General features: G+C 39.3%; 1 protein-coding gene and 1 long non-coding RNA gene across 2 annotated transcripts; both read right to left on the bottom strand.

Moving 5' to 3' along the window:
• Positions 1-104,908: 104,908 nt before the first annotated feature.
• On the bottom strand, positions 104,909-105,895 carry LOC135710329 (uncharacterized). The gene is made up of 2 exons (XR_010518414.1): positions 105,792-105,895; positions 104,909-105,480 (listed from the first exon to the last, which is right to left on the bottom strand). It is a non-coding gene; the product is annotated as an uncharacterized LOC135710329 (long non-coding RNA).
• Positions 105,896-116,086: 10,191 nt separating this feature from the next.
• On the bottom strand, positions 116,087-285,760 carry ssp3 (short spindle 3). The gene is made up of 14 exons (XM_065232867.1): positions 285,140-285,760; positions 284,834-285,015; positions 284,576-284,777; positions 264,374-266,347; positions 249,041-249,202; positions 247,765-248,983; positions 247,567-247,690; positions 215,001-215,140; positions 143,924-144,069; positions 143,772-143,861; positions 142,773-142,864; positions 125,966-126,130; positions 116,469-116,621; positions 116,087-116,295 (listed from the first exon to the last, which is right to left on the bottom strand). The coding sequence occupies exons 1-14, from the start codon at positions 285,234-285,236 to the stop codon at positions 116,221-116,223; spliced, it is 4,821 nt and encodes a 1,606-aa protein (XP_065088939.1). The 5' UTR covers positions 285,237-285,760; the 3' UTR covers positions 116,087-116,220.
• Between the last annotated feature and the right edge of the window lie 2,598 nt (positions 285,761-288,358).

The following is a 288,358-nucleotide window of genomic DNA, read 5'->3' as shown; positions in this document are numbered from 1 at the left end:
TGGAAACGATTTGGGGTACATGTTTCTAGAATATTTCAAAGCGATATATCACCGTCATACCCCTCGTTTGGGTGATTTTTAAAATTGGGCACCCCCCCCCCCATCAAAAATATAAAATCCATATAAATTCACAGAACAACTATTACACAAACTATTATTCGTCATTTTGGTGATTTTTCTTATAAAGTACTCACTCAAAGATCTTAAGCTATGGGAAATGCTCAATATATAGGGGAAAAGTTGGCTTCGGCAATACCTTAACCTATTATCGTCAGAGGGTAAACAAAGTCTTAGAGCACTCAAATTTGGCCAAAAGCTGCTCTGAAACACAATGTGTTCATTAGCATTAGCATTAGCATCGAACAAGTTGCACAATATCGTAGGTGGTACGAATTCAAAACTATTAAGAGCAAGACGGATTTCTGTAACTGGACAGATAGTAAGTAGGAAATAAATACTATCTCCCAGATAAAGAAATATCCCGCTCCAACAGTTAAGGATTGTCCTGGCCACGTCCTTACAACTGGTAGGGATAGGAAAGGTATGTTAGTCCAACATTTACTTAAGAGAGATGCAGAGAACTCTACGACCCCTCATAAATGTCTCGGGAATTTAGGAATTATGTTAGTAGGGAAGGTAAGCCATAGGATACACCTAGTCAGTGTTGCTGGCACATGTAGATTTTTTTTATAAATTTTGAAATTGCTGTCTGCTGGAATAAAATGAAGATATAACATGGTGAACTCACCATCGTTGTCACATTCGTAGCTGAATAATAGCTCTGAAACACAATGTATTCATATGCCAAAATTGAGCTCTCAAGGACGTTGTTTAACCCCCTGACGATAATAGGTTAAGGTATTGCCGAAGCCAACTTTTCCCCTGTATAGATTTTTATGTATAATAATAATATATACATATGATGCCATCATCTTAGGATGCGCCCAGATTTCTGGTTGATGGCTATTTCTTTAGCTTTAAGGAATGAAAAGATAAGTGGCCTTTAATACTTTTTTTTATAACGAGATGAACCATTATTGCAACTATTAATTACTCGGTTTCAAATAAGTTCCAGCATAATTCTGTCAACAGAGATACCATTTTTTTTCTGCATACCAAGCTTTAAATTGTGCAGCAATTAGATGGAATCTTTCGCCGTGTTCGTCGGTTTCGGTGCTCAATTGTTTTTCGAGTTGATCGAGATGGCAATGGAGGAAATGAATTTTTAGCGACATGTGCACATTTATATCGTTGAACGCGATTTTCATACTCTCAATAATTGATCGGAATCATGGAGATAGATTTGTTCCAATACAATTATGAATTTATTTATTTATTTATTTATGACTGAACATCAACAGGCGTTATTTGCCCCAATGATGTAACTTAAACTAAACATGAAAAGTACTAAAACAAAACATCAATAAGTACATAGATAGTTATCTCGTAAAAAAAAGGAACATTACTAAACAAACTAAACTGATCTAGAAAAAAACGAACTAAACCGCCGGCGAAGCAGCTGGCGAGTCAGGTCAAAATCAAACAGTGCGGAGACCCTATTGAAGAGTCTCTGTAAACCACCGATTGCACCGAACATGCTGTATGGGCAGGCGCAGCATTTAATTATTCCGTAGGGTTCGGGGTTAAACATTGATGTCAATTTGCTCAAGGAGGACAGGGCAATCGGTGCGTCCTTGCAAAATATCCGCAATTAGCAATGCCCTTGCTGTATCTCTTCGGACCGACAGGCGCTTCAGATGGATCAGTTGCAAACGATTTTCGTAGCTAGGCAATCGGAAGGGATCCGTCCACGGCAGTTTACGTAGCGCATATCTCAGCAACCGTCGCTGAACAGACTCAACTCTTTCGACACCGTTGTTGTAGTGAGGAGTCCAGACAACCTGTAGCCTTTGCTCCATGCTGTAAATATTTAATTAGACATGAATAAAATTAGCACGAAATATATCAAATCCATACGCCAAAATCTATGCCAGTAGCGAAACGACACTAGCTGATTTACGTTAAAATTGGAATGCCTCGCGAGTAACGCCACTCGACCTTGTGTAGTTTCTCCCAAGGCCGAGTCCAGGGAAACCTTCGGGAAAGTTGGGGAAAGAGAGAGTGTGGCTACACCCGACTTTGAACAAAGGGGCATTACCGATCTCATTCGAAGAAGTTCGCGGGAAAATCGAACTTCCGTTAAGTTCGGCCGAGGTCACCTTCCCTAATCTGAGGGTCACGGTTTCGCTTCACTTTCGTCCGAACCGCAGTTTACAGTGGAAGTGTGTCGTTTGTTCGCGTTAATGTATAGTTTTGAATAGTGAGTGAAAACAACGTGGTTTTACTTGTACTTAAAATTCTAATTTATCGTTGATTGTTTAGTTATAGCAAATCAAACTAAATGTAGTGTGCGGCATAGGTTAGACTTTGTGTGCATTGAAAAACAAACTAGGCCAGGTAATGTGCTCGTCGAACAACATTTGTGCTTTGTGCTTAATATTAATTTCAACAGCCGACGACTACATCCAACTTCCGACGACATCACCTGCTTTCCCGGGGCGAAAGATCCCGGCAACCGTCACCTTGTCCGGTGGAAAGCGATCAAATTTCTCATCGCGTATCGGGGCTTGGTGGATACCAACTGCCATTGTTGGTGAGATCACCGTCCACCCACGTGGAAAACGTTGGCCGTCCAACGGTCGAACATCATCGTCGCTGCCGATAACAGCAGCGCAGCAAACAACAGCAGCGAAAACCAACTGGTGAGTCCGTTCCAATTTCTTTGTTGAGTGTGGCGTCCGGCGAGGGCGCCACGGAGGACCTTTTTTGCCGACCATAAGGTCGAAGAGCATATTTTGCTAATATGTGGACAAGTCCAATGATTTAATGGTTGGGTGTAGGCAAATAAATCGTGCGCACGTATCGTCAGATATGGACGCCCACCCAACCCATTAATAATAGACACCCGGGTGCCAAGCTTCGTCGTTTCTCGCTTGCTGCATCGTCGTGGGATTCAGAGCTGCCAGGTGGTTTTATAAAAAATCTGTATCCACTCTATTAAAAAATCTGTATTTTCTGTATTGACGATTTTTTTCTTAATTAATCATGTTTTGTTATTTTACAAATACAGTGCATACCAAATAACCATAAAAAGTGCTTAACCACCTATTCGGGCTATCGTACTAACCATACGGGATATAATTGCGCCATTTGTGATATCGTCCGTACTTATTTATAAGAGTGATATGAAGCCGTTTGAAAATGTATGGAGATTTTAGTTTCTATTCATTATCTTCCTGATAAGCAGTTTTAAATGCAAAAAAGTGCACGAGTTCATTACTATTTGATATTTTTAATATAGATGAATACAATTAATTTCATCATTTGTGTGGTAGTTACACCGAAAAGTCGAGAGATGTCGCCCCGCCAGTGGTGGTAAAATCATTTTTGCAGTATGAAGAATATCAGAACATCCGCAATTTCTTACGAAATACATTTTCAATGCAAGTAAAATGTTTACGAGTACTTGTATTTGTACCATTTTAATGTGCTCGGGCACTTTTCTTGTATTTAACATACATGCTTATATTGGAAATATTCAATTAATACTGTAAATCCCCATACAAGCTCAAATCGTTTACTACCAGCTCCATATGCATCCGAAAGCGGTTGGTCCTCTGTCCTCTTAATTTTGGAGAGAAGGGGGTACGCTGATAAAAGCGAGCAAGTTATTTTCCCTAATAAAAATTGTATGGTTAATTTGCTTAACGACGTGTTCTGGGTATCATCCAAACAATTTGTGGAATAGTTCAATGATTTGGGTTATCGTTCGTTTATGGTTATTTTTTATTAGGGTTGTTTTTATGAATTTTGATTTTTTTTTCTCAAGCATTTTATAAAAATCTGTATAAATCTGTATTGTAATTTAAAAATCTGTGATAAATCTGTATTCTGTATCGGGTCTGTATTAAGATTAAAAAATCTGTATAATACAGATAAATCTGTATAAATGGCAGCGCTGGTGGGATTAACTGAGAAGACAGAAAAGAGCACAGCACAGATAGGAGGTAGTTGTACCGAACGCACACAAGTATAGGGCTAGAAGTATAGAGAAGTAGAATAAAGAGGAGTAGAAATACAAACAATCACAACAAATCCGCAAAAGCATGCTTTAGTTTAAATACAATAAAAATCAACTTACCGTTTCCGTTGTAAATAAATGTTTTGATTTGAAATCGATGTTATGTTGTTGATCAGTCCTATCAAATATTAGAATGAGAGGAAGAAAGTATTTTTACGTTGTTTCGGGTCCGTATAATTATGTTGCTGTCTTCCGCGTGGTCGGAATTTGACTGTTATGTTGCGTACCTCTTTTGCTGCGGCTGCGCCTCTGGCGGAATTTAAGTGAAGCTACCGATGAGGAGAACTTGACGTGGAACGTCGTTTAGGGTTTGTGTATTCTCTTACCGGGAGCTTTTTAGAAGTATTTCGATGTTGTGAGAGATTATGCTGTATCGCAATAGGGGTTTCTACTCGATCAAATTCGGTAGTAGTCAAGCTGGCTCGATCTCTTCTTTCTATGAAGATTTTCAATTGGACTCGCCCTGAGGCAGTCTCATCCGGGCAAACTCAACGTGGCCTGCGGTCTCCTTTACCGGAGTGGCGCTTAAGCCGCAGGCTTTACCTAGATCGGCCAGTGTCGGCTACAAACCGAGCAGTATTCTAATATGGCGCGAGACAAGGAGCAGTACAACGATTTAAGGCAGTAGATATCCGTGAAGTCTTTGGCAATTCTGAAGATAAACCCTAGAAGTCGGGAAGCTTTGTCGACGACGTGCGAGATGTGCTGCTTGAAAGAGAGTTTTGTATCCAGAATCACGCCTAGGTCCTTAATTTGGCTGACGCGCTCAATTTCAGTGCCTAATAAAACATACTTGAACATAATAGTCTCTTTCTTGCGCGAAAAAGAGATAACCGAGCATTTGGACGGGTTAACCTCCATACAATTCAGAATACACCAATCAGCAAAAGCATTCAGCTGACGTTGAAGGAAGCAACAGTTTTCTATTGAATGAATTCGGAGGTAGAGTTTAAGGTCATCTGCGTAAGATAAACGTGGTCCCTCAATTACCAGATTCACGTCGTTGAAATAAATCAGGAAAATCAGCGGTCCCAGGTGACTACCCTGGGGTATCGCGGATGTGGCAGCGAACGTACGGGACTGGTGATCACCAATGACAACAGTAAGATAGCGATCGGAACCATTGCAAAAGGCAGCTGTGGATACCAAGCCTGTCCAGTTTAGCGATTGATATGCGGTGATTCAATTTATCGAAGGCAGCAGATAAGTCAGTATAAATGACATCCGTCTGAGCACGATTCGACATACTGTTAGAGATGTAGGTAGTAAGGCACAGCAAGTTAGTGGCAGTGGAGCGACCAGCCATGAAACCATGCTGGTCGATACTGATATACGGCTTACAGTGAGCGAGTAACGGTTCCATAACAACGAGTTCGAACAATTTAGCAACAGCGCTAAGCGAAGTAATGCCACGGTAGTTGCCAACGTCCTGTTTGTTGCCTTTTTTAAGTACTGGAAACATGTGCGCTAGCTTCCAACAGGATGGGAAAACACCCACTTCCACAGACCGTTGAAAAACGTGCAGCAGTGGAGACAACAAACTGTCCAAGTGCGTTTTGAGAAACGCCGCTGGAATTCCGTCAGGACCCGGATTGTACGACGACTTGAGTTTCGAGGAAGCCCTGAAAAACATCTCGGGATTGATGTCAATTCTGCTCATGGTTTGGCCAGAGAGTGGTACGTAACCGGCAGCCAGTCGGGCATGGTCGTCACTCAGTCTCTCGTCCGTGAAGACACTAGCAAATTTTTCAGAGAACAGCTGACAGATATCTTGCGTTGATGAGGCCACGTTACCATTATGTGTCATAGACGACGGCAGACCAGCTTCATGACGTTGTTCGTTGACAAACCTCCAAAACTGCTTGGGACGTGACTTAAGCTTTCTCTGCAATCCACGTCGATACTGAAGAAAGCACCGTTTCGCAACTCGTTTGTATGCGTGATTGATCCTGACATAGTGACGTTGAAGGGAAAGTGTGCGGTGCTTGGTGAACTTCCTAAGAGCGGCTCTCTTTCTGGATTTCAGTCGACGAAATTCGCTCGTAGCCATGGTGGATGGGTCGTATGATGATGAATCTTTTTCGGATCGTGTCTGTCAATGATATATGCCAAGACATTGGAAATAGTTTGAACAGCGGACTCAATGTTAACGGTGTCCAATAAGTCGTCCCAATCTAAATTGGAGAGTAACTCGGCGATACTACCATGGTCGGCGTTGCGAAAATCGTAGGAAACGGTGGCAGGTGAAATATTAAAATCATGCATCAGCTTAGTACTTAACGGTGACGATCCAGTCTCACCAGAGGAGTGGGCGCCTCGCATAAGAAAGGAGCCATGTGCTGGGCGCTTACAAAACAAAGATCCAAACTGCGGTTGTTCTGGTTAATAACATGGTTGATTTGAGAAAGAGTGGCTGAGCTGTAATTGTCCAGAAGGAGCGAAGCGTAGGAATGGATGACAGAGTGATCCATGGTAGGATAGAGGAAGCCGTTGCGAGTTTTTTTTCCATGAAATCCCCGGGAGATTGAAGTCACCAAACACAATAACTTCATCGGTTGCTTTGGTGGTATCCAGAACAGATAAAACCGATTGGCAATGGGTTTCGATGAGGTCACGCTCCCGTAAACGGTTGGGAGGAAAGTAAACCGCACAGAGAAACAAGGTACGATCGCCCAGTTTAATCGACGTCCACACCTACTCTAAGCATGTCCAAGCATTATTTTCTAGTAACCTCGCTTTAAACCTAGAATTTATAGCCACTAAAACACCTCCACCTTTAACTTTCCGTCTATAATAACGGCGCCGGTGGTGTAGTGGTAAGCGTGATTACCTCTCACCCCAGCAGGCCTGGGTTCAATCCCAGTCGGCGCCGCCGGGATGTTCTGAGGCATAACATCTCTGATCACGCCGGGAAGTAAAGCCGTTGGTCCCCGGTTCATGAGTTGATGGGTCGATAGGTAGGGTTCAGGTGTGGGAGCTGCCTTCCTGGCACGTCGGTAGCATTGGTGCTCAGCACGGAAAAAAACAAACCGAAGGAAAAAAAAACTTTCCCGACTATTAGCAGCATTCCTATCGCAACGAAAAACTTCATAATAGTCGCCGAACACCTGACGAGAGAGCGTGCGTGAATCCAACCATTTCTCCGTGAGAATAACAATGTCGTAGCAAAGATCCGAGGTAACTACACGCAAATCGTCGACATCACAGTTGATACCACCGACGTTCTGATAATACAGCAGCAAGTCTGAAGGAGCAGGTATAGTTTCAATACGTCCTAGAGTCTGAGCAACTTACGAAGGATGCCTTGATGGTGCAGGCGAATATTGGCTGGAAGCAATGAGCGGATCAGGAGTCGTTGAATCGATAACAGAAATTGACTTGCCTATGCTGTCTAGTTGCAAGACCCCTGCACTTCTCCCACACGCAGGGCCGGGACGACTGCTGAGCGCTGGCTGGAATGGCTCGACTGCAGTGGGAAGTACAAGGGCTTCCATGAGGTCAATTTCGGTGCATCCCAGTGTACAGCTGCCTAACTGTGGCTGATAAGAAAAGCCAAATGGAATTTGCTGGACTGGCAAACTGAATAACATCTTTAATGCATCTCCAGGCAACTTGTTCCTTTGACAAAAGATTTTTTTCCAAGACTGTACTCTTCTCTATTGCTTCCGGATATCCGGGCCATTAAGTATTCCTGCCGAACGAATACAATTAAGATTACTCTATCATATAGATATTTACTTGCTACCTTCTTTAAGTTTAGCCGATCTTAGTTTCGGGAACACGTCACGCAAACATAGAAACGCTGGTATTTCCTTGTTTTTAACTATCCCTAACTTGATATGAAGGGGAGGAAGCAAGATTGAGTCTCTGGGAACGAGTTGTGGGTAGATTACATTAGATTTCCTTACCTGGTGTTGTCCACGCATTTCCCAATCAGTTTTCAGTATACGACCATCATCGGGACAACATACCAAAGTGCAAAAAGATGTCGGTACCAAAAAATTAACACGTGTGTTAGGATATAACTATGTTCTAGACTTTTACTCAGGGGACAACAAGAAAGTCAAATACACTGGAGTCGCTTTTTACGCGTTTTTTTTTTTTTCACACGGTTTTTTTTACGCGGTTTTTTTTTACGCGGATTTCGGAATTTACGCGGTTTTTTTTATGCGGATTTTGGTTTTTTTTTACGCGGATTTCAGAATTAACGCGGTATATCGTTATACACTAGAGTCGCTTTTTACGCGGTTTTTTTTACACGGTCTTTTTTTACGCGGATTTTTACGCGGATTCCGGAATATAAGCGATTTTTTTTACGCGGATTCCGGAATTTACGCGGTTTTTTTACGCGGTTTTTTTTATGCGGGACGTATCACCCGCGTAAAAAGCGACTCCAGTGTATTGTAAATTTTCTCAGTGCTCCAAGTGCTCCAGGAAAAAAAAAAGATAATTTCAAGACGATTCTCAAAAACTATAGGAACTATAAATACGTTCCGATGAATGAATGGAAGTACAGATAATTTCAAAGAAGTTTAATGAACGCAGGATAGTAAGGTAGTTTTTTTTTTAAATCTCCGGCACTTCAGCGATGCTTTGAGAACGTCAAGGTGGTTCCATCAGATTCAGGGAAACTGCAGACTTTAAAGAAGTTTAAGGAAACTTTACAGAATTTCAGCGAACATGGGGAAAATTGTAGATGCTAAGGATCTTCAGGAAAGCTTTGAAATCTTAAGGGCAATCATAACACTTCAGAAACGTCCAGAAATTCGGGATAGTTTGAAGGTCTGTTAAGGTTTGTTTCGTTAAATTCACGACAGCACTATGAACGTCAGATTTTATTTTATAAGAAACTTTAAGAAGTTCCTGAAATTTAAGTTAGTTCCAGAGAACTACAGAATTTAAAAAAATATGATAATATAGTTTTATAATAGTTATATTTGAACTCGTGACATCATCGTGAGAGGTTTGGACGTTAAGCACTACGCTGAAGGCGTTCCCTTATTGGGGTTGGCAAGGGGGGGGGGGGGGTATTTTTAGATTTTCGACGAAATTAAAAAAATATTTTGGGCAGTTTTTAATTAATTTCAGAGTATTAGTACCAACAACTTCGGGATAGTTGCGTGAACCTCAAATAAGATCAGATAATCTAAGGACAGTTTAATTAGCTTCAAGGAGGAACTGAACATAAATTCCAGGAAACTGATTTTCAAGGAAGATCAGAGAACATCAGAGCTGTACCATTAATTAATTTCCGAAACTTTTAAGTAGTTCAGAAGAATTATGGAACACTCCAAAAATTTCAGAAGTATTCCAAACATTTCTTGAAATTTACGGGGTTTTCAGGGAAGTTCTGAATGGATTTAAATGAATTTCAAACTTTGTTGGAACGTCTGCGAGGATTTTGAAAACTTATAGAACGTAGGAGTTAATCGGAGAACTTCTTGAAAATTTAAGAAACTAAGTACAGGGAAGTTTATAAATTTTAAAGAAAACACCTTGAGCTTCAAGGAAGTATTGAAAACTCCATGAAAAATGCGGGAGCTTTAGGATTGATAAAAGAACTTCAAGACAGTTCAATTAACTTCGTGAAAATACATGAAGCTCAGTGATTCATAGGACAGTTCCAATCACTTCACCCAAGCAACACGGTTTTTTCATAAAGAAGTTGAAAATACTTTTTAATGACTTACGTAAAGAATCAATAATACTTTAATATACGTCATTTATACGTCATTTATATAACCTAAAAAGCGCAAGACGCGGAGCTTATACAACTAAATACTGGTCTTATAACATGTTTTGGAAACATCATAAAAACCAGTAGCAAAAAAAAAACAATAACAAATACACTGAGCATGGGATACGATTACTGGTCCTTGGCGTGGTAGACTTATTACTTCCTAACTAGACCAACTCCGCTTGATGAGAGGTTTGTTATAAGTATCTATCATGTTCTTTCCAATGGCAAGAAAAATATATTCTCGTTCAACACGCTTTCGATCCGTCATAAAGATGTTTTGTTAGCAGCCCATCTAATTGCCAGAGCGTTATTTAAAAGTATTTTCAACTCCTTTTAAGACAACCTGCACATTTTCAGTTGTATTAATTTATGAAATGTCATAAAAAAGTGTTTTCAACTTTCTTTATAACAAACCTTCGAATACCTCATAAGAAACTGTCAATAACTGCGTGAAGAGAGAGAGATGTTTACGTCAATCTGGAAAGTTCAGAATCTCTTCAAGAACTTTATAAATTCAACTAAGATTGATTTTGTATACGACAAGATTTATAGTGGTATTAAAACAGCAAGATGCACGTTTAAATAAAACTGTTTTGGAAAATGTTGAATCTAGGAAGTATGAAGAAAACATCTATAAACCTCATATATAACGTGGGATGTTTTCTGCATCACTTATAATACATTTATATAACAAGCCGTTCTAATTATTTTTCAAAAAGATGTTTTATGTGTTACTTGGGCAGGTAAGCACCAAACCATCAAAAAAGTCTAACCCAAGTAACACATAAAACATCTTTTGAAAAAGAATTAGAACGGATTGTTGTATAAATGTACTATAAGAGATGCAGAAAACATCCTACGTTATATATGAGGGTTAAAGATGTTTTCTTCATACTTCTTCGATTCAATATTTTCCAAAATAGTTTTCATTTGCTTTTATCTTTAAATGTTATTTGAACGTGCATCTTACTGTTTTAATACCCCTATAAAACTTGTCGTATACAAAATCAATCCAGATTGACGTAAACATTGACGGTGCCATTGAGCCGGACTGTCTCTTCATGCAATGATTGACAGTTTATTATGAGGTATTCGGAGGTTTGTTATAAAGAAAGTTGAAAACACTTGTTTATGACATCTCATAAATTAATATAACTGAAAATGTGCAGGTTGTCTTATAAGGAGTTGAAAATACGTTTAAATAACATTCTGGCAATTAGATGTACGCTTTGCTACTAACAAAACGTCTTCATGACGGATCGCAGGCGTGTTGAACGAGAAAATAATGTTCATACCATTGGCAAGAACATGAAAGATACTTATAACAAACCTTTCATCAAGCGGTGTTGGTCTAGTTAGGTAGAAACAAGTCTACCACGCCAAGGACCAGTGATCGAATCCCATGCTTTTTTATTGTTTTTTTTTTTGTTGCTGGTTTTTATGATGTTTCCAAAACATGTTATAAGACCAGTATTCAGTTGTATAAGCTCCGCGTCTTGCGCTTTTTAGGTTGTATAAATGTATTAAATGATGTATATTAAAGTATTAGTGATTCTTTGTGTTAGTCATTACAAAGTATTTTCAACTTCTTTATGACAAGCCGTGTTGCTTGGGAAGCTATCGGGGAAGTATAAAGATCTTCAAGAATTAATCGGCAGTCTTGAGAAAAAAGTGTATATTACAGTTCTATTATCGACAACATGTCGATCCAGTCATCAAGACTAGTTTTAGTTTAAGATAAAAAAAATATGTTTGCGCTAAATGAAAGACAGTACAGTTTTATATTCCCTGATGAAGAACAAAACGTAGGGCATAAACCATCGTAGCGTTTTAATCCACCGTTAAATTGAAAAGCCTATATCCGATTGATTTAATCGAGACATCAACGCACCGATGTCGACGCTATGTAACGACGATTTACTGGGAATTTTTCGTAAAAAAATGGCATTTTTTATTATACCGATACGGACTACTAAACTAAGTATCACCGTATTACAGTCAACACTTATATGGCCTACTTTGTTGTATTTTCAGATTCAAAGAATCGGCCGACATCAAGCCTTACCGCATTACTTATTCTTTACCTGAACTCCTTTCATAAAATATGGTTAAATCATATTCAGACGTTCAAAAAGAGTCATCAAAAACACGAAAAAGCAGCAACGTATGGCAATACTATTGAAAAGAGCAACATGAATCGAATTCAGATTAAGATGGTACGATATGTCAATATCACTGACATAATGTGTCTTAATTTTCACAAAATGAACAAAACCCACCGGTCGAAGGTGAACACAAATTATTCAATAGAAACACCGAAAGCGTAAATATCGCGGCTGGAAATCTCCGACGAAATTCTATCCGATCGCTTTTGCAGTCACATTTTTCTCATACTCATCGGCCTACTTGGCACTGTTCCGTTCCGTCCCGTTCATTCGTTCGTTCGTTCGTTGGCTTGGTTATGAATGCTCAGGCATCAGAATTTGATCCGATCTCCTTCTTCTTTTCACCCGATAGTGGTGGTTGGTGGTCAGGTGTGACTCGCCTCTTCGGTTCCGCAAAGAAAAAGACGTCTGCTTTATGATGGGCTCAGAATGTCGAAACAATGGCATTATTTGCCTCTTTAGCATCATTCTTTGCACTCCGGTACATGATGAGCAGTCATTCGAATGGTCTTGGTTCCGATCATGGCATTTCACTGACGGAGCTTCTACCCGGCTCAGTCGTATCCAAGCGTATCGCTCCCAGTCCAGTCAGTGTCGCCATTGTTTGGGATGTCTTTTTCATGGGAGATAGCATCAGAGGATGGATCAGAAGGCTTAATCTTTTTCTTATACTTTCTTGCTGTGTGGGACTTTCTTGAAATTTGGTCTGAGCAGGAACACACTGTCGATGGTTATTGCAATGCTTTGTTTCGAATTTGTATATTAAATTTCACATTAAAGTCACACAAATTGAGCGACAGACTTTCATCGAATTCTACATGCCGGTAACGAAACAGGAACAAACGACAAAAGACAATATTTATCCAATAACGGACAGAATCGAACACAAAACGGTAACCGAAAGGTTCATCCTTGGCATCAATTTTCCCTCCGATTGTCATCCGGGAATCTTCCTATTGAAAGCATAAACCCTAGATTAGTTTATATATTTCTAGAGCCATACCGTTCGCGGTGAAATTTGATTCCGATGGTCGTGCTGAAGTTGCGCCTTGTGCTGTGTACCGTGTTGTGCCGCAGTTGTTCTTGCTTTTGGGAAGGACAAACAAAAATTCAGCGGCTTGTTTGCAGGAAATTTGAGACCTATGGTGGTGAGGAAAACAAAGCTCCGATTCGGTAAACAAAACGGCATTTACGGTTCAACAGAACGTATAAGGCGAGTGAGCTTTGTAGCGTGATGGGGATTGAATTAAAAGTCATGCATTGAGAATTATTTGAACAAATGGCCGTCATTCTCCGAGTGATAAAATTTAGGTTAACTTATAAGATTGAAAGGAACGATCATTTTTCTCCAACTATGTAGCATTTGCACGACCGATTAAACCAACTCAAATTTGAGTTTCGTTCACTCAAATTCGCAAAACTGTAGGTTAGTTTCCAGGAAAAACTATTCGAACATGAGAAAAATCGAGAGAGGTTCACTAAATTTATTATTATACTCCTAGATTGAGTAAAATTATCGTCGATTTTTCCTCATATTTGAGCATATTTTTGAGCAAAAGCGAGGAAAATTTTGTTCAGTCTATGAGTAACCTACGTTTTTTGCGATTTTGAGTGAAAAACCATTCAATATTGAGTCAATCTCATTGGCCGTCTAATAAATTGATGACTCAATTTGCCTATCGGTACCTAGAAAAACGTGCATTCTAATTTGTCATACCAAAGTAAAATAAATTGGGAACTAACAGAACATAACGATTTAGTTTTTCCTCTACTCTATTATAAAAATTGAGTCATTACCTCTCATTCGCTTCTCGCAGTTTAATGCAAACACGAAACCTTTCGTGAGTGCCGCAAGTATGCTTGATAAGTAAAAAATTATATGCCCAACAGATCGCATCCAGCACGATCGGCTGAACATCTCTTCCATGCAAGCAATAAATCATGTTTTATCAGTTATTAATTCATTTATGGGATTTTTAATGGCTAATTTAATTACCGTACATTAAAGTGAGTGAAAATTAACCTCTGGCATAACATGCATGTATATGCACCATCCATTACAACTGGAAGGGGTTGTAATTACCAAGACCTTTTCTGTTGTTGTTCATAGTGATAGAAATCAATCCTTTGACATCTAGTGAAAAATATCGAATTTCTGCGCTGCTGTAGGCCGTGTGTTGTGTGCGGTTTTGAGTCCACGTGGCAGTCTTCAAACAATTGAGTCGTTTTCCGTGGTGCGGTGAATAAGGGAGAAAGCGGATACTTTCTTTGGATTCTGCTGGATGCTTGTACGCATTTTAGGGACAAGATATTTTTGGCAGAAATCAAAATAAACAAAATTATCGAATGTGATGTTGAGTCTTTGGTTTGCCACCCATAAATATAAAAGTTTGTGGTTGAAATGACAAAAATACAACACTTCTAACTGGAGCTGCAGTATAGTCGGCGTCAGAATCAGGCGCATTTTTTAACATGAGGCGTCGGAGTCGGAGTCGAAAAAAGTACCGACTCCGACTTTAATGAAAAACTGGATCGTCCCAAAAGTTGAACCCGTTCATGAGCACCGATTTTGGCTCATGATCAATTTTATGGACGTGGTAGCTTAAATATCCCAACAACAAGAACAAAATTGCCTACTATGAAAATTAACATGAACCGTTTACACGAACGATGACACCGACTCAAAATTGGACTCAATTTGGTAAAAAGCGGATTTGTTTACAAAGGTAAAATTATGCTCGATTTTCTAGGAAAAACTTCTTGAATATGAGGAAAATTGAGAGCGGTATCACTTAACCACTTCATTTGAACAGTTTAAATGGCGTTTACTACCACTCAAACTTTGAAATAAAACATTATTTTGAGCATTCAAAGTGTTTTTTTATATGTTACTTCATACGCGAAGTTAGTGATTTTCAGAGTTGGTTGGAAATTCTAACATGAAGCTTTAGTGTGACAATTTATTAGCTAGAGAATGATCTTTAGAAGAGGGTAGGTGGATAGTTCCGTTAGAGTACGGCAGTATGAAAATTGAATAGAAGTTGAAAATGAGCGTAGGGCCATTAATGCGACAGTTTTTAAAGTTAGACGCACATCTTTTGCCTAACCCGTACGATGTACGCGGAGACTTTAAGGGGAGGTTTACTTGGATTTGGCTGAAAAACAGTTGAACTTTGAAATTTTTTTTCAGGAGTATGAAAAGACATACGAACTTCCGGTTTCGATAATTATATTTGTCCACTATTCCTGAATACTTGGAAATTTTTTGAAGGTAAAAAACAAAATGGCGGCTCAACATGGCGGCTCGCGTGGAGGAGTGTCAGTCAGGTTTTGCTGCAGAACTTCGAGTGCACACCCTCTGGTGGTGAACTGAAATTGAAAAATGGTTAAAGTTGATAATATTCCCTATGGCTTATACCTAACTAGAACGAAATCCGACAAAAATTGACCAAATTATGGACATTTGAAAATTTAGTGCTTTTTTAACCCCTTTTTTTCTCACTTTGACCTTGCTTAAAAAATAGTAACTAACAATTTTTTTTCATTTTAGGTATAAGCCATACAAAAAATAGTATCCTTCAAAGCGCAATTTTTCGATTGTAAATCGGATCATTTGTTCAAGCCCTATGCTCTAAGTTGTTATAAAAAATATGGTTTCGAGAAAAACGCGTTTAAAGTTTTTGTTGCGTCCCTCAGCGCGCATGACAAAGGTTCACTCAAAGCGCCATAACTCGCTAAATATGTTTCGGATCATAAAATCCTTTTGGCCACATATTGTACACACTTGTAGCTTTCATTTTATGCAAAAAAATCATTTTTTTTGAAAAAAATCCAAGTAAACCTCCCCTTAAGTATGTCTCCAAGTCTACAGGCAAAAAATGTGCGTCCTCCTTTTGCTCATAAACTGACTGCGGCTGTGGAATAGCCAAAACTGCTTGACAAAGTGGTCAATTGGTATACTCCTAGCATATCATCATCCTCATATTCAAGAAGTTTTACCCTTCTTACAAAGAAGGGTATAGATATCACTTGAAAAACCGATTATCGATCCGAGGCCCGGAGGGCCGAGTGTCATATACCATTCGACTCAGCTCGACGAGATCGGAACATGTCTGTGTGTGTGTGTGTGTGTGTACGTGTGTATGTGTGTATGTGTGTGTGTATGTAACGAAATGAATGCGCTCACGTTTCTCAGCAACCGCTCAACCGATTTGGACAAACTCGGCGCCAAATGATAGGTCTTGGGGTCCCATTGAACGGTTTTGGAATCGGTGAACCGGTTCCGGAGATATGGCCGGAATAAGATCCGGTGAATATGGGCCTTTACGCTGGATTTAACGGAAAACGTATCAAAACCATCATGCGACACATCAAATTACTACAGAATTCAAAAATAAGATCAATGCAAGTCGTGTTAAGTGTTACAGACCACATTGGACACACTTGGACATGTTCCGGGTACCCCGGGGAAGTTGCTTGAATATGAATTGAATTAAAACCCATTAAATCACATTAAAATACGATGATAAGGTGATTGGTAGCCTCACCAAATAGACTACACCCGGATATATTCCGGGTACCCCCAGGCAGTGGCGTAGCGTCACTGGATGACACGGGGGTGGGGGGCTTGGTCACTGATAATGACAATAAAATAAATAAACTTGAATAAGTAAGAAGGGTCTGATCACACCATAGGTGGATAAATTCGGGTTTTTCCTGGAAATTCGAGAAAAATTCACTCACTTTGTGAGCAAACCCACTTTTTGCAAAATTGAGTCGAATTCAACTCAATTTTGTTATCGTTTGGGTAGTTTACCCTATATCACCAGCACTGTGTAAAGCGAACCCCACACGTATCAATATATTGACGTGAAGGGGAATTATTGACAATAATATTGATGATGTGAATACAGAAATATTGTCAATATCGATGTATTGACGTCAATATAGAATGAATTGACAATACGATTATTGTCAATAAAAGCAATCGTGTAGGGTCCACTTAAGTATCGGCAATCCATATTGTGCTTATCGATAATTTTCCGCATTTCACATATTTTGCCTTTCCTTCTCAGTGTTGCGCGCTAGGGTATGATATATATAGTTGGACATACATCAAAACATTTGTAGTGCTACTATGTGGCTGATAATTAAGGTAACTTTATTAAAAAAAAAATACTAAACTAATTATACAACCACGTGTGACATGTCATAATAATCTTACCTTGAATGTTAAGACACTAACACTAATTATTATCATCAATAAAGAAGATCAATTCATAGGCAACAATATGATAGATACCCTAGACGCAAATGAGCAAAATGCACACAAACAACTGTCAAAGGTGCCGGTGAATTTGATCTCAGCTGCATGTTAACCTCGTCAAGAAAACACAGGTTATGTAGCTCCCAATTAATCGATGCAAGTTCATTAACGAAATGACAAATTTGGTCCTCCCGCACCTGAATGACCCTTCGTTCAAGTACCTTCCAAGTATATCCTTCGACGTGGAGGATTCTCGAAACAGAAGCAATGCTGATCGAACATTGGAAAGTGTGTTCGAACTCAGATTTTGCTTCGTCTAAAAACATTGTCGGGTTCGACTTGAACAAATTGATAATCCAACGCCGTTTCTCGACATTAAGCTGGAGAAAAACTCGCTTCCGGTCCTTGCGAGTCATAATCCCGTCCTCCTGGTATCACTGGATCCAGCTGCTGATAGTGCTATGATGCTTACCGTAAATCCTCGCACATTGTAATTTGGACAATCCCAGGAAATAGAAAGCATACAGCGCATGGTATTTTGTATTAGATGAGGCATGCCGGCCCAACACTTCCTGCTTAATTCGGTGCATCTGGTTTCAGTTCAGGAACCACGTAATTAATCTGAAATTCGCCGGTTGATGAATTCACTACTTGTGTTCAGGATACGGTTGAGTAAAAAGACGCGAACAATATTTTGACGTTTATTTATTTACATGTGGCTGGCGCACAACTGTGCGCATGGATGCGTGGCCCGCAACTTGTTTGGTGGTCTGTGGATTTCAGAAAAGAATCGCAATAGCCTTTTTCTCTATGGAACGCACACATATGCAGTATTGGTTTGTTTACAATCTTTTGCTGCCAGCTGCTCTAACAATTTCAGTCGAAGGAATTGTCAAAAACTGTTTTGAAATGCTTTAACAAAGCTCCAATCTCCTCTAGTGAGAGCGAGTATTGTCGGCAACCAGTTTTTCTTCGGCAACCGTTCCATTTGAACTGCATGTAAATCTGCTGTTCTATTATCGGCAACTCGAAATCAGCTACAATTTGTAGTGCGTGTGTTTCTTTTCAAGAAAACCTTGCTAGATTGCTTTTTCTCAGTGGTAAAAATATAGTCAAATTGAAGCTGAAAGCATAAAGAATCGTTTGCATGCATTCAGCGAAGTGTTTTCGTAAGAAAATCCAGTGAAAATAGTGTTTCAAATTTGGGTTGCCGAAAATAGTCAGTCATGCCGAAGCCGTCATTTCCCCTATGTTATAAAATTTAATTTATTAAAAACGAATTAAAATGTGTAAAAGATAGCAGAACAGGTTAAAAATACCACTTAGTTAAACTGTTTAATTAATATAATCAAAGCATTAATGTAATTAAAACAGTAGTTATTACAAATTGATTTAATTACTGTCGTTGCCTGCGTCAGAGTTAAAGCACAGACAAACAGGCATAACATTCACAATCACATACATCGCAAATAAGGTTTAAGTACGGAATGTGCTCGCATTTGTCTTGATGGCGCCACTGAAGCGTTAATCAAACCACCTTATTTTGAACTTGTCAGTGATGCCAGTTCTTTTTCGGGTCAATTTAGTAGATGTCAGCTCTTGAAAATGATAAGAGGGCCATGGCATCCCAATGGTGACAAATATCACTTACTCGGACGAATATAGAGTTAATGAATATTACATTCAAAGAGCTGCACCTTGGTCATTCCACTTGTTGTGTAATTATTACAAGGCTATTTTGATGACGTTTAACTTGTTGATAATTATTATAGCACCCTTGAAACATGTTATAGCACTGTAGTCTGAACAAGGCATTACCAGTTACAATACATCATTATGAGAAGCATTGATTGATACATATTATATTTGTTTGCTGTGTACACATTGAAGTGATGAACGGTGGTAGCAGGGGCACGCATTAGTGATTCATTGCCACGTTAACAAACTTTTTTCCAACAAAAAAAATAATCACACTAAACAAACAAAATCAATCCCTAAAGAAATACTGCACTTCTGTGAATATCTCCTACGGATCTGAATATCTTCAAAATTTAATCAATTCTATAGATCTACGTAAAATTTGGTAGAACCGACATCACTGACTTGCATCTGTTTTGTTTTTCATCAACACAGCTGACGTGTTGACAGAAGGAGGGAAAACGAACTGGTGTAAAAATTGCATGAACGAGGGATGGTCCGATTGCACAGCAATGCTTGGGAATGTGGATGATAAAGGGTGTGCCGATCTACGCATATCAGTCCCATGTTTCAAAAGTTGCTTCTGAGAAATTCGCGAAAAATGTTTCTAATCATTTCTGCTCATTGGAAGAAATATACGTTAAAATAAGTTAGCGCATTGTTCACATTTCAACGGAATCAATATGTTTTAGTGAAAACTACAGAAATTACCTTCAAGCCTATTTTTATACGAACAATATTTAATAGGACTGTTATGCCTAGAAAATTTGCTCTGAAGTAGGAAATTCTACGCATGTTAGTCCCACTAGGAACTGTTACTGTCAGTGTTGCTTTGATGCTCACGTTGCGTTTGACGTCTTTACTCTTGTGATTACATGAGCGTGCTTGCGTTCTCCGTAGTTTTGGAAGATCCTGGATAGTTTGAATAGCTTTCCATCATTAAATTATACCAACAATAAATTTGTTGACACTTCTATAAAACCATTAAAAGTATGGGCATCTCAAGAAACTATTTAGAACATAAACTTCTTAGCATCTTGTTCTACTCCTTAGCAAGCTAAACGTATTCCTAAAGGAGATTGTGCTTTATCATTTTGAGTCCGACCATAGATTTATGGCTGACATGCTGTAGACAAAAGATCAATACGTCACACGATCGTTGAACGTATCCCTCTTAGGATTCTAGGGATTTTCCGTTTTGATTCATTCAGAGAAAACATGCTTTACCAAATGGTGCTGGTGATTTGTGTAGATAATCCTTGAGATAACCCTTAAATTCGTGAAAAATCTGCATTTCAATTCATTTGGCCTGATTCTCACGTTCATCAAGAACTGTCGCTTCAGTTATCTTGAAATTTAAACCTTCATAACTTGTCTTGTGAATACAGTAAGGGTATTTATCGTTGTTAACGAGTTCTCAGTAAGATGCCAAACAAGACATATACACAGCAAGAAATTCTGAATTTTAATTGTGATGTAAGCCCAACAAACAATCGTCTATTGAAGTAAAAACTTCTTGACGGTTTTATTCAACTACATGCTTAATAATACTTGTATTAACAGAAGTTAGTTCAGGCTTTGTTCACACAAATCTGGAGAATTTATTCAACCACAACATTAATCTACTTGGTGTTGTACCGTATGCGTGATAATGTTTGCACCATCGTACAAATAAGGTTCCCGTTTCACCTATGCATACCATGCCTTGATTTTCTTTGCATGCACGTAACCGATAGCTCATACCGTAGTAGGCTGTGTATAAAAGAAAATTATTTACTTAGTTTGACAGTTGCACCATGACGAAGTGGCAGCATATTCGTGATTTGTCCCACGCGCAAATGTCGCAAAAAGACATTTCAATCGCCGTGGGAGTGTACCGGTGGACCGTCAAAGGGGTTTTAGACCGAGAAATGAAAGGACAACTATCCGCGAAGGTGGCCACAGGTCGTCCGAGGTCAGCTCGGGTTCCGAGGGTTATCGCTGCTATCAAAAGGAAGATTCGGGTGAATCCAGTGCGTTTAATAAGGAAAATGGCAAAGGAACACGGGATCAGATCGTAAAGGAAGATTTGCGGGGCGAAGTCAAGGGCACGGAAAAAAAAACCTCAGATGATTACCAACCGCATCCAAGAGCTACGAGTCGAACGATGCTGGAAAATCTTGAACTTGCTTAAGCGAAAAAAAATCCGGTTGTCCTGTTCCTGTTAAAAAAAAAACCTTTCTGAGGCATAAAATCTCTCAGGTTCATGAGTTGAACCTTCCTGGCGTCGGGAGCATTGGTAATCAGTACGGAAAACAAGATCGGCGGAAAAAAAATCAAGGAAAAAAAATAAAGAATAACTGTTTATATATAGAAACTGCAGCATACTCACTTACCTCAAGTCTCAAGATTTTTGGAAATCTTGCACTTATTTCACGAAATTGGCTGTCAAAAACAATATTAACAATATTGTTTACATTTTTGTCCGGGAACGAGGGAATGGTTGGTAGTTATTTTTGCAGTCATGACCCGGGGAACGGACACAACAAATAAATGCTAAATTAAAATTAACTATTGTTGGCTTAATAAACGAATGTTGTTATTGTAACAATAGTTGCAGTTGAATAGTGGCTTATTAAAACAAAATTAATCTTATTTTGAATTTATTTGAATAAGTATTATCGAAACAATAAAATGCAATATAATTTCAACCGGAATTGTTTGTTTATATACAAATAAAGTGTTTTTTTGGTTCAATGCAAACAATTTTCTGTCCGTGTAGTTCTCTTCCGGTAAAAGACGTGACCGACCAGCACAAGAACGTGTATCTGACCAAGCATCCTGCTAGCGTTATGGTGTTTGGATTGGTGGCTTGATGGCAAAAAAAAATGGACCCGGTGTTCATTCCAGAAGGCGACAAGGTCAACACGGAGGTCTACATCGGGATTTTAAGTAAGTATGTTCTTCCGTGGATCAAAGAACAGTATGGTCCGAAGCCAAATGTTGTATTACAACAAGATGGGGCTCCGTGCCACACCTCGAACCGCACTCAGAACAGCAGTTGCAGGAACATCTTCCGTTATGGATGAAGGATATGTGGCCGCCATCCAGTCCCGATCTTAAACCGCTGGATTACTGAATATGGCGCGTCATGAAGGCCAAGACCTGTTCTAAACGCCACCCGAGTACATCAAGCCTCAGACAAACATTGACCCATTTCTGGGGAGAAATTGATCCAGACTACATTATTAGAACCTGCCGTGCATTCCGGAAGCGTGTGGAGGCCGTAATTGCAGCAAGTGGAAACTCTATCGATGATTAACATAGTTTAAGACTCTGAGAAACATCCCCCCTTTGAATAAATAAGAAAAACTCGAAAACGAAGTTTTTGAGATTTTTTTAAATTTTGACATTGCTTAACAAAAATTAAAAAAAATTATAATAAATGCAAAATAAACTTAACATAAATATGTAAGGCAAAAATTGGATTTTTGTACTAATTATTGCCGTTGAGTAGAGTAAAACAAACCCTGAATGTCTTATACTACTTTCAACAATTTTTCGGTTTCCCGGAAAATCTGGATATCCGTAGAACTGTTTACTGATCACATGGTGGTCAAATTGATGTATTGATGTCAGTTTTCCACTTTACTAAAGGTGCTATACATTTTGAGGAGAAGTTCTAGTTTCCAAAACTAATTCTACACAGTTCGAAAAAGTAGTGTAAATTTCTGTTGAATATGATGCACATAAATGGAGCTTCACATATCATATACGTATACATTATATATCATGTAATGTTCTGACACATTTAATGCAATGCAGCAAATATTGTATACAAAAACCCATCTTTGTAAACAACATTGTTTGCAAGTTGCTCGGTTGCGTGAAATGAAAAACAAGTTTACAATGAACGTCACAATAAAAATTCAGAATTTTTATCTGTGTAGAATTTCTTCCAATCGGGTACTGATAAATTTCCACTCTGCTCTGAATTCTATACTACATTTTTTTTAACGCAGAGTCCTAACCACTTCCCGAAAATTACCACTTTTCCGGTAAGTCTGAATATCTGGATGACTGTTTTTTAGCCAACCGGTGGCAGAATTGGCTTGGTGATCATGGATCTTTATTGACCCCATAAATTTGCCGGTGAATCTGAATATCCAAAAGGGCATTTTCTGATCGCTCGAAAGTAGAATCGATATAGAGTGTTGGCGTATTTCCTATTTGGTCAAGATTGTATGCAATTTAGAAAATAAAATCGCGGTTCTCCATATCTACTTTCAGGAATTGAACATTTTCCTGGTGACTCCGGATATCCACAGCACCCAAATGGGAGCAGAATCGATTTGGTGATAGTATATTTGATCTTTGCTCATGTTTGTATGCAATTTAGAAAAAAAAATCACGGATATCAAGGTCTACTTTCAGAAATTGACCATTTCTTCGACGTTTTCGAATGTCCACAGGACCCCACCCAGTAAGAGAATCGATATGCAGATGGCATATTTTCGCAGATCTCTTAGTCTACTTTCAGGAATTGACCATTTTCCCGGTGATTCCGGATATCCAAATGACCATTTTTCAACTTTCGAATAATGGGTGAATCATAACGATTGAACATCGCATTGCCGAGAACCAGCCCTGTTAACATGCATAGATACGCATTTTGCAGCCTTGGGATTAGTTAGTTAAGAGCGATTTCTTTTATGGATTATTTTTTGAACAGGTGTCGTCTACTTGGGTGCAAAATGTGCAATAATTACCTATGAAGGAACACCCCGACTACCAGCTTCAACAACTGATTCAAACTATTGTAGAATCATATAAAGTTAATGAGAAAACTGTCTCCATGAAAATGCACCCGAACAAAGTCAAGCTCCGTGGTCAAATGCATTAATTTCGTTTTTCCTCTCTCCATGCCTGAAAGAAAACGACTATTCATCTGCTAGCATCTAGACTTTAAATTTCCCAAGAATACACTTGCAGCTCAATCAAGTGACGTAAAAGCTTTCGGTGATAAAATTTTACCAAACACATTAGCTCTGTGGGCAATATAAACCAAATATCTAATTGAAAAGTCAAATAGCCGAATGATTGACGTGTCGTGTTTGGCCAACAAAGGACGGAAGCCGTCGATTTTCCACCTGCTAGCTACCATCGAGATTTGACCGATCGGTGAGACTGGTTTGCCGACGTCCTTTGGCCAGAAAATCGTAAAAATGCTCCCCAAGGAGGCGAGACCAAACCTTAAAAGCCATCCGCGAGTGGCCCGATTCTCATGTTCACACTAATAAAGAAATAAAACAATAAGAACCGAACGACCGGCAGTGCGGTAAACAGAAGCAGAGTGCCTCTTCTACTCTAAATGGATCAGATGAAACAACGGGCTTCCTTTTTCGTGCAGGGAAAATGCAAAGCGATATAAATAATATGCATTAGTCAACACATTCAAAATTTATGAATTAACAATGCTCTAAAATTTTCATCTCCTCCGTAGAGCACTTCCGAGGTTTTGCCTTTGCCTTTGCCTTTGCCTGGCTGCCCATCTTACACATATGTATGCCGAAAAGTCAATGCATTGATGCGGTGGAAAAGCGAGGATTGAAAAACGATTCATTTCCCTGTCGCCTGCGTTCGCCTTGGACTGTTTAGCGCCAGCAACACCAAAAGCCGACCGAAGATGCCGAAGACAAGAGCTAATGCATTTCTGGCTGCTACTGCACTTTGGTTCGCTTCCCTTTGCAATGGAAGTTGTAAACGAAATGCATTAACTTTTTAAGTCGAGAAACAGATCCAATGGCGGGTCAGAGAGACAACTGGCTTAACACCGCCGGCCGCCAACATCCAACAGGCATCATCAGCCGCAGCAGCGGCTGCTGTTCGGGAACGGAACGCAAAGAATGGAGTGGAATTTATGGGGTTGTAAATCAAAACACAAATGAATCCATTTTTGCTGGGTGATAATTCGTTTTGCTTGGCACTTGGTCCAACCGAGCCGGTGCGCAAAGTGAAATGGAACTCATAATTTCATTCCTGAAATAATCGTCGGGTATGCGATAAGAATTTGTGATACGTGCAGCAGGATTAAAAGTCGGTTCAAGTAAGAAGATTGTTTAAGGTTTAAGGTATGTATTGTGTTCTGAACATTTTGTTCCTTGCGGTAACATTAACAGTCGTGTCAATTGTTGGGTCGATAGATCTGGGAATTGATTCGGGCAAGGATTTATGTGCGGCAGATACATTGAAAGTTGTGCATTGAATATCTTCACAAATCCGCATCATGATTGCCTTCATTCTCTCCCAAGCGATAACGATACAAATCCGCGTGCAAGAGCTAATTGTCCCCTAAAGTGTGGCCGCCTTCTCGCCTCTTCAGCATCTGATCGATTCTAATCGAGCCTGGAGCGTGTGTATGTGCTGTGCCACTTATTCATGGCGGTCCCCAGGCGGGAAAACAGTCCGCTAAACGAAGTCAATAATAATCAACGTCACTACCAAGCACGTGGGCAATTCACCCCGACAACGCCCCGACAATGGAAACAATCATCGATTGTGACGAAACGCTGCTTACAGGGGTAAAAAAAAATATAAATTCTAAAACACTGACTCCTACCATAACTTCCTCCTTCCCATTACGGGGGATTTATTCTTCACGAACATCGTCACCGAGTAATTTGTTTTGATATTAATTTAACCGAAATTGTCACGTGCCGATGGGCGGATGGAAGTGTGCAGCAATGACTTTACGAAATAAAGCAATCATTTTATAGTTTCCTGGCCCGGAGAGGAGACCAACTCCTTCCCGATCATTGTCACATTGTAACGTAAGCTCTGGAATCGTTTTTTTTTTTGACGTTGTTGTCTCAAATTCACCCCTCACGAGAGCACTATAGGAATAACATTGACACAAGTCGGGCGCAATGTTTGGACACACTCCGGTGGAAGCTACAATCGACTACAACGACGACGACGACGACAACAGCGGTGCTAACGGTTCGATGGAAAGTTGTATCGTACGGGGTGAGTAACTCTGGAGGTCGATGAAGTCAGTTGTAAGTTGTAATATTGACATAACTCTAAAAACGCGATTCAACCCTGCGGTCAGAGAGCGTATAGGGTGTCGTTGTGCCAATTTGGTCGTGGCACATTTCGAGTATGAGAGAGTAATTGCAGTTAGATCAAAAGTGCCTGAGAAAAATGCAAGTACTTTCGCTGATTACCCGAAGTTGCGATAGTGAAGGTATGATCACAGACAAGCAGACATAACACTCCTAAAACGTTCACCAAAATGTTTCTTAGTTGGTAGTACTGCCACTTGTGCTGCACATATCAATTCCCTAGCGTTTGACGTTTACACACTACAACCATCTGTTGAGTGTATTGCCCATCATAGTGTATCCGACAGATGGCGGTAGGGTTTACAATGATAAATGTTCAATGTGTTGTGTCTGCTTGTCTATGAAATAACATTGAGGTAACGTTAGGATAAAATCAAAACATTGAGAAATATTACGCATCACTTTCAGAAATACTTCACTTCGCAACCGATGAACCATTCTGACGGCCATATGAGTACCTAAGTAACCATATAGTCGCAATATAGCTTGTATATTCTTACTTTGCTTGAGTATGGTTAGTTGGGGAATCTGATGAAACTGTCACTTCTTGAAACTGATCCCTTTCGTATTTCTTTCATTCTCCTTTCGCACACTGAGCGCTCGGTGGACCAGCGACTTTGGACGTGAGCCTCGTCCCAGATCACCATGGCAATTCAATAACAGATGGTGGACATCAAACCGACCAAAAAAGACGGAATCATATTAGAACCAACCAACCAAGGACGATCTAGAGAAGGAAATTGCCGGTGAAGCACGAAATGAAACACGAAGTGTTAGAGAAAAACTCCAAGGGATTCCTAAAGAAGCAATTAACGACGGCGGAAGAGCAGAATATGGTGAGAGCTTTCCATTTACTGCCGATACTCGCATAATTGTCCCATCTTTGCATGATTTCCTATTCATATGGGACAGTTATGCTTTTATGTGCAGTTTATTAAAAAAAAAAAATAAATATCAAAATGAAACTAAATACATGCCATGTGTATCTATCACCAATATCCATTTGATAACGGTTATGCATACATGCGGGGCTTATTGTAAGTGAAAGTAACCTCGGAATGGGCGTGACTCTCCAGACATTCTGAAATGGGTTGCTGGATCTGCAATAGAGCTATCACCTTCTAACTCCCGGACTAAAGCTGTCTTCAATGACCAAAAATGCGACATTGTAGAGAGAGTTCTTCCATAATAACACTGCCGGCCAGTGGGGTTTAGAGGGAATACACACACACATACACACACACACACACACACATACACACACACACACACACACACACACACACACACACACACACACACACACACACACACACACACACACACACACATTATCCATTATCGACGTTACTTTCTGCAGTACGTCGCTAATGGCAAATATGAACTGGACAGTGTGCGAGGAGTACACCCATAGTGACCATCAGGCGATCCGGTACAGTATCGGCGAACGAACACCGGTGGAAATGCGGAGGACGAAAGTAAGCGAGCGGAAGTGGAAGACGAAGGCATTCAATAAGGATCTCTTCATCGAAGCTCTAAGGGTAGACAACAGCGTCCCGGGCCTAAGCGCGAATGAGTTGACCGAATTATTAGCAAGGGCATGTGACACAACTATGCTGAGAAAACTGGAGCCAACGAACAGGCGGCGTCCAGCCTACTGGTGGAACGAGGAAATTAGCACCCTCCGTGCTACTTGTCTTCTAGCCAGAAGGCGTGCTCAGAGAGCAAGAACAGAAGCAGACAGAGAGGAGCGCAGGGTGGTGTTCCGAGAGGCCAGGGCTGCACTGAAACGAAAGATAAAGCTGAGCAAGTCAAATAGTTTCAAGGAGTTGTGCCGCGATGCCGATGCCAACCCCTGGGGCAACGCATACCGAGTTGCGATGGCGAAGATCAGAGGCCCAACGATGCCGGTTGAAATGTGTCACAACAAGCTGAAAGTCATCGTGGAGGGACTTTTCCCACAGCATGACCCAACGAACTGGCCACCTACACCATATGGCGAGGTAGATGAAGACAACGTTGAACAAGTCTCCAACGAGGAACTCATAGCAGCAGCGAAAGGGTTGAAAGCGAATAAAGCTCCCGGCCCGGATGGAATTCCCAACGTGGCGTTGAAGGCGGCGATCCAGACGTTCCCGGACATGTTCAGGATGGTGCTGCAGAAATGTCTGGACGATGGTCAGTTCCCTGATAGGTGGAAGGTACAAAAGCTTGTGCTGTTGCCGAAGCCCGGAAAACCGCCGGGGGATCCTGCATCGTATAGGCCAATATGCTTGCTGGATACTGTAGGAAAGCTCTTAGAGAGGATCATCCTCAACAGGCTGACGAAATGCACGGAGAGTGAACACGGATTGTCGGAGAGACAGTTTGGATTCCGGAAAGGGAGATCGACGGTGGATGCAATTCGGACAGTGATTGACAGAGCCGAGAAAGCTTCCAAACAGAAGCGGAGAGGAAATCGATACTGCGCCGTGATTACGATCGATGTCAAGAATGCATTCAATAGCGCCAGCTGGGAGGCCATCGCCAAGGCGCTCCATAGAATGAGGGTTCCAGGCTACCTCTGCAGGATTCTAAGTAGTTATTTCCAGAACCGGGTCCTTGTCTACGTGACAGACACGGGGCAGAAATCGCTTAGAATCACGGCGGGGGTTCCCCAAGGCTCCATTCTAGGTCCCACGCTGTGGAACGGAATGTACAATGGCGTGCTGACGCTCAAGCTGCCCAAAGGAGTTAAGATCGTTGGCTTTGCGGACGATGTCGTCTTGACGGTAACCGGTGAGACGCTGGAAGAAGTGGAAATGTTGGCGGCTGAGGCGATAGATACGATTGGTAACTGGATGCAAGGAGCGAAGCTGCAGATAGCCCACCACAAAACAGAAGTGATGTTGGTCAGTAACTGCAAAGCAGTGCAGCGGGCAGAAATTACCGTTGGAGAGCACACCATTGCTTCGAAGCGCATGCTTAAGTATCTGGGAGTGATGATCGACGACCGGCTAAACTTTAATAGCCACATCGAATATGCTTGCGAGAAGGCGACGAAGGTCATCAACGCAATAGCCAGAATCATGCCGAACAATTCTGGTCCAAGCAGCAGCAAGAGACGTCTTCTGGCTAGTGTTTCCTCATCAATACTAAGGTACGGAGGTCCAGCCTGGATTGAAGCGCTGAAAACGAAGCAGAACCAAAGGAAATTGAGCAGTACGTTCCGGCTCATGGCCATGCGAGTCGTGAGTGCGTACAGAACCATTTCGATGGAGGCAGTATGCGTTATCGCCGGTATGATCCCAATCGGCATCACCTTGGCGGAGGACTACGAGTGCTATATGACGAGAGAAACCAGAGGAGTACGAAAAATGGTGAGAACGGAGTCGATGGCTAAGTGGCAGCAGGAGTGGGATGCAGCAGAGAACGGTAGATGGACACACAGGCTAATACCGACTCTTTCGACCTGGGTGAACAGGAAGCATGGAGAAGTCAACTTCCACTTGACGCAGTTCCTGTCTGGTCATGGCTGCTTCAGGAAGTACCTGCATCGGTTCGGACACACAACGTCACCCTTCTGTCCGGAGTGTGGGAATGTGGAAGAATCACCAGAGCACGTGGTCTTCGAATGTCCTAGATTTGATGATGTGCGAGAGGATATGCTCGCCCTTAGCACGGAGAATGTCGTCGAAGAAATGTGTCGAGAGGAGGGCACCTTTAACGCCGTCAGCAGAGCAGTAACGCAGATCATGTCAGCGCTGCAGCGAAAATGGCGGGAAGACCAACTAGAAAGTAGTAATGTGCTCACACAAGTGCGAACTGAAAGCCGAAGCCGGGAGAACTCTCCGTCAGAGTAGGCTGTATCCACCACCAGGGATAACCGAGTAGAACGTGACGCTGGGAGATAAATGGCTCACAAATTGGAGAGACGATCAGCGAACTGGAAGCGCCAATTAGCTGAGGTAAAGTGAGGTGCGTAATGCACGGCCCCTTCCGAAATAATACGACAAGTGGTTCCGGGGGAAAAGGGCAAGGCGTCTAAGGAGGTTTTAGTGCGGTAAGAATCCCACACACCGTGTCACCGCGACTGTGCGCCCAGTCGTCAAGCGGTGGCACGATGGCCTTTTTGAAGGTTTCCTCCTTGCCAAAAAAAAAAAAAAAAAAAAAAAAAAAAAAAAAAAACACACACACACACACACACACACACACACACACACACACACACACACACATACACACACACACACACACACACACACACACACACACACACACACACACACACACACACACACACACATACACACAACTCTAAAAACGCGATTAAATGTGATTATCTTACATACAGACAGACAACAAAAGAATTACGGGCAATGAGCTGCAAAACTGTGTAAAATTTATAAGTTTTCTTCAGCAATGTAGTCCCACTGCATAATCAAACAATTACCGTAAAACGGGGTATCTTTGATAATGCGAGTAACCTTGATAGTATAATATAAATATTGAATTTACTTGTTGTGCTTTTTCTAAATTAGAAACATTGGTTCCATATTGTAGCTTAGGATATTTCCGTTGATATCGTATATAGTTTTTATATAGTATGTGCTACATATTTTACAAAAATGATGCATGATTCATGATAGTGGTTTACCTCCCATTGTAGCACGGAAACTAAGTCCGACAGCAGTGGGCTCTCTTCTCTGTTTGTCTTGATCAAGCTTAATAACCTCTGATTGTCCTCAACATGTCGCTGTATGAAGGGCCAAAAACGGATTGGGTAGATCGATAGGCAAAGTCGCCTATACGCATCTACGGAACAAGAGAATCTCCTTCCAGCAACTTGATCAGCCCCAGGAAGATGCCCCAATGAGTGGGGAGAAGAGCCCGCTCTTTATCCACGAAATGTTATCAACAGGGAGTTGGCATTCCCACTCTCCCCGTCCAAATCGCTTCAATCGGGTGCCCTGTTGGACCGTCCCTTCCCTTTTATTTATGTATTTCAATGTATATTCGAGTTGATTGTTATGATTATTGTCAATAATACTTACATTTCGATGAAGATCGTGATACTTATCATTACAGAAACCAATTTTGAATCGTAGACCATGTCGTTCAACAATCCACTCGTTCCGATACGGGGCTCTGTGATAAAGCTATCTTCTTCATCATGTTCGCTCGTCACCCGGAATGCATGCAAATGAAAAAGAGATACAACCAGGATAATTTTTTTTTTTTTGGTCACACATTCTCTGTCTTATCCTTTTTTCTTCCAGTGTTTATAACTTCCTTTTCCTTGATCTTCTTCCTCTGTCCATACACCATCTGATATTTCGCTATCCTCATTCTTATAAATTTCTTCCACTTTCTTTTTTAATTTTTCTTTGTCCTTAGCTAGTTCTTCACATTCTTCTAAATCAAGTTCTTCATATCTATCAAAGTCCTGATTTAATGATTTCCTCCAAGTAAGGCTTGGCCACCCTCTTTTTTCTTGTTGAATTTGAATCTATACGCTAATTGCAGTGGATGATTCATCTCTCTTCTTCTGATATGTCCAAAATAACTTATTCTGCCTACCCTAACTCGTCTATTTATTGTTTTTCCTGCTAAAATTTTTCGTGCATTAAATTTCATATTACTTGGTTTTTTACAGCTATTAAAAATGTTCCTTAGAATAATTTTTTCGTAGTTTGCTAGTGACACCCTGTTTTTCTTTGTTAATACCGCTACCTTAGTTCCGTATAATAACGCTGTCGCCAAAACTGTATTATATATAAGCTTTCCTAATTCCCAGCTCGGATGAAATCTTGTACAAAAATCTACTACTAATCTTGAAGTTTTCAAAGCGTTTATAGATCTATGCCTATTGGTTAAATTCCTGATACTTAATATATTCACTAGTTTTAAAAGCAGTTCCATTAAGCATTTATTCGTTTGGCTGTACTGCTGTGTCATTTGGATATCTAACTAAAATTTGACTTTTGTCCCTATTGATTTTAAGACCTTCTTTGGATAGCTCCTCTTCTAGTACTTTAAGAATATTCTCTAATTCATTTATACTTCTTCCTATTATTAATATGTCATCGGCAAATGCTAAAATTATCGGCAGTTTTAAGCAATCTACATCTATCAATTCTAATTCAGGAATACCTCTTGCAACGTTTTTAAGAACATCTTGTATTAAATAATTTAAATATTGAGGTGACAGGGGACATTCTTGTTTAATTCCCTTACCTCCTTTGAACTCTTTAGAAAATTGGTTTTGCCATAAAACTCTAGTGAGTTTTACAAACATATTAAAAAAACAAATTTCGTGTTTTTCGCCTGTTTGAAAAAGCACTCAAACCATCACTTATGAACAGGGTTGCTTCCACTCACTTGCTATAAAAACATATCTTTTGGAATTATGCAATCATTAGATGATATAATGATATGTTATACTTGTAAGTATCGAGTAAAGTGTGTAAAGTATGTGTTTGACTCCTAGAAACTGTCAATTTTGCTTTCAGAGCGTCACAATAAGCGATCTTATGATTCGTGAGCGTTCACTCAGAGTGAGCGCTCACGAATCGTAAAATTGCTGATTGTGGTGGACTGACAGCAATATTGACAGATTTTGTGTGTCAAACACATACTTCACGACCTCTTCTTGTAGCTTACAAGTTCATATTATCACTATACCATCTCATGATTTGATAATTCTGAAAAACATTTTTTTATAGTAAATGAGTGGAAGTAACCCTGCTTATGAAATGTATTCACGATACAGCCATCACAAATTCAATGTTGTATTCTTATTGCTTAAGATGTTTTCTGATTATATACTCATTCAAGGTTTCATATTTAGAGAACTAAATTGTTTTAGTTTCACTCATTTTTTTCTACATTAATCGAGCACTATGAACGTAACCCCAAATCAAAATACTGAAGTTCGGTTACAAAACTAAAAAACTAGTGTCTTCTTCTTCTTCCTCGCATTTCAAGCTTATTGCGTATGGCATATTAGCTTATTGTGTGCTCTCAACTTGGTGTTCTAGATGCACTTCCACAGTTATTAATTGAGAGCTTTCGATGCCTGTACCATTTTTGCATTGATATGATTGTGTGGCAAGTCCAATCATACTTCTATGCCCAGGGAAGTCGAGAAATTTTCCAACCCGAAAAATTCCTAGACTGGACCGGGAATCGAACCCAGCCACCTCCAGCATGGTCTTGCTTTGTAGCTGTGCCTTTACCGACTGAGCTAAGGGAGGTCCCAAAAAAACTAGTGTAAATGCTTTAATTTCCGTTAAACATATTACTAACGAATTATGTCTTGGATCGTCAGTACTTGTTTTAAAAATATAAAATTTAAAAAACATTCATTCCCGAAAATTTTTTTTTTTTTAATATACTTTTAAAAACTATCAACGTTGCCCCGTATTACGGTACATTGATTACTGTTCCCACGTCTCGCCAGTTGTTACTGCCTAGAAAAAAGGCAATAATCACTGTCAAAACGATAGTATATTATACTTAATTCTGTTTTGATTCGATTTTATTTTTTTCGATTTTATCTTTATTAAGAATTGATCATAGGAAATTCTCCACAGCGAACCGCAGAGAATAAGTTGGTCATGCAGTAGTAGTAATAGTAAAATTATGTTTATTTCTGTTGATTATGATAGTACATTGATTTAACATTTTAATTGATTATCCTACCTGTCTCTTCATCTTTGTTTCATTTGCTGTTCTAATTTAATATTTGCGTTTTCGACTAGTTTGCAGAATACTTACCCTTTGGGGGGTGTGTTTTGATTGAATTTAAAAATTTGATAAGCTACCTACTTAATATATAGCTTAACCTAACGTGCCAGATTGGCTTAATATATAGCTTAACCTAACGTGCCATGATCAGCTGATCGGATTGCCTACAGCAATCTCTGAACCTTTGGATGGTCGCTGTTCTCCGTAACTCTAGCGTCTGAAGACCAGCCAGGCGATGGACCTCAGAGTTCATCATTCGTGGAAAACTGTTGAGGATCATTCTCAAAAACATGCTTTGGATCCTTTGTAATTTGAGGTGATGGGAATTTGCGCTACTCTCCCAGATTGGCACCCCATATTCAATTACAGGAAGGATTATTTGCTTATAGACAGCAAGCTTGTTTTTCATGGACGATCCACCTGTTGATGAGTGCATATAAGAATTTCATCAGAATGTTACATTTGGTTTTTGTTTTGTCAATGTGTTCCCTGAAAAGCAGCTTGCTGTCGAGTGTAAGGCCGAGTTATACTACTTCTTTTGACTATTCCACCACTGTGCCGTTCAGGCAGATCTTATTATTCATCGACAGAAACAAGTCTGGGAGATTAAGAGTGTGGAAATATGATGACCTGGGTCTTTGCCGCGTTGATACGGATCTTCCAGCTATTAAAATATCTAGACAGGACGTCCAGGCCTCTCTGAAGTTTGGCAGTCAGAGCTCCGATGATCCTACCCTTGTAGACGATGGATGTGTCATCTGCGAACAGTGACAACGATCCACCATCAGAGAGAGTCGGCATATTGGAGGTGAACAGGTTGAACAAGATGGGACCATGGATGCTTCCCTGTGGGACACTTGCACCGATGTGGAAAGCATCCGATGAGATGCCATTGAGAGAGAGTCTGAATGTCCTGTCCGTGAGGTAATTTTTAATTATCTTCACTAGGAAGATTGAAAGACCGTATAGCTGCAATTTGTAGACCAGGCCATCATACCAAACATTGTCGAACGCTTTTTCAACGTCCAACAATGCCATGGCAGATGTTTTAGATACAGACTCCGTCTGAGAATGTTTGTTACTCAAGTGAGTTGGTGAACAGTCGAGCGACCTTTACGGAAGCCAAACTGCTCCTCGAGCAATATGTTGTTTTACTCGGCAGATGCCAGGAGTCGACGGTAGACTGCTCTTTCGAACAGCTTGGATAACCCTGAAAGAAGGCTGATGGGTCGGTAACTTGAAGGAGAGGATGGATCTTTCCCAGGTTTCCGAATGGGAATGACTTTAGCTGACTTCCAGCACGAGGGGAAGCAGCCAAGTCTTAGACACTGATTAAAAATCAGTGCCAGATGGTAGAAGAATCTGGAACTCAGGTGTTTGAGTTCCAGATTCAGGATTATTTTTAAATGATTTGGTATAGGCCAACAGTTCGTCAGCCGTAATCACAGATTCCACAGGAAAATTGTTAGGAATTCGATGGAGGTTGGTTACATTTACCGCAACTGCAGTATCGTATTTTATTTTATTTATTTATTCGTCAATCAATCAAATCGTAGACTACACATAAACATATATCTTTAATTCTGTTGAGGGCATATTTAGGTCAATCATTTCACAATGATGATTATAAACAGTCATCATCTGATTTACCGGTCCAAATTTAGCGTAATTGGTCCGATGGAGATCTACTGCGAACAAGTGTCGATTGCGTAATTGTCTGGAAGGTGCATACAAATTTATTCTTGACAGATCAGCTGAGTCAATGCGTTGCGAAATTATATTGTTTAATAAAGAAATCTTTGCGTAATCCCGACGTTCTTTCAATGTTTGAATGCTGATCAGCAAGCAACGTGCTTCATATGACGGGAGAGGAAAAGCCGTCCAACCTAACTTACGTAGTGCATATAGTAAAAATTGCTTTAGGATTGACTCTATTCGTTCTTCATGCTTTTTCATATAGGGTGACCAAACAACGCTACAATATTCTAAAATTGACGTCACATAAGCAACGTAAAGTGATTTTATTGTATAAGGATCTTTAAAGTGGAGACCGAAACGTTTTATAAAATTAAGCATATTGCCTGCTCTATGTATTATTGTGTTATAAATAATGGTCCACAATTGTCAATTTAGAATCTAGAATAACACCTAAATCTCTTACATTTTCACATTTTTTTAACATTTTCATTACCTAATGTAATACAAAGATTTTGTTTGTTTAGTTTTCTACTGTACGTTATAAGGCTACATTTTTTAATATTTAGTTTCAATAAACTTTTACTACACCATCTGTAAAAAACATGTGTTTCATTCTGAAACACATTCATATCGTTATCGCTTCCTATTTCTAAAAATAGCTTCATGTCATCAGCGTATATAAGCACCCTCATATTTTTTTAAAATAAGAGAGACGTCACTAATATACAAAATAAAAATAAGGGGACCTAGGTGCGAGTCCTGGGGAACCCCTGACGTGACATGAATTGGTTTAGATGTTTTCTCGTTGAACCTTACAATTTGCTGGCGATCAACTAAATACGACTTAATCCAGGTGAAGAGCTTCATCTCAATTCCTATTTTTTTCTAATTTAAAAATCAGCATTGGGATATCAATGTCAAACGCTTTGCTGAAGTCCGTATATAGAGCTTCTACTTGGTAACTGTTCATTGCATTTAATACGAAGTCCACAAATTCCAAAAGGTTTGTGGTGGTTGAACGGTCGTTAAAAAAGCCATGTTGTGCACTAGTTATTCTTTGTTTTATTTGGCCAAAACCTTTTTTATTTATAAATAATTGATTCGAAGAGTTCTGGAATGCACGAATTGATGGTAATCCCACGGATTTTGTACCTGATTTATATATGGGTATTAAGTAAGATTTTTTCCATTCCTTCGGGAATATACCGGATTCAAGTGACATATTAAACAGCCAGAATAAAGGGGTTGTGAGCGATGATGAAGTTTTCGCTCCTCCGGGTGAGTTTGATGATATCTTTCGGGAGGGTCACTGACGACCCGTCCCTGATGTTGGTTTGCTTGGGGCAGTAGGCTGCGATGATGGTGATTGGGCCAAGTAATGTGCTCACCTCCACTCCGATGGTTTCAATTGTTTTCAGCTGGAAGCTTAGCAGTAGCCGGCAACTGATGCTTCGTCTTGCAGCGATGGCCACTCCCCCACCCCAGGAGCAGGTGGGGTCAAGTCTGACGAGCCGGAAGTCAGGAAGGAATACGTTCAGTTCAGGCTTCAAGTGCGTCTCGGTGATAAAAGCAATGTCGACCTCCATGGTGTTGAGGAAATCGAGTAGCTCTCTATGCTTGTTCGTCAGCAAGCAAGCGTTCCAATTTGCAGTTATTATAGGTTCACGGTCCATACTTGGTGACGAGTGACAAGGCAGCATGAAGCTGTTCAGATCGAGTCTTTCAGGTTCGCAGGATGACGATCACCTCTGCAACCAGCGTTACTACACGAAAAGAATTATTCATATTGAATGTATTAAGCAAACCACATAGATTTTTGCCATTGCCATCCGCTCATAAAAAGTATAAGGATAAGTAATTAAACATATGTATAAGTCTTATGGATGCAATGAATCGTGCTTAAATGAAAAGTATAAGGCTGACTTATACTTTTTATAAACTTTGAAACATAAGAATCATTGAATTCGATATAGTATTGATGAAGTCCTTTTTCAATATTGTTTACTTTTATATTTCATTAGAAAAAAGCAAAAAAAAACGAATTGGTGTGAATAGATTTTTTTATGAATAATGATAGATATATGAGTGGTATAAAACTTCATCCATCATCTCGTGCATCGTGCATCGTGCATATTGGAACCCGAATTATTTACAGCACCGAGCTTTCGAGCATTGATCTGGAAAGTATAGTGTGCAACTGAAGATGAATTTCGCACTGCTTTATGATTGGGATCCGAAATTGTCCTCATGCCGTTGATCCTTCTGCATACCGAGAGCACCTGTCGTACCGAGTATCTCTGCGTTGATGATTTAAAATCTATTAATGGAATGATGATTATTATATAAGCTGTAAATTTTCTACACACGTAGTTGACATCCTTTTCCGATTCAGTCAAAAACAACTGTTATTTTTCAAAGCAGTGCTATGTAAAAAGTATAAGTGAATATTTATAGCTTTTGGTCATAACATAAGATTAATGCTTTTCAATAAAATATCTCTTGGTTACTATGTGTGCCTGCATGAATTTAATGTGAGTGAAATAATGAATAACATTTAGTATAAGGTAATGAGAAGTATAAGTCTATTCTTATGAACAAAATAATTGATTTTCTTTGAGTGTAGTTCTTTCGATGTGAAAGGAGATCAGGGTTGCTTCCACTCACTTGCTATAAAAAAAATGATTTTCTGAATTTTGAAATCATTAGATGTTATAATGATATTTTGTACTTGTTAGATACAAGAAGATGTTGAAAGGCAAGTATCTGACGCATAAGACCTGTCAATTTAACTTCCAGAGTGTTACAATCAGCGATTTTATGATTCGGGAGCGTTCACTCAGAGTGAGCGCTCACGAGTCGTTAAATCGCTGATTGTGACTATCTGAAAGCGAATTTGACAGGTTTTATATGTCAAACACCAACGGCGCCGGTGGTGTAGTGGTAAGCGTGATTACCTCTCACCCCAGCAGGCCTGGGTTCAATACCAGTCGGCGCCGCCGGGATGTTCTGAGGCATAACATCTCTGATCACGCCTTCCTTCGGATGGGAAGTAAAGCCGTTGGTCCCCGGTTCATGAGTTGATGGGTCGATAGGTAGGGTCCAGGTGTGGGAGATGCCTTCCTGCCACGTCGGTAGCATTGGTGCTCAGCACGGAAAACAAGATCGACGGAAAAAACAAACCAAAGGAAAAAAAAAAAAAAAAAATATGTCAAACACTTGCCTTTCAACCTCTTCTTGTATCTAACAAGTACAAAATATCATTATAACATCTAATGATTTCAAAATTCAGAAAATCATTTTTTATAGCAAGTGAGTGGAAGCAAGTCTAAAGGAGATTCGTCAACTGAATCGCTTGAGGCAACACGGGCATACGATAGTCCAGGCACTGAGGCAGAAACATGATCTGGCATGGCCGCTGCGGCAGTAAGGCGATGCTGAGCTGAGGGAGTGGCTCGTTGATTGTTGATGGGCAGCGGTGGAAGATTTGGGACCAGGTGACGAGGCTGGATTGCCGGGTATTGTTCATCCGTGATGGCTGGTGGAGTGCGTTGGTTTCGATGACGGCCTAGCAGGTTGCTAGTTGCCACCTTCTTCCTGATGTTGATGCATTGCATTCGCTTGGGGCAGTCCCGAGTAGTGGCACGGTGAGTACCACGTTTTTTGTAATATTTTCCATACAAACGACAAATCCTTCATTTTTAACGCCGTGTATCTTTTAAGTCGGATAATTTGCAAGTTTTAAAGAAGAGTTCCCAATGTTTTGGGTCGATACAAGGGAAAGATTAGCCAAAATAGTGAAAATTACCATGATTTCCATAATCCGTTTTCCGTTTGTATGGAAAATATTACAAAAAACGTAAATTTCAGTTAAACAGATTTTGAATCTTTTTTATTTCGTATTCTGGTAAGCGTGACTGCTTTCTCACCCCAATGGGTCTGGGTTCAATCCCAGCCTGGCATAAAAATCTCTAGTCACGTCTTCCTTCGAAAGGGATGTAAAGCCGTTGGTCCCGGCCCATGTGTGTTTGAATGGGTGCGATATCCTACGCAGGTGAGGAAGCTGCTTTCTTGCACATTCGATTGCCCTCAATGAATGGCAATCGATGTCCGTCGGTGATTGGCACTAGATTGAGGAACAGAGACCGACGTTAAATAAAGGACTATACCACCAAGCCTTTCATGTGTAACACTGTAGAACGACGCACACACTTGCTTCGATTCTCTTCAATTCCCGTTCAGCAGAAAAAGCATGTGAAATCAAAATATCAGCGGCGCCGGTTTTTTTTCCCTTTATTATAGAGATTTTTAGCCATAGGCTAGTTCATCTCTTCAGCGGCACCGGTGATGTAGTGGTAAGCGTGATTATCTCTCACTCCAGCAGGCCTGGGTTCAATCCCAGTCCGCGCCAGTCCTACGGAAGGAAAGTAAACCCGTTAGTCCCAGGTTCATGAGTTGATGTGATGGGTCTATAGGTAGGATCTAGGTGTGGGAGCTGCCTCCCTGGTGTCGGTAGCATTGGTGCTCAGCACGGAAAACAAGATCGACGGGAAAAAGTCAAGAAAAAAAAATCAAATTATCGTACTATGAGCGCTTTTAGCCTATCCATGTTCCGAAGAAAAGAGAGAGCAGTGGAGAAACCACATATCTGATAATCGCAACGTTCGTGGTTCGAGTCTAGTCGGCAATCTTTTTTTCCAGTATATCTTATCCTCCGTTCATGTGGTTTTCAATAACGTCATACGATGATGAATCCCACATAATTGTAAGGAAATCTTGCATCCTCAGGTTGGATTTACCAGCCACTATATTTTTCTTTGATTTTTTTAGGATTTTTAAACAAGTTGCACTAAGTACGGACGAAGAAATCAGGCGTAATATTTGATAACGGTACAAAAGCATTTGTAAACAAACTTTCTAAGGCCCTTTACACGCTAACCAAAGAATGCCCACGCAAACCAATACCACTTCCGGAAAGGTGAGAGTTGTTCCTATCCGATTATGTTGTTGGTTTGCGTGAGCGTACTTCGGTTCGCGTGTAAAGGGCCTTAAAAAGTTTGTTTACAAAACCTTTTGACGTAGGACTACGTCTTTCGGGAAGATGGGGGTACAATTTATGAAAAGCAAAAAAAGAAATTATGAAAGATTTTGAACTTTAATAACTTAGCTGCCCCTGGACCAATTTCAATTATTTTATCACCAATCGATCAGAAACATTTCTACGCATCGATAACAATGTTCTTGACTGTTGATTTTCAAATTGAAACTATTGAAAAAGTGGTAAATGTCAAGCATTGTCCAAAAGCTTCTAAATAACTAACAAATCCACCAATTACGTACATGCATGTGCTGCTTCCCCAACACAGTCATCAGAGAATGGTTCCTAGATGAAACAAGTCGAAGTGTCATTCGCCTCCGATCTTCGGGCGTGTACGAATAGGGAGGATAAAATTGCGGAACATTTTGTTGCCAATTCAGAACCACACGCCCCCAACGACTACACAAAATGCTGTTTTTTTCCTTGGATTTGTTTTCCGTGCTGAGCACCAATGCTTCCCACACCCATGCTTGGCATACACAGTTTTGGTCACGAACTGCTCATTGGCTAATAACTTTGCACACAGTTGACGGAACATAATTATAGATATAATAGAGTGTAAGCTTGTTATAGTTATGTAAAATAAAGTAGATTTTAATGCTAGTAGTAAACTGTATTTGTTTTTGCGTTGTAAAAATGAGGTGAGAAATGCTCACTACACATCTCGGAATTTAAGTGTTAAATTGATTAGTGTTGATTCAAATGTTAAGCATAACCTAATCTTCGCATATTACTATAGTAAACTATGAGCCTAATCTATCAATTACTTTAAAGAAAAATAAATTTCAACATCTGAGTGAAAACTTATAAAAGTTATTACCAAATAACCTGGACCCTACCTATCGACCATCAACTCATGAACCGGGAACCCCGAAGGAAGGCGTGCTCATGGATGTTATGCCTCAGAACTTCCTGGCAGCGTTGACTGGGATTGAACCGAGGCTTGCTGGGACGCTTACCACTACACCACGGGCGCCGCTGCTCTCTAGAGTTGTAATCTTGTAACCCAACTTGGAAGCAGGGGATACTCGATATATAATTCTATTCTAACTCTTTTCTGAAATGAACTTGGTGGTCCTGAAAAGGGCCGTTTTGTTACATTGGTGATAAGTTTTAACCTCCGATACCGAACAGAATGCGTCCCTGTCGCTTCAGAGCGTAGAAGACATCCATGGCCGTGACGGTTTTGCGCTTGGCGTGTTCAGTGTAGGTGACGGCATTACGCATATTTTCTAAGAACACCTTCAGCACACCTCGGGTTTCCTCAAAGATCAGACCGGAAACGCTTGACGTAACCACGTCGAGCCAGACGACGAATGGCATGCTTGGTAGTACCCTTTAATTTTTTTTTTTTTATGGCTCGTCACAGTTTTCAAAACCCCCTCCCCCTAAATGTGTGACATAATTAATGGACGACCCCTACCATATTTTCTCGCTTCCCATTGCCTATATTATATAGCCAATGGGAAGCGAGAAAATATGGTACCGGCAGAGCTGGTTGTCTATATAACAGGTTGCTATCTGCGCTTTAGGCTTAGTTTCGATTCACCCGTTCAACGACAAACAACCATCAATTAAGCAAAGAGAAGCAAAGGCTTGGAATAGGAGGCGCCAAACGGCCCTTTTCAGGGCCACCAAGTTCATGTCAGTAAAGAGTTAGAATAGAATTTATATAGAGTTACCCATGATTCACCCATTCAATTTGTCACTAAATACATCAAAATGATTCAAAAATCAAATAATTTGTTAGGGAAATAAATTATGTTCTATTTGTAGTCTTATCGGTGGGTTAATTTTTTTTTTCCGTTTCACTTTCATTAACTGAGAAACCCTCATCGTAGGCATTCTTCTGTTGCGCGACATCTTCGAAAACGTCCGAACCATAAAAAATTTCGTAGTCCTACGTCAAAAATGCGGTTGTGTCTTGTACACCATCCTCCAACTTTTTGTCGTTATCAAATGTTATGCCTGAAATATCGCGTAAAAATAGAATTGGGTGTAATCGTACTATTATGTATGAAAAAACATATGACATTGTTTGATATAACAGCTTGATAGATAGTTTCAGTTTTCGACAAACTGATTTTGGGCGACATGGTCAAGCATTGACTTTTAAGTCAGTAAAAATGTGTCAACAAAGTAATAGTGAAAGAAGAGCTGCAAAATGGAGCACATGCGGTGCGACAATGGAGTAATGCTCTTTAAGACAAAAACCCGGAGACACTGTCCATTTTCCGCATTGGTGTTACGGTTTTGTAAGATGCAACTAGGAACTCAAGATCATCATACAAAGATCATGGACGTTGAAATATCGTACAACAAATCAGAAATAACATGGGTAACTTTTGGGAGACTAGTAGCGACTAGCAGTGATGCAGAGAAGGATAACGAGCTCACAAATAGGCACGAAATTTGGACAGAAGGGTGAAGAAACACCGAAAGTTGGTACAAAACAATGCTGGGATTGGGAAAGACCATCAGGGCACCCAATTGAAGAGTTTTGGATGGGTAGAGTGAAATTATCACTGAATAATCTGCATGAACATATCAGGATGCGGCCAAAATGGTTCTAACTACATACTACGACCTTGGATGATTATTTGGTTCACGTTTTGAAGGGTCAAAATTACAAAAAAATCAATTGAGCACTTCTCCGGTTGCCGCTCAACCGCACCGCGAAAGCTTGACGTAGGACCGCTAGTGGACGGAACAAATGTTCAGGTTAAAGCAGAATGATATGCAACCAAGTGGTGCAAAAGCTACAAAGACTCCTCCTATCATGAGTAGTTTGCTATCAAGTAGCGACACTGGCTCCTTTCCTTTTGCGTAGTTTGCCAATGGCAACACCTTGAAAGTTAGTGGCGTCGGTGGTGTAGTGGTAAGCGTGATTACCGCTCACCCAGCAGCCCTGGGTACAAACTCAGTCAGCGCCACCGGCATGTTCTAAGACATAACATCTCTGATCACGCCTTCCTTCGGGAAGTAAAGCCGTTGGTCCCCGGTTGAGTTGATGGGTCGAGGAGAAGGAGCTGGCTCCCTGGCGTCGGTAGCATTGGTGCTCAGCACGGAAAACAAATCTCGCGTCACTTTTCAATAGGTTCTATCTACATTGATCGATTCTCTTCATCGACTCTCTTTCGTAAATAGCTCGGCTTCAAAAATGGCCGTCTTCGTCGAATTAGATGCTAGATTGTTGCTTCTTCCATCGAAAATATCCAGTCGTGGCGATTCAAAGGAAAAGTTGATGAAGATAATCGATCAAAGTCATTTGCTCAAGTAAGGTTACATGAGCATTTTGTGTGATCGTTGAGGGCGTGTGGTTCTGAATATGGAAAAACAGGCAGATGAATTCTATTTCTACTCTCTACTATAATAAGCATGGTGGCCTTGATGCCAAAGTTGGTGATGATTTAACCTCCAAAACCGTACAGAGTGCGTCTCTGTCGCTTCAAAGCCTAGATGACAGCCATGGCCGCTTACGCTTGGCGTGTTTAGTGTAGGTGACAGCTTCACGGATCTCATTTTTCAGGAACACCTTCAGCACACCTCGTAGATCAGACCGGAGATACGTTTGACACCGCCACGGCGAGCCAGACGACGGATGTTGGTTATCTCGAAGAACTTTGCGATGACGCTTGGCACCTTTTCTTCCTTTGCCACGACCAGTCACTTGTTGCTTGTTGGGTGTGAAAGAGTGGACTAGCCACCACCTTCCTACTGCTGCTATTACTGACCACCACGCCGTCCGAAGTGAAAATGAGCTGTTGCCATACAGCAGCGCTGTTTTATATCTGTTCAGGTTAAAGCAGAATGATGTGCAACCAAGTGGTACTCGATTATGAGAACTGGGTTTGGGAGAACGTTTAACTGTGATAAAATTATCAGTTTTTATTTGTACATTGGACAATGCTTGACAGTACCACTTTTTTCAATAGCTTCACTTTAAAAAATTATCAGAAAGATTTTTGATCGATTGGTGATAAAATTATTGAAATTGGTCCAGGAGCAGCTGAGTTATTAATGTTTTTTTTTTTTTTTTTTTTATTATAGTCACTTTAACGCTCTTGGGTCATTCGTGACTTGTTCGGGGGTGAGATTAGAACTCGTGACTTTGGCGTGAGAGGTATGGATGCTAACCACTACGCCGGGGTCGCCCCCTGAATAGAGTTATTAATGTTCAAAATCTTTCATAATTTTGTTTCATATTTCATTTTTGGTTTTCACAAAGTGTACCCCCAGTATAGAAATGAAAGACGTAGTCCTACGTCAAAATATACAAATCCCAATTGAGAGGCGGTGTCTTGAGCCTAGATATATTTATCAGATTGTCTGCTGCATCTACAGATAATCGATTGTACCAATTTAAACATACCGCACTCTACGAATACGGGCTCTGAGTTGGAGGTACCTGCTTGTGGAAATCGATATTTTGGAAAGTAAAATAAATGTTCAAACTTTCTCAAAATCAGAGTTTGACGTTAGCTTTCACTGCAAAAATATAACGTAAATTGTGCAGATATGTTTACCTGTGACATCAAGTTGTTTCAAATTTATTGATTGTACCCGATTTTAATGCATATTTTTATCCTTAGCATGGAGCACCATTGTAACTGTCGCAAAATTTATAATGTTTTACTATTTTAATACCTTCGGAAGTTCTCAAATTAACACCAACCTGAATTCGAGTTGGAATGTATCATGACCGAACATTCATAAGCATCTACTAAACTGTGCTCATTGAAATCAACATTGAAAGCGGAGTTCCATGGAATGTCTCCTCCACCTAGTAGACCCAAATTCCCATGCGGGCACAAGTCTTCTTTCCAGCAACTCAAAAACAATTTATGAACCCGCGCTCGCAATGCCTCCGGTTGGTCGTCGGGAACAACAAGATGTTATCCGTTATGCCGGCTGAATACAATCCGAATCAAGACAATGCACTCGATTTCTCACACCTGGATGTCGTCTTTCGTCGTCGACCCACTTGACTGATTGCACCTTACGCATAGCGTAGCGTACCTACACTTCATCTGTCGTGATTAAAATATGTTTCTCGCACCCTCGTGAGACGCGGAATCGTATTGTCACACCGTCATACCAGCATCGTTATTATCATCATAATCATCCGGGACATCTTTCGCTGATTACTTTTCTCCGTCCCGCATATTTTGAGTTGAGGGTACTGGGTAGTTTAACGACAGGTACAGTGACTAACAATAGACCGCTACGAAGGAATTCATTGCGGAAAATTGTAATGAATGGGACAACCTGAAGGGGGAGAGTAAGGTGGGATGCGCTTGAATCGAAAATTAAAAAGAAGTCAAACCATTTCAATTGACTTGCCGTTTCGCTTGATGTCGTGCATACAATTCGCGCCGAATGGAAATTTCACGTTGATTTGTTGCGGAAATGGAATATGAGATGTCCCATATATAGTGAAGAATAGGAGCTTGGCTGAATGACTGGAGCTACTTGTCTGCACTCATATCTCCAGCGAACCGCATGTCACCGTCCCCGTATTGGAATGACTCTTAACCGAGGGAGGGAGATATTGTTTTGTTTATGTGTAATTAGAAATATCTTACCCCTGGCTAATGGGTATATCATTGTGCAACATCGTGTATTGTAGATAATTTATAACACTGCATCTATAACAAATAGTAGCTAGGTTTTATTACTCTTTTTTTTTTGCTACTTGACTATTAGGTCGCAAGTTTAACTTTACGTCTAACCTCACCCCAACATAGTGTTCATTGAGTACCTCCATACACACACCGTTTTTTTACAGTGTATATTAGGGTGCCAATGGGAAAAATTGACAATGATACATTTTTTGACAAATTATTGTTGAAAATGGATCTTCTGCTTCTACAATACAAAAATCTTTTGTACAAATAGTAAACATAAAATTCAAATAGGAATTGAGCTGGTTACGAACATGATTAATTTGATGAAGTCTTAAGTGTCTGCTTTTATCAAAGATGAATTGCAAAGTATCGTTTTTACCTACAATTGGTAACAGCAGAGAATCATTATCAATTGTTCTGGTTTGTAAGCTATTGTGGATTCCGTTTTGTTAAAATTCTACATCCGTATTTTAAAATTCCAATAAATGTTTGAAAATCTAAATTTTATTTATTGAATTACATTAGGAAATTGTTGAATTTAAAGCTTTTGAATTGAAATTTATCAATGTGAAGAATACATGAAGATACATTTAAGATATGAATCCCACCTTCATATTGCCGGAAAAGACCTATTTTGTTGTAAGAAGTTCTCACCAGGCAGCGATACAGTAACATTCATTTTGAATTATTTGCCCTCAGATGGACTAGATAGAAGGTTTCCGTTTTCTGCAAAATTGTTCTGGTGGACAAAACTTGTTCTGTGGTAAAAATTTCAGCACATAATTCACTCACCAGGTGGCGCTCATGTAACATTAATTTTGAAATGATTGCCCTAGCTGTTATGTTACCACAATTGGCAAATAACCCTACTTAATATTGCTATTGAACGTGATAGGACTCGGTCGGAACGAAGCTAAAAAAAAGTGATATTTCGGTAAAATATATGTGAAACCATAATGAAGTTGCCGCTCAGGAAGAAAACCTAAAAATAATATGTATTCTTAAATATTTATTTTACATTCATTGTTACTCGGCTAGGTTCAGTTATTTTTACAACATGTCAGCTTATTAAATAGACTAATTGAAAAAAAAATCAACGAAATGCTCAGTAATCGCATTTTTATCGGAAGAAAGTACCGACCATCTTGAACCTGGGCCCAGAAATTGATCGCCTGAACCACGTTAAAGATTTGTGAGTTATTGTGGATTCCGTTTTGCTAAAATTCTACATCCGTATTTTTAAAATTGCAATAAATGTTTGAAAATCTAAATTTTATTTAATTAATTACATTAGGAAATTGTTGAATTTAAAGCTCTTGAATTGAAATTTATCAAAGTATTTTCAACTGATCTCTAGATGTGAATCCCACCTTCATATTGCCGGAAAAAGACCTATTTTGTCGTAAGAAGTTCTCACCAGGCAGCGATACAGTAACATTAATTTTGAATTATTTGCCCTCAGATGGACTAGATAGAAGGTTTCCGTTTTCTGCTAAATTGTTCTGGTGGACAAAACTTGTCCTGTGGTAAAAATTTCAGCACATAATTCACTCACCAGGTGGCGCTCATGTAACATTAATTTTGAAATGATTGCGCTAGCTTAACATATTGACTAGATAGTCCCGTCATGAGCAAAGTTGTTCAGATAGACTAAACTTAATCTATGATCAATTCTTTAAATATGTCGAACCTCTTAACGGAATCCCTTTATGAAGAGCTTTGAGTGTGTTGGTTTATTTCCTTTAAACTCCGTTATCATTGCTTATCTTTTGACAGAAACGCGTATTTCGTCTACTACTTGCAGACTTCATCAGTGCCAAGTGGTGTTGAGTACTTGGCACTAATGAAGTCTGCAATTAGTTGACGAAATACGCGTATCTGTCAAAAGATAAGCAATTATAACGGAATTTAAAGGAAATAAACCAACACACTCAAAACTCTTCATACTTAATCTATGTTAAACAGTTTAGCTCAGAAGTAACTCATCAGTTTGCAGTGTTGTTTAGAGTTTTTTGGTTTCAATTGACTGCTTGTCTAGATAGAAGCTTCTGTTATCGGAATGTTTTTAAGATGAACTAAAACAATTACCACAGACAAACAGACATAACACATTAAATACTTCTCACTGTAAAACATCGTCACTAAAACATTACTGCCATCTGTTGAGTACACTATGGTGGGTAGTACTCAGAACAGATGGCGGTAGTGTGTAAACTTCAAACGCAAGGGAATTGACTATGCGTGCCACAGGTGGCGGTACTACCAAGTACGATACTTTTAAATTTACCGTCAAATGCTTGTTCCATGAACAAGTTGCGAGTGTTATGTCTGTTTGTCTGTGCAATTACAGTACTGGACAAAATAAATCATACACCCATATAATTTTTCTTTGGAGCTCGATATATCAGGTAGATTCAAACATAAAATAATGGTTTGTTCTGCAATACTTCTGTATGTTTTTCGCTAAAACTGTGCAGGTATAGAATATTTAATATATTGTATGACTTTCTCAATCATCATTTATAAGTTGTAACAGGAGAGTTTCGAGTTGGACAAAATAAATCATACGCCTGATTTCTTATTGAAAATTCTTGTTTAATTCAACTTTCAACGTACATTTTAACACTCTCAGTATTTGGTATGACCACCCTTTGCTTTCAACACTGCTTCCAACCGTCTTGGCATACTTTCTTTCGACGAGGTTTTGTAGATATCCTGAATCGATATTCTCCCACTCTGCTTCAAGTGCTTCAATATAAACGTTTTTGTTGGAAACCGATGCTTTATCCACATTGTTGTCCAAGTAAGACCACAAATTCTCAATTGGGTTGAGATCTGGAGATTGGGGAGGCCATTCCAGCGTTTTGATCCGATTTGATTTGAAAAATGCCGTTGTTTTCTTCGCTGTATGCTTTGGGTCATCTTGTTGGAATATGTAATTGAATTCCAGGGCCAGTTTTCAGTAACGAAACTTCCAGATTTTCACTTAACAAGTCAATGTACACATCTGCAGTCATTATTCTCTTTATATGAGCCAAGCTTCCAACACCAGACCACGCAAATGCTCCCCATACCATGAGATTCCGCCTCCGTGTTTAACCGTCTGTTGAATGTATGGTTCCTTAAGAGCGTCACCGGAACCTCACCAAACCCTTGATCGCCATTTCTGTGCAAATAACTCAAATTTGCTCTCATCCACAGAACTCGTCCACAGTCATTCCGGCGTACTTTTTGGCAAATTCCAGTCGCTTCCGTTGGTTCCACTTGTTGATAAAAGGTCGCTTCGATGCCAAACATCTTTTCAAACCGCTCTCATTAAGTCGCCGGCGAAAAGTACGTCGACTTACATTGGGATCCATCGCCCAACAAACAATTTTAGCTGCAGACCAGCTTATACAGACAAAAAATAGCTGCATAAGGCAATTTTCGGCTGTGTAAGCTAGTCTGCAGCTAAAATTGTTAGTTGGGCGATTCCACAATATGCCTCGACAAATACTTCGGATTCTGCTTAGCCATTCGAACAATTCTGATGTCATCACGATTACTTGTCGCACGATGACGTCCTTGTCCGGATAAATTCCTCACAATTCCTCGTGTTTCGTACTTTTTCCATATGTGCTGAACAGCTCCAACTGAGATCGAGTACTTTTCGGCAATTTTCCGAAAAGAAATTCCTTTTTCACGATCGCGAATCACCAAATTTCTAACAAAGAGCGAAATCTGCTTTCCCGACATTTTTCACTTTTCAAATGACGCAAACAAAACACAATGGTGCGATGCGCACGCTTCCCGGAACAAGAACTGTCAAATATTACGCCGTGATGTCAAATCTTCAGATTTTGTTTTTATTCGATGGCTAAAAAATAAAATCTTAGGAGTGTATGATTTATTTTGTTCAAGCACAAAAGTGAGCATATATTTATTTAAATTTGTAACAAAAATAGCAGAATATTATAACAATTTTCATTCAGCTAATTGAATACACCATGAGAAATACATGAACTTTTCTGAATATAAAGGGTGTCCACGATGAAATTGCCACACACAAAATTGATTCGCAAAATTCGAGTATTCATCCGATTGCCATCAAATTTTCAGGGATTGAGAAATAACTATTAAACTTCATTTTACCATTTTACTCGTATTTTATTTACAGTCCATACGCAAATGCCCGCACCTTGGTCTTAACCCCGGCCATAAAATTCTGCACAACCTGTGAATCAACCGTTTTTTGCATGTAAACCCATACTTTCTTCAGTTACTCGACTGTCTTCACTACCTTAGGTCGTTTAAGAAGGTGCTGCTTCATAATCGCTCAGTACTTCTCGATGGGGCGGAGCTCCGGAGTGTTGGGAGGGCAAGGTTGCAAAGACTCATTTCAGCTAAAATAATGTTTTTCGGAATAATTAAACCAAAAGATGGTATGATGGCATGATTTACTTGTAACTTACAAGAAGAGGTTACAAAGTATGCGTTGGAAAAATAAAACCTGTAAATTTTGCTTTCTATGAGTCACAATCAGCGATTTGCTGATCGCTGAGTGAGTGAGTGAGTGAGTGAGTGAGTTTGTGAAAAATCGCTGATTGTGACTCTCATGAAGTGAAATAAACAGGTTTAATATGTCAAACACATTCTTTGCAACCTTTTCTTGTATCCTACCAATTCAAAATTTGATCATGGCATCTAATTATTTCATAATTTAGAAAAACATTGTTTTAGCTGAAATGAGTCTTTGCAACCTTGTGGGAGGGTTGAACATTTTCGGCACGAAATTGACCTTATTGTCCGCATACCACTTCAGCACGTCCTTGGAGTAGTGGCATGAGGCCAAATCCGGCCATAAGATTGTTGGGACGTTGTGGGCCTTCAGGAGAGGAAGCAGCCGCTTCTGGAGGCACTCTTTTATGTACACCTGTCCGTTCATCGTGTCCTGGGTCACGAAAGGTGCACTCCGCTTCTCGCACGTGCAGATGGCTTGCCAAACCAGGAATTTCTTCGCAAATTTGGACATCTTCTGAGTGCGGACATGCTCCGGAACGCTGAACTTATCCTTGGCCGTGAAAAACAGGTTGCCGGGGATCTGTTTGAAGTCGGCCTTCACATATGTTTCGTCGTCCATGATGCAGCATGATGCAGCACGATGCGAGAGATCCTTGTTCTCGTGATGAATTCGCAAGATTTTATCACGCACGAGCTGTTCTTTCGACTCCATTTCCGCGAGTTTTGATCACAGGACTTTAAAACTTGCAGGAGGTAAATAATGCACTATGAACTAAATCCACCCAAATTTTCATTAAATTCTACCCAACGGTTAAAAAGTTAGAGCAATTTCATAGTGTGGCAATTTCATCGTGGACACCCTTTACTGCTGAAATTGCGTGCAAAATAGCAAAAATATGATGTAATGTACTTTTTTGGGTTGAGCGTATGATTTATTTTGTCCAGTACTGTATATGGTAATCATCCCCAGAGATCGCTAGAGCCTAACTTTGTTTATATTATTTGCTTTTATTTGACATTTTAACTAATTAGAATATCGCTTTCTTCAGCAATCTTGGTCAGGAAAAGTAATCTATTAGTTGCCAACTCTGTTTAGAAGATTCATGTTAGTTACATTTAGAAATATATTTAAACTTTTGTTTATTTAAAAATGTTTTCTTAAAAATAATACACGGTTTTCATATCAGTCACTTTTGATCATCAATAGTTTAGGATAGGTCTAGCACTACCTTGAGTGAATTTTGAACTAAAATCTTTACCTTACGATAAGTCTTGTCCATCTGAAAAAGTTTGCTGAATATGGATACCATTTATCTAGTCCATATGTTAAGTTAGGGTAAATAATGAAAAATGAATGTCGGGAATGATACTCCGGCCTCGGCAGCACTAGTAACCTTCTTGAAAGAAGCCAAAATCTACCACTTGGTACAGCAGGAATTTTTTTCGGCCGTCAGGACATCTCAGCTGGATGGATTTCCGCTATTGGACCCATGCCAGCTGAGCTCTGTTTTATTTGGATTATTCGTTTGTAGCTCGTTTTAAATCATTTTGTTTTCTGTTGTTCCTCTGTTTCACTATTTTATATATTTTTATTTCTTGCATATAATTTTAAGAGTCAGCAACCAAAGTTATTTACAAAATGTTAATATACCATGTATTTAGAGGTCACTCACTCTGAGGCCTCTCCTTTCTCCAAAGATGAACTAGTCACAGGCTAAAAATCTCCATAATAAAGAATTTAAAAAAATATATGACGCAACTTGATCATTTTTGATATAGCGCTAGTGAGTAAGTTAAGTCATACACTTTCCATAGTTTTGAAGACCTTGAATTACTAAATATCTTTGCAGAAGAAAGCGCCATCCTATATGGTGTGGATCTCGTGATATAAAAATATCTAAAATCAAAATATACCACTTCATGAGAATATTTTTATAATGCGAGATCTGCCATTTAAAATAAATTTTGATAATTTAAACTGAAAGTACAATAAAACTAACTCAATAAAACTAACTCAATAAAACATTTTAAATTTTAAAAATCCATTTAACCTTCGCTGATGACGCGAAAAGACAATTTGAATTTGGGGTTAAATTGACCCCAAGGTACAGACAACGTATTTTTTTTTGCACAGACGAAGACTGATGCCACGAAGACAGATCAGCTGGGAGCCCGGCCACGCAATTCGCCTTGACACCAGTCCCGAAGTGACGTTTCTCCACACACATTTTGACAGTTCCTTATGGGGTTTTGCGTTGGAGTGAGAGAATAAGAAAAAGTCCGCCATGTTTCACACATAGACTTACAGTTACATATGAGATTTCTCCATAGGAGTAAAGAGTTACAGAGCTCTCGTCAACGCCAATGACGCGAAGAAGCTGCGTCTTCATGCGTGACGGCTGAACCAAACCTGGTCTATACAAGGTAAGGAATTGATGGGCTGTATGTGTTCCTTTGGTTTGTTTTTTCCGTCGATCTTGTTTTCCGTGCTGAGCACCAATGCTACCGACGTGCCAGGAAGGCAGCTCCCACACCTGGACCCTACCTATCAACCCATCAACTCATGAACCGGGGACCAACGGCTTTACTTCCCATCCGAAGGAAGGCGTGATCAGAGATGTTATGCCTCAGAACATCCCGGCGGCGCCGACTGGGATTGAACCCAGGCCTGCTGGGGTGAGAGGTAATCACGCTTACCACTACACCACCGGCGCCGTTAGCTGTATGTGTTAGTGCACTTTGTTTTTCACTCGGCTTGCATTCTGCTTCGCACAATTGAGAAATCCAACTTAAACTCCTGCGCGCCTGGTGGCAGGAATAAGCACTAACCGACGGTGATAAGTCTGTGACAGCCCTTGACAATTTCATTGATTGTTTGCAAAATTGTTTAATTTCAATGTAATTTCATGCAAATTTCTTGTCAGCATGGATGAACCTTGTACAAAATGCATAAAATTATTTTGTAATGCATTGTTCCTCAATAAAAAGCTACTTCAAGACAGTTAAATTACAGAAAACATGTTAAGGTTTGAAGTCATCTGCCGATTAAACAGCAGACAAAGTTGGCCGACTAAATCCATCGACGAAAAACTATTAAATAGGCCGATTGCTCGGTGTAGCACCAGACGAAAAACGATTTAATCTGCTGATTAATACACCGACTGAAATTAATTTTTAAGTGGCAATAGATTTAGTCGGTGGACGAATCGGGTGATCTGGATGATGTTTGTTTATTTGGAAGATATTTTCGAAACAAAGCACGATAAAATTCAGAATTATATACCATTATTACGAGTACTACTTTTTTGCTCGGATCATGTTTTGACTCCCACAGAAACTCGCTAGAATAAATACAAAATAATAGTTTTTTGGTTGAAATTTCAAAAATGTATTCAGTTTGACACATTATTTCGGACTTATCACCGCTGCTATTGCAGCGCCACGGTGGCTGATTGAAACTTGGATTTGTCAATTCGTTTCTTTCGTTCACTCAATCACCCTTGTAGTGACTATAACGTTTGTTTGGATCGGCGCTCGCATAGGAAATTTAATATGGATTATAAAATTTATGTATGTTACCAAAATTTATGAATGGTCTGCCACTAAATGTTGAGATAATTTATTGATTATTGAATTATCACACTGTATACCATAAAAAAGCAGCCTGTTTGTGAGATTTGCCTGTTTTCAAGTAAAGAGTTATCATAAAATATCAAATCGCCAGCTGATATTTCCCGGCGACTTTACAAAAGAATACAATCAAGCACAATCATCATGCAAAAATAGCTAGGATTTGTTTTACTTCTTGTTTCGCAAATTTGCTTTCGAGTGTTATGACGTCGTCACCATTGTCTCCCGCAAAGTTTACATTTTTCGCTCTACCAACACATACGTCAAGGCTAGATCTCCACACCTTGTATAAAGCTTTTTGACGTTTAATCGGCGCACACTACAGTACCATTTAAATTGAACAAGTGCGATCAAGAGGGAAACAGATCAGTGGGAAATCAAACCGTGCAATCATCCATTGGTGCTAGATAGAGAAAGACGATTAAATGTCAAAAACGTCTATAGACCAGGTTGGGCTGAACCTGCTGTAGGACGAACTGTCAACGATGACAAAACGAACGACGAACAATGATATAAACTGTACACAAACATCATCCTCTGATCGAATGAAACCTCAGATCATTCAAAACAGAAGACCGAAATCGCTTTTTCGAATGATAGCTGCAACCGGATGACGGTTGTTTTGAAATCAGATGATTTTCCTCTCGAATACTGGATGAAACTTGTAATGAGAAGGGATAGGGCCTTCAGTTGAAATGCGTAATGCTCTCTGCAGAATGACTGTCATACTAAATGGAAATGGATATGGTATTGGATCAGCCCCATAACGCAAATCATTCAAAACGATGATGTAAATAATTCTATCGAACGTCATTTGCTGATCTGAGCTGACAAACGAGGTGGAAGCATATGCATCGCTATCAGAGCTGTTACGAACAAAGGTAAAGGATGAAAACCAATGTTTGAAAACTTTCGTGGTGGAGGATGTTTTCTCCACCACGAAAGTTTTTTGTATCCATGATGGAATGGCTTATTATGGTTATTCAGGTTTAATCAAATTATAAATCTAATTAAAAGCACTTGCATGTCACACTATTCTTAAATGTTTGTCCTCTGAGTGCCGTATGTTTTATAGCTGATTTTCAAACGAAAATCATCCTGTATTTGGATGACAGTCATATGGATGTTAATCATCTGACGACGAATTCAACCATAAGAAAATCATCCGAAATTCGAATGCATATTGTTAAAGGGCACGAGCAATGCAATAATCATTCGAAGTATTGTGGATGTTTTGGTTCAGTGTACAGACAGACGCTAATGAAATTAATAAGGGAAAGCCGGGAAAGCATACCGCTCCGAAAAAAATGAGTTTCGATTTTTCTAAAATTATTGGAAAAAGATATCAAAAATCTAAACAAAACAACATTTTTTCGTATTTTTTTAAAGAAAATTCACGTGCACAAATATTTGTTGTAATTTATCATGGCATAAAGTTGGACTCAAAAAACCACAAAACAAACGGTTTTGCTGAGAGTCCAATATTTTTTTCATGATGAGATAGAAAAACTATTTTTACATGTAAATTTTTCAAGAATCTAAGGAACAAACTCAATTTCTTGGATTGATTATAACTTTTTCCATTGTCGTCGACCAAGCCGAACGATCGTAAAATAATTTCTCGTAGATTTGTATTTTCGCAGGAAGAGTTGAGTTAGATATTAACGTAATAAGATTACTCACTACCTGAATATGTTTAGGCCCAGTACCATCGTTAAATCATAGTTGAAGTGAGCAGTGGATTATATCTTCGAATAATTGGGCTACTGAATCGTAAGTAAGGTTATGGAGAAACCTAACAGTTTATTAATTATTTTATACCTATTTTAGTTTTGAAGTAACTGATAATAAAGCTGTCGAATGTCAGAACAAGTTCAAACGGATTCCTTTCTCTCTCTCCTAACTAAGACCAAAATGACTGTATCCTTTAAATCTAATCAATGTGTATTTTTGCCGATTGTCATAGAAATTCACGGTTTTATCCCGGTGACTTCAAATTCCCGAATTTGCTCCGGTTTTTTTTTCAGATTTCCTGGTTTACTGGTCGCCATGTGATTAAAAATGTCTCTTTGCAAAAAAATAGATTTGATTTTTAATTTCTTAATTCTGTTGTATGATGTTGAAGTTTGAGTTTAAATTCTAATCTTTGCTCCGGAATATTTGGCTCCAGATAAAACTGAATTTAAAAAATTGAATTGTAAGTAATGGCCAAACAAAAATATACTCGTCGTGTCTTTTCTATACCCCCTATCATTTTTTTTTTCTACAAAACTGCATCTGAATAGTACCTACTTTCTAAATCAAATACTAACAGAGAACCATTATGCTACACAGAAACCTTTCACAATTCCACACTCGGCCAGGCACTCACTTTAGTGTGATTTATTGGTTGTTAACTGCCGTACAGTAATACAATCTCTGTAATGCTTTGAATTCCACCGACAATCGTTGGCGTTGTTGCATCGTTGCATCGTTTTTTTTTATAACGAAGGCCATGCTCCACCTCATTGTCACCAGTCACAGCATTTCTCTTTCTCTCTCGGCTCACTTTAGCAGGAGATTCGAGAGGAAAAAAGCCTGAAAACAAGAAAAATGGAAACTTTTCTCCAAATTCAATTTACTTGTAATTTATGTACATGACAAGCGCTTGAGAAAGATATGCTGTGTGATGTTTTCCATTTGCTATGGTTGTTTTTTAGTTGCTGTTTTTATGCTAGCACTTCCTGTACTTATATCTCGCGCGCTTGTTCTATGCACATGGTTGACGGGATATTTGTTTTATTCTTTAATTTAAAAGTTAGCTTAAATATCCTATCCATTCAAGATGAGCTAACTATATAAAATAAAATAAATTACTTAGAAACAGGTACAATCTAATCTCTGAAACGTAAAATTGTTCAACAGTTCGCAGGAAGTTGATGAATCGAACATGTGACTTTTTGATGTCACAAAACCATTCATCATTTGTATTGTACCGACTCATAATAACAGTAATCAAGCTCTGTACCCGCCTTGCCTTCATGGCAACCAGGACACGTGCTACAACAACATCCTTTGTGTCGCAAAGGTCATTTGAGCAAACTGGCAATCAACTGAAGCGAGTCAGTGCATTACCGGAAGTAGAGAAATTACCTATCATTGCATCAGTGCAGTCGTTGCTTTTAACCCACACACTGCAAACCGGGCAGTGCGATGGTTAGCTCATTTGGTACCGATAATAATCCTAGCAAAAGAGGAACCTATGATGATTAATTTATGCAGTCGCATGTTTCAACACATCGCTGTACAAACAACGTTAATGAATTAAATATCGGAAAGCGAAACAAGGATTAAGGTTCAAATAGAGGACACATTGCGCGTTTCACATCCTGCCAAAGAAGTTCCCCAATCTAAAGTTTCCCTTCGACACGACGACTAGGTAGTTGCTTGGTACACGTGTATGAACAGGGTTCTTCTGTTTCTCGAGAATGGGACAACTTCTCATTTGAAGTGTTTATTTATTGGCTCGGCTATGCTCACTTAGGTGGCACTTGGAAGGACAGGCGGTTCTTTTTTTTTACTTTTTCGATGCAGGGTAAAACAAAATTTTCGGCTGTTTGACAGGGCGAAAGGAACTTTGCTCTGGATAAATATGTATGCACTTGAGAACAACGGTGGTGACGAGAGACAGTGGGAAAGTGTTGTGTAAATATGTGACAGAGCGGCAGGCATCTTAAAGCACCACTGAGCCATGCCAGGGATGATGATTTATAGCTGTCGGCATACTGACATTACTGAAAGGAAAGGGTGATTTGTATTGAATCATCAGAGAATGCACAATATTAGGACGGGTTTGGTGAACTACGAATGGTTTTTGACAAAAGGTTGGCTCTCTTACTTACGGGCTCAATCAGATTTCTTGCCTAATCTAACTTTTAGCAGCTCCTGTGGCGTAGTGGTAAGCGTGACTGCCTCTCCCTCCAAAGGATTCAATCGCATTCTCGTCGGTATTCTCTTGGGCGTAGCTGTGATCACGCCTTCCTAAGGAAGTAAAACCGTTTATCCCCGGTCCATGAGTTGATGGGTCGTGTGCAGGTAAAATGGGAGCTACCATCCTGGCGTCGGTACACTCAAAAAATTCCACACGTTTGATCGAAGTGTTTAAACACTTGATTTTTTAAATGCACAATCACATTTACTTTAAGTGTATTTCACCTTGGTTCAATGTGTTATACACGTTAATTTATAGTGTTTCAAACTTTGAAATGTTGAAAATCTTTCACTATCTATTCAAGTGTATTGCACATTGAATCACACTACTGTTCAAAACAGATGGATTTAAAGTGTTTTGCATTTCAATGCGATGTGAATTGCTTGCTCAGAAAGGTAAACATCGAAAACAAGAGTTGTGACTTTATCCTATCAACCCGCCTCATATATAAGAACAACCGAGGCACAGTGGGATCGAACGAAGACTCCGGTAGCAGCACACCCCAACAGTCCATGATCGAATCCCAAATCAGACGCATTAGAAAGATATGTGAAACCTCTGGCCTCTGGCAGTTTTGTTTATATATTTGTCGATTCATTTTTAGAGTCGGCAAAGTAGAAGTCGATAAAGTAGAATATTATAGAATATTGAACTATGATGTGCAAAGCTATTGATATCACCATATGAGGCATATAGAATCCAAGTGTGTCACAATTTAAATCAATAGTGTTCAGGCATGATTCATAGCATAAGATTCACACATGAAATGGATGTATTTCACAATAAGCGCAAAATTTAGTGTGAGACACATGATGATGACGTGTAGAATTTGTTGAGTGTAGCTTGGTACTCGGTGCGGAAAACAAGATCGTTGGAAAACAAATCAAAGAGAAAAAAATCTAACTTACCACCAGTTCTGTTTCTAAGCGAAGTAGTCTCATTTTTTTCCATTTAACGCTAGGCATGTACAAGATCAAAATAGCGCTAACGTTATCAAAACTGTGGCGTCAAGAAACATTCGATCTTTTAATTTCATTCATTTTACCATTACCAAAAGTATAATTAGTGACATTAAGGGGGGAAATACAAGTATTTTCGGAATTTTTTGTGAGCAAATGAAACAACGCAAACGTTTGGGGTTTTTTTTGCATTAAATTGCTCAAATCTTCCTCTCCATTTGAGATTTTTTTGATTGGTGTGTGACCTCTGTGGCTCCTTGGGGTCACATCGGTAGGAGGTCGCCTCCGGTGGGGATTGGTAATAGGCGGGCGTTCTAGAGACCTGAAAAATGGACAAAACTTACTTTTATCAATTGGACCTTATTCAGAAAAGATTTTTGTTCTATGTGAACCTCTAAAACCCAAAAAAGAAAAACAATCTAAAAATTTAGAAAAAAATATCTGAAATTTTTTTTTACATATTTTACTGTTTTTTACCACTTTAGGCAGACCTGAACATTATTTATTGTTAATTCTTTCATGAAATCAGTGGTTCACATAGAGTAAAAATCTATTTCCTTTAAAGTGCGCCAGGTTTCAATTCATTTGGATGAGAACTTTTTGAGTTATCTTTCCCGCCAATTTGGAAAACACCGTTTCGAGAAAAACGCGTTTAAAGTTTTGAGTTGTGTAAAAACATGATTTCTGGAACTTACGGTTAATCGGCGATACTGAGGCCATAGATCACTCCTTTCTCATACTCGTAGCATTTAAAAAAAATTAAAGTAAAGTATAAAAAATCGATAGAAAAATTTTTTTTACTTGTAGGGAAATTGGACTTCACTGAACATCTCTAATCTTTCATTAAGTTAAATGCAAACTTGAAATAAATAATTTTTTGTCCATAATTATGACGTATTGATCAATTTAATTTTTTCTACCATTTCCGAATCAAGTGAAATTTGAATTCATAATGTATGAATCCGCACCACTGGACAACGATCATGGTTGGATTTGGCGAGTTTGTTCCAGTTTATGAACGTTCTTTTACATTTGTTATCATTGTTCTTGATTTCTTGATTTTAAGAAGTGTGATTGGGATTGGTGATGAAGACTCTTGCCAGGAGATAGTGAACATTATATTGAAGTATCGTTGTTCATTCAGATTATCGTGCAGCTTTAGAATTGACAGCACAACGTTTGTGACATGGATGTTACAAAACTGCCATTGGATCAATTGATTTAAATTATTTAAGTTTATCAGAAGTCTGCTTAATAAAGAAACAACAACACCTTTTTTAGGTTTATTTTCTGCTCCTCGATGATGAGACATCTATAGATTCCCTTTTTTTCAGCCTTCGTTTAGGATGGGTTTATTGATTTATTTTTTCAGTTCGTCGATGATGGAGAGTTTTTGGATTTATAATGTAATGATTCAATTTTTTCAGGCTTCGTTCCGTCTAGATCCATTGAATTAAATTATTTAAGTTTACTTTCAGCTCTTCGTTGATGGAACATCTTTAGATTCACTGTTCAGCCTTCGTTCAGGTTGAGTTTATTGATTAACATTTATTTTCAGCCCTTCCATGATGGAAAATCTTTAGATTTATATTATGCATCCGTATTCTCGTTTTCGTTCGAGCCGTGTTTTCAATACATAAAAAAAGGTTTAATTGCATTTATCTCCTTAATTGAGTCCTAAATCATGATTTGAGGGGAGTTGGGGGTTTGAAATCTTAAATCGCGCTTATCTCTTTAATCAACGTATAAATTGCGATATGAAGGGTGTTCAGGGATTCGAAATCTTTAAAAGCGTTTATATCCTTGATTAAGACCTGCATCGCAATTTGAGAGGTGTTTGGGGGTAAATTTTTAATCTCGTTTATCTCCCTAATTAAGGCTTAAATTGCATTTTTTTTTCATTGAAGCGATGACGAGTTGAATTTTTTGCGCGTGAATTTTCGAAATCTTAGTCCAGTAGTTTTGAGATATAAAAGTAAAGACGCGACAAAGTATTTTTTTATATTTATATATATTTTATAAGCGGTAAACTTGAAAAAATATTGATTTTAAGCTTATAAAACATTAGGAGGATGGCTAATCCCAGATCATTCGGATGAGATCTTTCCAGTTATGTTTTTTTTTTCTTGATTTGTTTTCCATCGATCTTGTTTTCCGTGCTGAGCACCAATGCTACCGACGCCAGAGGGGCAGCTCCCACAACTGGACCGGGGACCCATCAACTCGTGAACCGGGGACCAACGACTTTAATTCCCCGAAGGAAGGCGTGATCAGAGATGTTATGCCTCAGAATATCCCGGTGGCGCCAACTGGGATTGAACCCAAGCCTGCTGGGGTGAGAGGTAATCACGCTTACCACTACACCATCGGCGCCACTAAATTTCCAGTTATTTATTTTAATTTAATTCAACCTTTACCAAATAACGCCTAAAAAAATTAGGAGCTCAGCTAGCTTGATGGCTGCCACCTTTGCTTACTGAATAGAATATTGTCTGTTTAAGACGTGTTTATCGGAAATCCATATCTTCTCAAGAGTAGTTTTTGTCGTCGTCTGTGAGGTCACCGCCGAGACCGAAATCTAGTAACAGCAAGGTGAATGGGAACTTGATCGTAATTTTTTGTGATATCAGAAGCTCGGTGGCCTAGTGGCGACCGTTTTTGCTTAGTGTGTAATGGGTTCAAGCTGAAGCTCCTCCCCATTATAGATTATAAGTGTGAATTGGATTTATTCTTAAAATGAGTTAAAGCGTATTGAAATTCGGATTAAGGAACGAGAACTTAAAAGAAATAATATTCAAGTTTTAGAAAAGACGCATTGATCGGAAGTCTATAATAAATCCTTCTCGAGAGGAGTTGTTATCGTAGTTACGTTGAACAGGAACTAGGTCGTATTTGGTTTGAGAAATAAGGAGCGCGGTGATCTTGTGGCGACCGATTTTGCTTACTGTATGTATGTATGTAGGTAAGGTATCCACCATCCCTTCAAAGATCTTGTCTTGTATGTAGCTCCACTTAAATAATAGCATGATCAATTTGAGCTACCGATCTGAATTCACAATTTCGCTGTATGAAGGGCCAAAAACGGAGTTGTGGGCCCATAAACAGAGGCACTTACGCGAAATCCACGGGAATTTAAGAATCTCCTTCCAACGATACGATCCAACAAATCGAATAACGCAATCCGCAATACTTATTAAGCTTCCTACAAGATGGTTTGTAAAGAAGGGCACGTCAATCTCACTGAAACTGTTGAAGTAGAATTCACACCACCACAATCGAATAGGTAGGATAAAGAAAATGATAGTGTTTATAACCACCTAGACTGCGATTGTCATACCACTCCATCGTCCAGTCCCAGGTCAAATGATACCCTGATGCTCCCTCCCAACCCAGTATTTATTTATATAATGAAAATATATGTAATGGAGAAATGAAATATATCAGAACTTTAAATATGAAATAATGAATACGAATTTATATGAAACAAAAACAAGACAGTTTTTAACTTCTCGCCAGACTGTAAAAGGTTTTTTAAAACAGCGAAAAGGTGAACTACTAAGCAGCACGTTTTACACTGTGAAATGCTGTATTTAAACTAAATGGAATTGCCATTATAAAACCATCATAAATCAGAGTGGATGTCAAATGATTGCAGAATTGCTACTTGGGAATCTATAGAACATTGGACTGTTATGCGAATAGAGGCAGTTAAGTATGATCCACGTTATTTTCCTCTACACACTTAAACAGAGACCCTGAGTTTGGTAAAAAAAATTACTGTCTTAGATCGGTAATCCTAAAAAATTTCAATTGTTTCAGTATTTTCTCGCTTTATTGCTGACAACTGTAAATGAGATGACCGAATTTCGGTAATTTAATTTTACTTTAAACATTTTTACCGGCAGGTCTGTAAATCAGCTTCATCACTGACTTCGGTGAAATATTTTACTGAAGTTTCGGTAAACAAAGCGTTCCATTACTGAGTTCGGTAACGGTCTCGGAAACGTCAAATCCACCATATTGTGATTTTCGATCGACTTTGAAAACGTTTGTGATTGTGAAAAACATAAAGGTGAAATTATGGAAGCTGTTATGCAACACCAAGATGAGCGAATCGTGGATATTTTCCGTTAGTAATTAATTTTCGCTATCATAAAAAATACCGATTACAGATGGCCGATGTTGTTGTTTGTTTTTTTCTGTCAGTCCAAGTTCCATTCCCGTTGGCGACGATCTGAAAACAGCATTTGGAATCTTCATCCAATGCTTCCCTGTTTTCAGTGTAGCGCCGAATCCTTCTGACAAAAAAAGTATAAGGGTCTGTGCCTAGGGGCACGAACGGAAGTTTGACGTAGGACCGCTAGTGGACGGAATAAATGTGAAGAGCATTTAGTTCTTTTAATTGATCAATTATCTATTATCTCAACTCTTTCCGGTTTTGGCGTACCAAATTTGTAGTAATCTTTTTCAAAGAGAAAGTTGATTAAGAGAATCATTAAAAATCACTTGCACCAATGCACAGTGGTCCAGAATGTAGATTTAGGTGGAATGATATGTTTTGAGCCTGAAATTGAAACTTTAGACTAAAAGCCTCTTCTACAAAGTTGTTCCTTATAGTTAGGCTCTCATTTTTATGATAATTAATTCTAGGGTGGTTCCTATTATCATTAAAATAAAAAATCTAACTTTTTTGTTTGAATAAATTTAGGTATACATTTTTTGGCAAAGTTATAGCTGAGCTAATTTCAAGCAACTTTGTTCAATACAACTTTTTTGTATCTCTTAAATTGGCCGATTTAGAGCTATTTTCTTGAATTGAGTTAGGGTGACTCTTAAAAAAACAGTTTTTTTGCTCTATTTTTCTTATTTCGAATTTCTCAGCAAAGGTGTCTTCAGATAACTTTTAGATCTTAAGAAGGCGCAAATTTTTGCCACACAAAGCTTGTCAATATCTTTCGCCGATCAAGAGTTATTGACGTTTTTATACTAAAAATATGCACTTTTCAAATGTTAATATCTCTTTTTGGGACAAACAAAAAAAAGCTTTTTTGCAGCATTTGAAAGGGCGTATGTTATTCTCAATAATATGAAAAAAATGGAGATATGTTATTTTTTAAACTCGTATAAAATCAATTTGAATTTATTCATATTTTTTACTATATTTGAGTACATCTTTTTTATTAGAAGAGATACAGGCAACAAATTCAGCTATAAAACATTCGTCTTAAAGAGTTTTAAAAGTCTCTATAAGATGACTTTCATGATAAATTTCTCATATATACCTAAATTTATTCAAACAAAAAAGTTAGATTTTTGATTTAAATGATAATAAGAACCACCCTAGAATTCATTGTAATAAAAATGAGGGCCTAACTATAAGGAACAACTTTGTAGAAGAGGCTTTTAGTCTAAAGTTTCAATTTCAGGCTCAAAACATATGATTCCAGCTAAATCTGCATTCTGTACCACTGTGCAATGCTTCCAAGTTTGGTTACAAGATTACAACTCTGGAGAGCATTTTGTGTGGTTGTTGGGGGCTTGTGGTTCTGAATATGGACAAACAAGCACAGATAAATTCTATTCCAACTCTTTACTGATGTAAGCTTGATGGCCTGAAAAGGGCCGTTTTATTGAAGAGGACATCCATGGCCACTTACGCTTGGCGTGTTAAGTGTAGGTGACAGCATCACGTACCTCATTTTCCAGGAACACCTTCAGCACACCTCGTACATCAGACCGGAGATACGTTTGACACCACCACGGCGAGCCAGACGACCGATGGCGGTTATCTTGAAAAACTTTGCGATGACGCTTGGCGCCTCCTTTACCAGACCTTTTCCTCCTTTGCCACGATCAGTCAGTTGTTGCTTGTTAGATGTGAAGGAGTGGACTAGCCACCACCTTCCTACTGCTGCTATTGCTGTTCACCACGCCGTCCGAAGCGAAAATGAGCTTTTCAGGTTAAGCAGAATGATGTGCAACCAAGTGGTACAAAAGCTACAAAGACTCCTCCCATTATGAGTAGTTTGCTATCAAGTAGCGACACTGGCTCTTTTCCTTTTGCCTAAACGGCGAATGAAAACGACCCAAATTTGAGTTTAGTTCACTCATAATCGCCAAAAGTGCAGGAACTCAGCGATGAGTAAATTTGTCTCATGGTTTCCTGTGGAAAACCTAAAAAATCTGCCAGAAAATGAGGAAATTGACGAAAATTTTATTCAGTCTCGGAGTAGTACCAATACCTGAGTGAATTCAATCTTTACTTTTCTCAAATTCGGGAATTTTTCCCTAGAAAATCCTGGAAAAACCTGGGAAAACATGATGCAAATTTACTCATCGCTGAGTTCCTGCACTTTATTTCTTATTTCTGAGATAACTCAACTCAAATTTCTGTCGTTCTCATTCGCCGTGATATCACCTTGAAAGATATCGGCGCTGGTGGTTAGCGTGATTACCTCTCATCCCAGCAGGCCTGGGTCCAATCTCAGTCAGCGCCACCGGCATGTTCTAAGGTATAACATCTCTGATCACGCCTTCCTTCGGGAAGTAAAGCCGTTGGTCCCCGGTTGAGTTGATGGGTCGATTGGTAGGGTCCAGGTGTGGGAGCTGCCTCCCTGGCGTCGGTAGCATTGGAGCTCAGTACGGAAAACAAATCTCGCGTCACTTTTCAATAGGTCCTATCTACATTGATTGATTCTCTTCATCGACACTCTCTTTCGTAAATAACTCGGCTTCACAATTAGATTTAAGTGGTGATTCAAAGTTGATCCAGGTTGATCAAAATAATTTGTACCCCTGCTTCCAGTTTGATTACATGAGCATTTTGTGTGATCGTTGGTTCTGAATCTGGACAAACAGGCAGATGAATTCTATTCCCACTCTTTACTGTAATAAGCTTGGTGGCCCTGAAAAGAGCCGTTTCGTTGCCAAAGTTTGTGATGATTTAACATCCGAAACCAAACAGAGTGCGTCTCTTTCACTTCAAAACGTTTTTGTTCATTGGTGGAGTAATTTGCAACGCTAACACATTAATTATGACTGCAGCCAAATTTTAATGACCGCCACTTGCAACAATATTAAAGCAAATTACAGTTGAGTCGGTTACCTTTCTGAAAAATTACAGATATCTCGGTAATTTTCGATTTGCATATCGTCCTCAAAATTACATTTCTCCGGTAAAGTCGACTACAAATCCAGCAATGCACATCAGTAAACGTTAAACGTAGATTTGACAGCTAATTTTGCTGATTCAGTTTACAGATTTTTCGGTAATTTTCTCGATTACCGAAAACATTACCGACCGTTCAGATGTTGAGAATTCGGTACATGAATTACCGAAGTCGGTGATTTTTTCTAATTGTGCAGGCTTCTTACGTTTATTTTGCGAGCGTTTTGCCTGCTCTCAACTTATTGTTCTGGATGCACTTCTACAATTATTAATTGACAGCTTTCTATGCCAACAAATGCATAAATTTTTTATATTGAATAGCAAGCACAATGATTCTCTATGCCCATGGAACACCGGTCCACTCGGCCACACTGCTGAATTTTTTCGGCCTTTTGTGATTCGACGATTGAAACCTGTATAAAATCTTCCTGACTTTCAAATTTCTTCCGATCTCTATGCACTCAATCGTGCTGTACTTGACTCTTTTGTTTTTCCTCTCTGCACCCCAAAACCCAGCGTGATAAACATTGAATCTGACGGCAAACATTGAACCACCAAGTCACGGAGCAAATGCCACGGTACGGCAGACGGGCAGAGGGATGCTTTTAACTTTAATTATATATTATTTGAATCTCTCCGGTATGTAATTCAATACGTCTTGTGAGGATGAAAACAGCTAAAAACAAAGACACAACAACAGTAACGGGCAAGACACACACAATAAGGCAGTAACTGTAATAACAGCAAACGAAACGCCTATTCCTACCACTCATCGGAAGCTAGAGAAGAGGGTCCACCCAAAAGGCAAAACTTGTTCTCTGCAGCATCCACCCAAACCGGAGTCGCGACGACGACCGAGATGCTGACCGACTAATAATAGATTCGCGAGGTAAGCAGAAATATTTTTTTTTTTCGAAAACAGACACCAATTGAAGCACCGTCTTCATTCGCCAGCAGCAGCGACCCGTAGTAAGGGCACCGAAAATGCTAGGCAAAAATAAAAACTACAACAGTGAAGATGACGTTCACAAATCGTGCCTATAAATAGTAGAAAATTGGTATTAATTTATGAAATGGACTTTAAAAGCTTTTCTATTTTCCTTCATCTTTCCCTCTATCTATCTCTCGTTCAAACGACTCCCCTACTGTTTGTCTGTTCGGCTTACAGGAATAAGTTGGCGAGCCCTTCAAACGAAAGATCCGCCATATCCAAGCAGAGAAGAAAAGCGGCTCATAACGAAAAGGTTTTTCTCTCCTAACCAGCTTGAATGCAGTCGATGGTTTTGTTTTTGTTAAATCTTAAAGCAACAATTCTATTACCCCAAATTAAGAGGTAATTTGGCGAAACTCATATGAACGAGAGAAGGCTTGTCTGTCTTGCCTGGGAGATGATGCAAAGCGGTCAGTTTGGGACTGTGAGGCTTGAGTTCGGGGGAGTGGTTGTGAAGATATGCAATTGCTGGTAGAGTGGTAACACGTTAGTTTGGTGCAATCAATTAATCATGGTAGAACGAATTCAAATTCTAGAACCAACATAGGAAATGTAAGATTCCATTACAGATTTCTGTAATATGGGTGTCGGAAGGCTTTGCAACTTATTTTAGAAAATTTATTCAATGCTAATTTCGTGAATTAAATTGAATCTCAAGAAAATTATCTGGTAAAGGTTTTGTACGGAAATATTATTTCTGTAAAAGTAGCATATTAGTTTCATTCTGTTGTATAATAAACTACCACAGCATTTCTCGCTAAAGGTACATACGGAGGTTGACAACAAGGTTAAAAAGGGAAGCAAATTATTTCATTTATCGAAATGATCGTCTTGATGGAGTCGGTGGTGGCGTTGCCATCAAATTCTTCTTCGTTGGAAACCAAAGTTTTTGAAACTTTGGGAGTTTCTGTCGAAAAAATTTTGGATAACTTACGTTTATAGCTGCCTACTTGCGTAGACCAGCAAAAGAATTTTCTAAAGGGTGAACTTCAGAAACTTACTCACCATAGGTCTAAATTCTTCATAATTGATGATTTTTATGCAAAACACCGCTCTTGGTATAATGCTCAAAGTAATTCCAATTGTAATATTATGTTTGATGATTGTTCTGCAGATTATTACACTATTCAATATACAAACAGCCCAACGTGCTTTTCTTCTGCAAGAAATCCGTCAACTATCGATTTGGTCTTAACTGATTCATGTCAACTTTGTAGACAATTGGTTACCCATGCTGACTTTGATCACCTTCCCGTAACTTTTGAAATATCCCAAAAAATAATGTCTAATCCCAAAAGCCTTCTTTTAATTACCATAGAGCTGATTGGGAGCAATATCGAATATTTATGGAACATATCATTGATCCAAACATTCCTTTGCAAGGTTTAATTATGCTCTTGAATCTCTGACTACTTCTATAGTTGAAGCAAGAGCTGCATCAGTACCAAAATGCGAGGTTAAATTCGATTCAATTATAATAGACGACGATCTTCAGCTCTTGATCCGTCTGAAAAATGTCCGTAGGAGGCAATTTAAAAAACACGCGATCCTGCCATGAAAGTTGTCTGGCGGGATTTGCACAAACAAATTAAAAAGCGATTATCTGCCCTGAGGAACAAAATTTTTGAAAATAATGTTTCTAAATTAGACTCGAGTTCCAAACCCTTTTGGAAACTCACAAATTTTTTGAAAAAAAAACCCTCAAAAGACTATTCCATTGCTTCAAGAAGGTGGTATAATTTTGATCACAAATTCGGAAATAGCTCAGAAACTTTCAAATAACAGACTGAAGTGGTAATTTTTCAATTTCCAATCCTACGACTGGATGCCTTCCTTCAGATAACAACTGGAGTGCGGTGAAAATCGGTAAAACTGTTTCAAACACATCGTCGGTACATGAGCGGGTCGGTGATCATCTCTTTTTGCCAGTGGTGCCGGGGGGGGGGGGGCACCCCTCACCATCCTTCTCCAAAGGGAGAGTTTGGTAAAGAGAGATGATAAAACTGATTTGTACCTTTCTAAAAAGTTGTCTAGCTCGCTTTCTACTCTCTATATGCAATTTTCACTCTGCCGTACTCTAAACGAAACTATCAATTCTATACTTTTATCTCCTCATCTATCGTATAAAAATAACCACTTCAGTCTGTTATTTGAAATTAGCATCTTCAACTATGTAAATCGTTGACTTCACGCAGAAGTAATACTAGTAATAGTCAAAGCTCAGAAACTTTGTAGTCGACACTGGCCGATCTAGGTTAAGTCTGCGGCTTAAGCGCCACTCCGGTAAAGGATACCGCACGTTGAGTTTGCCCGGATGAGACTGCCTCAGGGCGAGTCCAAGTGAAAATCTTCCTAGAAAGAAGAGATCGAGCCAGCTTGACTATTACCGAATTTGATCGAGTAGAAACCCCTATTGCGAAACAGCATAATCTCTCACAACATCGAAATAATTCTGAAAAGCTCCCGGTAAGAGAATACACAAACCCTAAACGACGTTCCACGTCAAGTTCTCCTCATCGGTAGTTTCACTTAAATTCCGCCTGAGGCGCAGCTGCAGCAAAAGAGGTACGCAAAATAACAGTCAAATTCCGACCACGTGGAAGACAACAACATATTTACACGGACCCGAAACAACGTAAAAATACTTTCTTCCTCTCATTCTAATATTTGATAGCACTGATCAACAACATTAGATCGATTTCAAATCAAAACATTTATGTACGAACGGGAAACGGTAAGTTGAGTTTTATTGTAAGCTAAAACATGCTTTTGCGAATTTTTGATATCTTGTATTTCTACTTCTCTTTATTCTACTTATCTGCCTAGCCCCTGTTCTTGTATGCGTGTGGTACAACTACCTCCTATCTGTGCTGTGCTCTTCTCTTATCGCTGAATCACACGACGATGCAGCAAGCGGGAAACGACGAAGCTTGGCATCCGGGTGTCTATTATTAATGGGTTGGGTGGGCGTCCATATCTGACGATACGTGCCGCACGATTTATATGCCTACACCCAACCACTCAATAATTGGACTTGTTCACATTTTAGCAAAATATGCTCTTCGACCTTATGGTCGGCAAAAAAGGTCCTCCGTGGCGCCCTCACCGGACGCGACACTCAACAAAGAAATTGGAACGGACTCACCAGTTGTTTTTCGCTGCTGTTGTTTGTTGCGCTGCTGTTATCGGCAGCGACGATGATGTTCGACTGTTGGACGGCCAACGATTTCCACGTGAACGGTGATCTCTCCAACAATGGCAGTTGGTATCCACCAAGCCCCGATATGCGATGAGAATTTTAATCGCTTTCCACCGGACAAGGTGACGGTTGCCCCGGAAAAGCAGATGAGGTCGTCGGCTGTTATAATTAATATTAAGCACAAAGCACAGATGTTGTTCGACGAGTACATTACCTGGCCTAGATTGTTTTCCTATGCACACAAAATCTAACCTATGCCCCACACGACATTTAGCTTATGATTTGCTATAACTAAACAATCAACGATAAATTAGAATTTATACACAAAGTAAAATCACGTTGTTTTCTCTCACTATACAAAACTATACATTAACGCAAACAAAACGACACACTTCCACTGTAAACTGCGGTTCGGACGAAAGTGAAGCGAAACCGTGACCCTCAGATTAGGGAAGGTGACCTCGGCCGAACTTAACGGAAGTTCGATTTCCGCGAACTTCTTCGAACGAGATCGGTAATGCGAGAGATTATTCTGATCGTTGGCCCTTCGTTCAAAGTCGGGTGTAGCCACACTCTCTCTTTCCCCAACTTTCCCGAAGGTTTCCCTGGCCTCGGCCTTGGGAGAAACTACGCAAGGTCGAGTGGCGTTACTCGCGAGGCATTCCAATTTTAACGTAAACCAGCTAGTGTCGTTTCCCTAATGGCATAGCTTTTGGCGTATGGATTTGATCTATTTCGTGCTAATTTTATTTATGATTGATTTGGTTGTTCGACTGGTTGTATTGAGATTTCGTTTTTATGGCTTTCTCAGTCTAGGGTAATTCAAACAGTTAGTTGCGCACTGCCCGATGTTTCGGCCGTTTATTGTGGCCTTTTTCAAGGGTAAAACAGTCTACCTAAATTACCCTAGACTGAGAAAGCCATAAAAACGAAAAAAAAATATTTATGGCTAATTTAATATTTACAGCATGGAGCAAACAACGGCGCCGGTGGTGTAGTGGTAAACGTGATTACCTCTCACCCCAGCAGGCCTGGGTTCAATTCCAGTCGGCGCCGCCGGGATGTTCTGAGGCATAACATCTCTGATCACGACTTCCTTCGGATGGGAAGTAAAGCCATTGGTCCCCGGTTCATGAGTTGATGGGTCGATAGGTAGGGTCCAGGTGTGGGAGCTGCCTTCCTGGCACGTCGGTAGCATTGGTGTTCAGCACGGAAAACAAGATCGACGGAAAAAAACAAACCAAAAAAAAAAAGGCATGGAGCAAAGGCTACAACTTGCTTATCAATTCGAGAGTTCCCATAATTTCAGTTTGGGTCTTGCTAGCCCTATTGAGAATCAGGTTGCTCGGGATTATCTGAATATTTTCTTCCGGGAAAATATATCTGATGATTCCTTAAAAAGTTTCATGATATGAAAACTCCAGGTGATATATACCGATAAAAAAAGTAGAAGGGTCTGTGCCTAGGGACACGAACGGAAGTTTGACGTAGGACCGCTAGTGCACGGAATAAATGTGAAAAGCATTTAGTTCTTTTAATTGATCAATTATCTATTATCTCAACTCTTTCCGGTTTTGAATTGTAGGCGTACCAAATTTGTAGTAATCTTTTTCAAAGAGAAAGTTGATTAAGAGAATCAATCAAAATCACTTGCACCCATGCTTCCATGTTTGGTTACAAGATTACAACTCTGGAGAGCATTTTGTGTGGTTGTTGGGGGCTTGTGGTTCTGAATATGGACAAACAAGCACAGATAAATTCTATTCCAACTCTTTACTGATGTAAGCTTGATGGCCTGAAAAGGGCCGTTTTATTGAAGAGGACATCCATGGCCACTTACGCTTGGCGTGTTTAGTGTAGGTGACAGCATCACGTACCTCATTTTCCAGGAACACCTTCAGCACACCTCGTACATCAGACCGGAGATACGTTTGACACCACCACGGCGAGCCAGACGACCGATGGCGGTTATCTCGAAGAACTTTGCGATGACGCTTGGCGCCTCCTTTACCAGACCTTTTCCTCCTTTGCCACGATCAGTCAGTTGTTGCTTGTTAGGTGTGAAGGAGTGGACTAGCCACCACCTTCCTACTGCTGCTATTGCTGTTCACCACGCCGTCCGAAGCGAAAATGAGCTTTTCAGGTTAAGCAGAATGATGTGCAACCAAGTGGTACAAAAGCTACAAAGACTCCTCCCATTATGAGTAGTTTGCTATCAAGTAGCGACACTGGCTCTTTTCCTTTTGCGTAAACGGCGAATGAGAACAACCCAAATTTGAGTTTAGTTTACTCATAATCGCCAAAAGTGCAGGAACTCAGCGATGAGTAAATTTGTCTCATGGTTTCCTGTGGAAAACAAATCTCGCGTCACTTTTCAATAGGTCCTATCTACATTGATTGATTCTCTTCATCGACACGCTCTTTCGTAAATAACTTGGCACCATAAATGTTTCCTGCCGTCTTCGTCGAATTAGATGCTAGATTATTGCTTCTTCCATCGAAAATATCCAGCCGTGGCGATTCAAAGTTGATCAAGGTTGATCAAAATAATTTGTACCCCTGCTTCCAGTTTGATTACATGAGCATTTTGTGTGATCGTTGATTCTGAATATGGACAAACAGGCAGATGAATTCTATCCCTACTCTTTGCTGTAATAAGCTTGGTGGCCCTGAAAAGAGCCGTTTTGTTGCCAAAGTTGGTGATGATTTAACCTCCGAAACCAAACAGAGTGCGTCTCTGTCACTTCAAAACGTAGATGACATGCATGACCGCTTACGCTTGGCGTGTTTAGTGTAGGTGGCAGCATCACGGATCTAATTTTTCATGAACACCTTCAGCACACCTCGTAAATCAGACCGGAGATACGTCAGAAACCGCCACGGCGAGCCATACGACGGATGGTAGTTATCTCGAAGAATTTGCGTTTGGTTCTGAATATGGCGATGAGTGTGCAAAATATTATGCAATTCCATCCTCCCTATTCGCACGCTCCCGAGGTTCAGAGGCGAATGCCACTTCGACTTGTTTCGTCTACTTACTACTCTCTGACGACTGTGCTGGGGAAGCAGCATATGCGTGTAGGTAAATGGTGGATTTGTTAGTTAATTCGACGCTTTTGGACAATACTGGACATTTACCAGTTTTTCAATAGTTTCTTGTTGAAAATCAACATTCGAAAGCATTGTTATTGATGCGTAGCCATATTTCTGATCGGGGCGACCCCGGCGTAGTGGTTAACATCCATACCTCTCACGCCAAAGTCACGAGTTCAAATCTCACCCCGGACAAGTCACGAATGACCCAAGAGTGTTGAAGTGACCATAATAATAATTAAAAAAAAATATTTCTGATCGATTGGTGATAAAAGTATTGAAATTGGACCAGGGGCAGCTGAGTTATTAACGTTCAAAATCTTTCTTAATTTGTTACATGTTCCATTTTCGGTTTTCACAAAGTGTACCCCCATATAGAAATTAAAGGCGTAGTCCTACGTCAAAACTCCCAGAGAGTACTTGTCTTTCTTCGAGGGGGGCGACTTTGTCTACGATGCAGGAAAAATTGTGTAGATATGTTGCTGAGTAGATATAAAGAAGATTGATGAGCATCTAGAAATGAGATTTAGATGTGTCACCCCCTTGTCTTTCTTGGTAAAATTATTTAACAGATGTTTCCATTTGACATACTTTCCTGATAAATGGAAAATGCAAAAGTTGTTCCAATTTTGAAGCCGGATTAAAATCCAGCTGAAGCTTCTAACTACCGGCCAATAAGTTTGCTTTCTTCAATAAAGTGAACTTTTTGAAAAGATAATTTTAAATAGAATTAACACACGCATCACATCAATACGAACTCAATTTTTTGCAGATGAGCAGTTTGAATTTCGCCACGGGCATTCAAATACTCATCAACTCTTCTTAATTCGCTCAAACAAATCTGAAGGTTGCTCAATTGAAGTTGCTCTTCTTCGCATAGAAAAGCATTCGACAGTGCTTGGCAAGAAGGTTTGATTGCTAAATTGAAAAAGTTTTTTTTTATTTTCCACTCTATATTATGAAATTAGTTCAAAATTATTTAACTGACAGAAATCTGCAGGTAAATGATCAAAATTCCTAATCTGTTAGAGCTGGAGTTCCTCAGGGTAGTATTTTTGGGCCTATATTGGATAAAATGTTCACTTCAGACCTCCCTCTTTTGCTTCAAATTTGCCACAAATCTTTGTTCACCGATGACACAGGCATTTTTGCTAAAGGAAGAAATGCAGACTGCAGAAAAGATTAGATATTTTCTCTTCTTATTTACAAAAATGGAAGATTTCTCCCAACGCTTCCAAAATTCAACTTATGATATTTCTACATAAGGCTAGAGCTTCCTTTTTGAAACCTAGCAGTAGTGACATAGTCACTATGATGCGACAAAGGCGGTATTCTACGACGAGGAAAAGTTGCAGAGCGATCGCAATGAGAAGCCGACGCTCAACCACACTGGGCTTGGTGGGAGTCAGCAAGATTCCGATTCGATCGACGGGTCGAATTGCGCTCGATTTAAGTAGGGTTGTCGAGCTGTCGATTCACTCGACGGATGAGTGGCAGTTTCGGAAAGTGGATCACTGGGTGGGGTTATCAGATGAACTAGGGCTCCACAAATCGTTCGACCTCCAGGGTCACGAACGGATGGAATCCACCGGATATCTCACGATCCACGGTAATCACGGAGGCACGAAGATTGAGCACCGATGCGTGATAAAATTCCTAGTCACTCGTGGAGGATTCGTAAAGCATAAAAAAAACCCTTCGTTGAAGGGAAAACTACCCCGCAACAAAATTAATCTCTGCGTATCCCTTAAATCACGCACCTGCGTTTTTTCTATTCTATTGCTCACAATTAATTGTCGTATTGGGTGATCTTGGATCGATCTTTTTCATCCCGATTTCTGATTTTTCGGATCGATTCTTTGTCCACGAAAAGATCGAAAAAATCGATCTCTTCTATTGATCTTTTCGATCTTCAAAAAAACAATACGTGTTAAATTTTGTAACTGTCTTAACATCGAAAAAACGATTAACTCACACCTCAGACTGCGTGGTGAATTTAACGAACATAACGTCAACATCAGCATTGGCTCCCTACAATGACGTCACTATTTGCGTTTCCAATATTTACGAATATAGCAAGATTTGTTTTCTCTACCTCCCTCATGTGCTCATTGCTGCTTACCGTCACGACAACATTTAATTGAATATTATAAAGCAATAACTTCTTGAGGTAACAACGCAAACAAGCGTATTGTCCATTCTATATGCAAGAGTATTGATGGTCCGAAAGAGGATAACAATAACAAACCATGTTGGCTAGAGCAAAAGTGAGGATAGCAAACTATGCACTTGAAAATGGGATTACACAAGTGTGCGAGTTATAAACGTCAGAAAGGTCAATAAAAATAGAAACCATAAGATCGATCTACTAAAGAGCGATTCTTTGGTACCGATTTAATGAGTGGATCGATTCTAGAGTCCAATATAAGATCGATCCTTCATGATCGATCTTTCTTTGAAGATCGCCCAATACTAGATTGTGTGGCCAGTTGAAAACGCCTGATCAAGGTCCAGACTAATTGCTCAAACGCCGTGAAGATCTGAAAAAGCTCGATCAAGAGGTTTCTCCCTCGCATTCCCGGTTACAGTACAAGCCGCACTATTATTTGAGATCCATATCTCTGAGCGTGAGCCATCTCACTACGCTGGCACTCATACTCCAAACATCCGGTTTGCTACTGTGGCCAGCGTTGCCAGATTGTTTTAAAGCTTATCGGTATTAATGGTATTAAAATCGGTATTTATCGGTATGTACTATTTAATTAATTTGGTGACGACTGGGACTTGAGGGGAATTGCTTTGTTTAACGGCTTTCTCAGTCTTAAAACAGTCTTTATTTTATCAATTTTATTTTTAAAATTATCGTTGTTCTCAAGTCGTGATCAAAATTGTGAGAAAGTAGTTCTTTTCAATTATATATCAATAAATGAAACCAAAATATGGAAAATCAGCCACAACAACGACTAAACTATTGACAATAATACAATAGCTTTTGTACAATGATCGAGAAATTTCGGAAGAAAACTCCGGGGAATGTTTGAATTAGCTAATGAACGAAGCCGAAAAAACATCCAGAGGAAGACGAAAGAAGAAGCTTTTCTGGATGAAGTTCGAGGAAAGTTCAAAGTAAAGTTGGAAAAACATCCGGGAAACTTCCAAGACACGAATTGAGAATCTTGTAGCGAAAATTAAAATAAACTATCGAAAAAATCGGATGTCACATCTAAAGGAAGCCAGAAAAATTTCGGAAACCAGAAGTAAATTTTCAGAAGTAGCCATTTCCAGGGAAAGCCAGAAGAAGCCCGGAAAAACCTTCCAATAGAAGTAGAACAAAAAAAAACCTTTGGCTTATGGTCAAACTTCCAGAAGAAGACGAAAGAAATTTCTGGGAGAATTAATTGAACTTCCTGGAGAAGACGAAAGAAACTTCCTGGAGACGCTGGCAGAAACTTCCTAAGGTAGATTGGAAGAAACATCTGAAGAAACTCGGAAGCCAGAGCGCTTACGGAACAGTCGAAAGAAACAAGGACATAATTCCGGAAGAAAGAGATTCCGCAATTTTGCTGAAGTTTTCGGAACATTCCTGAAATGCACTTAGGAATATTCCATAATTCCTCGCAATTCCTTAAAAGTTTTTGAAATTTTCCTGAAATTAGGGGCTGTTTAGGACTTCTCTGGTCATCCTCGAAGTGCTCGGAACTTCCCTGATTATAAAAAGACTACCGGAATATCTCTAATCATCTTTGAAGGTCTCTGGACTATCTTGAAGATTACGAAATCTCTTAAGTGCTCTCACAATTTTCTTGTATTTATTGTAACATCAGCATTGAAGTCCTCTGATCTTCCCGATTTTTTTTTATTTTTAAAAGTTATCGACACTGCAATTAAAAAGCATAGAACTTCCCATAAAATGTTCTCACAATGTTCTAATGTTCATGTAACTTCCCTTACGTTTCCTAAATTTGCATGAGCCCCTCAGGGCATTGCTGAAGATTTCGGAAATTGCCTGAGTTTCTCGGAACTCCTTTATAATTTCAGCAATTTCATTAATTAATTTATCTGTCATGATGTTCTCTGAGCTTCACTAAAGTTCCTGAAAACCAATAAATTTTCCTGAAGTTCTTTGGACTTGTGAAGTTTCTAAAATATGTATGATGTTTCCTCAAGTTCACTGGAGATCGCTGGAATTTTCTAAAATTCACCGGTTTTCGAATTTTATCAAAAGTAAATGAAACTGTCTTTAATTTATCGAAGCTTACACAAAAGTCTGAACTTTTCTGAAGTTTCAGAACTTCTTAAATGTGCCTGCAACTAGTGTGGATTCGCAATAAAAATCTGATAGCATCCTTGAAGTTCCGGGAAAGTTGAAAAAACTGGCGGAAGAAGATGAAAGAATAATTCGAGCTGAAGAAGCTGTAAGGTGGAAGAAAATTCCAGGGAAAGTTAGATGAAACATCAGGAAGTTGTTTGTTTAAAAAATATTTCTCGATTCCCTAGGAATTACCGGAAAGAGCCATCGACTATTTCTCGATTGATGGGTGGCCAAAAACGGCGAGGAAATGCAGGCATAAGGCATATTTAGAGATTGAATTTTGAAGGCTAAAAAAATATGAGGTATTCAAAAAGATACAAGTCTCTCACAAAAAATATCTCCGAAATTCAAGTGCGGACAGGTTATTTGTGGTTGATTATTTAAAAAAAACGGTATAAATCGGTATAAAATCTTAAAAATCGGAATTCTGAGGAACCTTGTCTGTATATCGGTATCTAGTTTGGAAGTCGGTATAAATACCGATAAATCGGTATATCTGGCAACACTGACAGTGAGTGCGTAAGTGAGAGAATTTTAATTGAGTGGAGCCATAAAAAACAATCGTTACGCGCACGCCGCAGTTTATCTAGTGGTTGAAAGATGGCACCGCCACATGCTGTCAGATGGAGTTAAAACAGTGTAGTCCCTAGAGGGTATTTATACTGCTCCGACCACATTTCCCATGCACATTTAGGTACTACCATAACTCGAAATCCTTTTCTAACTCATTGTTCGCGTGAATATCTATAAATAGATGTTTCTGGAGCAACAATATAAAAGAACCCATCAGCATTTGTAAACAAACCGTTCTAAAGCCGTTTCCTTAAAAGTCGCAAGCCGCCCACGCAAATCAACAGCATAATCGGGCAGGGGAAGTTTTCTCATTCACGATTCTCCTGTTGGTTTGGGTGGGTGGCCTTCGATTTGTGAGGAAAGGTCTTTGAAACAGTTTGTTCAAATGCTGATGGGTCTTTTTCTATTGTTGCTCCAGACTTTACCTGTTCTTCTCGTTTTTCTTGTTATCTATCTCTTTTTCTCTTCCATTCTCTCTTATTCCCTCGCATTCTCATATTTACGCACTGCATAAAGCACTGCAAGGATGCTGATTGCGATTGATTAAAATGCAAGCATAAGTCCATATGCGGGAACATGGCTATGCCATATATCTCGAGAACCAGTGCAGATATCGTAAATGGACAAAACTTTCGCCCAAGTTCACAAAATGAGCATATGTTTTATTTAAAAAAGTTCAACGTTCAACATTTTGGACTTTGACCCCTTGCGCCACCTTTAAATGTCAATGAAAAAGTTAAATTTTGTATACGTTACTTAATTAGCCCAGTTATCATTTTCCAAATGGGAAAACATGTCCCCGAACGATTTTGAAAAATAAGCCCCACCCTACTGTACACTTACCGCCGTTTGTATGCTATTCAGACCGGCTTCGTATTTGTATTCAGACCGGCTTCTCTCTCCTTGCTTGACGCGTATTCAACCGCAAGGCTTCAGCAAGTGAATGGCGTTCTGAATGCAAACAACCGTTTGCTCGATCTGTGCTTTGTCGGGGAGGATTTGGGACAAAGCTGCTCTGTTACCCATGCTCCGGCACCGCTCGTCAAAAACTGCAGACATCATTCACCTCTACTGTTGACGCTTGCAATCGATCCTGAGAAACGCTTCCAAGACCACGCCGAAACCGTCTTCTACAACTTTCACAAAGGAGACTTCGAGTGAATGAATAACTTTCTCGCTAATGTGGATTGGAATGCGACACTAGACTGCGAATCTGGCTGCCTCGACCATGTGTGGTATCATATTCTACGCTATCGATCAGTTTGTGCCTAAAAAACTACGGTGTAAACCTGCCGAACCCGCCTGGTCGAACTCTGATCTTAAGCATCTGAAAAAGGTGAAAAGGGCTGCACTGAGGAAACACAGTAAATATCACACAGATTCTACGAAGGCTAATTACGTCCGCGCCAACAACGAGTACAGAGATCACAATGCAAGCTTGTACAACGCACATCAGTCTCACTTGCAGAGTCGTCTCAAAGCTAATCCTAAGGAATTCTGGCGATATGTGAACGAGCAACGGAAAGAAACGGGATTGCCGTCCAATATGACTGATGGCGTTACTGATGCCAACTCCGTCGCAGATATCGCCAATATGTTTCGCACACAATTCAGCAGCGTTTTTTCAGACGAAGTTCTTGATGCTCAGGAAATTGCTGCTGCCACGAGTAATGTCCCTCGTACGTCGGTGTTTGGTTCTCCATTCACCATCCACAGCGACATGGTGATTTCAGCCGGGAAACAGATGTAAACATCAACAGGATCTGGTCCAGATGCCATTCCCTCATTAGTACTGAAACGTTGCTTAGACACTCTTTCAGAGCCCTTAGCTAAGGTCTTCAACTTGTCAATGACCTCCGGAGTTTTTCCAGAATGTTGGAAGGATTCGTTTGTTTTCCCTGTTCACAAAAAAGGATGCAAGCAGACTGTCGCCAATTACCGCGGAATAGCTGCATTGAGTGCTATCTCCAAACTATTCGAGCTAATTGTCCTGGAAAAGTTGGTTCAAGACTGCTCGTACAGTATTTCTCAGGATCAACACGGCTTCATGCCTAAGCGCTCGACGACGACTAATCTAACTGTTTTTACATCGTTCATTATTCGTGAGATTGAACGTGGCCATCAAGTTGACGCCATATACACCGACCTCTCTGCAGCTTTCGATAGAGTGAACCATGAAATTACCATCTCTAAATATGACAAAATGGGTGTTCATGGGAGTCTACTTACCTGGCTTCGCTCCTATCTGACTGGCAGATTTATGTCTGTTAAGATCGGTGACTACGCTTCTCCACCCTTCATTGTTACATCTGGTGTTCCTCAAGGCAGCCACCTGGGGCCATTGCTTTTCCTGTTGTATATGAACGACGTGAACTTGATCCTCAAATGCCTTAAACTCTCGTACGCCGACGACATGAAGCTCTACTACGTAATAAAAGGGCCTCAAGACGCTCATTTCCTCCACCAAGAACTTGAAGTCTTTGATGATTGGTGCCGGATAAACAGGATGTCTTTAAATGTGTCCAAGTGCTCGGTCATCTCCTTTGGCCGTAAACGGGCGATGCATTTCCACGATTACACCTTTAGAGGAATAAGCTTGAAACGCGAATCGACTGTCAAGGACTTGGGAGTCATGCTCGATTGCAAATTAACGTTCAAGGATCACATTGCTTATGTTGTATCTAAAGCTTCATCGCAGCTAGGATTTTTATTCCGTTTCGCCAAAAGCTTCAAGGACGTGTATTGCCTGAAGGCTTTATACTGTTCCCTGGTTCGACCTATACTGGAATACTCTGCCGTTGTTTGGTCGCCATTCTATCAGAATGCCATCCATAGAATTGAAGCTGTTCAGCGAAAATTTATTCGCTTTGCGTTGCGACACCTTCGTTGGCGCGACCCGCGTAACTTGCCGAGCTATGAAAGTCGCTGTAACCTCATCGACCTGGAGCTCTTGGAAGGAAGGCGTAATGTGGCGAAGGCTTGTTTCGTTGCGGATCTTCTGCAAGGGAACGTCGACTGCTCCACACTTCTCAGTCTTCTTGACACCAACACTCAACGACGGGACCTCCGGCTGCATGCGTTCTTCAACAACCGGCGTTCGAGGACCAACTATGGCGTACACGAACCAATGTTGAGTATGTGCCGCGTTTTCAATAGTTGTTATTATGTGTTCGATTTTAATGTGTCCCGCGATATAAATAAGCGTAGCTTTAAGAGATGTTTGCGTTAATTTTGTGTTTGAAGCAGTTTTGATGTTTAGATATAGAAAATTGTCATTAGGGTAACTATTTTATCTGTTGACAAGTAGAAATGAATAATAAATAATATAATGAAAAAAAAATCACATCGGATGATGGTTATGAAAAAAAATTTACATTTACCAGCACTGACTCCAGCCAATCTTTTATTTTTAATTAGAATGGTGCTTCAACCTGTAGCCTCATTGCGTAAGTCGGAACGAAGCATTTTTATATGAACGCTTGTATGAAAGAGTTTGTCGTTTCAACTTGCGAAATGAGGTGTATTGCTCGTTCTGAATTATTTTCCAAAATTATTGAAATGTCCTGATTTTTAACGAAGACTACTTCTCCGCAAAACAAAAGCTAAATAGGGGCTTTGATCTAATTTCCGTCGTACTAAGAGCACCCGTCCAGATGCGTTGCTCTTCGGGTTTCCCCTTTTTTAAAGACAATAATAGGCCGAAATGCCCTAAAAAATTCATTCCATTCCCTACCAGAAGAGAACTATCTCGTATGGCACACATTCCACTACGTCCCACTAGATTCGGCGATGATTCGGCTGTCGATAGTGCATTAGGGCTAATTAAATTAAATAGAAACTGATGTATGAAGGAAAGCTGTTCAAGATATTGGCAGCCAGCGACCCGACTGGAGTAACTGGTTTTGGGCGGGGGGAAAAAGAGTCATATTGGATATTTGTGTATTCATCGAATGCCCGGCAAACGGCCTGGATGATAAGCAGAATAGGTCCAAATTCAATTTGAAGCCGCGCGCAGACATCGGACGAGGGAGTAGTGTAGGCATCTAAGTGATGCGCCTAGCTCTAGGGCCGCCTAATGGATTCTCTTTTGCTGATCGGATCGAAAAACGCGTTGATCTACGCTAATTATATACGCTCTTTCAAGTCGGTCTCTGTATGTTTTTTTTTTGACCATCTTGCGTATCATTGAATTTAAAATGTTTTTTTTTTCTTTCGCTTACTTTCCCCCCAATCGTTCCACTGTGTAATCGAACGAGTACAAATACCGCCAGCCAGGAGCTGCCTTTTCAAGGACCAAGGACCTCACCATCAGTTCTAGCTCTCTCTCTCTCTTTAGCACTGAGTGAAGATGCTAATGGAAATTCGAAATTATTGGTTCGACATCCGAAAACAGAAAAATGCCGATCGATTTGAAGAAGGAACCAAATAATCTAATGGAATGCAAGTGCCGCTGCGGATAGCCTTAATTCAATCAATCTTCGCCCACTTGAGAAAGGAGAATGCGTGTGAGTCTCGTCACGAAACGGAAGGTTAAACTCGACCTGGTGGTCAGGAAGCGGCCGGCTGCATTAGTTCATTACTGCGCTAATAATCAAATTAATATTATTCCTCATTATCGGTCGACTCGGTATGGATGTTACAGAGCAAAACAAAAAAAAAGTTCGTCGCCATCGCCGTTGGTCGTGTGTCACAATAATCTCGAGGAATAAAACGCAGGAAGTCAAGGTGCGCCCAGCTAAGAATGCGCATTTGTCAGTCTGCGGTGCGGCAGTCTGTTTCGTTGTTGCGTTGAGAAATAACAACAAGAAAATATCAAAGGAAATGATTTATTTGACACTGGTGCAAAGTGGGGAGCGAACAAATTTCCTACCTAAGTATTTGGCACTGCAGCGACGGCGATGGAGCAACTTTTGTAATTTCGCAAGCACCTGGTAGACCTACGCGCAAAAGTTCACGCTGCTGCATTTGCCTGTGGGGCCAGGTAGATGCAGTGTGGCTTGTAGCTCTTGAGTAATGAGTATAGTGAAAGGTAGCATAGCAGCAACGCAAGCAGATGACTGCAGATGACAAAACAAGAATTGTTAGTATTTGCATGAGGTAAAAAAAATTAATTAATAAAGAAAACTTTTACCTGTTGGTAGAAGAAGTTCCGTACATGTTCTATACATGGGATCATATTTCATTGATACGAAAGACCTATGCATGAATGCACCACATTCATTTGGATTATATACGATCATTTCACCATTGTGTGAGGTCAAGACGATATCAAAGAAGTGACTTGAATTAAAACTGTCCCGTTAAAAATTATGATGTCAGACTACTCTTACAATATCTCGGAGGCAGTGGAGGAAGTTGGAAAGTTTCAATATGTTGGTTCCAATACTAACTGCTCCGAATGAATAAATTGTTCCTAAGTAGGTACAGGGTGTGTGTGTGTGTTGTTCCTAAGTAGGTACAGGGTATACTCAAAATAACTAGGATTGGTATATTTTTGTTCAACTTTGAAGTGTTGTAGCTTCGCCAAATGTGGCTTGTCTAACTTGAACTTGATAAATTTGTGATGTGATTTTCTATAGGATACCACCCTCCAGTTTGATTCATAACCTCAAAGTATGAATCTGTGCAAAAAATTGTAATTATTGATGAAGATATAGAGGTCGTTACTCCTGAGCAAATTGGTGAGCTGGCCAAAAATCGTTTGTCAACCGACGATGTTGAAGTTATCCGACTGGTTTCAAAAAACAAAGACGTCAGCACCATGTCTTTCATTTCTTTCAAAGTCGGTGTCTCAGCAGATTTGACATCGAAAGCACTTTCGTCCTCTACATGGCCCAAAGGAATGTTATTTCGTAAATTCGTGGACAACCGCAGAGTCGAAAATTTTTGGAAGCCTCAAGGATTGCTACAAATAAACATACCGCAAACAACTCCAAAGTCCGCCAATTCCAGTCATCAATCATCTATGCCGGAGTGATATTGCCGGGTCAGGAACTTGAACCTCAACACCGCATTTTTATCAACCGATTACCGGGACGCTCACTTGCCACTAGCATTTTGGAAGCCCCTGATCCCCTCATCACAGCCTCTCCCGTCATCGACCTGCAGTCGTCCCGGTCCTGTGTTTGAGTCCGGAAACGGGGTCTTCCAAAATCCAACCGCAGGCAAGTATGATCGCTTTCTGAATAATTCCGTCCCTGAAACGATTATAATTATAACGATTATCACTTCTAGTCAAACTTCAACAATGAACTCCTTCGTGATTGACCCATGTTGGACACCGGGACGCACGCCTGCCATATGTTTTATGGAAGCCCCTAATTCATCCATCACAGTCGAGTTATTTCTGCCAGCGACCTCCAGCCATCGATGTCCTGTGTTTGGATTTGATGAAGGGGTCTTCCAAAACCCTATCTCAGGCAAGTACGACATTATTTCGAACAATCCACTTCCTGAAATGTATTATGCCTACAGCCGATCATTTCCAATAAAAGCACAACCTGCTTTATTCAACTCGACACTCGGACGCACACTTGCAACTAGCCTTGTGGAAGCCCCTGATCCTATCATCGCAGTCGAGCCTATGCTGCCAGCGTTCAACAGTCGTCCCAGCCCTGCGTTTGAGTTAGGAGAGGGGGTCTTCCAAACTCCAACTGTAGGCAAGTATAATCAGCAAGCAACAACTGCTCTGTCTGAAAAATTCTTGGTTTCCAGAGTGCCATTGTATATGTCTGCTCCTCGACAATTGTGGTCTGAAGATAACATTAACAGTATACCAGCCCCACCATACCAGAAGCCGAGACGCTCCACAGAAAATTCACCGGAAGAAGCATCCAGATCCTCTGATCTAGTCCTGCCGAAGATTGACGAATTACACCATTATGATGAATCAACTTCTGTTTGTTTACTGGGACGCACTGCCGTTGGCATCATTGAAGCCCCCGAGCCCCCCGCCACAGTCGAGCCATTCCCGCCAGCGACCTGCAGCCGTCCCGGCCCTGTGTGCGGGCCTGGTGAAGGGGTCTTCCAACCACTCGTTTACGGCAAGTATGAACTCGTCCATGTGAATTCAACTGTTGATCCGCCACTTGGTCTCAGTTCATCTTCGCTTATGGCCACCACTTCGAGCCTTTCTACGCCAGGTGATCTTTCGCTGCCTGATAGTTCACCGTTCTCTCGTTTGGATCCTGGACAAGTTACCATTGACACGGCTCGCACCGAACCCTCTAGCGGTTTACGAGTCTTCTATCAGAACACCAGGGGGCTCATGACTAAATTGGACGATGTTTATCTGGCTGCGCTTGACGGGGAATATGACGTTTATGTATTCACGGAAACTTGGCTCGATGGGAGGATCAATTCAGTGCAACCTTTTGGTGACTCTTTTACTGTCTACAGATTAGACCGTAATTCATCCAACAGCATTCGTACTCGCGGCGGTGGTGTCCTCATCGCTGTTTCCAACGCATTCGCCTCCTGCGTAATCTCCAACGAACTATTTACTACAATTGAAGCGGTTTGGGTTAAGGTCAGCCTCACTTCGCGGAACATCCTCATTGGAGCGGTGTATATTCCCCCTGAACGTCGACATGACTGCACCACAATGCAGCTTCATCTGGATGCTACAGAATTTGCATCGTCCATGGCTGATATAACGGATGTGCTTCTTCTGCTTGGTGATTTTAATCAGCCTGGGCTTAGCTGGTCACCCTCAGGCCAGGGTTATGCGTTTCCAGATCCGATTGCATCTTCAACTACTCCTGCCAGCCGCTTGTTTGTTGACGGCACGGCTTTTCATGGACTGAGCCAGATAAACCTTGTTCCCAATTTCCAGTCTCGTTTTCTTGACTTGGTTTTTGTTAGCGAAAGTGCACTTCTGGACTGTGTCGTCACTGAATCGCCTGATGTCATCGTTCCTCTTGACAATTTCCACCCTGCTTTGGATGTATCTATCGCGAACGGATCTCAAATTCTTTTTGATGAAACCTTGACTGCCACTCGGCTCAATTTTCGGAAGACCGATTTCCGTTTGCTGAGGCGTTCCTTGTCCCGGATCAACTGGAACGTGTTGAATGACCTTGATATCGATACAGCAGCCGCTCGCTATAATAGCCTTTTGCGCGACTGTGTTTGTGCTTCAGTACCGAAGTGCCAACCTCCAAGAAAACCGCCTTGGTCTAACGCTACTCTCCGCAACTTGAAACGAGTGCGATCTAGAGCTCTCCGTGCTCTAACTCATCGACGATGTACCCTTACCAAGCGAAATTTTTCAATTGCCAGCAATGATTATCGCCACTACAACAAGCTTCTTTACAAGAGGTATGTAATTCGTACTCAACACAATCTGCAATGCCACCCCAAGGGATTCTGGTCGTTTGTGAATACGAAGGAAAGAAACTGGACTGCCGTCAAAAATGTTTCTCGGCAATGACGTAGCATTGACAACTGAGGACAAATGCAGCCTATTTGCTAGGCACTTCTTAAGCGTCTTCTCGAATGACTCCCCATCGCAAGCAGAAATTGAGCGAGCCGTCCGTGATGTGCCAACCGACGTCGTAAACATGGATGTTTTTGCCGTAGATGTACAAATCCCAAGTAACATTACAAGCTTTATAGAGGTTTTACAGCATTCTACAAGTCCAAATCATGGTCTACAGAACCCTCATAAAACCAAAATTGTTACTTGGGATGGTTCTCTCTGTGATGAGTAAAGCCAAATCATCATTTTCACCAGGTCCGAGTGTTATTCCATCTGCTGTCCTAAAAAAAAATGCTCCGATATCTTAGCTGCTCCGTTGTCCTTGCTCTTCAACCTGTCACTTCGTCAACAGAAATTTCCCGCACTATGGAAACGCTCTACTATGTTCCCTGTTTTCAAGAAAGGAGACAAACGCAATGTGGAAAACTACCGTGGGATTACCTCGCTTGGGGTTGAATCTAAGTTGTTTGAGTCGCTGATAAATGAGAGATTGTTTGCTTCCTGCAAGCATTACATAAGTACATGTCAACATGGTTTCTTTCCTGGCCGCTCCGTGGAAACTAACCTCGTCAGCTTTACGTCGTTCTGTATGGAAAATGTATGCAAGAAACTTCAAGTGGATGCTATCTACACTGATCTTAAAGCTGCGTTTGATAGAGTTGTGCACGACGTTCTGCTAGGCTAGCAGTGCTAGCAAAGCTTGAAAAAATTGAATGTTCTGTTTCCTTCTGCAGCTGGCTTAGATCGTACCTCGTGCAACGTGAAGTTACTGTATGCATCGGAAACTACTCATCGTACTGTTTCTCGAACAGATCAGGAGTTCCACAGGGTAGCACTTTGGGACCACTGCTCTTCTCTTTATTTGTGAACGATGTAACGTTTATTCTACTACGTGGAGGTAAATTGTTTTTTGCCGATGACTTGAAGATTTATCTAGTCGTTCGAGGCTATGCCGACTGTTTGGAACTACAAAACCTTCTTGAAATCTTGAATGATTGGTGTGAACGTAATTTTATGGTCCTGTGTGTCTCAAAGTGCTGCGTAATTAGTTTCCGTCGAACTAGGACTGCCGTTTTGTTTGATTTTAACGTTGCTGGGACTGCAGTCAAACGTGACGATCACGTTAAAGACCTCGGTGTCATGTTGGATGAAAAGCTCACATACACTCGCCACTTCTCAACCACGATCGACAAAGCTAATCGACAGCTTGGATTCATGTTCAAGATATCTAAGGAATTTCGTGATCCTCTGTGTTTTAAAGCCCTTTACTGTTCATTGGTACGCTCACTACTGGAATTCGCGTGTGTTGTCTGGAATCCCTACCAAGCTGTATGGAGTGGACGATTCGAAGCTGTTCAACGCACATTCGTCAGATACGCACTGCGCTATCTTCCATGGAGGGACCCGCTGAATTTACCACCGTATGCTGACCGCTGTCGTTTACTGGGTTTGGATACTCTTGCTAAGCGACGAAACATATCGCAGGTCGTCTTCGTTGCTAAAGTTTTACTCGCAGAATATGATGTTCCTGAGTTACTGGCCAAAATTAATCTGTATGCTCCTGCCCGAACACTCCGTTCGAGAACCTTGCTACACGAAGTAGTACATGCAACCAACTATGCTGCAAACAGTTCCTTTGTCGCCATGATTCATCAATTCAACGAAGCCTCTGACCTATTTGGCTTTGACATCAATGCCTCCAGGTTTCGTCATCGTTTGCTGTCGGCCAATTTTTAATTTTTAATGAGTGACTACATTTAGATTTAAGTGTTTCATTGAGACTATCAAGTCAGATGGACTATAATAATAATAAATGGTTTCATGTTTGAATGAGAATTACTATGGAAGAAGTTGAAATTTATCAAATATCACTGGCTGTGGCTGTTATGACAACGACCAACAAACCAACAATCTGTGTTACGGTCAATTTGGCAGAAATTCAAGAAAGATACAAATGAGCAATTCTCTACAGATAGACGAATCTTTTAATTTTTTATTTTTTATTTGTCGGCTCCGATTTTGAGGAAAATTTGCACAATTGTTCCTTTTTAGTAAAGATGCCAATTTGTGTTATCAGTTCTTCAAATTGAATCACGACTACTTTTCTAACAGGGCCTGTGTAAAAATAGTACTAATGAGTTAAAAAATATATATTGCTGAAACGGTTTGTTGGATTGATTAGGTGTCTTGAGCAAAGTTGTAGATATTATTTTGGCAATAATGTTTAAAATATATACTGTAAAAAATTTCGCTTGTTTCAATGAAAAAAATTATATTTGTTATTAAAAAAGTTAATTTCTCAAAAAGTGCATTTTTGAAAATTTTTGTTTTAAGCCTCATTGAAGCTCATAATGTTTGCTACAAACTGGCAAAGTTTGGTGATGGTATTGAACTGAAGTAACTGATGTCATTGGTGGTACAGTTGTAAGGCTTTCGTAGCTCGGTACGACAGGTACTATCACTGTAGTTGGCATCTTTGAGCATCCGGCAACATGCTGTTCCTCGTTTGAGATGAAAAGAGCTTGATTATCAACACGAAGACGGCAGGACGTGCAAATGCGAAAACCAGTATTCAATATGATGCTTCAGAATATCCAATCGATTTTAATTTCTGGATGGTAATATTCGAAATATTCCTCAGCTCTTTCGAGCACTTGACTTCCTCGAACGGCCGAATGCACCTGATAAAACATGCTCGTTCGCTCATGTTGCTTCCTGTATTAAAAAAATTAAAAATAATAATCTTTAAAAATGGTTTCATTGAAATACAACTGAAGGTTATGCTTACCTTTTAACCAAATGGTGTTACACTTATTTCCTATGATAACTGTTTAAGCTGTATGCGGTAAAAAGCAGTCTTTGTGATCAACTGCTTGTTTTCACCATTCTAGTTCATTTAAGTATCAGATCGATAGGTACAATTTCTACATTAGGTACAGACTGATGTTTTAGGTGTTCACTACTACAGAGTATTTGACTTATTACCGTTAAGATCACTGATACAACTATGCAAAATTGAAGAAAATTAAAAAATCGTCGATTTGAATGGAATTACTCCTTCAGTAAGGGTCGCTAGTTTGAACATCATATCACTTTTATTTAGTTCATCAATATTCATCAAATGAATTTTTTAGTTTTTTTTAGTAACGATACCTTTTCATGGTATCAGATGTAATAAATCCTAACTTTTCAATAGGGCCTGTGTAGAAAAACACGAATGAAATAAACATACCTATGTTGCAAAAACGGCTTGCTTGATTGCTATGGTGTCTTCGGGAAAGTTGTGCAAAATTAAAATGCGATTCTTGAAAAAATATACACGGTTGAAAAACATGTGTTTTTAATGAAAATGTAAAAATCGTGAAATTTTCCAAAAACCATAACTTTTTTGTTTTAGAGTTAACCATCACCAAACTTTGCAAGTTAGTAGCAAACATTATGAGCTTCAATGAGGCTTAAAACGAAAAACTTTTTGAGAAATTAACTTTTTTAATAATATATATAATTTTTTTCATTGATACAAACCAAATTTTTTACAGTATATATTTTTTACACAATTGCCAAAATAATATCTACAACTTTGCTGAAGACACCAAATCAATCGAACAAAGCGTTTCGGCAATATATATTTTTAAACTCATTAGTACTATTTGTACACAGGCCCTTTTCAAAAAGTAGTCGTGATTCAATATGAAAAACTGAGAGCACAAAATGGCGCCTTTACTAAAAAGGAACAACTGTGCAAAGTTTCAGCGTAATTGGAAATGATCGGTCAGATATTCAATTTTGACGGCGTTATGCTTACTTGAACCATAGATACACCGATACACCGATACACATACATAGATAGCAGTGTAATTACAATATGTACCATACACTTTTTTGACCCCCGGGAAATTAACTTTGTAGAAAAAATATCAGCGAAATCGAATGCCACTACCCAACAAACAATTTTAGCTGCAGACTAGCGTATACAGGCAAACATTAGCTGTATAAGCCAATTTTTGGTTGTATAAGTTAATCTGCAGCTAAAATTGTTTGTTGGGTAATTTCATATAATGTGGACCTAGAAAATGGTCCATTTTGATCATTCGAGGTAGCCAACGTGCTCCTATTGGCCTTCACGTACTTTGATTCCGTTATGCAACCACTATAGAACGGAATGAAACTACCCCATCAGAGGGGTCGCAAGGCAGTCCAACGGAAAATCCTTTCAACCCGTTTGACTGCCAGAAACTGGCGGGCCTCAGAGCGGAAGTACGGAAGCCGAAGAAATGACCGAAGGATTGCCAATGGGTTCCTAGCTTGTGTGAAAAGCACCCGTTGGATGCTCGCTTTTGAAAAATACGTAGAAAGCAGAAGAGCAGAGTATTCGCCTTTGTGATCGTAACACGCCAAAAACATTAATTCAAAAAAAAAACCGTTAAGGAATATCACTAGACTAACTTCTGCTCTCTAGCCGACAATTCTTGAAAGTGAACGAGAAATTAATGTTGAAGAAATCTCGAACCCTAAAATTATCAGAATCCTCATTTAATAGGTGTCAGTACCAATAGTCATTGTGGACAAGTTCACCTATTTGCCATCTATTGATTCAACCTTGAACATAAAAAGGCTATTGCATTGGAAACGGCAAATATACTTAAATTTTTAAACAGTTATAACATTGGATAGATTGGATTTTAAGTATCGAAAATGTTTGTTTGAATGTTTATCTTGAATTGGAAAAGAGCGCTACAAAATACAAGAAAAAATATTTTGAACTAACGGAGAACGTTACAAATTTTGCCCGATTCATCCCAAAATACGTAATAGAACCTATAAAAACTGATGAAAACTTATAGGGCATACAGTAAATGCACTAAAATAGCACCCATCCATTGTAAAAATATCAGGAGAATCGAATTCCATCAATTTCAAAATGTTAACCAAAAGTGGTCAATTTTACATGATAGAACCTAATAAAACAGTTGAAATCTATTTTGGCAATTTGCAGAAAACGAAAAAAAAAATATGGATTCATTGGATACAATAATAATGTTAGATAATTGTAAATTACAAGAAGAGGTTGAAGAGTACGTGTTTGATACATAAAATCTGTTCATTTCGCTCTCTGAGAGTCACAATTAGCGATTTCATGATTCGTGAGCGTTCACTTAAAGTGTAGTGGTAAGCAGTTATGCTTACCACTACACCACCGGCGCCGGCTGATCCATGATTTCGAAAAACATTGTTTATAGCTAAATGATTCGAAGCAACCCTGCTTGTAAGCTACAAGAAGAGTTTGAAAAGTATGTGGTTATATGGTTGACACATTAAACCTGTCAATTTCGGCTTCAGAGTGTCACAATCAGCGATTTTATGCCAGCCACGAGAAGGTTTGTTGTGCCAGATAATATTCTAACGTTAGGGGTTGTTCATTAAATACGTAAACAGTTTTTTGGGATTGTTGACCCCCTCCCCCTGCGTATACAATTATCCATACACAATTTTCAAAACTTGTATGCCCCCCCCCCCCTCATTTAGCTGTCTACGTAGTTAATGAACAGCCCCTTAATGCTGTTAAAATACGGAAAGTGGAGTGTGTCATCCGTTAGAAATTCCCTACGGAGTTGGGGCTCGACATGCACACAGGTGTGCATTATGTATACATGGACGTGAATAAGGACCCTAGCAACAATGTTTGCTTTATCGAAGTTTTATAGCAATTGATAAAGCCAAATTATAAAACTTTCACTGACGACCACATTGTTTTAACAACCTCCAGATGACCGCTATAAAGCCATGTTATGGCCAATTGGCCCAGTTGTAATGCAACCATTAAAACTTGATATGCGAACAAGCTTTGGAGCATTGATTTTATTTCAGTTATATCATATACTTCAAATGATTGTAGAAAAGGTTTGCTTAAAACTATCACCTGACCAGAAAGTTAATCCAACCTGTTGAAGAACACTATAAAACTATGCTACAACTGCATAAATCGCTCCTGAAAAAGTTAATAAAACTTTATATGCAAAACATTTTGATAACGCTGATGGTTTTAATTTGGATTTATTTTGTAGATGTTTTATTCTTTTGATATTTGTTGTGTGAAATCATAATTAAGGTTACACATTTACCATTGTAAATAAGTCGATTAAATTACCATGATTAATCAACTTGAATAGTTTGAGATCATGCCGTTCGATATTAATGGTGAATATTTTACAAAATAGTAGCATAAATTCATTGCTTTTCATGAATATTAGAATATAGGAATATTTTTATTTCATTTACATAAGCACCGTATTTTGAAAAATCAATAAAAGATATTCCATTTAAGAAAAAAATGTTTTTTGGAGGGTGACCACTGCGTAGTGGTTAGCATCCATCCTCTCATACCTATGTCACGAGTTCAAATCTCACCCCGGACAAGTCACGAATGACCCAAGCATTAAAGTGACTATAAAAATAATAAAAAAACTGTTTTTTTTTTCGTTGAACAATGACCAGCGTTATCTTGCATTATAAATAGTTGTATGACTGTTTTTTCCTATCCATTCAGGGAATGCTTCGTCATATTATGTAATTTTTTCTCCTGCGGCGACATAAGAAGGGTTCGTGGATCTTGCGGAAGCGTATCGGAAAGCCACTTACACAGACAAACAGACATAACACATTGAATATTTATCACTTTAAAACATCGTCGCTAAAACATTACCGCCATCTGTTGAATACACAGTGGTAGGTAGTACGCTGAACAGATGGCGGTAGTGTGTAAACGTCAAACGCAAGGGAATTGACTATGCGCGCCACAGCTGGCGGTACTACCAACTACGATACTTTTAAATCGACCGTTAAATGCTTGTTCGATGAACAACATGCGAGTGTTATGTCTGTTTGTCTGTGCCACTTATATAACATTTTTAGGAGCGATCGTCTCTTCCTCGTTATACTCAGAAGCACTGAAAAGATTTTCATTTGTGAAATCTAAATAGATTTGATTATGTGCGCCAAGCGTCTAGCGGCGCCGGTGGTGTAGTGGTAGGCGTGATTACCTCTCACTCCAGCAGGCCTGAGTTCAATCCCAGTCGGCGCCGCCGGGATGTTCTGAGGCATAACATCTTTGATCACGCCTTCCTTCGAAAGGGAAGTAAAGCCGTTGGTCTCCGGTTCATGAGTTGATGGGTCGGTAGGTAGAGTCCAGGTGTGGGAGCTGCCTTCGTGACGTCAGTAGCATTGGTGCTCAGCACGGAGGCTCCCAGCGATGCTACAACAATAATAAAATAATAATAAATCTTCCACGCGTTTAGATTGATACTTGGGGAGATTCCCTTCTCACTGCATTTTCTCAATCGGAAAGGAAATATATGTTATGACGGGAATGAGGATAAATGCTTACTTTATAAAACGGAGGTGCACCAGATGAGTTTCTGCCCACTGGCACGAGTAATGGTTTATAACATAGTTTCCTTATCATTTGAATTTCTTTCGGTGTGTTGTGTTTTCGTGGTGCTGTTTTAAAGTGAAAGTGAAGCATTTTGAACATTGTTTACAATCACTTTCCTAAGCAAACGCCACGCGATTTTTTTTTTCCGAAGCGCCATCTACCAGCAAAATTTTGAAGCTTGCGAGCTTTTGTTGAGCTCGTGGTGAAACTGTTGCAAACATTTTGGCGCATTGCTATCGCCTGGATTCTACCGTTGTATTGCACTTTCGCCGTCAACCGTTAACTGCTCTTTTGTTGCATACTACTCTAGGCGCATTTCTTTAAACTGTGTAGTAGCGCTGCTTTGGCAATCGCCTCAAATCCTGAGAATTACTTCAATCCTGAAAATGACTTCTACTTGCCACTCCTGTGCTACTGATGTCATTGACGATTCCATTTCATGCAGCGGCTTCTGCAAGGCGGAATTTCACCTCAAATGCGTCAATATCACTTCAGCTGTTAACGATGAGATAAAAATGAACTCGCAATTGTTCTGGATGTGCAGGTCGTGTACCAAATTAATGGATTATGAAGTTTTCCGTTGCGATAGGAATGCTGCTAATAGTCGGAAAGTTAAAGGTTGAGGTGTTCTAGTGGGTAAAAATTGTAGGTTTAGAGCGAGGTTATGGTAGTAAAGGGTGATACGGTCAAAATTTGGTCAAGGGAAAACGCGTGTAAATCGGTGAAATCGTTTATTTAAAAAATCAAATTAAATTTCTTTTTCAAGTTCAATTAGTATAAAATTCAGGAAAAATATTCAGTTAGGCTTCCGGTTTTCCAAATCCGAATTGCCGGGCCTTACGCTTGACCCCTGCCATCAGATTTTGTACAGCCACCTTGTCCACCTTCTTCGCCGCAGAAAGCCAGTTTGCCTTGAACTGCTGCTCGCCCTTAGCAGTTTTTTTGGTCTTCTTTAGGTTCCGCTTGACAATAGCCCAGTATTTCTCAATTGGGCGGAGCTCTGGTGTGTTGGGAGGGTTCTTGTCCTTGGGAACCACCTGCACGTTGTTGGCGGCGTACCACTCCATGGCCTTTTTACCGTAATGGCAAGATGCCAAATCCGGCCAAAACAGTACGGAACAACCGTGTTTCTTCAGGAAAGGCAGCAGACGTTTATTCAAACACTCTTTCACGTAAATTTCTTGGTTGACAGTCCCGGAAGCTATGAAAATGCTGCTTTTCAAGCCACAGGTACAGATGGCTTGCCAAACCAGATATTTCTTTGCGAACTTTGACAGTTTCATGTGCTTGAAAACATCTGCTACCTTTCCCCTTCCTTTTGCCGTATAAAACTCCTGTCCCGGAAGCTGCTTGTAGTCGGCTTTGACGTAGGTTTCGTCGTCCATTACCACGCAGTCAAACTTCGTCAGCATCGTCGTGTACAGCCTCCGGGATCGCGCTTTGGCCGTCGTATTTTGTTTATCATCGCGATTTGGAGTCACTACCTTCTTGTAAGTCGATAGTCCGGCTCGTTTTTTGGCTCGATGCACGGTTGTAGACGATACACCCAGCTTATTTGCGGCATCTCGGAGAGAGAGGTTAGGGTTTCGCTTGAAACTACCGGCAACTCTCTTTGTCGTCTCAGCGGCTTCCGGTTTTCGATTTCCCCCCGATCCAGACTTCCTGGCTGTCGCCAAACGTTCCCCAAACACTTTAATTACATTTGTAACGGTTGATTTGGCAACTTTCAGCGATTTTGCCAACTTTGCGTGCGAGTAGCTCGGATTTTCGCGATGCGCGAGCAAAATTTTGATACGCTGCTCTTCTTGCTTGGACGGCATTTTGACAACTGAAGAGTGAATTCCAAAATCAAAATAGGAGCAACATTCTACACACACACACCTTCAAAATGAGGGGTGTTCAGGTTTTTTAAATGCAAAATTGAAAGAAATACGTCAAGTTGATATTGACCAAATTTTGACCGTATCACCCTTTATCACCGAGTTACTCTCCAATTTAGATTGGGACGACTTATTGGACACCGTTGACATTGAGTCCGCCGCTCAAACTATTTCAAATGTCTTGGCATATATCATTGACAGACACGTTCCGAAAAAGATTCATCATCATACGACCCATCCACCATGGCATACGAGCCGCTCTAAGGAAGTTCACCAAGCACCGCACACTATCCCTTCAACGTAACTATGTCAGGATCAATCACGCATACAAACGAGTTGCGAAACGGTGCTTTCTTCAGTATCAACGTGGATTGCAGAGAAAGCTTAAGTCACGTCCCAAGCAGTTTTGGAATTTTGTCAACGAACAACGCCATGAAGCTGGTCTGCCGTCGTCTATGACACATAATGGTAACGTGGCCTCATCTACGCAAGATATCTGTCAGCAGTTCTCTGAAAAATTTGCTAGTGTCTTCACGGACGAGAGACTGAGTGACGACCATGCCCGACTGGCTGCCAGTTACGTACTACTCTCTGGCCAAACCATGAGCAGAATTGACATCAATCCCGAGATGTTTTTCAGGGCTTCCTCGAAACTCAGGTCGTCGTACAATCCGGGTCCTGACGGAATTCCATCGGCGTTCCTCAAAACGCACTTGGACAGTTTGTTGTCTCCACTGCTGCACGTTTTTCAACGGTCTGTGGACGTCGGAGTTTTCCCATCCTGTTGGAAGCTAGCGCACATGTTTCCAGTACATAAAAAGGCAACAAACAGGACGTTGGCAACTACCGTGGCATTACTTCGCTTAGCGCTGTTGCTAAATTGTTCGAACTCGTTGTTATGGAACCGTTACTCGCTCACTGTAAGCCGTATATCAGTATCGACCAGCATGGTTTCATGGCTCGTCGCTCCACTGCCACTAACTTGCTGTGCCTTACTTCCTACATCTCTAACAGTATGTCGGATCGTGCTCAGACGGATGTCATTTATACTGACTTATCTGCTGCCTTCGATAAATTGAATCACCGCATATCAATCGCTAAACTGCACAGACTTGGTATCGACAGCTGCCTTTTGCAATGGTTTCAGTCGTACCTCACCGATCGCTATCTTACTGTTGTCATTGGTGATCACCAGTCCCGTACGTTCGCTGCCACATCCGGCATACCTCAGGGTAGTCACCTGGGACCGCTGATTTTCCTGATTTATTTCAACGACGTGAATCTGGTAATTGAGGAACCACGATTATCTTACGCAGATGACCTTAAACTCTACCTCCGAATTCACTCAATTCAAGACAGTTGCTTCCTTCAACGTCAGCTGAATGCTTTTGCTGATTGGTGTATTCTGAATCGTATGGAGGTTAACCCGTCCAAATTCTCGGTTATCTCTTTTTCGCGCAAGAAAGAGACTATTATGTTCAAGTATGTTTTGTTAGGCACTGAAATTGAGCGCGTCAGCCAAATTAAGGACCTAGGCATGATTCTGGATACAAAACTCTCTTTCAAGCAGCACATCTCGCAAGCCGTCGACAAAGCTTCCAGAATTCTAGGGTTTATCTTCAGGATTGCCAAAGACTTCACGGATATCTACTGCCTTAAATCGTTGTACTGCTCCTTGTCTCGCTCCATATTAGAATACTGCTCGGTTGTCTGGACTCCTCACTACAACAACGGTGTCGAAAGAGTTGAGTCTGTTCAGCGACGGTTCCTGAGATATGCGCTACGTAAACTGCCGTGGACGGATCCCTTCCGATTGCCTGCCTAGCTGATCCATCTGGAGCGCCTGTCGGTCCGAAGAGATACAGCAAGGGCATTGCTAATTGCGGATATTTTGCAAGGACGCACCCATTGCCCTGTCCTCCTTGAGCAAATTGACATCAATGTTCAACCCCGAGCCCTACGGAATAATTCAATGCTGCGCCTGCCCACTAATTATAGCATGTTCGGTGCAATCGGTGGTTTACAGAGACTCTTCAATAGGGTCTCCGCACTGTTTGATTTTGACCTGACTCGCCAGCTGCTTGGCCGGAGGTTTAGTTCGTTTTTATAGATCAGTTTAGTTTGTTTAGTAATGTTCCTTTTTTTACGAGGTGACTATCTATGTACTTATTGATGTTTTGTTTTAGTAGGGTTACGGTATGTAATGTGGGTCTAGTCCTTTCATTCGGCCTATCACGCAAATAAATAATTAATTAAGGAATATTACACAAAAAATAAGGAAAATATTGATCACTGATGGTTGATAAATGTGTACCACACACAAATCAATTTATATCACAACATTTCAATACATTTTCAGCTCTCGTAAGTAATAAAACTGGTTGAGAATATCACAATGTTCGGAGTTTTTAGCCGCCATGACTTATAAGGTTAAGATGGGAAGGTTGACTGACGATCATCAAATGGCCTGATTATGGCATTTATTGATTGGAATTACCTGATAATACACACTAGACGTAAAACTTACAGTTGCTGTTTGAATATTTTATGTTTATTTTAATTGTTTAACAACGTTTTCACAAGTAAAACATGGACCCAACTTTAGGGACACATTTCTTTTCTATGTTCCTAACTATGGCCCATGAAATTCATTTGACAGCATATAGCAATAAGAGTAACGTCAACAATGTTGTTTTGCATTTGGATGATAAGGAACGAACAGGAAGGGAGATTTTTTCTGCCAAACCTGTATAATGAACATCACAATGTTCTGATTTAGATATTCTGCGGTCAAAAGACGATAAGCGAAATTTTTAATTTTTAATTTTTAAATTGAGTGATTTAATGTAGTTTTCGTAAAATTTTCTCTAAGAAATGTTTTGAGGAATGAAGAGCATTAAGTTAACAGTGATAGTGATAAAAACAAATACATCAGAAAACGTTACCAAGAGCGTTTTTTTGAGGATCAAACAAGATAGGACGAAGTTGCATCCATAAATAGACCCAATTTAGGGACAATAGACCCATATTACATACATTTCCCTCGTGAGTTATTGTCTTAAAAAAAGTAAGTTTTTCAACTTTTCGTGGTTTCTGATAGCAAACGACATGATAAGCATATCTAAGCATACCATTTAGCAGTAGAATATCGTTTGCAGGTAAATTCATTGATGAGTTATGATTAAAAACGTAATCGATGGCTGCATATTAGACCGAGGTTAGGGACGTATACCCTACTTTTCATGTTTAGTTTAAGTTACATTATTGGGGCAAATAACGCCTGTTGATGTTCAGTCGTATAAATAAATACTTTCTCATAATTCTGTGAATTTGTGTTACTTGGCTTCTGAACCATTTTCTGCCAGCAACACAACAAAAAAACTACAAAGAAAAAACTTCTGAATTTTAACTATCGCATAAAATCATCTAAATTTGATGTAAGCTTGCATACAACATTGCTAATTTATGTGATAACAAATATAGCGTTAATTATGAGTGCACTAGATATCACAGAATTTTACATGATTTTTTCAAACGGGGAGAAGGCTGTTTAACTATGGAATATCAGCGAATCCAAACACATAAAGCAACCAACGGTACAGACAAAACGCTTGCTACGATAATAATATATTGCTAGCATGCTTTGTTGCAATATACATGGTTGAAGACATAGCTTGATCGGAATCGAGAAAAGACATAATAAATAAAAGAAAATCCCAATAACACACGTGTATCATCTTCGGCTTTACTTCGTGAAGCAGCTTGGGAACAATTTGGTCACTTCCTTCTACGAGCTGTGTTGCAGGCAGCGTTGCCAGTATCCCAGATTTATCTGGATTATCCAGATTTTTAGTCGTCTTGCCGAATACACAGATATACCACGTATATTTCCAGATTTTTTAAATATCCCAAGTAACATTGCAAGTTTGATCATGGTTTTAAAACATTCTACAAGTCCAAATCATGGTCTTCAGAACCCTAAAAAAAAACTCTAATTGTTACTTGGGATGTTCCAGATTTTACCAGATTTTTTAAAAATGTTGCTTCAAAAATGTCACTGCAATTGATTTACCATCTAATCAAAAAATAAAATGCCAAATTTGCTACTTTAATTATTAACGTCCATCAACGTTCGACATTATTGGAACTTTCAGGTAATTCTAAAAATAGTTCCCAGTGAAATGTAAGGTGAATTCCTTGTGAAATCAAACGAGAATTTCAAGCTAATTCTGAGTGGAGTTCCATCCATCTTTGTGGGCTTCGTGGTCATGCGACTTCACCCGTCGTTCAGGCGTATTGTGAGTGAGACGAAGTGAGGGTTCGATTTCTGCTCCAGCCGGTGCTGGTCTACTGGGTGTGGTGTGTTGTCCGTTGTCTAGTGTTAAATATTCAGTCTATACAACCTCTGGTTGAAGAAGGTGTCAATTGTCTTGTCAACGCTGATGGAGAATTTTTGAATAAAGGAAATACAATCCGAAAGATAAATCATAGAAAATTCTTATGATGAAACTTAAGGAGAATGCTGATACGAATCGTGAGAATAATTTCAATTGAATTCTGTCCATTTTTTTGATTTTAAGACATTTCAATGGTGAGGCGTTATTTCTGGGAAACGTTCAAAACCATTTTGGCAATGTACTTGAATAATTAGGAAATACTGAAGAGGATTTCAAAACAATGTTTACCTACAATGCAGTTCAAACGGAACTATCGGATGCGTCTGAGAAGATCGTGACGGTTATTCTGAAGAGTGTACCAAGAAAATTATTATGAATTTTTTTTCCAGAATTTGATAGAGAAAAACGGACACAAAATTCTACCAATTCTTGGGAATTATTACCAGTTTGATGGAATAGTGGAATTAGATAAAAGATTACAAGAGGTAATGCTAAGAACTCTTATAATGTTACTGGAAAAGTTTGGATATTATCAAAATTATTTTAGGGGAATATAGAAAAGAATTATGATGGAATTCTAGGATGATTCAAATGGAACTAAAAAAAAGGGCGAAAATATCCTGAGAAGAGTTCCAAGTAAAATAAAACTAACAAAAAAATTTCATGATCTGGGAACCAGAAAAAAATATAAATTCCGGAATTTAGAATCATTTTAAGATTCTGAGACTTCAAAAATGAAGCTATCAGCCTTTCATTTTAGTAATATAATAAAATTATTGTTTGACCTAAAATTATTCGTAATGGTCATGCGAATAGTGGAGTTATACGTAGTTAAGGTAAACTTTGTGTGAGTACCACGATGTTAAACTTTGCTTCCCACTTCAGTCAGGTGAATTTTGCTTCAAAATAAAATTGCCTACTGGTCTACTGGGTGTTGTGTGTTGTATGATGTCAAGAATTAAATTGTAAATCTGATCAACCTCAGGGTAATATTAGAATTATTTAGAACTAATAAATTCTTTAAACTCTGGTATTGCATCACATAGTAAGGACTACATCGACTATTAGTTTAAAAGATCCATCCCATCAAATTTGCTTGATTCCTTGCTTCTCATTCTTTTTAAAAAAAAGTTACAGTTTAAAAAAAATCTAAAAATATTTTCTGCAGTATTTTACCCACATTTAACTCATTTACTTTAAATTAATTCCAGATGATCAAACTGATCAATTTTTACGGGAGATTGGTGCATCACATTTCAATAGCATTATGTTAAAAATTGGATTTTTTTTAAGCATTCCAGATTTTTTCAGATTTTATATTTTAACTGGTCCAGATTTTTCTGAAAATGACCTGGCAACGCTGGTTGCAAAGGTAGTTTGTTATGAAAAAGAAGGAAGAAGATTAAATCACTATTGCCTTCCATTTCTGACAAAGCGCTATCGTTCGATATTTTTAATTTTGAAATTTTAAAACTATAACACTTCGGAAATTTCAATTTTTTTTTATATGACTATATTGATATGGCTCGACCGAATTTACTTTACACAGTCGAGGATTCTTGTTCACTATACAATACATCTTTAAACTATAGTCAAAAGTACAACACAATAAACATTTTATCTTCCGCTTTCCAATAAGCCTCCTCCATCAGAACGGGAGCCGCTTCCGGTGGTTTCGTTGTATGGTAGATTCGCCAACGAGGGTCAGAGCGCTTCCATTGCAGCAATGGATGCAAAACGTGGTCAGCACTCACACATTCATCACGAAACGGTTGCTTTCCAAAGTCGACGACGCATGGACTGAAAGAGCTGCTGATAAAGAGGAGGACAACACAATGGTTGCTGCTGAGTAAACAGACGATCGCGTGACACACATTGAGAGAGTCTGCTTCTGTCGACCGCCGAGTGAACACTGAAATTTCGAATTACAAATGTGCCTATTAGTTGGCCATTTTCAACCAGCTCGTGAATTTCCGGCAAGCGCTTCCAATTATTTGATATTAAGTACACGCAAAATTCAGCATATTTGTGCATTGTTGCAACATGCCAAAGTTGGCTAGTTTCTATGACAATCGGTCTATTGTGCTAATTTACTACTAATTTTACTATCAACTGTTTTACATATTCTACTTCTAACCACTGGCTTGCATACAATGCCCACTACAATTGTGTAATTATTTCATAGTTGTACTAATCTATTAATACTTTTGATAGGTTCATGTACATTAGAGTGGGACAGCATTACAACTGCTCTTTCAATACACATTGACGTCCAAAAAACTATGCAAAATTTTAGCGGATTTGCTTATGATCTGGATTTGCCGGAGAATTATAAATTGTGAATGGAAAATAACACGAACATCATTTGCTAGTCAAAAATTCAAAAATTGCTTAGTTTTAACCAATTGTCGGATATAGATTGGGAATACTATGCAGACCAACTATGTCGAAGACTGAAAATTGAGTGAACTTCTGTTTAAAAAGTTATTAAACTTTTATTTTGTCCATATGCTTCACTCATGCTCATAATACGCCTGTAGGTAGTGTTGAACAATAGGCCTATAGTAACATAATAATAATAACTTCTCAGAAGTTAAAACGATTTGCGGTCTTGGACAAAGTTGTTTTGCCTAGTATTCCCAATCTAAATCCGATATTTGGCGATTTTTTTTATTTTTGGCAAGGAAATGCATTATTTAGTATAATTTTCCATGCATTTTCCCATATAACATTTAAAATTCTCCCGTAAATCTAGATCATATCCAAACTCGCTCAAATTTCGCCCAGTTGTTGGGGACCTCAATACGCATCGAAATAGCAGTGGAAGCATAGGGTTGTAATCCACCAAATAAACTTAGGGCCACTCTAATGTACATATTTACTAACATTTACTATCTCTGGAGTTGAGAATCACTTAAGACTAGAGACTCCAAGCCCAGTTACTGCTAGAGAAATGGCTGTATACAGTATGAAAAGCTCAAATTAAAAAAAAATACCATAAATTTGAAACAGACGGCTCCAGCCTGTTCTACTAACATTTTTCATTACTATTTTACTGGCTGCAGAATCGAAACCACTAAATCACTACAGGCTGTGTAATCGAGACACCTCTAAATCAACTATACATTGTCCAAGAATTAAAGCTTATTGGAACAAACATTATCCCATTTGGATTTAAATAAATCAATATTATTGCATTACTTCGGAAGGCCACACCATTTCCCGAAAATCCACAGACGGAAGTACCCACAGCGAAAAAATAAACAAATTTTCATAAGGATTTCCGCATATCTTCCTAAGTTCCACCAAATCCCGATAATAAAATTCATCTAATCATCGGCCTGTCGGTTGATGGAAGTGCTTTCGCAGCTGGATAAATCTCAACTACCCCTGCTTTATAAGAAGAGCTGAAAAGAAAAAAAGAAAATATTCCACACATTTATCCTCCCGAGATGGGGTGTGAATTCTGCACTTGTACATGACGCGAAATACACCCTGCAGGCATGCTGCGGAGGAAAAAAAAATATAAACATATCGAAACAGAAGCACCGGAACGATTGCACTTTTTGCTCCACTCCCTAATTCGATAATGAGAGTGATTAGATTATAATCTCGTTTCTCCTCGGTTGCCGGGAGCGGATTACACGCATGGGCCGCCCCCTACCCTCGTAGGGTGAATGCTCAACAATATGAGTCTTGTTTTCCATATAACAGTCGGAATGCTCTTTCTCAGCTGAAGAGATTTCAATCAAAAACTCTCATTGAAGGAACATTTGGAAACGGTGCTTTTCGGGAAGGGTCGATTATAGACAGTTGGAACATACAGCGGTTCGTGACTAAGACTTTCGTCGACGGCTTTTCAATTACGAATTTGGACTGATGATGTCGTGAATGGACAACGATGACCGTCAGATGTCTTCAAAGGCAATTAAAAACTAATGTTTCACACCAGCAGATCAGCGGATCAACACGGAATGGACCTTGCGTAACACGTGTCAATGATTATCAAAGGATTTTCGGACAGTACTGGCCAACGGCCTAAACCATGTTCGTGTCTTGTTACAAAAAAATTGCATTTATTAGGCATATTTAGTCTATGTACAAACGCTATATTAATCTCTATGGGAGATTTATTGACTTGATTACCTTGTATCATTGTCATTCGAGTGTGTAACTATACTAGTGATAGGTATTGTAAACAATTGGTTTAGTAACTAAAATTAAAATTAAGTAACCGAATAAGTTAAATAAATGACTATTCTTGGTCTCATGGTAATAAAAATTTACCAAATACATAGTGGGAAAATTAATACTATCTTCATAGTAGGATAGCCGCATGCTCCGGTAGAGTATTGATGTTTTCTGACTCAAGTGTTATGAGAAAAAACAAAGTACAATTTCTGCGATTGAAGATCAAGTACATGATTGTTAAAGGAAAATTTTGGCATGTGCAAACTTGGTTAAAAGAAGAACAAGGACTATTGATCGACGAAACGGTGTTGATTACCCATTAGAGTGATTCAAAATATCGATTTTACTCCACCATGCGCTCAATTGATTCTACATCAGGTAATTCTGATCTGATCTTATAATTCTCCCAAAGTTTAAGGTCATTTGCTTGCGATCTCATACTCTTCTTCTTCTTCTTCCTCGCATTTCAAGCTTATTGCGTATGGCATATTAGCTTATTGCGTGCTCTCAACTTATTGTTCTAGATGCACTTCCACAGTTATTAATTGAGAGCTTTCGATGCCTGTACCATTTTTGCATTAGTATAATTGTGTGGCAAGGCAAGTACAATCATACTCTATGCCCAGGGAAGTCGAGATATTTTCCAACCCGAAAAATTCCTAGACCGGACCGGGAATCGAACCCAGCCACCTCCAGCATGGTCTTGCATTGTAGCTGTGCCTTTACCGACTGAGCTAAGGGAGGTCCCATACTCACCTGGCCCTTTAAAGTTTATATGAGAATTACTATGGGACAAGTGAACTTTTTGTTCTCCTCGTTATAGCTTTTCACCATGATGATTTACGAGTTAGCTTGGTATCTGTAGGAATTTCTCTCAACTAAAACATTACTAAAGGCCAATTTATGATTGAACATCAGGATAATTAATTACTGCATGCTCCATCAACTACTCAGTAGGCAGCATTGGTGAAATTGACGCGAATAATAGGCGAAAAAATCCAGGCAACTATGTTTTAGTGCCCTGCCGATTGATCAAATCAGAAAGTTATCGGCTTCGAAATTAACGAAAAACAAATTATCAAAACGTTTATCTAAAAACTGGTCTTCAGCAAAGTTGTAGCTGAGAAAATTTACTATTAGAAAAAAATAGCAAGCTAACACGTAAATCATGATGGCGAAACAAAGAACAAAAACTTCAATTATCTTGCAGTAATCCCCATAAAAGGGACAATGCAGTATGATATTACAATCAAATGAGTTCAAATTTTGGGAGAATTATCAGGACCTGATTTACAATCTATTGAGCTTAATTTAGCAACATCGATATTTTGAACCACCCTATTGCCCATGTATATTCGTTACTGCTATGAAATTACTCAAAATTTCTTTCATAACTCACAAATAGTCCGGACGTGTTGCTAAATGTGATCTTTAAGATTAATGATTACCACCCATGATTTAATTGTTGAATGCTGATGCAATTTAATGACCAATTTTGGTACTTTTTTCCAGTTCTTACTACTTTCCTGGGGATTTTCGGAACAAGTCCGGATGTGGCAAAATATGGTCCAAAAGATTAAGGGTGTATTCGTGGAAAATGACACATACATAAACAGTTGTAACTTATTATCTATTATACCAAATGACATGACATTTTCAGTGAAGAATGTTTAGTTCATGACGTACATAAATAGTTTAACTCGGGTTATAGTCATGAAAACAACATGTGTCTAATAAATTTTGTACGGTCCCACATTTGAAATCAGCGGCGGTTATGCAAGGAAATTCTTTCGACATTGTGGAATCTTGGAACCAAGCCAATTTTTTTGCAAAATACGACCTTAGAGGGGATTATGTACCGTCCAAAAAAAAAAAAACCCTACCAAGAATTTGATTTTTGGCATGCTAAAATATAAAAAAAAAACTAGTTTTTGATACCAATAGTAATTATAGCATGCTGTGGGTCCATATTTTAAAAATGTTTGTATTTACACACAAAATTTGTGATTTTTCTTTTAAAGTATACCATTCCGTTGCCTATGGCTTGAAACGGATAATGTGATTCGAATTAAGTCGATTGGTTATATCGTTATCGAGAAATCGTTGAAAACGTACCGTGTAAATTGCGGTTCAAACGGCGCCGGTGGTGTAGTGGTAAGCTTGATTACCTCTCACCCCAGAAGGCCTGGGTTCAATCCCAGTCGGCGCCGCCGGGATGTTCTGAGGCATAACATCTCTGATCACGCCTTCCTTCGGAAGGGAAGTAAAGCCGTTGGTCCCCGGTTCATGAGTTGATGGGTCGATAGGTAGGGTCCAGGTGTGGGAGCTGCCTTCCTGGCACGTCGGTAGCATTGGTGCTCAGCACGGAAAACAAGATCGACGAAAAAAACAAACCAAAGGAAAAAAAAAAAAAAAAAAATTGCGGTTCAGCGGCACCAACCGTGTAAAAAAAACTAATATTGCGCAGTTAGTTGGAAATTTTACTTCAAAAATTTGTTTCATTTTGAATGAAAAATCAAATCCTTTCAAACCAAACAAATAAAAAGTCAGTTCTAATACAGTTTGATGCGTCGCATGACCGGATTTGGAACTATTCAAGATATGGCCGCTATCCCGGGGGCGTCCGGAACAACCACAGAGTGGCCTAGGCAACTGACGGCACTCAAAATGTTTTCAAAATCATGAAGTGTTTAGGAAGAAAACGATATTGACTCCTTTTAAAAACAAATTTAAGGAAAATTGTACTGGGGGTTATTCCAAGAGTCGAAGAGACTTTTGTCATTAGTGAAGTGAGAAAAGTCATGTCGTGGTGACGTGACTTTCCATTCGATTTGCATAGAGAGTTACGTCAACATTATTTATGAACTGATTTATGATCATCAACCAGTGGTTCTAGTTTTTGAAAAAAAATATAATATTTCAGATATACAACCAACATCCAAAATTAGGAGCTGCAGAAAAATAGCACATTTGACATAACCTCAAAACACCCCGAACATTTTCGGTGTCCGACAGCCACGGATATGCTTGAAAAAGAATAAATCCCCGTCGAATTCATCCATATTGATGATCGGTTAATAATTCACGAAATTTTGAGAGAGCGTTTATCTATCAAACTATAACATTAGCGACAGTGAGCGAGCGTATATTTATTCAACACATTCAACCATAGCTAAAATCGTTTACTCGCTCTCATGCATACGATATCAGGGTGTTGGGTCATTACGCCGAAGTACGTTAGGTCAAATGGGATAGTAGGCCGAAGTATGTTAGACCAAATGGGTCATCAACACTGGTTCCTCCAAGAGGAGGCCATGAGAGCATGACATTTACACTGATAAAACTGCGCTAAAATCGCTAAAGTAAAATTTGAAGTTTGCAAGCTTATATCACGGCAGTCACTTGATGAATTTTAGATTTATTTTTATAAATTGATTTGAGTCTATGGTAAAGGGGGACATTCGGGTAAAACTAAAAAAACGATTTCGAATCGCGTTGGGACTTGGTGAACTTGACGAAAGTTCTATGAACATCTCGAAAGATCTATTAACACCTCGGAAGTTCTATGAACTGTTCAGCATCTATATGAACTGCTGGTAAGTTCTATGAACTGGTCTATGATCGTCTCGAATGTTCCATGACCATATCAGAAGTTCTATCAGAGTTTTTAAAGTTCTATAAACTTCTCGGAAGTTCTATAAACTGCTTGGAAATTCAATGATCATCTCGAAAGTGCTACGAGAATATCTGAAGTTCTATGAACACCTCGGAAGTGCTATAAACATCTCGAAAGTTTTGCGAACTGCTCGGAAGTCCTATGAACATCTCGACAGTTCGATGAATTTCTCGAAAATCCTGAGAACTGCACGGAAATTCGATGAACTGGTCGGAAGTCCTAGATACATTTCGGAAGTTTTATGAACATCTCGAAAGTTCTATTGACCGCCCAGAAGATCAATGAGAGATATGTTTTAATAAAGACAATAATAATAATACACCTTGGAAGTTCTATGAACTTTTTGGAAGTTCTTTCAATATCTATAAAGTTCTATGAACTGCTCAGAAGTTCTATTAGCTACTCGAAAGTTTTACGAACATCTTGGAAGTTCTATGAACACCTTGGAAGTTTTATGAGTTCAGAAGCAGTTGACCAGATGCTGTTCTGAAGATATTCAAAAGTTTAACCATTCAAGTCGCGTCCTTCAGATATTTTTTAAAGAAATCAGGTTGACTATTCCAAAGACCACCAGTTGATCAAAGATCTCCATAACTTCCTTTACATATTTTTTCAAGACTTCAGGTATATCAGGTCTGTTCTGAACTTCTTCAACTGTCCAATTATTGAAGTCACGTTTTTCAGATATCTTTCTAAAGGTATCTGAAAATATTTCAAAGAACTTCAGAAGATTAAATATCACCAAAAAGTCCTTTAAATATTTTTTCAAGACATCAAGTTGGTCAAGCATTATTCTGGAGATCTTCAACTGTGCAACAATTCAAGTCACATCTCACAAATATGTCTCCCGGATTTTCTCTCAAAATTTCTAAAATCTCCAAGTTGATTAAAGGTCTTCACCATTTGGATATTTATAAACGACTTCGGGTTAATCAGGTATTGCTCCAAAGATCTCCAACTGTCCAACAATTCAAATCAGAAGATTTGTTTCCTTTGTTCGGAACATAACACCACTGTGACCAGTAATTTGATCTAGGTATTGTAATATATCCAGTGTCCTTAGTTTAGTGCATGTCGTATTACTCCATCACTATTGAGAAATGATGAAGTAGTCAATTTTTTTTACAGTTGTCATTCTTGCATTTATCGCAAGGATCCGACTCTAATTGAAAGGTCCCGCTATTTATACCCTTCAGAGTGTTGGAACACCCTCCAAAGGCGCGCCCCTTTGTCAGTCAAAATTGGATTCCTCAGTCCACATAGATGAAGACTAACTAACTCATTTTTTCCTTGTGTCAACATCATCCTCGGTGGACAAAGCCGAGCCTTGTCACTATCAACAAGGCATAAAAAGTAACAAGGACTTTTTTTTTTTTCCTCTGTTCGGGACATAACACCGCTGCGACCAGTAATTTGATCTATTGTAGTATATCCCGTGTCCTTAGTTTAGTGCATGTCGTATTACTCCATCACTATTGAGAAATGATGAAGTATTCGGTTTTGATACAGTTGTCATTCTTGCCTTCATCGCAAGGAATCGATTCTAACTGAAAGGTTCCGCTATTTATACCCTTCGGAGTTGGAACACCCTCCAAAGGCGCGCCCCTTTGTCAGTCAAAATTGGATTCCTTAACAACAAAAACAAGCTATGACACCGATAATGACCATGCATCAGAACCCTAGTCTTAACCACTTCAAACTAGGGAACAACGATTAGAAGATTAGGAATCACATAGATGAAGACTAACTAACTCATTTTTCCCTTGTTTCAAGATCATCCTCGGTCCAGGCAACCCGAGGACTTATCACTATCAACAAGGCATAAAAAGTAACAAGGACTAAGATGTGTTCCTTTGATTACTGAAAAATCCTGTTCCCCTAGTTTGAAGAAGTTAGGACTAGGAATCGGTGGTAAATCTTACATCCCGTAACGTACCACGAAAAGGTGATCTACCCACGTTACGGGGCAAATCAGAAGATACCATGGTGATCAAGAATTATTCAAGTCTTGGAGATCAAAGATCCTCATAAAGTCCTTAGGATATTTTATTCAAGACTACAGGTTGATCAGGAATTATGCTTAAGATCTCCAGCTGTTCAACAATTCAAAACATGTCTCCCGGATTTGCTCTCAAAATACTCCAAAATCTCCAAGTTGATTAACGGTCTTCAACCTATGGATATTTATTAACGAATTCGGGTTAATCAGGTATTGCTCTACAGATCTCCAACTGTCCAACAATTAAAATCAGAAGATACTAGGGTGATCAAGAATTATTCCATAAACTTTAAGTTGATCAAAGGTCTTTATAAAATCCATTGGATAGTTAAAAAAAAAAAAACTTCAGGTTGATAAGGTATTATTATGAAGATCTCCAACTGTCCAATAATTCATGGCATGTCTCCAAAATATTCTCTCAAGATATCAGGATGATCAGGAATTATTCCAAAGAGTTAATTAAAAAAGTTCTTTGGTTATTTTTACAAGACTTCAGGTTGACTTTATGTTTTTTTTTGTGCTAAAGTAAGAACTACATGACACTCACAAAACGCGACGCGAGACAAGACACAAAACTTATCGTTCTTACATTTTTCCGTAGATGGGCAGCATCACGCCAGAAACCGGTCGACAGAAAGGAAATTTTTAATCTGTTTTAACGTTGTAAGAACTCATTTGATCGAAGGAAAACAAATTAAGGAAAAAACGCAAGACCGATAAGTGCTGTATCATGACTCGCGTCGCGTTTTGTGAGTGACTTCAAGTTGACCAGGTATTATTATGGAGATCCAAGATATCAGCTTCATCAGAAATTATTCCAAAGACCTTCAGTTAATAAAAGATCTTCGTTAAGTCCTTTGGATAGTTTTGAAGACTTCTAGTTGATCAGGTATTATTATCTCCAACTGTCCAATAATTCGAGTCACTTCTTTAAGATATTCTCGCCAGATAGCAAGCTGATTAATTATTCCAAAGACCTTTAGGTAATTAGAGGTTCAGTATAAGTGGTGCTATAAGAGAATTTGAAGTTATTTCCAACGGAATGCTAAGGAGAGTTTCAAGAGAATTCCCAACTCAGTGATCCTCTTAATGGAATTATGAGAAGATTTTAGAGGTACAATGCAAGGAAATCTTGAGAGATTTTTTTTTTTAATTGTAAAAGGCATACCAAGGTATTTTTGCGGAATATTCCAAGAGAATTCTAAAAAAAATCTGGAGAGAAATTATGCAAATTTTCGCGCAATAAATGATGAATTCAATTTAGTAAATGCAAACATTAAACATTTTTCAATATTCTATGCATAGGAATTCAAGATCCAGGATTTACAAAAAAAAAAAACTGTGGCTTTAAGGAAATACCACAAGTCCCCTCATCAATTAATATATGAGCTAGGTGAAGAAGTGTGCATTTGACTAGTACTGCCGCATTAATGGCCCTTTGCTGAATTTCAACTTCTATTCACTTTTCACACTGCCGTACTCTAGTGGAACTATCAACCTATCCTCTTCAGAACTTTATCTAGCAAATAAATTATCGCACTAAGTTTCATGTAGATATTGGTATAGCATTTCCTCCCAACTCCAAAAAGCCTAAATATTCTGAGACTTCGATTGAGAACAAATTTCAATATCCATAACTATTTAAGATTATGGAGCTAGAAATTTCAAAAATTGCAACAGTAATGTATGTGACAAAAGGCCTCTATAGACGTGCATTCAATATCCCAGAAATGGTGAAATTTTCTAAAATTTGTGACATAAAACGTTTTTATGCTTATAGAATATTCAAAATGCCTGGGACTCTGGGACATTTCTAGCTTTTTTAAGATAATCTCAGACTTAATGTTTGTTATCCTGTACTATAGAAAAGAAAAAAAAAGGGCTTAAAGAAATAAAGTAATGACCCGATTTTAATGGCAAATCCATCTTTTAACTTTCAATAATAATATTTAAGGTATAATATGAAGTTATAAGACCACTGAAAAACCACGTAGGTTTCGTAGAATATTAGAAAAGATTTTCAAACTGGGGCTGACAAAATACGGTCATTACTGTTTTCAATATTTTAAGAGAAATAATTCGATTAATAGGTACAACCGAATTGTTTTTAAAGTTTAAGTTTGAAGTTTTGTCGTCAGTCATTATCGTCCGTATGACCAGGTAGGAAGGATCTCATAGTGAAAATTTAATTTTTTTTAAATAAGAATATTCCCATTCTCTGTGCTCTTAAATTAGCTGTGGATTTCTAACAATAATTCCTAACGTTCATACGAAGAACATCATCAAAATAAACATTTGACAGTTTCAGAACATCAGTTCACTCTCTCCTGTTGCCGGGAACAGTAGCAATAGTTACACATTTTGGTATGAATTACGAGATGGCCTGAATGTTCGATATTAGCTATTGTTTTGTGTGTTTAGTTCATTGTCTGCTGTTAGCTCGGTCAATCCTATTGTTGTTGAGTTCGGAAACAAGCATTTCGTGATGAGTGTTAAAGTAAAGAATACAATTTGCATTCACTTTTCTAATGGAATCTAAAGTCCCTTTGATGAGATTGCCATGTTTGTAAAACCACTGCATTTCCCGCACCACCACCTTTTCGTGATACGTTACTGGGTGTAAGATCTACCACATCGAACTCTGATCCTAAGCTCTTCTTGTTGACTGTTATGAGCCTCGGTTTTGAGAGTCTCTTAGGAACAGAAATTGGAATCATGAAAAAATGGTCTAAGAGCTATACGGAACATTACAATTGAATAAAGATTCTTGTGAGACTTTTTCGATTGACGAAAGGACGCGTCTTTGGAGAAGTCCCTGAACTCTTCAAATGAAACGGAACATCACAATTAAATGATAATTCCTGTGAGATCTAATTTTATTGAAGCGAGAGCATTTCCTTGAAAAGGTCCCACAACTCTTCGAATGATGCAGAACATCACAATTGAATGCGGCTTTTAGTGAGAACCGGAGTATCTATAATAACTGTAGTAAAAACGAATATCTCATTATTTTTCCATAGGTGCTACGGCATGCACTAAACAAAAGACACGAACATATTACAATACATCAATGTGCTGGTCGCAGTGATTATGACACAAACAAAGAAGGAAAAAAAAATTCCATTGGATACGAATCCCAGTCTGATGTAGCAGTTGTTCATTCCTGTTGACTAATGTTCATAAAAACTGCTTTCTCCTCCGAAATGCGGTAGGTTGCTTCCATCAGAACGGCATTCGCATTCAGTGGTTTCGCAAACATGGAAATCTCGCCAAAAGAACTTTAGCAACAATATCGATATGCAGTCCATCACATGGTTCATACCAACTGTTGTAGGTTGTAGGTACAACTGTTCACGGCAACAGCAGAGAGCAAACTGATGTTTTGAAAATGACAATTGTTTATTTTGACGATGTTCTTCGTATGAATATGGAAAAGTTAGGAGTTATGGTGAGATCGTGTTTGAATAAATCGACAGCACATTTAATTTGAGGCTTAATTTCAGTAAGCACATTCAAGAACTCAGGAGCTGAAGAATGTCTGAAGAATGGAAATATGCTCTAATTGAAATTATAGATTACTTACTCTTATAAAGAAGAAGAAATTGATTGACGCTCGTATATGTCAGTCTTATAGCACCTCAATTTACATGATTTTTTTCTATGTTTGTAGTTACCATGACTCACAAAATGTAGCTCTTTTGAATATCCCTTGGCATAGCAGTTTTGTGCTCCAAACATTGATGTTAGCCTTATGTACATGATATGTGATGGCGTCATAAGTTTATCGAATCTCTTCGAAGTTTTTTTCTTTCTTTATTATTGAGAATTGCTTTGAAGTGATATTTTGCATTAAATTTGGAAAAACTTGGTGCAAAAAAGGAGATTAATACATTTACTCTAGAAAACAGTAGAAAACCCTATTTTCCAAATACTTGAATGACAGTCCTGCTGTATACCCTAACGATTCAAAGAATAACAAAAAAAAATCAAAAATTCATTAAGTGACTGCCGAGATATAAGCATGCAAACTTCATATTTTGCATTGGATTTTATCGCGGGTTTATCAGTGTTAATCCACCCAATTTCCGCCAATCGAGAAATATTGAGCATTTATCAAGCGGAAGCTGAAGAAGACTGCATAGATGGCCAGATGTTTGGAAAAGTGTCTGCTGAGGTTGACCAGCAGCGTGTGCAACAGATGATGGCAGGAATTTTAAAATATGTTTAAGATTTTTTTTTTTCATAAATCCGTTGGAATAGCTTTGAGATATATTTTTTTAAAAATGCAATAAAAAATAATATGTTTGACTACATAGAATTTTGTTAAGTCAAACCGATCCCATAATAGAGCTGACTTCTTACTTCCGTATTCTTTCTGGACCATACTTTATCGAAGACAACATATAAAATTTAAGAACTATTGTGTGCCGAGTACCCAAATTTAAATGAGTTTTTCATAGTGTGTTGCAGGTTTTTTTGAAATACAGTCAACTCTCCATATCTCAATATTGAAGGAACCATGGAGCTATGGAGAGATCGGGATATATAACAACATTAGAGTACTAGACCGTTTGAAGGTACCGAGATAGTCATCGATATATAGAAGTGGTCACATATCGAGATATGAAACATCGAGATATGGAGAGTTGATTGTATTTCAATGTTTATGAGTAATCAATAGTCTTTTTTCTTATTTTATTCAACCAAAGAGGCTGTTCATAAACCACCGGATCATGCATTTGGGCAGCAATTAAAACGTTTAAAGCACCAAAACCAGACATGACGAATTGGGTCGGACCTAGCGGACCATCAAAGTGCGACACACTTGCAAATGGCTTGCTTAAATATGCATAATGTATTACAGCATCGGTAGGTGCAAATTTCACAGCTCGTGCCTACGGCAAACGGTCAACAGAATGAGTAACGCAGCAAAACGACAGTTGAAGCAATATGACGCCAAACCATTAATATTAACTGCAGGAAAACAAAACACTACACACACACAAATCCTTCCAACAATTAAGCATCACCCTGAGGCGCGTCTGCGTCTCCTCGACGAGAGGGTACACTCAACTCATTAGGCGGCAGTAAATTTTGTGCAACAGTCAAGATCGATACCAATCACGTCGCCGGCTTGCGGCTGCGGATCTTGCTTGGACATGCAGCAAAAGAGACGACATTATTGCTGACTTTAATCACTGCGCTTTTATGTCGCATTTTTATTGATTCCGCTTCATTCTCATTAGGGACCTTCCATAAATGACGTAGCATGTTGACCAATCTTAGACCCAGTAGCGTATTTTGCTATACCTAATACATGGCACGTCACAACTTGTGAAACCTCCCCCCCTCCCCCTAAAATAATACGTCATTTATGCATGTTCCCTTATTTATTGCTTTTGACGGACTATCTGTGCTTGCTCTCTTCTGGATCTGGTATGTTGTCTGCGCGCCGCTGTGGTTACATTAACGCAGGTCTGACCTGACCTAGCACCAAAAAAATACCAGAATTACTCCGCCTTAGTCAGCAGTGACACAATCCTGTTCTTTTTCGCCAGATCCGATTTGCTATACTCCTCCAGTAACTGCTCACAGATTGAGAGATGGGACGAAAGAAAAAGAACAAATAAGCACAGCAAACATTAAGATCTTCATTAGCAATTTTGCGATTATGTTCCGACCGACCGGCGATCGCAGTTGATGAATATTGTCGTAAAATTGATCGACAGTGAAACGATCTTAGTATACGAGGACTTACCACGATGTCGAAATCTTTGCTCAGTATGGCTTTGGCTTCGGAATTCTCGTAGATGACGGTAACCAGCGTCGGATAGATGACCATATCGAACTGCTTGGGGAGCTTGGTCAGGCTCTTGATTATCACTGATGATTGATCCGAGGTGAGCAGATCCTGAAAGTAGATGAAGCAAGAAATGGTGAGGATATTTTGGAATTTAATAAAAGTTCTCAATAACTCTGTCGAATCTCTAAGATGACTGCAAATCAGCAGACAACTCATCGCGGCTCCAAGAAAATTACAGGACAACACCGAACGGTATTTGTGCTCTACAATCTACCACACTTTCAGCTCACTTGAAATTTTCGCAAACTCATAACAAAAAAAAAATCAGCGTCTGTTTCTTGATTTGCAAATCATCGTCGAAAAAAGTTGTTGCTAGCTGAGGCTTGAATTGCTGGCTGCCGCCATTGAACAACTGCTCCGCCGTTGTTCGAAGGCCACGGGAACAAAACAAACCAGCAGAAATCATCACAAACTGTTCGACCATCAAGACATCAAACTCAGCCCACTTTTTCTTAGCCGGCTGAAGAAGTTTGATGATCTGTCTGTCGGCAGAAAAGAACATAGCTCAGTGAACCGAAGAGCGCAAAGCAAGGAAAGGGGTTGTATGTTTTCCATTGTTTGCTGTGCTCTATATTTATCCCATCCGAAGTAATTGGCAGTTTTCAAGTGAAAAAGTATCAAAATATTTTCTTGTAAATTTTAAATTATTTATCATCCTGCAACATCTAAACAGAGAATGAATCTTCCCGTCTTGCTTATTTTCAGTAAGGCCGCTATAGTGGAAACTGTATTTTCTATCGTTTTGGAACATCTTCCAGCAAATGGTGCATTTGGATGACCGAATTTCACAACTAAGGAAGAATTGCAAATTTCTCTACGCGGTACGGTCGACACCCCGGAATGAGCCACAGTCCAAAAGGTTCGGTACCCGAGCAAAGTTAGAGATCAAATTGAAATCAGAATTTGCTGTTATGATGTAACTTAATTTGAATACTCCATTTGATCTCACTTTGGTTGACTTAACGGTTAACACAGCAAAAATGAGAGCAAAATTTTACACTGTTGAATCAAACGGAAAACTAATTCTGCTTTCAATGAAATCAATTTGATTACTGATTTTGCATTCATAATGTTTGACAGAATACGGGCCTGTCGTAAATGCTTAGCATCCATGCTTCTCACGCTGAAAGACTTGAGCTCAAATGTCACCTCGGGCTAGTCACGAATGACCTAAAATGTGTTAAACAAAACAAATAAACAATAATCGTTAGTTCAACGACAGATGAACTAAAATCAAATTTTAAACAAGAAATTAACAGCAGAACTTCAAGTTAAGTTGCTTTGATTTAAAAAGTCTTGACTGCATAATGATAGCACAATATGATATCAGACTTCTGTCGCGACAATTGAAATCAAAATGAGTTTTCATTATGATAGGAACTGCACACTTTAATATCGATTTGCTTTCATTTTGTTAACCGACTTTGCTCGGGTAGCGTCAGTGGTAGAATGATAAGCGTGACTGTCTCTCACCCCAATTTGTCTGGGTTCAATGCCAGTCGAGATTGTTGAGACTTTTCCTGAGCGGAAAATCTCTGGTCACGTCTGCCTTCAAAAGGTAAGTGATGCCCATGTGATAATGGATTCGATATATAGGATTCAGGTGTGCACTTGCCTTCCTAGAGTCCTATGGCCTTGCTTCACTTCCGAAGAAAGACGCTACCAGAGATACTTCACCTCCGAAAGTGCCAGAAACCTCGGCTGGGATTGAACACAGATCCACTGCACTGGGGTGAGAAAGCAGTCACCCTTACCATTTCAACGTGTTCGCTAGAAAAGTCTAGCACTCTTAGGGATGCCCGGTGTATTTAAAAAAATGTTCAACGAGATCAACGAAATGTCTTCACAAGCCATCACCGCTACTTATGAAAGTTTCGTTCAGTGGAAGGTGTTCAATATATCAGATTTATAAAAAAAATGAGTCTTTGCGGAAGTTTAAGGGCCTTCTTAGAAGACGAGGGCATATCGTTTGATTTCAAAGAATTTTGTAAAAGAACTTCATAGATCTTCAGGAAACTTCGAAGAACCTGATAAAACTTCGTAGGAGTTCAGGGAACTATGCAAAAGTCCTTGAAACTATCAGCAAATTTACAGGAGTTCATCGAACTTTGTAGAAGCTCGGCGAACTTCGTGGAACTGTAGTGAACTTCTTAGAAGTGCATGAAATGTTGCAAAACTAATTGTGTAGAAGTTAAGAGAACTTTTTTCCCTTGATTTGTATTTCGTCGATCTTGTTTTCCATGCTGAGCACCAATGCTACCAACACCAGAGAGGCAGCTCCCACACCTTAACCCTACCATATGAGCCGGGGACGTACGGCTTTAAATCCCGGCAGCGCCGACTGGGATTGAACCCAGGCTTTTGGGGTGAGAGGCAATCACGCTTACCACTGCACCACCCCACTCATGTTGATATTAGTGAAGCATTTCCTTTCAACTTTGTAATTGTCAACTTCACGCACTGAGTAACAAAAATCGGATTTAAAAAATCCTGTTTTTCATTTTACCTTAAAAAACTGTACTGTACAAACTACTGGTTATAATTGCATATGAAAAGTCAACTCTTATCTTACTTATCCTTAATTTATGTAGGAGAAATGGCTCTAATGTTGGCCTATGAATCTAAGATTGGGCCCATCGCTAGAAATATGCTATTTACCAGTTTTATCTAGTTGAACGCGTCATTGGGACGATACTAATGGATATTTTTGGTCTCTATTGAACATTTAGTCGATTGCTGAATTTATGCATGGGCTCAAATTAGGAGCATTTAGGCTGACATTACATCCATTTGCCCTATGTGTTTAGTTTTAGGAAACATCATTAGTTTCGGGACCTTCTTTTAACTTCAGAGCACTTTGGATGGACTTGGGTAATGAACTTGAAATAGTTCAAGTAATTCCGTACATGTAGACTATCAGCTACATTCTTAAAACTTCAGGGAACTTTGTAGAAGTGCAGTCAACTTCATAAAACCTCAGCGAACTTCGGAAAAGTTCAGGGAATTTAATAAAAGCTCAAGGAATATCAAAGAAATTCTGCAACTTTATAGCTTCAGGGTTTTATGTGGGATCTTCCTGAATGTTTTGGGATCCTAGTATCAAGTAAGTTCAGGAAATTTCGTATAAAAGGTTCTGGGTCTATGAAGTTTGTAGAAGTTTATGGATGTTCTCAAATATTTACCAAATTAAGAGAGCTTTGAAAAAATAAAACTTAGAAGAACAATATCAAAGAAGATCAGCAAACTTATTAGAATTTCACAGACTTAGATTCGGGAACTTCCTGAGAGATTTGGGAACTTTTTACTGTCCCGATGATCAGGAAATTTAACATAAAAGTTTAAGATAAATTGAAGCAACAAAAATCTGTCAAATTCTTTAAAAATCCTGAGTCGTTAAGTGTTTTCTACAATTCACATCACTGTTTTTTCAATAATCGTGAAGCAATTGTGAACGCATATGAAATAAAGTGTTACTTACTTAAGGGTCCTGTGCACCACCAGCGGTGTAAAGGGCCAACGTGAAAGACTTCCATCCTGGGCGGCTGCTCGCTTTTGCTTTGACCTGGGCCCAGGGCAGATTCCTATTGACTTGCTTAATTTCCTTATTGAGGCTCCGCCGCCATGAGCCCCTGGGTCTGCCTCTGCTGCGATGTCCTGCCGGATTCCAATCCAGCGCTTGCTTGCAAATTTCGTTTCCGCCCCGTCGAAGTGTGTGGCCGACCCACCTCCACTTTCGCTCTCGAATTTCTGTTGCTATCGGCTTCTGATGACATTGACGATGGAGCTCGGCATTCGAGATCCAGTTGTGAAGCCACCAGGCACGAATTATATACCGCAGGCATCGGTTGATGAAGACCTGCAGCTTTTGAGTGTTCTCCGTTGATACACACCACGTCTCGCTGGAGTATAACAACACAGATTTCACGTTCGAGTTGAAAATTCGGATTTTGGTGCGTTGACTTATCTGGCTGGATCTCCATACGTTTCGTAAACTCGCAAAGGCAGCCCTAGCCTTCTTGATTCGTGCACCTATGTCGCTCTTAGTCCCGCCGTCCGACGCTATTTGGCTGCCAAGATATTGGAAACTTTCGACCTTCTCCACTGCTTGCCCCGCTACCGTAAAGTTGGAAGGGTTGCCCGTGTTGATATCCCACGATTTGGTCTTGTTGACGTTGATGGTGAGACCCGCCGCAGAGGAGCGTTCGGCTAGGTCATTGAGCTTACTCTGCATATCAGAGCGCCGTTGTGCTAGTAGAGCACCATCATCAGCCAAATCGAAGTCGTTGAGATGCTCCATGGTGATAGGCTGCCAAAGCAGCCCACGGTTCGGTACACGGTCAATTGCACCTACCATGATCTCGTCGATTACGATGAGAAACAGTAGCGGTGATAGTATACATCCTTGTCTCACACCAGCGACTACCCGGATAGGGTCGGACAAGGCTCCGTTATGCAGAACTTTGCACGTGAAAGCCTCATACTGCGCTTCGATGAGGTTGACGATTTTATCCGGGACTCCCTTGCGTCTCAGGGCGCCCCACAGATTCTCGTGATTGAGACTGTCGAAAGCTTTTTCGTAGTCAATGAATACCAAATAAAGGGACTCTTGGAATTCATTGACCTGCTCCAGGATGATCCGGAGCGTGACAATATGGTCCACACAAGATCTTCCGGCACGGAATCCTGCCTGCTGCCGTCGGAGAGTCGCGTCGATCTTCTCCTGTATCCGATTCAGGATAACTTTGCACAGAACTTTGAGAACAATACACAGTAACATGATGCCTCGCCAATAGTCGCACACAGTCAGATCCCCCTTCTTTGGGACCTTCACTAAGATGCCCTGCATCCAGTCGGCCGGAAAAGTCGCGGTGTCCCAGATATTACAGAATAGTTGATGCAACATTTGTGCGGATAGCATGGGGTCAGCTTTGAGCATCTCTGCTGATATGCGATCGTCCCCTGGAGCCTTGTTGGATTTCATGCTTCGGATAGCTGCTTCAATCTCCTGCAGTGATGGGGCCTCGGAATTGACGCGAGTGATGCGCCGCACCCTAGGCGGATCATGCCGAGATGTTGATGGCTGGTTGGCCGTCGAAACTTGAAGAAGTTGTTCGAAGTGCTCAAACCAGCGTTTCAGCTGGTCAGTGGGGTCGGTAAGCAATTGTCCAGTCGTGTCCTTCACTGGCATCCTCGGGTTCATCCTTGCTCCACTCAGGCGTCGTGAGATATCGTAGAGGAGGCGTATATCGCCAGTGTTTGCGGCTTTCTCCCCTTCGTCGGCCAGGGAGTTCACCCACGCTCGCTTGTCCCGTCTGCAAGAGCGCTTGACTTCCTTCTCTAGAGCCGAGTACCGTTGACGGGCTTCGTTCTTGGCTCCTCTGGTTCTCGCCCGCTCTATCACGGCTTTTGCTTCTCTACGCTCCTCAATCTTCCGCCAGGTTTCATCTGTGATCCACTCTTTCCTCTGGGTGCGCAGCTCACCCAAGTTGTTCTCGCTTGTTTCTATAAAGGCATTCTTGATGGCCGTCCATTGTTCTTCTACGCTGCCACCTTCTGGAACGTCCGCAGCTCGAGTCTCAAGTTCTTCAACAAAAGACCTTTACCTTTGTGCACTGGCCGATGGGGAAGAGCAAGCCCCCGATCACCATGTCGTTATTGCCACAAAATACTGCAAACAGCTCACCGTTCTCGCTCATTTCGCCGAGACCATGGCGTCCCATGACACGCTCATAGTCCGTGTTGTCGGAGCCGATCTTCGCATTGAAGTCGCCAGTGTAGATCTTGATGTCACCCTTTGGAACCTTATCCACGACGGCATTCAGTTGACTGTAAAAATTCTCCTTGTCCTGAAGCTCGGCAGCATCGGTTGGCGCATAACATTGGATTATGGTAAGGTGTGTTCTAAATCTGGCAACGATTATCCTCTCATTAACAGGCTCCCACTTGATGAGCCCAGCACTTGCCTGGACGCTAAGTAGGAGACCAACTCCACGATGGCGGGGAGCGTTTTCACTTCGAATACCAGAGTATAGTAGTACCTGTCCCGACGGCAGTTTGTGTTCTCCAAAGTTTGGCCAACGAACTTCACTCAGTCCCAGGATTTCTAGCTTCATGCGTCGCGCCTCGTTGGCGAGTTGTGCCAGTTTACTCTGCTGGGCTAACGTCAATACATTCCATGATCCAATTCGTGTCCGTTGTTTTGCGCTAAAAGTCGTTGCCGTTATATCAGTTCGATGTCTTTCTCTGTTGGTTTCTGTAACAATTGTAAAGGTTTCAGAGACAGTAGGTGGTTGGCCTAAGGTCTCCTATCCGCCGTGATGGGGCTGCCATCTTAGGTGTAGCTTCCGGGGAAGAGCATTTCTTATTCAGCCGCTGGATGCCAGTCAGACGCTGTTTGAGCCGCACCTCCATGGTGAACAGACGCTCGGGTTGGCGAAGCATTTCCTCTATCACCGTGCTATGGTTACCGCGCCAGTGTTCGCGTCGCACCTCCTCACTCGTCGGATTGACAACATTGCCCAGGCTACGCCAACCAGTGAAATAAAGTATGCCTTCTTCTTAATTCAAAAACATTCCATAAGCTATTCTAATTCTACCAAGATCTCAGAACATCCATGAACTTCTACAAACTTCTGAGATTTAATAAGAGAATTATTGAATTATTATTATAAAGGGTGATACGGTCAAAATTTGGTCAATATCAACTTGACGTATTTCTTTCAATTTTGCATTTAAAAAACCTGAACACCCCTCATTTTGAAGGTGTGTGTGTGTAGAATGTTGCTCCTATTTTGATTTTGGAATTCACTCTTCAGTTGTCAAAATGCCGTCCAAGCAAGAAGAGCAGCGTATCAAAATTTTGCTCGCGCATCGCGAAAATCCGAGCTACTCGCACGCAAAGTTGGCAAAATCGCTAAAAGTTGCCAAATCAACCGTCACAAATGTAATTAAAGTGTTTGGGGAACGTTTGTCGACAGCCAGGAAGTCTGGATCGGGGGGAAATCGAAAACCGGAAGCCGCTGAGACGACAAAGAGAGTTGCCGGTAGTTTCAAGCGAAACCCTAACCTCTCTCTCCGAGATGCCGCAAATAAGCTGGGTGTATCGTCTACAACCGTGCATCGAGCCAAAAAACGAGCCGGACTATCGACTTACAAGAAGGTAGTGACTCCAAATCGCGATGATAAACAAAATACGACGGCCAAAGCGCGATCCCGGAGGCTGTACACGACGATGCTGACGAAGTTTGACTGCGTGGTAATGGACCACGAAACCTACGTCAAAGCCGACTACAAGCAGCTTCCGGGACAGGAGTTTTATACGGCAAAAGGAAGGGGAAAGGTAGCAGATGTTTTCAAGCACATGAAACTGTCAAAGTTCGCAAAGAAATATCTGGTTTGGCAAGCCATCTGTACCTGTGGCTTGAAAAGCAGCATTTTCATAGCTTCCGGGACTGTCAACCAAGAAATTTACGTGAAAGAGTGTTTGAATAAACGTCTGCTGCCTTTCCTGAAGAAACACGGTTGTTCCGTACTGTTTTGGCCGGATTTGGCATCTTGCCATTACGTTAAAAAGGCCATGGAGTGGTACGCCGCCAACAACGTGCAGGTGGTTCCCAATGACAAGAACCCTCCCAACACGCCAGAGCTCCGCCCAATTGAGAAATACTGGGCTATTGTCAAGCGGAACCTAAAGAAGACCAAAAAAACTGCTAAGGGCGAGCAGCAGTTCAAGGCAAACTGGCTTTCTGCGGCGAAGAAGGTGGACAAGGTGGCTGTACAAAATCTGATGGCAGGGGTCAAGAGTAAGGCCCGGCAATTCGGATTTGGAAAAGCGGAAGCCTAACTGAATATTTTTCCTGAATTTTATACTAATTGAACTTGAAAAAGAAATTTAATTTGATTTTTTTAAATAAACGATTTCACCGATTTACACGCGTTTTCCATTGACCAAATTTTGACCGTATCACCCTTTATTAGAAGAATTATATTTTTATTGATGAAAAATTGTTTTGACTGCCCAACCTATGGCAATATGAATATTATACCTTTAAGAGAGGAATAATCTTCACAGAAAGCTTAGATGAATTCATTTCAAATCAGCGTAATTCAGTTGCACCTATTAGCAATGGAAGAATGCTCCGTTGAAATAATCACAACGGCCAAAAACTGGAGCACCTCTAAGACCAATAAATAACAACTGATGTCAAAACGGGAACTGGAGCTTGAAGTTTGAAATCAATTATTTTGTTTATTTTGATGCAAAATTAGCAGATTTTAAACCGCTTTATAATTCAGAATACATTAAACCATCAATTAAATGGTATTAGTTGCCACACAACACTTAGAGCTTATATTTTATAAAATTTGAAAACTAAATATGCATACTAACTAGTGCCGAAACTGGCTCACCTACCCTATTTACAAAACTGCAAGAGAATCGATTGATCGTTTGGGTGTACTTATCTTGAAAAAAATAAGGTTTAACATTTTTGACCCCTCAACTAACAGTAGTCTCGACCAAATGTTCCAAACATGAACATTCCTACCAACGACAACACGCGGTTCAAGGCTGAAGGATTTCGTTCCACATAAAGGCCGGAAGATGGCATCGAAGCAAAACTACAGATAATGATACGTTTTGTTACGACGATATGACTGTGCTTTTCTGCGGTTGAATACGGTTCTGCGAGGCCTCCGGTTTGCGGCAGTTGGTAAAAACAGAGATAGTAACGCCAAGAAGAAGGGAACATAAAAAACCACAACATAAGAGATATGACCGCCTAAAGGGGGCTTGGGCTAAGGAGAACAAGCGCCAGGCTGCCGTTTTTTAGAGTTCAACATTTTTCGAAATGGCCGCGTTGCAAAAAATGATGAGCGCCCGAGCAGACTTCTTAACCAACTGAGGAGAAAACAAAACATGCACGGGGAAAGGGAAAGCGGAAAACATAAACTAACGAGAATACACAAGTCATAAAAGTAATTTAGATCAGAAAATCATTGCGGCACGCGGTAAAAGCTAATGGAAACGAAGATCGGTGGCGGCGCGGCGGCAGCGAGTGACTGAGGTTGAGAAAAGGGAAGAAAGAAACGCGCGCGCCTTCGCAACAACAAAAGGAACCGGGCAGCTTTTTTGTGGTTGGTTCTCAGTTATTTTCGGTTTGTTCCTTCCCCCTGGGGGCATAATGGTGAGTGCCTCGGCGGACCACAACATCATAAAACCTTTCCACCATCGTAACCAATCTATCCGAGCAGATTTTGAAAAGCGTAAAAATGGCGTCGACGCTTCCAACGAATCTTTCCGCACAGATCTTTATTTTCTCGTTGGATTGACTCAGCGTATACTTAGAACTAATGAATACCCGACCCGTGAGGAAGGGCCCGAAATAGCGTACCTGATTAATTTTATTATTGGCACAGAAGAAACCTAACGTTGCTATTAAGTCGATTATCACAGCCTGGGTTTCACCCTTCTCCTCCGATTTCGGCACGCAGTACTGTAGTAGGATGCTGACCACGTCCAGGAACTTAAACGAAAGATTTTCCTCTGCTAACACGTCCTAGAAGAAAAAGAAAAAAAAGAGCAACAACTTTAGGCTTCGGTTAGAGAACATCCATTTCAAACAACACAAATCCAATTTCAAACTTCGTACGAGCAACGGATAGAGTAAATATGTGCTCGAAGAAAACGATCTAGTCTAGAGGAGAGGAATATCCCATCGAAGTTAATCGATACACAACCCCACAAGAGTGCAAATATCAATTTGCAGCATCTGAGCCATATTTGCCGAGCCAAAAAGTTACTCCGCAGAATCTCCCAGAACCAACATTTCATCAATTTCGTCAGCAGACAGCGGCTTCCGACCTAAGTTCGTTAATGGAAGCGAAATTTTTCCACTTAATTTTTGCCACACACTCATAAATGAAAGATTAAACAAACTTTTCATCTAAATTGAATCAATGACGAAGGGGGATCAGCGTTGCCGGTCGGAATAGGTTCTACGGTTACGAGATAGGTTACGGCATCGACGACGTAGTTGATGTGCGACTCGAAAAGGTAGCCCGACAAACGACGCCGATGCGAAGCGTGCTGTTTAGATAGGATCCAGAGAGGAGCATGTGGTTGGCTAAATATTTGCAAAACATATAGCTTCTGGTTCTAGGGAGGGACGATCTATCGAGAAAAGGGCACCAAAGAAAGGCAGCGCAGTGCGTGCTAGGTGGTGTTTTATAAAGGGTCTGTTAATGAACTACGTAGACCGTTTTAGAGAGAGTTTAGACCCCCGGCGTAGGCAATCGTTCATACAATGTTTTGGAAATTTGTATGGACCGTAGACACTCGCCCATCTCCCCCTCTCCCTATAAAGTGTCTACGTGGTTTATGAACAACCCCTAGTTAGATTGCGCAGTAGATACAGCGAGTGTGCACCTATCATTGAAACTAGCTAAATGTATGCAATAAACTTATAATTGCATAAATGAAATGCGCTGAAGTATCGCTTTCAAAGCAACTTGCATGGGTAATTTTTGAAATGCTGCATCAATTGATGTTAATTATTAAAATAACATGGGAAAATTATACGATTATAACCAGAATACCAGCAATAATCTATTTATTTTTAAAAGAATATTTTGTACTCAATCTTTTTTTTTCGTCTCTTATTATTTATTTGGAGCATCCCACAACTATCCACAATAAAACAATTCACAGAGATTTTTAGTAGTTCTTCGTGAGAATTGTAGGGAAAAATCCAAGTGAATTATAGCGATCATTTTTACGGCATTTTACACGATTCATTTTTTTCAAGGCATGACACTATCAGGATGTCGACTGAATAATGAAATATAATTTCCTTGGTATACCCTGATTTTCCTGTCGTTTCCCTGAAAGAGTTCCATGCAGCGTTGAAATGATGGTAATAATAAAAGGAAATAAAAATAAATAAACACCTTGATTGATAAGTGTATTTACGTTTCTGCAATAATACATTACAGAAAAATTACAGGTTTATGGTTAAATTACTAAGTAAATTATAAAGCTCGTCATCCTGTAATAGGCATCATTTTTATAGTTGTGGTAGTTACACACGACTGAGCCTAGTAAATAAACGAACTAGTTTAAAAAAAAGTTGTGGTAGTTGCTGAACTTGGTTCCTATAATAGACGAAATTATTTTTATTGGATTCTACTATTCTAAAAACACTATAGGGTAAACGTTCCTATAGTTGCCGTACGTTAGAAGCGTTAGGTTCCTATAGTTGTATATTGAGTCTCCATACACAACTATACGAACCTAACGCTTCTAACGTACCGCTACTATAGGAGCGTTTACCCTATAGGTGCAAAAAAGAATTTTTTTATTAAAAATGTATTCGTTTTCGAGCAAGTATTGATCAATAAGTTTTAAATACTAGCTACTAGCTACTAGCGGGGAGCATGTTGTTCGTGAATATCTTTAAAATTTGATATTTAGTATATGGAATAATTATTACAAGCAATAACAGATCCAATAGGCGAATTTAAATAATATATATGATAATTAAATAGATTCAATAGACATCCAAAAACTACAATCGAGTTAAGATTTAAAAGAAAAATTTATAAGTGATATCAGATAAATTCATCTTCTATACCTAATAGCAAACTCAAACTATGAACATTTCAATGCTTACGAATATTGAAAATCTGTACAAATCCAGGATTTTCTCAAATCCTCCAACTCAAATATTTTTTTGGGGTCTGGAGCTGATCATACTGATAATGCTATGCCCAGATTTTTCAATTTATCTCCGTAAATACTGCTCTATTCGAGATTTGGAGGGTTTTAAGGTGTCAATTATTTTTTACAAATAAAAATGTCCCAACCCATTATTTTCAGGCTGGCGGGTATGAAAATCTTTAAATCAATTTATCTCCGTAAATACGGCTCCTATAGAGATTTGGAGGGTTTTTAGATGTCAGAAAATGTTTATTGTTTTATGATACTGATATTTATAGAAAAAATGCTGTGACGTGTGCGCGTAGATGCATGCGCGTAGTAATCCGATTGAATAAATAAATCCGTTTCGAACGGAATATCTATATTATGTAAGTTACGCGTTAGCGTTAGCGTTGTTATGATATACTTCGTAGATTGGATACTAGCGACAGTCACGTCTCTTCTGAAATTCTCAGTTAGACTACTTTCAGGAATAATGCTGGGGAGGTTCCAATCTAAACAAGAGTAACAGAAGCATGACTGTCGTTATTCCCGGGCACGCCCATCTTTACCATAACTAGGGATAGGGAAGGAAATGTTAATGTAGTACTTACTCAACGAGAAGCCACCGACTTAGCGACACCCTCATAAGTGCTACGGAGTTGGAGGGTTGGGTAGGGTATTCGGTAAGGATTCACCTCAAGTTGGCGATGCAACCAAAAGTATGTATTGTTTATTTGTTGTTTATTTAATCTCTCGATAGCCGGCTATCGAAAGAACATATTAATTTTGTTTAGTGATAATGAATTTTAAGAGTCATGACGGAGAGCTTGGGATTAAACCCATGATTTTCTGCTCAGTAAGCAAAAACGATCCCTCCAGGGTCATCGAGCATTTCAGAACCATAACGCTTCGCGACAATACAGGACTACGTTTTCGCTTGATATGCAAATAGTTTCCGAGGTTAATGTTCAATATCAAATATACAAATGAAGGTGGCGATTTATTTTGCTGTGGAAGAGCTTGGGATTACACCCATGATTTTCTGCTCAGTAAGCAAAAACGATCCCTCGAGGGTCATCGAGCATCTTATAATCCACAGCGCTTTGAATAACTATTATTTACGATAATTACATGAAATAAATAAAATATAAACTACAAACAAAGCGTGACTGCTAAAATCTCAAAAAGATATTCTCACAAATATATTTCACGCCACCAGGAATCTCAAAACCATTAGACGTTATAATGATACTATGCACATGTTAGACACAAGAAGAGACCAAAAAGCAAGCGTCCGACACACAAAACCCGTCAAATCTACTTGCAGTCACAATCAACGATTCTACGAATCGCGAGCGCTCACGAATCATAAAACCGCTGACTGCGACACTCTGAAAGCGAAATTGACAGGCTCTATGCGTCAAACACCCGCCCTCCAATCTCCTCCCGCATCCAACAGCACAAATCTCCATTAGAACATCTAACAAATTCAAAACTCCGAAAATCACTCATCTATAGCAAGTGAGTGGAAGCCACTCTGCATGCAACCATTTTTCATGATACACTTTTTCTGCCTATCTTTCTATTAGACCTGTGGACATGCGTTAGCTTCGACACTTCTAACCAAACTGGGTAAATTTTCAAATCACAAAAAAAAAACTTGAAAAAAACTTTCAAAGGTAATTACAAGTAAAATAAATATTGATTATTTTACGCAAAAACGAGCAAGTAATATTAAATCTCTTGTATCATATGCTAATGCAAATTGATTGTAACAACAATAATACCTTCTTCTTCTTATTCGCATTTCAAGCTTATTGCTTAGGGCATATTAGCTTATTGCGTGGTCTCAACTTAGCTTTCGATGCCAATACCAATGCATGCATACCAAGCACAATGATACTCTATGCCCAGGGAAGTCGAGAAAATTTCCAACCCGAAAGATTCCCTCGACCGGACCGGGAATCGAACCCGCCACCTCCGGCTTGGTAATACCGTGCCTTTACTGACTAGGCTATGAGACCCCATAACAACAATAATATGCATACATAAAATAAAATATTAATAAAATGATATGTAAAATTTACAAGAAGATCGTTACTTTATTGGTGAGAAGTTTTTAATAAACCCTCCCAGTTCCTCTGTATACAGAACAAATCTGATACTATAATCAGAATTGCTCAGTCTGCATGAAGCAGCCGATTTCATCAAGGAAGTTCTATTAACAACCAAGAATTAATCGTTTGGGGCATACTGAAGCATTAAGAAGGTGATATGTGTCACTATAGGAAATCATCATCGTTGCAAATATAAAGAAATTAAACATAACCCTTTGCTTCAGTACCGTCAACCTCCATGTCCATGGGGAGGGGATATCTATATTATGTAAGTTACGAAAACCACGCAAATTCCAAACGCCGTGAGAAACAACCGAAGCGAGAAAAAAGGCTTATTATCATTTCAAAAGTGCCACCAAACTGAATATGATAGCCTATGTTGGCAAGTTGATTAATTTTGGTTTCTTCTCTAAATATTCTACTAATTTTACTATTGTTTCAAATTAGTTATTTTACCGCACGTATCACTGATTTCAAAATTTCGCTACCGTACCGAACAAACACTAAACTACATAAGCTAAAAAAAACTTTTGTCAAGCTCTACCGAATTGCGAATCACTTCTGCGTAAGCTCCGTAGACGTAGACGCGTTGAGTCCGACAGCCGCGAAAAGTTAAACATGCATCAAGATCGATTTTACAGTTACGTAGGGTTTAATTCATAGATTAACATTGGCTTCTGTTTACAAATGTAAGTACTTGAACAAAAAGAAATAAGTTAATTCAAATGCTTTAACCGCATATATCAGAGATTTCGCGTATTGAGAGAATAATATAGTAATCGAGTACAATAAATTCAGGAGAAAAAAATACCTACAAAAGATCAAAAGTTATCAATTGTCACATACCTCTACTTTTACTTATTTCCTAAACTATTCCTCTCCTTGTTAGTCTGCTTACCAACCAACCAACTTATCAGCAGACCAATAGCATGCTTGCGTTTTCTTATTGAAGTTCAAGACTAAATAGGAAGATTTATTCTACAACTTTAAAGGCTAGTTGCCTCCCTTAGCGCACCCCCGCATCCTGATTCTTTTGTTAATCTTTTTAATGTTATTAGACTTTTTGAATTTTCTTATTTCAGTTTACTTGATGATTATGATCATTAGTCTAATTTAATAAATCATTGAAATCTCCAATTCACCTAGTCACTTCTACTAAAAAGTAAGAGAAATTTCTAAAAACTGCAGGTACTCAGCGCTGAGCTCCTGCAGTTTTTAGATGTTTCTTCATACTTCTGAGTAGAAGTGACTCTCTCTTTGGGTTATTCTGAGTGGCCGTGTCTTACCTTTTCGAAATGAACAACAGCGCCTAATGAAAGACCGCAGTATTATTTCCCAAAAGGATTGAGTAATCCTGGAGCATGTACCTAGTATTTGAATGTAAAATTGAGTAAACGTAGTACAGTAAATCTTAACAGATTGGCCCTCAACAAAATAAATGTGATTTGTGATAGCTCTCCTTACGCTTACTACTAATCCGACTTACAGCAGATCAGAAATCCAGGCTCCTGCGAACAGATTAATTTATCCTGGCAAACAGAACCATCTACAAAAATCAGAACCGTATCAAATCACTGTTTGCAAATGAAAATTCTTCCGACCGTTTCAAAAGATCCCAATCCCGCTGCATCACTCCGTCCGATGATTGTTATTCTACAAACAAAGGGTGATCCTGTGCTACGCGCCCGTTGCCGTTTTACGTTTACCCGAGTAAACTCCAACGCGAGCTTAGGATACGACACCGTGAAGTGACAAAATTGCGATTCAAATTGTTCGATGTTTGACGCAAGGGTGTTCCAATCACAAGATTTCAACGGGTCTGCAAATATTTTCCTTTTGGTTGAGATTTTAATTAGGTTTGTCAGATTTGCTGCTGCTCACAGTTCAAAGAATGTTGACGAGTTCCCATTGATGTTAACAGGTACAGCCTCAATCTCAAAACATAACGTGATTCTTTACAACAGAATCATTTTCAATTCGCAAGTTGAATACTAAGATTTGTGTATGCACGTAGCTGAAACTTTAATTGATTGTTTGCTACGGGGAAGCAAACAATGTCTGCAGTTTTCAAGTCTTTCCACCGCATTAATGTTGAGATCCATTTTCTCAAAATCAAGAGCTCAGAGGCCATTTGAGGATTCTGTAGAGTACATCCGAAAAAGAATAAAAAGGAACAAGAGTGAACGGGAACGGGACGAATCATTTTATCAAATGGAAATGAACAATTTTTCCTGAGAGGTTGGCTAACATAATATTGCTAGCTGACGGTATTTGATCAAGATAATAATGAAATTCCGTAGGTAGATTTCGATAAAGCACTTTTATACTATAATAATACCATAGAGGCATGATAGGATGTTCTTGCTTTCAGAATCATCCAATGATATCCATTAGCGTAGTCCAAGAGTAGATTGAACAGGGCACTACCGCACAGTGCACAATGGGGAAACATGGACGAAGAAATACATTTTATTACAAAGTTGTAAGTGCTCTATAAAAGCACAAGACTATATAAGAAAATAAATCGCTATCTTTTGGCTTTAAGAAATTACGTCCGTTTTTATAATTTTTGAACGTTATCTTTAACCCAAGTAACACATAAAACATTTTTTTGAAAAATAATTAGAACGGCTTGTTATATAAATGTATTATAAGTGATGCAGAAAACATCCCACGTTATACATTAGGTTTATAGATGTTTTCTTCATACTTCCTAGATTCAACATTTTCCAAAATAGTATTATGTTGCTTTTATCTTTAAATGTTATTTAAACGTGCATCTTACTGTTTTAATACCACTATAAATCTTGTCGTATACAAAATCAATCTTAGTTGAATTTATAAAGTTCTTGAAGAGATTCTGAACTCTCCAGATTGACGTAAACATCTCTCTCTCTTCACGCAGTAATTGACAGTTTCTTATGAGGTATTCGAAGGTTTGTTATAAAGAAAGTTGAAACCCCCTTTTTTTTTTGGTTTGTTTTTTCCGTCGATCTTGTTTTCCGTGCTGAGCACCAATGCTACCGACGTGCCAGGAAGGCAGCTCCCACACCTGGACCCTACCTATCGACCCATCAACTCATGAAACGGGGACCAACGGCTTTACTTCCCATCCGAAGGAAGGCGTGATCAGAGATGTTATGCCTCAGAACATCCCGGCGGTGCCGACTGGGATTGAACCCAGGCCTGCTGGGGTGAGAGGTAATCACGCTTACCACTACACCACCAGCGCCGTAGAAAACACTTTTTTATGACATCTCATAAATTAATACAACTGAAAATGTGCAGGTTGTCTTATAAGGAGTTGAAAATACTTTTAAATAACACTCTGGCAATTAGATGTGCTAATAAAAAAACATCTTTATGACGGATCGAAAGCGTGTTGAACGAGAATATAATTTTCATGCCATTGGAAATGACATGATAGATACTTATAGATACTTGGTCTAGTTAGGAAGTAATAAGTCTACAACGCCAAGGAAAAGTGATCTAATCCCATGCTCAGTTTTTTTGTTATTGTTTTTTTTTGCCACTGGTTTTTATGATGTTTCCAAAACATGTTATAAGACCAGTATTTAGTTGTATAAGCTCCGCGTCTTGCGCTTTTTAGGTTATATAAATGTATTAAATGACGTATATTAAAGTATTATTGATTCTTTACGTAAGTCATTAAAAAGTATTTTCAACTTCTTTATGACAAGCCGTGTTGCTTGGGAAGGGGGTTTATCTTGCAGGTTAGCAGGTATTAGCAGCTAATCTCAATGTTATTTTATTCAACATCTTATACCCTACTGTTATATATAAAATTCGTAGGGGGATCCAAGGGGAGGCCTAATGAATTTTCTAATATAGTACCTCAATGTTTTGTTACGTTTTGCTGATTGCATGACCATTTATCCAAGTATTTACATTAAGGTGGGTTCCCCACTGCTCTTTCAATGCTTATTAAGATCCCCAACAAGTGGGCGAAATTTGAACGAATTTGGTTATAGTCTCGATTTGCGGGAGAATTTTAAATTTGGTATGGGAAACGGAACGATCCTATCAATTTGCATGAACAAAAATCCAAATATTGCTCACATGTCACCAAAACTCGGACTTAGATTGAGAATACTATACCAAACAACTTTGTCGAAACTGCAACGCACCCTAACGGACATACTTAAAAAATAGTAATGAAAACTGCAAAACATAACAAAACATTCAGGTACTTTAAAAGAACATCCTATGAATTGTATATGTAACAGTATGGTATAAGTTGCTTAACGAAATTACGTTGAGTTTAGCTGCTAACATTGCAGAACTGCAAGATACCCCCATAAAAATGGTTTTAAAAAATTAGAATTGCGAATGTAAATCCTTTAAACAAAGAGATATCGATTTACTTTTTCATCGAAAATGTGTAATTTTAGAGCACTTACAACTTTGTAGAATACTAAAAAAATTGGAAAATTCAAACAAAAAAGTTATGTTTTTTAGGGTTATAAGGATATATTCACATCACTTTTTGACACAAAACTAACGCCAAGTGGTAATTCCGTAACCTGAGAAATTTTCAAAACTTTGGAAAATTGCTTTGTTTTTCAATATAGAAAAACAAAGTAATTTTCCAAAGTTTTGAAGTTTTGTCTGTTTTCTGCATTTAAACATAAATAACCTATTTTCAAGTAACAAAAATTTATGAAATCAATCATGCCGGAATTCATTTTTAACTGTTTTAGCTGTTTATATGAAACCGAGAAAATATGTTGAGTACCGTAAAACGGGAAGTAAAGCCGTTGGTCCCCGGTTCATGAGTTGATGGGTCGATAGGTAGGGTCCAGGTGTGGGAGCTGCCTCCCTGGCGTCGGTAGCATTGGTGCTCAGCACGGAAAACAAGATCGATGGAAAACAAATCAAAGGAAAAAAAAATAATAATAATGACACTGATTCTATGACTGCTATCTCATGGTCAATCCGAACCAGAGTGATACAGAAGCTCAAACCATGCAACTAAAATCTACACGGACTGACTTGCCATGGGCGGCAGTATAAATTAATAAATTGATTTTTCTGTGGTGAAGTTGACGTTTTGCTTTGTATGGATTTTGTTTATTTACATTTTTTTTCCACAAGTAATGTAGTGAATGAGACTTTTTTGTTGTCATACAAATATACACAACATACACTTTCGATCGTAAATTTTGGGGTCACCCTTTAAAATACATGTAACTGGTTTTGGCTCATATCTCTGCCATTTTACGACAGATTTTAGATATGTATAGGTCATTTGAAAGTTATTAACTGAAATTTACATTGTAGGTAACTGGTTTAATATATTTTTCAATTTTTGTATACTAAAACTTCTCCTAAAGTTATAACTTTTTTTGTTTAAATTCACACTGTCTTAATTGGGTCGACCATATTTTTAAATTTAAGTGGTAGTAGGACAATTGAAAAATATATTAAACCAGTTTTTTTTTTCCTCTACTCGGGATCGGGATCGCAGTAGTGCGACCAGTAATTTGATCTATTGTAGTATATCCCGTGTCTTTACCCAATTAGCAATGCAAGCTTTATGAGAAATGATGTATTCGGTTTTGATACAGTTGTCATTATAGCCTTCATCGCAAGGAATCGATTCTAATTGAAAGGTAGGAAAGGAACACCCTCCAAAGGCGCGCCCCTTTGTCAGTCAAAATTGGATTCCTTAGCAAAAAAATAAGCAATGACACCGATAATGACCATGCATCAGAACCACTTCAAACTAAGGAACAACGAATAGAAGAAGTGATCACATAGGTGAAGACTAACTAACACATTTTTTCCTTGTTTCAAGATCATCCTCGGTCCAGGCAACCCGAGGATTTATCATTATCAACAAGGCATAAAAAGTAACAAAGGCTAAGATGTGTTCCTTTGATTACTGAAAAATCCTGTTCCCCTAGTTTGAAGTAGTCAAGACTGGGAATCGGTGGTAGATCTTACATCCCGTAACGTACCACGAAAAGGTGACCTACCCACGTTACGGGGCATGTGTCCTTAGTTTAGTGCATGTCATATTACTCCATCACTATTGAGACATGATGAAGTATTCGATTTTTTTACAGTTGTCATTCTTGCATTTATCGCAATGATCCGACTCTAATTGAAAGCTCCCGCTCTTTTTACCCTTTGGAGTGTTGAAACACCCTCCAAAGGCGCGCCCCTTTGTCAGTCAAAATTGGATTCCATAGCAACAAAATTAAGGTATGACACCGATAATGACCATGCATCAGAACCCTAGTCTTAACCACTTCAAACTAGGGAACAACGAATAGACTAACTAATTTTTTCCTTGTTTCAAGATCATCCTCGGTGGACAAAGCCGAGTATTGTCACTATCAACAAGGCATACAAAGTAACAAGGACTAAGATGTGTTTCTTTGATTACTGAAAAATCCTGTTCCTCAATTTTGAAGTAGTCAGGACTAGGAATCGGTGGTAGATCTTACATTCCGTAACGTACAACGAAAAGGTGATCTACCCACGTTACGGAGCAGTTACCTACCAACTAAATTTCTGTCAATACCTTTAAAATGACCTATAAAGATTGAAAATCGGTTGTAAATGTCAAAACATTTACATGTTTTTTAAAGGGCGACCCCGAACTTATGATCGGGAGTGTATGTAAAGGAATACAACGCTATTTCAAAGTTGAAGCATGCACCATTAATGTTCAAACATTAGAAGTATGTATTGTCATTGAGAATATTGTGCTTGCACGGTACCATATTTTTCTTTTCTTTGCTTTACTTTTAGTTGAACATCAGGAAAAATGAAAATAAAACCACGTTAAGAAAGTGTTGAGTGTATTTAGGATTTAATGTTTGTGACCAACCTACCTTTGAACCTCCAAACATTTTAGTTTATCGTGCCCTAAAAACTCACATTTTTTAAAAATATTTGTATGCATAGCTTTGGCATCTTTGATTGAACACAACAACATACAAAATTCTGCATAGCCTTGTAGTCCTTGTAATATGTGCAAAATATGATTATATTTTATGCTCAAGAAAGTCTTGAAAATTTCCTCGACCGGATTTGGAGTCGAACCCGTCACTTCCGGCACATTTGGTACTGGCATATTTTTAAATGTAGGGGAAAACAGCCCGAAATGCACCCCAGGGCAAAACGCCCGATGCGATATTTCGTTTAATTCGTAAATTTGACGAGCTACAGTGCCACAGGCAGGGTTGCAAATACTCATTTCAGCTAAAATAATGTTTTTCGGAATAATAAAACCAAATGATGGTATGATGACATGCTTTACTTGTAACTTACAAGAAGAGGTTACAAAGTATGCGTTTGAAACATAAAACCTGTAAATATGGCTTTCTATGAGTCGCAATCAGCGATTTGAAAAATCGCTGATTGTGACTCTCATGAAGTGAAATAAACAGGTTTAATATGTCAAACACATTCTTTGCAACCTTTTCTTGTGTCTTACCAATTCGAAATATGATCAAAGCAGCTAATTATTTCATAATTAAAAAAGACATTGTTTTAGCTTAAATGAGTATTTGCAACCTTGGCCACAGGTCGACTGCGTTAACCCTTAAACTAGTATTTTGGCACAAAAAATGCCAGAATAAAGAGTCGAATAGCTATGAAAAACCAAATCGGGCGTTTTGCCCTGAGTGCGTTTGTCCCCTGTTATACCCTGCCTAAAAATCTTAGAATCTTCATTGTTGCATTTCTAACTGGACTCGTATACAGTGCGGAATCATTAATAAAAGTGTGTGAACATCGTTTTAGTACGACCTATGTACGTCCAAATGAAAAGAACCCGTTTTTTCTTACCGTTGTAATAATTATCATCGTCTGTCACTCGGTCTATCATATGGCACCCAATGTTCAGTAACGTCATCGCAGAAACTAGGTTTACGAAATAAGCATTCGGGTTTCGGCTCCTGACCAATATCGTGTTCTCCAGTTTGCATCCCAACATACAAAGAATGGCAGCCCTACTTTTGCTCAATAAAACAGATGAAATTATCCTTAACATTGCTCATGGATTCATTTGGTGAGTTCGTTCCTATTTATTAATTCACTTGTGATGATGATCGTCAACAGCGTTGCATAGCCAAAAACAGTTGCAGAATTAGGTGAGAGCTTTCCATTTATTTGATTTAAATAGTTGTAAATTTAACTGCAAACACATAGACAAACAAATATCATTTGATGTTCTGTTTAAAGTCACCTGTGTACGCTACAATCAGCATAAGTTTACCAAGTGGGCGGTTAATCATGCTCATGCTGATGCTCATGCAAGTAGTCACTTACCCAGTGCTTCGAAATCAGGTTGGCATCATTGCCACAGCACGGTGACGCCATTATCGTGGGTGCAGAGTGGATTGACACTATTGAATGACCACAGGCAGAAGTGATTCTGCTAGCGTACTAATCAAATTCCAGTTCGACATGGTCAAATTACCCTGTATCAAAGGAATTCAGAAGTACATTATTTGGTATGGATCCCTAGGACATCCCTAGGAGTAAATGAAAACGAGGAAACAGCATATTTTGCAGCCTTTGGCAAACTAGCAAGCTGCTACATCTAGGAGGTCCCTGTCCTGGATCTTCATCATTGGCTCGTGATCACAATATTAAACTGCTGAAAATGCAGAATGCTTACAGTCAGGAAATCATTTCTTCCGGAGGATTAAGGGGATACCAGGAAATGGCTAGACCCACCATTGAGGAGGATTGGCGACATAGCCTGATCGCAAGGGCGTAGTTCCACATGGCCAGATGTCAACAGGCGCTATTAAGCCGACTGTAACTAGGCCCAAGGGGTCACTAGGTCAAATGACTCAAATGAGTAATTTAACTGATTTTTAAATTTGTGTCAAACTGCATAAGTGATTTTCAAATTTGCATGGTGAATAGCATATTCCGAATTGACTTGATAATAGTGACAAGAATCGGATAGTGATCACCGCCGTTATGAATTTCTATATTGTAGAGGAAATGCAGGTAATGTCGGCCTAAGTGTCCCTAATTTGGGCCCATACATAAATTCAGCAATCGACTAAATTTTCAATAGCAATCCAAAATATCCACACCGAAAATAAAATTTCGTTTATACCTCACGCAAACCAAAAATCTATTACCATGAATGTTAGTTCCGTTTCCTATCATCCTCTGTTCATGAACATCGCAACGAATGTTAGAAATTGACCATGCAGGCGATGTAATGGTTTTTTGTCTTTTTTTATTTTGTGTTCCATCTACGCTTTCGACTATACCAGTAAGCTTGTAGAACGACGTACATTGTAGAACATTGTAGAACGACGCACACACTTGTCTCGAATCTCTCCAGCAGAAAAAGCATACGAAGTCGAGCATTTTTATTTCGTGTTGCATCTACGCTTTCGACTATAGGTACCAGTAAGCTTGTAGAACGACGCACATTGTAGAACATTGTAGAACGACGCACACACTTAACTCGAATCTCTCCAGCAGAAAAAGCATTCGAAGTCGAGCATGCGAGAAAATGAGCGCTTCATGTTTGCTTTTAGGCTGACCATATTCAGAAGCATGGAGAGAGCAGTGGAGAAAGCACAGGTCTGATAGTCGCAACGTCCGTGGTTCGAGTCAAGTCGGCAACCTTTTTTCTATTTTTTTCGACATAATTAATTTCACTCACTAATACAACTCCACATTTTTCGGTCTCCAATTTTCTTACATCGGACCGCAGCAAGGTATATCGCATCCTCGGTTCATGCGGTCTCCACTTACATCCTCTGATGATGAATCCCACATAATTGTAAGCGAATCTTACATCCACCGGTTGGGTGTACAACGAAATCGCTCGTTTGTTCTACGAATTTATTCGTTGTTTTCTGCAACGAAATGGATTTGTACATTGTATGAAACTAGTTTCATTAGAACTGCCACACTCGCTATCTGCCAGCGGTCCACAAGTGTTGGTTGTGGAAACCGAAAAATGTGGAGTGTGTTAGTGAGGATGGGTAAAAATAACTTCATCATTGGAAGGAATAAATATGACAAAAAAAATAAAAATAGGGTTCAGACCGGACTCGTTTCATGAACCTTGCGATTGTTAGATGTGTGCTTTATCCATCGCTCTATCTGTGCAATGAGAATAGTTAAAGCTAAAGGCAATAAGAAGCACTCATGGAGCGGTAATTTCGAAAAAAAATATCCCATCTCCAACACACAATCAGCTCTTTAGGAGACAATAAGCGCAGTTGTTGGTTTGATTGTACGAAGATGTATTTGTATATTATACGAATAAGGCGTAATATTGACATTGCGCCAGATGACAGGAAAAACGAATGTTTCGTACCATTTATGAAAGATGTGTTGTATGTACGATATTCATTTTTACGAAACGGTTTTCAGAGAAATAACGAAAATACAGTTTCAGTGCAATAGTAACGTCCCAATAACGCGTACATCTAGATAAAATTGATAAATAGCAGATTTTTATCGATGGGCCCAATCTTAGATCCATGGGCCAACATTAGAGACATTTCCCCTATATTTCAAATCAAAAATATTGTTTATGTTCATAGATTTCACATAATCCTTTCCCCCTTCTCCTTTTCCTTTTTCTTTTCTCTTTTCAGAAAGCGAGTAATGGCGCTATAGCCATAAGTCATAAAAGGCTAGGACAAGAGTTAGTGCTCAGTAAAAATGCACAAATGCACACAATGAACATTTCAGCTGATTTCATGGTACTTATTAACCTTTCTACAGCAGCTTTTCCGATGATATATGGTACCATTACACTTCAAAATGGTGCAAAGCGGTGCATACTAAGGAGCATTTTCAAATGTATAATGTACAGTTTTCTCTATTTTAGGGAGCGTACTTTAAATATTTACTGAGCATTTTAGATTTTTAACGTATTTTGATCAATCATTTAAGGAGCAACCCGATCTATTTTATGGAGATTTTTTTCACTTATTAAGGAACATCGTCATTGTTTAATGATTCATTTACCTTTTTACCGTGCAATGTAATCATCTTCTTCTTCTTATTCGCATTTCAAGCTTATTGCTTAGTGCATATTAGCTTTTTTGCGTGCTCTCAACTTAGTATTCTAAATGCACTTCCACAGTTACAATGTAATCAACCTTTATGAAATACATCCTAATGTGCTATTAAGGGTATGCGATATATCGAATTATTCCGTTTATTTCGCTTCGAAAAGGAATTCCGTGTAGCTTCGCGGAATACTTTAAAGCTGTTTCGCTAGTTTCTTCTTTCGTTTCGTTTCGCTTAGAGTAGAAAATTTCGAGTTTAATTTTTCAATGTTAACGGAAAGTAATGGAATTCCGCGGAATTTCATCTAATTACAATATCGCTATTTACATTTTTTCTGAAAACGAAGACGTTCATAGAATATATTGTCCTCTAAACCTGGTAGAGATATGGCCAACCAAGTGAAATTCATTTTCTGCTTAGTGAATACAGGGCTTGCCCAATTTTGTCAGCCCCTCTTCACGTTAGGTTTTTTTTTTTTATTTATTTATTTCTTATAAATATATATATGCTTTACAATCGCCATCAAGATGGATGTTTTTGACATGTGTTAATGCAATAAAATCTTCGGAAAAGTGAAGGAATTTTAAATATAAATGTGAAAGGTAATCAAATAGGGCTGTCACAATCAGGAATGCTGTCTTTATATATTTTGTGTCTGATTTCTTCGTGCTTACTTACTTTATTTCAGTAAATGTTTCCTTCTTTTGTAAGAAATATGCAAATTGCCAGTTATTGCATGGGCTCTTAACATTGAAAGTTGTTATAAGTGATAAGCGCTTGAACATTAACAGTTTTTCATGATGCCCATAAAAAGCGATAGAATCTTCCTTATAACATAGCGAGATTAGTAGATAGCAACAAATGTTACTGAACATTTGTTCTAGCCTAATACCAGGACTACAAGACTATGCAGAATTTTGTATGATGTTCAATTGTGTTTAATCAAAGATGTTAAAGTTATGCATACAAATATTTAAAAAATGTGAGTTTGCTCAAAATAACCTTACTTGAGAGCAGGCATAAATTCAAGTTGGAACGTCATAAGTCAAGATAAAGGAAAGAAAAAACAATACCACAGTAACCTCCAGGAACCAACATTGTCTAGAGCAACAGTTGTGACTAGATTCCGAAATTTCATTCATTCATGAACTCTAATCTTAGCAATAATTTTATGACTCTCCACAGTCCCGCACCTTCCTGTATTTCTCTCATCTCCAACCTATGAACGAACGAAAACGAAAATTTACCCAACTCCTAAGAAGCAACATGCGAAACAGTTCAAACCCGATAGAAAAAAGCTGTCACTCGCCATAAATAATAAGCTGAATAAAAAACTCCATATCTTACCTGAAACGTCACTATGTCCAGATTGGCCAACGTTACCAGAAGATTAAAGGTAGCTGCCGCCAGCGAAATTGTTCTTGGTGGAATGCATTCACCTGCGGGAAAAAGAAGAAAAGATGAAAACCACGCGCGGTTAATGGGTTCGTTTTCTTTATTGTAGCTATCCGAAGAAAGAGAGAGAGAGATAGAGAAAGTAATCACATAAAACAATGTGAAAAATTGCTGTTATAGCGCTAAACCCAAACAACTCAAGGGTTATACTCAGCGCGATTGTAAAATTGCGCTCCAAAGAATCGTAGGTAAAACACACCCAATTATTCAAATTATTTTCGGATTTGAGGCTGCTCTCTGCTGTCTGGGGGTGCGCGAGGTTTCGGAATTCAAAAGAAATCCGGCCGGCATCTGATAAAAGCGTAATAATTTTAATTAAATTATCCCATTTCCGGTAGTTACTGGCCGAAATATCATAATGACGAGTACGAGTAGACTGCTGGATGGACCGCCTAAGCCGCGAGAAAAAAGGTGCTACCGCGCCGCCAGAGGCTTTCCGTTTCTGATCTACATGCCTTGCTTGCGGCCGACCGGCCAGCTTTGTCGAACATAAGGCCCGCCTAGAGAACGTTACTCATATGGGTATATTCAAATGGTACCGAGAAAGGATGAGAAAAGCACACATAAAACTTATCGGAATTACCGAAATTGAGCAATTCTCACGTTCCGATTTCAGCGCCTTTCGGGTGGATTTGTTTTGAAGGCGTACATGTGCACGTAGCGCAGAGCTTCGGTCCGTGTATGTTGTTTGCACCCCGGGACCGTGCGGAAAGTCAACGGATTAACCAAATAAAAGCAGAGCAAACTCGGGGCGGGTAAATACTTCGGAAGTAAATATGGCCCGCAGCCGCAGATGGGAGAAAAACAAAACTCGAGCCCGGGTCTGTTGTTGTACCGAATCAAACAAGAAGTTGGCGAGAACCGGATAAAAGGTGTAGGAAGGTGTCTTACCGATAGGCACGATGGTGGCGTACAGCAACGAGACTGATCCAAACAGTTCTGTCGATTTGACCGTCGATAGGAACTTGGTAACGTCGGGACCTGCGATGGAAGCACACATTAAGAAAATTGCAAGAACTGGTTTTACGTGCCAGAGCCCTTACCTTTTGGACATAGTTCTGCTAGCTTCGTCAGCAGTCCGAGCGAAGCTAGCAGAGATAGTACCAGACTTTGTTGACTCTCCACCGATTCTCGGATTTTGTTGAATTTCCTAATTAATATGTCTACCAAACCTAATGATACTGTGTAACTGCAAAGAGAAAAAAATATGAAAATGTATAAGATTTTTAGTTGATTCATTGTTGAAGTTTTTATTTGATTTTTTTTATATTAAATAATTGAATCTCTAAAACACAGAACGGTAAAGCTGCAAAACATCGAACTAACAGGAAGTCGACGTAAGAAAAACAAATGGAACTTGAGTAATTTGTCAGATATTTAAAATATTTTAAATATACTGCGAGATCTCGTTTTTGGCAACACAACCGCTTCATTGTGTTGTCAAATTCGAAACCGTGCCAAAATCGAGATCTTTTTCGACGTGTCAGTGTTTAAATTACTTAACAATAAGAATCAATTCTCTAAGCGATCCTGATGAGAACTATCTATATATTTCTTCTAAAACCTTTTGTCGACGGGTATGCTGCGGAAGAGTGTCGCATGATCGCGGAGGTCCGATGAATTGTACGTCCGATGAATTGTACGTCCGATGAATTGTACGTCCGATGAATTGTACGTCCGATGAATTGTACATCCGATGTACGTTTTCAAACGATCCTGATCGAGGAGGTAATTCTATGTGATTACCTTCGATCGCCTATCTGAGTTGAACTAGCGTACATCTAAAAATCTAATAAATTAAGATTTTAATGGATCGTCTGTTTCTAAACACAACCACAGGATGTATCAAACCGAATCCATTTGAATAGCTTAATATCACCGGCCTTGAACAATCATTGTGCAAAGTATATTTTTTCCATGATTTGTTTTCCGTCGATCTTGTTTTCCGTGCTGAGCACCAATGCTACCGACGCCAGGGAGGCAGCTCCCACACCTGGACCCTACCTATCGAACCATTACAACTAATGAACCGGGAACCAAAGCTTTACTTCCGTGATCAGAGATGTTATGCCTCAGAACATCCCGGCGGCGCCGACTGGCATTGAGCCCAGGCCTGCTGGGGTGAGAGGTAATCGCGCTTACCACTACACCACCGGCGCCACTTTTGTTCAAAGTAGTTTATTGTTATAGGATGTCCCAGAAAGTATAAACACACTTTCAACTCGCCGCCATTTCTACCCCGATGAAGTTTATCAACTGTTCATCGATGTGTGTTTATTTATTTATTTAACGTAAATAGATCGTGCACAAATAATGATGTACTATTCCCAACCTATAGGAAGAAAGCTGGCGAAAATGTAGGAAGTATGTATCGGAGCAGTCCGAACCGCCACCCACAAGTTCGGTGAAGAAGTTGCCTTCGAGGACATACCGAAATCTGGCCGTAAACCAGGACCGGTGGACCGAAAACTGGACCGGAAGATCACCCAAGCTTTCGTCAATTAGAAAAGTGCCTCTGAGATTTGGGCAGAAAACTGAGAACATCGAAGAGTAACGTCCAAGGCAAGAAACGGGCTGAAAACGTTCAAGAAACCGAAACGGAGTCAGAAACAAGCCGCATCCGTCAAACCGAGGGCTCGGAATCTATATGATAGCCTGCTGTGTGGAAAATTGGCGTGTTATCATGGACGACGAAACATACGTCAAATTTAACTACGAGACGCTTCAGGCAGATCAATACTATACAGTCCGTGATGGTCAGGAAATTGACGATGCCGATAAGTCATTTTTTAACAAAAATTTTGGTAAGAAGGCTATGGTTTTGCAAGCGTGGTAAGTTGTCAACGCCATTTGTGACGAAGGAGACGATGAACACTGAAATTTACGATCTGGTGTGTTTGAATCGGCATCCAGGCTTGATGGAACCTCACTCGCGAGTTTGAAATAAGCCGAGCGTAGCATTTTTCTGAGGAGTAGAATGCCTACTGCCAAATCATTCCACTGAGCTTCAGAGCTGAAGTTCACTCTCATTCTCTCACGAGAAGTTTTTGTTTACTTCTCCCATATTCCTGCCGCCACTCACTCGAGGGCTGGCTAAACTCGCAGGACAAGAGTTTTTTTTTTTCAAACCTCCAGTGAGTTTGAGGAGTTTCAGCAAGCCTGTCGGCGGCAGCGTTGGTGATCCGTCAATTCGTGTGCCGGAATGCACTGCTAGAAAGACACGGTAGCTTGGTACAAAGCAAACAATGTGCAATACGTACCAGATGTACGTATGTACGTACGAGATGTTTGGGCCCTTTTCAAGGGATATCGTCGGAAACACTTTAAGGGCAGCGAATTCAATCGAAGAATTTGAAAAAGACTGGACAACAATGGCCAAAATTATCGCCAAGAAATCTGTGCTGAAGCTCGTGTTGAGCGTCCAGCGAATCCAAACACATAAAGCAACCAACGATAAAGACAAAACGGTTGCTACTACTACCACGATAAACTCTCTCTGTAAAATAGCTTGCTTGAAGTTGTAGAAGACGAATTTCTCGCTAACTCGACAAAGGAATTGGCAGCACCCTCTCAGATTTCAATGAAACTTTGTGGGTGTGTAGATTCCGTCTACTTAAGCAACCTTGCATACTTATTTAAAAAAAACGCTAGACCAACATTTAAAAAGGGCGGAACTTTTTTTTTTATTAATACTTTCTTCCAAAAATTATTACTCCATAATGTCAAGTCCTACAAAAATGTTGCTAAAAATGATTTGTAGATAAATAAATGAGCTTGCATAATAAAATAACAAAACACTGAAAAATGTATTGCTACACTGAAGAATACAATGTTTAAAATTTAAAATTAAGATTTCTCAAAAATGCCATTTTTTTTTAAATCGGAATTTTTTTCTCCAGATAGGCAGACCATTTATCTATAACTCGTTCAGTTATTTAACAAAAATTTTATCGTGTTCGCACTGAATAAAATCAATGATTTTTTTTAAGTGTAGACATGGAAAATATTGAAATGTTGAGACTCATGTGAAACCTACCACTCAACCGGATTTCACTCAACAAGCTCCAAATGAAAGATACACCAAAAAAGATATTGAAGACGTTTTCAATCCTAATGTGAATGATATAGAAAATTTAATTTTAATGTTATGTTTAATTGGCAGAGTATGAAAAAATTGTGGTCTTATTTCATAAATTTTTATTTTATCTTATTTAGAGAATTATTTCTTAACGTTGTCAAACAGAGTAATTTTTTTTTAATGCTGAATTAGAATATTTTTTAGCTGCAATTTGATTATCGGCAATAGGCTGAAAACTGTTAAATTTTTGTATACCAGATATCGTTTTTACGTGGTGAAACAAATCTTCGGGTTCTTCTGACATTTTTTCGTTTTGCTCAGTAGATATATAACAGAAATTCAATTTTGTGACGCTTTTCTCTGTTTGTTTAACTGCCCAGTCTTAGAGCTCTCGTGGGGTTGCTATAGTATTTCCGTATTCTTGGGAAAGGCTTGCTCTTTTGCCATTCGGTTTAAAGTTCCACCAAAAACATCACAGGGACCTTTGTCATGAGAAGTTGCAAAGAAATGCCAATCTGCTTCCAATTTGTGCATTGATTTGAAGTTACATAGCCTGGCAAAAAAAAATCTGTTCTTTTAATGAGCAGCTGCTCCATCTGACATAAATGTAATTTTGGAGAAATCTATTGATAGTTTCAAGAATTCTATCAGTTTTAAAATGAACAATTGAACTGCTATGGTATCATGGGCCAAAACCTCTGATATTATTATAAAACTAACGTTTTCTATTTTACTGTCCTTCATATAATAAACCACAAAAGGGTGAATAGTTGCCTGAGCGTTATTCCAATGGTAACCCTGAGCAGCATTCTGAATAATAAGTGAATAGTTCTCAGAGAAAATGCAAATTACAATTCATTCATCTTCTTTTAGAGAATCTTTTTTGTTCCTTAGAAATAAAGACTGTTCTTTACAAATAAAGTCATGAGTGAATAACTTATCAATTTTATCTACGAAGTACGTGGCAAACTCATCTGCAGGTTTCATATTGTTCTCCAAGTTACAACGATCCGTAGTTAGCCACTGCCCTTTTCGAATGTTGGTCTAGATTTTTTTTAAAGAAAATAAGTATGCAAAGTTGCTTAAGTAGACGAAATCTATACACTTAAAAAGTTTCATTGACAACCATTTGTCGAGTTAGCGTGAAATTCGTCAGAAGGATAATGATATATTGCTTGCCAAAACGGCGCCGGTGGTGTAGTGGTAAGCGTGATTACCTCTCACCCCAGTAGACCTGGGTTCAATCCCAGTCGGCGCCGCCGGGATGTTCTGAGGCATAACATCTCTGATCACGCCTTCCTTCGGATGGGAAGTAAAGCCGTTGGTCCCCGGTTCATGAGTTGATGGGTCGATAGGTAGGGTCCAGGTGTGGGAGCTGCCTTCCTGGCACGTCGGTAGCATTGGTGCTCAGCACGGAAAACAAGATCGACGGAAAAAAACAAACCAAAGGAAAAAAAAAAAAAAAATTGCTTGCCTGCTTTGTCCATTAACATCCCATTAACGCACGTGTATCATCTTCGGCTTTACTTCGTGAAGCAGCTTGCGATAATTTGGTCGTTTCCTTCTACCGACCCGAGCGAGCTTCATCGGCATAGGCCGTTTGTCACGAAAAAAAGGAAGAAGATTATATCATTATTGCTTTCCATTGCTGACATTCGGCTCGTTGGTAGCTTGTCATTTTGTCATTTTGAGATATATTTGATTAATTGGCAGCGTCAGATCAAAAGTTCGCTCCTAGGCATACGATTGAAGGAACTGCGGATTATTTTCATCCAATTGAAAGATAAAACTATAGAGAACCTATCATGCCAGCTCAAGTGTATTGTACGAAATATGCGTAATGTTGGAATTGTAATTTGACGACGCACAGTGGGACGAAATCATAAAAAATGACATGCCTTTTTTTTGTACTTGATAGTATTTGAGTGGTGAAAGTTTTTGAATAAGGGGGGGGGGGGGTATACACTAAGATAAAAAAATAACTTGTTTATGTCTTGTTAAAATCGATAAACATCTATAGAAACATTGTAGATTAAGTCATTTTATGAAACTTTGTCGTAGACGATAATTTTCTATCTCTCATGAGGACGAAGTTATGAGGTGAAAATGTAGTACAAACGGTAGTACCTCCATAAAAACCGTTTTTTTTTTACGATAACTTTTTAGTTTGAACTTCACATTTTTTTCAATGTACTACAAAGTTGTAAGTGCTCTAAAAATGCAAATTTTTTTCTGAAAAAAAAACCAATCGCCTTTTCTTCGTTTAAAAGATTTACGTTCGATTGTATAGTTTGTATCATGCAACTTAGCAGGTATTAGCAGCTAATCTCCACGTCATTTTATTCAGCAACTTATACCCATATGTTAAATATACAATGAAAAGTGAAGTGAAGAAGAGTTCCAAGGGATTATAACTAGTTTTTATTTAATTTTTTGCACGTCATTCTGTATTGTCGTGAATTTTTTTGGTCCGTATTTTTGGTCTTGTGATCTTAAATTTCAACTTAATTTAGTGCAACCTGTTTAAAAAAAAAAAGATATACACTACCGATCATAAGTTTAAGTACACCTCCAAAAAACCATGCACATATGTTTTGTTCAATTTTCGATCTCCAAAGGTTATTTGAATGGTATGAATGGTATAGCATAAGGGAAGGTCCATTAATTATGTCACGCAAATTAGGCCCATTTTCAACCCCCCTCCCCCCTTTGTCACATTTTTTATATGGACCTTAATTGTTTTTTGTAAGGCTCGTCACAGTTTGCCAACCCAATTCTGAGAAAATCAGTCACGATTCTTCAGAGTAAATTTTGAAAATATTGTAACTTTGGGTGAACTTTTAGCACACAAAATTTGAAAACTATAATGAACAATTTGCCTACGAGGAAAATTCTATTCAATACCTTTCAAATGATCTAAAGAGAACGAAAATTGGACGCAACATGACAGAGATATGAACATAACAAATTTGTCATGTTTTTTTTTTGGGTGTCCTTAAACTTATGATCGGGAGTGTATAGTGGCATTAAAAATGTTGAACCCTTCCTGTATGATGGCAAAATCGAAACATTGAAAATCGCGTAAACACAGAATTGAGTGGGTTAGAAGCAAAGGGGTGTAAGTGACTTTGATCGATTCGCTTCATCGACTTTCTCTTTCGTTAATAATTCAGCTACAAACACATTCCTTGATTCGTGTGTCATTCTGGATGCCCGAACCTCTTTTATCAAGCTATGTGGCAGAAATAGCGCAAAATCTGTTTATAAAGCTGTGGCTATCAAAAGAGAAAGTCGATGAAGAGAATCGATCAAAGTCACTTACACTCCTTTCCTTCTAACACTCTCAATTGAGAGTAGTCACTTTAACACTTTTGGGTAATTCGTGACTTGATCCGGGGTGAGATTTGAACTCGTGACGTATGAGTGTTAACCACTACGCTGGGGCATGTCTTTCCAAGAGAATTCTGAGGAGCACTTAAAGGAAATCCATGAGAATTCAGAGTGGAATTTAAAGGGAATTCCGACGGTTTCCCATTGAACTAAGGATTGGCTAACTCGTGTTTCACATGTGATTTTTTTTTTGTAGAATTCCTAGTGAATACTTAGGATACAGAGTTTATTTTACAGGAGAATTCTTTGAAATATTCAAGACGATACAGCGAAATTTATTAATATTTGCAGAGAATTGCAGAGTGAATCGAAGAGCGTTCTATGGAGAAGTTTCAGAATATTATGCACTCAATTGAAAGGGAATACCAAAGAGAGTTCTAAGAAGAATTTTGTCGATATTTTGAGATGATTGTACGGAATTTTTTTAGAAGTCCTGTGAAGTGTTCCATGGGAGCAGTTCCACGCCAAATGAAGAATTGATCATACTCGACCTTCTCAGATTTACGTAAAACCGAAAACAACATATCAAGAAGACTGGCAAGTTTGCCAGATACAGTAGCACTGCGCTCGAGCGAAGGTGGAAGCAACGCATAGAAAATGAGCAAACGCACAAACCTTTCTTCTGAGGATGGAACCTTTGCTATTCGGAGCATTTACCTTTGAGCGGCAGATGACGGCTTTGTGCCTGTCTCATACCGGTCGTATGAGAATATGGTTTTTTTTTTCCTTTATTTAACGTCGGTCTCCGTTCCGCAATCTAGTGCCAATCATCGACGGACATCGATTGCCATCCATTGACGGCAATTGAATGTGCAGGAAGGCAGCTTCCACACCTGCGTAAGATATCGCACCCATTCAACACACATGGGCCGGGACCAACGGCTTTACTTCCCTTCCAAAGGAAGACGTGACCAGAGATTTTATGCCTCAGAAAAATCCCACCGACCTGTTAGAAAGCAGTCACGCTTACCACTACATCACCGGCGCCGGCTATATGGGAGAGTTGTCAGTCTTCTTTATATGATGTCTTCGATTAAACATTACATGATTGTTTGTTATGGGCAATCATTCACATTTGTGCTAAAATTCGGTCATTTTAAATATCGGAAAACAAAAAAATTCAAAATGGCGTATTCGACATTTTTCAATAAATCGTAGCACGAAAATGTCACCTTTAATCAAAATGACGTCAGAGGCAAAACTGTAGGGAAAAATATGATTAAAAATACGAAAAATAAAGACGGTTTTTTTTCTGGAAAAATAGTCAAAGAAAGTGATGAAAATTAAAACTCATAAAAATGTCCTGGTTCAATTTTTCGACTTTTAATAATAATAAGCTTATGAAAAATGCAAATTTTTGAAATGTTGAAAACTTTGGACGTTTCAGAATTGACAAAAATCGATGATCAACAACTTTTGGTCAAATTTCATAACTTTTTTTAGGCAATTTTTTTGTTTATTTTGAAAAGTAATCGATTTAAAAGGTCTCCAATATTGTAAATACCGTTGAACGGGGTATCTTTGATAGTGCGAGTAACGTTGATGGTAGAATGTAATGATTAAATTGCCGTAAAAATATTTAAAATATCCCTTACAAAACTATCAATGTTACCCCGTTTTACGGTACTTTGAAATTGCATTAATTGAGCACTCGGAGATTTTTTTTTTTTTTGAGATTCTGGTCTAAGAAGAATTTTGAAGCTTGTGAGATTTAATAAAAAAATTGAAACCATAACTGACTTAAGATTTTATTTTATTTTTTTATTTACCTCACAGTCTTGAAATTTCTTCTTTGTCGAGAATCTCAAAAAAATTCTAAACCTCATTCTGAAACACAAAAATTTGCTAGGGCTTTAGGACAGTTTCAAAATCATGGACCTTAAAAAAGAACAATCCAAGTCTGGTTAAATTTTCATCATTCTGGAATGAAGATTCTAATGTAGGACCTTGAAAGTTTTCCTAGATTCCACATTTGAAAACAAATATCTAAGTAATGGGTTTTGGAAAACTTTCAAGGGGCTTGAAGAAAATATCCATGATTCTGGCATTTCGTGGCATTATGTGAATTTCTGAAGAATTTTGAGGAGATCATAAATGAAATTCTAAGGATAATCCCAAAAAAAATTCTTACGAGTATTCTGAGAGAATTCATACTGGAATTATACTTTAGTTGTTAGGAGAACTTCAAATTTATGGAATGCTTCCAAGGTCATTCTGAAGACCTTTGGCTTCAATGTAAATGCTTAGGAGATATCCAAGAGATTTCTGAGAAGAATTCCTAGGCAGGGCTACTTCCGCTCATTTGGTATATATCAATGTTGGTATCATACGGTATCATGATGATATTTTGTATTCGTGTGTAACAAGAAGAGACTGTAAAGTGTGTGTTTGACACATAACACCTGCCAATTTCGATTTAGACCAGTCCAAATAACAAAAATAAAATTTTCTGTGATAATCGATTGCTTTTGAAAAAAAAGCTATCAAAGTACAGTACCAAACTAAAGGGGATGCCTTATGAATTTTCTTATAAAGTACCTCAATGTTTTGCTACGTTTGCTGTTTTCACGATCATTTTTCTAAGTATTTACATTAGGGTGTAAATCTAAATGCTACACTCAATAGTTTCGTCGCAAATTACCATGCCCCACTTTTTTATTATAAATGATAAATGATAAACGAAAATATGTTCAGTGCGCTATATTTATAAAGAGATAGTTACGAATGACCTCTAAAACGATAATACTATTATTATTCTTTACTAAAGAAGTTTCAACAGACCTCTAAAATGAGTTAGTGATTATACAAAAATGTATTATAAATTTAAGCAGTCTTTATTTGAAAGATACATTTTATTTATTAGTTGTTTGCATACGCTTATAAAACTACGGTTCTGCATTAAAGTTTGTTGGTGTATTCGCCGCAATCTTAAGTGCCCGAAGAAACCAAAAAGATGTAGCGTAAAACCGTAGGTTTTTAAGTGTTTATGCACAACTAATAGAGAAAATTTTACGAGTAATGTACAAGTTGTGCGCAAACGCTTATAAAGCTACGGTTTTAGGTTAAATCTTTGTGGTGTCCTCGAGGCACTTATTCCTTGGCTCACCACAGTACCTAAAACACCAAAAATTTACCGGAAATCCAAAATTGTATACACGTTTGCGTACAACTTTTAAATAAAAAATATCTTGTCAATTAAGACAGCCATAATGCCGGCGCCGGTGGTGTAGTGGTAAGCGTGACTGCTTTCTAACACCCCAATGGGTCTGGGTTCAATCCCAGCCGAGGTCGGTGGGATTTTTCTGAGGCATAAATATCTCTGGTCACGTCTTCCTTCGGAAGGGAAGTAAAGCCGTTGGTCCCGGCCCATGTGTGTTGAACGGGTGCGATATCCTACGCAGGTGTGGAAGCTGCCTTCCTGCACATTCAATTGCCGTCAATGGACGGCAATCGATGTCCGTCGGTGATTGGCACTAGATTGCGGAACAGAGACCGACGTTAAATAAAGGAAAGACAGCTATAACACTTTTTTATAGTCACTAAGAGGTCTGTAAAAAACTTTAAAATAAAGAATAAGATATAATAATAATAATAATAATAATATATATAATAATAACATTTTAGAGGTCATTCGTGACTTCACTCTGAGAATTATATTTAAATTTGTTTTCTGATTGCATATTTTTTCTGAAAAAATTCTCGATCCTGCACTGTTAGTACAATTCCAAAAACAAAATATCAATGAAACCATTCAAAATAAGCCTCGGTTTGATTTCAATCGTTCCTAACATTGTAAAGAACAGTATCTACTTTGTTGCATTTGAAATTTACTACCGCTGTAGCAATCTTCTAATGTCGCTCGTCTTCTCATTTGGCTCAAAGCAAAAGCTCAAAATATAAACAATGATTATCGTGGGAATAAATAGGATTCTCATTGGACCGAGTTCAAAAAGAAATTCCACGAAGTCCACTCCGTCATAGAGTTCCCAGCAGATGCGATGAACAATTTACTTATAGACATAGACTCCAATTGGCTTAGTTGCACCTCCACACCATTCAGCATCGATGGTGTCACCCCATTTTCCACTAAGCCTCCGACATGTGTTTACGCTTTGGAGAAACTTTGCACAATGCGCAATCCCCGGACACACATAGATGGGCGCATAATGGAATAGATGATTTATTTATATTTAGATTGGAACTGAATTATGTGTACACGAGTATTACCGATGTTTATTTGCTTTTTACCGATGGCTATAAATTCGGATTAAAGTTGCTGCGAACAACACGCGACCGAGGATGCTCATCGGTTTTGGTCCAGTTGGGTGCGCACCACTGCCCAGCTATTTGTCTGTACCTACATCGCGCTCTCTCGCACAAAATTGCACTAATAGAGTGGCCGGCCAATAAACATGAATAAACATGAAGTGTGGATTGATCTCGTGTGCTGTATGTAAAGTTTGTTGCATTTGAGTTGACTTGGGAAAAGTTTCCCGCTCTGCATGGTGTTCATCGGAATGTTTCAATAATATTTATAAATATTTATGATAATTATATTCCAATTCCATTTCGAGCGCTCTCCAGTTTGAATGCACAATCGCTGGGTCGCCGTTAGCTGAAGGGGTCCACGGCAGATGACAACCTTGTCCGAAATAGAAATTTAGCTTTCTCTGATAATTGATTTGACATAGTAGAATTTTCCACATTGCCGGTTATGTTTGTTGATCACTTCTCTATCTAGCAAAATATAAACAATGGTTGTAAATACTAAGGAAGTTAAAATTAAATTCAACACCCATCTACTAGCCCCTCGTTATGAATGCTTTTACATCGCCACTTTCAATTATCCTCAGCGGATTACAGAACCGTGTGATAATTGAATAATAACAAAATGTTAATTTCATACAACGAGAAGAAAAACAATCGCATTGTGCCACTTTTCCCCGAGACCAATGAAATGGGTGTCCTCGACGGGAGTAATCCTCCGGCTCGAAGCAACTTGAACACAATCACATTCCAATCATCGTCTGGCTAGATTAGCTCCCAGCTAATCCTGCGAGACCTAATTAAGTTACAACTTTAAAACACACTCACAGAGGGCACCTTGCCTGAACAAATATCTAAATGTAGTTTTTTTTTAATCAGTCCTTATTGCCCAGAAATGAACCCGAAATATGCTGCTCTCAGTGTCACACCCTATTGAAATCCAGAAAAGCCGTATCAACAACAAAGAAACTGCTTTTCCCCCTTCGGAATACAACGCCATCTAGAAGAGTACAAAAAAGAACCATCAAAAGATACACCCGTGTTCGACGTCGAGAATAAATGAAAAAGGTATTAACACTTTGCATTTGCATACAACCACTACACTCGGACGACAAATGCCCTCTCAACGATGAATGCTATTGGGAGTGATGCAATTTCTCCCGCCCGACCCGAACGCACTCATCAGCACCACACCATCATCATCCCTCAAGGTCTGGCTGTAGCTGCTGTGCCGTAGGTAGGGTAGGTAGTAGCCAACTCTTGTAAAAAAAAGGCACACTGCGGAGTGGCGAGGATTTTCAGGCCGACCGCTTCGGCATACAAATTACGGGTTTATATTTAAATCCTTTAGGAAAATAAACAGTCCAGATGACCCCGGACAATCCCTTCGTTCATGGTTTTCACCCTTTGCCAAGTGTGTTTATTTTGAAGAACATCGTATTTGCATCACCTATACGAACAACAATGACCAATGATCACGTTTTGTCGAACGCTTGGTCATGATATTTCCATTGAGGATGGGAAGAGCGTCATTGAAGTCAAAGAATCTTTTTACTTTCTAGTGAGCACGCTACGTGAGATCATGTGCATACCAGATCAATTGGAAATTATGTCGATTTTTTAGCAATCCCGGTTGCTATATTTTTAGGCAAGTAGCATATAATTTTGTCACGCTCGATTCTGGACAATCATTTGGTGCTCGTATCAATACAGTATGGATAGTAACGAATACTTCCAATAAAAAAAGACAGCAAGCTTATCGGTGCCACGAACAATTCCGAGGCAGTGCTGCGCGCTGTGGACAATGTCAATCGACGTAAGATATTGGGCTAGCACTGAATTTCACTTCCCCGACACTGATATTCGTAGTAAGCATGAATGTACTATCTATCACTAGGGAAAAGTTGAAAATCTTTCTTTCATCTCAATAAATCAACTTTTTTGTATAACCGTTGCATTGGTTTAACATAACTGATGAGTTTTCTAAAGATCGGTACTGGATAAGCTGGCGTATATGAGAAAAAAAAATGCGGCAGAACTTTGAATATCAGTTGTCCCTTTACAATGTCAATGTTATTTGCGCACTGACATAGAGGTGAATGATGTTGATATTCTAACTATGTGAGCTGATACTGTCATCAGGTGGCTAGCGAAATTCAGCATTTTTTTCCTTTGGTTTGTTTTTTTTCCGTCGATCTTGTTTTCCGTGCTGAGCACCAATGCTACCGACGTGCCAGGAAGGCAGCTCCCACACCTGGACCCTACCTATCGACCCATCAACTCATGAACCGGGGACCAACGGCTTTACTTCCCATCCGAAGGAAGGCGTGATCAGAGATGTTATGCCTCAGAACATCCCGGCGGTGCCGACTGGGATAGAACCCAGGCCTGCTGGGGTGAGAGGTAATCACGCTTACCACCCCACCACCGGTGCCGTTATATTCAGCATTTTGTAGGCATTGATATTGATATTTTGCAGCACTGTCCAGAGGCATCATCCAGATAGTATAGTGGGGCAAGTTTGAGTGGCGCGTCACAACCCCTCTGCAATGCATTGCTCTTCCGATTTGTATTTAAAAAAAAAACAAATCGAAAGAGCACTGGATAGCAAGGGAATTAATAAACGAAATGTTTAACCAAAGACTAGTTCATCTCCAACTCTATCGTTGGTGTTGAAGTCCCCAAAAACAGAAAAAAAAAATAACAAATTTGGTTAGCGGCGCCGGTGGTGTAGTGGTAAGCGTTATTGCCTCTCATCCCAAAAGGCCTGGGCACCGCCGGATTTTCTGAGGCATAAAATCTCTGATCACGCCTTCCTTAGGAAGGGAAGTAAAGCAATTGGTCCCCGGTTCATGAGTTGATTGGATGATAGGTAGGGTACATGTGTGGAAGTTGCCTCCCTGGCGTCGGTAGCATTGGTACTCAGTACAAAAAACAAGATCGACGTACAACAAATCGAGAAAAAAAACAAATGTGGTTGCGATCTGGATTTGAGGGAGAAATTTTTTTCTGTGCAAATGTATATAGAAAAAACCCAATTTGCCATACCTATGTATAACTTTGTCGAAGGCCGCAATTCGATTTGACTTCAGTAGGGGAAGATGATGTAAGAGCGTCCGGTAAAACTATTATTAACTGTGTACAGGACTTTTTAAGGCTAAAAATGGCGAATCGACAACTTGGAAGGTGCTTGATACCTAGCTTTGGTCCTCACAAGTTCCTACCTAACGGCTCCTCGAGTCATATGATTATAAAAATCTACCTACTGAAAAATGAAGACAGCCGGGACCAACGGCTTTACTTCCCTTCCGAAGGAAGACGTGACCAGAGATTTTTATACCTTAGAAAAATCCCACCGACTTCGGCTGGGATTGAACCCAGACCCATTGGGGTGAGAAAGCAGTCACGCTTACCACTACACCACCGGTGCCGGCTGAACTTACAAGGCATAGCATGGCGATATAGGAAATTCTTCGCCAAACCCAATGTCTGTCCACCATGGAGCAGCGGCTCACACAGTGTCAGACTGACATCTACACTCAACATACTGAAATAGTGCACGAATTGATCGTTGCCAAAAGCACATTTCATGCGTGAAATTCTGACAACAACAAAATTAGTTTGCTCTAAACTGTAACTATAAACACACATAACCTTCATTTTAAGTCACAGAGAGTTTGCAGTAACAAAAATTTGATGAACTTTTCAGAATTTCCGCTAGGGGAATGGGGGGGGTTAGATTTTGATAAGTGTTCAGTGGGAATGACACTGATGAAGACTGCACATTGTAATCGAAATAACGTATCTGTCATGGGCACCAAAATTAATTAAGTGGAATTAAATGGAAGATAACCTTTTTTGCTGAGATATAAGCATTCCGCTAACAACCCAATTTAATTACATCCCTAAATTACTGGAAAGAACATCCCTTAAGTTCAAGGAACAAATTCTCCTAATTTTGAGAAGAAGTTCCATGCAGTTTTGACAAAAACTTCCCTCAAGTTCTGGGAAGATTTTATTGGAGTTCTGAGAAAACTTTTTCTGAAGTTCTAAAAAGAACTTCCATATAAATCTGGGAAGAACTTCTTTGAAAATATTTGAAGAATTTTTCTTAAGTTGTTGAAAAAACTTCCCTAAAGCACTTGGAAGAACTTTCTTATAGTTTTGGAAAAAAAACGTCTCTAAAGTGCATGGAAAAACTTTCCTGAAGTTTTTTGACGAACTTTACTGAAGTTCTGAAAAGAACTTCCCTATAGCTCTGGGAAGAGCATTTTGGAAGTTCTGAGAAGAACTTTTTTAAGTTCTGCGAAGAACTTTTTTTAAGTTCTGCGAAGAGCTTTTATAAAGTTTTAGAGTTCTATCCCTCAATTTTTGAGAAGAACATCTCTGAAGTTCTGGATAAAACTTCTTTGAAGTTCTGGGAAGAACTTTTCTGTAGTTCAAAGAATAACTTTTCTGAAATTGTGAGAAGAACTTCTTTGAAGTTAAGGGAAGAGCTTTCTTGAAGTTTTGGGAAAAAACTTCTTTGATATTCCGGGAAGAACATCCGCAAAGTTCTGAGAAGAATTTAACTGGAGTTCTGGGAAAAACTTTTCTAAAATTCTGGGAAAACTTTTCTAAAATTCTGGAAAGAACTCCCCTATAGTTGTGGGAAAAACTAGGCTCAAGTTGTGGATAGAACTTTTCTAGAGAATTTCTAGGAAGAATTTTCGCAATTTTTTTTAAAAGAATTTTTAGTTTATTTAAGGATTTTTTTGCAAGTCTTGAGGTTGGTCAGGTTTTATTCTGAAGATCTTCAACGCTCCAGGAGTTCAAAAAGCGTCTATCAGATATGTATCATGAGTGAATATCAGTGTGATCAGAAATTATTTCAAAAACCTACAGATGAAATGCTCAGGATATTTTTTCAAGTTTTCATGCATATCAGGTATTATTCCGAAGATCGTAAACTGCCCAACCATTTTATATCAAATATCTCTAATTGTGACTCATGATAGTAGGATGATCAGAATTTATTTAAAAACCAACAGATGATCATAGGCCTCCCTGAAATCCTCGGGATTTTTTTCAAGACCTCAGTTTAATCCAGTTTTATTTTAAAAATTTCCTTTAGTTCACAGAATTTCTCTGGTGGAAGCAGACTTTACTAAAGTTCTCAGAATTTTCATAAAATTCGCCACCTTTACTAAAGTTGGTAGCATTTTCCAGAAATTCAAAGTTTTTTGAATTCTGTAAAAATTTCCTGTAGTTCGTAGGCTTACTTGAAGTTCACAGACTTCCCAGAAATTTCAAAAAATTTCCTGAAGTTTGCAGAATTTTTGTGGAGATTACAGAACTTTCCAAAAATTTGCTGAATTTTCCAGAAATTTGTAGAATTTTCCTGGAGTTTGCAATGTGTCTGAACTTTTCAATACTTTACAGAAGTTAATTGAAATTTTCTGAAGTTCACAGAATTTTCCTGAGGCTCACTGACTTTACTGAAATTGGCAGGATACTTTTAAAGTTCACTGAATTTCTCAAAAAAAATCACGGACTTTACAAAGGTTTGCAAATCACCGTGAAGCTCGCTGACTTTCTATAATTTAGTACATTTTTTTACAGACAGAAGTTTACAGACTTCCTTTACCTTCAAAGGCTTTCCTGATGTTCCTATATTTGTCCTAAAATTTGCAGAACTTTCCTGAAGTTTGTGGAACTTTCGAAAAATATGCGGAATTTTCCTGAATCTCGCCGAATTTTATTGGAGTTAATAAAAGTTCTCTGGACCACAACTTTCCAGCAACTTTTTTTTTAATTTTCAGAAGTTTTCGAAATATTTCTGAAGTTCCCTGAAGTTTGCTGAACTTTTTAAAGTTTGCACAATTTTCTAAGAAAAAAATCAAATTATTCTGGAACGAGAAAAGTTTTCCAAGATGGAAATTTCTCGATCCAAAATAAAATAAAAATTTAAAAGATTTGGGACCAATTGTTCATTGCTGGTACTTGCAAATTCGAGATCTCTAAGATAAATAATAGAAGAAAATTGTACAGCCTGGAATAATTTTCATATTTTCAATATATTTAATGTAAGTTCACAGTCCTTGAAAAATTAAAATGCTTGTGAAACGTAAATAATTGTTTTATTTTTTTTTTTCCTTTGGTTTGTTTTTTCCGTCGATCTTGTTTTCCGCGCTGAGCACTAATGCTACCGACGTGCCAGGAAGGCAGCTCCCACACCTGGACCCTGCCTATCGACCCATCAACTCATGAACCGGGGACCAACGGTTTTATCGTTGTGATCAGAGATGTTATGCCTCAGAACATCCCGGTGGCGCCGACTGGGATTGAACCCAGGCCTGCTGGGGTGAGAGGTAATCACGCTTACCACTACACCACCGGCGCCGTTAAATAATTGTTTTATATTGAACATCAATTTATTCTTAAATCTGGTCTGGGAAATTTTTTGATTCCAGATTACAAGTCCGGAAAAAATTACAATACAATTGAATGGACTAAAAAGGAATTCAAGATACTGCAACATGATTTTTTTTTCGATGTTTGGACTAAAGCTATCGAGCTTCAAAGATTTTTCAAAATTCTAGTCTTTGAAAAAATGTCTTGAGCATAAAAAATTTCCTTTCAGGATATTGAGATTTTTCCGAAGCCCAAGAAAATTTGATGATGAAATTGTCTATGACACTAATCAAGAAGGATAGGACTGCCTTTGCGAGCTTACGAATTAGCTGGGGATTAAACAAGATTAGCCCAAAATATGTAAGAGATTTAAATCATCAGCGTTTCAAAAATGCGACTAACGACTTAAAAAAAATAAAGGGTTTTGTCCTACACACCAAAAAATTCTGAATGTTACTGGCGATGTAAACATCCATGCATGCAAATATTCATACATGTAAACTTCCTTTTCACGTAAACTAGCAACTTGCAAGAATTGTTGCAAACAAAAGTGGATAGTTGCATACAATATATGGAATATTGCATGACATGTCTCATAAATTTACACGATCTAAACTTGTATGCTATATAACGCTCCATTTATGTGCATCATAGAAACGGAAATTTACACTACGTTTTTTAGCTATGTAGACACGACCGCAGCATTACGTAGAACCACGCAAAATTGATGTTTTTCGTGCATTTTTGACTATTATACTTTATCTTCAAATTTACAAGTATTTCAATGTTTCGGTTATGGTTCACTCAAAACAATTTACTAATTATTCTAGACAAATATCAATGTGAAATTCCACATGATTTTTATTTGACCACACATAAACAGAATCCACTCAGAAGTTCACATGAAATTTATACGCCAAATGAGTAGTATGTGTGGTCACGCATGGTTTTTATATGTACACATATTAAGTATGTGGCCGACAAATAGATATCATTTGTTGATCACGTGCAACAATTCATGTGTGGGACACATAAAAACAATATTTGAAATTTTGTTAGTGTTCAATTTTGGCTTGCTAGCTTATCTATCTATGATGCAGCATATATGCATTTAGGTTAACATCCGAAGTCCCTCCTTTTTTACATATTCTGCACAAAACATACTTTCTAAGCCCCGCAACTTTTCATCGGATTTCATCCTCTTGAGCAATTGTTTTGAAAATGTTGGCACTTGTTTTTACTTATAATTGTAGTTTGCTTGCTGCAGGACCAAGTGCCACGCCGTCCAAAGCGGTAATGAGCAGAGGCAGGATAGCAGTGCTGATTTATATCTTTTCAGGTTCAAGCAAAATGATGTGCAACCAAGTGGTATTCGTTTATGTTGACTGGGTTTGGGGAAAAACGTTTAGTTCATGAAAACAGTGACCAAAATTATCATTTGCGCATTTTTCAAAAGTTTTTGATTAAAAATTGGAAAAGTATTTACTTCAGAAGATTTTTTAAGTAATATCCTATCGATGGCGTATTTGGATTTTAATTTCATCTATAAATGACAAAGTTACACGCGTTCAAAACCTTACACTATTTCACCACACATATTTTTTTGATTTGTACCCCAGTATAGTTGACAAAGACGTAGTTCTACGTCAAAATGAGTATAATGTGAGATGCGATAGGTTAGCCATCACTGATTTATGCGTTTAAAGTGATTCATGAATTCTGCAAGTGAATTTTAAAAAAATAACCTGGAGCTTGGCATATTCTAATTATTTGATTAAAATCACGCTGAGAAAAGAACATGTGTTTTTAACAAAAAGGGGTATCCAGACAGTTAATTCCGTATCCTCGCCCCTGAAGGCAAAACAATCATAAAGTTTGACAGGATTAAAAACTACCACAGTCATCATCAGCAGTCAGTTCAGTGCCATAGTTATGTAACGACGAATTTCACGCCAACTCATCCAGTGGTTGGCAGCACCCTCTCAGAACCTTATGGAACTTTGTGGGTGTGGAGACTTAGCAATTTTAAGCAACTTTGCGTACTTATTTTTTTCAAAATTTATCTCGCCTAACATTTGATAAGGGTCAAAGTTTTTTGTCGATTTTTTTTCAAATCGATATAGCTTAAAAATGACAAGCCTTACAAAAAAGTGATGTATGGCGAACTTTTAGCAAATAATCTAAAATTTTATAAAAAAATTTAAATAAAATAAAAAATCGGTTTCTACACTCTAAAAAAATATATTTAAAAATTAAAAGTCATTTTCCCAAAAATGGTACCCCTCAGATTTGCTTGATATTTTTTTTTCATGAAAGGCAATATAATTACCTAACTTTTCTTCATACATCGCAAAGTGGGCGCTTTTAAGGAAAAAAAGTTGTTCGAACAACAACTTTTTCATGTTAATTTTTTTTTAGCGTGTTTCACTCAAAGTCGAATAGTAATACGCGCACAACCTTATTAAAATTCGATTAAACTTTATGGGTATACTTTTCGATAATCTGGGCGAAATCTAGCCTAACATTTGAAAAGGGTACAGAGAAGTTACCTGCAAATCGTCCAATAAGAGTTCAGAACAAAACGTTCTAATGAGGAACAGCCATCTCAGCATGGTTTGCACTTTCCTGTGATGGATTGTATTATAATATATGCATACACTCTATCCAACTTCTATAAAACCACCCTCAAATTGTTCCAAATCAACAGGTAAACTAAGTAAAAATCATTTAGTATGTTTTATTCATGAAAAGATTTCAATTCATGTATTTGTGATTAATTTAATTAGAAAAATAATCATTCATTTATTTTTATGTATTAGGTGTGTCCATTAGTAAGCAATATGCATATATGTTTATACCTCATCTCTCAAGTGAATACATATAATAGCGCAGGTAACTTAACGATTATTTAAGGCATGCCTAAAATAATCGTTAAGTTACCTGCTATATAGCAGTTATATAACAACGCAGGTAGTCACATGAGAGATATAAGGTATAAACTTAAAGCACCGCAGTCTGTTTCTACCGACATAATCTAATATTTAAGTTTGGTGATATCACAACAATGCTCATAGTTGCTGTAGTGCATAGTTGTTGAAAGTGTAGTGCTGCATAGTTGTTGAAACGAAAAAGTGTTTATATATACAACAATGGAAAAATCTGCTGAATTGATTATTAAAAGGGTGCAATGTAGTGCCAACATAAACAATCCCAATTGCAGCCGCAATAATTTACGTAATTTATCATCAAGTCTCATAGAGAAAATACATTCATAAGGCTTTGATCATCAATTGGATGTAACAATGCGTATTTGTGAATCGTGTCGTGGAATTTTAGTGCACAATAGGACACCTCTCCCGAAAAAGAGGCGATCGGATGGAAAAGAATCAAGCCATGCTCGGAAGTTTGAAGAGCCGCAACCATCAACAAGTCATCAGCAATCAGAACATCAGGAATTTGATGATACACTAGGTAAATAATAATAACTTTAACTGTTTCAACTGTGTGGTTTAAGGATTGTACATCGAAGATACAACTTCATTTTCAACATTTTTTTAGAGCACGAGCTGGATGAACCGCTTATCGTACAAATTTGATCGATTGGTAGGCCAACCTCGGTGAACAATCTATCAAATTTTCACGACTGTACGATATGCGGTTTATGCAGCTCGTGCTCCACAAACTCAGCACAGGGGTATCATTGGAACAATAATCAAGCTACGATACATCCTTTCGAAATTTACTACATAAAAGAAAACAAGTTGGAAAATTTAAGCTTTATTATTATTTCAGAAGTATTGACCCATGATACAATAGCAGTTCAATTATTTATATCAAAATTGTTAGATTTCATTAAACAATCTATTAGTTTCACAAAAATTACTTTCATGTCAGATGGAGCAGCGGCTCATTAAAAAAATAAAAAGAATTTTGCCAGTTTGTGCAACTTCAAGTCCAAGTATGGATTGGAAGCAGAATGGCACTTCTTCGCAACGTCTCATGGGAAAGGCCCATGTGACGCAATTGGAGGAACTCTCAAACGAATGGCAAAGAGAGCAAGTCTTGCTCGAGATTATGGAAACACAATCACAACTCCACAAGAACTGTATGACTGGGCAATTAAACAAACAGATACAAGCATAACAAAATTGAACTTCTGCTTCATATCAAATGATCAATACACAAAGATGTCCGATGAACTCAAGGAGCTGTTCAGTCATGTAAAAACTATACCTGGTACACAAAAATTTCATTGTTTTGTACCTATTTCTCAAAACATAATTTCTACTAAGCGATTTTCACATTCAAAGGAAACTCTGAAAAATTTCACTCTGTTTCCGATAGACTAATAATCAATGAAAAACTCAAATTATGTATGGAGAATTATAGGAAAATAAATTATGCACTAAACAAAAACACTAGAGTTTTCATTTATTAAAACACCATTCGAAATGCAGGAAAATCCTCTGTATTAGGCCCTTTCAAATGTTAGGCTAGATTTTTGTTTTAAGCACGCCCAGATTATCAAAAGGTCAAAATCTTTATGCTCATTAAGTTTCAACGGATTTGAATAAGGTTGTGCGCGTATTACTATTCGACTTTGAGTGAAACACGCTAAAAAAAAATTAACATGAAAAAGTTGTTGTTCGAACAACTTTTTTTCCTTAAAAGCGCCCACTTTGCGATGTATAAAGAAAAGTTAGGTAATTATATTGCCTTTCATGAGAAAAAATATCAAGCAAATCTGAGGTGTACCATTTTTGGGAAAATGACTTTTAATTTTTAAATATATTTTTTTAGAGTGTAGAAACCAATTTTTTAATTTATTTAAATTTTTTTATAAAATTTTAGATTATTTGCTAAAAGTTCACCATACATCACTATTTTGTAGGGCTTGTCATTTTTAAGCTATATCGATTTGAAAAAAAAATCGACAAAAAACTTTGACCCTTATCAAATGTTAGGCGAGATAAATTTTGAAAAAAATAAGTACTCAAAGTTGCTTAAAATTGCTAAGTCTCCACACCCACAAAGTTTCATAAGGTTCTGAGAGGGTGCTGCCAACTCCGAAGACGAGTTGGCGTGAAATCCGTCAACGCTACCATCCGAAAATGCGTCAATCAACCAACATTCTACTTTTCCAGGAAGCACGGAAACACGATCGCCCCCAGCATTTCGCTTGTTTACTAGTGTCATATGTTAATTTTTCACGACTGATTATGTTGTTTGGCATTCCACTTGTTCCACTTGATTACAGCTGACAGTGTCACCGTCACTAAGTAGCAGCAGCATCAGCAGCAGCCAAGCGGGGATTTTGCCTGTCCGTCCAATGCCGGGAGGAAATGCGATAGAAGCAGATCATTTTCATCTCCCCCTCACTAGATTGGATGTGATATGTGCGACAAGTCCGAGACGAGAGTGTGTAATTTCAAAAATGCGCAAACACAATAGCATACACCGACCGGTGTACACAGAGTAGTGACGCTGTCAAGTAGGTATCAACTGTCAGTGCTTGTAAGTGTCACATGTCGTCGTAGGCAAACTCTAGCTTCGGCGGACAGTTTGAATAAAAAAAAATCGGCTGGATGTTGAATGGTTATTTAAATTTAGAATATAGCACTCTGGAGAAGTTTCTTTCAAGAGAAAGACCTGTATTCTGAGATCATGCTCCTATTTTGAACATATTGATAAATCTCTTGGTTGAAGCTATATGTCCCGCACATTTTCCTGCCAACAAGTTTATGCAAAAATTATTTCAGTCAGTTTTAAGTATACAATTTAGACGAATGCTTTTTTTTTTTTTTTTGATACCGTAACGCAGAAAGAATCTCAATTAGACCTTCAAAACGAGTTGTGGCACATTGTAGAAATAGTTCACCCTCCCTAATAACAATTTTGGTTCTATGAGGGTTCTGTAGACCCTGATTTGGATTTGTAGAATGCTTTACAACCTCGATGAACTTGGACGTGTCTCCTTTTAAAGATCAATGCAAAACAAATTTAAAAACTATCGAAATGCCTCTTACAATCTTGCTCTTTAAGCAATTGTCCATCCAAACGATAACATTCCCCACACGGTCCTATAATCATCGAGGAGGAATTTTAAAGTCTCCAATCCCGACGACAGCGATATACCCCTGAGTCTGATGTACGGACCACCGCACCGGTCATTGTATTATGTCATAAAACGTGCGGTCTCGCCTCATGATGGAGACACTGTTATCTAGAATATTTCTGGAATTCTTTCATCCAGCTCCGACAGCGCCATCCGGCCCAAGCCCAAAGCAGAGCAGCTCTGAATTCCTCGGCAAAGTTACGGCTTACGTCGCTGCTGGCTGGAGCCATCGTTATCGGGATCGTTTCACTTTCGTTGCTCGTTTCGTTTCCCGGTTCGAAGCCACCATGGAATGGATTTCAAATTGCTTGAAACGACACTTGTAAACCATTTCAATATGTAGGGAATTTACCACTTTCGTACGCGATAATGGTATTAATTGTACTTGGTACGTTGCAAATATATTCCTACAGTAACTATTACAAATCAATCCAAATGTGCGCGTGTTTGCAATTCCCTAAAAATCTCTGAAGTGTGCATTCATACCGGAGGGTCCACGAGCGAGGAGAAAGAGGGTGGCAATCCGATTGTGTTGATACTCACTGACGCAGGCACAATGCAGACTCGGCGGCGCATTGTTTGGCCATCGAGGACACTCTGTTTATTGAACCTGACTAAAGCACGAAATGCGTCCCCTTCGTCGAGTTGTCGTCGGATGACGATGATGCTTCGTGCCACGTTGGTGTAGTTTTGAGATGAATCTACTTCCCGTATTGATTTACAATTACAGCATGTGCTATTTTACCGCCGAGTGAATTTCAAGTGCCAATCCATTGTACTCTCTCTGACTGACTGGCTGGCTGCCTGACTGCATCCAAAGCCGAATAAGGGAAGCACATTCAAGTGGATAAACATCAAGCAAACGATGGAAGGAGGTGGGTGAAGTGAAGGAGGGAATCCGTGACGCATAGGCGGATCGGCAACTACATTAGGTGTCCTCTGTAATCAGCGGAGGGATGCGACATAATAGAGGAGGAAAACATTTATTGAATCTGACCGACAATTAAAACGCGACAGAAGCAGCAGTAGCAGCAAAAGCAGCAGCAGCCGGCTGTGTTGTTTGGAATGAAGGAAAAAAAAAATCCCAAACAGAGGAAAATTGGCGAAATGACAATGGATCAGCGAGCGAAGGAAAAAAAAACCCGGGAAAATTAAAGAGGACCTTAGTAATAACAATAACAATTGAAGTCGAAAATTTATAAATAATAATAGCTATGAAAATACAGAAGAACTTTTTTGTTCCTGTGCTCCGGAAAGTGACAATAGGCGAAACGAGGGTTGTTAGGAAAATAATGTTTTGAAAGCGTTGGCATCTGCTGTAAGTGCTGATTGTTCAATATTTTGATATGATTAAGGGTATAGCATGCACTGAATAGCAACATGTTTGGGGACAATAATTTCGATGCCTATCTGTAAATGATGATTCGCTTGTTCACCTCCAGCTAGACAGTTCAAATTATCCATATTGCTCCGCACAGTACAAATGATTCTTAACCAGATTCTGATCATCCTCTCAAAATTGGTTGCAAACGGAAACTATGGGATAAGTGAACTTTTTGTGAACCTTGTCATAGCCATTCGCCGTATTTTTCTACGGGTTAACATTCTATCTATACTTATAAGAAATTTCCTCCGCTATAGCATATAGCATATAGACACTCTACGGTCTGAAAGACATCTTACTTCTCCTTACAATTTCCATGAGATACTTCTCAAAATAACTAGCAATTTTTCTTGACTTAGTTAGGGATATCATTTTATTGTCCATGATTTGTTTTCCGTCAATCTTGTTTTCCGTACTGAATACCCAGTGGCACCTGTGGTGTAGTGGTAAACGTGATTACCTCGCACCCCAGTAGACCTGGGTTCAATCCCAGTCGGCGGCGCCGGGATGTTCTGAGGCATAACATCTCTGATCACGCCGGGAAGTAAAGCCGTTGGTCTCCGGTTCATGAGTTGATGGGTCGATAGGTAGGGTCCAGGTGAGCTGCCTCCCTGGCGTCGGTAGCATTGGTGCTCAGAACGGAAAACAAGATCGACGGAAAACAAACCAAAGGAAAAAAAGGACATGACATACATAATTAAAGAACCTTTTTTTTTATTTTTAAAATATTTTGTAAGGATTTGGAAAGAAAACCATGTTTACAACTTTTCGATACAGTCCTTAGTTCTGACTATTATTTAAACAAAATCTCTGCAGAATTTCGTTTGTACCTGCAGGGTACCTATAAGATATGTTAAATATTATTTTCAAAAAAAAAATCAGCGTACAGCATCAGGAGATTCTAAAAAAACATCCAATTCCAAGGAGACTTTCATGAGCATTCCAAACATGATTCTAAGAAAATTCCAAGATATTTTCACAACCAGGGTAGCCATTGTATTTTCATTTTCATTCCCAGGTTTTTCCCGGATTTCCCGGTTAAATTAAAAAAAAGCACCAGAATTAACAAAGTAATAGACGCATGGAATATTTTTAAAGCCACTAGCCGAGGGCTGTCAGAAATTTAAGAGTGAAAGATTAAATTAAGAAATTGATTTATAAATCTTGAAATTCATACGAAGATCTCGGAGCATGAACATATCTTAACCCACAGTGTCCTTTACTAACAGAAATCGTTTTAAAAAAAAAATAGAAAATTAACAAGAGGCTTTAACATCTGTTAAGAGTCTTCTACGATGGCATTTTATCGAGATTTAACTTTTAAAAATCTTCGTGATCATAGATTTAGACGAAGAAAAAAACAGAATTGGATTTTTTCAACAATTTGCCAATGACAAAATTACTTGAAATGAGGGATTTTGTTAAAAAAAAACTGTGATTTAGTACAAATAAATTTTGTGTCCTAAAAAAATATCAGATTTAGACAAATTTTGAGGGTTTCAATAATTATACGATTTTTGTATAGATCTTTTAAAATTCCAAAGAAATACTGCATTATTTCTAAATTAAATGATAAAATCTCGAAAAAAATAAATCTTCAAAGAAGTTCTGACTAGAGCCCCAAGATAATTCTGAGATAAAGCACTAAGTAATTCTCAGAAGAATCTCAAGGGAGTTGTGAGGAGTACTTTAATGTGATTCCTTGTAGAGTGCACAAATGGCCGCCACGTAGGCTATAAATGCACTTCCAGCTCGATTACGTGTCGTGTCCTGGAAGCTGATATGTGTGCACTTAAAGTTTCTAAGTGGTAGCGAGAATAAGGATCTCACAGCGAACCACCTTGGAGAATTCTTTGTTTTTCTGAGGAAAATTTCATGGATTTTTAGGAGATTAGCAGGTAAATGTTAGGGAGAATTTGAAGAGAATTATAATTAGATTTTAAGGGGTTTTCTGATGGTAAATAAAACTACTTCTGAGAAATATTTAAGGGAGAATTTCAAAGAAGTTCAAAGAAAAACATGAAAAAAATCACATTTGTCGGAGTTGGTTGGAAATGCTAACATGAAGCTTTTAGTGTGATGATTTATTAGCTAGAGAATGATCTTTAGAAGAGTGTAGGTGGATAGTTCCGTTAGAGTACGGCAGTATAAAAATTGAATAGAAGTTGAAAATGAGCGAAGGGCCATTTTTGTCGTTTTTTTATCGTATTATGAGGACAATCAAAAATGGAGGATGAAAGATGAAGGAGAAATTAAAAGAAATTCTTTAAAAAAAAATAAGAAGAGAATTCCAATGTATTTTGAGGAGAATTCTGAAGGATATCTGAGACGAGTTCAACGTAAACTGCAAAGATTTTTTTTTAATAATGTTAAAAAAATTCTGATTAGAATTTGAGAAAAATTTAAAGAAGAGTTTCAAAGGAATTTAAGGGTTCTAATTTTTTTTGATAGTTATGAGTAGAATTAATTGGAAATTCTGTTAAAAATACCATGGAAATTTTGAACAAAATGCATGGTTTTTTTTATAACGAACCGTGTAAAAACCATCTCAGATTTTTTAAATAAGGGCCTGAATTTCACATGTTTTTTTTTTCTATTTAAACACATTATACATGAAATCTGAATTGGGTTTCAATTCTAAATTATATTTGCTAATAACTGATGGAATTTAAGCACCACAAATAACAAGCCTTTCTTTTGGTAAACATTCTCTCTGTTTAACGAACTTATTCTGAAACTCTAGCGTAAAAATTTATTCAAATATTTTAAGAGCTATAAGATATTTTAAAAGTTCTACTACATACATAAATATATTAATCATTAAAATATGTCAACGTTACATGCTTTCGAAATTGATACAAATCTTCTGTTCAATTTACGAGCTGCAACCCACAGGTTTTTTCATATGGCCTAAAATATGTTGGCGCTTCGGTGTTGGCGCTAGCCATTTCGGTGTTTTCAAGTTATTACCATGATGATTTAAATTTGTGTTTGGAAAGATCTGAAACTTCTAAATATGTATATATTAATATTATTTTGGCAAATCATAACCTAACAGGCAAATCAGAAGGCCTTTTGCATCTAGGCGAATTCGTCCGCAGTGTAAATAATTGCTTCATGTCTGTTTGTGCTTCATTATAGATGGTTCTGTAAAATGTTTTGTATTCTGTTTCCAATAGTGTTTTTATATGAAGAATGATTTATTGTAATCAATTGGTTATAAAAATAAATCAGGAAATATAGAACAATCTCTTTCCATAGTCAACCCTCCAGGGTGGCAAGTTGCCTCCTGGAGCACCTTAAAATAACCAGTTCTTCATTATTTAGTCCGCTTGATGCTTGAAGAAACTTTCTGATAAGACGTGGTGAAGTACACAACGTAGAACCTAACTGTTGGACGAATCATATGGTGCCGTGACCAGGATTTAGTGGATGTCTTTGAAATTAATCAACTAGTTGCAAGCTACCCGATGTTGCTACATCGTCATCAGTTTGATAAGATAAGGCAAATGGCGATAACGGCTACATGGTGAAAATTGTACTCCTATACCTACTTACACTATCCTATTGGTTGAATCAGTTCAATTATCCGTCCAGTGTTGGCGTGAACTAAATCAGGAGCCCAGTCCTCCGTCATCGATTCAAATTGTCAATGATTTTGAGTCAACTTCACTCGCTACATACTAGTCCCCAGGGAATTCAGGCCTTGCACTTGACGAAGTCAGGCCAGAGTTGTCGTCACAACCGTCACCACGAATCTCCCTTCGGCAGAACTAGTACACAACATAGGTCTCAAAATTGAAGGACGCTACTCCAAAAATTATCCTTACCCCTTCAAATCCTCCTAACCATGACGTATTTGAAACAAGATACACGAGGACGCCGTTACTTCCATTAATAATGGGTTAAGAAGCTTCATCGGCAAACCAGCATAGACTATGGAGGCCAGTATAGGATCGATGATTCATTTTCCATAATCATCATTTCATCACACGCAAACATTAATCAATAAAGAAGCTGATGTCATCAGCATTACCATAACGCCTACTTGAGTTATCGTCAACATAATTTGATTTCACAAACCTGGTAGCCATCTAAACACTGTAGATCAACTACTGAATCACAACATATTGTTTGCAGCCGTAATCTAGGACAGTGATTAAAAACATTGGTTTTTGGGGGCCGGGATATTGTGATTCGCACTGATGGCGAATTTCATCTCGCTTCTGTCACCACAGAAAAAAACAGGCGAATCAAAAGGCCTTTTGCATCTAGGCAAAATCGTTCGCAGTGTAAATAATTGCTTCAATTCTGTATGTGCTTCATTGTAAATGGTTCTGTAAAATGTTTTGTATTCTGTTTTCAATAGTGTTTTTATATGAAGAATGATTTTTTTTCCTTGATTTGTTTTCCGTCGATCTTGTTTTCCGTGCTGAGCACCAATGCTACCGACGCCAGGAAGGCAGCTCCCACACCTGGACCCTACCTATCGACCCATCAACTCATGAACCGGGGACCAACGGTTTTACTTCCCTTCCGAAGGAAGGCGTGATCAGAGATGTTATGCCTCAGAACATCCCGGCGGCGCCGACTGGGATTGAACCCAGGCCTGCTGGGGTGAGAGGTAATCACGCTTACCACTACACCACCGGCGCCGCTATAAAAAAAAAAAATAATTTATTGTAATCAATTTGTAATAAAAGGAAATCAGGAAATAAAGAACAATCTCTTTCCATAGTCAACCCTCCAGGGTGGCAAGTTGCCTCCTGGAGGACCTTAAAGTAACCAGTTCTTCATTATTTAGTGCGCTTGAAGAAACGTTCTGATAAGACGTGGTGAAGTACACAAAGTAGGACCTAACTGTTGGACGAATCAGGCTCTTATTCAGCTTTCAATGTTTTATGGGGTGTGTTAAGGAATATTATTTTTTCCGGTTCTTTTATCGAGTTGCCGTGTTTTCCCAGATTTCCGGCTAATTTTCAAATACCCTGTATTTTCTCGGTCTGCACAACGTTATTATGAGAAGAGTTTCAAGGAATTCTGAGGAAAATACTTTCTACATTCTGATGAGAGAGGAATATTTCAAGACAATAAGATAAGTTCGAAAGAAATAATTAAGTTGTACACGATTCCGCACAAAGAAATTCAAGTCCAAGATTAACAATTTTGTTCAGAGACTTTGATTGGTAACAAATTTGATGCTCCTGCGGCGGAATTCCAGGCATAATTTCATCGATGAGAAATAAATGTCTACATATAGGGTATACGTCCCTAACCTCGGTCTAATATGCAGCCATAGATTACGTTTTTAATCATAACTCATCAATTAATTTACCTGCAAACGATATTCTACTGCTAAATGGTATGCTTAGATATGCTTATCATGTCGTTTGCTATCAGGAACCGCAAAAAGTTGAAAAACTTACTTTTTTTAAGACAAAAACTCACCAGGGAAATGTATGTAATATCGGTCTATTGTCCCCAAATTGGGTCTATTTATGGATGCAACTTCGTCCTATCCTGTTTGATTCTCAAAAAAAACGCTCTTGGTAACGTTTTCTTATGTATTTTTTTTTATCACTATCACTGTTAACTTAATACTCTTCATTCCTCAAAACATTTCTTAGAGAAAATTTTACGAAAACTACATTAAATCACTCAAGTTAAAAATTAAAAATTAAAAATTTCGCTTATCGTCTTTCGACCGCAGAATATCTAAATCAAAACATTGTGATGTTCATTATACAGATTTGGCAGAAAAAATCTCCCTTCCTGTTCGTTCCTTATCATCCAAATGCAAACCACATTGTTGACGTTACTCTTATTGCTATATGCTGTCAAATGAATTTCATGGGCCAAAGTTAGGAACATAGAAAAGAAATGTGTCCCTAAAGTTGGGTCCATGATTTACTTGTGAAAACGTTGTTAAACAATTAAAATAAACATAAAATATTCAAACAGTAACTGTGAGTTTTACGTCTAGTGTGTATTATCAGGTAATTCCATTCAATAAATGCCATAATCAGGCCATTTGATGATCGTCAGTGCAACCTTCCCATCTTAACCTTAGAAGTCATGGCGGCTAAAAACTCCGAACAGAGTGATATTCTCAACCAGTTTTATTACTTACGAGAGCTGAAAATGTATTGAAATGTTGTGATATAAATTGATTTGTGTGTGGTACACATTTATCAATCATCAGTGATCAATATTTTCCTTATTTTTTGTGTAATATTCCTTAATTAATTATTTATTTGCGTGATAGGCCGAATGAAAGGACTAGACCCACATTACATACCGTAACCCTACCTCATATGGAGAAATTACTTTCTCTTCGATGAAATGTTTGCCCGGAGTCCAGCTGCTGGCCTAAGATAACTGTTCAAGATTATGGTGCACAAATTTTTGAAACGTGTAGTAGTGAGCGGCAGGCTTGCAATTGCTCATTACAGCTAAAATGCTATTTTTCGTAATTATGAAACAATGAGATACTATAATGATATTTTTTATTTGTAAGATGCAAGAAGAGGTGGTAAAGTTTGTGTATGACATATAAAATTTGTCAATTTTGCTTTCAGAAGGTCACAACTAGCGATTTTATGATCGCTGATTGCTCGCTCATCGCGTTGCTCATCGTTACAGCAGATTTTCACTGGAATCATTTGAGAATATATTGATGCGGTCTTCTTGAGAAATTGTCGGAATTCTGGTACATTGCGATTTATTTTAGATCCCAGACTTAATTTTTGGAATCCCGTTTAAAAATCCAAGGTTCAGGAAATATTTAAGATTCAATGTGAAATATTCCAGGTATTAGACAAAGACCTTTTTTAATAACAGACTTAATTAAAATAGGTACTAAAAATTTATTTTAAAGTACCAATTAAATTTTCAGATATTTCCCAGTTTTTACGGGTAAGTTTTCGATTCCAGCATAATTCCCGGTTTTCCTGGTTCAGTGGCCACCCTGCATTTCAACCATGTATCCAGTCGATCTTTTGTTCATTTCAATATGTTGTCCATTCGACCTTTTGTCCATCGACTTTTTGTCTTTCGACCATTTGTCATAGATTGGCATAGGTTGGCAGTAAATTGTCTAAATTGTGAATAAAATCCCAATTCAATAAGAGAGCGGCACCTTAAAAACGTGACGTGTTATGGCATAGAGATATTCTTGTCTTCCTCAAGAGACCACAGTATAGCCAAAAATGGTTCGGTTTAAGTTTGATTTCTTTATTTAAGAGACTTTCAGAAAAAGGCACCTTTGGAAACGTCATACCAAAACGATGAAATGCTTCTTAAACCACGGAAAATGCTCTTTTACTGCGCAGCTACGCAGATTTTCGGTCCTGCCCGTGTTTTCTTTTAGTCATAGGAGCGAAGCGACAGTCAACCATCCCGAATGACCTTCCACAAGAAGCTTCTTTTAGCATCATCTTAAGAAGCTTATTCTATAAAAGTTTCCTTTATGGAAGCTTCTTTAGAAGCTTTTCCTTTAAAATCTTCATTTAGAAGCATATTTTAGAAGCTTGCCCATCAGATAGTTCACTTTGAGAATTGTTTGAAAACGGTTGTGTGTTTTTACTCGCTGCGTGCTTTTATTTTATTTTTTTATTTATTTTTTTATTTTTAGCTCGGGCTGTCTTTGTGATGGCGTGTATTTTTTCGGTGCTCGCATTTGAATAGTTTTTGATTTGAAATGGTTTGTTCTGATGTTTCCCCCCTGTTGCTTAGGTGCCTGGTGTACTCTTTATTGCCGGTGTGACTCAACTGAGCTGATCTATTGTTAGGTTAAGGAACAATAGGGGAAATGGATGTAATGTCGGCCTAAATGTCCCTAATTTGGGCCCATACATACATTCAGCAATCGACTAAATTTTCAATAACGACCAAAAATATCCATTAGTACCGTACCAATGACGCGTTCATCTAGATAAAATTGATAAATAGCAGATTTTTAGCGGTGGGCCCAATCTTAGATCCATTGGCCAACATTAGAGCCATTTCCCCTTATTTAGTTAATGTGTGGTTGGAATCGCTGGAGGGGGAATGGTTCAAACATGACTAGAGAAAAATATGCGTTTGGATAACGCATGGCTTCAAACATTTTGTATAGCCAAATAAAACATATTACATACTAAATACGCACAGGGCATCGTCTGCTGACCATCATTGCCGCGGGTATATCGTGGGAGTCCCAGGTACCCGGTTCAAGCTTTAGTTGGAGGCGGCGGCTCTTCTTAACCCTGAGTAGTAAGTGTGAATAAGGGCGTCTATGTGATGTTTTGCTGTACCTGTTGTGGATATCTAGTGCATCGTGTTCCCTTAACTTGTTGAGGATACCCTGTCTTGCCTCAAAAGTTACCCTTTTTGAAGTACTAGTCTTCACAACATAAAGGGCACCATTACGGAGCATGAGATTTGATAAAATTATTCGCATTTCTACTTATCCAACGCCCCCTTCTGGGTGAGGGATAGAGAATGACAAACACACACACACACACACACACACACACACACACACACACACACACACACACACACACACACACACACACACACACATACACGCTTACCCATATTACGAAATGGCATCGGCCAACGGAATACTGTGGCAGTACGGAGGACGAGAACTTGTGACCGAAAGTGGAAGACGAAAGCTTTCGACAAGGATTTGTTCGTTGAGGCACTTCGTGTGGACGGGAGTCCCGTAGATCTAAATGCGGACGAGCTGACAGAAACGTTAGTGAGAGCATGTGACACGACCATGCCGAGGAAACTGGAGCCAAATAACAGACGGCGTCCAGTCTACTGGTGGAACGAGGCACTTAGCACTCTCCGCGCTAGTTGTCTCAGAGCCAGAAGACGTGTTCAGAGAGCAAGAACGGAAGCAGACAGAGAGGAACGAAGAGAAGTGTTTCGAGCGGCCAGGGCCGCTTTTAAACGAGTGATAAAGCAGAGCAAGTCGAACTGTTTTAAGGAGCTGTGTCGAGACGCTGATGCCAACCCCTTGGGCGACGCATACCGAGTCGTGATGGCGAAGATCAGAGGTCCAACGATGCCCGCTGAAATGTGCCCAGAGAAGCTGAAAGTCATTGTGGAAGGACTTTTCCCGAAGCACGACCCAACAACCTGGCCACCTACACCGTACGGAGAAAGAGAGGGAGATAACGTCGAAGTCACCAACGAGGAGCTCGTAGCAGTGGCGAAAGGATTGAAGGTGAAGAAAGCTCCCGGTCCGGATGGAATCCCCAACGTAGCGTTGAAAGCGGCGATCCAGTCATCCCCGGACATGTTCAGGATGGTGCTGCAGAAATGCCTGAACGAGGGTCACTTCCCTGACAGGTGGAAGATACAGAAGCTAGTGTTGCTGCCGAAACCAGGAAAACCACCGGGGGAGCCAGCATCATACAGGCCTATATGCCTGCTGGATACACTCGGAAAACTCTTGGAGAGGATCATCCTAAACAGGCTGACGAAATACACGGAGAGTGAGCACGGATTGTCGGAGAGGCTGTTCGGATTCCGGAAAGGGAGATCGACGGTGGATGCAATTCGGACAGTGATCGAGAGAGCTGAAAAGGCGTCCAAACAGAAGCGGAGAGGAGATCGATATTGCGCCATGATAACGATCGACGTCAAGAATGCGTTCAACAGCGCCAGCTGGGAGGCCATCGCCGAAGCACTGCATAGAATGAGGGTCCCTGACTACCTGTGCAGGATCCTGAGGAGTTATTTCCAGAACCGGGTTCTGGTCTACGAGACAGACATGGGACAGAGATCGATTAGGATTACAGCGGGAGTTCCACAAGGCTCCATCCTTGGTCCAACGCTCTGGAACGGGATGTACAACGGCGTGCTAACGCTGAAACTGCCCAAAGGAGTTGAGATCGTTGGCTTTACAGACGACGTCGTCTTGACGGTAACAGGCGAGACGCTGGAAGAGGTGGAAGTGTTGTCAACCGAGGCAATCGACATGATTGGTAACTGGATGAAAGGAGCGAAGCTGCAAATAGCCCACCACAAAACGGAAGTGTTATTGGTCAGTAACTGTAAAGCGGTACAGCGGGCAGAAATCACCGTCGGGGAGCACACCATAGCCTCGAAGCGTGTGTTAAAATACCTGGGAGTGATGATCGATGACCGGCTAAACTTCAACAGCCACGTCGAATATGCCTGTGAGAAGGCTTCGAAGGCCATCAACGCGATAGCTAGAATCATGCCGAACAACGCTGGTCCCAGCAGTAGCAAGAGGCGTCTTCTGGCCAGCGTGTCATCATCGATACTGAGATATGGAGGTCCAGCCTGGGTTCCAGCTCTGGAAACGAAGCAGAACCAAAGGAAACTGAGCAGTACGTTCCGGATCATGGCCATGCGAGTCGTGAGTGCGTACAGAACAATTTCGACGGAAGCAGTATGCGTTATCGCCGGTATGATACCCATCGTCATCACCTTGGCGGAGGACACCGAATGCTATATGCGAAGAGATACCAGAGGAGTTCGAAAATTGGTGAGAACGGAGTCGATGGTTAAGTGGCAATAGGAGTGGAACACGACGGAGAACGGTAGATGGACACATAGACTAATACCGATTATTTCGACCTGGGTGAACAGAAAACACGGAGAAGTCAATTTCCACCTAACGCAGTTCCTGTCTGGCCACGGCTGCTTCAGGAAATACCTGCATCGGTTCGGACACGCAGCGTCACCCCTCTGTCCGGAGTGTGGCAACGTCGATGAAACACCGGAGCATGTGGTCTTCGACTGTCCAAGGTTCGATGCAGTGCGAACGAATATGCCCGTCCTTAACGTGGAGAATGTCGTCGATGAAATGTGTCGAGAGGAGGACTCTTGGAATGCCGTCAGCAGGGCAGTCACGCAGATTATGTCAGAGCTGCAGCGAAAATGGAGAGAAGAGCAGCGATCTAGCAACGCCAGCTAGCGCTGAGAGTACGACAAGTGCATGAGCACAGCCACCCCCCGAAGTAGTCGCTTCACAGTGGTCCCGGGGGATCCAGGCAGAGGAGAGAGTATGGAATGGGTTTTAGTGGATCTACACTAGGCAACTAGTAGATACCACACCGTGCCACCAGGCTTCTTGAAGCTTTCCTAAACCTTACTATAAAAAAAAAAACACGCTAACCCATCACTCCGCTCCTCCGACTAAAAAAACATGGACAGGACAGTAAAGATGAGTAGCTGCACAGAAAAACATTTTTCCAAGATTTAAGTAGTATTCATCGATTTAATAATGCAAAAACATTTTTATCCTTCTATACGAAGGAGCCTGGAATTAAACCCACGATAGAACTGGTTGCTGAGCTCTTAATATTACAATAAACCATTACTGACGACCTGCCGACTTTTTTTTTGTTTATTAATTTATTTGATAAGGTTCAACTGAATTAACTTTACAGAGCCGAATATTCTTTTTCACTATACAATACATCTTAAAACTATAGTCAAAAGATACAACACAATAAACATTTTATCTTCCGCTATCCAATAAGCCTCCTCCACCAGAACGGGAGCCGTTTTCAGTGTTTTCATTGTATGGCAGATTCGCCAACGGGGGTCAGAGCGCTTCCAATGCAGCAATGGACACAAAACGTGGTCAGCACTCACACATTCATCACAAACGGTTGCTTTGCAAAGTCGACGACGCATCGATTGAAAGAACTGCTGACGAATAACAATGAGGAGGACCACACAATGGTTGCTGCCGAGTAAACGGACGATCGCATGGCACACATTGAGAGTGGTCTGCTTCTGTCGACAGCCGAGTGAACATTGTCTGAGCTGTTAAAATTAAGGGGAGGTTTGCTTGGATTTTTTCAAAAAAAAATGATTTTTTTTTTTTGCATAAAATGAAAGCTACAAGTGTGTAGAATATGTGGCCAAAAGGATTTTACGATCCGAAACATATTTAGCGAGTTATGGCGCTTTGAGTGAACCTTTGTCATGCGCGCTGAAGGACGCTACAAAAACTTTAAACGCGTTTTTTTCGAAACCATATTTTTATAACAACTTAGAGCATAGGGCTTGAACAAATGATCCGATTTACAATCGGAAATTGCGCTTTGAAGGATACTATTTTTTGTATGGCTTATACCTAAAATGAAAAAAAAATTGTTAGTTACTATTTTTTAAGCAAGGTCAAAGTGAGAAAAAAAGGGGTAAAAAAGGCACTAAATTTTCAAATGTCCATAATTTGGTCAATTTTTGTCGGATTTCGTTCTAGTTAGGTATAAGCCATAGGGAATATTATCAACTTTAACCACAATAAAAAAAATTTCATTTCAGTTCACCACCAGAGGGTGTGCACTCGAAGTTCTGCAGCAAAACCTGACTGACACTCCTCCACGCGAGCCGCCATTTTGAGCCGCCATTTTGTTTTTTTACCTTCAAAAAATTTCCAAGTATTCAGGAATAGTGGATAAATATAATTATCGAAACCGGAAGTTCGTATGTCTTTTCATTCTCCTGAAAAAAAATTCCAAAGTTCAACTGTTTTTCAGCCAAATCCAAGTAAACCTCCCCTTAAATCAATTTGGAAAATCATGTGGTCGTATTATTAAATAAAAGAAAAGCAAAAAACCTTATACGAAATAAATGTGATACTCACAACTAAAATACTGAGCTTGGGATTGATCCCACGATCTTCTGCTCACTGATCAATAAGCAAAAACGGGAAGGAATGGTGGATTTCTTCTGTATCCAGTTTACTTACACACTTAGAAAATTCCATGTAAATTTAGGTGCTCTGAGAGTGACATATACGAGCGTGACATAAATTTGAGTCATAACAGACGCGAAATGTAGCTCAATCAAACGTACTTTTCATCGAGCAACAAACTGTTCAGTCTCGGAGCACTTAATATTACACGACGTGTTTGTTAACGTCTCATCTTTTATGTCAAAGACGGATTCCGTCACGTGTAAAATTAATTATTTCTAAGTGTGTACGATATGTTTTCAAGTTAAATCACTCTTTGACAAAAATCACGCTACTTTAAGAGGTACCTATTTTTTTCGCTACACCCCGTACTGATGGACGATACTAATAGATTTCCAAAATCGTCTAGGTAATTCAGCACTGATTAGATCGAGTTCACTCCTTCACTCATTTAATACGTGTAAGATATAAGAAGAGGTTGCAAAGTATGTGTTTCACACATCAAACCTGTCAATTTAGCTTTCTAAGAGTCACAACCAGCGGTTTTCTGGTCGCTGAGTGAGTTAGTAAGTAATCGTTAATTGCTACTATCAAGAAATAAAATTTACAGGTTTTATGTGTCAACCACATATTTTGCAAGCATTTTTTTTCTTTTTCTTTTTTTCTTAGTTTGTTTTTCGTCGATCTTGTTTTCCGTACTGAGTACCAATGCTACCGACGATTTGCATTAGGTGTGCTTATAATTTCTGCAATAGCTTTTATAAGTCCCGTACCACCTTAAAATCTTGCAGCAATGCTAATGCAAAAACTATTCCCGACCAACGCTGCCATTTTGAGTCTTTCCCTAAAACTTTAGTTTTTTTTTAAGCGCAAATGACTATTTTATCCGATCAAAGTTTTAACCATTTTGCCACCCATGCATTTGATCAGTTACCAAGATGAACATCAATACTATATTCAAGAGTTTAATAATCAAAAGTGAATAAGTTTACTACTATGTTATCACCATCATCGACCTTATACGATAATGAGATCATGAATCAAAAAATGCTAAAGGTTGTGTCCAAAGTACGACCGAATTGTTGACGTAGAACTACGAGATTATTTTTGCTGCTCCATTCACTAATATTCGTCATGCGCCTGCGAGAATATTCAGAGAGAGGGAGAAAATCCTCCTCTTGCTACTGCTTGCTGCTTGCCACGCCGTCCGAAGCGGAAAAGAGCAGAGACACGACATCAGCACTGTTTTATAACTTTTCAGCTTCAAGCAAAACGATGTGCAACCAAGTAGTACTCGATTTTGACGACTTGGTTTGGGGAAAACGCTTATTTCATGAAAACAGCGATAAAATTGTCATTTGTACCTTTTTTAAATGCTTTTTTTTATGAAAATTGGAAAAGTATTTATTTCAGCAGATTTGTAGAGTTATTTCCTATCGATTGGCGTATTTCGATTTTAATTTAATCTACAAATAACAAAGTTCCAACCGTTCAAAACCTAAAACTATTTCCCAACACATTTTTTCATAATTGTACCCCAGTATAGTCCACAAAGACGTAGTTCTACGTCAAAAAACGTTCAAATGTTTTAGCATATCGTTCGGGAGCATGTAAAGTACCCAAGCGTTGAAGGATTCATCAAGTCGAGCGAAGGCACACTTTTCCAGCCAAAACAAACCCAAACTCGTGGATGGAATGGAAATTCTGAAATTTCAATTAGCGAGCAGTTACACAGGACAAATATTTGCACTGATGTTCAGTTCTTGTGTTACGCCGTTGCTATTGTGTGCGTGTGAGTGGGCTTCTGAATTTTTGCGTTTTCCAGCGCAAACAAACACAAACTCCAAGGGGTACCTCATAGCTGACTGCTACTAGAACGAAGTTTGCAATATTCATCATGGCATCCATGCATGACGAAGGGACTAGAAGGCACCGATAAATCGTTTTGGTCACTGATAATGATGATGGAAAGCAAACTCGTCGTGTTCTTGGCAGCCCCCTTCATCTCTATGTACGGGCGTTTGGTTCAGGGAACCTTCAGTCAGCATAAGTCAATATAAGATCCCATCGAGCATTCGGCACGGTTCGGGATGAGTTTTTGCTCAAAACAAGCTTCACTCCGCGTGTTACACAGCCATTAGAGGAAGGGGTTTGCAAAGTGTGCACAAGAGAGGTAAAATCTGACCGAACGTTGTTTGTTTGTCTATTTGCATATCGGTAAATCAGTACAAGATAAACGAACAGACCCAAGGGAGTTTCAAAGGGAAACTAACCGCCGTGTCTAAATAAATTATTATTAATTAGTCAATTTTGTTTGCTCTCAGTCTCTACCTCGGCAATTCGTACCAAACTAAAAACCACAACTGGATACTTCGGGCACCGTATCAATCTTGATCTTGTTAATTAAAGCAACGAGGAAACGGTGCAAGATATGATTTGCTCGTAAAAAAAAATCTGTCATCTCAGACACTAAAAATCATATCTTTATTACTTTCGCCTTTTGGAGTGGATCTAAGTGGAACAATTTGAATCATTATTAAAAAGAATTCCAAAAAGTCGTCCCAAATAGCATGAAATATAGATCCCCCTATGCAATGGTTCATTTATGACTGCCAACTACATTCGAATGGCCATCACTCGGCGCTCCACTTCCCAACTAATCGCCAGACCATTTCCAAGCACGTTCCTGTCGTAAACTATGAAGCGGCTTTAAATAAAGCCGTCACTGGGTTCGTGATTTGGGAGAGAGATTTATTTGGCTAAATCCTTCATTGGCACGCAACAAGGATTCGTGACATGCCATTCGGGAAGGATTTTATTTGTCGTGATATCGATATAAAGGATAAAAATGAAAGTGGTAGCTAGGTAGGTACAGAGTAAACCGTACTGTGCTAGCAAGCAAACTAAGATTCGTGTGTATTTGACACTTGTTAAAATATTTACTCACCATTTACTTGCAGTGCGAGGGCGACAAGCGTCTTTCAACTATGCAGAGTCACGAGAAAGGGATTCAGTTTCGCGCGTGAGTTGAAGGGTAGCATTTAGTTTGGTGTACGGGTATTGAATTAGATTTTCGATTGATACACATAAATATCAGTAATAAGATGAATGTCTACATTCTGTAATTAATTATACATTCTGTATTATACATTGCAATACAGAAATTGCAGAATTTACTCAACAACAAAATTTGGTGCAGTATATCATAAATATTTGAAAGCATTGCCACTAATTGAATTCTGCTATACTTAAGCGTATGGAATTGCTTAGAAAACTATTGCAACACTCATTTGAATATTGCATCACCTCCTAAAAAGTAGAGCATCATCTATAAATCGAAATCATAGCGGCGCCAGTGGTGTAGTGGTAAGCGTGATAATCTCCCATTCCAGCAGGCCTGGGTTCAATCCTAGTCGACGCCGCCGGGATGGTCTGAGGCATAACATCTCTGATCAAGCCTTCCTTCGGAAGGGAAGTAAAGCCGTTGGTCCCCGGTTCATGAGTTGATGGGTCGATAGGTAGGGTCCAGGTGTGGAAGCTGCTTGCCTGGCGTCGGTAGCAGTGGTGCTCAGCACGGAAAACAAGATCGACGGAAAACAAATCAAAGGAAAAACAAAAATCTTTATATCGATATCCTGGATAATCTGCAAAGGTGATGTCTACAGCAAAGTTGTTTAACATGCCAAGGGCGTTGAGAAGGTGGACAGTTTGCTTCGAAATTATGAAACTACGTGGCGCTAGGCGCTAGTGTGCATGATTTATTTTATCTCATGATCGCGATGACCTAGAAAATTCGATTCATAAGCAAACTTGTTCAGAAGATCATGACTGAGCGGCTAGTGCAATCCTGAAAGTTTTGGAATAACTTGGAAATAAAGTGAATCAGACCTTAACATTTTTGGAATCACTTGAATATGACATAAATCAGGCCTGGCAAGTTTGGAATCTCTTGAGTTTGAAGTAAATCAGATCTGAAAAGTTTGTAATCACTTGAGTATGAAGTGAACCAGACCTGAACAGTTTAGATTCACTTAAATGTGAAGTAAATCATACCTGAAACATTTGAAAGCACTTGAAAATAAAGTGAATTCAAACTGAAAAGTTTGAATTCGCTTGAATATGAAAAGCCTGAAACTTGACCTGAAAAGCTTGGAATCACTTGAATATGAAGTGAATTCGAACTGAAAAGTCTGGAACCACTTGAATATTAAGTGAACCAGACTTGAAAAGTTAGGAATCACTTGAAAACACTACCAGTCATAAGTATGGAATCACTTAGAAAAGTATTGCAAAACACACTAGCATGACGCAATTCAATAAAGTTCAAACCACTTTGGAAAGTCCTGAATCACTTCGGAAAGTACTAAATTACTTCAGAAGTGTGAGGAAACTTTAAAAAAATACTCAAGAACTCCAGGAAAGTACTGAATCACATATGAAAAGTTCGGATTCACGTCAGAAAGTACTGTCACTTCTGAATAGTTTGGATATCTTCATAAAGTACTAAATCACTTTAGAAAAGATTTGAATAATTTCGGAAAGCACTGACTCACTTCAGAGGAGTTTTGAATCACTTCGGAAAGCGTTGAACCGATTCAGCAAAGTTAAGAATAACTTTTCCGAAAGTACTGAAACTCTTTAGAAATGTTAGAAGTCACTTCGGAAAGTACTGAACCACTTCGGAAAAGATTGGAATTATGTCAGTATTTTCTGAAGATTTTGAAATCACTTCCGCAAGTAGTGATTTACTTTGAATATAAATGAATCACTTAAGAAACGTTTGGAATCACTTCAGAAAGTTCTGAATCACTTCATAAATGTTCAGAAATTACTGAACAACTGTAGAAATTTTTGAATGACTTTGGAAAGTATTTAATTATTCCAAAAAAGTTTGTTATCTATTCCGCAAGTACTGTATCACTTTGGAAAATCCTGAATCATTTCAGAAAAGTTTGGAATCATTTCAGAAAGTCCTGAATCTCTTCAGAAAAAAAATGAAACTCTTCGAAAAGTACTTAATTGCTTCATACAATTTTTTTAATCACCTAAAAAAGTACTGAGTCACTTCAGAAAGTTGAGGCATAAACATCTCTGGTCACGTCTTTCTTCGGAAGGGAAGTAAAGCCGTTGGTCCCGGCCCATGTGTGTTTGAATGGGTGCTATATCCTACGCAAGTGTGGACGCTGCCTTCCTGCACATTCGATTGCCGTCAATGGATAGCAATCGATGTCCGTCGGTGATTGGCCCTAGATTGCAGAACAGAGACCGAAGGAAAGAAGAAAAAGAAGAAGCATTCAAAAAAATTCGGAATCACTTCGAAAAGTACTGAATCACTTCAGTAAAGTTCGGAACTGCTCCGGAAAGTACTGATTCAATTAATAAAAGTTTGACATAACTTCCGCAAGCACTGAATCACTTCGGAAAATACTGAATCATTTTTAATCATTTCAGAAATTTCGGAATCAATTAAACATCAATAATACACTAGCGCCACGTAGTGACAGAAATTCGAGCCAATGTCCACCTTCCGAATTTCGAACGTCGTTTTTCTGATGTGCGGATTTCTATTCCGGTACAATCATGTTTTAACGCGTTTGTCAGAATAGATTGAAGCTTAAAGCCGATCAATTCCGGGAATCTATCAGATTTGAATTTGATTTTGACTTTATTCATTTCGTTAACCCACGTAGACTAGTACAAATACATGTACAGCTTCCTTTTTCTTAAATACATAAAACAAAGAAAACATCGATCATGGATTGATTAAATGTGTTCGTTTCAATTGAAACATTTTCCTTATTTGATTACATTTTCGAATTGACGTATCAGCTCTTATAAACAATGCATTTGATCGTCAGTTTGGCGTAACTGGTAGCTCGCTCACGCATACTAACACCATTACTAACGCATACTAACACCACTAGATAGTGTTAACATGTAAACAGGAAAACATAAGTATCGTAAACCGGGGGCAAATTGATCACGATTTTCAGAAATATGTGAGTATTTGCTTTACTTCACCCAACCAAGGGTTGTAAGATTTGCTTACAATTATGTGGGATTCATCATCACAGGATGTAAGTGGAGACCGCATGAAAGGATGATGAGATATACCATGCTGCGGTCCAAAGCAAGAAAATTGGAGACCGAAAAATTTGGAGTGTATGAGTCAGAGAAATTAATTATGACGAAAAAACAAAAAGTTACCAGCTGGACTCGAACCACGAACGTTGCGATTATCAAACCTGTCATTTTTCCACTGATCTCTCCATGCTTCGGCACATGAATGGGCTAAAAGCAAATGAGAAGCGTTCATAGTACGATAGTTTGATTCCGCATGGTTTTCCTGCTGAACGGGAATTGGAAAGATTCGATGCAAGTGGGTGTGTCGTTCTACAATGTTATAAATAAAAAGCTTGAAAAAACGAGCAAGTAATATTGAATCTCTTGCATCGTATGCTAATGCTAATTGACTGTACCAAAATAATATGCTTAAATAAAATAAAATAATAATAAAATTATATGCAAAATTTACTAGGAGATCATTACTTTATTGGTGAGAAGTTTCTAATAAGCCCTCCCAGTTACTCAGTATACAGAACAAATCTGATACTATAATCAAAATTGCAGCCAATTTCATCAAGGAAGTTGAATTAACAACCAAGAATTAATCGTTTAAGGCATACTGAAGCATTAAGAAGGTGATATGTGTCACTATAGGAAATCATCATCGTTGCAAATATAAAGAAATTAAACATAACCCTTTGCTTCAGTACCGTCAACCTCAATGTCCATGCCTATTTCACATATTGCTCGAGAACTCAAATCAGTGCAAATCGATTACCCAAATTTGAGCTAACGATTCTATGCGTCTTGACAGTTTGCTTCCTGTCTGTTGCCAATCTGATATGTAATGAGGGATGGCAGATATAATCTACCTTTCTTTTATTTGTTTGGTTCACCTTTAAACTAATAGTACGTTCAAACTATAGCTGATATCACGTTATATAAGCTTTCTTGATGTCATATTATATTACGTGATATCAACTATAGTCTGATCGTAGCATAATGTCATGACGTCAGGGTAGGCGGGTAAAACGCATGAGAAAGCTAATACTGTCTCCCACACAGGACTGGCAAACGTCATATTAAATGAAATATCTCACGCGATATTTACAGAGATACTTCTGTCACTATCATCTGATGAGAAAACGATAATAGAGATTTTCTTCAAAATCTCATCGAATTTTTTGTCATGACAGAACGTGACAGTGTTGTGATCATCGTAATTACTAGCTCATTTAGTGCTATTAAAATTACTTGTACCGAGGAAGTCTTAAAAATATATTCACTCTACCGATTACATATGGTTGCTTGCTTAAATTCATCTAAACCTGCTTTCGCATTGTCACATGACGGCCGTGATATTTACCAGCTCTGCTCCCATACCTTTTATTTACTAAACTTATGCATTAATTACACACTTAAATAATAATGCCGCTAATGGTTTTGGTCCCATTTCTTACCAGGAAAGGGTATTAATGTTGCGTCTTTTCAGAAACATATGGAAATTCGGGAAGTGGACCATGTTTTTAATTTATAATATTTGCAAAAATGGTATTGATGCCTGTACCATTTTTGCAAATATTATACATTCACAACATGGTCCACTCATGGGCTCTCATTTAATAACTGTGGAAGTGCATCTAGAACGCTAAGTTGAGAGCACACAATAAGATAATATGCGATTATCAATGAGCTTTAAATTCAAAGAAGAAGATGATGATAAATAAGAAGATGGAGAAGAATCAAATATAGAAGAAGAAGAAATATAATAAGAAGACGAAAAATTGGAAGAAGCGCTTTATAATGTATTGAAACTAAATAGTCAAAAATGAATTTTAAAAAAACTGTTGAAAACTGCAATAACAAAACAAAATACATTTTAAAGATTTTGAGATTGTCAAAAATTCGAATTTTCCTGATTTTGAACACAATGGCACTTTTAAGTTGCCCAAAATCGTACAACATCAACTTTTAGTCAATTTTTTTATCTTTTTTGCACGCAATATTTATGTAATTTGAACATCGGAAACGATTTGCTGGACTAAAAAAACGACTAGAAAGTTATTAAAAGCACCAGACATATCAGGTGTTCTATTACAATCATTTCCGAATAAGCGCAGTCTCAATCTTTCCACCGAATGTCGTTTCCTCACAGCAGTTACGGCAAGTCAGGTAAGTGGATGGCGGCGCCATCAGCGACGACGCCATCATCGCCATCAGCGAGCGGCAATCGCATTAAAGATTAAGACGTTTCATTTTAACAGCGACGATTATGATCATGCTGCCTGGGCAATACACCGGGAAAATGGTGCAAACCCATAACAGAACCCACCGACCGCCATCATCGCAGCCGCTCACCGGGTTCGACCATTTCCAGGCGACGACGACGCCTCAAGGAATCCCGCACACGCCTTCGGTATCAAATTTCTTGTTCTCAGGGCCACAAGCAACCTGTCGACACAGTTGGATGGTTGTGCAAAAATAAGGTTAGAATTTAAGTTTGAAGTGGTTGTTTTAATTCATTCTATTGCATTAAGAATTTCATTGCCAACCTGTAAGATTTTATGAAATCTTACGAAATCATATGAACTTTTACTGTAATGAGGAATTCCATTATATTTCAAACGTTAAAATTAAACAATAAAGCATGAAAAAACAATTTACTAATGAAACTTAACCAGCTATAGAAGAAACAAATAAATTTCCGCAGGCGTGCTGATAACATTCAGAAGACTAAAAATTAAAACTATATACCATCTAAAATACCACTGTCATTCGACAGTCCCTCGAAAACGCAAACGCATTAGCTTTGCCGGCTCGTAACAGTACCTAATGTGAGAATAAAAGTTTTGTGTCTCCCCAGGGGGCTTTCCCGGCCGAGCCCTCACCTACCACCGTTTTCCATTCCGACCCAAGGTGGAAGCAGCGGCCTTAAAAAAAATTCAATCACTTCCATACATTTTTCGGTGCCACTTCAAAACGAGGGTTGCTCACAAAACAAAACCAGCAGGGATCCATCCGAGCCGCCAGGCTTTGGACGGTGTTCGGTTATTCGCCATGCGTTGCTCTTTATTTATAAATTAAGATGATTTCTCCCGATTGGATAAATAAAAAGACTTAATCTCGTAAATGGAGAGGGAAGCCCTCAGCGGGACGCATCTCTTTTCAACACACCGTGGATGGGACTTTCGGTAGCCAGGGGTATCCTGCAGCGTAAAATCACCACAATCGGTGTAACACGGAGGCTATCTCGGCTCGTGGCTAATGGTATCTGGAAGAGATTGGGCTTGATATTTGATATTTTTCTTCCAGCCTGGATGTTCCCCCGTTCCAATCCAGCCAGGCACACAGCAGGACAGGATGCTACTCACTCACAGACTGTGATTACCTTTGATGGTAATGGCTATTGGCAGTTGAGGTGGGATGAACACGTGGGGTAATGTAAACATGTGACTTTCGGTTTGATTCAGGAGGAGGTAACTTGAAATGGGTCGAAAATTATGAACTAGCGATCAATTAATCAATGCTACTCAATCGATGTCCAGTTGATTCGCTGTGTGGGATCGTGCGGTAGATTGCAATAATTATAGGTGTACCACGTGGTTCATAAATTGTAAATTGTGCTGCAATGTTATTTCAATAGAAAATTACAAACTTTCATAATCTGACAAAAGTTTACAAAGACTCGTAATTTCTTTGAAAGCTTTTTATTAATGTTCATGACTTCATAACATTTTTTTAAATACAATATAGAAAAAATAAATAACCATAAATTTTAACTCTTCAAGCACCAAACCATAATCCCATGTACCCCATTTTTGCCTTATCTTTGGTAATTTTTAACGGATTTCTGATGTTTTCATCTAGCTGGAAATAAGGTTGTTTTACCGGTTTTACCGATAATACCGTCCCATTCTGCAATACAGAAACACCGGTTTAATTTTTAAATCTAATGTTTGTTGTTTAATTGAAGTATAAAGCAATTACTAGGGTTATGTTAATTCTCATACACTCTAATAACACGATGATACACAATAAAAAAAAACTTTTCAAGTGACCTATTCTAGGTTGTTAATCTTGTCGAGTACACTATGAAATCACATTTGCTCATGTACCGCCGATGTGCGGAAACAGTTCTATCGATTGTTTCACACTCAAGTCGCCATCTGATGTAAACAGCTACCCGATTCGTACCTTCCTCAAAATTGTCCACTGCTCGCTTTCTACTTTCTATACACAATTTTCACACTGCGCATGAAGTAATAACACATGATTACTTAAAGTAGATTATTTAAGATTTTTATTGATTCTTCTAAGAACTCCCTGAAGGCTCCTTCCATAAGTCCATTTTAAATTTATTTGAATTCTCCTTAGAATTTCCATGCAATTAACCTCAGAATTTTTTTATAAATTTCTGCTTAAAATAATCTTGGACTTCTCCCCTGCATTCAATTGGAAATTCAAATCGTATTCTCCTTAGAATTCTCAGAATTTTCAAAACAAAAATCCATCACAGGATAACTTTGAAACTCTTCTCAGAATTACTTCGAGATTGAACCCTCAACATTTGATTCCATTGGAATTCATCTCGGAATTTATTTCAAAATCTTTAGAATTCTCTTAGAAGTACCTTCAGAAATCACCCCAGAATTCTTTTAGAACTATCCGCAGATACCATCTTTGTAGTTCACGGAATTTTCATGGAGTTTTCATCGGAGTTCTTTAAGCAAAATTCCAGAACTAATTTTGAATTCTTATTAGAATTTGACATAGAAAATTCATACAATCATCATAGAATTCTTCTTCGAACTCTTGTTAAAATGCACTCTCAATTATATTGGAATTATTTCCAAAATTGTTTCGAATCTGAATTTTGCGTCTCTAATAATTTAAACAATATAATCAAAAGCGACGCTCGTATGTGTTAAGCCAAGTTTAACTGTATAGGTAAACCTGGCTTACGATTTAAGCGAAGATGAAGAAATCGGTCCTCAGAGCACTTAATTTTACATGAGACTTTCGTAGTCTGTACTTTGGTATTCTTCTCTGATATACCTCGATGTCATCCCTAGAATGCTTTAAAATTATCTTTAGATTTTTTAAAGTTCTTAATCATCCTTGAAAGACTATAGAAAATCTATCACAGACAAATACCTTTGGAAAGTTTCCAAGGTTTACAATTTATTTTTTAGGAAAGGAGGTATATTTTCCCAGATTTTTAATCGAAATTGAAGGCATTTCCCAATAGTTTTCCTGGTGTTCTAAAGTTCACTGGTCACCCTTGTTAAAATTTTCAGTTTTTTAACAGTGTTTATTTTGTTAAAACTACTGTAGATTTTCTTAGTGCCAAGTACTCAATTTAAACATTTTGTTGATATTTTAAAATTTCACTCTATTTTAGTAGTGAAAAAGTGTCTTTAGTTACTATTTTTAGGGAAATAGTGATTTTAGTGACTTTTTGGTGTATAAAGTGACTTTTTAGTGACTGACTTCAAAATAGTGACCAAGTCACTAAAAAGTGACCTGCTACCAGTTCCGGAAATATATACACATTTATGGTGAGTTTACTGAAATTCGAATTTCTAAATGAATATGATTTTTATACAAGCAAATCGCATTTTTGTTACTTCAGACGCCATTAGAGTGACCAAAAAATGAACCTCTCCCCTCGCCATAATACCACTTGTTCTCTATGCCCTTATCCTAAGGCCTTTCAAAATTTGAGCCAAATTGGTCAACATCTACCTATTTGTAGCTATTTTTTCCGAATTAAAGATTAAAATAAATATAATAAACACCGTTTTGATCCATTATGTACGTTTTACAGAAATCCAATAATTATGGGTAGCCTTAGTGTTTCATACCCGCATCCCGCACCCGCATCCCGAAAAACCTTTACCGGAAAATTTAACAAAAATCACGTTTCCCGATTTTCGGAAAACAATTGTAGAAGCATTTTTGGGAGAAAAATATAAGAACTTTCCCAAGAAAGTCATGAGAAACATCTAAGGACAAAGTTTGCATAAACTTCAAGAAGAAGTCTCCAAATCTTCTAAAGAAAATCGGATGAATGCTCTAGGTGAAATCAGAAGAATTTTCTAAGGGAAGCCAAAAGAAACTTCTGGGGGAGTCCAGAAAAAAAACTTCCAAGGAATGAAATCAGAAGACGTCAGAAACTTCCGGAGATGTCGAAAAAACTTCAGGAGTAGTTAAAAATGATTAAATAGAAACTTCAAATGCAATTTTAAGAAGCTTGCTGAAAGTTGGAAAAACCTCCCAGCGGAATTCAAAAGAAGCTGCCGCGAAAGCCAGAAGGGGATGCTTTTAGGGAAACTGGAAGAGACTTCTGGGAGAATTCAGTAATATTTTCTGGGTCACAAAAAAACTCCCGAGGGTCTTTAGTCGAAAAAAAAATCCACAAGACGTCTGAAGAAAAATCGTTGGTAGCTCGGGAAAATATACCGATAGAAGTTAGAATATTAAAATTAACCGGTTGAACATAGGAATAGGGTAGGTGTTCCAGTAATAGTGGTGTACCTATAGTTGCGGTATGGAGGTTGTGCCAGAATAGTGAGGAGGACCCGGATAAGATTATTTTTCATCGGTAGCTGTCCTAAAATAAAGCATATTTGCATATTTAAAACTTAAAATTAGCCCAAAAAATATCCGGGGAGTAACAATATGTAAGAAATTATCAGGGCGTATGATGTTCTATTCTCAATTTCACAAAAAAAACTTTGTTGCATCACTAAGCATGATGATAGATTAAACTATTAACTATATGTCAAGCTTATAAAATCATCCAGAAAATGGAAAGTCGTGAAATAGGATTATGTCTCAATATAGTCATTTTGGAGTTACGCCTTTTTCAAATGTTAGTCTAGAAGTGATGTTTCTAGCTTAGTCTAGTATACACATACTAGAATTCATAAGAAGAGTTTTAACTAAAATTTGGAGATATTTGTTTAAGGAATTACTTCCTTAAAATAATAATAAAGAAACTCTATGGATGATTCCGAGCAAATTCTTATGGGACTTTCATTTCAAGGGAATTTCGAACACAATTTTAAGATAAGAGAAGAGTTACTTGGATATCTTCTTGTGATTTTATGATTTTTATGGGCTTCCCATAGCTCAGTCAGCTAACTGTCGTCTCTAACATCTGGGGTCAATCAATTGATTCTAAAACCCAAGACGTTCTTTCTTAAATTGGAATGTAAGAACGGCCTTGCCCATAGGAAGCCATTTTTACTATGGTTTTATAACTCAATATTGAATTAGTGGACATCGATACGAGGAGAGTCGATAGTATCACCCTTAAATGACGAAAAGAGTAAACAGCGGACTCATTGGTTACTTTGGATATGCTGTGTGAACCTAGGGGCAAGGCAGCTGTACTCAGAGTTAATATTTTTGCACAGAGTAAATTTGAGCAACTCATAATTACTCAACAATGATCAAAGTAGTCTAATGACCTTACATTCATCAACAAATACAAACTAAATACAGTGTGAATAAATATGATGTGACAGAGTGATCGTTTTATTTTTTTTATTATATTCATGTTACAAATCGCTAGTAAATCAATTGAATTTATTACATCATGAATTACCCTAATAAGGGGAACCTAAGAACTTTGATATAATTGGAAAAACGGATCTGTAACATCCAACAAAAAGTGCTTTATGAGAGTTTGCCAAATGTGTTCAGCAAATCAGAGGTTCTATAATGGATCACATTCCTACCACTCGAACTTTGGCGTGGAATAGTATTTTGAAAAAAAATATTCTAGAACCTCGAGAAAATAGGGTCTTATTTATGGTTGTAGGAGGTCAGTCCAAGTGGACCAAAGAGTCCAAACCAACTGTTGGAATGAGTTGACAAAATGAACTGCACACTTAATCTAGCTCGGTAAAATCTCCAACAGCCGATTACCTCGGCATTTACTTTTGCTGATATCTCAGCAAAATGTTATTTGTTAGCTGAGTCTCGGCAATTGTTTTACTGAATCTCAGCAAAATAAATTGCAGAACTGCTCGGCTATTGGAATTTCGGCGAAAAAATTTAAGTGTGTGATGAACACAATGAAGATGTCAAACTATTAGAATATGTACCTATCTAGAGCGTATGCAATAAACAGCAAATACCACAAAAGATGGTAAGAATGACTCATTTATTGAATTTGCAAATGCTATGGTCATCTTCCACCGTAGGCCTACGAATAATTGGTACGAAGAAGTATGAAGATCATGGGATTGAAGGATGATGATCCAAAATATACCAATAGTACGTTCAGACTATAGCTGACTATCTTGATGTCAAAAGTCATACTTACAATTTCCGGTGAAAATTTGATGTATGAGTGCTCATTGAACGACAGTCTATACTACATGATATCAGCTATAGTCTGAACTTACTATTAAACTAATCATTAATCACAAAAAAAAAACAGCTTGCTGTGTTACCGTGAATCGCATATTGAGCGACTAGAGTTACTCAGGGTTACTCAAAATTAACTCAAACATTACTCATGATCAAAAGCTGTCTTGCCCCCAGGTGTGAACTCAATTATTTCGGCTGCATAACTAATGGAAGTAGTTCACAAGTAACAAATCTAGAGCTACTTGGTTGTATTTGAATTTTATAAAGGTTTTACAGCGGCAACAGCAATTTCTAATAGTTTTAGGACGGTTGTACACATTGTCATAAAAAGTAAGTAATATAAAATACTGTAAGCTATCTACAAAATCTTTATAAATCATATTATTAAAACAACTGATGCTAATGCTATTTAGATTTATGAATGGTATTATGGCTGTTTTATAGTGACTGATAAAGCCGATTTGAATTGCTCTCATTAAACCCAACAACCTATCCCAATGTTGATTTATAAGCAGCCGCAATAAAACTATTTGGCTATGAAACATCCGTTTTGAAACAGTGATAAGTACTCAATTCCAACTTGCCAAAATTGTAAACAAACCGGCGCCACTAAAAACTTTTTTCACCATTAATTTATGGAAAATCATCAAGATTTCTAGTACTTTCAAGTGAAATGTACAGAAGAATTTCATCAAATTTGTAAACATGAGTCCACTTTTGTAAAACAAAGTGCTTCAGCCGGAATCTTCCGCATGAAGCTCTAGCCAAAAACAATTTGTTTTATATGATATAAACAGTCCTGGCCGAATTTGCTTTGAACGAGCTATCGGACGTCTTGTCTTATTCTTCTTCTCCTCTGGTACGAGTCAATTGACAACTCAGTTGAGGCCTAGTCTGTCTGACGCCGAGAACATTTCTTAAAATATAAGTAGTCGATTTGAAACGGTAATGACTCGACCAATTCATTGCTAGCATGATGTAAAGATTGAGCCTGTACAAATAAAGTAATTAACAAAAAAAAATATGTAGAGAAATTATATTTATTGTCGAAAACAGCATTGCTTTCCGTAATTACTACCAACAACTCAATGGCCATATTGGTGTTATGAAAATGTTTCGCCTTGAAAAAAAATCCAAGTATTTTTGGTAAAATAATAGATAGTTCAGATGCATAACATCTCTGATCGCGGGGAAGTAAAGCCGTTGGTCCCCGGTTTATGAGTTGATGTATCGATAGGTAGGGTCCAGGGGTGGGATCTGCCTCCCTGGCGTCGGTAGCATTGGTGCTCAGCACGGAAAACAAGATCGACGGAAAACAAATCAAGGGAAAAAAAGAACTCTACCTACGTATTTACAAGCCAGCAGTACAATTCGTACGAGCTACCGCGTTACAGTAGATCAATCTAAACAAACATCGCATTAATTCACATTCGGTTGCTAACCAGATGACTTTTGAAGGACCGCATCAACTTTCTTGATGAGTAGTGATAGAATTCATCTTGGGTGGGCGAACGAATGAAGGAATGACAAAACAACAACAACAACAACACTAAAGTCAAGCTAAACCAACTGACACGCGGCCCGCCACCGCTGCTAAAAAGCCGTCGACCGGATCGGAAACAGCGGATGAACCACCCATGCGATCAAACGGCAAATCAATGGAGATATTCTTATATTTGAAAAAAAAAAACGCTCACTCGCCTCTGCCTCGTCAATGATTCATGTTTGTAAACTTGGCGATGTCTGCACCCGTCTTCTCGTATGGAGATTTTTCATTCATTGCAAACTAGATAAATATACCCGTGAGCTAGTTGAAAATTTCTCTAGTAATTTAGATCTGTTTATATGAAATTACTAAAGTAAGGATTTGAACAACTCGTTCGAACCAAAAAAAAATTATAACCTGTTAATACTACCCTTAGATTATATATTAGAGGATACACTGGGAAATAAATCATCCCCTTCGAAAAAAAGGGGCTCCGAGACGGATGCCATCATCTTCCATTTAGGTTCATTTATACTACTTTGGGAAGGATATTACTTATCATCTTTTCTCGTGTGCTCTTTCTCTCTTAACATTTTTTCTTTCTTTTCAACGAAAAAAAAAATGCGGATAAACATTAATCAAAAACGTGATCGCAAATCATAACACATACACGCGCCATAGCTCACAGGGTGAGAGCTTTTCTGGGATAGATGAATAAAAAATTGTATGTGTGTTGATCCTGGGACACGTTTCCGAGAGTACAATAGGATAAAAGAGAAAAAGTGTACTGCGCTCATTCGATATTCACGATACATAGCGTTGTTTATAAATCATACGAGAAAAAAAGCAGGCTCATTGGAGCATGCTGACTGATTGTCTACATTCATTATTTTCACCGTCAAATTCACATCACTTTGCAGGACATAAAACGGAATCTTTCTGTGTTGACCTAATTACAAAAAATATTTACTTTGTACCTTTGTAGAAAAATGAACCCTCAGCACTAATTGAGTTAATTGGGTGACCAATGTAAATGTCAAGAGACGTTCTTCATGAATACATTTTCCTACCCATAAAAAAGAATCTTCTCGTTGTTGACAAATGTCTTTTCCATCATCATAACCGAGATCGTAACCTTTTCGGCTCGTTTATGTTTTACCTTCCACTCTCGTTTTTTTCATTCATTCCCTCGTTTCCCAGCGCTCTGTTTACGGATGGCACTTCGATAATTTTCCAATCCGTTACGCTTACTTTACGGTACCATCTGACATGTTTTCACCACTCTTGGCTCATTTTTATGTGAAACTGTGACTAGTAGCTTTTCCTGCTTTTCATCACTTTAGCTGAGCGAAAAAAAAAACTACACTCTTCGCCTCCTCCTGCATCTACTCCCACAACAACAACAACATCAAAAAACCCTGCAGTTTTACGGCCACCAATCAATGCATATAGGATGATGATGGTGGCGGCGGTGGTGATGGTGATGATGATGTGCAACCGCTTCGTGTGAAAGTGAAAATGAGCTGCTGAAAAAAAAAACATGTGTTAACCAAACAGACAATAAATTGCATCCTCTTTGATCCGTCAACGGTCGCATAGCATGCATTCATCATTCATTAATGGACTTGCCGCCACGATGCAGAGAACATAAATTGGTTGCTTCTAAATCAAGTAGCAATCACCCTGGGATCATACGTGGTTACCTTTCTGCAGGAATTGTTTAGATGATGAGAAATTAGTGCCAACCGAATTTACTATAGCGAATTCATTGCATTGTTAACATAACCGTAAACGGAAAACGTTGATCATTGAGCAGATGTCCACATCTTGCATATTTACAAGGAACAATTCATGTGCGTCAATGTTAATGCGGGAGCCTAGCGAGGCAACCCGTTCTGGAATATTTAGGAACCCTCCGAAGACGGCCAAGGAACTTCTCACTTTCGAACTAAATTTGATGAGCCAGACTTTTGTTTGCGCCTCTGTGGTGCATTTTTGGAAAGAATAGATCCCATGATCAGGCAGGGGCCAAACTCGAACGATTTTGTTTTATCAATTATTAAAATAACGATTTTTACCCATTTTGTGCACACAATTTTTGATAAGGGGCTGTTCATTAACTACTTAGACCGATTTGGAGAGGTTTCCGTTAACAACCCGTCCCCACCGCCACCCACGTAGACAATCGTCGTTTGGAAATTGTTCTTGAACAATTTATTTTTAACAACATCAAATTTTAATAACTAATTTAAACCTCTTATAACGGCATTCCATATTCTTAAGTCGTTTCAAAATCAGTTGAAATTTTCAATAGCATATACAGGGTGTTCGGCTCCTTAATGCAAATAATTTAAGGGGCAATAGAAGATCATATTTGAAGTAAAAAATTGTTCTACGTTACGGAGCTATTGAACTTTTTCTGTTTTTGTCTATGCTTGCCCTAAATTGGCTCTAACTCGAAAACTATGCCATTTAGCAGAAAACACTTGCCTACATTGGACAGCTTGGTAAATTTCCTATTTAATAGTGTCATTTCTACTTTAAGTAAGCTGCATTTAGACACATTTTAGGGATAAACGAGTCTAAAACTTGTGTTTTCCTACGGGTTTTCCCTTAATATTTAAAAAAAAAACGTAATAAAGTGTATTGCTTTGTCTAACCAAAAGATGCTTCTCAATACGTTCTACAACTCTCTTCTTGACAACAATTTTCTATATTGTTTAGTTTTGTCGCAATTTCGTACTAAACACATCATGTTGCGTCGTTGAACGGTTGCGTAAAACACGAATTCAACCCCACCGTGCGTTGCTGTTGACGTCTGTTTGCAGCGCGCATAGCACACTTGATCGCCACGCGGAGTGACGGTACGAAAAGTGTGACAAGAAAAACAATGCTGCGGACGGTTCATTCAACGCACGATGAGAATTGAAAATGTTCTGTTTTTTTTTTCTCGATACCAATGTAGATCAGTTCATTGAACTGATTGGGTATTTTCCAATTATTGATCAAATTGAAACACTGCTCTTCGTTTCTTTCCTAAATTTATTTCAATAGTTGCTATATGTGTCCTCCATTTTCTTGGATGCAGTACCTGAACCTCCTTCCGGTCTCTTCCACAAGGTTGATATTATTCATCTTCCTTTGTATCTTTCGAGCAGCAAGAAAAATTCGGTCAACTAGAAGTTCGCGTGTGTTGATTGTCACCGAGTACACCTCTTCCTTTATGCACCCCCATAAAAAGTAGTCCATGGGAGCAGGGATGGAAAATCATTTACATTCAATTTGTGCATTCATTTACATTCATTTGCCTCTAACTTTTTTCATCAAACGAATTCCGTAAAATAGTGTTTGAAGCTTTTATGAGCTTTGATATTAGCTACATCTTTTGTAAACAACTCAAATCATTAATCTTCTTTTCTTCTATTCATCGCGAGCGCATCTTAAACAAACATCTTCACTGCATTTTTGATAGATTCACCCCCCCTAGGCATGTGGGCGTTTATTTGGGTTGTTTCGGTATTTTGAAGGCTGTTCAAGTATTTAATTTATAAATAGCTTGTAGCGTTTTCAGGCTTTATTTTCAAAGCCATCGCTACATTTCAAAGCTAGTCTAAAAATTCTAGGCCAGTTTGGTCTATGGCCAATTTGAGGTGTTTTAGCACCATTTTAAAGTTTTAAGATTATTATACCAGTTGGCAAGACAATGAATGAGAAATAAACAAAGTGCAGTTTAAAACATGTTCATCGAACACAAATACAGCCATTTAAAAAAAGCATGTTAAGAAAGGTAGACCAGTCTTGCCTTACAACATCTGTATTCAATATCGGTGGGTGGCTTATGGAATTTCTCATAGTGGATCGCAAGCGAAAAAAAATTGAGAACCACTGTTTTAGACTGATGCAATATTTGAAATTTTCGCTCCACAGTGCTAAAACAGGTTCCAAATTAGGTGGTCCTGATTAGCCTCCCAAAATTTGAACTCGGTACCTTGGTAAGAAACTGACTTGGCACAAACCATTTGCACACAAATTACTATTGGAAGTCCAAACACTTTATTCATAGCTTTCTTGCCTTTTCCAATGTTGCACTGTTAAAAAGTTCTATAGCTATTCTTCTGGGAAATTTTTTCAGCTACAACTTTGCAGAATGTAGTTTTCAAGCCAAACGTTAATTTAAATAGTTATTAATTGAGCATTAGTACTCTCAGTACGGAAAACAGTCCGACGGAAAACAAATCAAGAATAAAAAAAATTAGTCGGATTATTCATATGCAACTGATTTTATTAAAATTCGTCCACTAAGTAAAAAGTTGAAAACCGAGCGTTTAACTAAAATAAATCTAACTTCATACAGGCCAATAAAGACCAAAACAATAGCAATAAATCAATAAACATCTGTTCAACCACCAGCAACGATTAAAAAAAATCTATTCACCATGTTTCAAGAAATTGTCCTCTGTAAGATCAATTTTGAGATACACTGTATGTAAGCTATTAATGAAAGATTCCGTTAGAAAGTTTGATTTATTATGAGGAAATATAACTAAGGTTATAAAATTGGATTTCCAGCCACATAAATTATCTCACCTGTATAAAACATTCCCGATCGATAGGTCTCGCTTTAACTCGATAGTTTGATTACGCCTAGGCAAGCTTTCTCCGGGATTGCTTATCTGATCAATATGGTTGATATCTCATATATGGCATATAACTTCTGTTTTTTTTTTTTTTGTAGTGGTGGGATGGCATAGTGTTCAGTTAGGTCGTGATCATTGTTAAAGAACTTGCACTTGCAGTGTGTATATACCAAGATTTTTCAACCTTTTCAATGTATTCCAATAAGACCAGTTGAATTTTGTCCCATTAAATTTGTATCCGCGAGTTTTTCAATCTGTTTCTAAACAACTGAGTAGGGCCTTCTTATTTCCGTCAAAAGTAGGGCTGATTAAACAATGTTGGAACTAACAAGATAAAAAATAAATATTCGATTAAGGTTGATGTTGTCAATTCGTCATCTTGTCAGTTCCAACATTGTTTACTCAATTCTGGGTTGCCTTACTTTTGACGGATAAGAGTAGATCCTACTCAAATTTGGAGTGTTTAGAAAAAGCTTGCACTCACGCTGATTTTGCTCACAAACTGAGCAATTAGTATAACCTTGGTCTTTACATTTAAAGCGGACGTTATACATGTCAATATTTTCACAATAATTATATTGTCAATGTTACCTTCAATGTCTTCAATATATGGATATTGACAATAATAATAACAATATAATTTTATGTCATTAATATTATTAATAATATATCCCCTATTTAAAAAATATATTGATAAGTGTAACTGGCGCTTAAAATATTCGTCTATACATGATCCACATTCGTACAATCACTATCAGAACTGGTACAAACATGAACAAAATGTGGAAACCCAGAAACATAAGAAGGTCGAGCATGGATTATTTCCACACTTAAAATCTCGACAAACATTTCAAAGGTCGTACCTGCTATGATCGATTGTTATAGACTTACTCTTTTGATAATTAGTGCTATGCAAACAGATTTCGCACTATTTTTACCACAAGTCTGATCCACTTAGAATTTGGACACATAAAACCAGGTGTTTCTCGGGATTAATGTGACGTAAGAAAAATGTAATTTAATCAAAATGAAGGTATTTTATTGTACTTTCATAGGAACAAAAATGCAAAATTACTCCGACAGCGTTCGGATGAACTTCCGGACTTTCTTTTGAACTCCCGCCATCATCTGCCGCACACTGGACAGGTCAACCTCAGTGGCCTTTTTTTCAACATCGAGCATTCTGTGCAGCGTCCTCGAGTCGTCTTTTCTTTTTTCTTGAACTTCCGCTTGATAATTTCCCAATACTTTTCGATTGGGTGTAATTGCGGACAGTTGGGTGGATTGTTGTCCTTGTCGACTAAATCCCCCTTATTGTCGCGGTACCACTGTAGCACCTCCTGTAGACCTTTGTGAGCCTTAATGATACATTTCTCCAGGCATTCTTGCGCATACAGCTTCGAATCCATCGTTTTGTTGGTGATAAAAAGCCTGGTTTTGAGTCCGCTGCTGCAAATTCCTTGCCAGATTCCGGGAGAACTCATCGGCAAAAACAAACTTGAATTTGCTGGGGACATCATGATAAAACTTTTGTCTGGGATCCTGTCTTTATATTTATATTTAGATTTATTTTTATATTTAGAATTAACCACGTCGGGTTTTCGACGTGGGTGTGCATGATCAATTTTCTTTTCTCGGCTTCCATCTAGTACAACTTTTTTAATACTGCATGTATCGAAACGAAACTTTCTCCACTTAAAAAAAAACGTGTACTTTCAAAACAAATCGCTGTCAAAACATTCCAAATCTGACCACTAGAAGCGCTGTTATAGAAAAAATAAAGTGTCCGGATTCTTAGTGGACCAGACTTTAGCTTGATAAAGGAGACTCTTATCTAGCGTCCAAAACGGCAAATGCAGCTGAGTGTTTAAGGAAAGAGAAAGTTGATGAAGATCAATGCAAATAGGACGTTTTGAAATGTTTGACTAGAAATCTGAATTGATTTTAGAATCCTTCATATGTTCATGGTAGTAATTTGAAGTGCCCAAGAAGGTATTTGGAACCCTGGAAATTAAAGTCTATTTTTTTTCAAAATCATATCAAAAACGAACTAGTCCTGTGAGACATACAAAAACAAAAAAATGCCTAATTTTTATTCTAGATAATAGCAAAAACGGTATTTTCCTGTGTAACAAAGGTTCTATACTCCCCGGTGGATCAATATGTATATTTATTTATGAATTTAGTTGGTTTCAAATTTTCAGCAACTGTTTAATAATTTGACCAATAGATTGAGAAACGCTGACCAAGTCAGTAAAGGCGCGGCATACCATGACAGAAAGCCGGTCGATGTATAATAAATCAAAAGCATTTTTCAGTTAAAAATGTAAACACTGTTCAGATAGTATTCCGCATCAAGTCGTCAATGTATGAACAAACATTTGGAATATTGCTAAACAATATATTACAATATCAACATATCAAATATCTGAACATGTTGCTCGATGCAACCCTTCACAATTCTCAAATGCAGTGTAGAACCTGCCAAAAGACCATCTCGCCGAGGAGGAGGGGGAAGTCGGGTAATGAATATTTCATTATCGCACCCATATTGTCTGATAGGAAAATTAAACCAAATAAAAAAAACTGGAAAAACGCGAATTGCAACTTAACTTCCACCCAAATAGCCTGCAGGCACAATCAGGCCAGAAGGAAAAAAGACATAACTTTATTTCAAAACATCACGATTCTAGGTACATCGTTATAACCCTCATCATTGCCGTTTGATTGACTCATCTATCTATTGTTTGCATATGTCATGGAAAATATTTTTTAATGCAGCAGATACGTTTCATTTTGCATATATTTATGCTAGGTGAAAGGAAGAGCAGGGCACGACATAAGTTCAAAGCAAACCAGAACAGAAGAGAGGAGTGTCAGGCGCAGAAATACACGTAGGCGCACCGAATGTAAATATACACAGTTGTTGGTTGTCCCTATAGGAGGAGAACATCGCAGCTTTGATGGTTTTTCCCCTTGGCCGAGTCAGCAATTGACACATAGCGAAACTTGTTCGCTAAATTTCACCAGCAGCAGCGGTTAGAATCTCAAAACCAATCCTTTTGGGGGGTGGGCAGATTTGCTTACAGCGTTATCGTTTCCATTAAGAGTTGTCACATCGGGAAGCCCCTCGTGCGTATTGATGTCTCAATTTCCACACGGTATCTGTTGGGAAAAGCATGACAACTGTTCCGCATGCTCTGAGCTGTAGTAAAAAAAGGGGTGACTTCTGGTATCGGTGCGTACTCAACCCTGCACCATGAAAGAATTAATTTGATTTAATTTGGATATTGACGTAATAGCTTGAGGTATAATTAACGAAGATTTATCAGATCGTTGGGCGTATCCGGGTAGAATTAGGAGACCATGTGCTTCCACTCACCCACCCACGAAGAAGACCAAGAGCACTGACTGGATGCATGGAGACCGCCACGTTACCTCAAGAGAAGCAATCGCTAGTCGCTGAAGTGGAGTCAAAGTGCACGCCGCACCGTTATTGTGAAAGGAAGTCCCAAAAGAAACTCTAGAGTTAAGAAAACACGCATCGCTATCTGTCCTACGACGACAACGACGACGACGACGGCCGGTTGTAGAACACCCATGCTGCTATTGCTGTTTTGTCATTGCCGCCGTTTTGAGCTACTTGAAACACTTAATTTTACATCACCGAAATATGGAGGAAAATGCCTGACGGCTCCCTGAGGCAACACATCTGCTCGATCAACCGAGCACAGCGGTGAATGTGATATTCATCTCGGCATGCCAAAGACAGACACGCCAGGGAAAGTGTCTTTTGAACCTAATCTCCAACCTTTTTTCACTTCCCAAGCTGACGGGAAACGGTTGAAGTTTTACAGATTGTTGGCGACGTGTTTGCATGGTTAAATTTACGTTCGGCTCAAAACAACAATGTGGATAGTATTTTGGCAGATTAAAAATTAGTTTAGCACACAGTACTGTTGAATAATCAAACGTACAAAGAAACGTTTTTTTTCCTTGATTTGTTTTCCGTACTGAGTACCAATGCTACCGACGCCAAGGAGGCAGCAGCTAGACTGGGGACCAACGGCTTAACTTCCCATCCGAAGGAAAGCGTGATCAGAGATTTTATGCCACAGAAAATCCCGACTGCGCCGACTAGGATTGACCCCAGGCCTTTTAAGGTGAGAGGCAATCACGCTTACCACTACACCACCGGCGCCGCTACAAACAAAAAATACTCAGCTATAAGTTTTAGGAGTTCTTGAGCAAGTGTCTGTTACAAACGAATTCCTCGTTGATAGGGATTCGAAGACAAACTAGGAAGGAGTTTCCATTTTTTAACATTTTACCGAAAGACACTTGCCAAAGGTCATTTGACGAAAATACATTTCTGGAGAGATTTGCGATTGTAAACGAAGACTTCAATCGCAGTGACTTCAAAACAATCAAAAAGTGACCAATAGTGACATTTATGATCGGATCGGTCGTTGATTACGACCTGCTTTGAGAAATATTATGAACTCGCAACCTACCAGCAGCATTTTTCAAGCTTCTTTAAAATCAAACAAATGGTTGAAAGTTCCCTTTTCGTTTGATTTCGAAAAAGCACTATTAATTGAATAATTAAGAGCACAGTTCATTTCTAACCTCCACTTCCTCACACAGTACTCATTTTTCTGCTTCGATTTTTTGGAAACAAACCATTTAATAAGTTGAGTTTAGACTCAGATCGTGAATTCCAGGCTGTGAAAGATTGAGCATATACCATTATTATGAAATCTTGGACTTGGAGCCCCGGAGAAATTTTCAAAATTTTAAGGCATTAATTTTACAGATCTCGAATATAAAAACTTCTGTAACACCTCAAACATAGACAAATTTTCATAACTCTGGAAGTTAGACAACTGAAAAATTCTCATTGGAGTTAGGAAAAGCTACCTACTTGGAAAGATGACGGACATAGAAAATTTTACATGCATGTATGATTTAAAATTTCAATTTTGAAAAAAAAAAAGTTGTATGATTTTGGGATAAATTTTTGAGATATTGGACATTTTCTTAAATCCTGGGACATAGAAATTTGCGATCTCTAATACAAACTAATTAAGAAAACCTGGAATAATTTTAGATTTGTAAGAATGTAAGTTCACATACCTAAAACAATTTATATGCTTCTGAAAAATAAAAAAAAGATTTCTTGATCTTGAACATAGTTATTTTTCTAAAATCTGGGCTTGGAAATTTTTTGATTCCAGACTTGTAAAAAAAACATTTTTATGAACATAAAAAAAACTGAAGATTCTGCTACATGATTTTTCGATGTTTGGACAGATACTAAAACTATCGAGCTTCAGAGATTTTTCAAATTTCGGGTCATTGAAAAAATCTCTAGGGCTTGAAAAGTCTCCTAGACCATTTTTAAACATCTTAGGCTTGGAAATCTTTCAAGACTACGAAGGACAAAAGCCAGGATATTGATTCCAGAGTTTTTTTTTTATCGAAACCTCAGAAAATTTGTGATCATAGGCAATTGATAAGTGAAATTGTATAATCTAAAATGATTTGGAAGATAACGGACTTGAAACAAATGCACCCTGGCCACTCCATTTAAAAATTTAAATACCTCTTTGTTTTCAGGTTTTCCCGGTTGTCTAACCTAGCTTTCCCGGGTTAATTGAAACATATAAATATTTATTTATTTATTTATTTATTACTATTATATAGTCCATCTGACTTGGTAGTCTCAATGAAACACTTAAATCTAAAGTGGACACAAAGGACCAGAATCCCTTAAAGTGGCTTTGCAGATTATGTTAAGTACGAATTACAAACCTCTTGTAAGGAAGCTTGTTGTAGTGGCGATAATCATTGCTGGCAATTGAAAAATTTCGTTTGGTAAGGGTACATCGTCGATGAGTGAGAGCGCGGAGAGCTCTAGCTCGCACTCGTTTCAGGTAGCGGAGAGTAGCGTTAGACCAAGGTAAATTTCTTGGAAGTAGGCACTACGCAAGGCTGGCAGCGATCAATGCTGTCAAAATAGTGATTTTAGTGACCATGTTGAAGAAATAAGTGACCAAATAGTGACTTATAGTTGTAATGACTAAAAAGTAACCTAAGAGAAGAAAATTAGTCGTTCTGATGGCATATCAATCGAATGTTTGATGTTTTAGACTTATTCAATTAGAATCTCAGCTATTTTCATTCAAACATTTGAAATCGGAGTATAATTCCTCGTAATTTTATGATGAATACTTAGGGGATGAAGGGGATGCTAGAAGGAGGATTACAGTTAAATCCGGAGAACTTTGAGATTTGGGCGTAATTGCTTTTGTAAACAAACACGTCAATCGCCGATTTCTCGCGAATAAAAGAACAATCTTGCAAACAAACTATACCAAATCATAGAGGAACTATTCCTCTACCTGTTAGTGTCTAGTTTTTTAGATTGAGATTCGCGAGAAATCGTGTTTGACGTGTTTGTTTACAAAAGCAACTACGCCATAATCTCGATGTTCTCCGGAAATCTGAGAATAATTCGAGGAGATCTTCAAAGAAAATCGGAAAATAATTCCAGGAGAGATTCTTCTTCATCTTCTTCTTCTTCGCATTTCAAGCTTATTGCATATCGCATATTAGCTTATTGCGTGCTCTGAACTTAGTGTTCTAGATGCACTACCACAGTTATTAATTGAGTGCTTTCGATGCCTGTACCATTTTTGCATTGGTATAATTGTCTGGCAAGTCCAACCATACTTCTATGCCAGGGAAGTCGAGAAATTTTTCACCTCGAAAAATTCCTAGACCGGACCGGGAATTGAACCCAGCCACCTCCAGCATGGTCTTGCTTTGTAGCTGCGCCTTTACCGACTGAGCTAAGGGAGGCCTCCAGGAGAGATTGCCAAACAAATTAAGGGGAGAAATCTAAGAAATTTGTGAGGAGAAATGAAAATGAATTCTTAGGAGGCTTTCATTGTGAGTAGAATTCCAAGGGAAGAAGTGAGATTTAAAAAAATCTAAAATGAATTCAATGAAAATTCTGAGAGCCTTTCCATAGGACTTCTTACTGAGAAGAATTTCAAGGCAATTCCTAGGAAAATTAAAAGAAAATTGGATTCAGAGGATAGTTGCGAGAAGTATTCTAACTATATTCTTGTGATATTGTTTAGATAATTCAGAGAAGCGTTCCAAGTGAATTTCTGAAATAATTTGTTTGTTTGTTTATTCGTCGTCAATCAAATGTAGACCAGTTGAATTCCATGAAAGTTTCGGTAGAATACGAGCGAATGATGAGGGGAACTCCAAGCGAATTATCATGAGAAATCTTCGTTGAATATGTAATGATCTTCAGAACAACTTGAAAGCTCCTAAAATATTCCTGAAGTTAATGAAGCTGCCTTGAAGTTCTTTTGTAGTTTGATAAACGAGCCTGATGCTCGCAATACTTTTCATCATTGTTTTTAACTTCTCCAAACTTTTTCGGACTTCCTAAAGTTTCCACAATTTTCCTAACAATCATGAATGTTCTCTAAAGTTTTAACAATTCACTGAATTTCTCGAAACTTTTTTAAAAGTTAATGTAATTTTACTGCTCTAAGAATATCTGTTTTTTCTTGAAGTTTATTGTTGAGCTTTTTAGTGAGATCAATATCTTTCATGAAGTTCTCGAAACTTCTCTAAAGTGTTTGCATTTCTCATGAAGCTTGTTGAACTACCCTGAATTGAATTTAACTGTTCTAAAAATGTTTAAGATTCCGTGAACTTATGTGAAAACCTCAATAATATTCTTAATTTCGCTGAAGTTCTCTGAAAATCTGGGAACTTCTTTAAATTTTCCGCTAATTTAGTGAAACTAATGGAACTGAATTCCCCTGAAATTCCCCTTGTTTTTTTAACTTTACAAAACTTATTTGAAATGCTCCCGAAATGTCCATATAAGTTCCTGCAGTTTTCAGATCTTCCCTTAAGTTCCATAGACTTTTATGAAGTTCTCGAAATGTTTCTTAAGATCTCTGTACTTCTGTAAGTTTTCGAAGTTGCTATGAAATTTCAGGAACTTCTTTAAAATCCCGCAACGAAATAATTAATATAGTTCTACGATTTGCACTGAAATTCTCAAGATTTGTCGATTTTCGAAACTAATTTATAGCTTGTTCAATAGTTTAGAATTACCTGATGTTTTTAAAACTCCCCAAAATATTTCTTGATTTCCTTAAAATTCTCTAGACTGTCCTGAATATCTTAGTATTTTTAAAAGAACCCACAATTTTACTGCAATTGATTGAATTGTTCTCAAGTTATACAATTACTCTCACATTTTTCGGGTGTTCATATAATGTTTAATGCGTTACAGAAATTTTCTCTGAGCAAACCAAAGTTCGGAAATTCCCGGAAATTTTCTCGTATAGCTTCCATGATGCCAACGGTAGTGCGTCCCAGTAAACAAACAGAAGTTGATTCATCATAATGGTGTACGCCGCCACTCTTCGGCAGGGCTAGATCAGAGGATCTGGATGCTTTCGGTGTATTTTCTGTGGTTTGTCTCGGCTTCTGGCATGGTGGCATACATACGATGGCACTCTGGAAACCAAGAATTTTTAAGGCAGAGAAGTTGTTGCTTGCTGATTGTACCTGCCTACAGTTGGAGTTTAGGGGTTTCCAAAAGGCTGGTGGAAAGTGTGCGTCCGAGTGTCGAGTTGAATAAAGCAGGTTGTGCTATTATCGGAAATGATCGACTGTAAGCATAATACATTTCAGGAAAAGAAATTTTTTTAAATATCGTCCTTCTTGCCTGAGATAGGGTTTTGGACGACCCCTTCTTCACATCCAAACACATGACAGGGACGGCTGGAGGTCGCTGGCAGAAATAACTCGACTGTGATGGATGAATTAGGGGCTTCCATAACACATATGATAGGCGTGCGTCCCGATGTACACACAGTTCGAAAAAGTTTTGTAAATTTATGTTACAAAGATGCACATCAATGGAGCGTCATCATCATACAAGTTTACGTTTTTGATCATGTAAAGTTATGAGACATTTCATGAAATATTCCAAACATTGTATGCAACAATTCATATTTGTAAGCAACATTTCTTACAAGTGACTAGTTTACGTGAAAAGGAAGTTTAGATACATGAATGTTTGCATGCATGGATGTTTACATCTCCAGTATAATTCAGCATTATTTTCTGTGCACCTTAGGTCAATAATGAAGGAGTTCATTGTTGAAGTTCGACTAGATGTGATAATCATTTCAGGGACAGAATTATTCAGAAAGCGAACATACTTGCCTGCGGTTGTATTCTGGAAGACACCCTTTTCGGGCTCATACACAGGACCGGTACGACTGCAGGTCGATGGCGGGATGGTCTCGACTGTTATTAGGATATCAGGAGCTTCCAAAATGCTAGTCAGCGCCCCGGTATTCGGTTGATAAAATTGCAGTGTTGAGGTTCAAGTTCTTGACCCGGCAATATCACTCCATCATAGATGAATGATGTCTGGAATTGGCGGACTTCGGAGTTGTTTGCGGTATGTTCATTTGTAACAGTCCTTGAGGCTTCCAAAAAATTTCGACTCCGCGGGAAGTAAAGCCGTTGGTCCCCGGTTCATGAGTTGATGGGTCGATAGGTAGGGTCCAGGTGTGGGAGATGCCTCCCTGGGGTCGGTAGCATTGGTGCTCAGCACGGAAAACAAGATCGACGGAAAACAAATCAAGGAAAAAAAACTTTTGACCCTAAAGGATGCAATATGCAGTAATAAGTCCAAAATTCATTATTCTCAATGGAACTGAGAAGATAAATGCAAACAACTTTCAATGAGGGGGAAGTTCCTACAAAAAATCATGATAATTCCTTCATATTTCTGTTTTGATTTCCAAGACAAAACTAAGATGAACGGAGGTGAACCAGCCTCAGGCTGAAAGCCTCCATAATAAAGAAAACCTAACTTAACTTAACTAAGATGAACTCCTAGGAAATTCTTAGTAATATTCAAAGGATTATTCCAAATAGTGACTTTTAAAAGGAATTATTAGAAATAAAGGGAAACCTCGCAAGAACTATTAAGAATACTAAGATAATTGTAGATTGAATTCTAAGAATTTTGTAGAGGTATACAGAGAAATTTAAGACTGTTGAAAAATTTCAATGGAGCGCCAGAGGAAATTATAACATTAATCAATGACATCAAAAGAAAAGCAAATCTGAAGGCATCTTGGGATGATTCTAAGGAAATACTTAAAAAATTACAAAGATTTCCAATGAAAATTTATCTTCTGAAAATGTAGAAATTATCTGCATAGGTTATTCAGACCTTTGATAATTTGCTCAGTCTTTGGGCATTGAAATTCAAGATTCAAGATTAGGTAAATAACTTTCAAACTTCTGAGCCTTCGAACAGTTGTTAACATCTCATGCTTACAACATAATTAAGATTCCGGTCTAGGAAAACTCTTCAAATGGGATAGTCTGAGTCACACGGGACGAGTTGGAGTTGGACACAGAACTTCAAAAAATATATGATGCTAAGGACTTTTTAAGATTCTTTATTCCCGACTAAGGAAAATTAAGTCGAAAAGTTAAGTGTTTCGCCTCTGAAAAGCACAACTCAGTTTCCATACACAGGTAGAGCGAAACAGAGGAAAAAAGTACACATATTTGATGTGATTTTTTAAAGGCAAATTCATGACTCTCAAAAAGTGACTTAGGTGACTAAATTTTAAGAAATAGTGACTTTAATGACATTATGGAGTAAAAAGTGACTTTTTAGTGACTGTCTTGAAAATAGTGACCTAGCCACTTAAAAGTGACCTGCTACCAGCCCTGTAATCAAGTAGTGAGCCAATTTTAACTCGTTTGTTTCCACCGGTTGATATTACGCTCAAGATAACAAAACAAACGATAGTAAGTAATGGGACTCGACTCAAAATGTAGTCGCATATTAGTCCCATCTGATTTCATTCCACATATCCTAACGAAAGACCGATGCTATCAATGTATTCAAGTTACCAACGATAAACTTATCTGGCAATGAAACTATTTTGGCCATAAGGGGCTGTTCATTAACAACGTAGACAGTTTTTTTGGGATTCTTGCCCCCCCCCCCTCTCCCCTGCGTAGACAAATTTTAAAATTTTTATGGGCCGTGGATAATTAACAAGCCCCTAAGCACTAGATGCAGCTGAAAAACAGCAAATAAATATCTTTAATTTTCTCCATACGAAGATTTTTCAAATGGGATGTTCATGTATTTTATTACTCAGGGTGCTTTCGTTTTGGTTGTTTTAACGGTTACAGTGAAAAAATTGACAGGTAAAGTGACAAACATTCCTCAGTAACTATCAAACTGCTCTCAATAAAAACAAAATAAAAATTTGAGTGAGATAAAAAATCGCAAAATTGTCCTAGCGTGTTCGAAACGTACAGCAAAGTGAAAACAATATTTTACACTAATCGTAAACTGAAATCAAATTACGATTTCAATTTGATGATGAAATCAAAATTGGTTTTCATTATGCTTTTATCTATAACCAACATTATTTTTTATTTAGGGTAAATGACGGCTTCGGCACCCATTGACTGTTTTCAACAACTTCAATCTGATTACATTTTTACGACTGAGCAGTCTGATTTTTGTCTGATTTTTCTTTAAATGAAATATACGCACTACAAAACGTGGTTGATTTCGAGTTTCCGATAATAGTTCGAATGGAAAGAATGCCGAAGAAAAAGAGACTGCCGACAATAGTCACACTCACGTGAGAAGTTTCAAATAGTTTTGAACAATCGATCGATTGCAATGGATAGAGAAGCAAGCAGCTGATAAATTTAAACAAGCAAACACGTCATACGTGTACGTGTCGCTGAAAAATGCTAATAGAAGCGCGGACGCTGCTTAGATTGACGAGAATACGTAAATTCACTGACATTTTTAGCCGTAGGCTAGTTTATCTCACGAGTCAAGAACCAACACTAAATACACAAAGCTCACCAACAACTAAACATAATCCAGGCATCTTACAGGAAACGAATCGATTTATTTTCTAATAGTCAACTGTAAAAAAAAGTGCTGGAATAATCTGTGTTATCATTTCAATCACACATTGATTCTTATTATGAATGAATTTCATGAATCTCATGTACAATGATAACTAAAAGATGCTAAATCGAATGGAATATTCCATAAAATAGTCAGGAATATAAATCAGAACGGCAGATAATTCTTATAAAATGGGTCATTCTGACTAATTAGCACAATTTCTAATGGGGTCTCAAAGATTGATAAAGAAGATTCAATAAACCGCTTACCAACAACCAAACGGACCTTCCTCAACTCGTTTACACGCTTTATTCCGGATCTGCAGACAAATATCACCGAAACGATCGCCAGCCACAGTTTATTGATTGATAAAAACAAAACCCAAGCAAACCCGCAAACGCCGCACCGATGCATAATTCACCAAGAAAGTACATAAGTCAAAATTAAATATTCAATAAATAACGCATAAAATATACAAAACAACCCGCACGTTCGAGACATTATATTCCGGTGTGTGGTGGACAACGGCGTCATCGTGTTCGGGATGGCTTAGCCTAAAAGCTTTAGCCTTGAACTCGCACGGCCGTCGATTTTGGCGTAGACAGAGCCATTTATGTACTGTAGTACCCGACTTCTACTAAATGCGGAGGAGCGGGTTGCGAAAATTCCGCACCGCTTCCAAAATCGGCCCCAGCAGCGAGTGATTTGCGATGAAGAGTCCGTTCATCACGAATTCTAGTTTACATACGAGCCATCATTCCGGGGCAAGAAACCGCACCACTTCAACTCACACTTTCCGGAGTAGCTGCCATTCGTCATCGAAACCTGAACCCGGAGCGTATGTATGAGTTTGCCTGTGGTATGAAATTGCATTTTAAGCAACCAAAGTGGTGGCCCTCGTACGTATAAAAGTGATGTTTCTTTATGCGACACAGGTTGAAAGTATACCTACATGTTGTTCTGTCAGCATCACCACACCAGCACACCATCACAGCATGAATCTATGCTATATGGGTATGTATGCTGTGTTTGTTGTATTGAGCGAGTATGCCGTGTAGAGAATTAAGAACTACCAACACATCCACAGCTCAACACCGAAAAGCTGTTGCATAGTAAAAGACCATGTGGCATTTTCTCATCGAATGTTTGTGTGCGCGCAAGGAGTCGGAAAGGGAGATCCAATAGCCCGGGTGCAACATAGATCGTACTCGCTCACACCACTTACCTTATGAGATCCGGAAGGCGTTCCACAACCTTTGGGTGTGTCTGCTTGAGTGAGTTTGTCGGCGACAGTGCAACGGTGCAGGCCAGTATTAGCTCGGTGGATAGCTCGACTGGGTACAAAGGACACTTCTCCTCTGGTGTCTGTCGGAAAGAAACAAAAGAATATACGTTAATAACTCAGCATAAAAGTTAGATCAAATAAAAATTCTCCCGAAAGCCGACCAGAGATATCTTTATAGCAGGAGGTTTTAGGACAGACAACAAATCTGCGCTCCCAGACTGGGCCGAACCGATTGCTAGACGGGCTGAAACGTGCTAGGGCATAAATATGCCCATGCTGTCACCACTCTTCCGTCAAGCCCGTTTTCTCCACGTAGATTAAGAAACGAATTCAGTCTCCGGTGCTCCGTCGCAAATCGTCGGCGCGTGTCCTTTCCCTGGTATTGATTTTCGATTTGTGGACTAGGTATTTATGCCGGAAGGTTTGTGCTCCTTCTAAAAATGTAGCGACGAGGGCCACCCTGAAACAATGATGGTGGTGGCTCTACTCAGTCCCCTTAGCCCCACTTGTCAGCACTTATCACTGTTGCGCTCTGCTGTACATAATCTTATGTCACGTCTATGTATACAAGCGTTGGATGGTATATAAAAGCCTTTTCCGGGGAAAACTCGAATCCGGAACATAAGTAGAAAAACTGAAATGAAGCAACGAACAACCGGCATATGTACGACACTTCTTCCAACCGCAATTCACGCACAGGCGGTACCCATATATCTACTTGAATGCGACAACTTTAAGCTCGGCTATTGTCATGTTAAAGAGGTATTTTCCGGTAGGTACGGAGATTTGCTGCCTTCGTATCGGGGAGTTGTATTTTTTTATATAAAAGGTCCCTGGTGTTTCATTTAAAGTTGTTCAGTACATTTCAAGTGAGGTTCCTTATTGAGCATTACATGCTTTTTAAAAAGTCTGTAAACTTCAAGGATTCAGCCAATCTTGTTGTAATGGTTGGTCTAAATGTAAAGGGCATAAATGGTTTCTAAAAGACTCGTTTATGTTTTTTAATATTTATTTTAAAAAAAATAGTATACGTAACTGTAAATTATCGATTTAATTAGCAAATAAGCGAAAAATATGATTTCGACTAACACAGAAATGTGAGGAATTACAATGAAAACAAAACACCATAATATCGGAGAGACTATCAATACATAACAATATTGAGATCCGGAACAGCAAACTTAGGCAAAACCAGTCAAGCGAAGAAGCCTAGAAAAAGCATTTTTAGAATAATTCTACTCTTAGAACTGGCGTTGCGTTTTTTTTTTTTTTAGGGAACCGGTTTTATCAAGTCGGAGGCGGCAAGTTCGATTCCCGGTCCGGTCTAGGAAATCTTGTATTGGTTGGCAAAGAAAGCTCTCAATTTAACTGTGGAAGTGCATCTAGAACACTAGGTTAAGATCAATCGAAAGGTCGTGTAACTGCATCAAAAGCCAAGCCAATTTTCATTGATCCATTAGGTTCCAAAAATGTTCAACGAAATTTAGGAAACTTACTAATGTTAGTCATGGCAAAACAACTTTAGAAAGCAAAGTGCACCTGACATCACAATTCGTTATGTTGCAGAACTATGATAGATAAGTGACTTTCAACTAAAACTTATTTAAGTTAACTTAAATTCAGAGCTCAATTAAAAAAATATAAAATAGCAAACGTTGTGATTAAATAAATGGAAGGTCACTTTGATTGTGTTAATGTAGCATATAACAACCACAGACAAACAGACATAACACATTTAATATTTCTCACTGTAAAACATTACCGCCATCTGTTGAGTACACTGTGGTGGGTAGTACGCTGAACAGATGGCAGTAGTGTGTAAACGACAAACGCTATGGAATTGACTATGCGCGCCACAGTTGGCGGTACTAGAAACTACGATACTTTTAAATAGACCGTTAAATGCTTGTTCGATGAACAACTTGCGCGTGTTAAGTCTGTTTGTCTGTGTAACAACCAACATATAGTTCTTCATAGTTGGAGTTGCTATTTATGCCAAAGAATCAGTTCAATTCAACCTTCGTACCAACGAAGTTATTGATGGCAACTGGTTCTTGGGCATTACAGTTGTACGTGACATGAAGATGAGTAATTATGGTGTTTTGTATCATTCTCCCAGTTCTAGTGACCAGCGTTTTGTTGAAGTTTTAGAGAACTGGCTCGAGACATTCCTTGATTCTAGTAAATTAAACATATTAGCTGGTGATTTTAATATTAATTGGCGTGATAATTATAATTCGAATCATTTGAAGCGTTTAGCTGAGTTTTTTAATTTAAAGCAAACGGTAAATGAGTATACGCGTATTTCCAGGCACAGTAGAACCACAGACAAACAGACGTAACTCTTCATTGTGTATCTTCGTTCACGCATTTAACGATTGATTTGAATATTATCAGTTTCGCGAACTACTCGCCGCAGCGCTAACATCGGATCACTTTGACGTTTCTATACATTCTATAGAACTTTCATGCAATATTGTTTGCGAGTTAGGGAGCAAGCTTTTTTTCTGCGAGAAGCCTGAGAGATGTCGTTACTGAGGTCCTATGTTTTGAGATACTATGTTTTCAAGAAAAACTTTTTCAAAGAGTTACGTCTGTTTGTCTGTGGTAGAACTTTAATTGACCACGTTTATTCCAATTTTGATTCCATTTGTTCAGTTACGGATACTGATTTGAGAATAACCGATCATGAGACTTTAGTGATTAATGTCTTAGACCATGTTAACGATAACGATAATTTTGTAAAATTGAAGTGCTGGAGGAAATATTCGATGCAAGCTGTTTCGAATCTTGTTGAGAGAAGCGTGGATTTTCCATTCGCGGGCGGTAACTTAGATTAATCTACAGCTGTTCTTAAAAATGCTTTGAAAACGTGTACCAATTAACTAGTTGAGCAAAAGTTTGTTTCGTTGAAAAACTCGAACAGCTGGTACAATTGGATCTATTGCGTCTTAAACGGAATCAAATAATGACAATCATAGGACTAGGTACACAATCGCGCGTAATCGATAAAGAAAACTCGTTGTGAATATGTACAAAGGAAGATTGATCAGCATCAAAACAACAGCAAAGAGTTATGGATAATTTTGAAATCTTTATTAAAACCAAGTATGTAATTGCAAACCGCGGTCCATAACTTTTTAGTAATTGCAGCTAAGTTTAATAATTATTTTGTAGACAGTATTTCATTGATCAATCAATCCATTGAATTGGTCGATGATCCTGACGAAATAAAACAGCCAGTTAATAGTAGTTGTAGATTTAAAGGATTTCACCCAATTACATTAGATGAACTTAGAGTTATTTGTTTTTCATTAGGAAAATCGGCTGGAGTAGATAATGTTAATGCTAGAGTTATTCAAGATTGCTTTCATGTCATTGGCCACATCTTGCTGGACCTTATTAATCAATCATTGCAAACTGGACATGTGCCACAAATTTGGAAGGAATCCTTAGTGGTCCCTATTCAAACAGTTGCTGGAACGATTAAAGCCGAAGAGTTTCGTCCCATCAGCATGTTGCACACATTAGAGAAAATTTTAGAACTTGTTGTTGAAGGCCAGCTGTTTGAGTATTTAAATAGTAATAGTTTGTTGATACCAGAACAATCGGGATATCGGGAAGGTCATTCTTGTGGAACCGCGTTGAATTTGGTATTATCGAAGTGGAAAAATAACTTGGAGCGCAAAGATACGATTGTTGCTGTTTTTTTTTTTATCTAAAATGCACTTTTGAAACAATTTCGAGGCCTTTATTTTTAAGATCAATCAAGCGCTTGTCTGACAGAACTCAACGGACTGTTTTTAATGATTCTGTTTCCAGTCCCGGTGGGAATAACCTTGGAGTGCCCCAGGGAAGTGTATTAGGGCCCCTGTTATTTATTATGTATATTAATGACTTGCGACGTGTTTTACGATTTTGCGACATTAATCTTTTTGCAGATGATACTGTGTTATTCATTGCAGCTAAGGATTTAGATGATGCCGTTTTACACTTGAATGAAAATTTGCGTTCTATAAGTAGATGGTTGAAGTATAAGCAGTTGAAATTGAATACAAGTAAAACTAAATTTATGGTAATTTCGCGAAATCGAGTAAATGAGAACATTTCTGTTGTAATTGATGGTGAGACTATTGATCGCGTTCGGAAGATTAAATATCTTGGGGTGATTATTGATGACACACTTAAGTTCAACTCTCACATTGACAATGTCATCAAGAAAATTGCCAAGAAGTATGGAATTCTATGTCGACTGAAAAACAATTTAACTATTGCCAGTAAAATACAGCTATACGAATCAATCATCTCTCCTCATCTTGACTTTTGCCCTTCCATTTTATTTCTGGCCAATGCAACACAAATATCGAGATTACAGCGCTTGCAGAATAAAATAATGCGTTTGATTTTGAGATGCAATAGATTCACTTCCTCAACTGTGATGCTAGACGCCTTACAATGGTTGTCGGTGAAGCAAAGAATTGTATATTTGACTATGGTGTTCATTTTTAAAGTAGTTAACGGTTTGCTGCCTCGATATTTGTGTGATCGAATTGAAAGAGGAAGTGACTGTCATAGATATAATATTATTATTATTTATTATTATTTAACTTTATTAGGGAGGCTTTCAGCCTTGGGCTGGTTCGCCTCCAATAGATATAATACTAGAAACGCGGCTGAAATAAGAACACTACATTTCTTGACTTGAGCTTACCAAAATTCATTAAGCATGTTTTCAATTCGATGCCTAGACATATCAAACGTTCAGCAACACTTACAGAATTGAAAAGACACTGCATTTCACACGTTAAAACTGTCTTTTGAACAGTTATCCAGTGATTTTTTTTATGAATTGACAAATTATGTATCTTGACGAAGTTATCTCTAACGGATTATTTTATATGGATAGCTGTCATAACGACTTTTTAATAATTATTGTAGCACTGCAAAAACTATTTTTGTTCGCCACGATTAATATTTGATTTAATTGGAAGATTAATTGAAAAAAAGTAGTCTACAAAGGTTTGAGCCTAGCGCGCGTACTACGGATATAGAGGACTGAATTTAACATTTGATAAAAAAATGCAATTTTGAAGCTTATTTGGAAGATACCTTGAGTTAGTAGTAAGTGTTCATGAGCATTCCTGACATTGCTGAAAATTATGATAGCATCAGATTGCGGGGTTGCTAGTGTAATAGGACGCTTTGTTGATTATGTATTAACTCTTGATCGCTTGTAATACTTATGAATATTTTAGGTGGACAAAAAGGCGAACTAAGCAGTGGATGCCTGAGCTTTTCCACATTTATATCGCTGTGAAGCAACTGTAAACTCTAGAGGGAATTTCTATCTGTAACCAGTTCGTTTTGTTTGCTAACCTGGTTAAAATGTCACATTTAGTTATCTTAAAGATAAATCGTCCAGTTCAAACGTTTGTAGGGGTAAGCGGTGAGACCATCATCATCATTATAGTTCTGTTAGAGTACGGCAGTGTCAAAATTGTATATAAAGGGTGTCCACGATGAAATTGCCACACTATGAAATTGCTCTAACTTTTTAACCGTTGGGTAGAATTTAATGAAAATTTGGGTGGATTTAGTTCATAGTGCATTATTTACATCCTGCAAGTTTTAAAGTCCTGTGATCAAAACTCGCGGAAATGGAGTCGAAAGAACAGCTCGTGCGTGATAAAATCTTGCGCATTCATCACGAGAACAAGGATCTCTCGCATCGTTCCATCGCTAAAACGTTGGGAATCGCGAATTCCACGGTGTCGCGAGTGATTAAGCGGTTCGAGGAACGGTTGACCACCGATCGGAAGCCCAGAAGTGAAGGAAAAAGTATTCCGTACAACACCAAAAATCACAACCGCGTAGTTGGGGCCTTCAACCGAAATCCGAACGCCTCCGTTAGGGATGTGGCTAAGAAGCTGCACCTAAGCCGAAGTTTTGTCCAGAAGGCCAAAACTAAGGCTGGGCTTCGAACGTTCAAGGTACAAAAGGCCCCTAATCGCGACGAGAAGCAGAACAAGTCCGCCAAAACCCTTGCCAGGAAGTTGTACCTCAACATGCTAACGAAAGTTGAATGCTGCATCATGGACGACGAAACATATGTGAAGGCCGACTTCAAACAGATCCCCGGCAACCTGTTTTTCACGGCCAAGGATAAGTTCAGCGTTCCGGAGCATGTCCGCACTCAGAAGATGTCCAAATTTGCGAAGAAATTCCTGGTTTGGCAAGCCATCTGCACGTGCGGGAAGCGGAGTGCACCTTTCGTGACCCAGGACACGATGAACGGACAGGTGTACATAAAAGAGTGCCTCCAGAAGCGGCTGCTTCCTCTCCTGAAGGCCCACAACGTCCCAACAATCTTCTGGCCGGATTTAGCCTCATGCCACTACTCCAAGGACGTGCTGAAGTGGTATGCGGACAATAAGGTCAATTTCGTGCCGAAAATGTTCAACCCTCCCAACACTCCGGAGCTCCGCCCCATCGAGAAGTACTGGGCGATTATGAAGCAGCACCTTCTTAAACGACCTAAGGTAGTGAAGACAGTCGAGGAACTGAAGAAAGTATGGGTTTACATGCAAAAAACGGTTGATTCACAGGTTGTGCAGAATCTTATGGCCGGGGTTAAGGCCAAGGTGCGGGCATTTGCGTATGGACTGTAAATAAAATACGAGTAAAATGGTAAAATGAAGTTTAATAGTTATTTCTCAATCCCTGAAAATTTGATGGCAATCGGATGAAAACTCGAATTTTGCGAATCAATTTTGTGTGTGGCAATTTCATCGTGGACACCCTTTAGACAGTTGAAAGCGAGCAAAGGTCAATTTTAAGGAAGGTACGAATTGGATTGATTATCTTCTTTACCAAACTCCCCGTTGGGGAGGGATAGTGAAAAGTATCTTGTACGAAAATTTAAAAAAAAAATCCCTGAGAATTCCAAGTTTTTCCAGGATAGATAAAATTACCGGAGGATTCGCGGTTTTCCAGGCTCTCCCTCAATTTAAATTGAATTTTTCTACGATTTTGCTTTGAATTCACCTTTGGATAACCTTGGAATTATCCCATAACTGCATTGAACACTCTGCAGAATACTTTTGGAATGTTTCAAAATATAACTCCCTTGGACTACTCTTGGAAGTTGCTTTGAAGTTATCCTTCAAATTCACTTTGGATTCGTCTCACAAGTCCCACCAAATTTTCCTAAAAATCAATTTGGAATTCTAGTCAGAACTCCCTAGGAATTCTCACCTTCCATTTTTTATTTTCAAAATTTCTTGGATTGGTTTTTGAATCTGACATCTTCATTTTCATTGAGTCTCAGAACCATAAACATTCCAAAATTACGAGTCTTCTGTCTAAGTAAAGGATCTCATAAAATTAATATCTTCTAATCCAACATCTCGTAAAACATTTAATGTTTCAGAATCTAAAACAGAAAATTCCAAGTTACGGAATCTTGTACATTTTCTTGAGTTCTAGAATCTACCCCGAAAATTAGTTCATGGAAGTATCTAAGCTCGAAAAATCTTCATAATTCTGTAATCCGGATTTTTATAATTCTGATAAAAGTTTTTTTTTCCAGAATATGGTAAATTTGTTGCCGTTTTGAAAAAAACTAAAGATTCAACAAATTAAAAATAATCGTTCTTGAGCAAGGAGGGAGAATTCGACATTAATACATACTATTTGAACTTATGATTGCAAGCATCAACATTTCAAATTCAGCAAGTAAGCGAGAGAAGTTAATCGGTTTTCAATCGACGAATTGAGACAAGATCTATCCAAGAATATTAACGGAGTAAGAACTCTCTAGCAGCAGTTTCTAAATATCGTTGGTAAAATTAACTCATCCGGCCATTTTACCGAACCACGTATGTATGATTAGGCAGATAATCCGCGTCAGTAGCAATCGATGTCAATTGACCGGTTCACTCATAATACTCTAAATGGACGATTCAATCTAGCAGCGCCACGTTAATCGTCATCAGCAATTTATTACTTGAACCTCTTGAACCCTCCGGTTGAAGTAGGAAGAAAAGAAAACGACCTCCGGCAAATGTGCAGCACCAGGCAAATCAACAAGTCATCACCATTACGAAACGACCGCAGACTTTACGACCTTGAAGCAATCAATCAAGCACCCAATCCATCTTACTTAAATCCGACTGCAAGAGACAGAGGGCGAGAGTGAGAGGGAACGACGTTTTTACGATACTCCAACCGCATAAAAGCGATGTCCAATCTAGACAATTCTTTTAATCTGCACATGAATCCATTAGGACTGGAGTAGGAGGTTGGCCTGGCGGTTTATGCCTACCATCAGGCTGGTCAGAACGCCACGGTACTCCAAGACACCGCAAGGATGGGATGCAAAAAATAAAGCAAAATGCATCGAATTACGACGTGTTTATGAAGGTAGTTGAGGTTCTTCCAGCGGGCAGCAATCTGTTTTATGACCGAAAAGTAACATCCTGTGCGCAAGGTGCCATGGCATAGCATTATCGTGGGGGTAAACTTTTCCCAAGAAAAGTAAAAAGTGCCCTACCATGCTGCCGAACCAGTCGATTCACTCAAGTGTCCGCCCAATTGCGCGAACGCTATAACTGAAGCGTAGGCATTAAACGGCGGCTCGTTTTACGATTGTTTTACATTAGTGTAAAACGTCCAGAAACGGGGAAAAATGCGTCCCGGCCAGGTGACGAGGAAGGTGAATGTTATGACTTATTTTTGCTTATGGAGGCATTTTGTTGCTGTTAATCCATCATCAGATATAAAACACGCATTATAAAGCCAGAAACGAGATCTCAAGTTGAGATGAAGGACTTGGCTCTCAAGAATGTTCGCTGTTGGAGCCAGCACTGCGGTCCGTGCAGAAAGTGTGCTGATGATTGGGGGCGTCGTTGATGCACTCAATGCAGGCAGGTATTCACCAATGGGACAGGTACATATTGAGTTTAAAGACTTCTGCTATATTGCGTCGCTTATAATAATTTAGAGTATGGTGGCGGTTAAAACGCGCAGGATAGCCGCAAGATAGCCGCCAAATGTGTAGGAAAAATTTCCCACTCAAAACAAACAAGCATATTTTACACAGATGGCTCTAGGTGCTCACTTTTCACTACTGCACTATAACTTGAAAGTACCCATTAATGAGTACAATTTCACCCATTTTGGAAAAAAATACCCATTAAGTGGGTAAAATTTACTGCTACCCATTAATTGGTAAAATATACTCCTAAATGGGTAACAATTACTCATTAATGAGTAAAACAATATTCATTTAATGGGTATACCAATGTTTACTCAAAATGGGTGAAATTGTACTCATTAATGGCAAATATTATAAATTAACAATATGGTTCGCTTCCCGAATTCTCATGTTTCTGAAAAGACGCAACAGTAATACCCTCTCCCGGTGAGAAAGGTGACTAAAACAATTCGTGACATTATTATTTAAGCGTGTAATAAATTCATAAGATTAGTAGCTTTGTCATGCACGCCTACCCTGACGTCATGACATTAATCTACGTTCAGACTATAGTTAATATCATTTACGGAACATAATATGATATCTAGAAAGCCTATATTACATGATATCAGCTATACGCTGAATGCATTATTAGCTTAAATGTGATCCAAAAAAATAAAAGAAAAGGAAGATTACATCTGCCATCCCTCTTAACATACCACAATAGCAACTGGCAGGAAGCAAACTTTCAACACGCTAAGAATCTTTAACCCCAGTTTGGGAGGTCGAAATACGTACACGGTAAAAAAACACTCAAATTTATGTTTATAAGTTCAACTCATCTATTGAGTAGTAATAGATGAACTCAAATTAAAGTTCATTTTCTGTTAATGATTGTTAAGCTCAAAACGTAATATTTTTCATTATCGTATTTTTCTGAAAGTTATATTTTTGTAAATTGTGTTGCATAAAAGAACGAACGAAGAATATAACGAAATATTTTTAAATATGTTTCATTCAAATAAAGCATGCTGTGATTCAAAGTAGAAAAAAAATTAAATTTTCAGTCAAAAGTACTCAATCGTCATGATTTCACCGTTGGGTAGTTTTAACTTATTTTTGGATGAAAGTCATAGCAACCTGCACTGCCGTCAGTGTTGTCATTTAAGTGTGTTCTATCGCCTTCGTTCGTGCTCCATTATTGCATTCGATTGATCGGTAGGTAATTTTCACTCAATTGATTATTGATCAAGATTATTCAAAATTTAGTTTTCTTCATAAACCTTATTTTACCAAGCCCCACGGAAGTCACATGTTGAGTGATTCCAAGGTGGATAATTTTTAAGAGAATTCTAATATAACTTTAAATATGTTATAGTGATTTTTTGTCATAAAGATCAGATTTGCTTCGCAATGTTGAAAAACAGAACACTACTAGGTGGGCTGAAAAGTAACCTCCTTGACCGCCAGAATGCGCTGCTACTGCAAAAAAGGTTATGGTGCCTTGTAGTTCGTTCATATTTAGGCAGACATGCCAAATTTCAGTGCGATACTGTCTTTAGTTTTGTTTTGACAGCTGATTGTTGTTGGCGTGTTTGACGGGTAGTATGGATAAAAACGATTTTCGTTCTCTCATAAAACGCAAAACGGCGAAGGAAACAAAAAAAAAGTTGGATAAATATTATGGGGCTAATGCTCCGTCATATTACACCGTCAAATATTGGTTTCGAGAGTTTCGTGGTGGCTGCAACTCCACTACCGATCTAGTCCGCAGCGGTAGGCCCTCCGATGGTGTTGGCTGACCGGTAAGTGAAGGTGCGCAAGCTAGCAGATACCGCAAAGATCAGTACTGAGCGCACACGCCATATTTTGGGCGAGATTCTGCATATTTTCATAAGTTATCCTGTCGCTGGGTGCCACGCAAGCTCACTCCTGACCAAAAACACGGACGCGAGAGCACTTTGAAAGAGTGTTTGGACTTGCTGATGCGGAATCGGGCGGACTTTTAGCGTCGATTGGTAACTGTTAATGAAACCTGGATCCATTATTACACCCCACAAAACAGAATGAGTGCCCGGCAATTGACTAAAGCCGACACGAGTGCTCCGAAGCGGCCGAGGGAGGCTCGATAAGTCGGAAAGGTTATGGCGTCGGTTTTCTGGCATGGCATACTCTTCGTAGACTACCTCGAAAAAGGAAAAACCATCAACAGCGAGTATTACTGTGCATTGGAGCGATTGAAGGCCGAAATCTTTGCAAAACGGTCTCACATGAAGCGAAAAAAAATTTGTTTTTGGTAGACACACACAAGAGCATCGCAACCACGGCTAAAATCAATGACATACGACTCCAATTGCTTCCGCATCCACCGTATTCATCCGATTTGGCTCCCTCAGGCTGTTATCTCTTCCCAAACCGCAAAAGATGGCTCAACAATAAAAAAAGTCAGCTTACGTGAGGAAAATCATCGACGCCGCGAAGGAGTATTTTGCAGACCTTCCGGGAAATTACTTTTCGGACGGGATCTCGAAGTTGGAAAATCGCGGGAATAAGTGTATTGAGCTAAAAGGGGACCATATTGAATAAAATAAAATTAAAAAAAAAACATTCTCAAGAAGGTTACTTTTCACCCCACCTAGTAGTATGCTGCGGTTGTCAGTTGCGTTGAATTTTTTTCCCCCTGAAATGGAAATAATAAAAACTTTCACTTTCAGCTTTAGCTGTCAAATTTCACTCCTACATATATCCCGCCGTGCAAAATCTGCAATCTGCAATGGTCTTCAAGCTGGCAGCGACGGGCCACGTTTTTAGGCGTAAGATAATTTTGTTGAGAACTCCTGAGCAATTTTGAGCGAATCCTGGGGAAAGTTCCAAGGGAGTTTTGACTAGAATTTTAAAATAAGTCTCAAAAAAATTCACCAGGAATTGTTTCGAGAACTTCAAAGAGAATTCAAAGGTACTTGTGAGTAAAATTCAGAGATAATTATGGGATTGGGGATTGGTTGGTAAAGTATGGGTGGATTTATAAACAAAAGCTCTGAAAGGAATTTGAAGAAAATTCTGAAGACAATTTCAAAAGCATACTGAGGAGGATTTCAAGGGAACTCAGATTAGAAATTCCAATAAAATATCGAGGCGATGTTATTAACGATGTCCCAGTTGCATATCGGCCTCAATCAAGCTCGACGACGTGCCTTAAAATCTGCTCGGCTCATTTTTCCAACCAATTTCCTCCTCCTTGCTTCGGGATCGACACGCGATGAGAATTAAATTTTATCGCTCTCATTAGACAATCGCATTAAAGTATGTTAAATATTCGTGTTTTGCTGAAAGCTCGCCATCCACCAGCAAGCGGTCAACAGCAAAAGTCATCCGATGACTCGACTCGCGGGAGTCTAAAATCCGATCTCGTATCACCACCTAGGGGAAAGTGGAGCAGCTTAATAACCACTCGAAAATGTTCCTTCGAAAAGGTACATAAATGACCAATTGTTTCTAACTTAACGATTCTATAACATTTGCCCTAATTTCACTATTGTTGACTAGTTCGCCACTAGTCCGAATGTAACATTAGCCCGAATGTAACACAAGTCCGAATCGCTTGAAAATCGTCTGATTTTAAGCACAGTATTTGTAACTTTGTAGCAAGCTTGCAAATGCTCATTTCAGCTAAAAAACAATTTTTCGAAATTAAGCAACTATGAGATATTATAATAATAATTTGCATTTGTAAGATGCAAGAAGAGGATGTAAAGTTTATGTATGACACATAAAACTCTCGCTTTCAGCTCAAATTAAAACTTTATTCGCAGTGCAGTACAAGAACCGCTCAGGTTTTAACGATGGATTTAAATGTTTTAAATCTCCAAAAAATATCATTTTTGAGCTAGTGTTAGAAACCGCACACATTTTAAATTATAAAATAAACTTGGAACTATCAAGTTGATTGAAAATCACACGAATTTGGTGCGGAATTTAGTATCATAAGAGATGATTTTAATAGGGTGGCCAAACTACCACATGTTCCCCTATACGATCACAGTGCAATGATTACGATTGAGTGCAGCAAACCAGTAGCACCGGAGACATATCACTCATCAGCCAAAATTGCGAAAGAGATAGGTATCGCAGTCCACACTCGGTCATATCCCTCCTAACGTGGTATCAAACTCGCTCTTTTTGCTACAGCAGCCGGTTAGCGGGCGTGAAACACTGTTTATTTGCGATGATTTTATTGCCGGCTTGATTGCTTTCATTAGTCCTCGTAAATTAAATATTGGCTCGTTTTGGGACAGTCCCAATCCGGCGAGAGCTTTGGCTGTTCTCGTTCACGTCGGAAAGAGAATGCAGATTTGCTCGGCCAAGTCAGTGAAGCTGGTGCTGCTGATGCCACCCACCACACAGAGAACGATTTGGCAACGCGCAATCCACACACCTACAACGAAAAAGCTTTCCATTTGTAGCTAATTAATTAAGAGTTTTCCCCCCAGAAAGCGATTCATTTGCATAAAGTTTTCATCTTAATGCGTACCGAAAGTCGAGCGCAAGTACGCACTCTCATGGACAAAGAGAATTTTAGATGAAGGCATCCAATTACACGTGCAAATCCGAGGTGAGCAACGTCGATTTTATATGTTAATGTAAGATTATTTACTTAACACACTTTTAATTAGCGCATCCACACAAGGTACCAACACTGAACTTAAATCACATGAAACCTCCATTGGCGAAATCCGTTAAATTTCATGGGATGCGCAATGCACCTACCGCTTTGAAAAATCCAATGAAAGTTATGAAATGATTACTATACGAATGCCACCAGAATTACATTTCAAAGAATTGTCTAATACCACAATTCTATATACCTATCCAATCCCAATTAACATTGCAGGCATTCTACAAGTCTAAATCATGGTCTACAGAACACTCATAAAACCAAAATTGTTACTTGGGATGGTTTTTACATATCATTTTCTTTTCGTGTCCCTACTTCAAACTTCAAACTACTTCCATGCGATAAGATGAAAGAAGTACATGAAATATGATGGAGACACTAGGTACTCAAGGCAAAACAAGCAGCCGCCCAGGATGGAAGCTGTTCACGTTGGCCCCACTGAGTTAGTAACAGCGGCTGTGTGATGCAGAAAAACTTTCAACAATTTTACGTTCCTGGTCACCGATTATTATTTGGCTCGTTAGTCGCATGTCATTGTGTCATGATAAAGACATTTTGGATTTTGTACGGATTTTTTTTTTTAATTTTTAAAAGGAAATATGCTATTCCTTCCCAGACCCATTCTTCCGTCAAATCAGACACCACTAAATTTAAAAAAAAAAGCTGTGTTGATGCAAGGAAAAGAAAACTCAACACTCCTGATCTGAGTTTTTATTAACAACGTACCTGTGTTTTTGCAATTTTCAGTAAAATCCGACTATATTTCGAGATGATCTCATCGGCCGTGTGGGGAGAACCAAAGATCAATCTCGTCAACGGAATCCTTATGGCGAAGATTTCTGCGACGATTTTAAAGCGCATTTCCTTCAATGACACAGACAACACAATCAATTCAGTTTTTTCCTTGATTTGATTTCCGTCGATCTTGTTTCCGTACTGAGTACCAATGCTACCAACGCCAGGGAGGCAACTCCCACACCTGGACCCTACCTATCGACCCATCAACGCATGGACCGGGGACCAACGGTTTTACTTCCCTAGGATAGCGTGATCAGAGATTTTATGCCTCAGCAAATACCGGCGACGCCGAAACTCCAACACTAGCTGCACATTGATCTCAGAAACTGTTACCGAAATCCACAAACATGATTCTATGTTCTCATCTGACAAAGATGAACGAGAATAGAACAATCGACGGGTCGGATGCGAAGACTTTTTTTAGGTTCAATAAGTTGGGCAGGTCTGCTCTATGCCCAGGGAAGTCAAGAAATTTTTTCTACCCGAAAAATTCCTAGAACGAGATCGAACCGGAAATTGAACCCAGCCGCCTTCAGCATTTAAAGCTGTCCCTTTACCGAATGAGCCAAGGGAGGCCTCAGGATTTTGCACTTAGATAAACCGAATACTGACTGAACCATAACAAATCTAAAACAGTTTCATCTGTGAACATTTCTAGTATTACCTCTTTGAATTCCGTGAAACTTCGCATCCCAAGTAACATTGCAGGTTTTATCGAGTTTTTATAGCATTTTACAAGTCTAAATCATGGTCTACAGAACCCTCATAAAACAAAAATTGTTACTTGGGATAATTTTTCACTAGGGGCAATGAACGAAGATTGTGCAGGAATTTCCATTTCCATTTCGTCAAGCCAGTGTAGACTACATACAATGATTATTACAATGTTTACTTACGTACTATGCATTAATTCTATTCTGTTTTAGCTTACTTTTTATTTGCTGCTTGAACATAGTGATGCCATATTGATTCACGCCTTATTTTTCAAAATGGCGTATACTGCAATAAATTATAGCACGAAAACGGCTCATCTTATCGAAATGACGTATGAGACAAAGTTGTAGGAAACTGGAATGCCTTTTCATTTCGTCAAAAAGTCAAAATTTTTATAGTTCGAGATGCTTAACGACAAATATCAAACTTAAAGTGGACATAATATACGATAGATGAGGAGATGAAATATAGAGTTGATACCCGAGCAAAGTCAGATATTTAAATACTATCAACATGATATCTAATTTTGTTTTTGAAATCAATGTTGACAACAAATGGTGAGTCGACAATGTGGGCTACAAATGGTGAGTCGACAAACTGGAAGGAGTGTTGTCCCAACAGCTCTGGTCCTCACAAGTTCCTACCTCACGCTTCCACGGGTCAGCCGATGACAAAGACCGCCAGCAAAAGATGCTGGTAGCGTAGCCTGGGCAATGTCACCACGATAAAAACATGGATCCGGATCGTGGTGATAGCAAAGTGAGGAGGTGCGACCCTCGAGCGTCTGTTCACCATGGAGGTGCGGCTCAAACAGCGTCTGTCTCGGAGCGAGCGGCTGAATAAGAAATGCTGTATCACGTCAGCTACACCTAAGGTGGCAGCCCCACCAACATGATGTAGGTATCGCGACCCCGGTAAGGTAGCATACTGAAACCCCCAACATTACTCAGAAAAACGAAGAAAGAGAAAACAACGAACGGAATTTTCGGCAACCGACCCGGCAACGAAATAAGGACAATGAATGGAAACTCGGTACTTGGAATGTCAGAACCTTAAATGAACCTGGACGAGCGGGCCTTTTGGCTCGTGAACTACAAAAAGTGAATGTGAGCGTAGCTGCTATTCAGGAAGTACGGTGGCCTAGATCCGGAGAACGTGAATTCCGGGCGGTGGATCCCATCGCCAACACTTCCTTCAAGTATCATATCTATCACAGCGGTGGCGATAGGGCAGAACATGGAGTAGGGTTCATAGTGATCGGGAAGCAGATGAAGCGTGTTATGCGGTGGAGACCGGTAAGCGACCGCATCTGTGTATTAAGGATTCGGGGCAAATTCTTCAACTACAGCCTGATCAACATCTATGCGCCAACCAACGATAAATCCGATGACGTGAAGGACGCGTTTTATGACAGTCTCGATAAAACTTATGATGAGTGCCCAAAACACGACGTGAAGATTGTAATCGGAGATGCAAATGCGCAGGTCGGGAGGGAAGATTTCTTTCGTCCAATCATTGGTACAGAGAGCCTACATACAGTAACCAATGATAACGGCCTGAAACTGATAAACTTCGCCGCTGCTAGAGGTATGGCCATCAGTAGCACCTACTTTGCACGCAAGAATATCCGAAAGCACACCTGGAGACACCCAAATGGCGAAACTTGCACCCAGATCGATCACATGTTGGTGGATGGCCGGCACTTCTCAGATGTCATTGATGTAAGGACTTTTAGGGGGCCTAACATTGACTCAGATCATTATCTTGTTGTCTGCAAAGTTCGGGCGCGTCTATCGACCGTTACGAATTCAACGAACCGGAGATCGATGCGTTTCAATATCCATCGCTTGTCAGTAGAAGGTGTTGCTGCAGAGTACCGCCAGAAGCTTGATGAGCGGATTAGCGAAATCAACGTGAACGAGGACCTCAACAATCTGTGGAACACAATCCACGGAGCGGTGAACACAACAGCACAAGAAGTGATAGGTACAGCTCAAAGACGACCACGTAATGGCTGGTTTGATGAGGAGTGCCAGAGGTTGACGGATGAGAAGAACGTTGCCAGAAGCCGGATGTTAGTGTCTGGTACCCGGCTGAACAGAGAGCGGTACAAGGTAGCAAGGGCAGCTGAGAAACGAACCCACCGCAGAAAGAAAAGGCAATACGAAGAACGCGTGATTGCTGAGGCGCAAGAAAGTATGGAACAGAACGATATGCGAAGGTTCTACGCGACTGTCAATGGTGTGCGGAGTAAAACAGCGCCATCTCCCGCCATGTGCAATGACCTTGAGGGGAATTTGCTGACAGATAAAACAATGGTGGCTGCCAGGTGGAAAGAACATTTTGAGACATTGTTGAATGGAGAGAGTGAGGGAGTATCGAGGAACAGAGTAAACATCGCAGACGACGATCAAGCTGTGGAGCCTCCAACGCTAGACGAGGTTAAAAAGGCAATACGTGAGCTGAAAAACAATAAGGCTGCTGGGAAGGACGAGCTCCCGGCCGAACTTTTCAAACACGGAAGTGAGCAGCTGCATCAAGCAATCCACCGTATTCTAACGAAGATATGGTAGGACGAAGAACTGCCTGCTAGCTGGTTGGATGGCCTCATTTGCCCATTATTCAAAAAAGGGCACAGACTCGAGTGCGCCAATTATCGAGGAATAACTCTTCTGAATTCGGCGTACAAAATACTGTCACGCGTTCTGTTTAACAGATTGAGACCGCTTGAGGAGTCCTTCGTCGGTGAATACCAGGCTGGTTTTCGTGAGGGCCGATCAACGACGGATCAAATGTTTACCCTGCGTCAAATCCTTGATAAATTCCGGGAGTACAACTTGCAGACTCACCATCTGTTTATTGATTTCAAAGCAGCATACGATTCAGTGAAGAGAAATGAGCTCTGGCAGATTATGCTAGAACATGGTTTTCCGGCGAAACTAATTAGACTGATTCGCGCAACGCTAGATGGATCGAAATCAAGTGTAAGGGTTGCAGATGAGATTTCGACCTCGTTCGTGACCTTAGATGGATTGAAGCAGGGTGATGCACTTTCAAACTTACTGTTCAACATTGCTCTTGAAGGAGCGATTAGGAGAGCTGGTGTGCAGAGGAACGGTACCATTATCACACGATCGTACATGCTCCTTGCCTTTGCGGACGACATCGATATCATCGGAATTGACCGTAGAGCAGTGGAAGAGGCGTTTGTGCCTTTTAAGAGGGAGACGGCGAGGATTGGGCTTACGATAAGTTCTACCAAAACGAAGTACATGGTAGCCGGTAGACAGCGTGGGAGCAATAGTGGTGTTGGTAGTGTAGTGTTGTTAGATCGTGAACAATTTGAGGTAGTGGAAGAATTTGTGTATCTTGGAACACTAGTGACATGCGATAATGATGTTACCCGCGAGGTGAAGAGACGTATTGCAGCTGCAAACAGGGCCTTTTACGGATTACGTAGCCAGCTGAAGTCCCGTAGCCTGCAAACGAAAACGAAACTCGCTCTGTATAAGACGCTGATACTTCCGGTAGCCCTCTACGGCCACGAATCGTGGACGTTAAAAGAGTCTGACCGGAGAGCATTTGGTGTCTTCGAGCGTAAGGTGCTGCGAACAATACTCGGCGGTAAACAGGAGAATGGCATCTGGCGGCGTCGCATGAATCACGAGTTGTACCAAGTGTATAACGGTACGGATATAGTGAAGCTTATAAAACACGGCAGACTACGGTGGGCTGGGCATGTAGTGCGGATGCCGGAAGAACGACAAGCAAATATTATATTCAGCAGAGAACCCGGTAGAGGTCGTCGACTCCGGGGTAGACCTCGGACACGTTGGCTATTTGCAGTTGAGGAGGACATCAGGTCGCTAAACGTTCATGGCGACTGGAAGCGATTGGCTCAGGACCGAGTCCAATGGAGAAGAGTACTTCGTTCGGCGTTGAATCAACCTGGCGATTCGTAGCCCATCAAGTATCAAGTAAGTTGACAACATATTTTGATAAGGTATTTTTTACTTTCGATTGAACTCATATTATGATATTATTTTGATATTTCTAAAAAATATAATTAAAAACAAAATTTTATATTTTATAAACAAAAGAGCATCCACATTTATCACTGAAATCTAAATTTATTTTTTTATTTTTTCTTCTTACGAGTCAATCAGGTTTCTTTATGAACATTACAAAGAAAATTATGATTTTTACAGTGTTGTTTAACAACATTTATTGATATTAATCTACCTGCTAATTGAATTTGAATAATCGATATAAAATTGATTTCGTCCTGTTCGTCTGTAATACTTATACTCATTAACTATCAGTTCTCTCCCAACAAAATAAATATCGTCATTAATGTCTGTTAAAATATGTTCGATGCGAAGGAATTTATCATTCATAATGATATAAGAGTCATCGTAGACTAATTTTGTACATGATTCGTGTGTCCTATTCATATATTGAATATAATTCCACTAGAATTTGTCATCAAAACGAAACTCTAAATTTAAAAACTTCACATCGCTAATTTCTATGCTATTCGATCTAATAAATTTCAATCATGCGTCATATTTAAACTTTGTTATTTGTTTATAATGACAAATCTGGATCAACAATAGAAAAGGGCCCATCCGCATTTGTAAACAAACCGTTCCAAAGCCTTTTACTCACAAAGCGAAGGATGACCACGCAAACCAACACCATCATCGGATAGGGGAAACTTCTACACGATGATGGTGTTGGTTTGTGTGAGCAGCCTTCGATTGGTGAGGAATGGGCTTTGGAACGGTTTGTTTACAAATGCTGATGGGTCCTTTTCTATTGTCGATACAGAAATGCGATTCATTATATACTTTCTTGTAATTTGTACCACTGGATGATTATTTCCAGTTCTGTACTTTAATATGGCACCATTCGCACTTTAACATTTTTACCCTTCTTACAAAGAAGGGTATAGATATCACTTGAAAAACCGACTATCGATCCGAGGCCCGGAGGGCCGAGTGTCATATACCATTCGACTCAGCTCGACGAGATCGGAACATGTATGTGTGTGTGTGTGTGTGTGTGTGTGTGTGTGTGTGTGTGTGTGTGTGTGTGTGTGTGTGTGTGTGTGTGTGTGTGTGTGTGTGTATGAGTGTATGTGTGTATGTGTGTGTGTATGTAACGAAATGAATGCGCTCACGTTTCTCAGCAACCGCTCAACCGATTTGGACAAACTCGGCGCCAAATGATAGGTCTTGGGGTCCCATTGAACGCTATTGAACGGTTTTGGAATCGGTGAACCGGTTCCGGAGATATGGCCGGAATAAGATCCGGTGAATATAAGCCTTCACGCTGGATTTAACGGAAAACGTATCAAAACCATCATGCGACACATCAAATTACTACAGAATTCAAAAATAAGATCAATGCAAGTCGTGTTAAGTGTTCCAGACCACATTGGACACACTTGGACATGTTCCGGGTACCCCGGGGAAGTTGCTTGAATATGAATTGAATTAAAACCCATTAAATCACATTAAAATACGATGATAAGGTGATTGGTAGCCTCACCAAATAGACTACACCTGGATATATTCCGGGTACCCCCAGGCAGTGGCGTAGCGTCACTGGATGACACGGGGTGGGGGGCTTGGTCACTGATAATGACAATAAAATAAATAAACTTGAATAAGTAAGAAGGGTCTGATCACACCATAGGTGGATAAATTCGGGTTTTTGATTTTGAATCTTGATATCAACCAAAAGATTTCAGATTACTAAATTTAATATCATGATATCAAAATAATAACTAATTCGTTTATTTATTTTTTTTGTTTTCCTACCATAGTTATAATAACATATTGATTACTTATTTTGTTTATTATTAACGAAATTACTAGTATCAAAATGCAGACATAGATTTGTGATCAAGAAAACATTATTTGTTATCTTTTTAATATCCTTTATATACCATTTAGATCTAATTTTTGTTATGATTACTGTTAACTCGACCACACGGTAGGGAAAATATGTTATCACGAACACTTATATCAAAATATCACTAAGTTTTCATTTTGTTTTCATTCTCTGCTCGGGTTGTTCCGTTATAGTACGTCAGCGTGAATATTGTATATGGGCCATTCCACGCCAAGTGACCGAGAAAAAATACAAAAGTGTAATTGACCGGAAGTGGACGTCTACATTGTATTAGCCTTATATTGCAAAAGGCGAATTAGCGGGTTTGTTGGTTACTTGGGTAATACTTTCTTGAAAATCACAAAAAATAGAAAATGCTCCCTTAGACCGAGGGGTGTTTTGATCCGATAAAAAAATTAGATTGATAAAATTTAGGCAAAAATAAACATATCCTCATATTTGGTGGAAATCGGAAGAGATATTTAATCATTATCACTCAAATATGAGTATTACTCATTCCAAGATTGATTTACGCTTTTGCGAGTTTGTGTGAACGGTACTCAAATATAAGTCTAATTTGCCGTGAAGTTTGTTTTGACGGGAGGATTGACTGCACGCTATTTCTAAACAACCCAAATTTTAGTAGGATCTACTCATATTCGTCAAAACTAGGGCTACCGAAAATTGAGCAAACAAAGTTGCTACTGACAAGAAGACAAATGAACAACATCATTTGGACACGGGTCGATGTTTTCCATTCGTCATCTTGTTAGTCTAAACTTTGTTTACTCAATTTGGTGTACTCTACTTTTGACGAATATAAGTACACGCTATTTTGAGGCTGCTCATTTTTGAGTCGAAAATCACTCAGTCCAGCCAAAAGGGAAGTTACTCAAAAATGGGTAAACATGCCTTTACTCAAATTTGAATAAACCTGCCTACGGAGGAAACTGGGTAACGGTTACTCAGATGATGACATTTGTCAACTGAGTAAACCTTACCCAACGAATGAATGCCCATGAATGCCTTATACATAAATCATTTCGTTCAAGAATAATATTTAAAAAAAAAAAACAATATGTAAAAAATAATTTTGCATTTATTGATACCAAATCATTTCGATAACGAAATTGTAACCTGTCGATCGGTTTTAACAGTAGTAAGAAAATAGATAACATATAAATATACATATAAATTGCTTCAGCCTGGATGGCTTCCATAAAATTCGAACAAACCTCGATCAGACACTTTCGGGAACCGTTTGTTAGAGCTTATCACCGACTAGCTACTTCTTAAAACTGATGTTTGATTCACTGAGCAAAACTCGCCTTGTCACAACTTCAAAGTGCGCCATTCTGAACTTAGGAAAAATTGATATCAGAATCATTTACCCAGAATCTGGGTAGACTCCACTCATAGGAACAAAACCAGTTTACTCATTTTTTGACAACTTCATACAGCATGCAAAAATTAGTGCGATCTACCCAGTCATTGAGTAGCTTCAAGATAGCGTGTAGATCCTTCTCAAATTTGGGTTGTTTTAAATCTCGATGAACATTTCAAATGGTCCTATCTGCTTTAATGGATTCTCTTCATCGACTTTCTCTTTTCATAACCACTGCTACCTATCCAAACAGATTTCGCGCTAATTCTACCACATAGTTTGATAAAGGAGGTTCTTATCTAGCGTCCAAAACGTCAAATACAACAGGGATAGGTTTTGCAGTTGAGTTATTGACGAAAGAGAAAGTCGATGACGAGAATCGATCAATGCAGATAGGACCTTTTGAAATGTTTATGTAGAAGTATGATTTTCATTTATATACACTCTAACAAATCTTCACGTTAATGCTACATGAAAAATCACGTAACCTATTCAACACCCCACTTCGATCATTTGCACTTGGCTCACGTCAATTTCAAATTAAATTTTGATAAAATTTACTTGATTTTCATGTTCGTTGATGCTAAGGGAATTTCACGTAAAAAGTAAGTGATAATCATGTACATTCTACAACATATACACATCCAATCTACGTGAAAAATCACGTAGCTCATTCAAATGCTTCAACTTTCATGTTTACATGATGGTAGTAAAATTGATAAATATATCATGTCATGTTCACTGTGTTCACTTGACCTGATGATGAATGTGACAACATTTTCACAAAAACTTCTGTGTGCGGTTGTGTGATTGTGGTGTGCTTACGTAAAATGAGTTTACGTGATTTACATGCATGAAAAGGTTTAACAATATGACGGCATCAATTTAATTAGTGGGAGAAGTGATTCAGCATACTACAACTGTTTGAAGATATTTTCATATTATTTCGCTATTTGTCATTTGAAATCCGTCATACACTGCTAACTAAATTTATTTCGATTTCAGAGACTGGATTACAAGATTCAATTGACGGGGATTTTCCAAATGTCTTCTTCTTCTTCTTTCTTTTATTTAACGTCGGTCTCTGTTCCGCAATCTAGTGCCAATAACTGACGGACATCGATTGCCATCCATTGACGGCAATCGAATGTGCAGGAGGGCAGCTTCCACACCTCCGTAGGATATCGCACCCATTCATCAACACACATGGGCCGGGACCAACGGCTTTACTTCCCTTCCGAAGGAAGACGTGACCAGAGATTTTTATGCCTCAGAAAAATCCCACCGACCTCGGCTGGGATTGAACCCAGGCCCATTGGGGTGAGAAAGCAGTCACGCTTACCACTACACCACCGGCGCCGGCTTTTCCAAAGGTCAATTTAGCCTAACTCGGCAGTAAACAGTGCAAACGGATATTACATCTGAATCGAGATCTGAATTGTCATGATCAATTAAGTGTTGGAAAAGCGAAATGGTTAGTATTAACGTTTCAATGGCTTACTTTACGTATTAATAAAAATGTTAACAATATTTAAATATTCTTTTCTTGGAAAAAAAAATGGAAAACAGTATTTGTTAGATCGCGTAAAGATCACTTCAAAATCATGTCAACATTGCGTGCAAATCCATTCCAATTATAGTGGAAACCACGGAACGTAAACGTAAGAAGAACAGTATTTTCCAGTAAATATCATTTCAAAATCACGTAAACATTACGTGATAACCACTTCCAACTTAAACGGAAATCACGTTGAATGGGAATATTTTTGGTTACCCGGTATTAACGTAAATGTTACGTGAAAAGTAGTATGAACGAAAGCTACCTATGTTTTCACGTAGATCGGACGTGCATATTTTTTGGAGTGTATGATTTTTTTCTTCCCAGTTACTTTTAAAAGGGGCGTATTCAAAAATATGATTATATTTTTTCAAAAAAATATAACACGAAAACTATTGATCTGATCAAGGTGACATTTAAAAAGTAGTTGTAGGTAGTTAAATTATCACACTGAAATTTAAATAAACCTACCTATAATTTTGAAAAATAACTAATATTAAAAAAACGTTAAACGAGGATTATCTCAACCCCCCCCCCCCCCCCCCTTCTAGCATAATACATTTTTTTATCGAGAAAACTGAAGAAATGTTCTAAAGCTTGATGAACAGTGTAGGCCTTGCTTTAAAAAAATCTATATTTTTTAAACTTTTTGTTAATTTTTAAAATTTATTGAATTGCATTATTTTTAGTAAAATAAAAATTTATTTATATTTTGAGTAATAAGTTCCAATATTTTTTTTTATAATAACTGTTTTCCTAAGTCCAGCCGTTCTCAAGATAATGCGAATTAATAATAATAAATAGTAATAATAATTTTCAATATTTTATACCATTTTCAAATGTTAGTCGTGATGTCCAGCAGCGAGATGTGTTTTCCATAATTCTAGATAAACATTTCAAAAGGTCCTATCTGCATTGATCGATTCTCAGCTGCAAAACCTTTCACTGTTCTATTTGACATTTTGGACGCTAGATAAGAACCTCCTTTAACAAACTATGTGGTCAAATTAGCGCGATATCTGTTTCCATAGCAGTGGTTATCAGAAGAGAAAGTCGATGAAGAGAATCGATCAAAGCAGATAGGACGATTTGAAATGTTCATCGAGAATTGTATATTATACAAACCAAACAATGCATTCTCAGATATGGTAGCTGTCAGACGTACCCGTTTCTATTTAGATGCAGCGGAAGAGAAACAAGTTGTTGATCATCCCGAGAGAGCGTATAGGGCGTCGTTGTGCCAATTTGGTCGTGGCACATTTCGAGTATGAGAGAGTGATTGCAGTTAGATCAAAAGTGCTTGAGAAAAATGCAAGTACTTTCGCGGGTTACCCGGAGTTGCGATAGTGAAGGTATGATCACAGACAAGCAGACATGCTTAAGATGTTCATCGAAATCGCTTTTAACGGTCAATTTAAATGTTGATAGTACCGCCACTTGTGGCGCACATAATAAATTGCCTTGCGTTTGACGTTTACACACTACAGCCATATGTCGAGTCTATTGCCCATCACAGTGTATACGACAGTTAGTGGTAGGGTTTACAATGATAAATGTTCCATAACATTGTAGAACTACGCACACACTTGCTTCGAGTATCTCCAATTTCCGTTCAGCAGAAAAAAACATGCGAAATCAAATTATTGTACTATGAGCGCTTCTTATTCTCTACGAAACTAACGATTTTAAGTTGGCTCACTACTTGACTAGCCTATTGGTCCCAAGCAAATCGCCTAACGTATCCCATTCTAGTCGAAATTCTACTACTACACGATGTTTGTTTTGATTCGCTATGAAAGTTTGACAGATAAAATGAGGGGTTAGTGGATTTTCCCATGTTTCGATGGGTGAATCGAATAGCTTGGGACCGAAGAGAGTACCAGACAGTGTTCGGAAAAACTCAAAAACTCAAATCTCATGCATGAGTTTATGCGCCTATGAGTTTTGCCTTGCAAAATTCAACGTTGCAAAAATCACCGATGAGTTTTCAGGTTCAAAAATTCATTGCTTTTATATGTTGGCGTTATTCATTGTTATTACTATTGTTTGTTCATAAGGGCTTGGAAAACTAACACAACATGCATAGGCATGATATCAATTGACGTTTGAATGGTTTTTATGAGTTAAAAGCTGGAATGATTTTTGGGCGTTGTGAGTGTGAGTGCGTGAATATGCATGAGAATCTCAAGCGTGAATTTTGTTTGCCGCATTTGCACGCGAGTTTATTCTCGCAGGGAGGCTTAATGAATGAGATTTGAGAATGATTTTCCGAACACTGGTACCAGAGCTGAGCCAAAAAGTTGAGCACGTTATTTCGGGACCTTCTTGTCTTAGAGTTACCTCTATGGTAATACTGTCTGTTTTCAGTATGTAATGTTGGCTAGAGTGACGTCGTCACTTGAGTGCTCAGCAATGTTTACAATATTTTTGCTTCTACACAGAAAAAAAAAGTTGTTGAATATTACATTCAAACTGCTGCAACCAGGTCAATCCATCGGTTGTGTAATATAACGTTGAACGATGTACATCGATTTTGCGAACAAAATTACATCCATTGATGTAATATTGTATCTGCTTTTTGCTATTACATCATTATTTCATACATCAGTTTGATTGATCGATATTAAATTTTTTTGGCAAAATGGCATTCGGGGTAATGTCAGATTGCTGAAAAGTCAAGGATCTTGAAAATTTCTCGAAATCTAAAACTTTATTAGAATCTCAAAACTTCTCCTAAAGTAAATAGTATGCATAGTACCTATTTCAATTCAAAAATCTAGTATTGTTCCTAAATTAATTAATCAACAAAGCCCTCAACTCCATTCTGTAAACAAACCTTGTAAAGCCATTTTCTCGCGCACCGAAATCTACATTCGCAAACCTAAAACACAACCGGATAGAGGAGAATTTTCCCGAGGGGTGGGACAGTGATAAATTTAGAGCAATCTAGAGTTACTCTGAGCGGCACCGGTGGTGTAGTGGTAATCGTGATTACCTCTCACCCCAGCATGCCTGGGTTCAATCCCAGTCGGCGCCGCCGGGATGTTCTGAGGCATAACATCTCTGATCACGCCTTCCTTCGGAAGGGAAGTAAAGCCGTTGGTCCCCGGTTCATGAGTTGGTGGGTCGATAGATAGGGTCCAGGTGTGGGAGCTGCCTTCCTGGCGTCGGTAGCATTGGTGCTCAGCACGGAAAACAAGATCGACGGAAAACAAATCCAAGAAAAAAAAAAGGAAAAAAAAAAGAGTTACTCTGAAAACTCACTTCATCTCTGAGCGAACCTCTCTTCAATTGCTAGTGGATTTTTGCAAAAGGTCTTGTTAATTTCTGGACAAAAATTCAAGTTTAAGTTTCGTTTAAGGCATTTTTAAATGTTAAGCTAGATATTTAACCTCGTTTGTTTTGAAAATGATGAACAGCAGCAAAAGACTTATATTTCACCGTGGATGATTTTAACTGTCTTGAATACTAAAATCCGAATCGAGATGCAGAATAATTTATCCTCAACATCGGAGTCACACTCAGGACCGATGAGAACAGGTCAAATAAACCTAATAGCGAATTTGTTAATTATTCAGTTTCACCCAGCATCTGGTATCAAGATCGGCTCTGTTTTCTGACAAACGTCAGTTTGATCGTTTGCTTTTAAAACCTTCCTCAGGTTGAGGTTAGCACTGACAAAAATTTCGGTTTCACGATAATAAACAAATTCGCTATAAGAGGAAGAGGAGACCAGAAACGACTATACTGCCTATAATCCCATATCAGTCCCATATGAAAAAAGTAGGCATTGAGAAAATGGCAGTCAAAGTTACGAAGTGCAATTTCCATGCAAATATTTGATAAATAATAGTAAATTAATTGATAATTTTTTCAAGTTAAAATATGTTGCAATGAAGCTTGCATCAAATATATTATATTAACAATATGATCCACTCTTTCGCTTAGCTGGCGAACCGATTTTTTAGCGATGAAAGCACCTCTGTGGCCAAAAAGGCTACCAATGTATTTGTTTATCGTCACGAGGGGTACACCAAATGAAAATTTGTTTAATATTTCAAACGAATGTATTTCAGCATTTTATTTTTTTGATGACAACAGTGACATGTCAGATAAATTTTAAATCAATATACACAATGTAATTTTATTACACACAATGATACACAATGAAAATAATTTAACTCTTACTTTTGTAATAAGTGCTATATTCGCACCCCTCGATTGTAATTGAATGATTGTTGCTGACCTTTTTCAACGCTAGATGGTGCGTGAAGCAATATTTTGCGGGTCGCCATTGCAACATTTGGAAAAGGCATGAATGGATCATATTATTAATGTGATATATTTGCTTGCATGTTTTGTTATATCAGCGAAAAATATGGCAATTCAAAAAGCAGATCTTTAACTTGAACTTTGGGCGATTGAATTTCAGGATGGGACTGATATGCGATTATTTTGCTTGATGTGACAAACTGACCTGATGTTGTTTTCACATTTTTCATGATCAAAGTCCATAGTTTTATCACATAATATGAAAGCAGATGCCAATTGATAGTGGATAGCGTTGTTATCTCAAAATTGACGAAAATCCATATGGTATCAAAAACCGATTTGAATACATTTTGAGTATAGGCCCTTTTCAAATGTTACGCGAGATATGTCTAGTTTTTTTTTTATTTTTCTCGATGCAGATCAGAGTTACTCTGAGTAACCTGGGGCCTCCCTCAGCTAAGTCGGTAAAGGTGCAGCTATAAGGCAAGACCATACTGGGGGTGGCTGGGTTCAATTCCCGGTCCGGTCTAGGAATTTTTCGGGTTGGACAATTTCTCGACTTCCCTGGGCATAGAAGTATGATTGGACTTGCCACACAATTATACCAATGCAAAAATTGCATAGGCATCGAAAGCTCTCAATTAATAACTGTGAAAGTGCATCTAGAGCACTAAGTTGAGAGCACGCAATAAGCTAATATGCGATATGCAATAAGCTTGAAATACGAAGAAGAAGAAGAAGAAGAAGAAGAAGAAGAAGAAGAAGAAGAAGAAGAAGAAGAAGAAGAAGAGTAACTCTAAGCTAAAGACACTCGCATTAAAGCCGTCCTCCCCCTTGAATTTCTCCTACCTGGTCATTTTGATGGTTTGCGTTGGCGGACTTCTGTTTGCGACAAAATGGCCTTACAAGGTTTGGTTACAAAATGGTGTTGAGGCCTATTAAATTGTTGGTCTTGGATTCTTCTTAAATATTCCGCCAAACGTTATTCAGCCAAAAGGACATTCGGCCATGGACACCCTATGATTTTTTTTTTGAATTCTTGTTTTTTTCTTTCGTCAGTATCTGTTCAGCAAGCGAGTACCAATCACCAACGCCAGAGCGGTGACTCAACACCTGGATCCTAAATATCGATTTCATCAACAAAAGGGCCGGGTCAACGGCTTCCCGAGCAAAGTTAGAGATCAAATTGAAATCAGAATTTGCTGTTATGATGTAACTTATTTTGAATACTCCATTTGATCTCATTTTGGTTGACTTAACGGTTAACATAGCAAAAATGAGAGCAAAATTTTACACTGTTGAATCAACAGAAAACTAATTCTGCTTTCAATGAAATCAATTTGATTACTGATTTTGCATTCATAATGTTTGACTGAATACGGGCCTGTCGTAAATGGTTAGCATCCATGCTTCTCACGCTGAAAGATTTGAGCTCAAATGTCACCTCGGGCTAATCACGAATGACCTAAAATGTGTCAAACAAAACAAATAAACAATAATCGTTCGTTCAACGACAGATGAACTTAAATCAAATTTTAAACAAGAAATTAACAGTAGAACTTCAAGTTAAGTTGCTTTGATTTAAAAAGTCTTGACTGCATAATGAAAGCACAATATGATATCAGACTTCTGTCGCGACAATTGAAATCAAAATGAGTTTTCATTATGATAGGAACTGCAAACTTTAATATCGTTTTGCTTTCATTTTGTTAACCGACTTTGCTCGGGTTTACTTCCCTTTCGAATGAAGACGTAATAAGAGATTTTTCGCCTCAGAAAAATCCCATCCTAAAGAGAAATTTGTGACATCGCGAGCGATAATTTTATATTTAATTTATTTACGCTGTGATGATGTTGGTTCACTCACAACTATTTTTGAAAAAAATTAAGTGTTTTCGAACGAAAGTGTACCAAAAGTGCTTCTGAACGTGTTTCGTAGTTGGGTGTGGTGAAATTCGTGCATTCCCGGTTGATTTTGGAAATCCGTATCACAAAACTGCCCACCGATTCCTTTTTTTGCCGTTCGACGACGACGGGTGTGCTTTCGCGAGCGTGACGTTTATTTGATCCATTTCTTTGCACGGGTGTGTTTTTTTTTTGTAACTAGCGTAAGTGTGCCTGCGATTGCATTGAGTGTCGGAGATTGTAAGTAATCTGAAGGATGCCTCGCTGGATAGGCCCAAGACTGGACGGGCAGTAGCTGGTGACCGTGAACGGTTCCTGGGGAAAGCACTAGATGCGACCCTCCTCCCAGATGACCATGGCAATACAGGAAGTATTGGTATTGGAAGGTAATTGCTATTAGATATTTTGCAAACAGTGACAGATAGCGGACATGAAGAGCCAGTGGAGGTGCCGGGCAAAGGTGTTTATCCTAGACAACTAGTAAGTTACAAATACGCTGATGTCGTTGTCGTAGGCGCCGTCGTAGTCGTTGTCGTAATCGCCGTCGTAGTCGTAGGCAGTACCGTTAGTATATTTAAAATTAACCACCAACCGCTGAAAATATGAATTATCGCGTATTTCTGTTGTTCATGACATGCCAAGTAAAATTCGAGAACGTAATTTCATTTGAATAGCTTGTTCAACTAGGTCTTAAACAATCGTCACGTCGGTCATAGCTTGTTATGATTACCTGAACCATGCGTAAAGAGAAAATCGAAACATTTAACGTCGCGTGAAAATGGATCTTAATAAAGGCCTCTTTCGTAGCTTCTAGTTTAAGGATTGCAAAGATCGTCGGTTGCAGTGGCTTGCTTACTGAGCAACTTTTCGTTGTCGTCGGTGCCGGGTCTGAATAGTCATAAAAAACTTGAGTAACGCTATAATGTGATATGAGGGGCTCGGTGGCCTTAGCACAACCGGTTTTGCTTACTGAGCAGAACATCATGAGTCTAATCTCAAGCCCATCCACATTCAAGATTCGTCAATCGTTTTATTTGTTAACATGACTACATGGTAATAACAGCAACTCGATGATTAAAAAGGAGCTCGTCTGCCTAGTGGCAAACGTTTTTGCTTACTGAGCAGAAGACCGTGGGTTCAATCCCAAGCTCCTTCGCGTTATATGATTGTTAGGACATCAATTCAGCTTATCGTTTACCAAAACGAACCCTGCTGCAAACCCAACCCTATTACCCCATATCCCAGTGATTCCTCGTGGAAGTGCAGAGGTGTTCTCGGCTTCCATCAAAGCGAGTGTCACGTCAACACATTCCTACCCCTTCCTTTCTTGACCTGTAGTCGGGCGCGGCCGGCGCTGGTATTGTCTAGTTTGAGATCACCAGTTTTTACACATTGAGGATGATTGCTAGTCCCAAGCATTGTCTATTGGTTCTCTGAGTAGCAACCATGGGCGGTCAAACATGCTCATGCTCATGCTCAGAAAAATCCCATCCTAAATCCAGGTAAGATTGAACCCATACCCATTGGGGTGAAAAAGCAGTTACGCGTACCATTCAACCACCAGTCACTTCAAATTATTGAATGGTTACGTGACTTTATGTATTGCGTGACAAGTGGTTGTTCGTATTAGTTTAAAATATGTCCGGATGAGATTAATGTGGGCTTAAGCTTATGAAATTTGTTAATAAATGAAATTTGTTAATAAATGAAAAAAAAATGTTCTAGCTACAATTTTGAATCTGATTTTTCTCTGGAGAATCCAGAACCCTCTTTGGTTTTATGAACGTTCTGTACTGCCGTTCTACGCATAACTGTCCCATGTTCTATGCAATCCTTATGCACCGTGGGACTCTTATGTGTATAACGGCAGTGTAGATTATGATTTAAACTTGTATAATGCTATAAAACCTCTATAAAGCTTTCAATGTTACTTGGGCTATCTGGTGTGAACAATGTTCCAATGTTCCAATGATTCTTTATCATTGCGCACAACATTTCGAGTTATAGAATCCAAATAATGCAACTCGGAACATTAAGTTGAGGAATTATCGACTTAGGTATAAAGAGTACGAAAAATGGAAAACTAAAAGACCGCAGAATGTGTTAAAAAGATTTGGACAGTATAAACATAAACACCTCTATGACATAGTCTCAGAGAAAATTGAATAATGCACTTCCTTGTTTATGCTACTTGATCGATAAACAATTGCATAAAATTATACATATAAACAAATGCGATGGAAACAGCACAGCTGATGTTTCTTTGCGGACCATCTGGTCAGCTCTCAAAGGGAAACAAAAAACGATTCAAAACTCATCCGCACTTACCTTCAAACTGATCAGAAGAGCATCCAATAATACTGTGATGGTATTGCCGAGGATGGCATGGCGCGATATTTGCGGACATAGAGAGCATGCATTTCGGAACAGCTGGACCGATATTACAACCGCCCTGGAACAAACAAACAGATTAGCATATTGATTGACACACCCATAAACAAAACAAGCATCTTCCGATGAACGTACCGCTTTGATACCTCGGAGTTGGGTTCCATTCCCATTTGAATCACTTCGGAGATCGTTTTCAACCCGTCCAGCAGCCACATGGATTGGAAGTCTACGACTTCTGCTTTTGCCATGAGTCTCAACAGCTGTCCAAGTGGTCGTTCCACACCCAAGGGACCACCACCTTTCACAATCGTATTCAGCAGTTTGGGCACTTGACTTTGCTTGCGAATTTGCGGAGCCAGCGGCTGTAGTTCTTCTGTGTATTCTTCTGCTGCCTGAGCCATTCGCTGGCGCAGTTTCTTCAATTTCTTCTTGTTTGCCTTAGCATTACCGCTGTCCTTGCCCTTATCACTAACACTGAGATTGTCGTCGTTTTCCTGTTTATTGGAGTTGGTTTCGTCACAATTTCTCGTCGGTATGGTCAGCTCAACCGCTCTTTGACGAATATCTTCGATGTGTTCTTCATGTCGTCGGGCGGACTCCTGCTGCTTCTGAATTATCTTCCGTTGCAGCTCTTCCGTGGTGGCTTGCTGCTGTGCCTGCAAAGCAAGAAGCCTTTCCTCCCTATCGCGGGCCTTTTCCCTAGCCAAAGCCTGACGTTGCCGCTCCTTTTGCTCCTGCATTTTCCCGACACGTTTTTCCCTCTCGCGACGATTTTCACTCATAATTTGCAGCTTCTTCTGGCGTTCCTGTTCGATTTCCTGTCTCCTACGTTCGACAGCAGCCTCTTTGGCGGCTTTCTCCTCCGCTCTCTTCTGCCTTTCAGTTTCCAAATCTTGCAAACGGCCTTCCTGTTCCTTGCATGATTCAATGAAATCCAGTCGCTTGTTTTGGGCTTCCAAATTTTTAATGAAAGCAATCTCTTTGAGCTTTTCCTCCTCGTCGTGAGCTTTTTTGATTTTATATTTCAGATATAGTGTCCGATTTTCGGCGGCCCGTTGTAGACGTTCTTCCATTCGCATACGCTTCTTCTCGATGAGCTGCTGCTTGGCGGTCTTGACATCTTCAACTCTGGCCAGCAAATGTTGAATTTTCAGGGCCTTCTCCTTCTGCAGCGCTTGACGCTTCTCCAGGGCCCGGGTCTGTTTGGCTTGGTACTTTTTCAACGTTTCGTGCAATGACCGTCGGCGAGAAGGACTAGACAGCTTAGCGTGCAACTGCTGGGCCCTTCCCGGATGGCGAGCAACCAGTGCCTGCAGGGTGGCCAGCGTTTGGGCACGCTCGACCCAGGTCATTTCTGGAATTGTAGGTAGAATTAGTCAACAAAATCAATTCGATAATAAGAATAACTCACCAGCTAGAACCGCTTCGTAACGCATCTCGAGTGTCATTTCTTCTTCGCCACCAGTACCGTTAACGTTGACGGTTTCTAAATTTTCGGCGCTGCTTTCGTTATCCTCCAGGTCTATGATGGCTTCACAATCGGTTTCGTCCGTTTCAGTATCGATGTCAATTTCTGCAAAAGGAATGCAATTTTGGGGAAAATTTACACGAGTCCTTGAATGTCACGTGATTGTAGCTCTCTCTCTCTATATATTCACTACAGGTAGGTACGATGCGTGCAACAACGTGTGTGGTTTACAACTGCCAAACATTTGTTTGATGTACCCACAATCAACAACACTGGACTAATGGCGATCGCGTAATCAATTTCGCTTTGTACCACGCGCAGTTTGCTCCAACAATGTGGATTGATCGCGAAAGTTAAATAACACCGCGCACGCCGTCAAAACATTGCCCACTGAGGCGAGACGGTTGGTAACAGAGGGAATGATGACGCTGGGGATTTTTGGTCGGTACGCAATTTCAAAATTTACGATTTGAAATATAAACGACCAACAAATTGACAGAGACGACTGATTATTGTTTTTTTTTTAAGCTGGATTTCGATCAACAGTGAATCAAATTCACTGTCCGCAAACGACATGGACAGTTAAGAAGGCAGTTAGCGATGGCCATGCAAATTAAAACGTAGAATGTTTGAATGATTGCCCATACAGGGGGTGAAAGAGGGGTTCTAAAATGGCCACGTGGTTTGCAAACAGTTGAATATCACTTGAACCACGATTAAATTTAAAGTATACTTTGAAACAATATTTGTGAATATCAATCTTTAATCTTTGAGTTATTGGTTGGTTGGTTGGTTGGTTGGTTGGTTTTCTTTATTAGGGAGACTTCCAACCAGAGGCTTTGAATGATCTATTCTGTCCGTTCAATATGACTCTTTATTCTTATTGTTGATATTTTTATTGCTTTTAACTCCGTTTTTAATTATTTGCGTTATTGATACTTTGCGGTTTTTCTTTATGTTTTCTTTTTATTTTGCGATATTTATTATTTGGGTCGTTTATTATTTCAACTCTTTTTTTTTGTCGATCGTGTATTCCGTGCTGAGCACTAATGCTACCGACGCCAGGGAGGCACCTACCCTACCTATCGACTCATCACAACTCATGAACCGGGGACCAACGCTTTACTTCTCTTCCGAAGGAAGGCGTGATCAGAGATGTTATGCCTCAGAACATCCCGGCGGCGCCGACTGGGGATTGAACCCAGGCCTGCTGGGGTGAACCCACCGAGCTGTTTTGGCTGTACCTTTCTCGTATACATCCTAGCGTGAAATCGGAATCAATCGAGAAGCTGGTCAAAGGTTGTGTAAAGGGTGTCCACGATGAAATTGCTCTAACTTTTTAACCGTTGGGTAGAATTTAATGAAAATTTGGGTGGATTTAGTTCATAGTGCATTATTTACATCCTGCAAGTTTTAAAGTCCTGTGATCAAAACTTGCGGAAATGGAGTCGAAAGAACAGCTCGTGCGTGATAAAATCTTGCGCATTCATCACGAGAACAAGGATCTCTCGCATCGTTCCATCGCTAAAACGTTGGAAATCGCGAATTCCACGGTGTCGCGAGTGATTAAGCGGTTCGAGGAACGGTTGACCACCGATCGGAAGCCCAGAAATGAAGGAAAAAGTATTCCGTACAACACCAAAAATCACAACCGCGTAGTTGGGGCCTTCAACCGAAATCCGAACACCTCCGTTAGGGATGTGGCTAAGAAGCTGCACCGAAGCCGAAGTTTTGTCAAGAAGGCCAAAACTAAGGCTGGGCTTCGAACGTTCAAGGTACAAAAGGCCCCTAATCGCGACGAGAAGCAGAACAAGTCCGCCAAAACCCGTGCCAGGAAGTTGTACCTCAACATGCTGACGAAAGTTGAATGCTGCATCATGGACGACGAAACATATGTGAAGGCCGACTTCAAACAGATCCCCGGCAACCTGTTTTTCACGGCCAAGGATAAGTTCAGCGTTCCGGAGCATGTCCGCACTCAGAAGATGTCCAAATTTGCGAAGAAATTCCTGGTTTGGCAAGCCATCTGCACGTGCGGGAAGCGGAGTGCACCTTTCGTGACCCAGGACACGATGAACGGACAGGTGTACATAAAAGAGTGCCTCCAGAAGCGGCTGCTTCCTCTCCTGAAGGCCCACAACGTCCCAACAATCTTCTGGCCGGATTTGGCCTCATGCCACTACTCCAAGGACGTGCTGAAGTGGTATGCGGACAATAAGGTCAATTTCGTGCCGAAAATGTTCAACCCTCCCGACACTCCGGAGCTCCGCCCCATCGAGAAGTACTGGGCGATTATGAAGCAGCACCTTCTTAAACGACCTAAGGTAGTGAAGACAGTCGAGGAACTGAAGAAAGTATGGGTTTACATGCAAAAAACGGTTGATTCACAGGTTGTGCAGAATCTTATGGCCGGGGTTAAGGCCAAGGTGCGGGCATTTGCGTATGGACTGTAAATAAAATACGAGTAAAATGGTAAAATGAAGTTTAATAGTTATTTCTCAATCCCTGAAAATTTGATGGCAATCGGATGAAAACTCGAATTTTGCGAATCAATTTTGTGTGTGGCAATTTTATCGTGGACACCCTTTACAGTGCGATGATCCGATTAAGATTGTGTCGCTAGTTTAAAAAGGATCCGACATCAGCCGTATGAGTTACATATCGTACAAAGTAGGATTGGCTTCCAAACTACGTGAAGTTGCTCTTACATCGGATACATGGCCGAAAGGAATTTTGTTCCGTGAATTTGCAGACGGTTAAAAAAACATTAGATGCCTCGTTTGAACACGCCAGCCATCAAGATCTCTCCTGTTCCGGGACCTTTCGAGTTCTCAACTCCCCTCTCCAGACTAGACCCAGTATGCTGATTCAGAATTGGATGCCGCGTTGTGATTTGGAGCGCTGTAAACCAGAACGCACTGCCTGTCGCATTATGGGAGACCTCGATCCAGTTGCGCTAGCTGTTTCCCGCCATCAAATTCGTTCTATTTCCTGCCATCAGCGTCGTTCTGGACCTGCGGTCGAGTTCGGTCGTTTTCAGGCAAGTATGCATACATTAGTTACAGTAATTTTCCTGATCAGCTTCCGTGTTCCGGTGCAACGTCTCAAGCATCTGCCGGCTGTTTCCAGTTGAGAAGCACTTCTGGTTCTGATACTGCTCATTCACAACATCGGCTTTACTGTTCGAACAATCCTAATTCATCTCCGGGACGCACAATGGACCGCTCTTTGGAAGCTCTTGGTTCTTCCAGCCCAGTCGTGTCGATTCCTGCCAGCGATCAGCATAGTCGTCCTGGACTTGTGGCTGGATATGAATCAGGAGTCTTCCACCTTGCCTCTACAGGCAAGTACTATTCACTGTCTGATGCCGAACCAATTTTCAGCAATTCGGATTATGTTAGTCATGATGCCTCTGTAACTCCCAATCCTGGGAACTCGGAACGCGCCGTAGAATGCCCCATGGAAGCCCCTAATCCCTCCGTCTCAGTCCTGTCATCAGCAGCCTTCGTTCATCATAGTCGTTCCGGTCCTGCTGTCGGATGTGGAGAGGGGGTCTTCCAACCCACTCATTATGGCGAGTATCCAATGAGACTTGATAATGGTCATTTATTGCTTGATGTATCTGTGATTTCCAGGGAGAGCAGTCGTTCGATTCCTTGCCGCAAGCAGGGCGTCGTCAGCTTCTACCAAAACGCCGGTGGAATGAATTCTGATGTTGAAGAGTACCGCCTAGCTGTATCGGATTGTTGCTACGATATTATTGTCCTGTGCGAAACGTGGCTCGATTATCGAACGCTTTCCAGTCAAGTCTTCGGTCCTAACTACGAGGTCTTTCGTTGCGATCGGAATCCTAACAACAGCCGCAAATCTACTGGTGAAGGTGTCCTTGTAGCTGTCCGTGGCGGGTTGGAGGCAAAGGCCATCGAGAACGATTCATGGAAATATGTGGAGCAGGTTTGAACTGCCAACAATCTGGGTGATCGCACACTATTCCTATGCGCTCTGTACATTCCACCTGATCGAGTCCGGGACAATGAACTCATCGATACTCACTGTCGGTCAGTTTTCACAGTTATCGAAAATGCCACTCCAGTTGATGAGATATTCAGGCGTTTCGTAGAATCCATCTCATAGCGGATTCCTGATCCTGATAGCTCTACATTTCACGCAGGAGATATTAGCCTTCTTGACAACTACAGCGCAGCGAAGCTTTCTCAAATTAACCATGTAGTTAAAGAAAATGATCGTAGTTTGGACCTCTGCTTCGTGAGCACACAGGACAGGGCTCCATCAATTTCCTCGGCTCCTTGTGCACTAACTAAGCTAGTTCCACATCACCCTCCTCTAATTGTCACTGTTGAGGACAAACTCGTGCGTGATTTCGATGACTATCCTGCTACGGTTTCTTATGACTTCCGTAAAGCTGACCACCGTAGCATCATAGATGTATTGTCAAGCATGGTATGGGAGAACATCCTTGATCCACATGACGTTGAGGCTGCAGCTCAAACCTTTTCACATGTCTTGGCATATGTCATTGACAGAAACGTCCCGAAAAGAACGCACCACAAAGTGTCTCACCCTCCCTGGCAGATGAGAGAGCTACGTAAGTTGAAGTCAATCAAGAGAGCAGCATTGAGAAGATTTACGAAGTATCGCACGCTTCCTCTGAAACTACATTATGTGAGGCTGAATCACATGTACCAGCGAGTCAGTCGTGAATGCTTTTCAAGTTTCCAACGAGGCATCCAGCGCAAACTTAAGCTACACCTGAAATCCTTTTGGAACTACGTGAACGAGCAACGCAGGGAATCCGGCCTCCCATCGTCTATGGAATTCAATCGGAGAAGTTGCTGTCACCGTTCAGGATATATGCCGCCTTTTTTCCTACAAGTTTGCCAGTGTATTGACTAATGAGATACTAACTGACGACCATATTAACCTGGCTGCCAGGAACGTTCCAGTAAACGATCAAACGCTGGGTGCAATTGATGTTAATGCTGAGATTATTTCTAAGGCCGCGACTCTGCTCAAGTCATCCTTCAATCCTGGACCTGATGGAGTTCCATCTGTATTTTTGATTATTGCTAGCTTGTTCATTCCGCTTCATCGTCTGTTCCGCATGTCTCTTTCCAGTGGTATATTTCCATCCTGCTGGAAATTTGCGCACATGTTTTCCGGCTACAAAAAGGGATGGAAACGAGCTGTGGATAACTATCGAGGAATTACATCGTTAAATGCCGTTTCGAAGCTACTCGAGCTAGTGATTATGGAACCGTTGCTGTCCCATTGCAAGCAGTAGTTGAGTGCTGATCAACATGGGTTTACTGTCGGTCGCTCTACAACCACCAATCTGCTGTGTCTCACATCGTATATAACCGAAAGCATGTCGGATCGCGTTCAAACGAACGTTATTTATTCAGATCTATCCGCAGCATTCGACAAGTTGAACCATGCTATTGCGATTGCTAAACTCGGCAGGCTCGGTGTATGCGGTAATCTTCTGAGTTGGTTTCGATCATATCTTACCGGTCGCCAACTAAAGGTTGCCATAGGAGATTGCAGATCAGCTAGCTTCTTCGCCACATCAGGTATACCTCAGGGAGCCACATGGGACCGTTGATTTTTGACGTGCATCTGGTCAGCGAAGCTCCTCGGTTATCATATGCAGATGACCTCGAAATCTTCCTACGAATCCATTCGATTGCTGACTGTCACTTTCTTCAACGTCAGCTGAATGTATTCGCTAGTTGGTGCAGTTTAAACAGAATGGTAGTGAACCCAGCCAAATGCTCCGTTGTCACGTTCTCACGAAAACAACAACCGATAATATTTAGCTATGACGTGCTTGGCTCGACAATCGAACGCGTGAATCTGGTGAAAGACTTGGGTGTGAATCGCAGCTTTCATTCAAGCAACACATTGCATATGTTGTCGATAAGGCGTCAAGAACTTTAGGATTCATTTTTAGGATAGTTAAAAACTTCACTGATATCTACTGTCTAAAATCTCTCTATTGTTCGCTTGTTCGATCGACGCTTGAATATTGTTCAGCGGTTTGGAACAAAAACTACTACAACGGTGCCGAGAGAATTGAATCTGTTCAACGTCGCTTTCTTCGTTTTCCGTTGCATAGATTGCCTTGGAATTATCCGTTTCGATTACCCAGTTACGAAAGTCGTTTTCAACTTATCGACCTAGAACTTCTTCGGACTAGAAGGACAGATTGCGAGGCTATCCTGAGACAAATTGACCTGAATGTTCAACCCCGACCGCTTCGTAATAACCTTATGCAAGGACTGCCTCTACGTCGCACAAATTATGGAGCGTACGGTGCGATTTGCGGACTGCAGAGAACATTCAACAGAGTTGCATCTGTTGTCGACTTTCATCTCTCCCGTGATGCGCTTCGTCGAAAATTGTCTTCTGTTTTTCGCCGGCAATAGTAACTGACTACAAGATATATATTTTTTTATGTTTTTTATGTTATGACCATGCTTGAATGTATTTTTTTACTATAGTTGATAAGGTTAACATCATTGGGGCTTCATCCAGCTTGTTGATGTAAAACAACAATAAAACAATATAACCACCGGCACCGCTGTTCTTTCCTCTCTTTATTCGTTCTTTTAGTTATGCTTTGTGACATCAACAATTTTATTCTTAGTTCTTTCTAAGTCTGCAAATACTCATTACTGCTAAAACATTTGCCAATTCTCGCAATCATTTCGAAAAGCACTGAGTATCTTTGGGTAAATTCGTAATAACTTTTGAAAGAACTGAATCACTTTAGCAAAGTTCGCAATTACATCGGAAAGGACTGAATAATTTAAGAAAAGTTCGGAATCATTGCGTAAGGTACTAAACCACACGTTTGTTAAGACCGACTCAAAATTTAGTCGAGTCGAGTCAATGTCGGCAAAACTCGATTTACTCAAAAGTAAGTTGAATTTTCCGGGCTTTTTCCGGAAAAACTTCTCGAATATGATGAGACCTTCCTTAGCCGCAGGCGCAGCTACAAAGCAAGACCATGCTGGAGGTAGCTGAGTTCGATTCCCGGTCCAGTCTAAGATTTTTTCAGATTGGAAAATTTATCGACTTCCCTGGGCATAAGAGTATGATTGTACTTGCCACACAATTATATACTAATGTAAAAATGGTACAGGCATCGAAACCTCTCAATTAATAACTGTGGAAGTGCATCAAGAACACTGAGTTTAGAGCACACAATAAACTAATATGCGATAAGCGATAAGCTTGAAATGCAAAGAAGAAGAAGAAGAAGAAATGAGAAAAATCGATAGTTGGGAGATGAACCAGACCTGCGGCTGAAAATCTCGATAATAAAGACACAAAAAATATATTAGAATACTTCTACGCTGAGTAAAAATTTCATAGATTTTCCTCATATTTAAGAAGTATTTCGTGGTTTTCTACGGCTTTTGCTTGGAAATTTAAACTAATTTTTTATTAAATCCACTTTTGACGAAATTGAGTCGGTTTGAACAATCGGCCACTTCAAAACTGTTTGGAATCACTTTAGAAAGAACTAATTCACTTACTTATGATTTGGTTCAGTACTAAAGTACTAAAGAAGTGATTTCGAACATTTCTGAAATGATTCTGTTATTTCTGAAGAGATTCTAAATTTTTATGAAATGATTTAATACTTGCGATATCACACAAACTTCCTGGAATGATTTGGTACTTTCCAAAATGATTACGAAATTTTCTGAAATGATTCAGTACTTTCTGAAGTGGTTTAGAACTTGCAGAAGTGATTATATACTTTTCTGGAATGATTCAGTAATTTCCGAACTTATTCCGAAATTTTATTAAGTGATTCAGAACTTTTCGAAGTGATTCCACACATTTCTGTAGTGATTTAGTAAATTGTGATGTAATTTCAAACATTCCAAACTTTTCTTAAGTTGTGCAGTACTTTCCGAAGTGATTCCGAAATTTTATGAAGCAGTTCAGTCCTTTTCGAAATGATTCCGAACTTTCCTGAAGTAATTCAGTATTTTCCTTGACTCATATTTTCACTTTGGTAAATATTTGAAGTCGCTACCCTAGAACAATGCCGTGATATTGAGTTCTATTTGAATCTACTAGAGCAGTCATCGTCTGAATTTCAGCAACCCTGTCTGACTCTTGACCCATTCTGCAACTTTGCTAAACAATCGAAGTCGCCATCTAGAAACCATACCGAAATAGTGTGCTTTATTTGGATTTACTCTACTGATACCATGGAAAAATTTAGAATCATTGACGGCAACCCTGACTGGCTCTTGACTCATACTCCAACTTTACTGAACATTCGAAGTCGCTACCTTGAAACAATGCCGTGATATTGGGTTCTATTTGAATCTACCGGAGCAGTGCTGCCATCTAATGGCAGCATGTCGAGTCATTCATATCAATCGTGGATAACCCTTCACATATACTCAAAATTTGCTTAACATTTGAAGTCACTATCTTCAAACGAAACCGAAGTGTTGAGCTCTCACAATACTACCGCCTGCAAGAAGAAAAAATAAGCTGAACCTAAGTGCGTGAACTGTGATTCCAACCATCTGGGCAGCGATAGAAGATGTCCCAAGCGAGCGGCCTTCATCCAGATCCGACAACAGGCTTCCACGAGGAACCAACCTGGTCACCACCGCAATAATCGTGCTCCTACTGTCAACAAGGACATTTCCTGTACTTCCGGCTCGTCGTATGGTCCCGAACCTAGCACCGCTTCCACTACACCAGCGCCCCCCCGTTGCGAATCCAACATCAGATCAAACGGGTCCCAGCCACCGTTCAGTTCAGCATCGCCTCACTGATGCTGCGGCCCAGCCGAGCCATGGCTCTACTGCCCCGAGATAATCGTACGCCCGTGCTGTGTCAGGTGAGTCAGAAGAAAATTCTCCACTCACAAGCGACGAACTAGTGATCTTCGTGACTGAGGTGATCATAATCTTGCGCACCACCAAGACACTACCTGAACAGCTTCGTGCAGTTATGACCCTCGTGCAAAAGTATGGACCGTGAAGCCATCAAAATAGCCAACTGGAACGCTTGCTCGCTCAAGAGCAAAATCATTGAGTTCGTTGATTTCCTCAATGAACATAGCATAGACATCGCTGTCATCACCGAAACACACCTGAAGCCGGAGATAAATGTTCACCTCCCCGATTTTCGGCTCGTAAGGCTAGACCGGACTATGGCTATCGCATTAAGGAGCAATATTGGCTGTCGGCTGCTACCGAGTTTCTAGCTGAAGATGATCGAAGCGGTGGGTGTGAAAGTCTCCATTCCTGTTAGCCCTATTACCATCATTGCGACCTACTGTCCCAAACAAATCACCATCATGGACGGGTCGGCAGCAGACCTGTGGAGAGACATCATCAAACTAACTCGACACCGTGAGAAGTACATCAAACAGTCGACGTAAACAAAACGGCACAATCCTGAACGACGACCTGCAAGAGGCTTACTACATTATAATAGCGCCGGACTCTCCCACCCGCTTGAGCCGGTCTGGCGTTCACTCCACCATAGACTTCTTCGTCAGTAACATGGGAGACAACATCTTGCAACCTGTGACCCACGCGGAGCTGAGTTCGGACCACTATCCGGTGGTGGCCGATGTGGGATCATAAGTCAACCGATTACAAGCTTCCCGACGCAACTACCATCGTGTCAGCTGGGATCAGTTCCAACACTGTGTCGACTCCACTGTCAACTACGGTGTCCTTCCGGAGACGCCCGAAGACGTTAACCGGTGTCTGCATTCCATCGAGGAGGCGATATGCCGGGCCAGGGAACAACACGTGCCAGTATCCAAACTGGTGAGCAATACTCTGAACCTTGACAGATCTACCAAAGACCTTATAAGACTCCGTAACACCATCCGAAGGCAGTACCAACGCTCTGGTCTGCTTGTCCTTAAGACCCACTGTAATCGCTTAACAAAAACCATGGTGGACCTCAGAAATCACTAACCAAAATTCTTCAAAATAAGCCAAGCCCCATCCCCCACTGACCCCACTGACCCCACTGGATAGTCCCGGCGACCCAGTGGTTCATATGATAACTCCTGAAGAGAAGGCTGCCGCGGTAGGTCAACACTTCGTCAGCTCTCATAATCTCGTACAAAACATCGTCAGCCCTCACGAAGCTGAGGTTGCTGAAAACGCAGCCAACCTCCATCAGATTTCCAATATTTTTTCCGAGAAATCCGAGATTACAGCTGACGAACTGTTGGCCTATATCAAAACATCTAAAAACATGAAGGCCCCAGGTTTCGACAGCATCCTAAATCTGGAACTCAAACACTTGAGTTCCAGATTCTACAACCATCTGGCACTGATTTTTAATCTTTTTTAATTTTTAAAGACTTGGCTACTTCCCTTCAAGCTGGAAGTCAGCTAAAGGATCCGTCCTCTCCTCCAAGTTATCGACCAATCAGCCTTCTCTCAGGGTTATCAAAACTGTTCGAAAGAGCAGTCTACCACCAGCTCCTAACATCTGCCGAAGAAAACAACTTGTTACTCGAGGAACAGTTTGGTTTTCGGAAAGGTCGTTCGACCGTCCACCAGCTGACTCGAGTAACAAACTGAGAATTCTGTTTCGAAAACATCTGCTATGGCATAGCTGGACGTTGAAAAAGCGTTCGACAATGTCTGGCATGATGGCTTGGTGTTCAAATTGCAGCACTACGGTCTTCCAATCATCCTAGTGAAGATAATTAACAACTACCTATCGAACAGGACGTTCCGAGTCTCTCTGAATGGCATCACATCGGATGCTTTCAACATCGGTACTGGGGTTCCACAAGGAAGCATCCTTGGCCCCATTCTATTCAACCTGTTCAACTCCGATATGCCGGCTCTCCCTGATGGTGGATCGTTGTCTCTGTTCGCAGATGACACATCCATCGTCTACAAGGGTAGGGTCATGGGAGCTCTGACTGCCAAACTTCAGAGAGGCCTGGACGTCCTGTTAGAATATTTCAACAGCTGGAAGATCCGTATCAACGCGGCAAAGACCCAGGTCATCATATTTTCACTCTCTAAATCTCCCAGACTTGTTCCGTCGGTGAATAATAAGATCTGCCTGAACGGCACAGTGGTGGAATGGTCGAAAGAGGTAGTCTACCTCGGCTTAACACTAGACAGCAAGCTGATTTTCAGGGAGCACGTCGACAAAACTAAAACCAAGTGTAACATCTTGATAAGATCACTTTATCCACTCATCAACAGGAGGTCCACTCTATCCCGTAATAGAATACGGAATGCCAATCTGGGAGAGTTGCGCTAAATGACATCACCTTAAACTTCAAAGGATCCAGAAGAAGATCCTTAGGATAGTCTCCCGCGGATTAGAAATTCTGAGATCCACCTCCTGGCTGGAATTCAAACATTAGAAGAACGTGTGTTATCAGTTCTTCAAATTAAATCACGACTACTTTTCTAACAGGGCCTGTGTAAAAATAGTACTAATGAGTTAAAAAATATATATTGCTGAAACGGTTTGTTGGATTGATTTGGTGTCTTCAGCAAAGTTGTAGATATTATTGTGGCAATAATGTTAAAAATATACACTATAAAAAATTTCGTTTGTTTCAATGAAAACAATTATATTTGTTATCAAAAAAGTTAATTTCTCAAAAAGTACATTTTTGAAAATTTTCGTTTTAAACCTTATTGAAGCTCATAATGTTTGCTACAAACTGGTGATGGTAAACTCAAAAACAAAAAAGGTAGGATTTTTTGAAAATTTACATTTTTATTAAAAACACATGTTTTTTAACCGTGTATATTTTTTCAAGAATCGCATTTTTATTTTGCACAACTTTCCCGAAGACACTATAGCAATCAAGCAAGCCGTTTTTGCAATGTATTAAAATGTTTATTTTATAAGCGCTTTTCTACACAGGCCCTATTGGAAAAGTAGTCGGGGTTCGCTACCCCGACTACCCCGAAGTGAAAAATTATTAATTTTATCGTTATTGCCTTATTCATGGTCAACACAAAAAGTTATGGATCAATTTAATGCTAGTAGATATATTGCAACAGAGGCAAAGTTGATAAAGGAAGGTCATTCGTCAAAAACCGCAAAATATGGCACAGCCTTAAGTGATGAAACAAAATTGGCAGTCATAATTTTTTTTTGAAGATGATGATATAAGCCGGGCAATGCCTGGTCAAAAAGATTATGTGTCTGTGCAGAAAGAAAGAAAACGACAAGCCATTCAAAAAAGATTACTAATGATGACTATGAGAGAAGCTTATAAACGATTCAATGAAATTCACTGCAATGTAAAAATTGGATTCTTTTCATTTGCAAAAATCCGCCCTAAGCAATGTAAACTTTTAACCAGCACTGGAATCCACAATGTTTGCGTGTGCACAACGCATGAAGACATCAATCTAATTTTACACAGTTTGAAAAAACTCAACCATTTGAATAATGTAAAAACGTACACTGACAGAATACTTTGTGAAAACATGACAACATATTGCTATCTACGGTGTTGTGAAGATTGTCCAGACTCTTCCGCATTAGAAAACATTTTTATTAAAACAACAGCTTTCATTTGAACAGTGGGTTACTACGGATAGATGTTATTTAGAAACTATTGTAAAGCCTGCAGACGAGTTTGTTTCATTTTTCTGCTTGAAATTGACAAGTTTGATACCACATGATTTCATAAAAACACAGCAATCTAATTTTTTGAAAATTACACGAAATAATTTGGAAGAAGGTGAATTTTTAGTTACTTGCGATTTTTCCGAAAACTACAGCTTTGTGTTACAGGATGAAGTTCAGTCTCATCACTGGAATGTCCAACAAGCTACCATTCATCCATTTGTTATATATTTTAGAGAAAATATGCAAGTTAAACATTTAAGTTTTATTATAATTTCTGAAGAGTTAAGGCATGACTCAGTGCCTGTTAACTTATTTATTTCTAAAATGATAAGTTTTTTACGCATTAACCAAAGTAAAAATATCAACAAGCCGCGGCACAATACAAGAACCGGAAAAAATTTGCTAGCCTTTGTAAATTTAAATCAAAGTATGGAATTGAAGCCGAATGGCATTTCTTTGCAACATCACATGGGAAAGGTCCTTGTGACGCTATTGGAGGTACAATAAAACGCATGGCTACTAGAGCAAGTTTGGCCAAAGAACGTGAACAGTCAATAAAAAATGCAAGAGAGCTTTATAATTGGGCAAATAATCAAAAAGAAGGAAAATTAACAAAATTATCATTTAGTTTTGCCACAACAGAGGAATACGAAAGTATGGCTTCACACCTCAACGAGCAATATAATAATGCAAAAATAATTCAAGGAACTCAAAAGTTTCATTCTTTCATTCCTGTTTCAGAAAATGAAATTAAAACCAAACGTTACTCAAACTGTAATGATAATGATGCCAAAATATTCGATGTATTTAATAAGTGATGTAAATAAAAATAGAAAGTATGTGTATTACAATGAAAATAAATTATGTATCATCTGTCCATGAGGTTTCCGAATAAAAAAAAGTAAAAAAGTGCAGAAAAATGTATTTTGTGGATTTAAGTTGAAATTTGAAAATAAAAAAGTAGTTGGGATTCGCTATTACAAATTGTAATAGCGAACCCCGACTACTTTTCCAATAGGGCCTGTGTAGAAAAGCGCTTATAAAATAAACATTTTAATACATTGCAAAAACGGCTTGCTTGATTGCTATAGTGTCTTCGGGAAAGTTGTGCAAAATTAAAATGCGATTCTTGAAAAAAATATACACGGTTCAAAAACATGTGTTTTTAATGAAAATGTAAAAATCGTAAAATTTTCAAAAACCATAACTTTTTTGTTTTTGAGTTTACCATCACCAAACTTTGTCAGTTATTAGCAAACATTATGAGCTTCAATGAGGCTTAAAACGAAGATTTTTAAAAATGCGCTTTTTGAGAAATTGACTTTTTTAATAATAAATATAATTTTTTTCATTGATACAAACGAAATTTTTTACAGTGTATATTTTTTACACAATTGCCAAAATAATATCTACAACTTTGCTCAAGACACCAAATCAATCGAACAAAGCGTTTCGGCAATATATATTTTTAAACTCATTAGTACTATTTTTACACAGGCCCTTTTCAAAAAGTAGTCGTAATTCAATATGAAAAACTGAGAGCACAAAATGGCGCCTTTACTAAAAAGGAACAACTGTGCAAAGTTTCAGCGTAATTGGAAATGATCGGTCAGGATCGATTTGCGAACCTTCGTGGAATGCCTCACGTTAAGTTAAGCTATGCTCGTAGTTAGGAAGGTTTTCACTTTTTCCAATTCAAACAAAACACACCCCCAAAGGGGTATTCTGTAAACTAGTTGAAAAACGCAAATATTAAATTAAAATATCAAATTTAAAAAAAGATGAAGAGCCAGGTAGGCTAATCATTTAAAATCTTAACTCAATGTACTATCACAATCAACAGAAATAAACATAATTTTACTACTACTACAAAGCATCCCTGTGTGGCTATCTTGAATCAATACCGCAATTCAAGAGTGTAAGCTAAAACCACCTAAAACTGTCGTTAATTCGAATTTTGGTCGTAGTCGTAAAAAGAGGATGGAGTGTACTATTTAGGGTGTAAATTTATCAAATACTAGCTGAGTGTGCCCGGTCTTGCTCGGGATTCAATATTAGCTTGAGTTTATGCGCCGATTTAAAAAAAGCTTGCTATATTGTACGTAGCCCCCCCCCCCCCCTATTATCTAAGGGGCTACCCCCTATGATTATCTCCTTATACCCCCACACTCGCCCCCACATGCCTAATTTGGTTCCATTTGCTTGATTAGTTCTCGAGTTATGCAGAAATTTCTGTTGCATTTGTATGGGAGCCCCCCCTTACAGAAGGGGGAGGGGTCTCGAACCATCATAAGAACCTTCCACGGCCCCAAAAACCCCTGTATACAAATTTTCACGCCAATCGGTTCAGTAGTTTCCGAGTCTATAAGGGTCAGACAGACAGAAATTCATTTTTATATATATAGATAGATAGATAGATACCTAGATAGATAATATAATTTTTGAAAAAAATAATAATTTAGAATATTTCCAGAAAATGTTAATCCGACAATCGAGGCATACCAAAATTGAGATCCAACTCACTCTTCCTGTTTGCCGTCCTACTGCAAAGCGTAGCGATGTTAATGAATGTACGAGAGAGCCACCTCACACTGCCGATTAATAGACAACCCCTCAACCCAAACTACTCACCCGTATTCTGCAGCTCCCGGATCTGCGCCTCCAGGCTTTCCTGCTCCTCCAACAGCTTGCGCTGATCCTCATCGCTCTCCATATCCTCCCTCTCCTCCAGCTCGTCACAGCTGGACAGATTGATTTCGGACCGTACCAAAGGCCGTTTGCCGACAACCGAGATCGCGACACCATCGCCCCCACCTTCCTCTCCCGTTCCCAGACACTTTTCGTAAAGATTCTGGATCGTCGACGAAACCATATTGGTCTGAATGTTCATATCGACCTTGTTCAACTGGGATGTGGTGTCCTCTTGGTGATGCACAACTTCTTCTACTTTTTGGCTCGTATTCGATTCATCAACCACCACTACCGTAGTGGGAGGTTTCGACTTTAATTTCTCGTTCCGTAGGAACTCTTTGTGCAACGTCTTCAATTTCAGCCCAGTGAGGTCAGATTTTTGCCTACTCACCGTTGGACCATTCATCATCGGTGGTTTGGGAAGGGTGCTTTGAGCTGTGCAACCATTCGGGGCGATCTTTTTCGTTGCAGCTGGAGCAGTTGTGGGACGCTTCGCTAGAACAGTAGATACCGGTTTAGTTGGCGGAACCGCAGATTTAGCACTCCCAACCGTTGTCGTTGTTGGCTTGGGCTTCAAATCTGGTGGTGCCTTTGATGCCACTAAAACCGGTTTAACCATCCCCGGGTCCACTTTCGACTGCTTACATACATTTTCAGTGGAATCTTTCCTATCATTTTCTTCAGCATTACCATTTTCATCCAGCAAAGAGAGCGTTGGCAGACTAGCATAACCACTAGGTTGATTGAAACGTGTTGCCCAATGAAGGCTCGATCGTCGCTTCGTTTTGACCGTGTACCAACCGTCATTGTTGGCAACATCCGACGGGAGACTCTTCGGTTCCGACCGTCTGCTCGTGACTGGCCCATTCTGAACTCGGCCCTTTGAGGAATCCGCAATGGAGTTCCTCGAACCTAATCGATCCGTGCTAGCTTTCAGAGTTGAGCTGGAACTATCGACATCTTCTCTGGATGTTTTGCGGGAAAATGATAGCTTTGAAGATAGCGGTACCGCTTTGCTTTCACTCTTTCGATTATTGATTTCGATCATAGTTTTCGATCGAGTTGAAAGCCGAGATGAAACATTCGATGGAATGGTTTTGCTTCTCACTGGGTTCACGATTGGGCGAGCACTCGGTTTCGAACCGACGGAATGGATGTTTGAAAGGGTTGCGCTCTTCACTGGCAGCGCAACGGTCTTCGTTTGACTCTGATTTAGACTAGATAAGGTAGCCGATTTGCGAACGTTCGGAGCAGATCGGACCACCTTGGGGGGCACCGTTCTCGATGGCAACATTACCTTGTTTTGTCCAGTAGGACCGGCTGGACGAGCCGCAGGTTTGGCAACACTGTTTACCACTGTTGCATACTTTGTGGCAGGTGATACTTTCTTCACTAATGCTTCAGGAGCCTTCACCACGTCTGCGAGTTTGTTTTCATCATTTGGTGCATTTTCTGCACTTTTCGTCTCTTCCGGATTATCTGCCTTCACTTCTTCTTCCTTCACATCTTCACTTATTAGTTCCTCTTTCTTGCAGTACTTTTCCAGATATTCCGCCAACGTTAAATTTTCGTCATCCAAATTAGTCTGGGTGTACTGGTCGAGTTTCAGCACGTAACTCTCTAGATTGCTACAGCCAATTGGATGTTCACTTTCGCCAACTTGGGGCGGTGCCTTTGCTGCCTCATCCAACACACCACTGTTCTCGATCGTGACCGTGGATTGCTTCAGTAGGTCTTTGACGTTCATCTTTCCAAGGCCACTCTTTTTGGTACTGAGACTCTCCGTCGAACTGAAGTGCTTCTTTGGAGAGTACTTGTTGAGTTCATCCGGGGCGTGACTTGGACTGTTCTTGCCGGAAAAACTAGGGCTCGATTTGCCGGATACTCCCGGACTGGAGATGGGTTTACGGACACCTGGAAAAAAGAAAACCGGTTAGGTCATTCGGTTAAGAGAATAAATTTAGGAAATTTGTATAGAAACTGAAGTCGAAATAGTCTGCATCTAGTAACGGATAATACAGTAAGGGATAATACTAAAAATCGAATAAATGAGAACTGCCTTACTCGGGGACTCCTAATTGTCAGCAAAGGCACGCTGTGCTATACTATGTCGGAGGCGGTGAGTTTAATTGTCGGTCGAGACAAGAAATGTTTCGGCGGGTTGAAAATCTCTAATCTGAAATCTTATAGAAGCTATTGTTTCGGTTTTCTTTGTTCATTACCTGCTGCAGCTCAGTCGATTTTGTCAATACCGTTGAAAGCAATATTTTTGTGATGAGTGTTGAAGTGAAGCGTACGATTGACTTCCATTTCCCCAACTTACAGGGTTGTGAAGGAGAAAGCACTTTTGATAAAGTTCGTAGGTTGGAAGAAAGTATGCTTTATGCATTGATTTAATTTTCGATTGGGTGAATGTATCACTGAGGAAACTAGAACTACGATTTTCATAATATTTTCGTATGAACGGTCGTTTTGAACTTTGGAAATTATTTCATACGACAACGTATGGTTTCTATAGCATGCTTATGCAAATTACATGCCTCAATGATGAATTCCATACGAAACGCATCAACATGTCATACGAGGCTGCAATGAACTTTATTAATTGATCTTTTGTGGAAAAAGCATAAGTTGTTGGAGACAACTACCTAGCAAAGTATCCCTACTACTTCGTACGCCGCACGCTATGTCTGAAGGCACTTTTTTTTACAACATTCATGTACCTCAGTTTTTTTATGACAGGAAGTAAGAATGGATCTTAACAATCAAATCAGTAATGGTTTGAAAATATTTCATCTTGGGTTTTTTGAGAAAAAGTATTTTGAATTATACTTAGTCGTTTATGAAAGCGTAAAAGGTGATACGGTCAAAATGTGGTCAAGGGAAAACGCGTGTAAATCGGTGAAATCGTTTATTTAAAAAATCAAATTAAATTTCTTTTTCAAGTTCAATTAGTATAAAATTCAGGAAAAATATTCAGTTAGGCTTCCGCTTTTCCAAATCCGAATTGCCGGGCCTTACGCTTGACCCCTGCCATCAGATTTTGTACAGCCACCTTGTCCACCTTCTTCGCCGCAGAAAGCCAGTTTGCCTTGAACTGCTGCTCGCCCTTAGCAGTTTTTTTGGTCTTCTTTAGGTTCCGCTTGACAATAGCCCAGTATTTCTCAATTGGGCGGAGCTCTGGCGTGTTGGGAGGGTTCTTGTCCTTGGGAACCACCTGCACGTTGTTGGCGGCGTACCACTCCATGGCCTTTTTACCGTAATGGCAAGATGCCAAATCCGGCCAAAACAGTACGGAACAACCGTGTTTCTTCAGGAAAGGCAGCAGACGTTTATTCAAACACTCTTTCACGTAAATTTCTTGGTTGACAGTCCCGGAAGCTATGAAAATGCTGCTTTTCAAGCCACAGGTACAGATGGCTTGCCAAACCAGATATTTCTTTGCGAACTTTGACAGTTTCATGTGCTTGAAAACATCTGCTACCTTTCCCCTTCTTTTTGCCGTATAAAACTCCTGTCCCGGAAGCTGCTTGTAGTCGGCTTTGACGTAGGTTTCGTCGTCCATTAAAACGCAGTCAAACTTCGTCAGCATCGTCGTGTACAGCCTCCGGGATCGCGCTTTGGCCGTCGTATTTTGTTTATCATCGCGATTTGGAGTCACTACCTTCTTGTAAGTCGATAGTCCGGCTCGTTTTTTGGCTCGATGCACGGTTGTAGACGATACACCCAGCTTATTTGCGGCATCTCGGAGAGAGAGGTTAGGGTTTCGCTTGAAACTACCGGCAACTCTCTTTGTCGTCTCAGCGGCTTCCGGTTTTCGATTTCCCCCCGATCCAGACTTCCTGGCTGTCGACAAACGTTCCCCAAACACTTTAATTACATTTGTAACGGTTGATTTGGCAACTTTTAGCGATTTTGCCAACTTTGCGTGCGAGTAGCTCGGATTTTCGCAATGCGCGAGCAAAATTTTGATACGCTGCTCTTCTTGCTTGGACGGCATTTTGACAACTGAAGAGTGAATTCCAAAATCAAAATAGGAGCAACATTCTACACACACACACCTTCAAAATGAGGGGTGTTCAGGTTTTTTAAATGCAAAATTGAAAGAAATACGTCAAGTTGATATTGACCAAATTTTGACCGTATCACCCTTTATATGGACCATTGACGATACAAAACCGTTACGGATCGAAACAAATACAACTGAATATGATTGTTGGAGATTAAGGTAGTCAAAATACTTCGTTTCAATGGCATAGTAAAATTTCCTCTTCGGTACCGTAAGATGTCGTAACTTTGTCGTGAACTCATAATGTTTAAAATGATAAAATAATTTACAATGAAGAGAATAAACTAAATTTACTTTAATTATCAGTTCCATCTGTTTCATCCATTCTTATCAATGCTTAAATAAATATCTAAAGAGAATGATAAAATAAACTTGGAGCTGCATAGATAAGGAGATTACTTCAAATGAGCACTAAATACTATACGATACCAGCGCTTTCATCAAGTTTTTGTCGTATCTGAAATTATTTTCCACTGCTTTATAGATACTCCATGTTTGGGAAAAATCATTATGAACAACTTCCTTTTTTTCCGTGAACCAGGCTAAGACTTATCCTGTACTCTTGCAAAAATCTATAATGTGATATTTTACAATATTGAATTTTGGGGCTACCGGAAGGTTTCGGTAGACCAACTTTCACATAAAAGACCTATGCACTCATCCATGAGTTCATCACCAAAACAATGTCTCATCATAGCATCCATGTTATCCAAAACCATTAGCTGATGATCAAAATTGCATCCTTCCAAAACTACACGTTTATCAAGTACCTACAATGGCGACCAGCGAGTCCAAATTTCGCATGATGAGTCGCATTTGCAGCAGCCACAGAATTTGAAGCGCTATTTTGAGATCATTATTGGCCGCGTTGTCTTTCGTCATAGCTGATTTGAGACCGGGCTGGATAGTTTGACGGTCGGTATGTCTCATACGTTGAGCCAATTTTAGCGTATGTAACATAATACAAATATAGTGTAAAGTTATGTACATACTGACCTTATTAACACTCGGATTAAGATCTTTCTTAAAGATGAGTAAATCTTCGTGAGAGATTTTTTACCATATTTACATTTCTTTGATGGACTTTCAGTAGGCCGATTTGATAGCACATCCCGCCCCTGCTGCCACCCTGCTCATGCCGTTGATCTCATTTCATAAAGGAAGTGTAAAAGAGAAAGAGATATCGCAACAAATTCTCTCTATCATACCTGTTTTCTAAGACATGGAGTGGGAGTTGTTCCACCAACGACCCGATGAGACAGCTGATAGAAGTTAAATACATTCAAATTCATATCCCTGTCCATTTGGTTTTTCCTTGATTTCATTGAACTTCGATGAAATTCTTCATTTTTTTCTGATGTTCTTAGAACTTTTTTTAAGTTCTCAGAACGTCTCTGAGTCTTGTGTGTCGTAGAACTTATCAGAAGGACATTGAACTCCCATGAAGCTCACAAAACGTCCCAAAAGTTGGCAGAATTTTCCTGAAGTTTATAGAGCTTCTCTGAAGATCGAAGCACATCTTTAAAGTTTGAAGAATTTTCCAGAACTGAGATCGATGAACTTCTCTGAAGGCTGTTAAACTTCTCTGATTATTTTGAGGAACGTTTTTAACTTTTCTAACTTAATAAAGTCGCTGAGCCTTCCTGAAAGTTTCCTTAGACAAAATATGGGAACTGCAATGAAGTTCTAGCAATTCTGTAGTAATTAAAGGTGAATGCTACCTTAACTAACTGGGAAAGAGCAGCTAATATCATGTGAGTTTCATTCCTGTATTATCGGCATTATCTGTTAACCGAACTTCGTCATGGGTTCCAAAAATCCAAACTAATTTTCTATCCCTCAGGGTTGTAAATGCCACCTTCGTCACCAGCTGAGTACGGGACACAAACATTTCAGATACCTACTAACTCTTTTATTGAACTTTGATAAAAATCTTTCAACGAACGTCGCTACTAAAGTAGCGTGATTTTTTTTTTTTTTTTTTGACAATCGCTTTTCGAAGCACAACAACCGAACTCTCTATTTTCTTCGAGAGATTCAAAAAACACTCGAAACAGGCACAAAATCAATGCCTACTATGATTACGTGGCTGTCTTGGACTGTCCTGCTCGTTTATTTCTCTTTTACTCTTATGAGGGAAGAAAAATTAAACAAGAAGTTGTTCTAGCAACAAATATTAATTGATTTTGCGCAAAGTCGACGTAACCAATACGTATCTTGCTTGAGAGTCAAAGAGAACTCTTTAATGCCATTTGGATTAATTCAATCAACTTTTGAACCTGATTTAACTGCATTTGTTCAATTTGCAATAGTTTTGTATCGTCAATAGTCCAATATACGCCTTCGTTATCGGCGTTGTAAACTTCAAAACACTATTTCTCAAAAAATCCAAGATGAAATATTTTCAAACCATCACAGAGTTGATTGTTAGGATCAATACTAACATCCTGTGAAGAAAAAACTGAGGTACATGAATGTTGCAAAAAAAGTGCCTTCAGACATAGCGTGCGCCGCTGGGCTCGTACGTGGCAGCTTCGACTGCGATGTCATGATGCGCATCGACACACACAAACATAAAAATAGTTGTCACCAGATAAATGAATAAAGTTGGATCAGTTCTTGTTTACTTTTATTACGTTAACATGCGTTTTAACATTCCGGTTCCAATATCACGCGGAAGTTGAACAATAGATTTCAATCAGAATGGCGCCGTCGGACATGATCTCCAACAGTCGGTGAATATGTCGCCGGGCCAGCAACAACAACAGTAGCAGCAGCAGATTCCGTTCTTACGTACACCGCAACTGCACTTCAGATCGATCCCGAGATGTACCGGTTCCAGCAGGAAAATTACATCACGGTAATGTTCCGCCAACAGCAAGAGGTTATGCAGAGACAGCAGGAAGCAACAGGAGCTGCTTATGCCCAACATCATGACGTCGATCCAGGTGAAGGTGCCACCGAATCCGGAGGCGATATTGGACTCGCTTGCGAATCACATCAAGGAGTTCCACTTCGATCCGGATGGCAGCGTGACGTTCGCTGCTTAGTACAAGCGGTACGAAGATGTGTTTGAGAAGGATGCAGGCCGTCTTGACAAGGAGGCGAAAGTACGCTTGCTGATTCGTAAGCTAGGAATGTCCGAACACGAGAGGTATGTAAGCTTTATTTTACCTAAAACACCGAAAGATTTTTCATTTGAGGAGACGGTGTGGAAGCTAACCTCGTTGTTCGGGGCATCCGAGTCAGTCATTAGCCACAGGTATCGCTGCCTACAGATATCGAAGCAGCCTGGAGAGGACTATGTCACGTACGCTTGCCGGATAAACAAGTCGTGCGTGGAGTACGAACTTACGAAGCTGTCGGAAGAACAGTTTAAATGTGTGGTTTTTGTCTGCGGGATGCGGAAGTTCGAACCAGGCTTTTGACGCGTATCGAAGAGAAGTGTGATGTGATGTTGGAGCAGTTGTCGGAGGAGTGCCAGCGCTTGCTGAATTTGAGGCACGACGCAGCAATAATCGAGAATTAGACTGGCTGTGTGAAAGCGCTGAAATCCAGACAGCATCCTAGAGGGTTCCCAGCACGTCAGCCGAAGCATGGTTCGAAGGACAGCTTTGACTCCAGAAGCAACGCGAGTGTGCCCTAATCAGCCTGTTGGCTCTGTGGTGCTATGGTGCTAATCACTATGCCAGGGATTGTTCGGTTAAGAACTACAAATGCAGTGATTGTGGTACGGTCGGACATAAGGAGGGATACTGCCACAGTGCTGAGAAAGCGAAGTTCAGGTGGTCCGATCGACGAAAAGGAAACGCTGCTGCGAAGGTGGTGACGGTGAACGCCTGTAGTGCAACGAAGTGCAGAAAGTATGCACAAGTGGACATCAACGGTTCGTCGGTTTGCCTGCAACTAGACACAGGGTCTAACATCATCATTGTTTCAATGGGAACGTGGCACAAAATCGGAAGCCCTTCGTTGTGTGCGCCAACGATCGGTTGGACTGTGGTCGGTACCCTTCAATGCGACTTGCTGCCAGGTCGGGAGTAAAACATCCTATGTGGATACACTCAAGGCGGAGTTCCAGCGGTTTTCTCCGACAAGTTGGGCAAATCTCCCGTGTTCCGGTCGAAACGCCCGGTCGCTTACGCGATGCAGCGGGCTGTGGATGATGAACTAGACCGACTGGAGCAGGAACAGATCATCACGCCTGTAGACTTCATGGAGTGGGCTACTCCAATCGTGGTGGTCCGCAAGTCAAGCGGGTCGATTCGGATATGTGGTGACTATTCAACGGGGTTAAATGACGCGTTACAGTCTCATCAGTACCCACTCCCGTTACTACAGGATATCTTTGCGAGTCTGGCTAACTGCACCGTTTTCAGCCAGATAGATTTGACTGATGCATTCCTGCAAATGGAAATGGATGAAGGCTCACGCGAGATGCTTACAATTAACACTCATCGGGGCCTATATAGGTATAACTGTCTTCCATCTGAAGTGAAGGCGGCGCCAGGAGCATTCCAGCAAGTGATCGATACGATGCTCGCTGGCCTTGTTCGTACCAGTGGGTATCTTGACGATGTAGTAGTTGGTGGTATCGATGCAGCAGGCCATATGAGAAACCTTCGTGCCGTGCTTGATAGAATCAAGGAATATGGATTCACCATTCGTCTCAGCAGGTGCTCCTTTGGCAACGAGCAAATTCGTTACCTAGGCCATCTGCTCGATCGCCATGGGTTGAGGCCTGATCCAGCGAAAGTTGAGGCCATCAAGCAGCTACCTGCACTTACGGATGTCAGCGAAGTGCGTTCGTTTTTGGGCGCTGTAAATTTCTACGGGAATTTTGTGCCAACCATCCGGTCTTTACGTTTTCCGCTAGATGAGCTGCTTAACTTCTTCTTCTTCGCATTTCAAGTTTATTGCATATGGCATATTAGCTTATTGCGTGCTCTCAACTTAGTGTTCTAGATGCACTTCCACAGTTATTAATTGAGAGCTTTCGATGCCTGCTAACATTTTTGCATTAGTATAATTGTGTGGTAAGTACAATCATACTCTATGCCCAGGGAGTCGAGAAATTTTCCAACCCGAAAAATTCCTAGACCGGACCGGGAATCAAACCCAGTTACCTCCAGCATGGTCTTGATTTGTAGCTGCGCCTTCACCGACAGAGCTAAGGCAGGCCCCATGAGCTGCTTAAACAAGGAGTGAAATTTCGATGGACGATGGAATGTCAGCGAGCGTTCGACCGCTTTAAGGAGATTCTTAGTTCGGACCTTTTGCTGACGCATTACGATCCAAGGCACGAAATAGTGGCTTCTGCGGACACTCCATCGGTCGGTGTTGGTGCTACCATCAGCCATAGGTACCGCTGATGGTAGCACCAACACCGACCGATGGAGTGAGGGATTGGCTGTAGTATTTCAAAAGATGATCTTCGGGCGCAGATTCCGTCTTCAGGCAGACCATGCGCCATTGGTTCGGATTTTCGGCTCAAGCAAGGGAATTCCCGTATACACCGCTAATCGTTTTCAACGTTGGGTGCTAATTCTTTTATTATACGATATTACTGTAGAATATGTGCCTACTGCTAAGTTCGGTAATACTGACGTTTTGTCACGGCTAATTGACAACCATGTCAAACCAGATGATGGGGGCCTCATAGCCTAGTCAGTAAAGGCACGGTATTACCAAGCCAGAGGCGGCGGGTTCGATTCCCGGTCCAGTCGAGGGAATCTTTCGGGTTGGAAATTCTCTCGACTTCCCTGGGCATAGAGTATCATTGTGCTTGCCACACAATATACAAATTCATGCATTGGTATTGGCATCGAAAGCTCTTAATTAATAACTGTGGAAGTGCATTTAGAACACTAAGTTGAGAGCACGCAATAAGCTAATATGCGCTAAGCAATAAGCTTGAAATGCGAACAAGAAGAAGAAGAAATCAAACCAGATGAAGATTATGTCATCGCAAGCATCATCTTAGAAGATGACATCAGGTCAGTGGTGAACGAAGTAGCTAACGAGTTTCCTCCACAGTGGAGAAAGATACACAGGCTGACCCAGTGCTACGGAAGGTCTATCGCTTCCTTCGGGATGGTTGGCCCGAAAAGCTCGACAAGTCCAATGCCGAGCTTCAACGTTACTATGCCAGAAAGGGTTCGCTGAGCACTACGGATGCGTGCATCATGTTCGGGAAACGGCTCGTAATACCTGAGCAACACCGTAAGTGATGTATACAGCAACTTCACCAAGGCCATCCAGGGATCGTAAGAATGAAGGCCCTCGCTAGAGGTTATATCTATTGGCCTTCCCTGGATCAGGACATCGCGTCGTTCATGAAGGCATGCGAACAGTGTGCATTAGCAGCAAAATCTCCTCCACACGCAGCACCTGTACTGTGGCCAACGCCTGGTTCATATTGATTTTGCCGGACCAATTTATGGAAACTATTTTTTACTGGTCATCGACACCTACTCCAAATGGCTAGAGATGATTGTAACTCGTCGGATCAGTTCAGGAAGACCATGGAAGAAGCGTTGGGCATTTTTCTGCTGACGTATCGATCTACACCAAACCGCCAGGTTACGGACGGCCTGTCTCCAGCAGAAACCATGTTTGGGCGTCGCATCCGTACAAGCCTTGATCTTCTTCGCCCTCCAGTACACCCACCTCCAACGCAGCAAGCAGAGGGCACACCAAGAAGAAGCTATGCGCCTCACGACCTGGTATATGCCAAAATTTACAGCAACAGCAAGTGGAGTTGGGAACCAGGGGTCATCTGCGGAAAGATTGGCCGAGTGATGTACTCTATATGGGTAAACGACCGACGACTGACAAGATCGCACGTGAATCAATTGCGTGATTTCGTGATCATGGTATATCTACAGGCAGTGATCTAGCTCACCAAAGGAAGCTACCGCTTGATGTCCTACTAGACAGCTGTAATCTACCTAGGTCCACTGTCCCAGTTGGCTCACCGTCTCTGTCGGATGTACCGACGCCTCAATTGACACCTAGTTCTAGTTCGTCGAGTTCAGCAGACTCTCCGGATTTAACGGCGACTAATATGCAGGCTAGTGCGTTGCAAACCAGAACGCCAGTACCATCAACCTTGTCGTCGTCTTCTAGGACCAGAAGACCGCCGCAGTGGTTCGACCCAGGCATGGAAAATCATTTGCATTCATTTCATACATTCATTTGCCTCTAACTTTTTTATCAACAGCATTCCGCAAAATGATGTATAGAGCTTTTGTAGGTTTTGTTATTAGCTACAACTCAGTGCTCATAACTCAAATCTGTATCTCTTATGCATCACGAACTACAGCGGGCAGAACTTGTTACTGTTTTTCAGTGAATGTAAAATACATTCACTGAAAAACAGTAGTGGCTTCTGTTCGCTCTGGTTCATCATGCATAAGAGAAACGGACTTGTTAGGAAAAGTTGTAGCTAATAACAAAACCTACAAAAGCTGTATACATCATTTTGCGGAATGCTGTTGAAGAAAAAAGTTAGAGGCAAATGAATGTAAATGAATGCACGAAATGAATGCAAATGATTTTCCATGCCTGGTTCGACCCCTACCATCTGCATTGAAGAGGGGAGATGTTGGAGACAACTACCTAACGAAGTACCCCTACTACTGCGTTCGCCGCTGGGCTCGTACGTGGCAGCTTCGACTGTCACCCTGCGATGTCATAATGCAATGAGCTGGATTACCAATGTGAAGCAATTGGTTAAGTTGTGTGAGTGAAACCCCTGTACGATACAAGCAATTAGTGACGTCCCTAATTGCGTTTACGTTGATCTTTTGGATTACTAATACAACCATATTTCACGATCTGCTTCACCTCTCTCTGTACCTCATTGGTCATAATGCGCATCGACACACACAAACACAAAACTAGTTGTCATATCAGGCATAACATTTGATAACGGCACAAAAGCATTTGTAAACAAACTTTCTAAGGCCGTTTACAAGCGATATGTCGTTTTCGTTTTTGCGGTGTAGCACCCGTGTAGTGTAAGCAGGAATAAGCACGAGTCTTTTACAGATCAACTTCATTTGTTTGTAAACAAAGGTGCATCCTATATCTACATCCTAATTTATTTCGGTGTACGGCAGTGTAGCACCGGTGTAGCTACACCGCAAAAACGAACGCGACAATAGATAAATGAATAAAGTTGGAACAGTTGATCGAAATCTTGTTCAATGTTCACCCTGAATTGTTTAGCCTTTGAACTTCACGGAGCCTCAACATCATTAACACTCCGAATACGATGCCTCAAAAAAGTGTGTAACGGCAAGTTTACAATGGTAGAACTTAGCCATTTCGTGATTAATTTCAAAAATTGTTGTATCTCTAGAATTCCTAGGGTTAGTAGATTGTTTTGAACGAAAAATATTAGAAATAGAGTTTTCCGTCCGGATTGGGAGGTGTTCAGCACACCAGTCGGAGAGCAGAAGCGTGTACAGGCAAAAAACCAGCGGAAAAAGTAAATGGCGGAAGAATTTCAAGCTCTTGTCCAGCAGCGAGGAGTCGTAAAAGGCAAGGTTACGCGAATCAAGAATGTGCTACAACGGGCTGAACAGAAACTTACTGTTCCAGATGAATTTCTACTACAAACGCATCTCAAAACGGTTGACGCTGCTTACGAAGAGTTTAATATCTTCCAGAATAGGATTTACGCTCTAGCACCAGGAGGCAAAGTACGTCGAGTTCGAGGATCTGCATAACGAGGTGAGAGCAGTTGTATGCAGATTGTTAGAAGCTGTCAAACGTGAAGCAAACATCGTTCCTGCACCATTAAATGTCCAGCAACAAGCAGTACGAGTTCAATCATCGCCGCTGCTTCACACCCCGCTACCAACGTTCGATGGCAAGGCTGAGAATTGGTTCAAGTTCAAGGCCATATTCACCGATGTCATGAACAAGTACCCGGGGGAATATGATGCTACGAAACTCTACCATCTTGACAAGTATTTGGTTGGTGATGCTGCAGGAGTAATCGACCAACAAACGATCAACGACAGCAATTTCGACGCAGCTTGGCTTTATCTCACGCAGCGGTACGAGGACAAACGAAAAATTGTGGACATACACGCAAATGGTTTGCTCAACCTCAAGGCGATGACAGGTGAAAGCGGAAAACAATTGCGCAACTTGGTGGATGAGTGTAAACGTCATGTGGAGGCCTTCAAATTCCACGAATACGAAGTGGAAGGTGTTTCGGAAGTTTTGCTTGTCAACATTTTAGCTTCTTAGATGGATCTGGAAACACGGAAGCTTTGGGAAGGCAGTATCACGCACGGAGAAATTCCAACTTACGAGGAAACGACTACCTTTCTCGCAAAGCGCTGTCAAATTTTGGAAAGGATTGAATCCAACACGGTTGCTGCAAAACAGAAGCGACCTATCGGTACTACTACTGCGATGAAAGTTTCTCCAATGAAGGTGTCATCTCTAGCGGCATCGGTGGATATCCGGTGCAACTTTTGTTCTGCATTTGGCAGATCCGGGATTTAATCGCCCTCAGCGAGTGGACATGCTCATAGGCATTGGACACTTCTTCGGTCTCTTGAAATCAGGTAATGTCAAGCTTGCTGCAAATTTACCGTTCTTACAAGACACTGTGTTCGGATGGGTGGTGGTCAGATGGTCAGTTGCAATGTGGCGTGTCAAGAACCAAACTTGGACAAGCTGATTGAGAAGTTTTGGGAATCTGAAGAAGTTTCTACAACTACGAAAATGTCGCCGGAAGAGGTGGCATGTGATGACTACTATATGCAAACTACTACGAGGGGCTCGAGCGAACGATATACTGTGAAGCTACCATTTTGAAGCAATGTGAATCAACTAGGTGACTCGAAGCATCACGCTCTGCAACGGTTCACCTACCTCGAGAAGAAATTGAGCAGAGATGCGGAACTCAAGAAAGCGTATTGTGAATTTGTTGAAGAGTACATTCGACTTGGTCATTGCCGAGTTCTGAACGAAACGGAAGACACATCGGACGGTTACTTTCTTCCGCATCATGCTATACTGAAACCATCGTCATCTATCACGAAGTTACGCACTGTATTTGATGCAACTGCGAAGTCTACTTCTGGTCTATCCCTCAACGACAAGCTTATGGTGGGACCGACCATACAAGATCCTCTCGTTGATATATGCGTACGGTTTCGAATCTATCCCGTCGTTTTTACTGGAGATGTTTCGAAAATGTTCAGGATGATTGCAGTGAGCCTTGAGCATACCAAGTTCCTGCGTGTTTTCTGGAGATCCAACCCTTCCGCTCCGTTGATGATTCTCGAGCTTACTACAGTAACGTACGGGATGGCGTCAGCACCATACTTGGCCACTCGAACATTGAAGCAGTTAGTACAGGACGAAGGACACGCATTTCCAAGGGCAGCCAAAATACTGGAGAACGATTTTTACATCGACGATGTGTTGTCAGGAGTCGATAGTTTGGAAGAAGCTACGGAGGTACGCACAGAATTAGTGGAGCTACTACGAAAGGGAGGTTTTGAACTACACAAGTGGTGCTCGAATTCTCCAGAATTACTAGCATCAATCCCAGAGGATCTTCGTGAAAAGCAGATGTCATTTGAACAACACGGAGTCAACAATGTGATTCGAACGCTTGGCTTACTTTGGGACCCGTCAAACGATCAATTGAGGTTCCACATAGAGCCAGCTGACCATTCGCAACCGGTAACGAAATGTTTCATTCTCTCTGAGATCCAGTGGCGTCGCCCTAACCTCAATCTACCTGTTCAACAACTCTCAAAACGTAAACAAACAAAACAATATTGGTTCCAATGGATAAAAATCAGTGAAACTAGAAGACCCTAAGCTTTTTGAAACTGATTTGAATGTAAACATGACCCTAAATAACGTTTTCAAAGTTGTTGAACAGGTCAAAAGTGAGGTTACGCGACGCCACTGCTGAGATCGCCAAAATCTTCGATCCAATGGGTCTCTTGGCACCGGTGGTGGTTGTTGCTTAGCTTCTTATTCGGCAGCTGTGGAGGGCAAAGATGTCGTGGGATGAAGAACTACCAACGGAACTGTTGGAGGCATGGAAGCGATTTCGTGCTGGTCTGCAAGCATTGACGGATTTGAAGCTCGAACGCCTGGTAGTTTCGCCTCGGAGGATTGCAGTCGAAATACACGCCTTCTCTGATGCAACTTTGGAAGCCTTCGGAACGTGTGTTTTCCTTCGAAGCATTCATGAAGACAATACGGTGGAACTCCACTTACTGGTCAGCAAATCTCGGGTAGCATCCAAGGGTACTATTCCTAGACTGGAACTGTGTGGCTTTCAGCTCATGGCAAGGTTGGTTACGCAAGTGGCAACGGCACTCAAGATGGATTTTCGACGAAAGATGATGTGGTCAGATTCACAAATAGTCTTGTGCTGGGTACGAAAGAACTTACGTCTTCCTACGAATACGGTTATGTTAGGTCGAGCGATAATCCAGCAGACCTAGTGTCACGAGGTCTCGATGCGAAGGCACTAGTTCAGAGTCAAGTTTGGTGGCACGGGCCAGAGTACCTACGGCAAAATCAGTACGGAGAAGAGGTTCCGGAAGAAGTGAAGGATCTACCAGAAATGCGGGTTGCGATGTTGGCAAGTTTGTCCATGACCGACATGCCTGTACTTACGAAGTTCAGTTCCTTCAGACAGCTGCAGCGTGTGATGTCTTACGTTATCCGTTTCTACAATAAGGCGACGAAACTCAGGATGGTAGGTGATGATTCGAAATACGTTACAGTCAAGGAGATGAGATTGGCCCTTAGCGCAATCGTCAGAATGGTTCAACAGCAGCAGTTAAGCGAAGAAATACAGCAGATCGAGAAGGGTCAGAAGAACGAACAATAGGGAAGATATGTAGGAAGACTACGAAGCCTGAATCCGTGGATGGATGAAAATGGAATCTTGCGGGTTAACGCAAGAATCAAGCATGCCAACGTGTGCTACGATCAGCATCCAGTGACAAAGTTATTGATACAAGCTATTCACAACGAGAACCTTCACGTTGGTCCAAGTGGTACCCTCTCGATTATCAGGCAGCGTTTCTGGATTATCAACGGTCGGAACGCTATCCGACAACAACTCCGGAAGTGTATAGTGTGTTTCAAGGTCAATCCAGTGGATAGCAAGATCTACATGGGAAACTTACCAAGCTACAGGGTGACCCAGGCACACCTTTTTCAGCGTACGGGGATAGATTTTACGGGACCTATTTACGTTCGGAAGGGACACCCACACTGAAAATAAAATTTTGTTTATACAACGAAATCGCTCGTTTGTTCTACGAATTTATTCGTTGTTTTCTGCAACGAAATAGATTTGTACATTGTATGAAGCTAGTTTCGTTAGAACTGCCACACTCGCTATCGCTACACCCAACCAGCGGGCCACAAGTGTTGGTTGTGGAAACCGAAAAATGTGGAGTGTGTGAGTGAGGATGGGTAAAAATAACTTCATCATTGGAAGGAATAAATATGACAAAAAAATAAAAATAAGTTTCAGACCGGACTCGACTCATGAACCTTGCGATCGTCAGCTTTGTGCTTTATCCATCGCTCTATCTGTGCTATGAGAAATGGTAAAGCTAAAGGCAAATAATAAGCACTCATGGAACGATAATTCGATTACGCTTGCTTTTTCTGCTGCTTGCAAGTATTTTTTTTTTCTCTAACATAAAACCACCAAGACGAGTAATTTGATTTATTGTTGTAGCTCGCATGTATTGGTCAAACCGACAATATTTCTAAAAAAAAATGTCCCATCACCAACACACAATCAGCACTTTAGGAGACAATAAGCGCAGTTGTTGGTTTGATTGTACGAAGATGTATTTGTATATTATACGAATAAGGTGTAATATTGACATTGCGCCAGATGACAGGAAAAACGAATGTTTCGTACCATTTATGAAAGATGTGTTGTATGTACGATATTCATTTTTACGAAACGGTTTTCAGAGAAATAACGAAAATACATTTTCAGTGCAAGGAAGCCAGTCTACGAAAAAGGATACATGGCATTGTTTATATGCATGGCGACAAAGTGCATCCATATAGAACTTGTGTCAAACCTTACGACAAGTGCCTTCATAGCAGCTCTGCATAGGTTCGTTGGTCGTCGCGGGCTTCCATCCGACATCTTTAGCGACAACGCCACTAATTTTGCCGGCGCAAGCTCAGAACTGCATGAACTTCACGTACTTCTGCGTCAACAACAGACAATCCAAGCCATCGAGGAATTCAAAATGCCACGAGAGATTAATTGGCATTTTATAACTCCACGATCACCACACGTAGGAGGTTTATGGGAGGCTGGTGTTAAATTAGCAAAATACTTCCTGAAGCGCACAGCAGGAGAAGCTAAACTAACCGAAGAAGAGTGACATACGTTGCTGGTTCAGATTGAAGGCTTGCTAAACTCACGCCCTCTGATAGCACCGTCTTCCGATCCAAGCGACTACAACGTGATTACACCGGGCCATCTGCTGATTGGAACCAAGCTACGATAACCTCAAACCGGGAACACTCTCTAGATGGCAGCACATTCAGAAAATCTTCCGTCCAATGGCCATTCAAGTCCATGTTTATGTCACGACCCCAAATTATTTCTTATAACACAGTTCCACGTGTGTTTTTGAAAAAAAAAAACGATGAGCTCTCCTATCAGTTTTATGGATTGACCATTTTTCGGATGTTCCAGATCTTCCAGACGACGGTCCCATGGCCATCCAGGTTCATGATTATGTCATGACCCCAAATTCTTTCTTATAACACAGTTCCAAATTCTTTCGAAAAAACCGTGGAGCTATAGAATCAGTTTTGTGGATTGACCATTTTTAAGGATGTTCCAGATCTTCCGGAGGTCCGATGTTACAACCCCCAATTAATTTATATATGACAGTGTCAAGTATTTTCGAAAAACCGCAGAGCTCTAGGATCAGTTTCGTAGATTGATTACTTTTACGGATGTTCAGGATTTCTCGTATGACGGTCCGATGGCCATCTGGATCCATGTTTATGTCACGACCCCAAATTTTATCTTATATCACAGTTCTTGATGTTTTAAAAAACACGGAGCTCTAGGATCAGTTTCGTGGATTGACTACTTTTACGGATGCTCCGGATCTACCGGAGGACGGTCCCATGGTCATCAGGGTCCATGTTTATGTCACGATCCCAAAATCATTCTGTCATCAGTGTTCCTAGAATTTTTCAAAAACTGCGCAGCTCTAGGGTCAGTTTCATGAATTGGCCACTTTAACGGATGATCCGGATCTTCAGAAGGACCGGTCTCATGGACAACCGGATCCATGTTTATGTAGCGACCCCAAATTATCACTATTATCTCAGTTCCAAGTGTGTTCGAAAAAAAACCGCGGTGATATAGGAACAGTTTCATTGATTTACAACTTTTACGGATGTTCCGGATCTTCCGGAGAATGATTCCATGGCCATGTTTATATCACGTTCCCAAATTATTTCATATATCACAATTCATAATGTTAAAAAAAAACCTCTGAGCTCTAGGATCGGTTTCGTGGATGGACCACTTTTTCGGTAGTTCCGGATCTTCCGGAGGACCGTTCCTTCGTCTCCAGGATCCATATATTGGAACCATGACTGTATTCTGGCTAATTATGAACATTTGTGTCCATTAGTTTATATTGTTGATCTTAAGCCACATGCAAAAACCATAAACACACCTTAAAAAAATGTGTAACGACTCTTTTCTCTCAGCAGTTCCATTTCAAATAACGAATTTTTTTTAAATTTTTTGATTGACTTTCTACGATTATGTTGAAACATGGCTCGGTCGAGATATATATTTTTCTATTGATGCGTATCATTTTTGCATAAGCCCTTTTCAAGTGTTAGTCGTGTGCAAAACTAGGGAACCATATATGTAAAATGGCATGTTGAGCAATAACAAACAACTGTGCAAAGTTTCATCATAGGGGAAATGTAGGTAATGTCGGCCTAGATGTCCCTAATTTGGGCCCATCGTTAAAAGTCTGCTATTTATCAATTTTATTTAGATGAACGCATTATTGGGACGTTACTAATGGATATTTTTAGTTGCTATTGAAAATTTAGTTAATTGCTGAATTTATGTATGGGCCCAAATTAGGGACACTTAAGCCAACATTACCTGCATTTCCCCTAATCGTTAAAAGGTCGATCCGAAACGATTTGCGAATCTGTGTGGAACTGCTCCTCTTTAAAAAAAAATATAGACGATCCTATTTTCAATCTGTTTCCCATAAAAATAATCTATAGACCCTAGGAATTCTAGACGTACTACAATTTTTGAAATTCATCCAGAAATTGCTAAGCTATGTCATTGCAAACTTGCCGTAACACGTTTTTCGGAGGCTTTGTTTTCGGCGTAAAGTTTCACTTTCGACACTCTTTTGAGTGCAAAAAATTGTGCATGAAATTCGTTGCTAAATTCGATTTTTTAAAACACTCGTCGTAACTATCCTACTCGGTAAGCTTCGTTGTTTTGCTATGAATAGCTATTTTGATTCTCCACATCATCCTGGAGATCTGATTAAGACTCAACATAATATTCTACACTAACAAGACCAAATGTTAGAACGGATAAACCTTCGTAGAGACTCTTCATATCATTTTGGTTTATTAGGTTCTCCAAAATGCTAGGGCAAGGTATTCTACGATGTGCCGACTAATCTTGTGAGCCCGGTTAGCACTAAGTGCAGAAATTGATTATTTATTTCAGTTCAGGACCATTCATCTCATGTCATCGTCAAGTTCTTTGGTTCGTTGATTGTGTCCGGTCTCGGACACTTGCATGTCAAGTTGTACGTTGTCAATGTTGACAAGGCTGAAGCCGATGTCGGCCCATCTCACCTATACCACACCTTTACTATCGACAGAAAATCAAAACTGCATTTCGAAAAATAACTGCCAGTCAAAACTAAAGGTCAGCGGGCCGAGAACAGGCGTCACGATAGCCGACTGAAGATAGCAAGCCTGCCACCCCAATGTCAATATTGAACAAACGATGTACTCACGTGGAGCGGGATTGCTCTTCCGCACCTCCCATGCCAACGATTGCGGCCGCTGTGGCAGTGGCGTGGCTTCATAATCCCAGGAAACCTTGAACCACTCGGCCAGCGCCCGAAAGTCTCGTATATAGTTTTCCAGCACGAGAATTGCTTCCTGACATGACGGTAAATTTTCGTAGCACTCAACCGTTTGGTAAATTTCGTTCACCTTGAATGAAGTTATGAATTAGTAATTGAAAATGTGCTTTGAGACAAACCAATTACAGATCTTTGCAAGTTTCCGAAGAGAAACGCCCAATAGCGGGCTTGGAGTTCCGACTTTTTGTCCCTTCCCGTCGAGGCGGATCGTACCCGTGGAGCGGACGATTTAGCAGCTGATTTGCTTTGCGAAGCACTCTGAAGCGAGCGTGGCTTAAAGTGCATCGGAGGCTTCCTCATGTAGCTTCCTGCAGAGAAATAAAACACGTTAACATCCCACTGAAATAGCAGAATCTTCTTTACTGGTTTCCCACGACCGCCCACGCATTACTATTTTATGACGACGACGATGTTGCTCAAATTGGTACTTACTGCTGCAGCCACCCTCCTCGCCATCGTCGGACAGATGGTAGAAATTTTTCGCCTCCTTGCCTTCCTGATTAAAGAAGCGTCGATTTTCCATTCTCATCGCCTCTCGTCTTCATTGATTTTTCCACAACTGTGACACGCACAAAACTGGCACCGTTCCCTCGCAACCAGCCCCAACCAAGGTATGCGGACGGTATTCACTTCCGCTTCGATCACCAAAGTGCAATGATTCTTGTGCGGTTCTTCTCGTCGGTCAAGAATCAGTGGGTTGATACCAAAAGCGATCAGAAACTTGCCCACAACTTTCTGTCTGTCGACTCACACGCGATTAGCCAATTTTATCCCGATAAAACACACGCAATTTCCTCCATTCAAACGTTCATCAACATTCGGAATCGAAACGCACACCGAACGTAGCAAATCAGATGGTCGTCGAACCGAGAAATAAAAAAAATGACAACGAAGATACACAAAACATTTGCGATGGACCGACACAAAGGAACAAGAATCGCATAATGCGTGAGAAACACTCGCGAAAGAACCGTCTCAACTCGCGGATTGAAACGCAATGACAAAAATCGGTGGACGCGGGTGGGTGGTATGAAGCGAAACGCCCAAGCAAAACGAAGTTGGGAAAATCGTGCAGACTGTTTTGTTTACGAAAAAGGGAGAAACTGTCAAACATATTTTGTTGATTCGCTTTTTAGCGAAACCGCTGAATTTTGGTTCAGCTCAGTTCACCCGAGTAAGCACCGACGAATCTGATCACTCTAAGAATGAAAAAAGGATTCGCCGTTTTATTGTCCTTCTAAATAAATTTTATCGAATCATACTTTAATAAATTTTGATTTTGCAATCGATCATTTTGGTCACACAATAACGTAGTAGTAAGAACTCAGTTTCTTTATATTTGCGATATTGGTCCTTAGGGGCGATCCATTTATTATTAATTTATTAATTGAGGACAAATTAACCCCCCCTCCTCCCTTTCATGACGTTTTTCCTTCACCTAATACCACAGACAAACAGACATTACACTCACAATCACATTCATCGCAAATAATGTTTAAGTTGAGAATGTGCTAGCATTGAGCAAACATTTCGAACTTATCAGTGATTCCAGTTCTTTTTCACGTCTAGTTAGTAGATGTCAGCTCTTGAAAATGATAAGTGGTCAAGGCATCCCACTGCACACTCAATTTTGAAATCAAGTTCCAGCCAAGCAAATTGCTGAACAGCTTCCAGCAAAACAATGTTCTGCTGTATGTTCAGTAATTTGCAATATTTTGCTGGATACTCAGTAACGTATGTGAGCTCTCATACTATCACCCTTCACTTTCCCGTGTATTCTATTTTGCAATTTCAACAGTGCCAGCTATCTTTATTTTTTTTTTTTTTATTTTTATTTATTTATTTCGTCAACCAACGTAGACTAGTACAATTAATACAGTTTTGTTTTCTTAAATATATATTTATATAAAAAAGTAGTGTCAGTTTTCTTGTCTTTTCTTTTATGAGTTGTTATTTCTTATGGAATAAAAATATTGCTTTAGTTTATGCCGAGACATTGTAAAGTCAATGGTTTCGCAGTGTTTATTGTAAGAGGCCATCATGCGGTTTAATGGCCCATATTTTGCATAATTTGTGCGATGATGTTTTATGGCAAATAAATTTCGATTTCGGAGTTGCCGAGTGGGTGCATGGAAGTTTAATTTTGATAAAAGTTCTGTTGAGTCAATTCGCTGCGAAACGATATCATTTACAAATGAAACCATTGCATATTCACGACGCTCTTTTAATGTTTGTATGTTTATAAGCATGCAGCGTGCTTCATATGATGGAAGAGGAAATGAAGTCCAACCTAATTTACGAAGAGCGTATAATAGAAATTTATATATATATATATATATATATATATAATATATACATTAATAACAGGTTAAAACAATTAGAATAATTGCAAATTTATAGTGAACTCTACATTTAATTTGAAATCTAGTTTGTAATATTTCTATTCTCTGCTTTAATGTAGCTGCAACAATTGTCGGATTAAACACTCAATAAGTATCGTATAGTGTACGATGGATCGAAGGAAAATAATTACCTTTGTTAATTATGAACAACAGTTATCGTCTAAATGTAATTTTTATGCGAAATTTAAAGTGCGTATTATAATACCAAATTAGTTTGTGTTTTATATCATTTTTAAATGCAATTCCAATTCAATCGTATTACAACAAATTACTGATCTTTCAGCAAAATTATTGCCTCTCGGGTTTGCTTGATATACAGTAAATATTACTGGTGTTTCAGTAAACAGCTGTCACTTTAACGTCAGGTCATTTTGCCCGTCGTTCAGCAACAATATTTTGAAAATAAGTGTGTGGAAACACATACCACATCTGACGAATACATAAAAAAAAGTTGTTGAATATTACATCAAAACTGCTGCACATTACACAGCAAAAAAAGTTGTTGAATATTACATCGAAACTGCTGCAACCAGGTCAATCCATCGGTTGTGTAATATCACATTGTACAATGTACATCGATTTTGCGAACAAGATTACATCCATTGATGTAATATTGTATCTGCGTTTTGCTATTACATCATTATGTCATACATCAGCTTGAATTACGTTGATCGATATTACATTTTTTTTTTGCTCTGTAGTCATTCCGTTCCTAATATTACGTTGTACGATGTACACAGAATTCGAGAACAAATCATGTTGACGACTGCAATATTCTAACAATTTTTACCAGTTATCGATGTTCAAAACTTCACCATGAATATCATTGATTGATACAATTTTTTTCTTCTTCTGTGTACACATTGAAGTGATGAGCGGTGGTAGAAAGGGCACTAATAAGTGATGCATTACCTCGTTTAAAAACTTTGTAAAAACAAATCCCTAAAAAAAAAGACTTAGATGAGATGTTTTCCTACGGATCAGTATTTCTGCAGAATTCAATCAATTCTATAGATCTAAGGAAAATTTCATAGAACCAACATCACTGACTGCCATCTGTTTTGTTTTTATTCAACACAGCTGACGCGTTGACAGAACGAGGGAAAAGCAACTAGTGAAAAAAATGCATGCACGAGGGATGCTCCGGTTGCAAAACATTGCTTGGGAATGTAGATGATAGATGGTGCTAGCACAAACGAAGTGACAGACGGAGCGGCTCGAAAACTTTGGTGACGCACCTGCTATTGCA

This window comes from Ochlerotatus camptorhynchus, unplaced genomic scaffold (assembly GCF_037179485.1).
Source record: "Ochlerotatus camptorhynchus isolate MF236.1 unplaced genomic scaffold, CSIRO-AGI_Acam_v1.1 ptg000379l, whole genome shotgun sequence".
Classification (NCBI taxonomy): Eukaryota; Metazoa; Arthropoda; class Insecta; order Diptera; family Culicidae; genus Ochlerotatus; species Ochlerotatus camptorhynchus.
The sequence above is the reverse complement of the archived record's forward strand: the minus strand, read 5'-3'. Positions and strand labels throughout refer to the sequence as shown.

What these genes read in the sequence shown, in the direction of transcription:
- ssp3 (XM_065232867.1), bottom strand. Translation starts at nt 285,236, where the DNA reads ATGAGAATGGAAAATCGACGCTTCTTTAATCAGGAAGGCAAGGAGGCG. An exon ending in GAAGAGCAATCCCGCTCCAC is followed by an intron (nt 266,348 to 284,575) that starts GTGAGTACATCG and finishes TCTTTTTTCCAG; the next exon opens with GTGTCCGTAAACCCATCTCC. An exon ending in TGGACATAGTGACGTTTCAG is followed by an intron (nt 126,131 to 142,772) that starts GTAAGATATGGA and finishes TTTTTCTTCTAG; the next exon opens with GACGTGTTAGCAGAGGAAAA.